The sequence below is a fragment of the Bos mutus genome, chromosome 4, assembly GCF_027580195.1.
Source record: "Bos mutus isolate GX-2022 chromosome 4, NWIPB_WYAK_1.1, whole genome shotgun sequence".
Classification (NCBI taxonomy): Eukaryota; Metazoa; Chordata; class Mammalia; order Artiodactyla; family Bovidae; genus Bos; species Bos mutus.
The window spans coordinates 109,087,735-109,376,092 of record NC_091620.1 but is presented as its reverse complement, the minus strand read 5'-3'; the positions used below and the strand labels follow the sequence as shown (position 1 = coordinate 109,376,092).

The 288,358-nt window shown below is 38.8% G+C and overlaps 2 protein-coding genes and 1 pseudogene across 9 annotated transcripts; 1 reads left to right on the top strand and 2 right to left on the bottom strand.

Annotated features, from left to right (window-relative positions):
• Positions 1 to 8,414: 8,414 nt before the first annotated feature.
• LOC102284197 (nuclear transcription factor Y subunit gamma pseudogene) lies at positions 8,415 to 9,883 on the bottom strand (annotated as a pseudogene).
• A 64,796-nt stretch (positions 9,884 to 74,679) lies between these two features.
• Positions 74,680 to 81,917, bottom strand: MTERF1 (mitochondrial transcription termination factor 1). Of its 4 annotated transcripts, none has more exons than XM_005908818.3 (3): positions 81,847 to 81,917; positions 81,229 to 81,290; positions 74,680 to 77,226 (listed from the first exon to the last, which is right to left on the bottom strand). In XM_005908818.3, exons 2-3 carry the CDS (start codon positions 81,231 to 81,233, stop codon positions 76,038 to 76,040), a joined length of 1,194 nt encoding a protein of 397 aa, XP_005908880.1. In that variant the 5' UTR covers positions 81,234 to 81,290; positions 81,847 to 81,917; the 3' UTR covers positions 74,680 to 76,037. The 4 variants fall into 4 exon arrangements, with proteins under 4 accessions (XP_005908880.1, XP_014338076.1, XP_070225984.1 ...); XM_014482590.2 differs by lacking the exon at positions 81,847 to 81,917 and adding an exon at positions 81,623 to 81,840 and having other exon boundaries at positions 74,681 to 77,226; XM_070369883.1 differs by lacking the exon at positions 81,847 to 81,917 and adding an exon at positions 81,658 to 81,840 and having other exon boundaries at positions 74,681 to 77,226.
• A 37,360-nt stretch (positions 81,918 to 119,277) lies between these two features.
• AKAP9 (A-kinase anchoring protein 9) lies at positions 119,278 to 285,820 on the top strand. Of its 5 annotated transcripts, none has more exons than XM_070369876.1 (51): positions 119,278 to 119,548; positions 143,204 to 143,458; positions 150,705 to 150,749; positions 160,993 to 161,046; positions 161,390 to 161,560; positions 162,640 to 162,795; positions 163,454 to 163,651; positions 167,410 to 169,788; positions 173,147 to 173,360; positions 175,428 to 175,504; positions 178,026 to 178,164; positions 180,521 to 180,606; positions 185,148 to 185,262; positions 185,570 to 185,768; positions 193,719 to 193,815; positions 194,802 to 194,894; positions 202,595 to 202,945; positions 204,349 to 204,573; positions 205,673 to 205,813; positions 206,255 to 206,358; positions 208,858 to 209,063; positions 219,253 to 219,461; positions 239,577 to 239,739; positions 240,553 to 240,765; positions 241,908 to 241,946; positions 243,386 to 243,618; positions 244,552 to 244,671; positions 246,231 to 246,407; positions 251,350 to 251,454; positions 256,598 to 256,750; positions 257,085 to 257,264; positions 258,227 to 259,303; positions 260,500 to 260,640; positions 261,120 to 261,608; positions 262,045 to 262,108; positions 262,194 to 262,315; positions 262,868 to 263,059; positions 263,335 to 263,523; positions 266,038 to 266,182; positions 271,325 to 271,544; positions 272,681 to 272,831; positions 274,188 to 274,856; positions 275,071 to 275,276; positions 275,579 to 275,684; positions 277,129 to 277,311; positions 278,564 to 278,764; positions 279,603 to 279,835; positions 281,657 to 281,742; positions 283,091 to 283,220; positions 284,046 to 284,185; positions 285,285 to 285,820. In XM_070369876.1, the coding sequence occupies exons 1-51, from the start codon at positions 119,501 to 119,503 to the stop codon at positions 285,317 to 285,319; spliced, it is 11,724 nt and encodes a 3,907-aa protein (XP_070225977.1). In that variant the 5' UTR covers positions 119,278 to 119,500; the 3' UTR covers positions 285,320 to 285,820. The 5 variants fall into 5 exon arrangements, with proteins under 5 accessions (XP_070225977.1, XP_070225976.1, XP_070225979.1 ...); XM_070369875.1 differs by having other exon boundaries at positions 283,070 to 283,220; XM_070369878.1 differs by lacking the exon at positions 241,908 to 241,946.
• The last annotated feature ends 2,538 nt before the right edge of the window (positions 285,821 to 288,358 follow it).

Genomic DNA, 288,358 nt, shown 5'->3' with positions numbered 1-288,358 from the left:
CTAATTATTTTTCTTGAGTTTTTTTCAATTTTTATGACTGAAAGCCTTTAGGCCCTTTAAATCATATTTTATTGCATTTTTCTTTACCTAGTCATACTATGGGATGAAATAGCCCATTCTTGTTGATACGTCTTTATGAAAGATATCGATATGTGATTGTCTCACTCAAGTTAATATACGAAGAAACTGGCATAGAAATATATTATTAGCTTTGTTGATTGGTTGGTTTAGTCACTAAGTTGTGTCTGAGTCTTGTGACCCTATGGAATGTAGCCTACCAGGCTCCTCTGTCCATGGAATTTTCTAGGCAAGAATACTGGAGTAGGTTGCCATTTCCTCCTCCAGGGGATCTTCCTGACCCAGGGATCAAATCCTGGTCTCCTGCTTTCCTGCATTGCGGGGGGATTCTTGACCAACTGAGCCGCCAGGGAAGCCCCATATTATTAGCTTATTTCATTATAATTAATGTGCTTATGATGACTAAAGAAAATATGCCTTCTTGCATGACTCTGTACCTTGAAGGTTTTTGCTCATAGGAAAGCCCTGTCCTTTTCTGATAGATTCAAGCCTTTCTAGCTATAGAGCATGAAAATAAGCATAGATTACAATGATTCCAATTACCACCAATATAATCAGTAAGTTGTTTCTAATAAAGGTTTATTAGAAAAGAGTTCAGAAATGAACCCATCACATAGGCTATCATCTATATGATCTGGAATCTTAAATATATCAAGCACACAGCTACATGTACTCCTTCAGTTATTGATGAGTTAATTTCATTCTGTTCTTGATGATAGACTGACTCTCTGATCCATACCCTACACCTGTCCTGCTCAGACCCTTAGTCATAAGAGAAACTTGTGTATGGTGTGAAAGCAAATTTCTCACCACTACAGCACTGAGGTGAGAGTCTTCATTGTAGAGATCCTGCGGTAAAGTAATGAGGACTAAAAATGGAAAAGGACTTCCACTTCTGGCCACCTGGAGAAGAAAATGACAACCCACTCCAGTATTCTTGCCTGGAAAAATCCCATGGACAGAGGTGGGCTACAGTCTATGGAGTCACAAAGAGTCAGACACAACAGAGCGACTAATGCTTCTGGTCACCACAGAGAAATTTTCCTCTTAAAATTATTAAATCTGACAAGACATATGAAATAACTGTTTTCAGATGTTGGACAACAGGCAAAATATGATCCCTGAAAGATGGGAAATGAACAAGGTGAGCCTGGAAGTACTTTGCAAATCTCAGTGTGGAGTGGGAGGAAACAGATCAGAATTCAAGGCCACTGAGGCAGCTGGAATTCATGGGGCATGGTACTAGACAGAAAAGGGCTGGGTAATTTGTGTGTACAAATACACAATTCCAACCTGAAAAAAGTGCTATAAAGAAATAAAAGGAGTTCCAGAAACCTGCACAGGGGCCCTCTTGAGTCTTTGGCTGAATACTAGGCAACAGATGCATAGAACAAGACTCCACAAAGCCAGGGAAAGAACAACTATAGGGACCTACGGGCTGAACAACTACCACAGTTCACACAAGATCTGGAAATGTTCAAGTTTCAATCTGCCAAAGTAGAGAGAGCTCACTAGACACTCTGAGCATTTGACAGACCCTAGAAAGACCATGCCTTAGGAAGAAGACTACTCTAAGTCCTAATAAAGGCACTCTGAATCTGCCCTATCAAAGCTGAGAAACAACCCCTTAGTGATACAAGGTGTTAACTATGCTGCTTATCATTAAATCATGACCAGTGTGTGTTTATGCTGCGTTAGATCCAAGAATCTTACTCAACATTTACAGGCAAAATACTAAGTGATCAGGAAGTGAACTAGATGGAAACTTTATGTGGACTCTATTCTTTCTTAGCTGGTATTTTTCAAAACCAAGGCAGAGGCCATGGTTTGCAAATTCCACAGTCTTACAAAGAGACCTTGAATTAATCCATGGACAACAATGAGCAATTGTGAAACCTATCTCAGTATTTTCAAAAATCCCACAAATGCTCATCAACAGCTTTCTCCTAAAAATACTAATTCACATTTACAAGTGTTTGTTGGGGCCAGGCAATGTGCTGAGCTCTTTACATGCATCATCTCATCTGCACAATTGCACAAGATGGAATTTATATTATTTCTGTTTGCAGAAAAGAGAGGCTTGGAGTGGTTTGGTATAATGTACTACATGTGACAGGTGGTAAGACATGGAGGGAGGTCTCTCACCCACAGCTGTAGGATTCCAAAGCCAGGCACTTAAACACTCAACTCATTCCCTATGTTGAAAGTGAACATCTGGATTCTACTCTCAGACACTCTCAGAATTCCCACACAAAAATTTCCACAAGAACATAGCAATCAGGGAAGTAAATAAAAGTCAGACCTTGCCTGATTTCTTCCTCTCCTGGGCAGCTAGAGCAATCTAGATTGTATGAATTTTTGTTTTGATCTGGGCAGGGGTTAAGGGGTGTGGTAGCATTTTTAAATTTTAAATTATGGGATCTGAATAACTTTTTCTCTGTTGTGGTATTTTATCAAAAAATGTCAATTTCCAAAGAAGGCCAAATTTCTTGATATAGTCTGCTCTCTCATCTATAATTTTCACTCTAAACCAATACTTTTCTTATTGATTCAGCTAATCGTTTAAAGATTCTATAGACATTCTTTAAAATGTAGACTTTGATGAAAGCCCTGACTGCTACAAAAACTCACAGAATAGACCGAGGCAAGTCAGAGAATCTTCCCGGGCCACAGTTTCCCTGTCTAGAAAGTGACGATCTTGGGACTTCCCTGGTCCAGTGGTTAAGATGCCACACTTCCAATGCAGGGGGCGCAGGTTTGATCCCTGGTCGGGGAACTAAGATCCCACATGCTGCAAGGTGCACACCCAAAAAACAAAGTGGGGATCTTGAAATACACTGGCATTTGCCAAATGACATATCACAGAACACTTGTCCTAAGAGGTGCCCCAAGCAAAAGAAATTCCAGGTCAAATAAACAGGAGAAAAGCTATAAACAGTTGCTCCCATTTAGAGACTGATGACCCATTAGCAGTGAATAATCTGCTTGCAAATTAAAGCCTCAGCAAAGTCTAGCAGTAAAAAGATCTATTTAACTGTGTTTAATTTTGAATTTCCCAAACCTGTTTGACTCTAAAACCATTTCCCTGGAAAAGTGCCTACAAACATCCCATTGAAGCAGTATCCATTTATTTACTCATAAACTATTTATTGAGCATCTACTATGTGCTAGACAGCACACTGGGTATTGAGAATACAAAATAAACATCATCCCGGTTTCCCTGAGTCTAGAGTTTAGTTGAAAGAATAGACAATAAATACGCAAAAAATAAACAAACATGATTTTGTGTTAAGAAGAGTACTATGAAGGAAATAGTTTTTTAAATGTAAAATAAAGAAAAATGGAGCATATTTAAATGGGATAGTGAGAAAAAGCCACTTTGGCCTCTCTAACATCATTAAATATTATTAGCACCATTTAAGAAGATAATTGAAGAATGAGAAGGAGACTGCATGTGAAGAGCACTAAGCATCTGTGAAAACCCCAGGGTGTGAAACTGCTTAACAAGTTCAGAGAATCAAAAGGCCAGTGAGATGGAAGAGGAAGCCTGACTTCAGGACTGGAGAGACTGGGCACGCAGGGCTTCCGGGTCACAGAAAAGAGCTTGGACTTTATTCTAAACACAATGGAAAGGAGTTTCAACTGGGAAGTCACCTGACAAAATTTTGTTTTTTAAAATATGAAAAAATCTGCCTGCGATGCAGGAGATCAGGGTTCGATCCCTGGGTGAGGAAGATCCCCTGGAGAAGGGAATGGTGATCCACTCCAGTATTCTTGCCTGGAGAATTCCATGGACAGAGAAGCCTAGCGGGCCACATACAGTTCGTGGGATCACAAAGAGTCGAACACAACTGAGCAACTAACAAACAAACAAAACAAAACAACATATATATATATATAATTTTTTTAATTTCTTTGGCTGCACCAGGTCTTAGTTGCAGCACTCAGGATCTTCAACTTGGTTGCAACACATGGGATCTTCAGTTACAGCACGCAGGATCTTTTCATTGTGGCAATGTGGGATCTAGTTCCCTAACCAGGGATCAAACCTGGGTCCCCTGCATTGGGAGCACAGAATCTTAGCCACTGGACCACCAGAGAAGTCCCAAAATTTGTTTGTTTTTTGTTTTCTAAGTTCATTCTGGCTATCCTGTGAAGAAGAGTTTTAAGAGCTAGAAGAATACTTAGGAAGAATTCAGAGAAATTGCATTGGTTTTCAATTGCTGCTAGAATAAACTATCACGGACTTATTAGGTGAAACAATACAAATTTACTATCCTACAGTTCTGCAGGTCTGATGTCTGACATGTCTTACTAAGCTACACTCGTCAGGACTGCCTTCTTTTCTGGAGGCTCAAAGGGAGAATCAATTTCTGGCTCATTCAGGTTGTTGGCAGAATTCAGTTCCCTATGGCTGTAGAGCTGAGCTCCCTGTTTTCTTGTCCCTGTAAGCTCAGACATTCTCAGCTTCTAGAAGCCACCCACATTCCTTGGTTTGTGGCCTCCTTCCTCTATCTTCAAAGCCAGCAATGGTGGGTTGAGTCTTTCTCATTCTTCAAATCTCTCCTCCTTTTTGTTCCATTACATCTCTCTGACTCAGCCAAGAAATACTCTTTGCCTTTAAGGACACATGTGATTAGGTTGGGCCCATCCAGATAATCCAGGATAATGTGAAGATCTGTAAGCTTAATTACATCGGCAAAGTCCCTTTTGCCACGTGTGGTAATATATTCACAGATTCTGGGCATTAACACGGCACATCTTTGGGGAGATAGGAGGAGAAGTATTATACAGCCTACCACAAACTGCTCTCACTTGGTAGCAGTTCCAAGTGAGAAACAAGATAAATTAGATCAGCGTGGTGGCAATGGGAAAAGGTAAACAGAGTTAAGGCATATTTTAGAGTCAGAATTAGTAGACTTGATGGTGATGTGTTATTTAGGTGGAGGTACCCCACGCCCAAGGTAAGAGAAACCCAAGTAAGACGGTAGGTGTTGCAAGAGGGCATCAGAGGGCAGACACACTGAAACCATACTCACAGAAAACTAGTCAATCTAATCACACTAGGACCACAGCCTTATCTAACTCAATGAAACTAAGCCATGCCCCTGGGGAAACCCAAGACGGGCGGGTCATGGTGGAGAGATCTGACAGAATGTGGTCCACTGGAGAAGAGAATGGCAGACCACTTCAGTATTCTTGCCTTGAGAACCCCATGAACAAAAAGGAAGAGAAGGGGACAACAGAGGATGAGATGGCTGGATGGCATCACTGACTCGATGGACATGAGTCTGAGTGAACTTTGGGAGTTGGTGATGGGCAGGGAGGCCTGGCGTGCTGCGATTCATGGGGTTGCAAAGAGTCGGACACGACTGAGTGACTGAACTGAACTGAACTGAACTGAACTCAGTAGTAAAGGAGAACGACTCAGTGATAAAGAATCTGCCTGCCAAAACTCCTACATTGGGTTCAATCCCTAGGTTGGGAAGATCCCCTGAAGTAGGAAATGACAACCTACTCCAATATCTTGCCTGGGAAATACCATGCACAGAGGAGCCTGGCAGGCTATAGTCCAAGGGGTCACAAAGAGTCAGACATGACTGAATGACTGAGCATGCACGCATAAGAGGAGGGAACTGCAGACACACACAAGAGGAGGGAATCGAGGCTAACTCCTAAATTTCTGATCTTTCAGGCTTACAGGCTGAGTGCCAGGGGCTTTCAAAAAATAAAGAATATTGGGAGTAAAGCCAATTTTAGAGGAAAAATCAATAGTTCCGTTTTCTATGTAATACTAGAGAAACATTAACCAGATCACCTCTGAGATCTCTTACTGTTAACACTTTCAGTTCAATTCAGTCACTCAGTCATGTCCGACAGACAGGCCAGGCCTCCCTGTCCATCACCAACTTCCAGAGCTTACTCAAACTCATGTCCACTCAGTCAGTGATGCCATCCAACCATCTCATCCTCTGTCGTCCCCTTCTCCTCCCACCCTCAATTTTTCCCAGCATCAGGGGCTTTTCAAATGAGTCAGTTCTTCACATCAGGTGGCCAAAGTATTGGAGTTTCAGCTTCAGCATCAGTCCTTCCAATGAATATTCAGGGCTGATTTCCTTTAGGATGGACTGGTTGAATCTCCTTGCTGTCCAAGGGACTCTCAAGAGTCTTCTCCAACACCACAGTTCAAACGCATCCATTCTTCGGTGCTCAGCTTTCTTTATAGTCCAACTCTCACATCCATACATAACTACTGGAAAAACCATAGCTTTGACTAGATAGACCTTTGTTGGCAAAGTAATGTCACTGCCTTTTAATATGCTGTCTAGGTTGGTCATAACTTTTCTTCCAAGGAGCAACATCTTTTAATTTCATGGCTGCAATCACCATCTGCAGTGATTTTGGAGCCCAAAAAAATAAAGTCTGACACTGTTTGTTTCCCCATCTATTTCCCATGAAGTGATGGGACCAGATGCCATGATCTTAGTTTTCTGAATGTTGACTTTTAAGCCAACTTTTTCACTCTCCTTTTTTACTTTTAGCAAGAGGCTCTTTAGTTCTTTTTCACTTTAACACTTTAAAAAAGACTAAAAACATCTCTTCTATTTAGGGGTCATGAAGTCTGAATTTTTACAAGTATATGTTATTCTTATTATCTTGAGAAAAGAGTGACTTGTTTGTGACTCATCACATTCTTCAAAGTGAAGGAACCCTTAGTATGCTAGTTATCTATTCCTGTGTTTAAAAACTGGCCCAAAATTTAGCAACTTGAAACAATATAGTTTCTGTGGGTCAGAAATACAGATGTGTATTAGCTTGATCCTCTGCTTCATGATCCCTCATGTGACTATAACCAAGACGTTGCTTAGGGCTAGGGTCTCAACCAGAAGTTCAATGGGGGAAGGATTCAATTTCAAGCTTATTTACATGGTTATTGGCAGGAATAATTGTTGCAGTACTGAGGGCCTCAGTTCCTTTCTGACTATTGACCAGAAGCAACCCCCAGTTCCGGGCCACGTGGGCCTCTTCACCGCTGCAATTTATTTCATCAAAGCTGCCAAGAGAGAGAAAGTCTGCCAGGAATTCACAATCTTTTCTAGCTTAATCACAGAAATAACATCCCCTCAAAACTGCCCCATATTCTATGGTTTAGAAACAAAGGGAGAGAAATACCTGGAAGCAAGGATCACTGGAGTCCATCATAGAGACAAATGGACCACACTTGGGAATTGAAGAAACCAAAGAAGGAAAAAAGAAAAACTGAAAAGGTAATCTTCATCTTCTCAACTTTTTTAGGACAGCAGTCCTAAACAGTATCCCTCAGCCAGTAAACTGCTCCCAGGAGAGCTGATTAGGAAACTAGTCAAGAGGTAGAAAAGGGCAATCCAAGGAGCACTGCAAGTCGGTTTGGCAATAACTTCTAAAGATTATAGCAGGGGGGAAAAAAATTAAGATAAGTTATTTTAAAGTATTTTAATTCAAAATTAGAAAAAGACTTTTAGCAGAATTGGAACAAAAATATAAGAAGAAAAGGACAACATATTTTGGAAAACAGACTGGTCAATTCTCAGCAGTAACAGTGAAAAATGTTAAGTAATTGCTAATGGACATTTCCTAAAAATAGAATGCTTCCAAATTCTGTCATCTTGTACGTTATCCTCCACATTGACTCTTTTTAATCTAAAATGAGATTTATTGCATTTCATGCAGTTTGAAGTCCATGCAGCAAAGGAGACTGTCACAAATTTCAATGCATTTAAAAATAAAATAAAGTTAAAAATGAGGGGCGTGAGGGAGAGGGAAAATGCACAAAGTTCTAGTCTCCTTGGGTCCCTGGAAGAGAAGGGTTTGGGAATGAAACCATCCACTCTCCATGACAAATGAGTCTCTTAAATACAAAGAATGTTCCCACCGCCTCAGAATGCAAACCCAAGGAGCTCTGGGGCAGGAGCAGGGACCTGGGGAGAGGAGCACTAGAGGAAAGGAAGCTACACACATCACCTAACTTTACCTGAGGGCAGAACAAGGTGGCGAATCCTGAGGCAACAGCTGATCTAAGAGTCAGGAGATTACACACAGCCCCAAAGGGATCTACTCCTAAAAGAAGTGGTGGTAAGAACCAAAAAAAGAAAAAAGAAATATTTCTTCAGCCACACTCTTTGAGAAAATGTCATAAATATGCTATTCAATATTTTCATATCATAGCATTGGACACACAGCTCAACACAGTGAAATACTGATTGCCTGGAGGAAAAAAAAGGGAAAAAAGGAAATAAAAAAATATTACATCTTCCATCCTTCTGTTGGAAAATCTCGGCCCTCAAGCATGGGACCTACTACACCAGAGACCTAGCCTGCAGGAGGCACTGAGGTCCACAGGGTCCTGTGTGGAGGGAGGCAGTGCCCACCACCTGGGGCAGAATGGCACAAAATTGTGTTGGGTGTCCTTGGCCTTGCCAGCTCAGGCCCGCCATCACGTCACGGCTCACCTGGGGGCTCTGCCTGTCAGAGCACTGGACACCTGACTGGATAAACACCAGCTAGGGGAGTTCCTGGCCGGGAGGCATGGAGGCATGGTGACTCGCTGGATCTGGTAGAGCTGTTTTGAGGGGTGGGGAGGAGAGGGTGAGGTCACCCTGGGGAGAGAGGCATGCAGCTTCCTAGAGGCCTTGGAGTTGGTTGGGGCCCCAGATAACCCAACAGCTACTGCAAGGCAACGGAGGGAGGAGGGGAAGTGGAGCTCTGTAGGGGCTGGGAGCAACCAACACAGGAGGCAACTGCCCTGTATGTGGGGAGAGGGTGTGTGTGGTGAGCGGGGAAGAGGTGCGGGGGAGTTGCATTTCCAGGTCTCTGGAACTTCCTGGCTTCCACTTCTCTGGAAGCTGTCCCTCCAGTTGGCTCTGAGCTCTTGAGCTTGCTGCATGCTGTTCCTCTGTCCCTCCGTGAACTGGCTGAACTGCTGCTCTTGCTGGCTCTCCCTCTGCGTGATCTGTGAGCACTGGTGGCACGCGTCTGAGTCTGTCCCGGCACCACGTGGGGTGCTTAAGGGCCCCCTTACAGGCTGGGCTAAGCGAGTACACTGCAGCTGGCCGCCATGCGGGGGCACCGGGATCTGCTGGATCTTGCCTGTGTTCGGGATGCATCACCTGCATGGTCCATTCAGTGCCGCTCTGGGCCTGCTGGGCTTGACCGTGTGGATGGGCCTGGACCTGCTGACCTTCTTCACCTGCATGGTCACGGGTGTGGTCTGGCCCTGCTGAGGCTGTGCACCAATGATCTGCCCAGGCTTGATGGTGCTTGTGGAGCTGGGGGTCTGCTGGCCTTGCTGCTGCCCCGGGACTTGATCGGCAGTGGGCTGCTGAGCCAACCTGCAGCAGTCCTGGACAGGTTCAGCAAGAGTCACATACCAGCGCAGCTTCTCCTGATGCTTTGCTGGTTTCCACTCATCTCTCGGAACATCAGTGAGAAAGTCAAACTCATCACATTTTGTATTTGCCATGGCAATGTCATGCCTCTGAAGAGTCTGGTGCTGGTTCTCCTCTGTGTGGATCCAGGCCCCAAGAGTCAACTCTGTGATAAAAATCTGGGCTTCCTTGGCAAACAACACAGGGGCTTCTGCACTGACCATCTTCACATCGCCGGCCAGTTTCATAATCTTCTTAATACGAGGCAGTGGGAGTTTCTGTACTCAGAAATCTTTCACTGTTAAATTCCAGATTTCTCCCGTGACACGAGGCCAGAAGGAATGCAGAGTTTGCTGGGCACCACTGCTGCTAGCACCACCAAATCCCCCTCCTGGGGACATTCTGACAAACGCCTCGACTGGGAAGTCCAGGGACCAGCAGGAGCCGCCTCAGCACTTGGGCAGCGGGGCGGGGCAGAGAGCGGGGCAGGGCAGAGAGCGGGGCAGGTGGCTGGGCACTATGGCGGGGGAGAGGGGAGCATGGGTCACCGAGAACCGAGAACGGAGAGCGAGAACCGGGGCAGGCGGGTGGGTAGGGCGGGGGAGGGGGAGCGCGCATCATAAGGAACGAGAACAGAGAGCGCCAGAAACCACGCCAAGAACAACGTGGCAGCCATGCAGTTTACACCACGTCCCCCCTTTACCCTCCGCCTCCATTGGCGCCTTCCACAGTGATTCTTTTAAGTTGAAATAAGAGCAAGGGCCACTTTTATGGTCTTGTCAAGAGGCAGCTGTGACTATGATATGATTATGATCATATGATCATACTATGACTTTTCCTTTCTTTAACTTTAGGCTTATTTAAATGCTGCTTTATTGCACGAAAATCCTTATATAATATCAATTTTGAAAAGCAAATGTTAAAGACACAAATCTAATAATAATAATATACCAATTGGTTCATTAATTATAACAAAAGCATCATATTAATGTAAGATGCTAATAATCATGCAAACTGGGTGTGGGTAGGGTATATGGAAACTTTCTTTAGTATCTTCATAATTTTTATGTAAATCTAAATGTGTTTTTATGACCCAGCAATCCCACTGCTGGGCATACACACTGAGGAAACCAGAATTGAAAGAGACACGTGTACCCCAATGTTCATCGCAGCACTGTTTATAATAGCCAGGACATGGAAGCAACCTAGATGTCCATCAGCAGATGAATGGATAAGAAAGCTGTGGTACATATACACGATGGAGTATTACTCAGCCATTAAAAAGAATACATTTGAATCAGTTCTAATGAGGTGGATGAAACTGGAGCCTATTATACAGAGTGAAGTAAGCCAGAAAGAAAAACACCAATACAGTATACTAACGCATATATATGGAATTTAGAAAGATGGTAACAATAACCCTGTATACGAGACAGCAAAAGAGACACTGATGTATAGAACAGTCTTTTGGACTCTGTGGGAGAGGGAGAGGGTGGGATGATTTGGGAGAATGGCATTGAAATACGTATAATATCATATATGGAACGAGTCGCCAGTCCAGGTTCAATGCATGATACTGGATGCTTGGGGCTGGTGCTCTGGGATGACCCAGAGGGATGGTATGGGGAGGGAGGAGGGAGGAGGGTTCAGGATGGGGAACACATGTATACCTGTGGCGGATTCATTTCGATATTTGGCAAAACCAATACAATATTGTAAAGTTTAAAAATAAAATAAAATTTTAAAAAATAAATAAAAATAGGAAGGTTGGCTTTTTAAAAAATAAATAAATAAATAAAATGTAGGTCTTCATAGAACCGTTCAACTTCAGCTTCTTCAGCGTTACTGGTTGGGGCATAGACTTGGATTACTGTGATATTGAATGGTTTGCCTTGTAAACGAACAGAGATCATTCTGTTGTTTTTGAGATTGCATCCAAGTACTGCATTTCAGACTCTTTTGTTGACCATGATGGCTACTCCATTTCTTCTGAGGGATTCCTGCCCACAGTAGTAGATATAATGGTCATCTGAGTTAAATTCACCCATTCCAGTCCATTTTAGTTTTCTGATTCCTAGAATGTCGACATTCACTCTTGCCATCTCCTGTTTGACCACTTCCAATTTGCCTTGGTTCATGGACCTGACATTCCAGGTTCCTATACAATATTGCTCTTTACAGCATCGGACCTTGCTTCTATCACCAGTCACATCCACAGCTGGGTATTGTTTTTGCTTTGGCTCCATCCTTTCATTCTTTCTGGAGTTATTTCTCCACTGATCTCCAGTAGCATATTGGGCATCTACTGACCTGGGGAGTTCCTCTTTCAGTATCCTACCATTTTGCCTTTTCATACTATTCATGGGGTTCTCAAGGCAAGAATACTGAAGTGGTTTGCCATTCCCTTCTCCAGTGGACCACATTCTGTCAGATCTCTCCACCATGACCCGCCCGTCTTGGGTTGCCCCATGGGCATGGCTTAGTTTCATTGAGTTAGACAAGGTTGTGGTCCTAGTGTGATTAGATTGACTAGTTTTCTGTGCGTATGGTTTCAGTGTGTCTGAACATTACCCACCAGATATTTTACAAGGGAAAAACATTGAAAATTGCTTCAACATTTTCACATCTCTTATAGAGCCCAAAATGAGAAGTCTGACCCAGAGATAATCATCGACAAGAACCAAGTTCATAATTTCCGTATTCAGGGCACTTTGAAGGGTTTAGTGGGAAGCAATCAAGATGACTAAGGATAAAGGAATTCAGGATAAAAATTAAGGATAAAGGAATTTTGGTTTCTTGAAAGTAAGTATCTAACCGTAATCCTCACTTACAAAAACGTCTACATTCTTGTCTACACTACTCTGGGGGAGAGTGTCAGGCTAGTTCATCTATCTAAACTCATAACAAGTTTCACTTGGCTATAACAGAACAAATGAACCTAAATCCTGAGAGAAAGGGTTATTAAATATTTTAATGGGTTACCAATAGAAGCCATGGGTCCTTCTTTGGAGTTATTTTTAAAAACAGGAAATCTTCTCTTTAAGATAGCCTAGCAGAAGTCTTGCTCTAAAATAGAATGTGATCTCTAACATACTGTGAATCTTTTGTGTGTATGGCCATTGCTGATTCTCCTACTCTAGTTTCTTTGTGTCTCCTATTGGTGACCTTTCCTCTAATGTCTTTTATCTTGGGTATTGATACCTCCTGTTTCTCAACATCCTAAGCACGGCAGAGTTTCTGGTTAGCTTCCGACACTGTCTCAGTTTAGAATGAAAAGTGAAGACATATTCTCCATCCATAACTGAAACATAACACTATGCCTAATTTCTGGTTTTGAAAGCTTGAGATGTTTTCTCATTTATGCCACCCACAGAATTTCCTTCTAAATTCTGAACGTATAGAATTCTGTCATTGGAGAGGAAGCCTTCAAAGGTTTTGAGATTTTGCCAGTTACTGGAAGGGTTTTATTGGCTGCAAGTTATGATTGAAATTATTTACTTGCTATTCAGTTTAATATGTTTAGAGACATTTCTAAATAGGCTGCCTCAGGCTTTTCAGTGATATCTAGAATAATGATGTAAAAACTGTACAACAGTGTGGGAAATAAAAGATAAGTTTAGAGGAAAACAGCTCAAGTCCCCAAAGAAAACCCACTCCAGTGTTCTTGCCTGGAGAATCCCATGGACAGAGGAGCCTGGCAGGGCTACAGTCTATGGGGCTGCAGAGTCGGACATGACTGGAGTGACTGAGCGAGCACGCACACACCCCAAAGAATTCTTTAATAAACACTTCTGTGTTTCTGTCACACACACTCTCCTCCTGTGCTTCCATCTTAGTATCTATTATCCCTGCATCAGGAGCTTCCGAGTAGGTGAGGAATTTCGGCATCCACGTGTATGAATGTGTGTATATGTGTGTGTATGCCTGTAGCATTTGCATATATACATACCAGATGGAAGAGTTGGTAGCACATAAGGCATATCATATGTACTCCAGACCCCAATGAAGATGAGAAATATATTTCTGAGAAGAAAACTGATAATTTGCATATAGATACATACTGATACAGCCAACTCCCTGCTTCCTATTTCTTTCATCATTTTGAACCCCTGCAGCAAAGGTATGCCCAGGACCACACACTATTTTTTCTCCATAGTAGAAATTATGAGTTTGCACATGTGAAAACAAAGGATATCCTGAGTTCACATGTAAAACCCTTGTGAGAAGAAAAATGCAGTATTCATCACTGTCTTCAACAGAACAGAAAAGGTCAAATAAGAGAGGATATTAAAAAAAAAAAAAACTGATAAAGCATTAACTGAGAACATTAAATGATCCAACCTAATATTTCCACAAGATCTAATTGACAGACATCATTCCATCGAAAAGAAAAGAGGCTTCTTTTTATAATCCCTCTTCCTCAGTAAGGTTGGTTTCCATAGCCACAGGCTTGTCAGCCGGCTGGCTTGGTTAATGATGACCCTGGGGAGCCAACAAGATGGCCTCTATTTCCCCATTTCTATTTGCAAACCACAGCCAAACTGGTTCTAGAAGTTGTCTGCGAAGGAGGCTGTGTCCCCAAAGAGGCTAATACTGTCTGATCAGCAACATCCTCAATAAAAAGCAGAGACAGCAATTATTGCTTTGTCTACAATCCAGTATTCTCTTAGGGAGCAGCAACGGTGTCATGGAATTCCCCTCAGTCTGAGGAGAAGGGCAAACAAATCCATCACCCTATCAGACAACTTGGATGCTTTTTCATGAAAACCCAGAGGTCCCAGGGTTTCTTTCTGAACCTCAGGTGCTTTATCTATAAACAGAGATGTTTGCTTGGTCTCTTCTGTTCCAATGTGCTGATTCTGCTCTGTGACCTAACAATTTCTGTTCCACCATAAAAAGTTCGTGTGGCCTTTCCTGCCCCACTTCTCTTTTCCAGTGGTGACCACACGACAAAGCACGAGTCCCCAGAGTACCAGCAGGACACTCTCTGGTTTGTCAGGCCAAAAGCCCCATGATTTCTCCGCCTTTGTAACTCACTCTTTTAGCTCTAGCCTGATTTGGGAATGAAACACTCAAGATATAGAACACTAAGTTTGTCAAAAGTACATCATCTTTCAAAAGGACAGCAAGAAGCCTTTGTTGATCACTCTGACCTTCCAAGTTATTATCCACTTTCTCTCCTTTTCTTGACAAATTTAATTATATGGTCTACCGAACATCACCTCTGCTACTGTCACCAAACCCCTTTTTAAATACCTAAGATTAGATAACTATCAATACTCCACTGATGCATGTCTCTTGAAGGTCAAAAATGACTGAATTAGGCTAAGGCTGATGAGCTTTTCTCAGTCCTCATTATTTTCTATCTTTTTCCAGCATTTGGCACAGCTAATGACCTCCTATTATTCAAATTATGTTCCTTCCTGGATTCTATGATGCTGTCGTATCCAAGTGATCCATTCTGTGGCTGCCGTCTCCATCTCCTTTGGTTTAACTTCCACCTCCTGGTACCCAAATGTGTGTTTTCCCAAAGTCCTGACCTCTGTTCTTCAATCTTTCACTCCATGCCCAATCCCTCTAAAACTTCATCTACCTCCATCTTCAATTATCATCTCTATATTGATAATCTCCAAATAGACTTTTATGACTTTCAAGTCCATAGCTCTTTTCATGGCTCTTTAGATTTACCTACTGGAAATTTCCCCTTTAATCATTCTGTTCTAACTTTTAAATCAAAATACCCAAAGGTGAAGGCTTTATCTTCACAGCTCCCAAAGCAGCTCACTGTCCACAACGTCTCTATTTGGTCAGTAGAAACGCCAATTTGGAGACCTGAACATTTGCTTTACATTTCACGTGAAAAAGTGAAAGTTAGTCGCTCAGCCATGTCCGAATCTTTGCGATCCCATGGACTGTAGCCCACCAGGCTCCTCTGCCCACAGAATTCTCCAGGCAAGAGCACTGGAGTGGGTTGCCATTTCCTTCTCCAGGGGATCTTCCTGACCCAGGAACTGAACCCAGGTCTCCTTCACTGCAGACATATTCTTTACCATTTGAGCCACCAGGGAAGCACATTTCATGTGGTAAATATGAACTGATGGTCTCTTTTATGCCAGGCAGATTTCTAAGTACTAGAAACACAACCATAAGGCCCAATCCTTGTCCTCCCACTCTACTTACTCTATCAGATATTTATCCCATATCCCTTTTAAATTGGGATTATAATACTTTCCCCAAATCATCTCCTCTTTGAATTTCGCTTTTCCTTTCCATACATACCTCAAAATTCTACTTATATACAAAGTTCTAAAGTAATCCTTTATTTCTTCTTCCTTTACACCCTACTGGTTTCTAAGTTCTATCAAACTTCCTTTGTAATATTACTCATGTTGTATGCTATGTCACTTCAGTTTTGTCTGACTCTTTGTGGCGCTATGGCCTACAGCCTGCCAGGCTCCTCTGTTCATGGGATTCTCCAGGCAAGAATATTGGAGTGGGTTGCCATGCTGTCCTCCAGGGAATCTTCTGGATCCAGAGATGGAACTCACAGGCGGGTTCTTTACTACTAGTGCCATGGGAGAAGCCCTCAAACTCAACAGTAAACATTTACTGGGTGTCTTCCAGCTGCTGAGCACTGTGCTAAGCCAGGACAACACAACGATTAAGTATGACAAAAAGTCTCTGCCTTCAAAACTTCAGAGTTAGTGTAAGAAAGAGACAGGCAAATCAATAATTACAGTGCAGCAGGACAAACAGTATATTGGGCCTAAAAGAGAAGCCCTTAACCTGACTTGGACTCAGGGAAGTCTTCCCAAAGACGGTGACTCTTGAGCTGAGCTGTAAAATATCACATTGTGCTCACCAACCAGACTGGGGCATTCCAGACAGGACAAGAGTAACCTGTTCAGGATGAGCATAGGGAGTGACAAGCAAGAGGGGAGACTGAGAAAGTGGAAAGGGGTCACACTAAACATAGAGTCACAGCATCATAGGCTGAATTGGGTACTTCAGAAAGATCTGCTAAAGTCCTCCTAGCCCCTGGTACTTGTAAATGTGACAAATAGGGTCTTGGCACATGTAATCAAGCGAAGATGGGATCACTGGGATGAGCCCTAATCCAAGATGACTGATGTACTTATAGAAGAGAAAAATTCACAGGCATAGAAGACAGGCTGGCGTTTGCCCAAGGGAGAGGTTGGGGAGGGATAGAGTGTAAGGGTGGGGTTAGCAGATATGAGCTGCTGCTAAGTCACTTCAGCCGTGTCCGACTCTGTGTGACACCACAGACAGTACTTTTTATATAAAATATGTAGAATTGATAAACAACAAGGTCCTACTATATAGTACAGAGAACTATATTCAAAAATCCTACGATAAGCCATGGTGGCAAAGAATGTTAAAAAAGAATGTATGTATACATAAATGCCTGCATGCTCAGTCACTTCGGTCATTTCTAACTCCTTGTGATCCCATGGACCGTAGCCCACAGGCTCCTCTGTTCATAGGATTTTCCCAGTAAGAATACTGGAGTGGGTTGCCATGCCTTACTTCAGGGGATCTTCCCCACCCAGGGATCAAACCGACATCTCCCACGTCCTCTGCATTGCAGATGGATTCTTTACCACTCAGTCCCCAGGGAAGCCTATATATATAAATAACTGAATCACTTTGCTGTATAGTAGTAATTAACAAAACATTGTACATCAACTATAATTCCATTTTACAGAATGAAAAAACAAAGAAGAGAAAAATTCCACGAGAAGGCAGACACACTCAGGGAGAACACTCCATGACAATGGAATCAGATACAGAAGCACGGCAGCTGCAAGCCAAGGCATGCCTGAGGTTACTAGAAGAAAAGGCCAGGAAGTACCCTCACCCAGAGGATGACCTTACCAACACCTTGATTTCAAGCCTTTAGCCTCCAGGACTGAGAAAGAATTTTACTGAGAGAGAAAGCCGGCTTAACACTCAACATCCAAAAAACAAAGATCCAGTCCCATTATTTCATGGCAAATAGATGGGGAAACAATGGGAATAGTGACAGACTTTATTTTCTGGGGCTCCAAAATAACTGCAGATGATGACTGCAGCAATGAAGTTGAAAGATGCTTGCCTCTTGGAAGAAAAGTTATGACCAACCTAGACAGCATATTAAAAAGTAGAGGCGTTACTTTGCCAAAAAAGGTCCATCTAGTCAAGGCTATGGTTTTTCCAGTGGTCATGTATGGATGTGAGAGTTGGACTGTGAAGAAGGCTGAGCTCCGAAGAACTGACGCTTTTGAACTGTGGTGTTGGAAAAGACTCTTGAGAGTCCCTTGGACTGCAAAGAGATCCAACCAGTCCATCCTAAAGGAGATCAGTCCTCAATATTCATTGGAAGGACTGATGCTGAAGCTGAAACTTCAATACTTTGGCCACCTGATGTGAAGAACTGACTCGTTGGAAAAGACCCTGATGCTGGGAAAGACTGAGGGCAGGAGGTAGAAGGGGACGACAGGATGAGATGGTTGGATGGCATCACTGACTGAGTGGACATGAGTTTGAGCAAGCTCCAGGAGTTGGTGATGGACAGGGAAGCCTGGCGTGCTGCTGTCCATGGAGTCGCAAAGAATCAGACACTACTAAGCGACTGAACTGAACTGAGAGAGAATAAATTTCTGTACAGCTGATTGTACTTAAACCAAAATAACAAAATTTACATTTAATACCTCTAAGATGGACTGCAAGGAGATCCAACCAGTCCATTCTGAAGGAGATCAGTCCTGGGATTTCTTTGGAAGGAATGATGCTAAAGCTGAAACTCCAGTACTTTGGCCACCTCATGCCAAGAGTTGACTCATTGGAAAAGACTCTGATGCTGGGAGGGATTGGGGGCAGGAGGAGAAGGAGACGCCAGAGGATGAGATGGCTGGATGGCATCACTGACTCGATGGACGTGAGTCTGAGTGAACTCTGGGAGTTGGTGATGGACAAGGAGGCCTGGTGTGCTGCAATTCATGGGGTCACAAAGAGTCGGACACAACTGAGCAACTAAACTGAACTGACTGAAGATGTCCCTACTTCTGTTCATCTCATTCCTACTCATCCTTCAGTCCTAGCTCAGCTCTCATTTCCATGAAGCCTTTTGTCATCAATGGAATGTTTGATTCTATTTCACCACCATTCACTGAGCACCTACCATATTCAATATATTTTATGCTTCCCAGTGGCAAAGAATCTGCCTACTGGTTTCTTGGGGGAGTTTCCTGCAGGAGTCACAAGAGATACAGGTTTGATTCCCGGGTTGGGAAGATCCTCTGAAGTAGGAAAGGGCAACCCACTCCAGTATTCATGCCTGGGAAATCCCATGGACAGAAGAGCCTGGAGGGCTACAATCCATGGGGTTGCAAAGAGTTGGACACAAATGAATGACTAAGCACACTCATGTACAGATAAAACAAAATCGTTTTCAAATCCAAAACCATGGTTCCTTTCACAAAAGAGTTTACAAACCAAGCAACAGAAAACAGACCACGGTATTATTGTTTCAACCAACAGATATGTACTGAGTGCTACTATATGTGCAGCATGCTCACAGTTTTTGATGAAACAGTGACCAAAACTAACAAAAGTGCTTGTGCTAATGGCACTTACATTAGGCAGGAGGCAGTCAGGAGCAGGAGCAGAGAACAGACTATAAAACAAACAAAAAAACAGCTTAAAACATATGGTATATCTGAATGTGATAAGGACAATAAATACAGCAGGAAAGGGAAATCAGAATGGATTCTGCAAGGGGGACTACTTCTCTGCATCTAAAATCTGATGGATTGAACTTAATGGTGAAAGACTGAATGGTTCAGTCTTATGAGAGGGATAAGATAAAAACATCCATTCTCACTACTTCTATTCAACATTGTAATAAAGGTTCTAGACATGGCAATTAGGGAAGAAAATAAAGTAAAAGGTATCCATATTGGAAAGCAAAAAATAAGATTATACCTATTTGCAAATCACATGACCTTGTATATAGAAAATCCTAAGAGATCCACTTAAAAAAATTATTGAAACTAATATACAAGTTTGGTAAGGTGCCATAATACAAGATCAATATACAAAACACAATTGTACTTAATTAGTAATGAGAAATAAGAAAATTGAAAGTGAAATTAAAGAAACAATTTCACTTACAATATTAGCAAAAGATAAAATACTTAATAAATTTAACAAAAGGAGTGCAAAACTTCTACTCTAGAAACTATAAAATATAACTGAAAGAAATTAAAGAAGGCCTAAATAAATGGAAATATATCAGTGTTCATGGAGTAGAGACAAAATTATTAAGATGGCATTAGCACCCACAATGATCTACAGATTCATCAAAATCTCTACCTAAATACCAGCTGGTATCTCTGCAGAAATTGACAAGCTGATGCTAAAATTCATACAGAAACTCAAGAAACTCAGAATAGCCAAAAAATCTTGAAAAAGTAGAAAACATTCCTGATTTCAGACTTTTCTTCAAAACTATCGTTATTAAAATAGTAGGTACTAGCCTAAGAATAGATACATAGATCAATAGAATAGAATTGAGAGTCTAGAAATAAACCCTCACATTTACAGTCAATTGATTTTTGGCAAGGGTGCCAAGACAATTTAATGTGGCAAGAAAAACCTTTTCCAAAAAGTGATGCTGGGTGAGATACCTTGATATTCACATGCTATTCTAACTCACATCATACACAAAAATAACTCAAATGTCCATCAACTGATGAGTAGACAAAATGTGGTATATTCATACAATAGAATATTATTCAACAATATATGAAGCTCTAATGCTTGCTACAACATGGATGAAACTTGAAGACATTATACTAAGTGAAAGAAGGCAATTACATAAGAATTATTATATAATTCCATTCAAATAAAATATCCAGAATATGTAAATCTAGACAGACCAAAAGTAGAACACAGTTGCCTAGGGCTGAGGAGGTTAGGGGAATAGGAAATGGCTGCTAATGGATATGAGGTTTCTTTTTGAGATGATAGAAATGTTTTAAAATCAGTTGTGGATGGTTCTGCAACTGTGAATACACTTATGACAACTGAATTGTACACTTTGAGTGAACTGAACAGTTTGTGGATTATACCTCAATAAAGCTGTCATGTTTTTTAATTGATTGGTTGACTTGGTCAGATGCCTACACCTTAGCTGCAAAGAAGTGTGGGAAAGTGACTATCTGGCTTTTTTCATCTTCCTCCTACCAAAACTCATATGGTAAAGAATGCTCCAAATCTAGAAGGATAACTCAGGTCCTAGTCAGACTCAAAATCTGGATAAATATTTTCTAAAGTAGTTAAGTGTATAATAAGTACTGTGAGTTGAGAGTGTAATAAGTAAAACCAAGTGCAAAAGGAATGAAGTCTCCCAGGAGGAGAAAAGTTTTTTGAGAGGAAAAGCGCTGATAGTGCCCTTTCCTAAGCTCATTCAGCACATGTTGTACTCTCCTGTCATGGGTATATATTATTCTTATCTCCTCTAAGAAACTGTAAGATCACTGAGAGCTACCTGCAGGTCTCAACCAAATCGCAAGTCCCAAACGGTCAGTAGTTGATTAACCTAGTTGTGATATCATACACGTTCACAACTGTGGGTTTTACTATTTTAAGTTTAGGATGATTTTTATCCAGCTTTTAAAACTATGCAGTAACTGAAAGATTTTGGAGCTTTTACATTGAGGGGCTCTCATGTCACTGGATGACTGGTTTACTGTGCTTGCACTGCTCAGTCACTCAGTCACGTCTGACTCTGCACTCCATGGACTGCAGGCACCAGGCTCTCTGTCCACAGAATTAAGAATACTGGAGTGGATTGCCATTTCCTATTCTTGTTTCCAAATGTAGCTAAGATTGGCATTTTAGTAACAAACTACTCTCCTTCTGACTTTTGCTTAGACAAATATTTTCAATTAATGGGTTGATTACCCTACTTTGTTAGGACCTACTTCAGCTCTTTACAAAGCATCTTGTACTCTTAACTTGATTAAAGCTCTGCTGCTGCTAAGTCGCTTCAGTCGTGTCTGACTAATTGAAAATGAAAGTCATGTAAACCCCTCCAGCATTTAAGCAAAGGTGAGGGGGAACCCAGGACACCAAGATCTGTAATTTTTACAATATCCAAATGTGTTTTTCAGTTCAGTTCAGTTCAGTTCAGTCCCTCAGTCATGTCCGACTCTGCGATCCCATGAATCGCAGCACGCCAGGCCTCCCTGTCCATCACCAACTCCCGGAGTTCACCCAAACTCATGTCCATCGAGTGAGTGATGCCATCCAGCCATCTCATCCTCTGTTGTCCCCTTCTCCTCCTGCCCCCAATCCCTCCCAGCATCAGAGTCTTTTCCAATAAGTCCTTCACATGAGGTGGCCAAAGTATTGGAGTTTCAGCTTCAGCATCAGTCCTTCCAAAGAAATCCCAGGGCTGATCTCCTTCAGAATGGACTGGTTGGATCTCCTTGCAGTCCAAGGGACTCTCAAGAGTCTTCTCCAACACCACAGTTCAAAAGCATCAATTCTTCAGCATTCAGCCTTCTTCACAGTCCAACTCTCACATCCATACATGACCACTGGAAAAACCATAGCCTCCACTAGACGAACCTTTGTTGGCAAAGTAATGTCTCTGCTTTTGAATATGCTATCTAGGTTGGTCATAACTTTGCTTCCAAGGAGTAAGCGTCTTTTAATTTCATGGCTGCAGTCACCATCTGCAGTGATTTTGGAGCCCAAAAAATAAAGTCTGACACTGTTTCCACTGTTTCCCCATCTATTTCCCAGTGTTTTTATATGACCTTAATTTATCTTAAAAATAACATGTTGCTAAGTCACTTCAGTTGTGTCTGACTCATGCAACCCCATAGAGAGCAGCCCACCAGGCTCCCCTATCCCTGGGATTCTCCAGGCAAGAACACTGGAGTGGGTTGCCATTTCCTTCTCCAATGCATAAAAGTGAAAAGTGAAAGTGAAGTCGCTCAGTCGTATCCGACTCTTAGCGACTGCATGGACTGCAGCCTACCAGGCTCCTCTGTCCATTGCATTTTCCAGGCAAGAGTACTGGAGTGGGTTGCCATTGCCTCTCTGATACTTCACTGCTAATAGTAATACTTAATACTGCATTGAGGCAAAGCAACAGGGCATAAAGATAAAACAACACCACCTGTATTTCTTGTGGGCTTACCCTTCCTTTTTAAAAGTTTGTATTTAAGTCACTTTCAATTTACTTCTTCAAAATAATTGCATAGCTAATTACCCTAGATATTTAATCACCCACAGAGCTTAAAGTGTCCCTTTTTTTTTTTAACATTATCTATATACCTAGGGCGGAGAAGGCAATGGTACCCCACTCCAGTACTCTTGCCTGGAGAGTCCCATGGATGGAGGAGCCTGGTGGGCTGCAGTCCACGGGTCACTAAGAGTCAGACTCGATTGAGAGACTTCACTTTCACTTTTCACTTTCATGCATTGGAGAAGGAAATGGCAACCCACTCCAGTGTTCTTGCCTGGAGAATCCCAGGGAGGGGGGAGCCTGGTGGGCTGCTGTCTCTGGGGTCACACAGAGTTGGACACGACTGAAGTGACTTGGCAGCAGCAGCAGCATATACCTAGGGAAACAGATGGGGAAACAGTGGAAACAGTGTTAGACTTTATTTTGGGAGGCTCCAAAATCACTGCAGATGGTGACTGCAGCCATGAAATTAAAAGACGCTTACTCCTTGGAAGGAAAGTTATGACCAACCTAGATAGCATATTCAAAAGCAGAGACATTACTTTGCCAACAAAGGTCTGTCTAGTCAAGGCTATGGTTTTTCCAGTGGTCATGTATGGATGTGAGAGTTGGACTGTGAAGAAGGCTGAGCACTGAAGAATTGATGCTTTTGAACTGTGGTGTTGGAGAAGACTCTTGAGAGTCCCTTGGACTGCAAAGGAGATCCAACCAGTCCATTCTGAAGGAGATCAGCCCTGGGATTTCTTTGGAAGGACTGATGCTGACGCTGAAACTCCAGTACTTTGGCCACCTCATGTGAAGAGTTGACTCATTGGAAAAGACTCTGATGCTGGGAAGGCTTGGGGGCAGAAGGAGAAGGGGACAACAGAGGATGAGATGGCTGGATTGCATCACTGACTCGATGGACGTGAGTCTGAGTGAACTCCAGGAGTTGGTGATGGACAGGGAGGCTTGGCATGCTGCAGTTCATGGGGTCGCAAAGAGTCGGACACGACTGAGCAACTGAACTGAACTGAACTGATACCTAGAAAGGCTTATGGAAAGTAACAACATAAAAAGCAGATGTTTTCAAATCCTCACTCCAATTTAATTTAAGGGATCCTTACACATCCTGATGCAATTTCGAATCAAGCAGCCTAACCACCACTTGTAAGTTATGAAATTCCAAATGTTGGCATTTTAATCTGTACTTAAGAAGCTCTAAATAACTTACATTTATACTTCTTTCAAGTTTTATGTTCTTAGAGTCTAATAGCCTCTCTTCAAAAGTCAACACAAAAACAGCATGCTTTTGTAAATAAGATGTGCATTCCAATGATAAGTATGTATTGGGTAATCCTTCAGTTTCTATTTTACTGTAACCATGACTGTGCTAGCATTCACAAGTTTTTTCCTACTCTACAGCTAGTGCTTGGGACAATGGATAATGTAAATGTGATTTCATCTGTTTGCTGAATATTTCCAACTGAACAAGGAATATTTTGTTCTTGATCTCAGTGTTCAGAAATAGTGAGATCAGTGTTTCTTTTAGCTTTAAGCTAGAATAAAACAAATAATCTTGGGAAAATTGATTCTGCTAGATCATAATTTTTCTTTCTTAACGAAATCTACAAACTGAGTACCTAATCCTCTAAGTCAGCCACTGGACTTCTGCTATACTATCTTCTGCTGGTATTCTAAAAACTCAAATATTGAGGGAGGAGAGGGGGATCTAGAAAGAATGGCATGATTCAAAGGGATTCAAATATAATGAACATTCGTCTGTGGCATTTTTATACTTCATTTGAGAAAGATAATTTTCTTACCACACCCTACTTGAAACCAGTTTTGTCCCATGATCTTAACTTCAAGCGTATCATTCTCTGACCAGCTCACTCTGTCACACATCCAACATGACACCTACCTCTTCACTGTCCCTGCCCCTCATGTACTCACTTGAAGTGAAGTCACTCAGTCGTGCCCAACTCTTTGCGACCCCGTGGACGGTAGCCTGCACCAAGCTCCTCCATCCATGGGATTTTCTAGGCAAGAGTACTGGAGTGGGTTGCCGTTTCTTTCTCCAGGGAATCTTTCCGACCCAGGGATCGAAGCCAGGTCTCCCACATTGTAGACAGACACTTTACCGTCTCAGTCACTAGGGAAGTCCCACTTCTCTACTTACTCAGCATCAGCTCCAGAGCCAATCACTAAATCATTCCCCTGAGTGACACTCGACTCTCTTTTCCCACCCTTCCTTCTCTAAGTCACTTGGCAAAGCCTCAGCCCTCATTAAACCCTACTCTACCTGCTCCACACAGCTGACTGGTCTCACTTTAAATTATGGCCACTAGTTCTAAGTGGGCCTTCTGTGCTGCCTGGTACTCACATAATTTCCCCCATTAAATCATTGTCCCACTCTCCTAGGCGACTGCATCATCATCTCTACCAGCTCCCTCTCCTTTCTCCACACTCTCAGCTGATGACCTTGCTTCCTATTTCAGTGAAGGAGTCATAGTGGTTCTTTTTTTATTTTCTAATTGGGTAATAATTACAATGAAGTTGTATTGGTTTCTGCCGTGCAACAATGAGAATCAGTCATAACGATTCTTTTAAAACAAATCAAACAGTGCTCTCTGCTCAACACCCTCCAGTGCTTCCCCTTCCCCCTCACAGTGGCTCACAAAGCCCTGCATGATCTGGCCCCACTACCTCTCTGACTTCAGCCGTATCTTCTCCCCTCCATTACTGTTCCTGCCTCATCAGCCTCCTTGCTGTTCAGCTGATACAATCAAGCACTCTCCTACCTCAGGGCCACAGCATTTGTTGTTTCTTCTGCCTAGAATGCTCTTCTCTCAGATATATTTACATGGCTCACTCCTTTGCTTCGTCTTTCTTCTCAGTGAAGTCTTCTCTGACCATCTGATTTAGAGTGGAATTCCCTTTCTTCATCCAGGAACTCCCTTACCCCATTCATGTTTCATTTTTCTCCATACAAGTTATTATCATTTGCATACTATGTTTTAATTATTTGTTTCGTTCTTTGTCTATATCCATTCACTAGAATGTAAGTTTGAGGCTATGGGCCAAGATGGTGGCCTGTCTTGTGCACTGCTGAAACCCCAGCCCCTAAACAGTACCTGGTACATCGTTGTTATTGTTCAATCGCTAAGTCGTGTCCAGTTCTTTGCAACCCCATGGCCAGGCTTCCCTGTCCTTCACAATCTCATACTGTTGTTGTTGTTTAGTCGCCCAGTCGTGTCTGACTCTGCGACCCCATGGGCTGCAGCACGACAGGCTTCCCTGTCTCTCATCTCCCAAAGTTTACCCAAGTTCATATTCATTACATCAGTGATACCATCCAACTGTCTTATCCTCTGTCACTCCCTTCTCCTGCCCTCAATCTTTCCCAGTATCAGGGGCTTTTCCAAAGAGTCGGTTGCTCACATCAGATGACCAAAATACTGGAGCGTCAGCTTCAGCATCAGCTCTTCTAACGAGTACTCAGGGTTGATTTCCCTTAAGATTGACTGGTTTGATCTCCTTGCTGTCCAAGGGACTTTCAGGAGTCTTCCCTAACACTAGAGTTTGTAGACGTCAATTCTTTCGATGTGGTGCCTCCAGCACCTGGGTTCAAAGGCACCATCTCATAGTGGGTACTTAATAAATATTTGTTGGAAAAATGAATGAGTAAATGAGTGAATGAGTGAATGGAGCATCTTCACTAAAGAAAGTTAAGTCTAAACCTTACCTATTGGCTTGCTAGTCTATGTCAGGTTGTTGCCTCTGTAATCATTAACAAAGAACACTTATATCCAAGTTTATATTTGATTGGCAAAAAAGAAGTCAGAGAATCATGAAAATAATATTCACTGCCAGAGTAGAGTTGCTGTGACCAATGCTGTGTCTAGCAGGAGCATCTGTGAGCAGTCTCCTTTGCCCAAAACAAAAAGGAGTGGCTATAGTTCTTTCTCGGAGAAGGCAATGGCACCCCACTCCAGTACTCTTGCCTGGAAAATCCCATGGACGGAGGAGCCTGGTGGGCTGCAGTCCATAGGGTCACGAAGAGTCGGACACGACTGAGCGACTTCACTTTCACTTTTCACTTTCACGCGTTGGAGAAGGAAATGGCAACCCACTCCAGTGTTCTTGCCTGGAGAATCCCAGGGACGGTGGAGCCTGGTGGGCTGCCATCTATGGGGTCGCACAGAGTCGGACACAACTGAAGCGACTTAGCAGCAGCATCATAGTTCTTTCTCAGCAGTTATCTCAAAAATAATGACTCGTAACTCAAAGCTTCTTCTTCTCTAATCTTAAGACTCACAAAAATTATATTAGGCCCATGAGATTTGCATAAGGCCTGTTCACATTAACTAATACTACTCATCCCACTACAAAAATGCGTCTTAACTAACTAAAGGTTGCCTCCATGTCAAAAGTTATTGGCATGTCTAAGCAATACAAAAATATTATTTTATTGATATTAATATTTTATTAATTTTAATTAATATTTTATCAATATATATTAAACCACATTTTATTGTAGCACAAATCACTCAAAAGTGTTTTCTCATTATCTATTTTTAAAGACAGAATTAAATCACGTAGATGTATACCAATACATTACAATCTGGGGTGCTGAGTTAGAAATTTTAACTAAGTAGTGATTTGGGAATTTTTCTGAAGATCAATTTTCACCTTGCAGACTTTAAGTAGGTAATATGAAAGTCATGTATATCACCTGCTTTATAAATTACTTTTTAAGTTCCCTCTCCCATCTCAGCACTCAGAACAACAATCCAGCTGAGCACTGAAAAACTCCTCAAATTTAAACCATTCAAGTGAAATCTGTCTCTGAATGTCAAATATCAGTTTGAGATTTAGTCAGTAAATTAATCACTCATGACCCTGAAGGAGGAAAATGGTGGAGGAGGGAGCTGGAAAACACTACAGAATTCAATGCTGCTAAAGAGATGGGACTTGGGAGATTACTAGAGATTACACCAAAGCTAAATTCAAATACAACTTTTCTTTGTGTGATTTTTTTGTGGTCTCTTTTTTTTTCAGTCATCAAAATTAACCACAAAATAGCCACTAGAAAATTCTCATTGGGATGTATTAATTACATAAGCTAGCTTAAATCTATATAAAAGTTTTAAGACAAATTAGCTGACTTAATGCCAACTACAGCGATAGGCTCAACTAATTTATTTTTGTAAAGCTATTTTGCAGTTGATAACCATAGATGTGAAAAACACCTCCCTGGTGGCTCAGCTGGTATAGAATCCGCCTGCAATGCAGGAGACCTGGTTTCGACCACTGGGTTGGGAAGATCCCCTGGAGAAGGGAACAGCTACCCACTCCAGTATTGTGGCCTGGAGAAGAGAGTCCACAGGGTCACAAAGAGTCGGACACAACTGAGCAACTTCCACTTTCATTTTTAGTTTCTGTACTAACCATTGTTTACCGGTTCCAAAACGTGCAAGAGCTCCGTAGGGAAGACAGGGAGCGATGAGCTGAGAGAGCAGCCTTCTGTCTCCTGGTAGCACTTGCAGATAGACCCACTTAGTTCAGCCGCCATCTGATACCACTTTCTGTTCTGGAGTGCATGTCTTATCTCCCCCAAGACTGAGCCTAGAGCAGTGCTGGGAGTTTCCTACATCCTCTGCTGTCCATGTGTTCTTTAAGCTTAGGACCATGTCAGATTCACCTTTCTAAATCTTATAAAACTAGCTTCATTGAAGTCATGGATGTATATTTTCCCTATTGAACAACAAGCCTTTAAAAAAATATAACACCCAGTCTGGTTCATCTTTTATTCCCTAACACAGTACCTTAAACCTAGCTCTGTGTGTGTGTGTGTGTGTATATAATATTTGATGCTGAATGAATGACTGAAAAATAAATAAATGAATATCAAATACTCTATGACCCCTTGATAAGTGCCCTCAGGAAAATACCTTCTACATAGCATAGTGACTTTGTGGTTCAAGTTCTATCCCAGCTGTCTGCTTCAGAGATGGAGAAATCAGAAATATTGATCCCGCAGTAACTTCAGCATAGCTTGGATCAGTCCCAGCAAAATTTACAGTAACTTGTAATATTTATGTCCTAGACCTAGTCCTTTTAAGCTGGTAAGATGAAAGTCAATTTCTCTAGCATTTTAACTAGTTTTTACTAGTTTGGCCACTAGATGGCACTTGAATTAGCCAAGGCTCTAGTTTGGGAAGGGCCTCTGTTCAGAAAGTCCTTTGGTAAATATATAAGATGAAACCTGAAAACACTCATTTTTAAAAATAGATAAAAGACCCTCAGAAAACTTAAATTGTAACTAAATTTATAACATGCCTTACAGTACCAGTTACAGACCACCGCAATAAAGTGAGTCACACAGAATTTGTTTCCCAGTGTATATGAAAGTTATATAGTAGTCTATTAAGGGTATAATAGTATCATGTCTCGGAGAAGGCAATGGCACCCCACTCCAGTACTCTTGCCTGGAAAATCCTATGGATGGAGGAGCCTGGTAAGGCTGCAGTCCATGGGGTTGCTAAGAGTCGGACACGACTGAGCGACTTCCCTTGCACTTTTCACTTTCATGCATTGGAGAAGGAAATGGCAACCCACTCCACTGTTCTTGCCTGGAGAATCCCAGGGACGGCAGAGCCTGGTGGGCTGCCATCTTTGGGGTCGCACAGAGTCGGACACAACTGAGCGACTTAGCAGCAGCAGCAGCATCATGTCTAAAATAATACTGTACACACCTTAATTTAAAATAATTTATTGCTTAAAAATGCTAATTATCATGTGAAACTTCAGTGAGTCATATCTTCTTCCTGGTGGAGGAGTCTTGCCTGGATGTTGATGGCTACTAACTGATCAGAGTGGTGGTTGCTAAAGGTTGGGATGACTCTGGAAACTTCTTAAAATAAGGTTCTCCCTTTCATGAATGATTGTCCTCTGTAGCATGTGATGCTGTTTAACAGCACTTTACCCACAATAGGACTTCTTTCAAAATTGAGTCAATCAGCTTCAGCCCTGCTGCCACTTTATCAACTAAGTTTATATAATATTTCAAAGCTTTTCTTGTTATTTCAACAGCTTTCACAGTATCATCACCAGTAGATTCCATTTCAAGAAGCCAACTGCTTTACACATTCATAAGAAACAACTTCTCATCCATTAAAGTTTTATTATGAGATTTTAGCAATTCAGTCATATCTTCAGGCTTCACTTTAAATTCTAGTTCTCTTTCTATTTCCACCACATCTGCAGTTTCTTCCTCCACCGTCTTGAACCCCCCTCCCCCCCGCCCCCCGCAAAGTCATCCATGAGGGTTGGATTCAACTTCTTGCAAACAACTGTTAATGTTGAAATTTTACCTCTTCCCTTGAATCACAAAGCTTCTTAATGACATTTAGAATAGTGAGTCATTTCCAAAAGCTTTTCGATTTACTTTGCCCAGATCCGTTAGAGGAATCACTCTCTATGACAGCTATAACCTTATAAGATGTGTTTCCTAGTAAAAAGACTCTGTTGAACTTACTCCTTGACCCATGGGCTGCAGAATGGATGTTGTGTTAGCAGGCAAGAAAACAACATTAATCTCCTGTGCATCTCTGTCAGAGCTCATGGGAGACCAGGTGCATTATCAATGAGCAGTGATATTTTGAAAGGAATCTTATTTCCTAAGTATTTTGTCTCAACAGTGGGCTTAAAATATTCAGTAGATCATGTTGTAAACAGATACACTGTCAACTAAGCTTCACTGTTGCATTTATAAGAGCACAGGCAGGGTAGATGGAGCATAATCCTGAAGAGCCATAGGATCTTTGGAATGAGAAATGAGCTTCAACCTCAAGTCATTACCTGCATGATCCCCTAAACAAGAGAGCCAGCCTATCCTTTGAAGCTCTGGTGCCAGACATTGACTTCTCCTCTCCAGCTATGTAAGTGCTAGAATGCATCTTCTCCCAATAGAAGGCTGTTCCATCCACATCGAATATCTGTTGTTTAGTGCAGTCACCATCATTAATTATCTCAGCTAAATCTTCTGGATAACTTGCTGCAGCTTCTACATCAGCTCTTGCTGCTTCACTTTGTATTTTTATGTTATGAAGGTGGCTTTTTTCCTTAAACCTTCTGAACCAACCCTTGCTAACTTCCAACTTTTTTTCTGAAGCTTCCTCACCTCTTTCAGCCTTCACAGAATTGAGAGTTAGGGCCTTGCTCTGGATTAGGCTTTGGCTTAAGGGAATGTTGTGCCTGGTTTGATCTGCTATCCAGAACATTAAAACTTTCTCCATATCAACATCCTTTGTGTGTTCACTGGAATAGCAAATTTAATTGCTTTCAAGAACCTTTCCTTCACATTAACAGCTTGGCTGTTTGACACAAGAGACCTAGTTTTTAGTCTATCTCAGTTTTCCACATGCCTTCCTCACTAAGCTTAATCATTTCTAGCTTTTGACTTAAAGTGAAGAGACATGTGACTCCTTTCACTTGAACACTTAGAAGCCATTGTAATATTATTAGTTGGCCTAATTTGAGTATTGTTGTGTCTCAGGGAATAGGGAGGATCAGGGAGAGAAAAACAGAAAAGGAATCAGCTGGTCAATGGAGAAGTAAAAACACACATTTATCAATTATTCATTGCCTAATATGGGCATGGTTCACAGCACCCAAGAACAACTACAATAGAACATCAAAGATCACTGACCACAGATCACTATAACAAATACAATAATGGTGAAAAACTTTGAAATACTAAAATCTTACCAAAACAAGACATGGAGACATGAAGCGAACAAATGCTGTTGGAAAAACAACACTGATAGACTTGCTCAATGTAGGGTTACCACAAACCTTCATTTTGTTAAAAACAAAATAACTCCCAAGGACAATACAGTGAAGAGCAACAGAATAATGCATGCCTGTATTTGACAACTCTCACTACAGGAGAGGAAGAAAGCACACAAGTGATAATGCCAAGCCTTTGCGTGCCCAAAGGACCGCAGCAAGAATAACCTACATGCCAGGAAAAGACCCTGATGCTGGGAAAGACTGAAGGCAGGAAGAGAAGATGACAGAGGATGAGATGGTTGGATGGTATCACTGATTCAACGGTCATGAACTTGGGCAAACTCTGAGAGATGATGAGGGACAGGGAGGCCTGGCACGCTGCAGTCCATGGGGTCACAAAGAGTCGGACATGACTGAGTGACTGAACAACTCAACAACAGGAAACCCAGACACAAACTCCCCTTGGAAGTCTCCCCTCAGGAGCAGACACTGCTGAGATGGAATGGAGCCTCCTAAGACTACAGACAGAGAACGCAACGGCACCCAACTCCAGTACTCTTGCCTGGAAAACCCCATGGATGGAGGAGCCTGGTGGGCTGCAGTCCATGGGGTCGCTAGGAGTCAGACACGACTGAGTGACTTCACTTTCACTTTTCACTTTCCTGAATTGGAGAAGGAAATGGCAACCCACTCCAGTGTTCTTACCTGGAGAATCCCAGGGACGGGGGAGCCTGGTGGGCTGCCATCTACGGGGTCACATAGAGTCGGACACAACTGAAATGACGCAGCAGCAGCAGCAGCAGCAAGACTACAGATGAGCCTTGGGTTTAGGCAGGCAAGACTACAGAAACAAAATAGAACAGAGTAGAAAACAGTACAGAAAATACCAGAGTGCACCATATATCAGATCAGATCAGATCAGATAAGTCGCTCAGTCGTGTCCGACTCTTTGTGACCCCATGAACGGCACCACGCCAGGCCTCCCTGTCCATCACCAACTCCCGGAGTTCACTCAGACTCATGTCCATCGAGTCAGTGATGCCATCCAGCCATCTCATCCTCTGCCGTCCCCTTCCCCTCTTGCCCCCAGTCCCTCCAGGCATCAGAGTCTTTTCCAATGAGTCAACCCTTCGCATGAGGTGGCCAAAGCACTGGAGTTTCAGCTTCAGCATCATTCGTTCCAAAGAAATCCCAGGGCTGATCTCCTTCAGAATGGACTGGTTGGATCTCCTTGCAGTCCAAGGGACTCTCAAGAGTCTTCTCCAACACCACAGTTCAAAAGCATCAATTCTTCAGTGCTCAGCCTTCTTCACAGTCCAACTCTCACATCCATACATGACCACTGGAAAAACCATAGCCTTGACTAGACGAACCTTTGTTGACAAAGTAATGTCTCTGCTTTTGAATATGCTATCTAGGTTGGTCATAACTTTCCTTCCAAGGAGTAAGCGTCTTTTAATTTCATGGCTGCAGTACCATTTGTAGTGATTTTGGAGCCCAGAAAAATAAAGTCTGACACTGTTTCCACTGTTTCCCCATCTATTTCCCATAAAGTGATGGGACCAGAGGCCATGATCTTTGTGTTCTGAATGTTGAGCTTTAAGCCAACTTTTTCACTCTCCACTTTCACTTTCATCCAGAGGCTTTTTAGTCCCTTTTCACTTTCTGCCATAAGAGTGGTGTCATCTGCATATCTGAGGTTATTGATATTTCTCCCAGCAACCTTGATTCCAGTTTGTGTTTCTTCCAGTCCAGGATTTCTCATGATATACTCTGCATATAAGTTAGATAAGCAGGGTGACAATATACAGCCTTAGACGAATTCCTTTTCCTATTTGGAACCAGTCTGTTGTTCCATGTCCAGTTCTAACTGTTGCTTCCTGACCTGCATACACATTTCTCAAGAGGCAGATCAGGTGGTCTGGTATCCTCATCTCTTTCAGAATTTTCCACAGTTCATTGTGATCCACACAGTCAAAGGCTTTGGCATAGTCAATAAAGCAGAAATAGATGTTTTTCTGGAACTCTCTTGCTTTTTCCGTGATCCAGCAGATGTTGGCAATTTGATCTCTGGTTCCTCTGCCTTTTCTAAAACCAGCTTGAACATCAGGAAGTTCACGGTTCACATATTGCTGGAGCCTGGCTTGGAGAATTTTAAGCATTACTTTACTAGCGTGTGAGATGAGTGCAATTGTGCGGTAGTGTGAGCATTCTTTGGCATTGCCTTTCTTTGGGAATGGAATGAACACTGACCTTTTCCAGTCCTGGGACCACTGCTGATTTTTCCAAATTTGCTGGCATATTGAATGCAGCTCTTTAAGAGCATCATCTTTTAGGATTTGAAATAGCTCAACTGGAATTCCATCACCTCCACTAGCTTTGTTCGTAGTGATGCTTTCTAAGGCCCACTTGACTTCACATTCCAGGATGTCTGGCTCTAGGTCAGTGATCACACCATCGTGATTATCTTGGTCGTGAAGATCTTTTTTGTACAGTTCTTCTGTGTATTCTTGCCATCTCTTCTTAATATCTTCTGTTCTGTTAGGTCCATACCATTTCTGTCCTTTATCAAGCCCATCTTTGCATGAAGTGTTCCTTTGGTATCTCTGATTTTCTTGAAGAGATCTCTAGTCTTTCCCATTCTGTTGTTTTCCTCTATTTCTTTGCATTGATCGCTGAAGAAGGCTTTCTTATCTCTTCTTGCTATTCTTTGGAACTCTGCATTCAGATGTTTATATCTTTCCTTTTCTCCTTTGCTTTTCGCTTCTCCTCTCTTCACAGCTATTTGTAAGGCCTCCCCAGACAGCCATTTTGCTTTTTTGCATTTCTTTTCCATGGGGATGGTCTTGATCCCTGTCTCCTGTACAATGTCACGAACCTCATTTCATAGCTCATCAGGCACTCTATCTATCAGATCTAGGCCCTTAAAACTATTTCTCACTTCCACTGTATAATCATAAGGGATTTGATTTAGATCATACCTGAATGGTCTAGTGGTTTTCCCTACTTTCTTCAATTTAAGTCTGAATTTGGCAATAAGAAGTTCATGGTCTGAGCCACAGTCAGCTCCTGGTCTTGTGTTTGTTGACTGTATAGAGCTTCTCCATCTTTGGCTGCAAAGAATATAATCAATCTGATTTCGGTGTTGACCATCTGGTGATGTCCATGTATAGAGTCTTCTCTTGTGTTGTTGGAACAAGGTGTTTGCTATGACCAGTGCATTTTCTTGGCAAAACTCTATTAGTCTTTCCCTGCTTCATTCTGTATTCCAAGGCCAAATTTGCCTGTTACTCCAGGTGTTTCTTGACTTCCTACTTTTGCATTCCAGTCCCCTATAATGAAAAGGACATCTTTTGGGGGTGTTAGTTCTAAAAGGTCTTGTAGGTCTTCATAGAACCGTTCAACTTCAGCTTCTTCAGCGTTACTGGTTGGGGCATAGACTTGGATTACCGTGATATTGAATGGTTTGCCTTGGAAACGAACAGAGATCATTCTGTCATTTTTGAGACTGCATCCAAGTACTGCATTTCAGACTCTTTTGTTAACCATGATGGCTACTCCATTTCTTCTGAGGGATTCCTGCCCGCAGTAGTAGATATAATGGTCATCTGAGTTAAATTCACCCATTCCAGTCCATTTGAGTTCGCTGATTCCTAGAATGTTGACATTCATTCTTGCCATCTCTTGTTTGACCACTTCCAATTTGCCTTGATTCATGGACCTGACATTCCAGGTTCCTATGCAATATTGCTCTTTACAGCATCGGACCTTGCTTCTATCACAAGTCACAATTACCCCAGGTCTGAGGTCAGGGGCAGCTGCCAAGAGTCCCAGACTGCGACAGTGCAGGAATGGCCGAGAGGAGCTACCCCACGTCCAAGGTCGGTGGGGTGGGGGGGGCCTGGAGGGGGGCGGCCGAGAGGAGATACCCCACGCCCTTAAGCCCAAGGCCAGGGGCGGCGGGCGGGAGGAGCTACCCCACGCCCCCACGCCCAAGACCAGGGGGGGCAGCCGAGAGGAGATCCCCAGCGTCCGAGGTCAGGGACAGTGACGAGAGGAGTTACCCCGCGTTCGAGGTCAGGGGCAGCAGCCGAGAGTGCCAGACTGCGATGGCGCAGGAATGGCCGAGAGGAGCTACCCCACGTCCGAGGTCAGGGGCGGTGGCTGAGAGGAGATACCCCACGCCCTTAAGCCCGAGGCCAGGGGCAGCGGGTGGGAGGAGCAACCCCACGCCCCCCGCCTGAGGCCAGGGGTGTTGGCCGGGAGGAGCAACCCCACGCCCGAGGCCAGGGGGGGCAGCCGAGAGGAGATCCCCAGCATCCGAGGTCAGGGGCAGCGACGAGAGGAGTTACCCCATGTCCGAGGTCAAGGGCAGCAGCCGGGAGGAGATACCCCACGCCCTTAAGCCAGAGGCCAGGGGCGGCGGCCGGGAGGACCAACCCCACACCGTGGCTGAGCAGGCACAGGAGGGCCTAGAGGAGCTATCCCATGTTGAAGGTCAGGAAGGGCAGTGATAAGGAGATACCCCTCTTCCAAGGTAAGGAGCATTGGCTTCGCTTTGCTGGAGCAGCCGTGAAGAGCTACCCACGCCCAAGGTAAGAGAAACCCAAGTAAGACAGTAGGTGTTGCAAGAGGGCATCAGAGGGCAGACACACTGAAACCATACTCACAGAAAACTAGTCAATCTAATCACACTAGGACCATAACCTTGTCTAACTCAGTGAAACTAAGCCATGCCCGTGGGGCAACCCAAGATGGGCGGGTCATGGTGGAGAGATCTGACAGAATGTGGCCCACTGGAGAAGGGAATGGCAAACCACTTCAGTATTCTTGCCTTGAGAACCCCATGAACAGTATGAAAAGGCAAAATGATAGGATACTGAAAGAGAAACTCCCCAGGTCAGTAGGTGCCCAATATGCTACTGGAGATCAGTGGAGAAATAATTCCAGAAAGAATGAAGGGATGGAGCCAAAGCACCATATATAGTAAAAGTAATTATTGTATCCTTAACAACAAGTATGAAATTTTCACATTGGTATATATGTGCTGGTATCATGTCATTATGTAAAATACATTTCTTATTGAAATGCCATCAAACACAAAGGCAGCTGCCCTCAGTGACTGTAAGAGATAAATATAAGTTGGGAAATATTAATATCTATAGTATGTGAGTCTATCTATCTAAGCATCTCCTACTCCCTAGGATATATCTTTGATATGCATGATCTAGAATAGTCTGGCTGTATTCTTTTCTTTCTTGATAAAGTATCAGACCACAGTTCTCAGATGCTTTGCAGCTTTTGCAGCTCCGTAGGATTGTGTGACTAGTTCTCACTAGTGGAATGTAGGGAAGGAGATGACTTGCGTCACCTCCAGTGAGATAATTAAGAGCATGGGTAGAGACTTCCCTGATGATCCAGTAGCTAAGACTTGCACTCCCAAGGCAGGGGGCCTGGGTTTAACCCCTGGTCAGGGAACTAGATCCCACATCCGTCAACTAAAGATACTGAGTGCCACAACTAAAATCTGGTGCAGTCAAATTAATTTAATTACAAAAAAAGAGCCTGGGGAACTTCACACTCTCTCACCACTTGGTTAGAAGGCTGAAAGACCTTAAAAGATATCAGAACAACCCACCAAAAAAGGCTTGGATTTCTGCATGATGCAAAGCTCCAATCTATCTCTGACAAACCGCATTGGCTGTAACATGCATGAAAAATATCTTTTTTGTGTTGAGCCACATTTTGGGTTATTTAACTAACCTGACTACCATGATTCTATTTTTATTTATACAGAAAGCAAATAACTAAGAATTGCAAATATACTCGTCAGTATAAACTGCTACAAAATGGACTCTGTAAGAGTACACTGGCCTTGAACTAACTGCTTCAAGAATGTTTTCTATTATATTAGGACACTGATGGAATTTACAGTTACCAATGGATTTGCAATTGAGGTTCTTTCTGTATATGCTAATTGTCATATGAATCATAATAGGAAAATAGTGATTGTTTGTATATTGTCATTTATAAACAAAAAGTTTGGAATTGTTAATTCCAGAATCAGTTCAGGTCAGTCACTCAGTCGTGTCCGACTCTTTGCGACCCCATGAACGGCAGCACACCGGGCCTCCCTGTCCATCACCAACTCCCAGAGTTCACCAAAATTCTTGTCCATCGAGTTGGTGATGCCATCCAGCCATCTCATCCTCTGTTGTCCCCTTCTCCTCCTGCCCTCAATCCCTCCCAGCATCAGAGGCTTTTCCACTGAATCAACTCTTTGCATGAGGTGGCCAAAGTACTGGAGTTTCAGCTTTAGCATCATTCCTTCCAAAGAACACCCAGGACTGATCTCCTTTAGAATGGACTGGTTGGACCTCCTTGCAGTCCAAGGGACTCTCAAGAGTCTTCTCCAACACCACAGTTCAAAAGCATCAATTCTTCGGCGCTCAGCTTTCTTTATAGTCCAACTCTCACATCCATACATGACCACAGGAAAAACCATAGCCTTGACTAGAGGGACCTTTGTTGACAAAGTAATGTCTCTGCTTTTGAATATGCTATCTAGGTTGGTCACAACTTTCCTTCCAAGGAGTAAACATCTTTTAATTTCATGGCTGCAGTCACCATCTGCAGTGATTTTTGGAGCCCAAAAAAATAAAGTCTGACACTGTTTCCACTGTTTCCCTGTCTATTTCCCATGAAGTGATGGGAACAGATGCCATGATCTTCGTGTTCTGAATGTTGAGCTTTAAGCCAACTTTTTCACTCTCCACTTTCACTTTCATCCAGAGGCTTTTGAGTTCCTCTTCACTTTCTGCCATAAGGGTGGTGTCATCTGCATATCTGAGGTTATTGATATTTCTCCCGGCAATCTTAATTTCAGCTTGTGCTTCATCCAGCCTAGAGTTTCTCATGATGTACTCTGCATATAAGTTAAATAAGCAGGGTGACAATATACAGCCTTGACATACCCTTTTCCTATTTGGAACCAGTCTGTTGTTCCATGTCCAGTTCTAACTGTTGCTTCCTGACCTGCATACACATTTCTCAAGAGGCAGGTCAGGTGATCTGGTATTCCCATCTCTTTAAGAATTTTCCACAGTTTTTTGTGATCCACACAGTCAACGGCTTTGGCATAGTCAATAAAGCAGAAATAGATGTTTTTCTGGAACTCTCTTGCTTCTTCGATGATCCAGCAGATGTTGGCAATTTGATCTCTGGTTCCTCTGCCTTTTCTAAAACCAGCTTGAACATCTGGAAGTTCACGGTTCACGTATTGCTGAAGCCTGGCTTGGAGAATTTTGAGCATTACTAGTGTGTGAGATGAGTGCAATTGTGCGGTAGTTTGAGCATTCTTTGGCATTGCCTTTCTTTGGGATTGGAATGAAAACTGACCTTTTCCAGTCCTGTGGCGGCCACTGCTGAGTTTTCCTCACTAATTCCAGAATAGTGAGGAATAAATACCCTTCCACATAATCTTATATAAGAATGCAGTCTTATATGCATTTAGCCTCACCTGTCTTTCTTGACTGGAGAAGGGAATGGCAACCCACTCCAATGTTCCTGCCTGGGTAATCCCATGGATGGAGGAGCCTGGTGGGCTATACAGTCCGAGGGGTCGCAAAGAGTTGGACACCCTGAGCAACTAACACAGACACACTATCTTTCTTGACAGCGGGATTAACTCTCTAAAAGATTTTATAAAAGTAACTCAAAAGAATGCAGTTAACTCATGATGCTGCCCACCTTCAACCTCTGTTACCTCCAGGCGAGCCAAATGTCACAGTGTGTCGTGCCCTTTACGTCCTTGCTCATCTCCCTGGACACAGTAACCGCGGCCCCGTCCTCCCACACTGAAACAATGCTGCATAACCTGCAGCTTGCACAGTCAGCTGGAAACCAGATGTAAAGTGCAGATTTCTGAACACTAGTCTTCAGAGTCACCTTCAGCAGATTTGGGTTAAGACCCTGGGCTCTGAATTTTAATAAATATCCCAGGTGACTCCAATGCAGGTGAATTATAAATCACATGTTGAGAAACCCTATTTCAAACAGATGATAAAAGTCATTAACACTGAGATGTTTCACAAAATTTTAATAATAATGCTACAAAAGGAATTTTAATACCTTTAAAGATATAAAAGTTACTTCATATTAAGTTATAAAAATAACTAGAGAGTATATTTCTAAAATAGCTACTGAAATCTAAAATAACTAAACAGCTAAGTCACTTTTCACTTTAATTATGAAAAGTATTAACTATTCTAACTTCAATTGCAATTTTTAAAAATTTTGAACCGATATAAGGCAATGGAACCCCACTCCAGTACTCTTGCCTGGAAAATCCCATGGGCAGAGGAGCCTGGTGGGCTGCAGTCCATGGGGTCGCCAAGAGTCGGACACGACTGAGCGACTTCCCTTTCACTTTTCACTTTCATGCATTGGAGAAGGAAATGGCAACCCACTCCAGTGTTCTTGCCTGGAGAATCCCAGGGACAGGGGAGCCTGGTGGGCTGCCATCTACTGGGTCACACAGAGTCGGACACGACTGAAGCGACTTAGCAGCATACATAAATATATTGGATCAACTTTTATATTATTTAGGCTGATTTGAAAAAAATAGACAGTAGTAATAAATAGGTCATATTACTACCTGAATCATCAGGAATAAATAATCACAGTTTAAATTCAAAAGGAAAAACAACTGCCTTCAACTGCCAGTAGATACTGTAATCCCACAGTGAGAGCCAAAACAAAAATTCATTTTTCAACATTATATTGTAGTTGGAAGAACAGTTCCACATATGTGAATTCACCATGTGCTGTGCTGTGCTTAGTCACTCAGTCGTGTCCAGCTCTTTTCGATGCCATAGAATGTAGCCCTCCAGACTCCTCTGTCCATGGGCTTCTCCAGGCAAGAATACTGGAGTGGGCTGCCATGCCCTTCTCCAGGGGATCTTCCCAACCCAGGAATTGAACAGGGGTCTCCTGCATTGCAGGCAGAATCTTTACCAGCTGAGCTACCAGGGAAGCCCAAACTTACCATGCTCCACTACAATTTCTTGACCATTAGTTTAGTTCCCAGGAGTACTAATAGACTATTTTTAGCAAAATTTGGGGACAAAGACCTAAATTTTCATTCCCTACTTCATTTCAATCCTCTGTGTTTTAGCAAATCATTTCTATTTCCTTTTTACATTCCTCATCTATAGTATAGGACTGCTAAGTCACTTCAGTCGTGTCCAACCCTGTGCAACCCCATAGATGGCAGCCCACCAGGCTCCCCCGTCCCTGGGATTCTCCAGGCAAGAACACTGGAGTGGGTTGCCATTTCCTTCCCCAATGCATGAAGGTGAAAAGTGCAAGTGAAGTCGCTCAGCTCTGTCCGACTCTTAGCGACCCCATGGACTGCAGCCTACCAGGCTCCTCCATCCGTGGGATTTCCCAGGCAAGAGTACTGGAGTGGGGTGCCATTGCCTTCTCCATAGTATAGGACTAACATTTGCCAATAACTAACATTTGCCAATATCTTTAAGAGTGAGAAAAATATAATAATCATATATTGAGGTTCTAGGAAATAAATCACTGAATATAAGTGCAAAATGTAATTATCCTGAAAGTTTTCCCTGTTGCAGTATTGGTAAAGCACATATTTCAAACATTGATGTTGAAAAAGATCGTTCTCATGATTAACATTAATAAATATTTATTGAGGTGCCTATTGGGTATTTGGCAACGTACTAGTCAGTGATCTAGTTATTTGATCAGACATCAAATCTCAAAAAGATTCACACTGCAAAGAAATACATATTTTAAATTAGAGTTTCAAGAATTGGAGACTGACTGGGTTCTCCTCTGGGAAAAAAATAATTCAAATACATGGAAAGCTGACTGGGTGCATAAGAGCTGAACACAAATCTCAGTGGCTGAGCTAAACCACTTTCTCAGATGCCAATCCTACAAACATCATTTTCAGATTTCTTTTATAAAGAGGTATAACCACAATCCCCAGGAGACCTGCAGGAGCACATCCTCTGAAGTCTAGGACTTCCTTCTCCAAGTCTATGAACCACATCAGCTCTTCTCCACATCCCTCTAAGCAAGGTAGCCCAAAGGGATCTCCGTTTTAATAAAACCAAAAGCCTTCCCACAGAGTATCCTCTACTTAGAATTCCAGACGTGGCTTCTTAGATTAGGGATTCTTTTCAACCAATTTGTAGAGCTTTAGTCAAGACAGGAAACAACATGTTGCAGAGTAATTAAGCCAAAAACTATGTGTCAAAGGTACAAAAGCCCATTCTACCTTTGACTCACCCTAGGACCTATGAAGGTGACTTCACTTCTCTGGAACTCTTTTTTCCCATCTAGAAAATGGAAACATGAATGCTAACCTGCTTTGATCGGAGGATTGTTACATCAGAGAAAAATGCATTTGTAAAGGTCTTTGGAAAATACAAAGAACTATAGAAAGGTTAGATAATACAGGTTTTGTCTAAGCAAGACTGGAATGGCTACTTCTCTTCATTTTTACCCTCTGTTGAACTCACCTTTTTGTCAGGCTACAAAAGAAGGAATCTTGTATTTCCTCCCTAAGGAAGTTTTGTTTTTTGTTTTTTTTTTAACAGTTTTTAAATGCCTTTTATATTCATGTTTTCAGTTCTACGGGAATAGGCTTTTTTCCTCCAGCATTATATATCCAACCAAGATAATGAGGAATTCAGAAGAACCACCTGCTTATGAAAACATTCATAGGCTGGCCTGATGCCCAACAAAGATGAATCCAATCCATAAGCAACTAGAGAAACCTTCCTCTTTCTACACGAACAGTTGGGTCTCTCATCTTGTAGCACAGGCTTAGGGCCCAAAAACACTTTATCACATTCTCATGGAAGAGGAATACCTCTCCCAAGGGATTTGAATTTTGAATAGGCTGAATTTCTCACCAACTTAGGAGCTTCTCCATTTCTGGTTTATTTTCTAAAAATAATTCATTTATTTCTATTTTACAGTTTACAAAAAGCCCTGGTGGCTCAGATAGTAAAGCATCTGCCTGCAATACAGGAGACACAGATTTCGATCCCTGGGTGGGGAAGATCCCCTGGAGAAGAGAATGTCAACCCGGTATTCTTGCCTGGAAAGTGTCATGGACAGAAGAGCCTCGTGGGCTACAGTCCATGTGGTTGCAAAGAGTCGGACACAACTGAGTGACTAACATTTTCACACTTTCACTTTTCTGTATATTTTATTTAGCACATGTACAACCAAAGTATATGGTACAGGAGTACTACTTTAATGAATTCACACATATGTATGAAATGATCTGTCTGCCCAAGTAATCAATGGATAGCCTCAGGACCAAGTAACAAAAGAGATAAATGTTCTACCTTACCCCCAAATTTTAAAGCCATTGTATTTTGTGTTTTTGATGGCAAAGAAAAGAGAAACAATCAAGATACTTTTAATGTCTTACTTCACCCATCTTGAAACAAGCTAAATCATGAAATAGAAAAATAAGACATAATTTTGAGTTCTAAAAAGAGATATCCCCTTTATCCCTTCCATAAATACTAGACAAATGATTGGCAGCAATTATTTTTCACATGGGAGCACCTTCCTTAAAAAGCAAAACAAAAAACAAAAAAAAAGAACACTACATGTACGGCCACACATTACAGGTAGACAGAGTCTTAGAATTCTTCGTTTTCACATACATTATTTAATTGAACCTCACAACAACCCTGTGGTGTGAGCAGACAAGCTGTTAGTATCCCCGTTTTCCAGATGAGCAAACTGAAATTCAGAGCAGCCAAAGGACAAGGCCTTGTGTGCTTAGTGATAAGTGATAAAGCTAGAAGTCAAACCTGGGACTGGACTTTTAATACTGAGCAGTGCTGCTTGCCTTGGTTATTTTAGGTAGAGTAGAAAATAAGACTGAAAAGGAAAGCAAGGACCAGATCATGGAGGGTCTCAAATGGTCTCAATGCCAAATCACTCAAGGATCACTGTTGTTTTGGGCTGGGGCGGGGGTGTCGTTTTTTGGTTTGTGTTTTAAATCAGAGGTGAGCTGCAAGAAGAGTAATCTGGCAGATGTATACATAATAGATTAAAGGCAAGAGAGTGCATCATTCTGGGTGCATTCAGGAGACAGAAACCACACAGTAATTTGCAGAAGCTAAGCATTAGAAAATTATTTAACCTGTGATAGAGGAAGGCACATGCCTTGAACAGTACACAAGGAAGAAGAAATCTGGATGGATGGTCTCCTCCTCAAGGCATGCGTAAAGATCTCATTGAAGAAGCTATGGTTGCAGCCCACTGGATAGTGGGGATGTTTCCTGGTCTGACGGCCAGAGTTGGTCCACAGTAACAGGACAGCAAGAGATAACCCTCCAGGGAGTAGGCGAACAGAGGCTCTTGAGTGAACACACAGAAGGAAGCAGAGCACTACCACTGGTATGAAGCCTGGGGCACAGGCGTCCATGGCAGGACCATTATAGGGAACCTTCTGAGCGCACGCAAGCAAGGCTGGTGGGCACACCCGAAGAAGAAATAAGGGTGCCACTGCCAGCATGAGACTTGAGGTATACCAATGTCACCCTGGGAGGGCTGAAGCAAGATTCAGAACAGATCTCTGACGTCACCAATGGACTGCCCATTCTGGAGCACATGTCAGGTAGAGCACCAGTAGATGCCCCCCACTATACACACACACACACACACCACTGACAGACCCCAAAGCAGGAGCAAGGAAAAGCAAAATGTAGCAGACGGAACAGGGAGAGAAGCCCTCCCCTTCAGGCAGCGTCCCTCCAGCAACCTCTACTGACAAAGCTTAACACTGTGCTCGCTGTGACCGAGAAATGCTCAGAGCCCAGTCCGTTACCCCAGACAGGTATGCGGAGCTGAAAGGCATCAATTGATGACTGGGACACAGAGCTTGGGAGCCTCCTCGCCTCCCAGAGTAGAAAACTGCCACTGACTGGAACTATGGTTTAGTAAGCGCCTACAGCCATTTTCCAGGCTGCGTTCTTGTAACTGTCATCTTCAATTCCTTAAAAATACTCTCCTACTTATCACTCTAAAGTAAAATTCTAGCTCTTTAAAAGCTTTCTTTTTCTTCCATCTTTGGGAGAAGGCAATTAGAAAAAAGGAAAGGGAAAGATGGCATCTTGGGTGGGGGGTGTAGACATTCATTTCAGCATCCTGCCACAAACAACCAAAGCTGACCACGGCAATAAGATCAATTTGAAAACAACTGGTATTTCAGTTAAAAACTTCTCTATCCATCACTGACAGATCCTCTTGCCCACTCGACAAACACTTCTTGCTTAAAGTAGGGGGATCAAAAACCTTTTGCCATTGATCTCTTCAAGCTAGTCACACCCATTCAGGCATGAAAGAGACCAAAGGGAAAGGGGGAATTAAGGTGAACAGCATTTATTAAACAAACATTGCAAAAAGTATGTTCTTGCTCAGAGGTTTGTAAATAAGGGAATATCTAGTACAAGCTTCTCCACCCACAATGTATGTAAGTGGATTTCTGTAAGTTCTTTAATGTTTAGTGCTTCTAAAGTCTCTAATGAAGGAGGAAAGCCCAAGGAGGGGAAAAAACAAAACAAAATAACAGAAAACTCTGAGTTCTTCCATCTATATTAAAAATGTTAAAAAAAAAAAAAGTGCTGGCTTTTTGACAAGATATCAAACAGTTGACTTTTCTTTTTAATTGTGTAACAGTGATTCATCTTCTACTGTAAGAGCACCTCTCAAATATTCTACAACATGTATTAACTAAGAATAAAAATCATATTCTTCAATGACATAATTCCATTTGATACTATTGATCATTCACCATTTCTAGTGGCTTCCATAATACAGTACTCTTCTAATTTTCCTCCTACCTCTCCATAGAGCATAAGAGTTTCTCAGGGTTTTGCTATAAGCCTCTTCTTTCCTCATCCTACTCATCAGTGATCAATTGCACGGTTTCAACTACTACCTACATGGAACTGACATGTTTCTGCAGCCTAGGCCTGTTTTCAAGCAACAGACTGATATATCCAACTGTCTCTAAACACAATATGAATGCCTCTCAGGCACCTCAAAAGCAGCATGTATAAAACTAAAGTCATCACCTTGTCCATAAGCTTTTATTCTTTATTCTTTATCTCTGTGAAAGGTGCCACCATACACCCAGTTACCCAAACCAGAAACTTAGAAACTATTCTCAATTCCTCCTTCCTTATCAATTCCCACAAGAAATTCTACTTTTCCCAAATATCTCTGAAATCCACCCATCTCTCTCTATTTCCTCCAGCAACTCTCCCAACTCATAGCACTATCGTCTGACGCCCTCTTGGTAAAGATCTTTCCATTCAACCCATTCTCCACACAGCAGCCACAGACATACATTAGAAATCACATCACATGATTTGCTGCTGCTGTTCAGTCACTAAGTCATGTGTGACTCCTTGCAACCCCATGGACTGCAGCACACTGGGCTTCCCTGTCCTCCACTATTTCCCAGAGTTTGCTCAAACTCATGTCCACTGAGGCAGTGATGCCATCCAACCATCTCATCCTCTGCTGCCCTCTTCTCCTTTTGCCTTCAATCCTTCCCAGCACCAGGGTCTTTTCCAATGAGTCAGCTCTCAATATCACATGATTAAAAAGGGCTTAAAACCTGTCAGTCACTCTTAGGATGAAGTCTAAACTTAATATGACTTTAAAAGTCCTTATCTTGCCCAGTCTACCTCTCCACACTCATGTTTTTTTATTCAAGTTGCCATATAGCATTCCATTACATGATTGCACCAGTTTGGTTATCCATTCACTTGTTTTTTCCAAAATGCTTGTTTCCAGTTTGGAGTTATTAGAAATAAAGCTGCTATTAATATTTACCTACAAGCCTTTGTCTGGACATTTATTTTCATTTTCCCAAGGCAAAGACCTCCAAGTAGGCTTGCTGGATCATACAATAAGTATATGTTTAACTTTATAAGAAACTGTCAAATTGCTTTCCAAAGTGGTTTTTCAGTTTGCATTTCCACCAGTATATTGACAGTCCTAGTTGCTCTATCTTCTTGTCAACACTTTGAATCATCAGTCATTTAAATTTTAGCCTCTCAAGCAGGTATACAGTGGTTTCACATGGTTTTGAAACTCTACTGCCACTTTGAAATTCCAGTGGTTTTGATTTGCATTTCTCTAATGACTGAGGATGTTGAGTGTAATTTCCTTGCCATTATATATCTTCTTTAGTAAAGTACCTATTGATTTCTTTTGCCCATTTTGTATTGGGTTCCTTAACATCTTATTAATGAGTTGTAAGTTTCTCTATATATTCTGATACAAGTCCTTTATTAAATATGTTTTGAAAATATTTTTTCCCAGTCCAAGGCTTTCCTTTTCATTTTTTTAATAGCATCTTTTGAAAAGCAAAAGATTTCAATTTTGATGTGGTCCAATTTATCTATTTTTCTTTTATATCACAGTCCATTCCCCCAGACACTGACTGAGGGCCAGTAACAACTTAAAGCATTTTCAAGTAGGTCACTGAGGATGTTACCAATTGCATATCCCCTATTAGTATCCCTTATGAGTAAAAGTGACAGCATTATCCCACTGTCCCACAGACTTCTACTGCCTTTTCTTTATTTATCAGAGCAAACCCCTTAGACAACAGTCGAGACTGGACCTGAGTCAATTACTCTCTTTTGGATACTATATTTTGACTTTTGGCCACAAGTTTTGGGTTTTTAAGTCTGACCTTCAGCTCTGACCGTGCCCAGAAACAGTTTAGTCCCCTAACCCAGTATGTCTCTCTCAAGTTACTGAATAATTCAACAGATATTTGAGTCTCTAATATGTGTCAGATACTATGTTAGTCATTAGGAATCCTGAATCTGGGCAGAAGGAGATTTTGAGTTTGATTTTTGGAGTTTGTTCTTGATGGAAATGGTAGCAACGTTCCACAGCAGTTGGAAATGTAGACCTGGAACTTGAGAAATAGAGTATATGAGCGTGCCAAGAGAGTAGAAGGTGGGGGCGGGGGGGGGGGGGCGGTGAAGCTGAGCCTTGGTTAATAACCAAACTAAAGAACATAGAAAAGAGACAGAGGAGCCTGGTGGGCTGCAGTCCATGGGGTCGCTAGGAGTCGGACACGACTGAGTGACTTCACTTTCACTTTTCACTTTCACGCATTGGAGAAGGAAATGGCAACCCACTCCAGTATTCTTGCCTGGAGAATCCCAGGGACGGGAAGCCTGGTGGGCTGCCGTCTATGGGTTGCACAGCGTCAGACACGACTGAAGCAACTTAGCAGCAGCAGTAGCAGCGCAATTTTAGAAGAGGAAGAGAAAGAGGAGGAAGGAGAAAGAAAAGAAACAGAGGAAGGCGAAGTTTATAAAAGAAGATCCAGGACAATGCAGTGTCATAAAATACATTAGAGCAGAGAATTTCAAGAAGGGATGAGAAGACAGAATTCAACAATGTCAAAAGCTGGGGGTGCAGGGCATTAAACAATGTCAGAAACTGCAACAACATGAAAGAAAATAAGAAATGAAAAATCATATCTTGAGATAAGTGAATGAGAATAAACAAATATTTTAAGACTGATTCAAAAGCAAATTATAGTAAAAATAATGGTTTTAATTTACAATTTTGAAACATTTAACAAAGTTTGCAAAATGTCTCTCAGGCCAAGTATCAACAGAGTGAAGCAGATGGAAAAGAAAGTGACCAGAAGTTAGCCAGCCAGCCAGTTTGGGGGCCTCAAGAAGAAAGGCATGTAGCAAGGAAAAAAAAATTCTGAATTTTTTTTTTAGTTTTCTGAAATTCCTGCTATTGCTTAGGAAAAACACAACACTTCTTAAAAGTCAGAAAACATTTTCAATATGCTTAATTTTGCAGATATGGAAACACTACCCTAGAGAGGATTCAGCTGGAAGGAAAAGAGCCCAAAAAGGAAAAAAACAAAAACAAAAACTGGATTGCTTAAGTAGCCAAGATCTTTCTTTGATGGCACTCAATGGGTGTTCTCTGAATTTACAATAAGGGGCTTCTAATTGATAAAGCTTTGATAGCACAAAAGGTCACCGTGGATTACTCAGCCCTGCTTTGCAACACACCGTGATCTTCACAAACACAAGCAATTAACCTCAATAAATGATGGCATGAGTCACCCCTTTCAAACACAGGACAACATCCTGAAGCTCCTTACTTGCAGTAAACAGAGTAGGAACTGGCCTTTGTTGTAAACACTTTTCATTCCACAGTTCAATTCACCTCTGAAGCTTGCCTGATATTTTTCCCATTTAACACAAATAACTACATGGGATCTAAGTCTATTTCTCCAGATGATAAGAAACCATATTTTTAAATAAAATCTCTGTATCATAAGCAATGCAAGTATGAACCTGCCACTTTTTTTTTTTTTTTTTGGCTGCACCAGATGTTAGTGGCAGCATGCAGGATCTTAAGTTGTGGTCTGTGGATCCAGTTTCCCAACCAGGGATCGAACTCAGGGTCTCTGCATTGAGAATGTGGAGTCTTAGCCACTGAACCATCAGGGAAGTCCCTGAACCTGCCATTTTTAAAAAGCTCTTTAATTAAATTATACCATCCTATAACCAAGAATGCTTTATTGTCCTAATGATTTATTATTTTAATTCAATCCAATTGGTGAGAAAGGATTAGGTACCATTCTGTTGTAACATGTCACATTCCCATTCCAATTTTGTTTGCAATAAATGTGCTACAGTTCTTCCACTGGCAGTCAAGGAGACCTCATACAAAAGCAGCATTTACTTGCAGTTACAACAGAGCCAAGCAATACATACGCTATTTGACAGTCTGGAATATCTGTTTTCCAGCATTCATCTGGAGCTGTTATTGGAACCATTAAAATTATTTTTTTACAGTTTTTAAAGGCCCAAGACATATTAATTTGTCCTGATGGATGGTAAAATGCGTTCATGTAAAAGAAAAACAAGTATTACATAAAACATGACTAAACTGGTCAACCACCTCTATTTACCTTTCTTTCAACTCCACATATTTAACTCATTCTCCATGGAAAATGGCAACCAATAAAAAAATAAAACCCCCATTTTTATTTACTTTTTACTGAGTGATATTCACACTCATTATCACAATGAGCCATGCCATTTTTGATCAAAAATAAGATTGAAACTTTTACTTTCACACAAAAGTAAACACAGATGCTCTGATAACGGTAGAGAACTTGGTACAAACTGCCTTGTTTAAAAGGCCCATTTAATGCCATATTTCATTAAGTATGGCCTGTCCTAAATCAGACAAGCTCTCTGACAAGGAGGCAATCTTTATCTTTATTTAAAATCAGGGAGTGTGGCTTATCTGTCAGTATAAAAGACCTTACCTTCTTTGCACAGGGGCAGACGTTAAAGCTGGGGAGCAGGATGGGCCTTTTAACCTAGTCAGGCCAATCCAATTTACAGACTGTATCCAAAGGTTCTTTTGTCGGTCATTTTACTATAGAAACAATGTTATACTCGCTGGTCAGGTCTCTTAGGAATCCTGTATAACCCGACATAGCTGTGCTAATAGTTTAATAGTACCAAATGCACCTGTGCTAAATAATACCATACAACTGTGCACAGAGTTTTTATGAGAAATTTCATTGGGACTGCCCTGGTAGCGCAGTCTAAGTAGGAACCCGCCTGCTAATGCAGGGGACATGAGTTCGATCCCTGGTCTGGAAAGATCCCACATGCCACAGAGCAACTAAGTCTGTGTACCACAACTACTGAACCTGTGCTCCGCAACAAGAGAAGCAACTGCAATGAGAAGCCCTACAAGGCGAGAAAGAGTAGCCCTGGCTCGCCACAAATAGCGAAGGCCTATGCAAGCAAAGATGACTCAGCGATGCCAAACATAAATAAATAAACAACAAAATTTTTAAAAAAGAAAATTCATTGAGAGCTCCAAGTTTTTATGCCTGTGACACAGCGTCTTGTAATACCCTCTTCAGTTCTTCTGGCAGACTCACTCCCTATTGAGCAATGGGAGTTGGACTTCCTTGCCCTGAATATAAGACACCAATGTTGGCCGAGAAAGACTGAGGGCAGGAGAAGGGGGCAACAGAGGAGCAGATGGTTGGATAGCACCACTGACTCCATGGACAAGAGCTTGAGCAAACTCCAGGAGATAGTGCGGGACAGGGAAGCCTGGTGTGCTGCAGTCTGTGGGGTCGCAAAGAGTCGGACACCACTTAGAGACTGAACCACAACAACAACGTTGGCCACTATTGTTTGGAGCCACCACGGTAGAAGGATCACACAGGTAGGTGAAGTCAGAGACTCGGATTGAGGGGTGAAGGTGTAGGACAGTGTCTAATTAAGGCTAGACAGAAGTCTCTCGCCAGCATACACTTCAGGCCACTCTCCTGATCTAACTTGTGAACCATCATGCTTTTCTTTCTGAGAATTACTGTCTGATTCACCTTCAATTGCTATTACCTGTTGCTTCTATCAAGGTTTCTCTCTTCCACCTAAGTCTGCTGCTGCTGCTACTGCTGCTGCTGCTAATTCACTTCAGTCGTGTCCAACTCTGTGCGACCCCATAGACGGCAGCCCACCAGGCTCCCCCATCCCTGGGATTCTCCAGGCAAGAACACTGGAGTGGATTGCCATTTCCTTCTCCAATGCAGGAAAGTGAAAAGTGAAAGTGAAGTCGCTCAGTCGTGTCCGACTCCGGGCGACCTCATGGACTGCAGCCCACCAGGCTCCTCCATCCATGGGATTTTCCAGGCAAGAGTGCTGGAGTGGGGTGCCATTGCCTTCTCCACCCACCTAAGTCTATTGCACCGTGAAATAGCAGTCTCAGCTTTTCTCCTTTGTTCCTGTGTGTCCTTTTGAAGTTTCCTAAAGATGGTTATAGCTGTTAACAAAGGAAGTTGGGAAATAAAAGAGCTCTCCTGAATTTACTTTCCACATCTTTTTCATTGTTGTTAACTCAGACTAACCTGAGAAAGACAAAAGTACACCTGGATGGTAACAGTAGATCTGGGGGACAAAACAAGGTATGAATGTGTTCTACAACATTCAAGCGCAAGCTAGATAACAATAAATGGATATGTTGGATGTAGGAAAAAAAATCTAGCTTAGCCTTCTAGCAGTCAAAGGTATCAAGATATTCCAATTCACATTTGAGAGACTGCCTTCACCCCCTCAACACCCCCAATGCAACCCTGAGGACAGGGTAAATCTCTTCTTCTGACCCTCAGTTCATCATGGTCACACATGATGGTCAACGCTTAAGCCCACCTGTCCAAAGACAGGCCACACCATTCACTGTGTCAGGATCTATTAAGTCAGCTTCAGAGACCATTTTAAGTGCTCCCTGTCCACAGCATCAACAAGTTCCACCTCAACTTCCCATCAGAAGATCTCACTTCAAGTGTAAAGTACACAGGCTCCATCTACTCATAAAGCTGTCACCTAGATGGGCACTCCACTCCAGTCTCTAAAAGCGAATCCCACTCTTGCCAGTTCTGTACCCCTAGTTCTCCTTAGCAAACACTCAGACTTCATGTTCCCATTGTACTCTCTTCCTACGTCTGTATCCCCAAAACAAAAACTTGGGTAGTGGGGTTTTTTCCTAGGTATCAAGAAACTCCTATCTTTACCCATGTTCTTCTTTTCAGACCTTCTATACTAAGGGCTGTTTACAACATCCTGAAGCTAAGAAGCCCAGAATCAGTACATACCAACTTCTGGGGATTGTGGAAAAAATTTTAAATTACGTCAATAAATTATCCTGCCAAATATATTTCAGAGGAACTCCAAAACAGGTTTTTCTGTGGGGGTTTTTTTATGATAAGTCGACTATAAACCAAGATGGAGACATAAGTGACACAGTGATAAGGTCTAACATCCATATAACTGGAATCCAAGAGCAGAAGGAGAGAATGAATAGGGCAGAAAAAAAGTCTGAAGAGATAATGTCTGATTATTTTCCAGACTGAAAAATACATCAAGATATAGAATTAAGAACGCCATGAATTCTAAGCAGGATAAGAAAAATATGACTACACTTAGGCACATCAACCAGAAATCACGAATTTCTTACATACGATGGTTTTGAGAGGATTCAATAGATAAATTCAATAGATAAACTGGATGCAGTCTCAAAAACGACAGACTGATCTCTGTTCGTTTCCAAGGCAAACCACTCAATATTACAGCAATCCAAGTCTATGCCCCAACCAGTAATGCTGAAGAAGCTGAAGTTGAATGGTTCTATGAAGACCTATAAGACCTTTTAGAACTGACACCCAAAAAAGATGTACTTTTCATTATAGGGGACTGGAATGCAAAAGTAGCAAGTCAAGAAACACCTGGAGTAACAGGCAAATTTGGCCTTGGAGTACAGAATGAAGCAGGGCAAAGACTAACAGAGTTTTGCCAAGAGAATGCACTGATCATAGCAAACACCCTCTTCCAACAACACAAGAGAAGACTCTACACATGGACATCACCAGACGACCAACACTGAAATCAGACTGATTATATTCCTTGCAGCCAAAAATGGAGAAGCTCTACACAGTCAGCAAAAACAAAACCGGGAGCTGACTGTGGCTCAGATCATGAACTCCTTATTGCCAATTTCAGACTTAGGCCACTAGACCATTCAGGTATGACCTAAATCAAATCCCTTATGATTATACAGTGGAAGTGAGAAATAGATTTAAGGGACTAAATCTGATAGACAGAGTGCCTGATGAACTATGGACGGAGGTTTGTGACATTGTACAGCAGACAGGGAGCAAGACTATCCCCAAGAAAAAGAAATGCAAAAAAGGAAAATGGCTGTCTGAGGAAGCCTTACAAATAGCTATGAAAGGAAGAGAAATGAAAGGCAAAGGAGAAAAGGAAAAATATACCCATTTGAATGCAGAGTTCCAAAGAATGGCAGGGAGAGATAAGAAAGCCTTCCTCAGTGATCAATGCAAAGAAATAGAGGAAAATAATAGAATGGGAAAGACTGGAAATCTCATCAAGAAAATTAGAGGTACCAAGGGAACATTTCATGCAAAGATGGGTTCAATAAAGGACAGAAATAGTATGGACCTAACAGAAGCAGAAGATATTAAGAACAGGTGACAGGAATACACAGAACTGTACAAAAAAGATCTTCATGACCCAGATAAACATGATGGTGTGATCACTCACCTAGAGCCAGACATCCTGGAATGTGAAGTCAAGTGGGCCTTAGGAAGCATCACTACGAACAAAGCTAGTGGAGGTGATGGAATTCCAGCTGAGCTATTTCAAATCCTAAAAGATGATGCTGTTAAAGAGCTGCACTCAATATGCCAGCAAATTTGGAAAACTCAGCAGTGGCCACAGGACTGGAAAAGGTCAGTTTTCATTCCAATCCCAAAGAAAGGCAATGCCAAAGAATGCTCACACTACCGCACAATTGTACTCATCTCACATGCTAGTAAAGTAATGCTCAAAATTCTCCAAGCCAGGCTTCAGCAATATGTGAACCGTGAACTTCCAGATGTTCAAGCTCCTTTCAGAAAAGGCAGAGGAACCAGAGATCAAATTGCCAACATCCACTGGATTATCAAAAAAGCAAGAGAGCTCCAGAAAAACATCTATTTCTGCTTTATTGACTATGCCAAAGCCTTTGACTGTGTGGATCACAGTAAACTGTGGAGAATTCTGAAAGAGATGGGAATACCAGACCACCTGACCTGCCTCTTGAGAAATCTGTATGCAGGTCAGCAACAGTTAGAACTGGACATGGAACAACAGAGTCATTCCAAATAGGAAAAGGAATATGTCAAGGCTGTATATTGTCATCCTGCTTATTTAATTTATACGCAGAGTACATTATGAGAAACACTGGGCTGGATGAAGCACAAGCTGGCATCAAGATTGCTGGGAGAAATATCAATAACCTCAGACAGGCAGATGACACCACCCTGATGGCAGAAAGAGAAGAACTAAAGAGCCTCTTGATGAAAGTGAAAGAGGAGAGTGAAAAAGTTGGCTTAAAGCTCAACACTCAGAATACTAAGATCATAGCATTTGGTCCCATCACTTCATGGCAAATAGATGTGGAAACAGTCGTGGACTTTATTTTTTGGGGCTCCAAAATTACTTCAGATGGTGACTGCAGCCATGAAATTAAAAGACGCTTACTCCTTGGAAGGAAAGTTATGACCAACCTAGACAGCATATTAAAAAGCAGAGACGTTACTTTGCCAACAAAGGTCCATCTAGTCAAGGCTATGGTTTTTCCAGTAGTCATGTATGGATGTGAGACTTGGACTATAAGGAAAGCTGAGTGCTGAAGAATTGATGCTTTTGAACTGTGGTGTTGGAGAAGAGTCTTGAGAGTCCCTTGGACTCCAAGGAGATCCACCAGTCCATCCTAAAGGAAATCAGTCCTGAATGTTCATTGGAAGGACTGATGTTAAAGCTGAAACTCCAATACTTTGGACACCTCATGCGAAGAGCTAACTCATTGAAAAAGACCCTGATGCTGGGAAAAGATTGAGGGCAGGTGGAGAAGGGGTCAACAGAGGATGAGATGGTTGGATGGCATCACCAATTCAATGGACGTGAGTTTGAGTGAACTCCAGGAGCTGGTGATGGACAGAGAGGCCTGGCGTGCTGCAGTTCATGGGGTCACAGAGAGTCAGATATGCCTGAGCGACTAAACTGAACTGAACAAATAAATTTAAAAATTAAAGTTTTAGTAATTCTTACCTTTTGGACATACATACTCAGATTTATGTCTGAAATTATATTACATCAAAATAATAAAGTAATGCAGAAGTAGGTAGAAATAAAGAGTAAATAGGAATAAATTGCTAATCTTATCATGACTTGTTAATTGTTGAAGTTGAATAATGGATAAATCAATATATAAATTGAAGTGAAGGAGAAAGCCATTTGATTTTGTTTTTAATTGCAGTAAAATAAAATATTATTTACCATCTTAACTACTTTTTTTTTAATTTTTACACTATTTTTTTGGCTATAATGCATGGTTTGAGGGATCTTAGTTCCCTAGCCAGGTATTGAACCCATTCCCTCAGCAGCAAAAGCGTGGAGTCCTAACCACTGGACCCTCAAGGAATCCCCCCATCTTAAACATTTTTAAGTGTATAGTTCAGTGATGTTAGGTATATTCACATTGCTGTGCAGCAGCTCTCTAGAACTTTTTCATCTTACAAATTGAAATTTTATACCCCTAAACAACACCACCTCATTTCCCTCCAAGTCCCTAAAAACTAAAATTCTACTTTGTGTTTCTGTCATTCATACTACTTTTTTGATACCTCATAAAAGTGGAATCATACAATATTTCTTTTTGTGGCTGACTTATTTCACTTACCATAACGTTCTCAAGGTTCATCCATGTTGTAGCATGACAGGATTTCCTTTCTTCTTAAAGTTGAATAGTACTCCATTGTACTCCTACGCCACATTTTGTTTATCCCATACTCTGTCAGTAGATACTTGGGTTGCTTCCCACCTCTTGGCTACTTTGAATAATGCTGCTATAATTATAGGTGTGCAAGTTCTTGAAGGTCCTGCTTTCAATTCTTTTGGATGCATAACCAGAAGCAGAATTGCTGATCATACGGAAACTTTATTTTTAATTGTAGAGGAATTGTCATACTGTTTTCCATAGCAGGTGTACCATTTTGATTTGCATTTCTCTAAGGATTAGTAAAGCCATCTTGCTTTCTAAAATAGACCCAAATGACTTATGGGAGTTGCTCAGTAGGTGAATCTGGAAGCATGAAGGGCATGGTTAGGTCAATACTATGGTTACTATACTATACTATGCTATATACACTATAGCCTCATCTACTGCTTAGAGTCCTGTTGATATATATGTGTTTACATGGTACAAAGTGAATGGATGTGGTTCTAATCTTGGTTGTTCAGATTGATCGGAGTAGCTGAGAGTGGCATATTCTCAGGGGAAATCACTATCAGTGAAGACGGAAGAGAGACAAGGGGTGGATATTGTTAGGAAACAATTCTCCACAAGTTTCACGTTTCTGTACACATTGCAAGCTGAGGCACTAACTTCCTTTGTTCTAGACTATCTGTCCAAGGATATCTGTACACTGAATAGCCTGGAGAGATCTTGGAACAGATCTTGACAGAGATAGTTCTCCATTTGAAGCTTCAAAAGACAATTAGGTTTACTGGCCATTATAAAAGCTTCAGGCTTCCTAAACTCAGGGTTTCTCTCCTGTAATGCAACTCACTGTGTATGCAGATGTCACCTGGTCCTCTTCACATCACCTTGGGAAAAGTGGGGCTCAGGGAACAGGCACAAATACTAATTCCTGGACTGTCGTAATTGCTGTGAGTAATAAACAACACTTTGTCTCTGACCCAGGAGTCAGAGCATCCATAAAACTGTGACAGGCTACCTTACTACCTTTGAAAATAGGATAAAAGCTCAGCTCTCTCACCATTTTTCACAAAAACATAAAAAATAAAAGTAATAAAAATGATATACAGAACTTAAAAGATAAAGCAATGCTCAGAAAAACAAACATAGTCTCAGAAAATTCTATTAATGGTCAAAAAAATGAAAATTAATGAATTACGCATTCAGCTCAAGATCTTAGAAAAGGACAATAAAATAAACTTAAGAAAAGCAAAATAAAGATAACAGGAAAAAACTAAACAGAAAATGGAAAAAAATAGCAGAATGTATTTTTAATGTCAGTTCTAAAGATAAATACTTTAGATAAAGATTCATGATTCTAACTTAAATGGAAAAAAAATTGTATTTTTTAAGTAAAATTTAGAAATAACCACAGAAGTAGAGAATATTAAAAGAACAACAGACTCCTTTGCTCACATTCATGAAAATAAATCATTTGCTAATAACAGTATCATTTTATTTTAATGAAGCCAGCAAAACACTACCAAAACTCAACATATATTACAAAAAAAAAAACTATGTAAATTATTTTATATTATATTTATAAATTATATTATATTTATTATATATATATATATATATTATATTTATAAATTAAATTATAAATGTATAGAAGGACAGGAGAGCCTGGCTTGCTAAAGTCCATGTGGTGGCAGAGAGTCAGACGTGACTCAGTGACAGAACAACAACTCATAAATCTTAATTAAATCATTATCAAATGGAATTTAGCAGCACATTAAAAAAATAATACATTCTGGTCAGCTATGGTCATACCAAGATGATAGATAATCACTATTAGCAAATGTATTAATCTAATCCATCATATTAATAAGCTGAAAAGAAAAATCATAATCATTTCCATAGATTAAATAGTAGCATTTGACCAAATTAATTTCTATTATTTATTTTAACTAATTCTCAATTAAAAAAGGGATAAAGTCTTACTTTATACAATTTTATAACATCATATACATCATGCTTAATTGAGAAATACCAAACGCATTTCAATTGACATTAAGAAAAAGAATGTCTATTACTAGCATGATTATTTAACATTTCTATAAAAGTATCAGCTGACACACTATTAGAGAAAGGAATATGAAAAATATTAAGATAAAATGAGTGAATAAATAAATAGCCTTTCTGTATAAAACAATGAGGGCCTCAGTCAGTTACAAAACAATGAAATATATTAATAAGATCCCATTTATTAAAACTATAGCAATAATAAGATTAAATGCCTAGTAATAAAATTTAGCAAGAACTGTGTCAAAGCTATATAAAGAAAAACTTTAAAATGCTACAAGTCACACATATGTAGAAAGAATAAATGGAAACAATATGATATGACAGATAATAGTAAAGAAATGAAACAAATATTTCTTGGTGAAAAAATATTCAACAAATGGTGTTGAAATGGATCAAATTTTAATTTTTAATCATAAAGCACTAGAAGAAAACATGGAGAATGATTTTATAATACTGGAATGTGAAAGCCTTTCTAAATCATGAAAGAAAAACTAATAAAACCAAGTTCATGCAAATTAAAATACTCTACATGAAAAAAAAAAGATTAAAGTTAAAAGTTAGGGAAAAGAATACAGCATTATTACAGCCTAAAGGCTAACTTCCTTTATACACAAAAAGGTCCGCAAAAAGACAAAGAATTCACTTGTGAGGGATAAATGATCAACAGGCACAAGACAATTTAAAGAAAAAGAAATACACGCAGCTTTAAATATATGAAAAGATGCTCAACCTCACTCATAATAATGTCAATTGTCAAATGTCAATTGAAGTTTGTTATTGTTATTTAGTCCAACTCTTTGAGACCGCATGTACTGTAGCTCACCAGGCTCCTCTGACCATGGGATTCTCCAGGCAAGAATAGTAGAATGGGTTGCCATGCCCTCTTCCAGGGGATCTTCCTGACCCAAGGATCAAACCTGTGTCTCCTGCATTGGCAGGCAGATTCTTTACCACTGAGTCAGTCACCAGAGAAACCCCAGTTGAAGTTAGGAGACACCAATTTTACCTAACAGATTGCTAATGATAAAAAAAGAAAAACCTACTGTTGGTGAAGGAGAACAGGCATCCCTCACATATTGTTGGTACAAATGTGTGTGTGAGTGCTTAGTTGCTCTGTCATGTCTGATTCCTTGAGACCCACTGAACTGTAGCCCGTCAGAATCTTCTGTTCATGGGATTTTTCAGGCAAGAATACTGAAGTGGGCAACAATTTCCTTCTCCAGAGTATCTTCCCAACCCAGGGATCAAACCCACGTCTCCTGTGTCTCCTGCATTGCAGGCCAATTCTTTACCTGCTGAGCCATCAGGAAAGCCCAGAAATATAATAGATACCATAGGCAATTCAGCAACATCTACCAAAATTTTAAATGCACATATCTTTGATCCAACAATTCTGTTTCTCAGAATATGTCCTATAGATATTTTGTACACATAAAAAAATGACACGGAAAGACATCCCTGCAGAAAAATTTTTATGGCAATAGATTAAATGCCCCTTGATGAAAATTAGTTAAATAAATAATGGTACACCCATCCAAAAGTTCTGCTATGCAGCCATTAATAAAAGGGGCAGCTTCTTGTGTACTCATAAAGAATGATCCTTAAACTATAAAAAAGTAAATTAGAAGTACAGTAATACATGCTTGTGGAACAAAGTTCTGAGATTGCAAATAGATTTAGAATACAAAGTGAGTTGAGGCAACAATGTGTAAATTGCTGTTCAAGATCAAGTAACAGGAATTCTGGCATTGTACTTTGGAGTCTAGAAAAGAGGAGTTAGACACAAAAGAAGTAAAATCAGAGTCTAGGGAAAGATGAGTCATATGACAGAAAGTTAGTGCCTATGGAGGAACACAGATTGTGAAAACTTTCCTGTCTTAGAGAAATAACTGGTAAGTTCTTAGGAAAAAAAACTTTAAATAAAAGCAACAGCTCACTGGATGATTGTAAAAATCTAATCAAGCAGGTTTTATACCATCGTTCCAGGCAGTTTCTACACAGGTTTTCAGATGTAAAAGACAGTATGTTTTGAAACTGAGCACAAAAATTTCAAGGGCCACCTCACTAATAGAATGTAAAAATCTCGTGGCTACAGAGGACCTAAAAAATAAAATAGGCTTGCTTATGTTGTTTGAAGATGGGTTACCGGACATGCATGAGAATAGTATGACCAAACTCTCTATCTCTATGGAAAGACTTTATTAGCAGAACATAAGGTCTAAAGTTGCATTCTCCAATATGGTAGGCACTAGCCATATATAGCTAATTAAATTCACATTTTAATTAATTAAAATGCTTTTTTAAATAAAATTCAGTTCTTCAGTCTCTTGAGCCACATTTAAAATACTCAATAGCCTCATGAGGTAGTGTCTACTAGATATAACAGACAGAGCAATTTCCATTGTTCCAGAAACTTCTATTGTGGAGCACTGGTCTAAACAATAGCACAGGCGATTAGTTTCTTGATTAATACTGTCAACCTTTATTATTATTCATTATTAATAAATATCTTATTAATTGAAATTAACATTTGACATTCAGAAGTGGTATCCAAATAAGTATAACAGATGCACAACATATAGCAAAAGAATATATAGGAAAAGCGTATATCAAGGCTCTATATTGTAACCCTGTTTATTTCATTTATATGAGGAGTATATCATGGAAATGCCAGACTACATGAAGCCCAAGCTGGAATGAAGATTGCCGGGAGAAATATCAATAACCTCAGATATGCACATATCACCCTAATGGCAGAAGGCAAAGAGGAACTAAAGAACCTAAAAATAAAGTCTGTCACTGTTTCCACTGTTTCCCCATCTATTTGCCATGAAGTGATGGGAAACAGTGGGAACAGTGTCAGATTTTGTTTCTTGGGGCTCCAAAATCACTGCAGATGGTGAGTGCAGCCATGAAATTAAAAGACGCCTACTCCTTGGAAGAAAAGTTATGACCAACCTAGAGAGCTTATTAAAAAGCAGAGACATTACTTTGTCAACAAAGGTCCGTTTAGTCAAGGCTATGGTTTTTCCAGTGGTCATGGATGTAAGAGTTGGACTGTGAAGAAAGCTGAGCGCCAAAGAATTGATGCTTTTGAACTGTGGTGTTGGAGAAGACTCTTGAGAGTCCCTTGGACTGCAAGGAGGTCCAACCAATCCATTCTAAAGGAGATCAGCCCTGGGTGTTCTTTGGAAGGAATGATGCTAAAGCTGAAACTCCAGTACTTTGGCCACCTCATGCGAAGAGTTGACTCATTGGAAAAGACGCTGATGCTGGGAGGGATTGGGGGCAGGAGGAAAAGGGGTCAACGGAGAATGAGATGGCTGGATGGCATCACCAACTCGATGGATGGGAGTTTGAGTGAACTCTGGGAAATGGTGATGGACAGGGAGGCCTGGCGTGCTGTGATTCATGGGGTCACAAAGAGTCGGACATGACTGAGCAACTGAACTGAACTGAACTGATGGGACCAGATGCCATGATCTTATTTTTTGAATGTTGAGTTTTAAGCCAACTTTTTCACTCTCTTTCACTTTCATCAAGAGGCTCTTTAGTTCTTCATCGCTTTCTGCCATAAGGGTGGTGTCATCTGCGTATCTGAGGTCATTGATATTTCTCCCAGCAATCTTGATGCCACCTTGTGCTTCATCCAGCTTGGCATTTCACATGATGTACTCTGCATATAAGTTAAATAAGCAGGGTGACAATATACAGCCTTGACGTACTCCTTTCCCGATTTGGAACCAGTCTGTTGTTCCATGTCCAGTTCTAACTATTGCTTCTTGACTTGTACACAGATTTCTTAGGAGGCAGGTCAGATGGTCTGGTATTCCTATCTCTTTCAGAATTTTCCACAGTTTATTGTGATCCACACAGTCAAAGTCTTTGGCATAGTCAATAAAGCAGAAATAGATGTTTTTCTGGAACTCTCTCACTTTTTCGATGATCCAGTGATGTTGGCAATTTGATCTCTAGTTCCTCTGCCTTTTCTAAAACCAGCTTGAACATCTGGAAGTTCATGGTTCATGTACTGTTGAAGCCTGGCTTGGAGAATTTTGAGCATTATTGTGCTAGCGTGTGAGATGAGTTGTGCAAACTACCACAATTGTGCGGTAGTTTGAGCATTCTTTGGCATTGCCTTTCTTTGGGATTGGAATGAAAACTGACCTTTTCCAGTCCTGTGACTACTGCTGAGTTTTCCAAATTTGCTGGCATATTGAGTACAGCACTTTTACACCATCATCTTTTAGGATTTGAAATAGCTCAACTGGAATTCCATCACGTCCACTAGCTTTGTTTGTAGTGATGTTTCCTAAGGCCCACTTGACTTCACATTCCAGGATGTCTGGCTCTAGGTGAGTGATCTCACCATCATGATTACCTGGGTTGTGAAGATCTTTTTTGAACAGTTCTTCTGTATATTCTTGTCACCTCTTCTTAACATCTTCTGCTTCTGTTAGGTCCCTACCATTTCTGTCCTTTATTGAGCCCATCTTTGCATGAAATGTTCCCTTGGTATCTCGAATTTTCTTGAAGAGATCTCTAGTCTTTCCCATTCTATTATTTTCCTCTATTTCTTTGCATTGATCACTGAGGAAGGCTTTCTTATCTCTCCCTGCTATTCTTTGGAACTCTGCATTCAAATGGGTATATCTTTCCCTTTCTCCTTTGCCTTTCACTTCTCTTCTCTTCATAGCTGTTTGTAAGGCCTCTTCATGCAACCATTTGGCCTTTTTGCATTTCTTTTTCTTGGGGATGGTCTCTATCACTGCCTCCTCTAGAATGTCACGAACCTCCGTCCACCGTTCTTCAGGCACTTGGTCTATCAGATCTTATCCCTTGACTCTATTTGTCACTTCCACTGTATAGTTGTAAGGAATTTGATTTAGGTCACACCTGAATGGTCTAACGGTTTTCCCTACTTCTTCAATTTAAGTCTGAATTTGCCAATAAGGAGTTCATGATCTGAGCCACAGTCAGCTCTGGTCTTGTTTTTGCTGACTGTATAGAGCTTCTCCATCATGGCAAATAGATGGGGGAAAATGGAAACAGTGACAGACTTTATTTTCTTGGGCTCCAAAATCACTGCAGATGGTGACTGCAGCCATGAAATTAAAAGACGCTTGCTCCTTGGAAGAAAAGTTATGACCAACCTGGACAGCATATTAAAAAGCAGAGACATCACTTTGCCAACAAAGGTCCCTTTAGTCAAGGCTATGGTTTTTCCAGCAGTTATGTATGGATGTGAAAGTTGGACCATAAAGAAGGCTGAGCTCTGAAGAATTGATGTTTTCCAACTGTGGTGATAGAGAAGACTCTTGAGAGTCCCTTGGACTGCAAGGAGATCCAACCAGTCCATCCTAAAGGAAATCAGTCCTGAATATTCATTGGAAGGACTGATGCTGAAGCTGAAGCTCCAACACTTTGGCCACCTGATGCTGGGAAAGATTGAAGGTAGGAGCAGAAGGGGACGACAGAGGACAAAAAGGTTGGATGGCATCATCAATTCAGTGGACATGAGTTTAACTCAGGCAGACAGTGAAGGACTGGGAAGCCTGGCTTGCTGCAGTCCATGGGGTAGCAAACAGTCTGACACGGCTGAGTGACTGAACAACAACAATATTGCAAATCATGTGAAACAACTGAGGTTAGGATTGAAGGTTAAAAGACATAAAAAGCACTACGTCCTGCAACTAGAGACGGGGGAAAGCACAAAAGCAGGCTTAGGGAAACAAAAACAAAAATCAGAAAGGTGTAGGAGAAGCAGAGAAGCAGCAGCAGCTGGTGGAGGGCTGTGAAGGTAGGGGCTGGCGTAGCAGCAGAGGACAACAGTGAAACCTCTGAAGAACTCCTGTTCCACCTCTGACCGCAGCATCACCACAGCTGACCACTGCCACCTTCTCGAAATATTCTGTTCTCCTAGGTTCCATGGCTCTGAGCAGCCCTAGTTTTTTCCCCCCACCTAACCTCAAAATTTGGAGAACCTCAGCCTGGATCTCACACTCTACTCTTTGCTGCTCGTCTAAACCATTATTAAGGATTTAAATATTATTTGTACACCATTGTCTCTGATGAAGCTGCAAAAAAAAGGAAATTAATTCTCTTCCAACCTCCATTCATATATTCAAATGGCTTATCTGGCATGCCTACCTGAAGTTCCCTCCAGCATTTTTTGTCTAGTTAAGGGCCTCTCATAAATACCAGTAAGCATTACTTGGAGCACAGAGGAACTATTCACAACAGAAAGTCTGCAGCTTGCTTGATTCTCTTGTCCTCTAGCCATCCTGTGGGGAGGCTGCCCGGGCCAGTGAGGACCTGAACACACTGCTAGTACATCCTCCAGCAGAGCAATCCTGCCCCCTTCCACTACTGCACTTGGTTTTGTGGGTGCAAGCCCTATATGTGGGGCACCTGGTTCTCAAGAAACAGGTCTGCCAGTATTCAGAACAATCCTGGCATTCTTTGGGGGAGGGTAGTAGAGTGCAGCCTCTCCTACTCAGGGAAAAAGGAGCCAGGTCATTGCCAGCTAATTCACAGGGGTGACAAGGTTGTCTCTACATACGTTTCAAGTTTATCATGTCTAAAGCTGCATTCTTTATTCCCTCTATCTTAAACCCTTTCTTGCCCTCAACTTGTTTCATCTCAAAAGGTACAAACCCATCACTCAAACTAGAAGTCATAGGGTTATCCTAGAATTCCCCTTCTCCTTAATTCCTTACATCCAATGGACCACCAAGTTCTATACAGCTGTATTATCTACTATTGGCTGTCAGCCACATGTGGCCACTGAGTACTTAAAATGGGGCTGGACCAAACTGAGACGTGCCTAAGTATAAAATACACATCAGATTTTGAAGACTTAGTACAAAAAAGAGAAAGGCAACTAATAACTTTTATATTGATTTTCTGTTCAAGTGATATTTTTAATATATTGGGTTAAATAAAATATATTATTAAAATTAATCTATTTCCTTTTACTTTTTTAATACGGTCATGAGAAATTTTTAAATATACATTTGGCTTATATTTGTGGCTCACATTATATTCCTATTGGATAGTGGTGCTATAGAGTGCATCCATCAACATTTTCTAAATCTACTGTCACCACACTGAAGGTTAGCACCTTCACCCCGGTCACCATCGTTTCTTGCCTGAACTACTACGATGGCCTTCTTATTAATCTTCATGCTTCTCCAATGGTTCCACTCTGATTCTCTTTAAGCTATAGAAATTATTTTTAAATGTAAATATTATTGTACTTCTAAATATTATTTACCTGCTTACTCTCTCTCAGTGGTTTCTTATTGTCCTTAAAATCCAAGTTTCCTATCATACAGACTTTGAGGCCCTACATTTGACATGATTCTACCTCTCCATGTGCCTGCCCATCACTATCACATCTTCTAAAGCCACTCAGCAGGCACTCACTATTCTCCAGCTGTACCCGGCATCCTTCAGTTCCAAAGACATACTAACTACCAGGGTCTTCACATCAACTGTTCCCTATGTCTGAAATATTCTGCACGGCTCTTTGGCTGTCTCCTCATTCAAGTCTCATCTTATATTCTCTATCCAAGAGCTCTGTTTCCTTCACTTTTCTCAATTTATTTTTAGTTATTTGCATGCTTAATGGCATTTCTCTCTTCCTCTGCTGGACTGTAAGCTCCATGACTGATAGAGCCAGGTCTGTTCAGCCTACCAGTGTTGATCAAGGAATTTATTTCAGGGGCAGTGTATAGAATATCTCAGAGTGCAGCTGCTGCTGCTGCTGCTAAGTTGCTTCAGTCGTGTCCAACTCTGTGTGACCCCATGGACTGCAGCCTACTAGACTCCTCCAACCATGGGATTTTCCAGGCAAGAGTACTGGAGTGGGGTGCCATTGCCTTCTCTGATATCTCAGAGTAGGGGTTGGTTAAATGTGAAAAGATTAGAGGTTTAAAAAATGGGTCCAAGCATTGCCTAGAGAAGAATGTGCATGCTTAGTTGCTCAGTCGTGTCTGACTCTACAGACTCCACACACTGTAGCCCACCAGGCTCCTCTGTCCATGGGATTTTCCAGGAAAGAATACTGGAGTGGGTTGCCATTTCCTCCTCCAGGGGATATTCCAGATCCACAGATCAAACCTTCATCTCTTGTGTCTCTTGCATTGACAGGCTCATTCTTTACAACTGTGACACCTGGGAAGCCTTCTAGAGAAAAATATGTCAAAATTAAAGGTACTTGATACCAGAAGCTTCAATTCTGAATCATCTTTGGGAAATTTAGATTCAAATATATGATCTACAAGTATTTAATGTCTTTTATATCTAAATAGTTCAATATTGGCCATGAAATCTAATCACTATTTTATCAGAATATTAATTTAACATAGGATTTGAAGATGATTCTCAAATAATACTTCTCCAAGTACTCCTCTTGCTTTCCTACCAGTCCTTTGATGACCTTTCCAGGAACTTCTGTCATACTGAGTGGAAACAATAAAGGATTCCTTCACCAAGCTCTGAACATATTTGACATGGTGACCTGACAAACTCAGACCAGGCCTCCTTGGAAGCCAGTTCTCTTCCCTTGTTGTTTTGTTGTTGTTTTAGTCACTAAGTCGTGTCCGACTCTTCACGTCCCCATGGACTGTAGCCCACCAGGCCCATCTGTCCAGGGGATTTCCCAGGCAAAAATACCGGAATGGGTTGCCATTTCCCTCTGTAGGGGATCTTCCCAACCCAGGGACTGAACTCATGTCTCCTGCGTCGGCAGGCAGACGCTTTACCGCTGAGCCAAAAGGGAAGTCCCAGTTCTCTTCCCTATTGCTCTCACATGGCATATTCCCTTAACCACAGTGGAGCTGGGTGGTCAAGGCTCAAATTTATCTAAAAACAGATTATAAATGGTGTGTGATTAGAGAGAATGCGCATAGTACATTTATAAGAATGTTTAAAAGTTACAATAATCCAGCATCAAATACAACAGTACATAATTAGTATTCAGCAAATATGTGTTAAGTTATTTATTTTATAGAAGAGAGATTATTTTTCACACATAATAATGCATATGCATAAGAAAGAAAAGACTAGAAAGTTATATACCAAAATATTATCAAGTGCTATCTCTGGAATATGAGGATTATAGGTACTTTGTGTGTTTTCCTGTATTGTCCAACATTGTGTAATTGTATGATTAGTATGCAATCAGGAAAAAATGTTATTTTTATAAACAAACCAATGAACTATCAAAGCTACTACTGCACTCTTCTAGGCTACCAAGGGCCTCAATTTTGACAGAGACTTTGACTGTGGTAAATATATAAGTATTAGTCTGACTGGGAAAAGAAAGGAGAAGGGGTGAACTTATATTTCTGAGGGATCTAGTTGGTCAAGCCATTACGCGAGTGACTCCTCTGTTCACTGACTCTAGGGAAGAAAGTTGCAGAGTACAAAGCAAAGCTTATCTAAATAGGTACTAACCAGCTGCAGAGGCAGGAAGAGAAAAAGCACCCTTCCCTGTATGATGACCATTCTGTTCTAGAGTTTGTTGTCGAGTTTCCAGATGCCAGGTAGAGTGTGGACCAGAATTCAACTTCATGAAGGTGTGATGCAGACAGTAAAGACATGAAAGACAGCATTTAACTGCAGAGATTTCAAACTCTTTTGTAGCTACCATAAAAATGCAGGGCATGCACTGTACGTATGGTGCTTTATATAAAGGTGTTTTACTTTTATTTCCAACCCTACCATTCTCTTTTACACACTGATCCTCAAAACTAAAACTGTTCAGCCAATGAGTTATCAATGAAGTCATCAAAACAGCCTGGGAGACCCTGGAGCACACACACTTGCATATGCAGGGTCTTCTCAACAACACAGAAACCAAGAGTGTTAATAATGTGTCTGTTATATAACAGTCTTACAACAAAATCTGATTTTCTCACTTCAGATGGAATCATTAAAATCTTTACTAAAAACAAATAAGCAAACAAACAAAAAAATCCTCAAGTTCCAAAAGAATGAAAGCTAACTAACCATATCAACTGCAATCATGTGGAGACCACACTACCTTATGTGAGGTTTTTTATACAGACATATAATAAACACCCCCCAAGTTCAAAGATGAAAATTAAACAAGAACAGAGGATCTGGCAGTACAACTGAAAAAGTTCAAAGACATCGCTGCATAATACTAAGAGTTGAGATTGTGTAACAAACAAGAAGAGAACTACAAACTCAGGTTAAAATGCAAAAAGTGCCCTAATCATATCATTTTGGAACTGCCTGAAACAACTGAACAGTAACATTTGCTTAAAAGGAAAGAGTAACCATTCAAGCAATATAGCTTTTGTATTCTTTTAAGCAAACATTAAACTATCGGGGGAAAAACTGTATATGAGAGTATCAGTTTATTTCTTCCAACTTGAAGCTGACAGAATCTACAAATGAAATGATCCCCTGCTAACTTTCTTGGTTTTTAAAGGATTCTTTACTTAGCTTGAATTATCAAGCCAGACTTACAGCTGACGTTAGAAAACTGTATAAGCCAAATTGCTGTCTACAGTTCCCCCTGCAGTTCATGAACTTCTGTGCACAAGTACACTCAGGATGACTAGGCCTTAGTTTTAGTTTTTTAACAGTAATTATTTTTAGGTATCAATTAAATATATAATCTATAGAACTTTGAATTATTTTAATGTATACACTCAGCTAAACTTTAAATCTGTGCATACATTATCACATTTTAGCTAAATTAACAAGCTTTAGTCAAGTGTATCATGCTTACATGAAATGCAGTCAGATATGGCTTTGGTCAGGAGAAAAAGTTATCCTGAAGAAGCTGAGCAAGTCTGTAAAGACACATTCCCATGTGCTGGGGAATAATGAGGACCCAAGTGCATACTTCTGCCAGACACTTCAGCTGATGCTCAGAGTGTAACGACAATCAGTATTCCCCATCTGCAAGAATGCAAAAAGGAAAGAATGCCCCTAACTTGGGTCCATCAACATGAATCAGCCATAGGCATACTTATGTCCTCTCCCTCTTGAACCTCCCTCCCTCCTCCTAACCCGTCTCACTCCTCTAGGTTGTCACAGTAATCTTTGATGTTCTATTGTAATTGTTTTGTGGTGCCATGAATCATGCCCATATTAGGTGGTGAACTTAACTGATAAATGTTGTTTATGTTCTGACTATTCCATTGACCAGCTGACTCCCCTTCTCTTTCCCTCTCCTCGGGTCTCCTTATTTCCTGAGACACAATATTGAAATTAGGCCAATTAACAATACTACAATGGCCTCTAAGTATTCAAATGAAAGGAAGATTAACCTGTCTCTCACTTTAAATCCAAAGCTTAGAGAGGAAGACACAAGACAGACTGAATGCTAGGCCTCTTGCACCAACAGCTAAGCTGTGAATGCAAAGGAAATGTTCTTGAAAGCAATTAAATGTGATCCTCCAGTGAATACACAATGGACCAGAAAGTGACACAGCCTTATTGCTGATATGAAGAAAGTTTTAATGGTCTGGATAGATTATACCAGCCACAACATTCCTTTAGGCCAAAGCCTGGTTCAGAGCAAGACCCTAACTCAGTTCTAACTCAAAAAGGCTGAGAGAGGTGAGGAAGCTGCAGAAGAAAAGTTGGAAGTTAGCAGAGTTGGCTCACGAAGTTTAAGGAAAAAAAATGCTGTCTTTGTAAAAGTGCAAGGTGAAGCAGCAAGAACTGATGTAGAAATTGCAGCAAGTTACTCAGAAGATCTAGCTGAGATAATTAATGAAGGTGACTGCACTAAACAACAGATTTTCAATGTGGATGGAACAGCCTTCTATTGGAAGAAATGCATTCTAGGACTTGCATAGCTAGAGAGAAGTCATTGCCTGGCTCCAAAGCTTCAAAGGACAGGCTGACTCTCTTGTTTAGGAATCATGCAGGTAATGACTTGAAGTTGAAGTTCATTTCTCATTCCAAAGATCCTATGGCTCTTCCGGATTATGGTCCATCTACCCTGACTGGTTCCAAATAGGAAAAGGAGTACGTCAAGGCTGTATATTGTCACCCTGCTTATTTAACTTATATGCAGAGTACATCATGAGAAACGCTGGGCTGGAAGAAACACAAGCTGGAATCAAGATTGCCGGAAGAAATATCAATAACCTCAGATATGCAGATGACACCACCCTTATGGCAGAAAGTGAAGAGGAACTCAAAAGCCTCTTGATGAAAGTGAAAGACGAGAGTGAAAAAGTTGGCTTAAAGCTCAACATTCAGAACACAAAGATCATGGCATCCGGTCCCATCACTTCATGGGAAATAGATGGGGAAACAGTGTCAGACTTTATTTTTTTGGGCTCCAAAATCACTGCAGATGGTGACTGCAGCCATGAAATTAAAAGACACTTACTCCTTGGAAGGAAAGTTATGACCACCCTAGATAGCATATTCAAAAGCAGAGACATTACTTTGCCAACAAAGGTCCGTCTAGTCAAGGCTATGGTTTTTCCTGTGGTCATGTGTGGATGTGAGAGTTGGACTGTGAAGAAGGCTGAGCACTGAAGAATTGATGCTTTTGAACTGTGGTATTGGAGAAGACTCTTGAGAGTCCCTTGGACTACAAGGAGATCCAACCAGTCCATTCTGAAGGAAATCAGCCCTGGGTGTTCTTTGGAAGGAATGATGCTAAAGCTGAAACTCCAGTACTTTGGCCACCTCATGAGAAGAGTTGACTCATTGGAAAAGACTCTGATGCTGGGAGGGATTGGGGGCAGGAGGAGAAGGGAACAACAGAGGATGAGATGGCTGGATGGCATCACTGACTAGATGGACGTGAGTCTGAGTAAACTCCGGGAGTTGGTGATGGACAGGGAGGCCTGGCGTGCTGTGATTCATGGGGTCGCAAAGAGTCAGACACGACTGAGCGACTGAACTGAACTGAACTGTCCCTGCCTGTGCTCTCATAAATGGAACAACAAAGCTTGACAGCACATCTGTTTACAACATGGTTTACTGAATATTTTAAGTCCACTGTTGAGATCTACTGCTCAGGAAAAAAGATTCTTTTCTAAATATTACTGCTCACTGACATTGCATTTGGTCTCCCAAGAGCTCTCACGGAGATGCACAGGCAATTAATGTTATTTTCTTGCTTGCTTATCACAACACCCGTTCTGCAGGCCATGGATCAAGCCATCATACATAGTGATTCATTCTAATATATCTGATTCTGATACATCTGAGCAAAGTAAAGCAAAAACTTTCTGGAAAAGATTCACCATTACTTTTAAGTGTAGTACAGCTGTATATATATATATATATTCTTTTTAATATTCTTTTCCATTATGGTTTATTACAGAATATTAAAGATTCAGCATTGTATTAATAGATGACATTAAGAATCTTCATAAAAAATAAAAAAAAATTTAAATTGAAAAAGAAGAAACTTTTTGATTCACAGGAAGAGGTCAAAATATCAACAGTAACAGCAGTTTGGAAAAGACTGACTCCAACCCTCATGGATGACTTTGAGGGCTTCAAGACGTCAGTGGAGGAAGGAACTGCAGATGTGGTGGAAATAGATAGAGAACTAGGATTTGAAGTTGAGCCTGAAGATATGACTGAACTGCTGCAATCTCATAAAACTTTAATGGATGAGAAGTTGCTTCTTATGGATGTATAAAGAAAGTGGCTACTTGAGATGGAAAACTATTCTTGTGAAGATGCTGTGAAGGCTGTTAAAATGACAACAAAGAATTTAGTCTATTAAATAAACAGAATTTAGTCTATTACATAAAGCAGCAGACTGACTTAAATTTTGAAAGAACTTCGACTGTGGGTAAAATACTGTCAAACAGCATTACATGCAACAGAGAAATCATGAAATGAAAAGTCAATTCATGTACCAAACTCCATGTTTGTTGTCTTATTTTTTAAAAATTCCAGTCACCCCAACCTTCAGCAACCACCACTCTGATCGTCAGCAGCCATCAACATCCAGGTAAGATCCTCTGGGACTCCCCTGGAGGTCCAGTGGTTAAGACCTTGCCTTCCAAGGCAGAGGGTGTGGGTTTGATCCCTGGTTGGGAAGCTAATATCCCACATGCCTCGTGGCCAAAAAACCAGAACATAAGACAGAAACAATACTGCACAAATTTAAGATTTTACAATAGTGAAAGCCACTCTGTTGTGTCCAACTCTTTGCAACCCCAGGCCAGAATACTGGAGTGGATAGCCATTCCCTTCTCCAGGGGATCTTCCCAACCCAGGGACTGACCCAAGTCCATGGCCTGCATTGCAGGCAGATTCTTTACCAGCTGAGCCACCAAGGAAGCCCAGATTTCAACAATGGTCCACATCAAAAAAACCTTTAAAAAAAAAAAAAAAGACCCTCCACCAGCAAGAAGATTGACTTGCTGTAGTCTCAGATGATGGTTAGCACTTTTTAGCAATTAAGCATTTTGAATTAAGGTATATATTGTTTTTTTAAGACAGCATGCTACTGCACACTTAATAGACTAGAGTATAAACATAACTTTCATATGTACTGGGAAACCAAGAAATTCCATGTGACACACCTGACTGCAATATTCACTTCACTGCAGTGATCCAGGACTGACTCCACAATAACCTCTAAGATATGCTTGTAATTCACTTTTTTTTTTTTTTTTACAAGAATTGACTCTTCCTCAGACTCAAACCTTAAGATAGGACATGTTTCAAACTATATATAAAAATAGATAAACAAGATCCAAATGTATAGCACAGGAAACTATATTCAGTATCTTGTAATGAACTACAATGGAAAAGAATGTGAAAAGGTATATATTCTGAATCACTTCATTGTACAACAGAAACATCATACATCAACTATACTTCAAAAAATATTATATGTGCATGTATATGTGTATTATATAATTATACATATATTTATATATGTGTACTTATATAAGTTTAATCTTATATAAAATACTTAATTATATAATGCCTGACAGGCATTGCTCATTTGTTTCTACAAAGAATACAAAGGAAGTTGTCCCTCTCCCAACCCCCAAATAGGTACTGTATTTTACTTCTGTGCATCCCACACCCTCTTTGGCCACTGGCAACTGTCGTTGCTGTATCATCTCTCAAAAGTCCAGGTATAATCCTCATGACGAGCTGATGCCAATAAACTTTTATTTCCTCTGCCCACCTCCCTCAAGTTTCTTACAGACCTGTTAGAGACTTCAAACCAATTATCTCGTAAAGAATTCCTAAACAAGTCAGAAAACAGGGACTTAAGGGGGTTTATATCCCCTTCTTCCTTCAAAGCCAGTAAAAATCCATCAAGTCCTTTCATCACATCACTCTGACCTCTTCTTTCCCCTCCCTCTTCCACTTTTAAGGACCCCTTTGATTACACTGAGCCCACCCAGATAATCTGGGATAAGCTCCCCATCCCAGGACTTAAACCATAAAATTTACTCCCAATCCTACTGCTGTATCTATACAATAGATTATTTTCCAACACATAAGAATGAAATACTGATACACAGCATAAGAATGAACCTTAGAAACATTATGTTAAGTGAAAGAAGCCAGTTACCAAAGGCCACATATTGTATGATTCCATTTATATGAAATGTTCAGAGTAGGCCAATTTGTAGAAAGATCAGTGGTTGCTTAGGGCTGGGAAGAAAATGGCAACCCACTCCAGTATTCTTGCCTGGGAAATCCCATGGACACAGGAGCCTGGTGGGCTTCAGTCCATGGGGTCACAAACGAGCTGGGCACAACTGAGCAAATAAACAGGGCTAGGAAAGCAGGAGGGGGATAATGGGGATTGAGTGCTAATGTGCACAGGATTTCCTTTTAAAGGGCATGAACACATTTTAAAGTTAGACTGCAGTGATTATTGCACAGCACAATGAATATTTTTAAAAGCTGCATACTTTGAATTGTATAATATGGGAATGATGTCTTTAAAATGCTACTGTAACTATTTATTCTGGCTACCACTGAACAGTTATTGTGTGCAAGAAACCTTAGAGGCCCTGTATCACCTGATTCTTAACTCTGGGAAGTCCATTTCTCATCTTATAGATGAGAAAATAGGTTCAGTAAAATTAAAATATTTACACAAAGTTACAGAGCTAATCAGGAACAGTGCCCAGATATATTTCTCTAAAGAAATGTCTCTAAAGTCCATGCTTTCTAAATTATGCCATGTTTGCCATCAAATAGTTTATTGGAAATAGTTGAGTATCATTTACATACAAATGGCCTTGAAAAAACAAGCATTTGTTACTATCAGTGGTGGGAATAAAATTTTTTGAGGTATCAATGATAAAAAATAAGGCTTAACACAGGGAATTATACCCATTATCTTGGTGTGTGTGTGTGTGTATCATATGTATCTATAATGGAGTATAATCTGAAAAAAAATAATATTGAATCATTATTCCGTGATCATGAAACTGAATACTGTAAAACAACTATATTTCAATAAAAGAAAAAAATGCTTCAAAGGTTAAGCATCATTTGTTACTTAATTTAAAATCCGTACCTAGAAAACAAATGCCTCTGGAAAACAACCGAAAGTAATTACAGTCATACAATTGGTTCCTTCTCTTTCACTTTATGCAGAGCTAGACTGTGTATGTTTCAAGATACAGACACATGTCATTTTTGAAATTAATGCCTCTAGAAACTTTTAGCTCTTTATTTATATTAGTAGAAACACCAGCAAATTACAAATAAACAAAAACCATTTCTGTACATTCATTAAGCAAAAATATTCCTTTATTTAGACTTACATTTAGCTTTTTATCCGTGTATTTACAGGAATTTACAAACAGTAACTTACTAGCCATTCCAGAAAGGTAAGTGGATGAAAAAAGTATAAGAGAAGAAATACAAATATGATACTAAAGGTATACTTCTTCACCTGAATTACTAAATTATCTACTTAATTGTTAGTCTGTTTGTTGGTGTAACAAATTATCACAAACTCAGTGGCTTAAAATAATGCAGATTTATTATCTTCCGGTTCTGCAGGTCTGAAGTTTGACAAGGGTCTCACTGGGCTAAACTCAAAGTCCTGACACGGCTGCCTCCCTTTCTGAGCCACTAGGGGAGAATGCTTCCTTGCCTTGTCCATTGTCTAGAGGCCACCTGCACTCCTTGGTTCATGTCCCCTTCCTCCTTCAAAGCCAGTAAAAGTGGGTCAAGTCCTTCTTCCATCACATCACTCTGACCTCTCCTTTTACCTCCCTCTTCACTTTTAAAGACCCTTGTGATTATACTGGGTCCAACCAGATAATCCAGGATAATCTCCCCAACCCAGGACCCCAAATTAAGGTTCTTAAATCATATCTGCAAAGTCCTTTTGTAATGTAACAAAACATATCCACAGGTTCTGGGAATTAAGACATTGAAATCTTTGGGTTAACTATTATTCTGCCTGTCACAGTTGCCCTTATCTTCAAAGAAATCAGGATATAGCCACAGTAAATTTAGCCTAAACTGGAGGAGCCATGAGGCATACTAACGATTTAAATGAAGTATGTAGAATTTGGGTGAAGAATTCCTCCTGTGTTGTCTTATTTCTACTGACACTGTATTCTGAAGATGAACTATAATTAGATACACAGAATAACAGGAGAAATAGGTTGCTATTCAAAACCATGATAAGAAATAGAAATATCCAAATCAATCTCTCAATTTTTAAACAGGAAGAGAAGCCAAAAAAACTTATTTTGCATTTTCTTTCTACACATTGTTCTGCCATAGCACTCAGCAATGACCATTAATTACAACAGCCACAGCCTATATCATAAAATTGGATGTGGTACTATTAATAATTCAAACTACAGAAGAGGTAGCTGGGAAGACTATATACTTGGATATACTGACAGTGAGTTTTTATGAACCTTTAAAATAAAATATCCAAAGGCACTTTACATTATGTATATGTGGTTAAGAATACAAATCTCTCCTTTTTGAAAGGTCCAAATTCAAAATGAATATCACTACATTAGAAGACTGACTTTTGCTTAATTCTCCAGGACAATGTTCTGCTCAATATATAACTTTTTCAATTTAGCATTATATCTTTTTTGACTCCAAGACAGAAGGCTGATGTTTGATGTACTCAAGTCATAGCCAACATTTACCAATTCTTTGATTCGACTTTTTAAAGTACTTATGCTTGAATCCAAAATCCGAGGATGTTTAATTATTTGTGAAATGTTAACTTTTTCTTCTATGAGGCAGTCTATTTTATCATTAAACTTTTTCTCTCCCAAGAAGATCATATCTGGATAGCTTAAAACAAACTTCCGTATCTCTTTTGCAGTACACCCAAGAAAAGAGAGTTTGTCTTTGATATTTCTGTAGCTTCTTCTCATACAGTCACTGGAAAGGTCTAGGATTTTAGCTCCTGGACCACATATCAGACTAAGCAGTTCCTCGTTGGTCAAGCAGAACGTGGACTGTAAAAATTCAATATTAGCCTTTATCCGTTTGGTGCTCTGAATTAAGATGAAAGGGTTTTTAAAAATTATCTTCCTGACAAAATCTGTGGGACCATTGTGACCCAACGACAAACAGATTTCTTGCAAAAATTCAACCATCTGTTTATTCAGATTAAGACTATTGGAGAAGGTACGCGGGGCATTGGTCAACAATCGACAAAGGTCTTTATGGGTCAATCCAACTGAGTAGAGGAACTTTATGTTATTATCTAAGTTCAGGTTGTCACTGGACCGAAAAAAAGATTCAGGAGAACGTTCCAAAATATTTACAATTTCAAGGTCTGATGTCACAATTCTTCTCCACAGATCCCATCGATTTGAAAGACTTTCAGGTGTGCGAGTCATGGCTCGTGGGTATCTTGATATGATGCTAGCAATCACTTCTTTGCTGGCTCCTTTAGACAGAAGGAATGTCTGCAGGTCCTGCTCATTAGTATCTGTCCTGTTAAAAACTCCAGGCTGTCGCTTCCTTGCCATGTCAACATCTACTCCCATGGTAAGTAAGTTATTCAGCAGTTCTTCATTTTCCAAAGGTTCACTGTCTGCATTATCACATTTCTTACTGAAAGGCCTAAATGAAACTGATTTAAAGAGGATTTCTGTTGAAAATCGGATCATCCAACATCTTGAACCAAAGAGATAGTTACTTCTCACATACAAGAGTTTTCTTGGCACCATAATGGTCAGGTGGCCCAAACCTTTTGGAAAGCTGTATAAAACAACATATACAGTATTACACAAACAAACATGTTCAACAGCTGACAGATTATATCATGATCCTGTAGTGTGGTCATTTCTGTAAGAAAATACTAGAGATCCAGCTCTCCTGGTTCTGTGATAATCTCATCACCACACTCCCACTCCCTGGCTCACCATTCCAATTATCTGTGGGCCAGGGGCCACTTCTATTCTTAACATAAATAAAAGCAGCACACAGCAACAACATTGCCCCAGAATTATTCTTGCCTTTACTTGCTATTTGGTCCTGCCTGCATTGGCTACCCAAAACCGATTGCCCCTTTCTATCTCTGCTTTATCTAACTGCTTTCCAAAGCTTTGACTTATTTTTACTAACTGACGCTTTCAATTCTGCCTTGTCTTCTAACTTACCAGATTTTTGGCCTTGCATCTGCCCACAGATACCAGCCTTCTTTGCCTCTTATCACTTTTTGGTTATCAAACTCTAAATCTAGCCCTGAAAACCAACACTTCATACTATGTTATTTCCACCCTAAACACCTTTTTCTAGGTTCACGGTATTCTTTAAACCCATCCTTAATTCTTATCTTACATGGATCTCTAGTCAACAGCCCTGATCCCAATCTCCACGTCACTCAATTTACCCTGATTGTTGGGTTCACCCAATAACTCCAAACCAATTTTCACTTCATTATGACCCAGCTGGGATATTTCATACAGAGTCCACTACATGTGGAATTATACAGAGAAATGAGATGTACACATTTAAAAACTTACTTTTGCCATTCTCCTTCTTACCACCATTTTACAAAAGACTAACTCAGGGCTCTCTGCATCTGCTTCATAATACACATAACTTTGGTCAAAAGATTAAAACCTTGACAACTCATTTTCCTGATCATTTAGAAATGGGGCATAAAATATATGAACTTATACATGATAATAATCATAGGTCCCTACTAAAATGAATATCTCTGTTTATAGGAAATATTTTAACAGAAAAGTTTCTGTCTTGCTATCCAAATTGTCAGATGATTTATGCTCCTAAGTTGCTTATGGTCATAACACTTTTTTGTAAAGTGCTGTACATGGTACTTCACCAGTACTTTCTCCTTTTCAGACTATATAGCTGTGACAAACTGCTCTTAATTTCTAATTACTTACAATGGGCTTGAGATGCTGCTTTCAAGATCCATATAGGAAAAGCTCCTCTGTGCCTGTCCTTTTAAATACTCCAATTTAACAAGAACTTGGATTATGCCTACTGGCAGGAAACATTCTTATAACTCAGATAATCCATTAATCCTCAAAGAATTAGGAAAAGATTCCAAAACTACAGACTCAGGTAACATTCGAACAAAATGCAGGTCACTCACAAAGTAAACAGGAAACGGCAAAAGCGTGTTTTAGAGTGCCCTATACCCTGAGTTCATTATTCTTCATGTTTCATTATAACATATACTCTGTAACTACATAATCTTCCAAAAATACATGAAGACAGAAACTTAAAAATAAGACCCTCCTAATTAAAGAATGAGGCTTTACCTTGCCCAGCTCAAAACCCTGTTCTGTTCCAGATGCTCAGGGTGACCTCTACTGGATAAAGGGACAGAACACTGACAGCTCTAGATACAACCAGGGCTTTCCAAAGAGTGGGTGTGAGATGATCCAATGGGATGCAGGAAGAATACAGTACAGCTCCAATTTATATTTGTCTTGGCCTTTTAAAATTTCTACTTTTTACATGTTTCATAATTATACAATATATTAACAATAGTACCATAAGACATGTATATAACTAGTCAATAAATATACATATATTGGAGGTGTATTTATAGACCTTTTTTAAAATTAAGATTGTATATGATCAAAAATGTCTAAGACTACTGCTTTAGACCACACTCTACTCTTGAGAAACAGAGCTGAATGAGTCACAGCAAGTTCAAAAGAAATTCTGTTGATGACAAATTCAGAGGAAAAATATATGCCAAATATCTTAACAAAAGACTAAGAAATTAAGACTTCTGGATGTATTATAGGTGGACTTGTCTTTGTGTATAATTCATTCTCCATGGACATACCTTTCACACAAATAAACAAGTCCAAAACCAACCTGAGCATCTTTCCCAGCCCCCAAACAAACAAGCCCTCCTCTAATTAATGAAATCACCATTACTCTCCTAATAATTACTCATAATAAAAAATGTGAAAGTAAGCTTTGCTTTTTTTTCTCATCCTCGAACCCACAGTCATTCATTCATGTAGACTCTGCTTCTTCAGTATCTCTGAAATCCAATCTCTCTACTCTTCGCAAATTCTCTCACTCAGACTATCAGTCGCTTAACTCGTTTCTCTAAACGAGACACTCAAAAGTGCCCCCCACAGAACACTTATGAAACAAAGATGTGGTCATGTCCCTCACGCCCTGATTAAGACACCTCTGTAGCTCTCCCCTGGAAGGTAAAATCTTCAGACTGACCTTTCTAGCTATCTCCTCTATTCTGCAATCTCACAATGAAACACCGTTGCCTATTAAGTCTCTGGTCCTAGACATCCTTGACCATTCTTGTCTTCCTGCCTTTTTAAACCCACTCTGTCTTTCAGAAAGGCTCATCCTCCTAAATCTATCCATAGTACAAGATTCCATTCAAACAGTATTTTCCCACAACTCTTCAACTTAACAATTACTTCAAGGTGAAGTGAATCATTTGTTTTATAGTAATTCATTACTAAGGAGCCTAAAATTAAGTATTCTATTTAAACAAGAAAAAACTGAACTGGCCACAAAAATTTGGTTTTGATTACAATATTATACATGAAAAAATTGGACCCCCCCCCAATATCAATAGTATGAGCACGATCAGCTAAACCTAAAAACGATGGTAACTAACATTAACAACTGGTAAACATAGGAAAAAATAAGAATTCTAAATATCACTGTTGGAAGGGAACTTGGTACTGTCTATTGTATCTTTCAACCCAGCATTTCTACTTCTTGAAGATCATCCAAAGGAAATAAAAGACAAGAATGCACATTTGTTACTTCACAGGAAAAAAAAAAAAAAAAAAGATGATTATAATAGTTTGTGGGAGTAAAAAAAGAAGGAACCCAAATGGCCACCAAGAGTAGAATGATTAATAAATAGTGGTACATCAATACAATGAGGCTTCCCTGGTGGCTCGGACAGTAAAAAACCTGCCTGCAATGCAGGAGACCTGGGTTCAATCACTGGGTGGGGAAGATCCCCTGGAGAAGGGAATGGCTACCCACTCCAGTATTCTTGCCTGGAGAATTCCATGGACAGAGGAGCCTGGTGGGCAACAGTACATGAAGTCACAAAGAGTCCCACAAGACTGAGTGACTAACACACATCAATATAACATTACACAGCCTACTCTTTAAAAGGAGGCAGATCTAACACAATAAAAATATGTCCTAAGCGTTGTTAAGTGGCAAATTGCTTAAGAGTATGGCTAGTATAATATCACTGACATGAAAAGGGGAGAGGGACATACATACACAGAGAAGGGATAAAAATAGGGTAAGTTGTTTTTCAGGTTTCAACACAAAAAAAGTTAAACCTGATAAATATCAATGTTATTTTACTCTTTTAGCACCCAATCTCCCTTCAAAATAATCTATTACACCTAGTATGGTGAATAAATATTTAAGCAGCCTAATACAAGTAGTATCAACTGACTCAATCTATAAATTTCAAAAATAATTAATATTTTAAGTTATTTCCATCTGTCTCTCAAACTGACGTTTTTAATTATCAAAGCCATTATTCCAAGCATTAAAAGTCAAAGTTAACAAATACATGGAAAACCTCTGTACTTGTGAGGTCTAAGGGATAAAAGTGGGTTTATGTGCCCCTCTGCTCCACAATTCCCCGGACAAGGGGGCTTTTGATGGAAATGGGTAACCTCTGGTTACAGGGTACTGCGTTCCAGTTAGTCTTTTGACAAAACGAGCTAAGTTTGAACATCTTTACAGAAATGCATTTCTCACCTCATCTGTCTTAAGGAAAAAGGACTTTGCGTTCCTCCAGAAAAGCGGGAAAACAGTTGTCCCTAGAAACGGAAAAAAATAAAGGAAGGAGGACAAAATGTTGTCAGGACTCCGTTAATATAGAAAAAAAGAGATCAATCTCATTTAACAGTGCATACTGTTTTCGTAAAATGCATAATCTTCAGCATACTAAGCATCTCTCAGAGATATTGAGAAGAAAATGCTAAGTACAAGCCCGAGAATGAAGGGAAAAGGCAGCAGAATCACGAGCATAATTTGCAAAACCCAGAACTAACTGCTTCTCACACATTATCTTACTTAAAAGGTAGGCAACTTAAAAGATAGGCATTATTCCTAAAATTACAAAATGAGAAAAAGCGCCGAGCTCCCTTACTAGCTTGACTTAGTTGGTGGAAGCAAGGTTCGAACCTACGCGAGTCTGTAACTCAAAAACTCTACGGGTATTTCTACGGGTTCCATTTCGCGGGTTCTTCCGTCCCTTGTCCTCCGACAAAGAAAGTGAGCCAGCGACTGCGCGGGAATGGGACTCAGTTACACATCACAGCCACCCAGACCTGCTTCTAAAAAGAAAAAGCACAGCAGCAGCAAGTCACCAACCTCAACCTGGAATAAAACAGGGCACGGGGAAAAGCCTTTCCTGGCACCTCTGCAGTCTCGCGAGAAACACAGGGACGTAAGTGGACAGAAATAACTTCCGGCGATGAGATGCGCACAGAGATGACGTCCCGCGTCTGGCCCCCTCCTCTCCTTCGCGGCTGCGCGAAGCCTTTCACAGCCTGACGCTGGGTCCCGGCAGGGGGCAGCAGGAGACCGCGGTGAGCGCCTCTGGGAGTATTTCAGGGGGCGGAATGGGACTCGGAGCCTTCTAGCCACGCAGCCAGAGGCTCTGACTTGCTGCTAGAAAGCGACATGCAATGGGAAAATCATTATATACATGAATTTTGCAGCGTGATAGGTTGATTACGCTTATTTATGTGATTAACATGATGTAGATGAACACTTCAGCGTTTCATTTCAGTTCTGTTCAGTCGCTCAGTCATGTCCAATACTGAGACCACATGGACTGCAGCATGCCAGGCCTCCCTGTCCATCACCAACTCCCAGAGTTTACTCAAACTCATGTCCTTTGAGTCGGTGATGCCATGCAACCATCTCATCCTCTGCTGTCCCCTTCTCCTCCCGCCTTCAATATTTCCAAGCATCAGGGTCTGTTCAAATGAGTCAGTTCTTCGCATCAGGTGGCCAAAGTATTGGAGCTTCAGCTTCAACATAAGTCCTTCCAATGAATATTCGGGGCTGATTTCCTTTAGGAAGGACTGGTTGGATCTCCTTGCAGTCCAAAAGACTCTCTAGAGTCTTCTTCAGCACCCCAGTTCAAAAGCATCAATTCTTCGATGCTCAGATTTCTTTGTAGTCCAACTGTCACATCCATACATGGCTACTGGAAAACCCATAGCCTTGACTAGATGGACCTTTGTTGACAATGTCTCTGCTTTTTAATATGCTGTCTAGGTTGGTCATAATTTTTCTTCTAAGTCTCTAAGGCCCTTTCAACATTGAATTCTATGATTCTGATTGTTTAATTTTCATCAGAACAGAAAGCAGCTACTTAAAGAAGCCTCCCCTAGATTAGTACTACAAGTGTAGATAAGATACCAGAGGAAGAAGTGAAAGGAGAAATGTCAAAGTTTGTACTTAAATCCTTTTGTACAGGGAAACACATGTGAACAGCCACCCCGCCCCACCCGGCCCCCCAGCCCCATTTTCGTTGATGAGCTACTTGGTAAATCCTGAAGAGCTACTTGGTAAATCACTAGTACTAATTCAGTCAGCCTTCAGGCCCAGGAGCAATTCTAGAGTGCTTCAAGTGCTTGCAATGCAAATTACTTATGGTTCTTTTGAAACTGTAATGAATTTGGGCTATTTAAATTAAAGTGTGGGGATTTCCCTGGTGGTTCAGTGGTTAAGACTTAGCTTTCCCAATGGAGGGGTCACAGATTTGATCCCTAATCTGGAAGCAAAGATCCTTCAAGGCGAAGCCAAAAAATAAATAATAAAAAATTTTAAATGAGTAGAAGTTTCAATAGGAAGTTAATTTCTGCAACCAGTGCACTTTTGTCCCCTGGGGAGGTGTCACCTTAAACCTTTGTGGTCCTGTCAGTCTCACTATTAACCCCAAAAGAGGGATTATACAGAGGCTAATGAGATAATCATCAGACTGCCACTTTCTTCTGAAGGAAGAAGATAAGTCCTTGGAAAAACGGAGAGTTGGGGAGACAGTTGATACTAAATTCTACTGCAAGGAAGAATTTCCTGCATTCAGTTCAGTTCAGTTCAGTCACTCAGTCGTGTCCGACTCTTTGCGACCCCATGAATCACAGCACGCCAGGCCTCCCTATCCATCACCAACTCCCAGAGTTCACTCAAACTCACGTCCATCGGGTCGGTGATGCCATCCAGCCATCTCATCCTCTGTCGTCCCCTTCTCCTCCTGCCCCCAATCCGTCCCAGCATCAGAGTCTTTTCCAATGAGTCAACTCTTCGCATGAGGTGGCCAAAGTACTGGAGTTTCAGCTTCAGCATCATTCCTTCCAAAGAACACCCAGAGCTGATCTCCTTCAGAATGGACTGGTTGGATGTCCTTGCAGTCCAGGGGACTCTCAGGAGTCTTCTCCAACACTATTACCCTCTTTATGTAGGAGCATAGTGGTAGAATTTTCTTCATCCCATTTCTGCACCAATAAACCAATTAATGTTTTATCTTCACTCTGTCCCTTAGGTGACTTATAGCTGTTTTGTTGTCATCACCTTATCTTGAATTAACATTCAGTTTTATTGGTTTTTAAGCATAAAGATTTCCTTTTGGAACTTTGTTAATAATCAGTCTATCTGCTAAGTAAAACTATTTACCGCAGTTCCTCCAGGTTAAAAAAATTTTTTTTGTCCTGAAAAATTAGAAATGGTCTCTTTTTGTGAGTTTCTAAAATCTATTACTGCATGGAAGGAACTCCTGTATCCCAGTTAATATTTATTATTATATGTAAGTATATAAATTTATCTGTGTGTGTGTACTAAGTTGTTTCAGTCATATCTGATTCTTTGCAACTCCATGGACTGTAGCCCTCCAGGCTTCTCAGTCCATGGGGTTCTCCAGGCAAGCATACTGGAGGGGTTGCCATGCCCTCTTCCAGGGGATCTTCCCAACCCAGAGATTGAATCTGTGTCTGCTGTGACACCTGCATTGCTGGCAGTTTCTTTACCACTGAGCCACCAGGGAAGCCCATAAATTTATGTACATAAGTATATAAATATTATATCTTCAACCTATCTTACAATCTGAATGCAAAACAATAAAATCTTCTTTAGGAATTGTTAAACCTCAGACTTTAAGAAGAGCTTTGAGATTATGGAGCCACTGTCCTCTTCTTTTACAGATGAAACACTGAAACCCTCAGAGTAGAAGCCAGCAAGAAAATGCATGTCTTATACCTGCTTGATCAGTAAGTCTTCTGTGATCTATACGTCATGCTTTGTTGTTCAGTTCAGTTCAGTCACTCAGTCGTGTCCGACTCTTTGCGACCCTATGAAACACGGCACACCAGGCCTCCCAGGCCTCCCAGTCCATCACCAGCTCCTGGAGTTTACCCAAACTCATGTCCATTGAGTCGGTGATGCCATCCAACCATCTCATTCTCTGTTGACCCCTTCTCCTCCTGCCTTCAATCTTTCCCAGTATCAGGGTCTTTTCAAATGAGTCAGTTCTTTGTATCAGGTGGCCAAAGTATTGGAGTTTCAGCTTCAACATCAGTCCTTCCAATGAACACTCAGGACTGATCCCCTCCTGGATGATGGACTGGTTGGATCTCCTTGCAGCCCAAGGGGCTCTCAAGAGTCTTCTCCAACACCACAGTTCAAAAGCATGAATTCTTCTGCGTTCAGCTTTCTTTATAGTTCAACTCTCACATCCATACATGACTACTGGAAAAACCATAGCCTTGACTAGGTGTACCTTTGTTGACAAAGTAATGTCTCTCGTAGGAACTTAGATTATCAAAGATTATTTCAGACTTAAGCAACACCATGGTTTGTTTTCAGTGATGTCTTATAGAGATTAGTTCTTCTGAAAATAAGTTCCATATTTCATATCTTAAATGCATATTATAAAATTCTGAATAAGAAAAATATAATAATGGTTGGATAAGAATGGTGTATTATTGATTCATTTTTTCCTTCTCATATTTTTGCAAAGAGGTTTACTCATTGAGGATTAAAAAAATTTTCAAATCCCCAAAACATTGTCATTACCTCCAGTAGGAGAAATGACTTGGTTGCCATCGGCATTGTGTTAGAATGGAATTTTTAAATACCTTGCTTGTGTTTTATTCATTATTCACTATACCCCCTACCCTGTTTTCAGAATGGGGGGATATGGTGAAAATCAAGACTAAGCCCTGCCCTCCTGGACTTTATTTACAAGGTAGGTCTCATTCTCAGCCTGAATGTCTGCTCATCTACATGCTTCCCCAAGATCACAGGTGACCCAAGGCTCTACTGCTGCTGCTGCTGCTGCTAAGTCTCTTCAGTCGTGTCCAACTCTGTGCGACCCCACAGACGGCAGCCCACCAGGCTCCCCTGTCCCTGGGATTCTCCAGGCAAGAACACTGGAGTGGGTTGCCATTTCCTTCTCCAATGCATGAGAGTGAAAAGTGAAAGTGAAGTCACTCAGTCGTGTCCAACTCTTAACGACCCCGTGGACTGTAGCCCACCAGGCTCCTCCATCCATGGGATTTTCCAGGCAAGAGTACGGGAGTGGAGTGCCATTGCCTTCTCTGAAGGCTCTACTAAAATGATGTAATTAAGAAAAGAAAGTGTGTTGGAATCACTAGGAACTGTGTGTGGGACACCAGTGGCAGGGAGTAAGCAATGATGAAGGAACAGAGAGGAAAGGGAATGAGGTGAAGTAGTAGCATGGTAGAAGAGAATTTTTCCTAGAAACTGTTCTAAAGTTTTCATCTTTCTGAATTTTTATAAAGGCTAAAGTAACTCAATTTTTAAGTCAAATTTATATTGTCATATATCTCTTTTTGCAGTTCTCTTCCTTTTCTGCAACCATGGCAATATAAGATCATATATGTGTTTCTTTTTTAAAATAGGAGTATAGCCAAAGAATTTTCAACCTACCACACAATTGCACTCATCTCACATGCTAGCACAATAATGCTCAAAATTCTCCAAGCGAGGCTTCAACAGTACATGCACTGTGAACTTCCAGATGTACAAGCTGGATTTACAAAAGGCAGAGGAACCAGAGATCAGATTGCCAACATTGTTGGATCACCAAAAAAGCAAGAGAGTTCCAGAAAAATATCTACTTCTTCTTTATTGATTATGCCAAAGACTTTGACTGTGTAGATCACAACAAACGATGGAAAATTCTTCAAGAGATGGGAATACCAGCCCACCTTACCTGCCTCCTGAGAAACCTGTATGCAGGTCAAGAAGCAACAGTTAAAACTGGACATGGAACAACAGACTGGTTCCAAATAGGGAAAGGAGTACATCAAGGCTGTATATTATCACCCTGCTTATTTAACTTATATGCAGAGTACATCATGTGAAATGCTGGACTGGATGAAGCACAAGCTGGAATCAGAATTGCCGGGAGAAATATCAATAACCTCAGATATGCAGATGACACCACCCTTATGGCAGAAAGCAAAGAGAAACTAAAGAACCTCTTGATGAAAGTGAAAGAGGAGAGTGAAAAAGTTGGCTTAAAGCTCAACATTCAGAAAACTAAGATCATGGTATCTGGTCCCATTACTTCATGGCAAATAAATGGGGAAACTGTGAAAACAGTGTCAAGTTTATTTTCTTGGGCTCCAAAATCACTTCAGATGGTGACTGCAGCCATGAAAATAAAAGATGCTTACTCCGTGGAAGGAAAGTTATGACCAATCTAGACAGCATATTAAAAAAAGGAGAGACATTATTTTGCCAACAAAGGTCCGTCTAGTCAAAGTTATGGCTTTTCCAGTAGTCATGTATGGATGTGAGATTTGAACTATAAAGAAAGCTGAGTGCTGAAAAATTGATGTTTTTGAACTGTGGTGTTGGAAAAAACTCTTGAGAGTCCCTTGGACTGCAAAGAGATCAAACCAGTCAATCCTGAAGGAAATCAGTCCTCAATATTCATTGGAAGGACTGATGCTGAAGCTGAAACTCCAATACTTAGGACACCTGATGCAAAGAAATGACTCATTGGGAAAGACCCTGATGCTGGGAAAGATTGAAGGTGGGAGGAGAAGGGGACGATAGAGGATGAGATGGTTGAGTGGCATCACCAACTCAATGGACATGAGTTTGAGCAAGCTCTGGGAGTTGGTGGTGGACAGGGAAGCCTGGCATGCTGCAGTCCATGGGGTCTCAAGGAGTCAGACACGACTGAGCAACTGAACTGAACTGATAGTTACTTTACAATGTTGTGTTAATCTCTGTGCTACAACGAGATGAATCATCTACATGTATACATATATCCCCTCCCTCTTGGAACTCCCTCCCACCCTGCACTCCTCCTATCCTACCGTGTATGACATCACCGAGCACAGAGCTGAACTCCCTGTGGTACACAGCTGGTTCCCATTAGCTACCTATTTTACACATGGTAGTGTATATATGTCAATCCCAATCTCCAAATCATTGCACCCAGCCACCCTTCCCCCCTTATATGTGTTTTTAAGTGACCTTACTTGGGGTGGGGATCAAATTTGCAAGATTGAATGGATCTCTCCTTCCCTGGCCTCCTTTTTATTTGAAAGCTTGTTGCAGGCAAAGGACAGACTCTGGAGCCCTCCTTCCACAGGTTGTACTTAGACACTCAGGACATATGTTGAAAGTCAAGTACAAATGTAGTATCTGTGATGTATTCAGAAGCACCTCTGCCCTTTTATAAATAAAGTTGTTTGTTTGCTCTTGTTTGGGGTATTTTTTGTTGTTGTTGTTTTGTTACTACGCCCAAAGTACCTGCCTGACCAGCTCTGCCCAGGAAGTGTCCTTAGTTTTTCATGCAAATGGACTTCTAGCAAAACCACAAGCCTTTGGTTGACCACTCATGTTTGAATCTCAGAAAATCTGACTGAGGTCAAAGAGGAAGTGGTCATCCGTTCCCCCTCCCCCTACCCAATGAAACTGCACCCACAGACTCCTGGACTCAGTGGACAAATGGATCACCCACACCACATCAACTTCCCAGAAAGATTGCCAGCTGCCTACATGTCTCACTTGAGGGCCTTCAGAGGAATAGCAGGTCTCTACCCAGAACTCTCTTCCTCCATTCTCTTGCCTGGCATTGCCTGAAAACCAAAGAAAAATCTACAAAGCTTAAGGCTGAGTAAACCAGTAAAGTTACCCACATAGTCACAGGTGGTTAATATTCTTTGTTTGCAAACAAACAAACAAAAGAGCTAGCTTATTTCCTTCCTTTGCAAAACAGTTGTTTTTAATAACGTTAGAGTTATACAGAGTTCCTGCTGGCAACTTTATTTCTCTGAAATGTGCCTAACCAGAATCTAGAAAGACTTCATCAATAAGTGCTCCCACTTCCAGGCTAATTACCTCAAGGGTCTGTGGCAAGGAACTGTATACTTAGCCTGGCAAAGTTGCTGATTCCAGACCTGATATTGAAATGGGAATCTGAGTTCTTGTTCACAGAGCCAAAGAATGAACTTTACGATCACGCAGACACTCATGGTAGTAAACATGCAGAATTTATTTTAGAGAAATGAGAAGTGCAGAGCTCTCAGGATAGACACTGAGACGGGGTGAAGTGCCCCGAAGGCAGGAATTACAGCAGTTTATATCTTTTCCAGTATTGATCTGTTTGTTTTTGGTTAACGTGGGTCCCTGACATATATGTAATTTCTAACCAATCGTTTTAAAGTCAACTATGTCTAGTTTGAATTTTTTTTTATTTTGTATAATTTGCTTTTATTTTTGATCCCCAAGTCCTTGACTTTTTATTAGACATTGAGTTGCCATCCCATGACCCTTTCTAATGACCCCAGGCCATTGTTCAAGGACCAGATGTATGGGGTAAGAGTTAAAGGTCTACCTGGTGTTTTTCTTCTTGATAAGTTGGACAGCAGTTAACAATTGTCCTGTCTTGGGTCTGGATGTTTTATTACCTACTAGATGAGAGAGGTATTTCTCTGAATGCCTGGAAACTGAAACAACAAGTATAAACTTTAGGTTAATGGAGCAAGATACTTGTATGGGAGAAAAATTTGACATTTTAAAAAAGAACCAAGGTCCCAGTCCTACACTAGCTGCCTAACAATTTGTACCTCCATATGATCCTGGGTTCTCAAGGTAGTTAGACTGCCACCATCACCAGAAAAGAAACACCATAATACTTGAGATTCCACTCAGTCTGGTGAGTTTAACAACCTTTTGGGTTGTTTGATCCTGCAGTACTCTGCCTTAAATTACCATGAGGCAGTTCTTCATCACTGGTAGAAAATGTTACATTACTGCAGAGCAGGGGAGCAAATATTCACAAGATGGAATAAAGCCCGCTTTTTCCGAAATTATCTTCCTTCCTATTTACAGTCTATCTTTAAATTCCATCTTTAAAGATTTACTCCTTGGTATTTATAGCATGACAATTTTAAATCAGAAACGTATTTGAAAGGGAAAACAAACTAAGCCAACAGTCAGCAACCAGCAACCAGTTCCTCTGGTTCTGCCAGCTGCACATGCTCTCTCATAAACCCAGAACAACCTTGAATTCTGCTGAAGTAAACCGTGTCACCTGAAAACATGAATGAGCAAAATGGACTTCACTGCAGATTTTGTCCAAGGGGTTACTTACCACACCACACAGAAAAACAACTTTCAGATCTGTTGTTGGAGAGCCTGGCTCACATTTTCTTCCTACTGGATGGTCTTCAGGACTTCAAACTCCTCTCCCCACTATTTCACCCAAAGTCAGCAGTGCTCCAGGCCCATCTTCAGATCCAAACCCACATGAGGCTCAGTGAAATAAAATCCCACCTAGGTAACAGATCCTAGTCTTCTTAGTAGTGAAGAGGGATTCAAAATAGCAGATCATATTAAATCACGTCTTTAATAGTTAACAGTTATTGAATAGTTATTAAGTGTAAGGTCTTGTTAACCCTGCAAAGCATATTTTGTTATTCCTACTTTACAATTAAGAAAAGGGAGACATGAAGTGGTTAAATAAGTAGTCCCATATCACACACCCAGGAAGTAGGAACCAGAAATCAGATCCAGGCTATTGACACCAAGACTGAGCTCTTAATAATTAAATTCTATTAACCTCTATGGCTTACTCGCTCAGTTGTGTCCAACTCTTTGCTACCCCATGAACTGTAACCCACCAGGCTCCTCTGTCTATAAGATTTTCCAGGCAAGAATACTGGAATGGGTAGCCATTTCCTTCTCCAGGGGATCTACCTGACCCAGGGATTGAACCCCAGGTCTCCCGCATTGCAGGCAGATTCTTCACCAACTGAGCCACCAGGGAAGCCCTATTAACCTCTATAGCACCTAATAAATGCCTTCCCTAGTAAGTGAATAAAAATGTTGATTGAATAAAATTACTTATATTTCTAAGATGATCAGAAATATTCTAGCTCCTTATAGCTATTTTTTTCAGCTGCAAAAATTTATTTTTCTTTGTGAAATACCAAAATAATCCACCATAAAAAAGACTACATTATCTTAAATGAAAATGAAAATTGTGAGTATATTGCAATTGTTTGCTAGTTTTATTTTTCCAGCTTTATTGAAGTATAACTGACAAATTAAAGTTGAGTATGTATAAGGTATACAACACAATCATTCAATGTACCTATCCATTGTGAAATGATTACCACAATCAAGCTAATTAACACATCCTTCACCTCACGTCGTTACTATTATGTATGGGGTGAGAACACATAAGATCTATGCTCAGCAAATTTTAAGTATACAGTACAGTATTATTAACTATAACCTCCTTGTTGTACATTGATTCCTATAAATATCTAAAGCTTTCTGTCTGGTATTAAGTGAATGGATGAATAAATGAATGAATGAAGTGACTAATTTACTGACTAAGCAACTCAGCTTCCTCATCTAAAAATATTTTCTTTCAGTTGGTCTTTTGATATTTATGCATCACCAGGTGGGCACTAGAGAAACAAAGAAACTTAAGAAACACTCCTCGCCTTTATCAAGTCTAATGGAGACATTCATAGAAAAGTGTTGAACCAGATGACACTGAAGGTCCCTTCCTGCTATAGGCTTCTGTGAGTCTATTGAGTAGGAGGTTTGCACCCCATGCACTGAGCTGGTAGATTTATGATCACATGAAGATGGCCCGTTCTTCCTCCCATCTTAAGCACTCAAATCAGTGAAAAGGAGATTTTAAATGACTGCTAACCTTGGCTAGATTTTTGGAAGGGGAGATGGGTGCTGTCAAATAATCACCGAAGAGGTAACTTAGGGCTTCCTCTTCCCTGGTGGCTCAGAGAGTAGAGAATCTACCTACAATGCAGGAGACCTAGGTTCAATCCCTGGATAGGGAAGATCCCCTGAAGAAGGGAATGGCAACCCACACCAGTATTCTTGCCTGGAGAATTTCATGGACAGAGGAGCCTGATGGGCTGCAGTCCATGGGGTTGCAAAGAGTCGGACACCACTGAGCCATTAACACTTTCACTTTTCACTTTCACTAGGCAAAATAGCAAAGATGGGAAGTCTTACCTTACTGCCATCCAGCCTTCCTCACTGAGCTCCTGATTCCTGTATCTGCTGAACAGCTAGTACCTCCTGCTTCCACCTGACTCCCTTGCACCTCACTGCCACACTAGGCAAGCCAGCTGAGCATCAAGAGTACCCTTCTCCAAAGCTGCCTGTAGAACTTCTCTCTTCACCCTCACCTGTGAGCTGGACTCGAGCTTTTCACCTCTGTATCCCTCATAACCTGCTGTTGTCAATGCTAGCTGCACATTAGCATCCCCTAGGGAGCTTTTTAAGTATTCCAAAGCCCAGCTCTCCACCCCCAGGGATTCTGATTTAATTGGTTTGACGGGAAGCCCAGACATTGGTCTGGTTTTTTTGTTATGTTTAAAACCAGTTTTGGTTTTCAACGGGTGATTCTAATGGATAGCCAAAATTGAGAACTACTGTAGCTTTTAAACTGGAGTTGCTTCATTTTTACCAGCAGGTTAAAGCCCCCTCTGGATGCTGGGACCAGTTCTGTTTCTAGCCAGGGAAAATTCAAGGAGCCTTAGGCTAGCAGCTCAGCAACTCAGAGCTTAATCCCATGGTGGCCTTGGCTCCCATTTCAGTAATTACAGGCTGCTGTTCCTTGTGATTGAGTCTCTGCCCCAAAGGAATATGGGGAATCAAAGAAGGGGCAACAGTTGCTGGGCAGGCAAAACAGTAGGTGTTGAGGCCTTCCCACTGTGTCTGCCTCCCTTCCCCTGCTCAAACCACTGTAACAGATTTGACCAGAATAAACAGTATCACTTAGTGACAGGCACAGATAGGAAATTATCTGACCTAACATCACTCAGCCATGCCCATGTCAAGCTGCAAATTTTTCTCTTTATTTTACTACATCCTCCACTCTTAGTGATAATTTTTAATAATCTCTTGCCCAGAGACATCTCATCTTTAATCCCTTTTCCTTTATTCTCTCCCTGTCTTAACTTGAAACTGGTTATTTCAAGAATATTTTCCTCTCCCTTGATCCATTTTTACCTCCCCCACCACGACTATAACCATGCCTAAGCAAAGGACTATTATCAGTGGTGTATTTAAACCAGAAAAAAAAAGAGAAGTGACATTTCAAAGTGAATTTTTTTTTTTGGGGGGTGTAAAAAGAAAGAACAAGCTCTAGAGTTCCTAAAAGCACTAATAAAAGCTCTTCACAATTCTCACAAGAGCCTGTATTCTTTTTACTCTCCTCTAAAGAAAATTTTTCTTCAGACACCAGCATTCAACATAAGTCATTTTTAATTGGTGTGTTGTTTTCTCTTTTGCTACTTGCTTCACTTGTACGCAGGTCAGGAAGCAACAATTGGAACTGGACATGGAACAACAGACTGGTTTCAAATCGGGAAAGGAGTATATCACCCTGCATATTGTCACCCTGCTTATTTAACTTATATGCAGAGTACATCATGAGAAACGCGGGGCTGGATGAAGTGCAAGCTGGAATCAGGATTGCCAGGAGAAATATCAGTAATCTCAGATATGCAGATGACACCACCCTGATGGCAGAAAGCAAAGAGAAACTAAAGAGCCTCTTGATGAAAGTGAAAGAGGAGAGTGAAAAAGTTGGCTTAAAGCTCAACATTCAGAAAACTAAGATCATGGCATCTGGTCCCATCACTTCATGGCAAATAGATTGGGAAACAGTGGAAACAGTGGCAAACTTTATTTTATTGGGGTCCAAAATCACTGCAGATAATGACTCTGGCCAAAAAATTAAAAGACGCTTACTCCTTGGAAGAAAAGTTATGACCAACCTAGACAACATATTAAAAACCAGAGACATTACTTTGCCAACAAAGGTCCGTCTAGTCAAGGCTATAGTTTTTCCAGTGTTCACGTGTGGATGTGAGAGTTGGACTATAAAGAAAGCTGAGTGCCAAAGAATTGATGCTTTTGAACTGTGGTGTTGGAGAAGACTCTTGAGAGTCCCATGGACTGCAAGAAGATCCAACCAGTCCATCTTAAAGGAAATCAGTCCTGAATATTCATTGGAAGGACTGATGCTGAAGCAGGGAGGTGATGGACAGGGAGGCCTGGCATGCTTCAGTTCATGGGGTCTCAAAGAGGCACACATGACTGAGAGACTGAACTAAGTGAACTGAACTTGTCTCACAGCTATTTGGGGTTTTACTACTTTTTTAACACTTCATTTTATAGACTCGTTCCAGAACATTAGCACCACCTATAATATTGTCTTAATTGAAAATTCTACTCTGGTACTAAAGTTTTGAAACCCAACTCATCTCTGAACCAAGGACCACATGAATGTAAATATCTAGCACCATGATGGAGGTTCCCTTCTCTAAGTAGTCTGCTTTTCCAGTGTCACAGGGGACAGGCCTTCAGGTTTGACAAAGGACAGGAATGAACATGAGGGCAGAGTTTATTGGCATCTGTTTCTGTTGGTAAGATTGATGACTTCCCAGCCGTCAGTGACATGGAGAAAGTTAGTCTCTTCTTCAGCCCACGAGAAGTGCTAAATATCATTTTCCTAGTACCAAGGAGTTTCATAACACACCATTCTTTGTACCCAGTTAATTACGGTGACGATCTAAAGAAGCAATCCCTATTGTAAGGTTTAGAACAATTCTCAGAAAAAGTACTTTTTAAAATTCACATATTTGTCTAGCTAAAGATAAGTGCTCTAAAATATGTTCATTTTTCCTGGCATTAAATATAAACCTTAGCTTGATTCTGTTCTCTATTTTGATCAGGCACTGTGATTCTCTGTGAACATTAGCAAAAGATAAAAAAGGTAGAAAGAGAGAGAGAACTCTCAAATGTTTTAAAGCACATAAAACAATTAATTTTTTCTATTGTGTATTGAATTATGTGTTCCGTATTGCCCTTGAGAATATCACAATCATGACTTATGATCTGTATGTATTTCTAGGACATATTTAAATTAGTCATTGTGAATCAGATAACCTAAGATCATTTAATTAATTACCTGCATTACCTAACCTCTACTTAAATTTCTTCTCTAGACATATTACTCCTACAGACTAAATTATTCATCTCACCAAACTTTCTAAGCTGACAAAACCACTTGCTTTCTAGCTTAGGTACTATTGTGAAAGCAAGTCTCAGTTCAACAAATACTTTCTCTTTTATTGAAAGATAATGGTAAAGAACCATCATGTCTAAAAATAGATACTTGGAGCTTAGAATCTGTCAGACCATATGTTGCACGACTCCAAGATCCAGGAAACAAAGGCATCCTTCTCCAGGGGGTATGTATTATTACTTTCTAGAGGATCGAGTATATTGACTGCACCGTCATTGAAACATACTTAGCAGAGAAGCAGATATGAATTCCTGGGGATGGTGGAGGGAAAACATTAGTTAATTGGCACTGCATGCATTTGTACCTGTGTTGTGAGAATGCATATGATGATGTAAATATTTTTCTAGTGTTCTTGAGATTTAAGAAAATTACTTTTGTTCCTCATTGACAGTCATTGAAATAACCACAAATTATAGAATTTGAGGCAGTCTTCACCTCTAAGCAAGACAGCCTTTCACAGAACTTTATAAGATCTTTGTAATTCTTTTTCTATATTGAAATTTTAACATTTTTTTCTACTAGACATTATTTCATTATTTTAACCTTTAAAACTTCTTTTAAAACATGAGATAAGTTTTCAAACCTGTTGCCACGAATCTCTAAATATGTTTTACATATATGGTACACGTTTTATAGCATGTTACAAATTCTATATGGTGCAAACTCAACCATCTTCAGAGATTTAATTACAGTTTTATATTAGAATATCATTCTGAGACTGTATACATAGTACCTTGATGCAATTTGACCATTACTCAGTTTAGACTACAAACAATTCCAGCCTCCAAAGGGGGATTCTTTTATAATGATCAAATTTCCACTTCTCTTTAGACTGCAGAGGCCCAACTGCATTGCTGTATTTACAAAACCAAACACTTCTAAAATGTAAAGGTCAAGACGCCCAAGTCTTCTCTAACTACTTAGAAACAATTGTGCTGGTAGTTATAAAGATACAAATGTCTGTTCTTTTTTAACAAAAGAACTTAAGTCCTCTTCAGTGATGGAAGTTATAGAAGAGGAAAGAAGAAATGAAAAGTAGTATCGGGCAGTATATTTATTCCAAGATATGAGTCTGTATGTGTACTTCCCTGGTGGCTCACAAAGTAAAGAATCTGCCTTCAGCGTAGGAGACCCGGGTTCAGTTCCTGGGTTGGGAAGATCCCGTGGAGAAGGGCATGGCAACCCACTCCAGTATTCTTGCCTGGAGAATCCCATGGACAGAAGAGCCTGGTGGGCTACAGTCCCTGGGGTCACAAAGAGTCAGACACGATTGAGCAACTTTCACTATGAGGCTACATTTCTTTTATTTTTTAAAATTATGTATGTGTGTACATATATGTATGTGTAATGTAAAGTGAGCTTACATACATGATACAAAGATACAAAAGCAGATACAATAAAAACTTGTCTCTCTCCTTTTATTCAGTTACCCAGTTCCCCTCTCTGAAGGACAACCTGTACCCAGGTTTGTGGCCATTCTTCTAAAATAAAATCCATGCATTTGCCAACATACATGTATAAATTTCCCCCCTCTCTCTCCTTTCACTCAAAAGGTAATATGTCATATGTACTCTCTTCTGCTCTTTGAGTTTTCACTCTTGAAGATTGTTCCAAATCCATCATATAAAAGTCATCACTCTAGCTACTGTCTGCATAGTACTCCACAGTACAAATATAGCATACTTCATCTAAACAATCTGTTAATAATGAGCATTTACTAATGTTTCCAAATGACAAATAGGCAGCAATAAATGTTTCATTTGCATGCATTTTGTGCTGCACATATGCAAGATTATCTGTAGAATAAAAACCTTGGTGTTGAGGTGATTGGGTCAAAGTGTGAGCATTTTTAATTTTGACGAACCAAACTACCCTCCATGAACATTTTGCCGGTTTTCACTGCCAGCAGTAATGTGTGAAATTGAAGCGATGTTTTTGGCCAGGACCCACTTCATATTTGCACTCCAGAAGAAATAAAGAAGGACAAATATATTCTTGTTACATGTTATGAATGTCATATATATTTTTATATATAGAAAATATAAAGTAAGAGCAAGCTGACAGTACATAGTAAACATTTCATGGTTTGTTGACAAGCAACAAAAGTATCATCATGTTACAATAGAGAATTTCTAATGAAAATTATTAAATCTTTCTATTTCTATTGATAATGCTATCACTAAACGTAATAAAGAGTTATTTCTAATAACAGTGACAACAGCAGAGGAAATATTAGATGATATTTCTAAAAGTTTCATAGTACATAAAACAAGTAAATATATCAGTGGATTGTGACTTTTAAAAACTTATTTATTATTAGATTACAATAATGTGTATCATAATGTCACAAGGCTCTAATTAGTCCTCAAACTTACAAATAGCTATTCTGGAAATACACCTTATAATTATTTTAGGGAGAAAATCCTTGGAGAAATATTTAATAGTGCTATAAAAATTCATAACTGGAAGACTAGGTATTATTACTACATTATTCATTAAAAAAGCTTTAAAAACTTATAAAACTAATAGCAATGATACAGAAAAATCAAAGCACATAGTTTTGGAGGTAAAAGCCTTAAGGAATATAAATGTAAAACCAGATAGTTCTCCTCCCAGCAAGGTTTCTATGGCAACCAGGTGACTGATCCATAAAAAGGAGAATAAGTATGCATTGGCACCAGCTCATATTGTCACTTCTAGATATTTGTAATGTAAATAGATTAAAATGTATTTTTATGAAGAATTGATGAAGTAAGCTTAGAGTGATCTGTTCTATAAAGTTTCATAACAATGATATGATATATAAATTTTAAAATTGGACATAGTAATTAAACCCCCTTTTTAGGAAACAGGGCTTCCCTGGCAGCTGAGACAGTAAAGAATTCACTTGCAGTGTGGGAGACCTGGGTTCGATCCCTGGGTTGGGAAGATCCCCTGGAGGAGGGCATGGCAACCCACTCCAGTATTCTTGTCTGGAGAATCCCCGTGGACAGAGGAGCCTGGTGGGCTATGGTCCATGAGGTTGCAGAGTCAGAAATGACTGAGTGACTAAGCACACACACACATTAGGAAACAAATTCTCAAGAATTCTTAACCATCCCTTTATGATTCAAAATTTACTTCATTGTTCCAAATTTAAGCTCAACTGAATGTCAATACCACTGTGTGGATGTTTCTGATCATAAGATAAATTGGACTAAACAGTTCAGTGGCAAACCTTATTACTGAAACTCTAGAAGTGATTGAACAAGTAGTTTTAAAGACAAAGTCCCACAGAGCTAGTCATCACACTTAAATTGTGTCTGCAAAATGCAAAAGAAAACAATTTGGTCAAACAACTACTGGTCAAGTAGGTGAAACATAAAATCAGTCAAATGCATCTTTCAGCATCATATAAGGGACAAACTGCCACATGACTGGATTTCACCCAAATATTTATCATGCTATCATCTTAGCCCAGTTCTCAGATGACAGCAGAAAACGTGGCAAAGAGCCCTTTAAAATTAACCTCATTGTGCACCTGTCATATATTTCACTGCTAGTGGTAAAGAATCCTCCTACCAATACAGAAAATACAAGAGACGCAGGTTCGATCCCTGGCTCGGGACGATCCGCTGGAGGAGAGAATGGGAATCCACTCCAATATTCTTCCCTGGAAAATTCCATGGACAGAGAAGTCTGGTGGGCTACAGTCCATGGGTCCTCAAAGAGTTGGACATGACTGAGCACACACATAGACACACGAGTCAAAAGGCAGGACTGCAACACAGAATGCATGTCACATGAAAATAAAGTAGCTCGGCTCTTTAAGAAGAACGGGCCTGAAATGTATGAAAATGATTGAGTGTTTGCATTTAGCAGTAATAATAAATTTTCTGTCCTGATTCACTCACAATCCCTTGCTCATCACCACCATCACCATTAGCATACATCAGGTAGGTTTAAAATCAAAGGACCAGTTCTTCATCCTACTATCGTTGCAACACATTTCATGTCTGTAGTTATTTGATGTTGGCCATCTTAAGGTATTCTGGAATTCTCCACACTAGTAGCTTCTCTTTCAGGAAGGTAGCATTTCATATAGTTCAGGAGGGTACAGAGAATTAATGTGATCTCTCTTCAGATAAACAAGTCTCCTTATACAAATGTAGAAGTCAACCTCTGACTTTTTAGAAGCCTGTATCTAATCATGTGTTCCCCAGACGCTGCTACCATGGTGACAGAATAATTGGTAACATTCCGGGCGGCTATATTGTGACAGCTGGCTCCATTATTTCTTAAGGCAGAAAAATGTTTTAAAAAATGAACAACAAAAATTCAGTGTTTCTGAAGTCATTGCCCCCTTTCCTGTCTGTATAATGGTGAGTCAGCAAAACACACGATTGGCAACTAGATCAATACCCTATTGACGTTTCTCATGTGCAGTCTCTATTGTTTTCTCCATCCTTATGTTGAGTTTTAAACTACTGAATTCATTAATAAACAGGACATTTAGCCACCCTGACAACTAGTGTCTACACAATGAGCCAAAAAATCATCCATACAGGTTGATTGGATTCAGTTATTAAAATAACCAGGATAAAGCAAGTGAAATATTTCTTTTTAGATTCTGTTTTTGAAGCAAGCATTACCAAGTGAAATAATTAACCTATTTTTTTCTTTATACTTTGTAAAAATATTCTGAGATGACAATGATCTACTTTCTATAGGTAATCAGAACTTCATAAATATTAGCTCATCTAAGTCTGATAATAACTCTACAAATGAGAAATTATTATCCTTGTTTTCCTGATGAGGAAATTGCAGCTCAGAAGAGTTAAGTAACCTGTCTACAGTTATAAAAGTAGCCAGATTGTAGCAAAGCTGGCCTTGCAACTAGATATCAATTTCAAATACTATACTCACTCATTTGTGAGTGAAAGCAAAAGTGTTCCATAGATATTATTCTTCAGAGGATACAGCCAGAAGAAATTAATTTGAATCGTAACAGAAAATTGTGAAGTTGGTATAGAGAATGCTATTTTTCAATAAGGATGGGATGTGGAAAGAAACATGCAGGGAGTTGCTATTACGGTATTGGTAATCTTCCAGTTCTAAAATTTGTTATATCACCATACTTTATTCCTTACACATGTGTTACATTTTTCAGTATGTATTAAAATATTACTTAATAAAAGTATTTTAAAAGAAATGTTGAAACAAACTAATTATTGAGAGATGTCATGAATATCTTAAAAAATAAAAACAGATATTTTCCCCTGGGTAACCTCAAAGTAATTAATGCGTGGGTTCCATGGAACCCATCACAGCACATACAAAAGTCCTGACCCAGTATTTACCTATCATGATTTTCTTTGCTATTTCTGTGTTAGAGCTCAAATGACTCCAATGGGTATTAGGGAAAATCTGCTCCTAAAATAAGATTAGAACAAAATGCTAAGAGGATTAATTTTCTTACAGGAAGGTCATTTTGATTCAAGTGGAGAGTTTTGAATTTGGATTTCAGTCTGCCTATTAAATCAACAGGTACCTTTCCTTGATATTAAGATACTAGTTTTCAAAATGGCAAATCATCATGACATTATCACGCTGAAGCCCAGATATGTTCATTTTCTCAAGAAGGGTTTCTTTCTGTAAGCATATGCATTCTGATAGAAGGCTCTTAGTGAAATGCAGGCTAATGACTTTGCTCTTATGAATGCAGGCTAATTTATAACTATTTTTCAGGACTATACCATTCTCGCAGACATCTGATTGATCAACCTTTACTGTGATTTGGTCTTATTCATTTAATTTTGTTTTAGCAGTCATGCCTGTAGTCATAAAATTATCAGCCCACAATCCCACTTTTCCGAGGTAACCATTGTCTTGTACCATTTGTGTTCAGCTCCTTTTATTATTTCCATAACTCTAAATGACATTTCTTCATGTTACACGAGCCTATTCAGTTTTAATTTTTACCTTTAGCAAAATTGCATTCACATAACCTAAAACGTCAAATAGTACTACAAAGCTTACAGTGAAGAGTAGAGACTGTCAGGGTCCTGTCTCTCTCAACCTCTCATGCCCAGTCTAAGTTGGCAGCTTCTTTCAGCTCTTTTCTTTCTTTAGCTATTTATATTCTATATAATATGCTTAAGTGCTAGTTTCTGCTTCTACTTTAGGTGTTTGTATGTCAGCTTTTTACTCTGAAAAATTTGGATTGGGCTTCTATATACAATGTCCCCACATTCTTTTCTATCCATGGTTACAATTTTTAATCAAATTATTTGACCATTATTTTATATTATTATTACTGTGCAAATAACTAAGCCACATAGTGTTGTTTAGCTTCCTATTTGCTGCTAAGTTGCTTCAGTTGTGTCAGACTCTGTGGGATCCCATGGACGGCAGCCCACCAGGCTCCCCCGTCCCTGGGATTCTCCAGGCAAGAACACTGGAGTGGGTTGCCATTTCCTTCTCCAATGCATGAAAGTGAAAAGTGAAAGTGAAGTCGCTCAGTCGTGTCCTACTCTTAGCGACCCCATGGACTGCAGCCCACCAGGTCCTCCGCCCATGGGATTTTCCAGGCAAGAGTACTGGAGTGGGGTGCCGTTGCCTTCTCCAAGCTTCCTATTTATCTGTTACTAATTATTTCATGAACTCTCTTAACCAGACTGTAGAAGTCCTTTCCTTTGAGTAAATATGTATCAGGTGAGCTATTAGTTCTGGTTTTTAACTCAAAGACATCTTTCCTGGAGTCCAGGTCCTCCTGCTTCTGTATGGATTGATCATTCTCAAGACTTTCTGTATGACGACAGCCTAGAATTTTACTAATTATTACCCTAGGTCTTCCCTTTGCTTTTCCTCTTGTGTTGAAACAATTTTCCTGGAATCTATATCTTCTTATTTCTTGGGGTATTTTTTCCTCCTCATTTTAATGAAGTCAGTCACCTGATAGCTGCCTAATAAAGAGTTCATGAAAATAATATTTTTAATATTTATTTTTATTTATTTGTTTGACTGTCCCTGTTCTTAGTTGCAGCCTGCAGGATCTTTAGTTATGCCATGCGGGATCTAGTTCCAAGACCAGGGATCAAACCCAGGCGCCTGTATTGGGAGCCCAGAGTCTTAGCCACTGGACCACCAGGGAAGTCTCAAGAATAATATTTTTGGAATCTTGCAAATCTGAAAGCATCTTTAGCTTACCCTCCTTAACAGTTTCCCTTGAAATCCAGGGAGGCTGGAATTCATCTATATTTTTTATGCCACTGTCTCTTGCCTTCCACTTCCAGTGTGGCTGTGGAGAAGCACAGTGTCAACACTGGCTCCTGAATCTGTTTTTCCCTGTGTGGGAGCCTTTATTAAACATACATTCACTCGTTCACAAGTACTTGTCGAGCAGCCATTATTGTGCAAGACTCTGTTTTAGAAGCTAGGGATGATAGCATTGAAAAAAAGAAAGGCATATATCCCTGCCTTTGTGGAACTTATATTCTGGGAGTGGGTGGGTGACAAATAATAGGCAAAATAAATGTAACATATGTAATATGTTAGATAGTGATAAGCACTCAAGCAGAGGAGAGTATGCAGTGTGAGGGGTAGAAATTTGGATGAGAAGGGCCCTACTTCGAGGGGAAATTTGAGTGAAGACTTGAAGTTAGTGAGGGAGCAAACCATACTGATGTCCAAGGGATGACATTTCTGGGCAGAGAGAACAGAGGGAACAGGCCTTGAGACAAGAGTGTCTGTCTATTTCAAGGAATATTAGGAAGCCAGTGTGGCTGGAGCAGATATACAAGGTACAAGGTAAATGGCCCTAAGCTCTGAGCAGTAAGATGGAGCTGGATCTTGTGAGAAGTTGGCTTTTTATTCTGAAAGAATGGGATACTTTTGGAAAAAAGCAGAAATACGGCTGCTGTCAAGGCTTCCCAGGTGGCTCAGTAGTAAAGAATCCACCTGCAGTGCAGGAGACGTGGGTTCAATCCCTGGGTCGGGAAGATCTCCTGGAGAAGGAAATGGCAACCCACTCCAGTATTCTTGCCTGGAGAATTCCATGGACAGAGGAGCCTGGCGGGCGACAGTCCAAAGGGTCTGTCAGACCCTATGGAGACAGACACCACTGTGCGACTGAGCACGCGTACACGCATGACTGCTCTCACTTTTGGTACTTGGGTAAAAACATGGAGGGCAGAGGTGGGGCAAGCGCTCAAGATGCTATTATGATAATCCAGGTAAGAAGTCATAGTAGTTTGGGCCAGAGTGGTGCTAGTGGAGATGTGAGAAATGATCAAATTCTGGGATATTTTGAAGGTAAAGCTAACCATTTGCTGACTTAATTGATGTGGGGTGTGAAAGAAAGGAATCAAGCATGACTCCAGAGTTTTTGACCTGCAAAAATGGAAGGAAAGAGTTATCCTTATGCGAGGTGGGAAAACCTATGGGAGGAACAGGTTGGAAGGTATTTATCAACAGGTCAGTTTTGTCCATATTAAACTTGAGATACAAGTAGAGATATCAAACTGAGAATCTAAGGAGAAGTCCAAGCTAAGATAGAAATTTAAGAGTCATGAGTATCAGCTCAGTTCAGTTCAGTCACTCAGTTGTGCCTAACTCTTTGCAACCCCATGGACTGCAGCATGCCAGGCCTCCCTGTCCATCACCAACTCCCAGAGTTTACTCAAACTCATGTCCATTGAGTCGGTGATGCCATCCAACCATCTCATCCTCTATCGTCCCCTTCTCCTCCCACCTTCCATCTTTCCCAGCATCAGGGTCTTTTCAAATCAGTCCGTTCTTCACATCAGGTGGCCAAAGTATTGGAGTTTCAGCTTCATCTTCAGTCCTTCCAATGAACACCCAGGACTGATCTCCTTTAGGATGGACTGGTTGGATCTCCTTGCTGTCCAAGGGACTCTCAAGAGTCTTCTCCAACACCACAGTTCAAAAGCATCCATTCTTTGGCACTCAGCTTTCTTTATAGTCCAACTCTCACATCCATACCTGACTACTGGAAAAACCATAGCTTTGACTAGACAGACCTTTGTTAGCAAAGTAACGTCTCTGCTTTTTAATATGCTGTCTAGGTCTGATGGTCATATGCCAGTCAAATACCTGGGTGAGATATCCCCTTGGTGAGTAGATACACATCCAAACACTGAGCCCTGAGGCACTTCAACAGTTAGAGATTGATGAGATGAAAAGGAATCAATCAAAGAAAGGTAAAGAGCCTGGTGGGCTGCCATCTATGGGGTCGCACAGAGTTGGACATGACTGAAGCGACTTAGCAGCAGCAGCAGCAGCAAGTGAATGTCACGTGTCTCTGCAAGTCAGGTAAAGACAAGTCTCAAGAAAGTGAGAGTCATCATCTGTGTCAAATCATGCCAAGAGGTCAAGGAAGCTGAGGTTTGAGAGATGACCATAGATTTGGCATCATGGAGACCATCAGGGACTTCGGGTGGAGCAATTTTGATGGCATAATGGAGGTGAAAATAATGATTAGAGTAGATTTAAGAGAGAATGGGCAGAGAGAAATTGGAGATAACTGGAGCACTGCTGACAAGGAAAGGAGGAAATTAGAGGAGTAGCTGGGGAAGGCGGGGGTTCCCTGGTAGCTCAGATGGTAAAGGATCCGCCTGCAATGTGGGAGATCTGGGTTTGATCCTTGGGTTGGCAAGATCCCCTGGAGAGGGCAACAGCTACCCACTCCAGTATTCTTGCCTGGAGAATGCCATGGATGGAGGAGCCTGGTGGGCTGCAGTCCATGGGGTAGCAAAGAGTCAGACATGACTTTCACTTTCACACATCTTTCACTTTGAGCTGGGGAAGGAAAGAGAAAGTTGGTTTTACTCACACACACAGAGTAAGAGTGAGAGAGCTAGAGGGAAAAAGAACATATTTGTATTCTAATGAAAAATTATCCTGGAGACAGAGAAAATTTGATGCTTTGGGAGACAAAGAGAAGAATTACTGGAGCAAAATCCTTGAGTAGGCAAAGGGGAATGAAATCTAATGCACAAGTGGAGAAATTTGCCTTTGCTCAGAGATTTCGTCAAAAGTAAAGGGAGGAGTTAGGACGTGGGCCTCGTGACATGGATAGCAGGATCTTGTGGTGGAAGTTTATGGAGGATCTCTTTTAGTTAATTCCAAACTCTTCCCAGCAAAAGAAAGCAGAATTATTAGCTGAAAGTTAGGGTGCTGCTGGCAGGTCGGGGTTTAATGAGAAAGAAGAGATATGATGCAGTGATAGAGAATGAATCATGGAAATATGGCACAAGTAATGTCGCATTAAGAGCCTTGGTGACACTTGGGTGCACATTATTAAAGTGAAACCAGTCAGCATGGTTTTTCTGCAGTCTTGTTTGTGGGGCTTGGGTAAAAAAAGTGAGTTTAGTGTTGGATCTAACCAGAGTTGTGGTTTTTTCCAAGTAAAGACAAAGAAGAAAGAGGAACAAGATTGATGAGGATACAAGGTCTTTATGCCCAGAGTTCTATAATTTTTTCAGTGATTGCCCTTCATTCATCATAGTAGGCAATCTATAGGCTCTCAAAGTGGAATGTCCTGCTTTTTAGCTCTAGAAAATTCTCTTGTATTATTTCTTTCATATTTATCCCCTTCACTTTCTCTTTATAACTTTCTGAAACTGCTACTAGTTGGATAGATCTCTAGTTTTTTAAATCTTTTCTCATGCATTTCTTTCTCTACCTCGTTTTATTCTACTTTGTAGGAAATTTCCAGAAAGTGAGCTTCCAACTCTTCTACTGAATTTTTATTTTCACTATTCTTTTTATTTTCTAAGAGCTTGCTCTTGGTCACTGACCACTGCTTTTTTTAAGATCATCTCCTGTTTTTGCCTCTTGTACACAATCAATAACCTCTCTTTCTCTCTGGGGATAAACATTATAAGCACTTAAAATTCTTTTTCCCTTCACTCTCCACACTAGCTCTGCTTTCTCTAAGTTCTTTGTTTACTATGGCTTCCATTTTAAGTGTTGAACGTCTCCTTTGATTGTCTTGTAATTCTTGATTATCTGCTGGTGCGTGTGTGTCTAGTGGAGGGCTTGCTGACGAATGGGCTACTCTAAGGGTGATTTGCAGGACTGTTGATTTAGAGAGCATCCAACGTGTCGATCCATTTTCTAAGAGTGGATTCTTGGAATACCCCACCTGGCAATATATGTCTAGCTTCCCATGCTCTGGAAGCCAAAAAGGAAAAGAGGGGCAGAAAGGCTTAATAAATTCTGCTACATCAATTTGCCATCTCACCCCTGATCTCAGCTGTTCCTGCTCTCTGCAGGCCTAGAACCTCTCTGATTCACAATTTCTAGCTAGGATTTCTGGTTTCCAGTTCTGCATTTAAGTATCTTGAAAGTCTATCCTGACAAGGGAAAAACTGAACAGACTGAAAAGTCACGCTTCTTCTTCCCAAAGAGAAGAGGAGGATGCAGGGCAAACAGCTGCCCCCAAGACTGGTGGTGGTGCTGGTTTAGTCACTCAGTTATATCCGACTCTTTGTGACCCCATGGACTGTAGCCCACCAGGCTCCCCTGTCCATAGGATTTTCCAGGCAAAAATACTGGAGTGGGTTGCCATTTCCTTCTCCAGGGGAACTTCCCGATCCGGGGATCAAACCTGTGTCTCCAGCATTGCAGGCCAATTCTTTACTGACTGAGCCACCAGGGAAGAGATGGGTAAATACAGAGTCACAGCTTACCAGAGCAGAGATTCCTGGGTGGGAACAATTCGGGGAACCAGTGACAAGGTGGGAAAACCTGGACTGTAATTGATGAATTGCTGGAGACTCAGTGTGGACAAGTATGAGAATTTAAAATGCGGATGGTTATGTAAGCTAGACAATTGAGGCTTGGCCATTAAGTATGTATCTATATAAGACATATAAGAAATTAAAATAATTCAGTGGAGCCAACACTTCTTTATTCCTGCCTCTTCCCATTTTCCAACCCTGCAGAAAATTAACAGTTAATTGTAAATGCTTTTTCTATTTTCTGAGAATGAAGAAATTTCACATAATAGCAAAGCTTCATGATTTGAACAAGAACCATGTTCAGTTAAAATATTTTTATGGGAATTTTCTAAACATTTTGGGCAACTGGGTGGGGGAGGGAAGGTGCTAGTCCATTTTTATGATTTTGCTAAATGTTTTCTCAAAAAGCCTCTGATTTCTCCCTTGTTTGAAAAAAGGTTATTTTTTGAAACCACTTTATCATTGACTAGTTTTAACTAATGTTTTTGCGATTGTGCTTCTCTTGTCTTTTAAAGATTACAAAGATGAAATAGCAAATGAAAATATTCTAGTTACCTTTAGAAAGTTGCAGCGTAGATATTATTTATCATTATCTTTTGAATTCTTTGAGTCTCTGTATCTTAACAGATCATAACTGATCATTATTCTAGTATCTTGTGCAAAGTTTGACCATCATTTAAATATTAAAATGAGAACAGATTATAGAATGTGTCAAGCTACTGAAGTGCAGTGTGTTCTACAAGAGCTATGATTAATAACTACAATATCTTTCTTTAGTTCAAAGTGAGGTCGTTTTTCAACTTTTATAAGGAAACACAGTTTTTGAATTTACAGTTTAAAGAACACCCTAATGAGGGTCAGAAATTGTCAAAGTCTTTCTCATGTATTTGTTAAGCAAAAACTAAAAATAAAAAATGCTGCTTTAAACCCAGTCCAATTGTGATGCATTGTCCTGTGGTGGCGAGGAGAAAGTAAACAGAGGCATGGTCACAGACCCAGAGTCAAGGTCTGCCTCTGCATTTCATCAGCCCCATGACCTTGGGAGAGTTACTTAACCTCTCTGTCTCCTCATACCAACACAGAGATAGCACACTTGTCATAGAGTTGCAGAATTACGTTGAGATAGTGTACATGAAGGGGGCTTCCCTGATGACTCAGCAGTAAAGAACCCACCTGCAATGCAGGAGACGCAAGAGATGGCGGTTCAATCCCTGTGTCAAGAAAGTCCTCTGAAGGAAGAAACGGCAACCCACTCCAGCATCCTTGCCTGGAAAACCCCATGGACAGAGGAGCCTGGCGGGCTACAGTCCACAGGGTGGCACAGAGTCAGACGTGACTGAGTGCACGCGCATGCGGTATGCATAAAACATTTAATACTTAACTGATATGTACTTGGGAATCACTCAACAGATATTAGCTGTCACGATTATTTTTATGGTGGGCAATTTGAACTTTTTAAGATAGGATAATTTCTTTCTATTTTGGCAACTGTAGTTTTGTTTCTTGCAGGGACCAAAATTTCAAAACAAAAGAACGTTATATTACATTGTGTTCTTTATTCTTATTTTCCTTCTTGTTTATTTTAAAAAACAATTCTTAAGTTTTATAAGTATACATTCTAGATTATCATTGTAATATTAATCAATAATGAGGAAACTTCTTTGATATGCCTATTTTCCCATGTTAGTATTGCTACGACAAAACACCATAAACTGAACAGTTTATAACCAACAGAAATTTCTCTCTCATGGTCCAGGAGGCTTGAAGTCTGAGATCAGGATACCAGCATGATTGGGTTCTGGTGAAAGTTCTCTTCTGGGTTGCAGATTGCCAGCTTCTCTTTGTGGATTTCCCTGGTGACTCAGATGGTAAAAAATCCACCTGCAATGCAAGAGACCTGGTGTGATCCCTCGGTTGGGAAGACCCCCGAACTTCTCTTTGTATCCTTACATGGCCAGAAAGAGTGAAGGAGCTCTCCAGAATCTCTTTTGTAAGGGCACTAATCCCATTCATGGGGCTTCCCAGGTGTCACAGTAGTAAAGAATCCACCTGGCAATGCAGGAGACACAGGAGATGTGGGTTCAATCCCTGGGTCAGGAAAATCCCTTGGAGGAGGGAATGATAACCCACTCTAGTATTCTTGCCTGGAAAATTTCACGATCAGAGGAGTCTGGCGGGTTACAGTCCATGGGATCACAAAGAGTCAGACACGACTGAGGAACTGAGCACACGCTCACACGCACACACACACACACATACACACAATCCCATTCCTAAGGGCTCTGCCCACAAGACCTAATTACCTACAAAAGGCCCTTACCTTCTAATACCATCATAACAAAGGTTAAGACTTCCACATACAAATTTTGGAGGGACACAAACATTCAATATATAGCCTTGTACTCAGACCGCCTGCATTACTGTCACATGAGCTGCTTGTTAAATGTACAAATTCCGGAGTCCTTTAGGCTCTGCTCAGACCTTCTGACCTAGAACTTTACATTTATAGTAAATACTTCATGTAATTCATATGCACTTTAAAGTTTGACAGTGTCAAATCAGGGAATCAACAAATGTAATCTGGACATTAACAAAATATCAAGTTTTTTTAAAGCTACTACAGAAATGTTAAAAGGTAAAAATGAAGTCACTCTTGTAAAGGTAAATCAACAAACTTTATAATCAAAATCATATCTATAGACTGAGATTCTATATTTTAAGTTAGTAAATTAGGATATTTTCTTTCAAAAAGTGGTACCATGCCATATCTCAGTTTATTTGTCAATGTAGATGTCATATTCAATTCCTTCAAACACATTAGGTCTTTCAAATGTTTTAGGTAGCTTTTATTAAATCATTGCTGCACAATACCAAATGATATTCCAGTTATTGGATTAGAAACAGAAGTTTGTGATGATTTTTGATTGACAGCTTATTTCAACAGACTCTCTAGCAAAGTTTTATAGCCTGCTATACACACACATACCTACACACACACACACACACACACACACACAACACTTCAGAATTACCTTACATATCTTCAAAGAGATGAGTTCTAGTCCTGATTTCTTGGGTGAATAGAAATTCATGTGATGATATATATCTTATCACATTAATTTATTTGTGTATATAAATTCTGGGGATATAGAAAGCATTCAAATATTTCATATTATTTTGCCCTTTTTAAAGTGGCACAGACTTTACATAAAAATCTTTGTTAGACTTTTAAAGATGCAGTGAAAAGTCATACTCTGTTTACCATTGGCAATGGAGGTTTTTTGCAAATACATACTGGGATGTAGGTAGCCAAAACATTATCTTCTGAGTTATAGAGTTACATGGGTACTTGCAAGACTGGGAAGTATATCAGGTATCATGGAAAATTGGAATCATGCCTAAATTCTCTCAGTTGACAAGGCATCTGACTTTCCAAGAAGGAGATATTGTAATTAGATCCATAAGTCACCATTCAAAATGAATGCTGAAACTGGTTAGAATTGTATGCCTTATTAATTCACAGGTGATCAGCTGCCTTTGTGTCTAGTCTTTTTAGAGGTCCACACATTAGTAGCCAAGCATAAACAAAGCTGGTTTTACTCAAATCCAGCACAATCCGTAGCAACTAGGGGCAACTTCCCTAAGAAGGGCATTTTAAGTGTTGTTCAGTTTTTAAGTTGTGTCCAACTCTTTGCAACCCCATGGACTGCAGCACACCAGGCTTCCCTGTCCTTCACCATCTCCAGGAGTTTGCTCAAACTCATGTCCATTGAGTCGGTGATGGCATCCAACCATCTCATTCTCTGTCGCCCCCTTCTCCTCCTGCCTTTGATCTTTCCCAGCATCAGTGTCTTTTCCAATTAGTCAGCTCTTGGCATCAGATTACCAAAGTATTAGAGCTTTAGCTCCAGCATCAATCCTTCCAATGAATATCCAGGTTTGATTTCCCTTAGGATTGACCTCTTTGCTGTCGGAGGGACTCTCAAGAGTCTTCTCCAGCACCATAGTTTGAAAGCATAAGTTCTTCGTCTCTCAGCCTTCATAATGCTTCAATGCTCACATCCGTACATGACTACTGGAAAAACCATAGCTTTGACTATACGGACCTTTGTTGGCAAAGCAATGTCTTTGCTTTTTAATATGCTATCTAGAATTGTCATAGCTTTTCTTCCAAGGAGCAAGCATATTTTAATTTCATGGCTGGAGTCACTGTCCATAGTGATTTTGGAGCCCAAGAAATTAAAGTCTGTCACTGTTTCCATTTTTATCCCATCTATTTGCCATGAAGTATAATATAGAGGGTATTTAATATTTCACAACCTCTTAGTGAAAACAGAAGAGACACTGTGAGATTATTTGAAATTTTCTTTCAGATTCAAAACTAAGTGTATCTTGACTTTAAAAACTACATGGACCCTTGATACAACTCTTTGAGAAACTCATTTAGATTATGTTCTGTGACTACTTGGTATCATGTAAATCCTTGAAGATCTGAAGTTAGTATATATTCTCTTCAGTATTCAATTGCAGTATATTAGGTTATAGGCATATAATTCCGTCTTGATAACAGTAACACTTTAGTTTCTCTAACACTTAATTAGGCCACTTCAAACAAGTTCTGATTTCAGAAGTCATAATCTTTTGAAACCTTAAAATTTAACCCAAAAAGTCCTCAATTCAGTTCAGTTCAGTCGCTCAGTCGTGTCCAACTCTTTGCGACCCCATGAAAATCACAGCACATCAGGCCTCCCTGTCCATCACCAACTCCCAGAGCTCACTCAGACTCGCATCCATCGAGTCAGTGACGCCATCCAGCCATCTCATCCTCTGTCGTCCCCTTCTCCTCCTGCCCCCAATCCCTCCCAGCATCAGGGTCTTTTCCAATGAGTCAACTCTTCACATGAGGTGGCCAAAGTACTGGAGTTTCAGCTTTAGCATCATTCCTTCCAAAGAAAACCCAGGGCTGATCTCCTTTAGAATGGGCTGGTTGGATCTCCTTGTAGTCCAAGGGACTCTCAACAGTCTTCTCCAACACCACAGTTCAAAAGCATCAATTCTCCAGTGCTCAGCTTTCTTCACAGTCTAACTCTCACATCCATACATGACCGCTGGAAAAACCATAGCCTTGACTAGACGGACCTTTGTTGGCAAAGTAATATCTCTGCTTTTGTATATGCTATCTAGGTTGGTCATAACTTTCCTTCCAAGGAGTAAGTGTCTTTTAATTTCATGGCTGCAATCACCATCTGCAGTGATTTTGGAGCCCCCCAAAATAAAGTTTGACACTGTTTCCACTGTTTCCCCATCTATTTGCCATGAAGTGATAGGACCAGATGCCATGATCTTCGTTTTCTGAATGTTGAGTTTTAAGCCAATTTTTTCACTCTCCTCTTTCACTTTCATCAAGAGGCTGTTTAGTTCCTCTTCACTTTCTGCCACAAGGGTGGTGTCATCTGCATACCTGAGGTTATTGATATTTCTTCCAGCAATCTTGATTCCAGCTTGTGCTTCTTCCAGCCCAGTGTTTCTCATGATGTACTCTGCATATAAGTTAAATAAGCAGGGGGACAATATACAGCCTTGACGTACTCCTTTTCCTATTTGGAACCAGTCTGTTGTTCCATGTCCAGTTCTAGCTGTTGCTTCCTGACCTGCATATAGGTTTCTCAAGAGGCAGGTCAGGTGGTCTGGTATTCCCATCTCTTTCAGAATTTTCCACAGTTTATTGTGATCCACACAGTCAAAGGCTTTGGCATAGTCAATAAAGCAGAAATAGATGTTTTTCTGGAACTCTCTTGCCTTTTTGATGATCCAGCAGATGTTGATAATTTGATCTCTCGTTCCTCTGCCTTTTCTAAAACCAACTTGAACATCTGGAAGTTCACAGTTCACGTACTGATGAAGCCTGGCTTGGAGAATTTTGAGCATTACTTTACTAACATGTGAGATGAGTGCAATTGTGTGGTAGTTTGAGCATTCTTTGGCATTGCCTTTCTTTGGGATTGGAATGAAAACTGACCTTTTCCAGTTCTGTGGCCCCTGCTGAGTTTTCCAAATTTGCTGGCATATTGAGTGTAGCACTTTCATAGCATCATCTTTTAGGATTTGAAATAGCTCAACTGGAATTCCATTTAATACACTCTGGAAGCATGGATTTATTCTTTTAAAACTCAGGTACTGATTTTGTTTGGAGGAGCAGCTTAACACAATGCAGTAAGACTTAAACTGGGGCCTGGGACTAATTCTGGATAAGACTTTTGCTACCTAACCATGGAAATTCGGGCAAGTCACTTAACCTCTTGAGCCTTCAGTTTCTTATTCTGCCAAAGATAAAAGATACATCACTATGCTCCCTCCTATTTCCTTTTCATATGCTTTCACCTCTACTAATAGGTAAAAATAATCACTTTTTGGTTTTAGGGTTTAATGTCTCCTTTTTCTTCAGCTTAACCCTAATTACAAAGGATACTAGTTGCATTTGCAAAATAAGTTCAATTCTATGTCCCAGAAATATCTGTCTTGTGATGACTCTGAAATTGTATATGGATTTCTGGCACTGTGCAAGTGTCATTTAGCAATTGCTTCACGGGGAGCCCAGCGAGCACCTGAGTGAGGAGATGGGAAGGGCAAGGAGTTGGATTTAGGACTACGGAGTCGAGCTAGGGCAGATTAGGGAGGGCCTTGAGTGACAGGTTTAGGAATTTGAAGGTCCTTTTATTGTGCAGTAGAAAGTCATTTTATAATGGAATGACAGTGAGAGTTGTGTTTTAGAAGGCTAATCTGCTAGTTATAGACTCATAAGGACTAGCAGGTAATGAAGAGGAAGGAACGTGATATACCAAACTGGATCTTCTGAAATCTTCAAAATGTAAGATAATAGGGGTATAATTGACCATGTGGGCAGTGGAAAAAGAAAAACTGGGAAGGAATCAAGATGCCCTGGGAAAGAAACACAACGGGGCATGTTCCTGATAGATACGATGGATGAGGTAAAGAGGAATTCAAAATGTCTCCAAGGTCTCAAGTTGAAGAGACTAGAAGAAGAAGGTCATTAACTGAAGTAGAGATGCTTGGAAGTGTTACTCCTAGATGGAAGATTCTTGGGCATAGTTTTAGGCAGTTTGCATGGCAAGTGATGGTGAAGCATATTCAGTGGAAATGGTAGGTGAATGTCTTCTAATTAGGGAAGCAAAGCCGCGAAGATAGTCGTAGATGAAAGCTTTCTCTGAATAATTTTGAGATAACATTTTAAAGATAACATTTTATTACCATAGGATCATGTATCTGGATATTCAGTGTTTTGTATTAGGTTTGGAAAAATTCAAGGGAGTAATCAGTAAAACCCGTGGTGTTTCTGTTGTACAAGAACTGCTTTTGAAAAATTAGAAAGCTGTATACCTGTTTGTAAGGAATTACTGATGAGGCATTACTGACTCATTTTAAATCTGACTCATTTTTAAATGGCTTGTACAACAAAATACAGAATTCACCAGTGGGCGAGGTGCTTTAAAGAATAGGGTTGAAATTCAAAATACATCAGTCATATGGTATTGTTATTAAAGTAAGTGTGACACACAAATAGGAATTAAGCACATAGGAAAACCCAAGACAATTGTACTATGGGGAAACACATAGTTCAAATATTTAATGAAAATCACTTGGTTAACTTAAATGAATTACATAGGATTTTGCAAAGATCCATAGAATGGCAACTAGAACGACCAAATGTATTTCAGATAGACCTTATGAGAAAGGGCTAAAGAAAAATTATGTAATCTGTAAGAGAAATGGTTAAAAACAAACTGTAATGTTCCTCCTCCTGAATTTAGGAGGTATATTTTGTCCAAGACAATATAAGAGAGAAAAACTATTTAAAAAAAATGCAGAATGTAAGGAATTGCCTCAATTGCTGCTGCAGGTTTTGTGAAGTCAAGGTCTATTGATAGATACTGGCTTCTAAATGAGATGGCAGGTAGGTTGTATCTGACCAATTTGTGAAAGATCAAATAACATGGAATGGCAATTATAATATACTGGTTGAGGTGGGGGAAGGATGGGCTTCCCAGGTGGTGCTAGTGGTAAAGAAACCCACCTGCTAATACAGGAGCTGCAGGAGCTGCGGGTTCGATTCCTGGGTTGGCAAGATCCCCTGGAGTAGGAAATGGCATCCCACTCCAGTACTCTTGCCTGGAAAATCCATGGACAGAGGAGTCTGGTAGGCTGCAGTCCATGGGGTTGCTAAGAGTTGGGCACGACTGAGCTACTTTACTTTCACTTTTCACTTTCCTGCATTGGAGAAGGAAATGGCAACCCACTCCAGTGTTCTTGCCTGGAGAATCCCAGGGGCGGGGAAGTCTGGTGGGCTGCCGTCTATGGGGTCTCACAGAGTTGGACACAACTGAAGTGACTTAGCAGCAGCAGCAGCAGAGCAATCTTTTGGAAATAGGTTGATATGATTACAAAATCCAAGATTCAAAAGCTGAGCAGTTATATGGGAGGTTATCTAAAGGTATTGATTTTCTGTCAGTGAAAATTCTTACACTTGGAGCAACAATAAAATGCTTCCTGAAAGAAAAAGAAAAATAAATAATTTAATATCTCATTTGTTGTTCAGTCACTAAGTCATGTCTGACTCTTTGCAATGCCATGATTGGTGGATTAATCTTAACTTTCAATTTCAATACTTGGCCTTGACTAAGGAAGCTCTTCAGGACCATTTTTAATTTAGAAAGAGGGGCTTTGTCCAAAGGACATTCAGTGGTAACTATGTAAGGAAAGGGCTTCCCTGGTGGCTCACATGGTAAACAATCCGCCTGCAATGCGGGAAACCTGGGTTCGATCCCTGGGTTCATTCAGTCCCTGGGCTGGAAAGATCCCCTGGAGGAGGGCATGCAACCCACTCCAGTATTCTTACCTGGAGAATCCCCATGGACAGAGAAGCCTGGTGGGCTACAGTCCTTGGGGTCACAAAGAGTTGGACATGACTGAGGGACTAAGCACAGCACAGCATTTAAGGTAATTCTCCATGATGGAGAATATTCAATGAAATATTTTAAATTCTTTTGTTATAAATACTACGTCTTTAAAATCAATGTGTTAAGAGTCGGACATGACTGAGCGACTGATTTGAACTGAACTGAATTAGCCTCCAATTAAAATAAACAAATTGAAATTAAAAATAAAAAAATTTTAAAAATAAAATAATATCAATGTGTTACACTTATAGCATACCTTAGTTCAGACAAGCCATGTTTCATATGCTCAGTAGTCACATGTGGCTAATGGCTATCATGTTGGACACCATGGCCCCAGATGATCTCATCCAAGCTCTCACCTTAAAATGCCATCTACATGCTAATTATTTTCAAATCGATATTTCTTGCATGAATCTCTCTTCAACTCCAGACTCAGATAACCAGAGCTATACTTGACATTACTCCTCAAATACCTAATATGTATCTCTAATTTACCAAGTTCAAAACTGAACTCATGGTCTCTTCCAAGTTTACTATTCCCCATTTCAGTTATTGGCAACTCCATCATTTCAGTTGCTCAGGACAAAAACATTAGAGTCAACTTTGAGTCCTCTTTTTATCTCAAATTTCATATTCAATCTACAACTCCTGTGGCACTCTAAGTTCCATGTTTAAGATATACCCAGAATCTAATTCACTACCACTACCATTGTCCAAACTCCTAGATATCTGTTGTCTAGATTATTGCAGTAGCATCCAAAATGATCCCCCATAGTCTGGTCTGCTCTTAGCCAGATGTCCTTTAATAACATAATCCAAAACATTTCACCTATCTGCTCAAAATTCTCCAATGGCTCCCAGTCTCACTTAGTGTAAAAGCCAGTCCTTAAGGACCTTCAGAACTCTACAGAATCTGGCCTCCTGTTACTTGTCTGATCTCATCTCTTACTGTTTTCCTCCTTCCTCACTCTACTCTAGCCACCCTTGCCTCCTGCTTTTATCAAGACAGTCGTGATCTAGCTTCAGGATCTTTAGACTTGCAATATCCTCACCTATCTCCATGGCTCACTCTCTCATTTCTTGCAATTCTTTGCTCAGATATCTTCTCAGGATATGATGTGAATGAATGATATGACTTGAATAGTTGCCAGAAGGAGGTGTTTGGGCACTAGTGCCACACGTTTGCCCTTCTAACAGAAGTCAACATACAACTTTCAACATTTATTGAGCATCCATTATATATTAATATAAGACGAACATGTATGATTGGCTGGTCTTAGTAACAGGAAACACTGAAATAATCTTAGTCCTTTAAAAGATTCTTGAACATTTTCAGCGCATACTGGAACAAATATTTCTTGAATGCTTTCAGCACATAGTGGAACAAACAAGTGAATTCCTTAGTTACTGAAAAGCAGCATCTATTAACAAGCAGGAACGTCTTGTCAGATATTATAGGGCTTCCTCCTCCCAGACAATCAGAACCTACAAACACAACCCCTCTGTCCAGGCAGTATTTAAGTCACTGCACTACTGGAACACTTAGTTCCAGTCCTAGTTTTACTCTCAGCTTGGCGGGTGACAGTAAATTATCTCTTTTATTGTTTGAAGTATTTATTCCCATGATAAAATGCTTAATCTCATTCATTTCTCAATTCAGGTTAGGAAAACGGGACAATATATACTTGGGTGTTACAAGCTGCCACAATTACATATGCATTATGGGGTCTGAGAACAAAAAAATCTTTTTTTTAAATCTAAGAATGTCTAAATCAGGACTATTCAAAACTGGTCTTCAGTTTGTGGTAGATTTAAGATCTTTACTTTTCTTCTTTTTCCTTTTTTTAACCCAATTTTCACTCAACACCACTTGTATGATTTAACGCATAGCTTATTCCAATTTGCACATACTAGTTTTTCAATCCAACCTAACCCAAAACAAAGGAGAAACATGATCAACCAGAGAGATCAAAAAGTGTAGTTAGTTCATCCCAGGAACAGATTTGAAGGTAAGATGACCGGGAGGAGAAAGGAAGTAATGAGGGAACATATGAAAATGAAGGAAGGAGAGTCATGCTAAATTTATTAAAATGGCTCAATTCAATGCAACACGTGTTTATTGAGTGCGAAGCATTTCGCTGGTCTTTTTAGTAATGCCAAGGTGAGCAAGACAGTCTTTGCCATTAAGGAGTTGGGAGCAGGAAGTGAATTAAGAAGGGCTGCTGCTAAGTCGCTTTAGTCGTGTCCGACTCTGTGCGACCCCAGAGACGGCAGCCCACCAGGCTCCCCCGTCCCTGGGATTCTCCAGGAAAGAACACTGGAGTGGGTTGCCATTTCCTTCTCCAATGCATGCATGCATGCTAAATCGCTTTGGTCGTGTCTGACTCTGTGCGACCCTGTGGACAGCAGCCCACCAGGCTCCTCTATCCACAGGATTCTCTAGGCAAGAGTACTGGAGTGGGTTGCCATTTCCTTCTCCAATTAAGAAGGGCACAAGTTATTAAAACATCATGCAGAATACATAAAGGAAATACAGGGAGAAGAGAACTGATATTAAGGATATTTTAATATGCCAGGGGCAGTCACGTATGTTAACTCACACATGTTAACAAGCCTTCCAAAACTTCCAGGTAAGCTAGAGGAGGATAGGTAACTTGTTCAAGGTCATTTAAGTGAAAAAGTCTATACTGGCTTTGTCCTCAACCCAGGTTGTAAAGCCTAGATCCTTTCAGGGCACCATAGCTAGGGGGAAGCTCGTGGGAGGGGATTAAGTTAAGACTGGAGGGAACAAAGAGATCAGAAAAGCTATTCAGGGCGGCGAGTAAGGTGGGCCTTGAAGATGAACAGGCGATTGGGCAGCCTCATGTGAGGAAAAAGGGAGGCACTTTCGGCTCCGGAAGGAGTGAAGGCTACTGGCCGCCCTGCCAGTCCTCCGGGTTGACCAGTCAATCTAGGCTGAAAAATTGTCGTCTGGTGGGTCCCTTCCCCAACCCAACCCCCTCTTCGCCCCCGTCTTTTCCTTTGGGACTTTTCAGCGTTCACCAATTTCAGCGTTAGGCACCTGTATTTTCTCCTTTGCTGTGAAACTTGAAAAATCTCAAATGTTCTAAAAACGACCACTGAGTCCCTTGGACGACGGTGGGGGTCCGACCGGCGCCCCTGACACAGCGCCCTCTCTCCCACCCCCTCAGCCAGGCCGCCACCCGCGGAGCGGCATGCGTCCCCGGGAAAGCGTGCTCCCCCGAGAGCAGGGTTTCCACCAGTGGGCGCCGCGGACGGGAGGCCGGGCGGCCGGGCTGGGGTCGCCGCGGTGGCTGCGGGTCCGAAGCGGCCGTGGCGGGGCGGGGCGGGGCCGCGGCGGGGCGGGGCGGGGCCGCCGGCGCACCTGCCCGGCGCGGCCGGACTCGCGGCGGCTGCGCAGACGACGTGCTCCCCCCTCCCGTCCCGCCGTGTGTTTACGTGGAGACGAAGATGGCGGCGGTGGTGACGACGCGGCCCGTGCGGCCGAGGACGGTCAGCCAGTGAGCGCGCAGACTGGTTCCGCTCCGGGAGGGGCGAGCGCCCGGACCGGCCCTGCGCCCTGCGCCGCGGAGCTCGCGGTCCCACCCCCGTTGGAAGCGACCTTGCCTTTCCTTCCCCGACCCCCTGCCTGTGTTCCCCCAGCCTTCCCCGCAGAAGCTATGGAGGACGAAGAGAGACAGAAGAAGCTGGAGGCTGGCAAAGCCAAGGTGAGAACCGGAGGCCGCCCGGCCTGCGCTGGGAGGCGGTGGCCGGGGAGGGCTGGGAGGGGTCCTGCGAGGCGGAGGCCTCAGCTCAGCAGCCCCGGCGCGCTGCCTGGGACGGAGGTGCTGCGGCGTCTGCCGTCGTCTTGCCCTCGTCCCCTTTTTCTAATTGAAAAAGCCTGGTGAGACACTACCTAGCGGTTATTTCCCTGATGACTGGGTGGTGTGGCTCCTTTCTCGTGAATGCCCAAATAAAACCTCTCTTTTTTTTTTTTTTTTTTACTGTATACGCTGATATAGCTTGCTTCTGAATCTCCAACCTTTGACTTGTTTTGAGGGAGTTTTCTGGGTTGTGCAGACATTGTGCTTTTCAGGGTGGGGATTTGGGGCTCTTCTTTATTCGGTTGGGGATTTGTACGCTCATCATCGGCTTGGCTTTCTTAGGTGGCACGCTGGCACTCTTGAGTGTGTGATTGGCCTATGACAGCTGTCTCAGTCGTGGCTTGAGTGTGCCACAAGTGCCAGCTGTGAACTTCGCTGTAGGGGCATTTTTAGAAGCATGGCTTTGTATGTTCGTGTTTGGAGGTCTTTGTCACGGCATGCGCCTTGTATTGTGTGGAATGTTACCGCAGTCTGCGAATGGAACTTCTGGGGACGAAAGGGTCCATATTCTTAGCATCACCTATAGAATTCTTGCTTTCTTGTCGAGTCCCTATCTTATATGTGTGTATGGAAAGGACTATAAAGCAAACAATGGAAAAGGTTTTATTATTCAGTGGGTTTCATGAAAATTTTGACATAGACGAAATATAAATTACATAGAATATTTCTTTTTAAAATTACGTGCTTGAGCATATTTCTTGACTGGCCAAAAGGACCCTTTCCTCCCTATGATGAAATTACAGTTTATAGACTGTATGTTGTTTTATTAGAGATGATTGTTCACAGTCATACTTGCATCTCAGTTAAATTACAAATAGTTTAACTGTTTCTTTTCGTCTCCGTCTCCTCCCTCCAAATAAGCAAAATGAGACTGGGTCTGATTTGGGTAATCACTGAAGAACCACACTGCAGAGATACAATCGTAGATGCTTAACATAAGTTTCTTAAACTAATGTAAGCATATAAACTAGCTCTGTATTATCTAAGGTCAAACCTTAAGTGTTTGTATCAGGTGGATTGTTATTTTAGGATCTACACACAGGGAAGGGAAATAAAGGCATCTTTAAGATCTCAAAGTTGCTTACATTTCTGCAGTCTTGAGGATCTGAGCACATCTATAAATCCAAGAAAGTGGAGGAAAAGTGTGCACCTCCTTCCAAAAGCATTGAAGTTCTAGTTAGACGTTTTGTTTGTTTGCTTGTTACCTCAGTATTTTTACTATCTGCCTCCAGAAGTATCTCTCCTAAGTATATATGAAGCAGTCCAAAAAACATAGTTTACTTTGGACAACACCTCTCATAATAGAGAATTTATTTAAATTGCTTTGGTTTGGCAAAAAAGAATTCTAGTTTCTTTGTGTGATTTCTGCCTATGGGATAAAAATCTTCTTCTTTTAACATTCACTTTCATTGTGGAAGATTATCTTCTAGAATTGAGCTGAATTTTTCTAGTCAGAAAAAAATTCAAGACAGGTAAGGCAAGATATGTTTGCTGGAGCATTGGCACCAAAATATAAAAACACTGGGACAGCCTTCAAAGACAATGTTAGGAGAATCACTTTCTAAACTATATTATTTAAGTCTGATAGAATATTTTTCAGCCATTAAGGTTATGAAGACTGATAGGAACATGGACAATAAGAACATGGACATCGAAAATAGTGTGTACATTATTTCTTTTGTATAAATGTATGCTTTTATGTTAGGACTTAAAACCTTTGGGTTGTGAGTGTAAGGTTGTTAAGCAAACCTGTGTCAAACTCCTGTTTTACACCAAGAGCTGGAAATACAGAGATGGTGACAGTCTGTTTTCTGAAGTTGCTCAAAGTTTAGCGGGACAGATACTGGGTAATAAGTATAGTGAGAGAGGTGGTATTATAGGATTTGTGGCAAATTGTTTCATTTGTTTAAATGTGTTAAATGTTGCTGCCTCATTTTTAAGACTGTTTTACAAAGAAGGTTCTTGATATTGATACTTAATGCAGTCTAGCCTGATATCTATCAAATGGTAAGTATGCAGTAAATATTTGCCTAGTGAATGAATGAGCAGAATGACTATGAGCTGTTAACATGTGCTGCTTGACTAGCATGTTGTAATTTAATAACAGTAATTCAGAATTCTTGTCATTGGAAGTCTCATTGCTGGCATTAAAGATCACTTAAAATAACCATTTCTAAAACTTTATTAGATACTTGGTTCTCTAAATGTCTTGTTTGTTCATTGAATTTAAATACTGTATTTGCTAATCTGTAAAACCACAACTTGTAAATTTGCTTCTTGGTGTTTGGTAAACTATTCATTGAAAAACTACTTCCTTTCTGTATCTATAAATGATAATTTTTTAAATGACCTGTTGTGAATACAGTATAGTATACTTTATAAAATGTGTTATACCAACCAAAATTTGCAATGATAGAAGAATAAATTTGGTATGTGTGCTGTGCTTAGTCGCTCAGTCGTGTCCGACTTTTTGCGACCTCACGGACTGTAGCCCACCAGGCTCCTCTCTGTCCATGGGGATTCTCCAGGCAATAATACTGAAGTGGGCTGCCATGCCCTCCTCCAGGGGATCTTCCCAACCCAGGGATCAAACCCACGTCTCCCACATTGCAGGTGGATTCTGTACCATCTGACCCACCAGGGAAGCCCAAATTTCCATATATGTAGCCATCAAAATAATTCTGCAGAAATGTTCTGATTTGGGAAAATGCCCACAAATAACACCAGATTGATAAAAATGTTACCAAAAAAAAGTATATATACAATCTTTATATATGAAGACACCTGAAAAAAAAAATGCACCAAGATATAAATGATGGTTATCTCTGGGTGGTGGGTTATAGGCAGTTTTAATTTCCTTTACACTCTTAGTATTTTCCAGATTCTCTGCAGTATATTTCTTTTATGACCAGTAAAAATGTTTAAATGCCATTTTTGAAAACAATAAAAGCTTATCAAATATAGTATGTTGAAGAGAATGTTATATTGTTTGATCATTATACGGAACAAGAAGATGAGCCCTAGGGTAAACTACAGTTCTTATTCCAGTGCTGTTTCCATTATGTATTTGGGATTCTCTATTATTAGACGTTTATATATCTCCCTTCTGGCTTTGTAGATCTCATGCTTTTTCTCTGTCGATTCTCATTGCCATGAGCATGCCTATCTTGGTGGCTCCGTCTCACCTGCGTCCTCCGCTAATGTGCTGATTTAGATTTGCTGTGACTAGCTTGAGGGGCTGGCTTGTAATAACCAAGCACTGGTGGAGCCTTGTGAACGCGCTGTATGACAGTTTCGTTCTTCTGCCACTTGTTGGTTTTTTCATTTGCTGTTGGGTCCTCAGTTACTTCCTCAGTACTGAGGTAGTAAGAAGCATGACCTGTGGAGACCTGAGACATTACTGCATTAAGTAAATATTTTCAGAACCAGGCTAACCTCATTGCAAGGAGCTAATAAGGACAGCGCTACACAGGCCGTCCTTGTGTTGATCCAGAGTTCTAACTCCACTTTAAGTGACTTCAGTTTTTTCCAAGTAAAATTATCTACAATTTTATGGAAAAGAAAGTGTTGTAATATTAGCAAACAGAATTAGAGGACAGTTGTATATTTAGTATAAAATTACTTCTGCATATTCACAGAATGTATACTTTTTAACATTCTACTGGCAGAATTCTATAAAACCAAAGTTTTTATTAGCTATTCAGCATTTTATATAATTGGCATTGTTGAATAATTATAAAAATTTTTGCCTGTTGCATTCAGTAAGTAATAATTATATGATTGTTTAATGAGCATTTTCCATTTGAGAAATATTGCCAGCTCTATACAAAAAGGACAGTGCTCTCTGCAAGTTGTATATTAGGTTATTGATAATAGGACTCTTCAATCGTTAGTCATGGTGTATAATCGTTCTTTACATATTTCAGACACTCCCCTCCACCACTAAGAACATTGCTCTCCATCCCTGTTTCTTATATACTTTCTAGTTTTTTATTCTTATCTGCGACATCACTTGCTTAGCTTTCAAAGTAGGTGCTGCAGTTTGATACCTTCAACATTTGTAAGAGTGGTGCACTGTCTGCGATTTAAAAACCAACTCATGACCTTTAGTGTTTGTTGGAAGAAAAAAAGCAAAAAGTGATTTTTAGTTTATGAGCTTTAAAGAGAGAATATGGAGGAAAGAATGGGCAGAACAGGTTTCTCGAAGTTTATATTGAAGAGAGGTTTTGAAGGCTAATCCAGGGACATGGCAGGAACAGGGATAGAGCAGTGATTGGGTAAAAGAGCCTCAAGATCCGATGAAGAGACACTTGGTAAGGAGGTCTGTGGTGTCCTGTTAGTGAAACTGAAAGTTGAATAAGCTCATGAAAAACAGAAAGTGAAAAAGAGAGATTTATCCCAGTGACTGGGATATGACAAGATTAGAGCAAAAATTATTTTTAAACCAAACACCTTATTTTTATGTATAAGAAGTTTGTAGTAAGAATTAAACTATGACTGTAAAATATTTATCTGTTGTAGGCTACTGATTATTGAACTGTAAGTGAATTTCCTCTAATATGAAAGCTAGAAAAGGTTCTCATGGTAAATTGTTAAACGTTAAATGATGAGGAATGTTTTTCATATCTCAATTCAGTTCTACTGAAATTGAAATTGGATATCTTATTTCGTTAGTTAGCATCTCTTTAAAAACTTTAATTTGGAAAGCTTCAGAATTTTTCAAAGTTTATTTATAAACTTATAAAAGGGCTGTTTTGCATTTGGAGCTTCTGTATTTATATGCTGTTTGTTGTACAAGAAAAGACATTTATTTGCTTATTTGTTCAACCAACATTTTTGAACGCCTACGGCTGCAGCTATGGACTTATACTTGGCAAGCAATTATTTAAATTATGATGAATTCTGTGCCTTATTGTCTGCGGGAAAAATCCTGTCACAGTCCATGACTCTCAACAGGTGTTCTGAAGAAAAAGTGTGTTAATGATTGAAAGCTTTTGAGTTCTTGTGGTGCTATATATAAGAAGCTATGATTTTTCTTTTTTTTTTTAACTTGAGGTGGAAGTCATGTAAAAATTAACCATCTTAAAACAATACAGAGGCATTTAGTATGTACATAGTATTGTGCAACTACAACTTATGTCTAGTTCCAAAACATTTTTATCATCCCAGAATAAAGCCCTGTATCCATTAAGAAGATATTCTTCATTCCCTTCTTCCCCCAGCCTCTAGCAGCTACCAGTCTGCTTTCTATTTGAATAAGTTTACCTATTCTAGGTATTTCATATAAATGTAACCATACGATTTGACCCCTGGTACCTTTTTTTCACTTGGTGTAATGTTTTCAGTGTGCATCAGTATTGTATATATCAGTTTTTCATCTCCTTTTATGGCTAAATAATATTCTGTCGTATGTACATACCACATTTTGTTTATTTATTCATTGATGCGCATTTAAGTTGCTTCTACCTTTTGGCTATTGTGAAGAGTGCTTCTGTGAACATTCATATATGGTATTTGAGTACCAGTTTTCATTTCCCTTGGGTATATACCTTAGTTCAGTTCAGTCACTCAGTCGTGTCCGACTCTTAGCGACCCCATGAATCGCAGCATGCCAGGCCTCCCTGTCCATCACCAACTCCCAGAGTTCACCCAAACTCATATCCGTTGAGTCGATGATGCCATCCAGCCATCTCATCCTCGGTCGTCCCCCTTCTCCTCCTGCCCCCAATCCCTCCCAGCATCAGGGACTTTTCCAGTGAGTCAGCTCTTCACATGAGGTGGCCAAAGTATTGCAGTTCCAGCTTCAGCATCAGTCCTTCCAATGAACACCCAGGACTGATCTCCTTTAGGATGGACTGGTTGGATCTCCTTGCAGTCCAAGGGACTCTCAAGAGTCTTCTCCAACACCACAGTTCAAAAGCATCAATTCTTTGGCGCTCAGCTTTCTTCACAGTCCAACTCTCACATCCATACATGACCACTGGAAAAACCATAGCCTTGACTAGATGGACCTTTGTTGACAAAGTAATGTCTCTGCTTTTGAATATGCTGTCTAGGTTGGTCATAACTTTCCTTTCAAGGAGTAAGTGTCTTTTAATTTCATGGCTGCAATCACCATCTGCAGTGATTTGGGAGCCCCCAAAAATAAAGTCTGACACTGTTTCCACTGTTTCCCCATCTATTTCCCATGAAGTGATGGGACCAGATGCCATGATCTTCGTTTTCTAAATGTTGAGCTTTAAGAGTAGAATTTCTGAATCATATGGTAATTCTGTGTTTTTGAGAAACCACCAAACTTTTTCCAGAGTGGCTATACCCATTCCCAACAGCAGTGTATGAGAGTTCTAATTTCTCCATATCTTCACCAACACTTATTGTTTTCTAGTTTTTAAAAATTATGGCTATTCTAGTGGGTGGGAGGCAGTATCTCATTTTGCTTTTGCTTTTTAATTTCCTAGTGACTAAGAATGTTGAACATCTTTTCATGTGCTTATTGCCCATTTGTCTGTCTTCTTTGAAGTGTCTGTGCATGTCCTTTGCCCATTTTTTAATAGGGCTGTTACCAGCTTCTTTTGCATAATACTACTATTACTTATATTTATGTTACATACAAGTTGTTATATACTGAAGGGGCGAAAGAGTGAGAAACTTGCACTCGGGCAGGTGATCTTCAGTAGGATTATCTCCCATTTTTTTTTTTTTTTTTTTTTAGGCCTTCTGCTCTCTGCCAAAATTTAAACTGGTCCTTCCTTTCAGTTCTTGGTTTGACTAGAGCATGATGCTCAAGTTTGAATTCTGTGTAGGTCAATGAGTCATTTCGTTCTATGGCCAGCTGTTTATCAAGTCCATGCAGTCGGTCCAGGGGGCACTTGTTGGGTTTTTGGCTTGATCATTACCAATCCTTTTTCACTGTGGGAGAAAATAACCCAATCTTTAGTAGCAAAAAGACCTGCCATTTGCATATGTGAACACAATAGATCTGTACAGATATTTTACTAGCATAAGACATTTTTGTTATCACAGTGACTCCCCTTTTACTTCTAGAGTTTTTGTGGCCATGGTCACCAGAATATCACTTAGGATACTTAAAGCTCATGGTTGATTTGACCATGGGTTTAGTGCTTTTCAAAAACTTAGAATTGCTCCAGAAGTGATTTTGCCTAGGTTGTTTATTTAAATCTCTAGATTCTCTTGTACTATGAAAAATGCCTTTATTCCCTTTGTTCATGAACAGTGTGCTGTTTGTTTTCTGTTGCCACCAGGGTTATGATGCTTATTGTGGTTTGCTGTTCACTGAGATTCTTATGTGGTATAAAAGTTTCTCTGTAAGTCTAACTTTTTTTTCCTTTTAAGAAATCATATCTTAAAGCCCCTCCAGTCAGTTCTTTTCTTTTAAGACATCATTCATCAAAACCCCCAAATTATTATTTTTACCAATAAGAACTATATTAAACTTTAATATTCAAAATCCTCATCTATAAAGATTTGAATATATAAATTGTGTTAATTGAATTAGGTTCTCCAGTTACAGAGCTTTGAACAACTAACTGGGTATAAGGTCAAGAATCTCTTTCCTTCTTTATATTGAGCACACAGAATTTGCAAACAAAATTCCTTGTTTACTAAGGATCACTCATTGTGGACTCTGATTAGACAGTATTTATTCCTCAGGGGTCTCACTTTTTCAAGTTGATACTGCATTACTGTTTCCCCAGGGAAAACAGGGGCAGGGACCAATTATAACTAAAAATATTTGTTGGGAATTTATAGGTTGGGGCTGGAAGTTACAGAAACCTTTCAAAGATAACTTAAAACATTGAGTATATTTTAATGTAAAACTATCTATGTTTGCCAAACTGATACTTAGTTTTTAATTTATATAAATTCCTCTCCTAATGAAAATATTAATAGATGTCTGGGCATTTTTATCCAGTGCACGTCCCTTTAACAAGAGAGCTCTCATTTAATGGAAATAAAAACAAAAAAGAAATAAATAGGGTCTACTTAAACTCAAAAGGTTTTGCTGCTGCTGCTAAGTCACTTCAGTCGTGTCCGACTCTGTGGGACCCCAGAGACGGCAGCCCACCAGGCTCCCCCATCCCTGGGATTCTCCAGGCAAGAACACTGGAGTGGGTTGCCATTTCCTTCTCCAATGCGTGAAAGTGAAGTTGCTCAGTCGTGTCCGACTTTAAGCGACCCCATGGACTGCAGCCCACCAGGTTCCTCCGTCCATGGGATTTTCCAGGCAAGAGTACTAGAGTGGGGTGCCATTGCCTTCTCCAAGGGTTTTGCACAGCAAAGGAAATAAACAAAAAAACAACCCACAGATTGGGAGAAAATATTTGTAAATGATGTGACTGACAAGGGATTATTAGTCTCCAGAATTTACAAACAGCTCATGATGCTTGAGTGAGTGAGTGAAAGTCGCTCAGTTGTGTCTGACTCTTTGCGACCCTATGGACTATACAGTCCATGGAGTTCTCCAGGCCAGAATACTTGAGTGGGTAGCCATTCCCTTCTCCAGGGAATCTTCCCAACCCAGGCATCGAACTCAAGTCTCCCACATTGCAGGCAGATTCTTTACCAGCTGAGCCACCGGGAAAGCCCTCATGATCCTTAATACCCCAAAACAAACAACCCAATCAACAAATGTGTGGAAGACCTAAATAGACATTTCTCCAAAGAAGACATACAGATGGCCAATAGATACATCAAAAGATGTTCAGGATCACTAATTATTAGAGAAATGTAAATCAAACTACAATGAGATATAAATCCACAAACAATAAATGCTGGAGAGGGTGTGAAGAGAAAGGGGCCCTCCTACAGTGTTGGTGGGTATGTAAATTGGTACAGCCACTATGGAGAACAGGATGGAGGTTCCTTAAAAAACTAAAAATAGAGCTACCATATGACCCTTCATGGCAAATAGATGGGGAAACAATGGAAACAGTGACAGACTTTATTTTAGTGACTGAAGCCATGAAATTAGAAGACACTTGCTCCTTGGAAGAAAAGTTATGACCAACCTAGACACCACATTAAAAAGCAGAGACATCACTTTGCCAACAAAGATCCATCTAATCAAAGCTATGGTTTTCCCAGTAGTCATGTATGGATGTGAGAGTTGGACTGTAAAGAAAGCTGAGCGCTGAAGAATGGATGCCTTTGAACTGTGGTGTTGGAGAAGACTCTTGAGAGTCCCTTGGACTGCAAGGAGATCCAACCAATCCATCCTAAAGGAGATCAGTCCTGGGTGTTCATTGGAAGGACTGATGTTGAAGCTGAAACTCCAATACTTTGGCCACCTGATGCGAAGAGCTGACTTTTGAGAAAACCCCGATGCTGGGAAGGATTGAAGGTGGGAGGAGAAGGGACGACAGAGGATGAGATGTTGGATGGCATCACCAACTCAATGGACATGAGTTTGAGTAAACTCCAGGAGTTTGTGATGGACAGGGAGGCCTGATGTGCTGCAGTCTGTAGGGCCGTAAATAGTTGGACATGAGTGAGTGACTGAACTGAATTGAACTGAAGTATCTGCAGAGAACACTGAGATGCAAACTATTTACAAAGCTAGGAGGTGATGATATCTGTGAAACTAAGGGAAGCATTTCAAGTAAGAAGTGGCCGCTTGTCAAAAATGAGAAATCAAGTGTGATGAAGACTTGAAAAGTAACCTTTACCTCTAGCAGTAGTTGGTCAGAAAGCGATATGAGTAATTCAGGTTATTGTGAGAAGGGGAGTGAATGTGAATCAGGAAACCATGGTGAATGTTACCTACTTTTTCAAAGTTTTTTTTTTTTTTTTTTTTTTTGTAAAAAGCATCGTAATACTAGTGGTTATGAGCTTGGACTAGACCAGACAGTCTGGAATCAAATCTTGGCTCTGCATTTTTTTATCTTTGTGACTTTATGCAAGTTACTTAACCTCTCAGTACTGCTGTTTCCCATCTGGAAAATAAGAACAGTGATATCAGCTGCGTTGGGGTTGTTGTGAGGATTCAACTTACACATATAAAGCTCTTAGAACATTGTCAAATTATAAGAAGTTTACAGGAAGTATTAGCCATCATCAACATCATCAGTCTCATGCTGGAGCATAGCATGATGCTCCATACAGTTAATAGATGCTCTGTACAGTTAATAGATTAAACTGTATAGCAGAGAATTAGATTGGAGAAGTAGTCTGGGATCACATAATGAGGAGCCACATAATTCAGCTGACAGAGTATGGATTTTACCCTAAAAATAGCCAAAAACTGAAAGAATGTGTATGTCACATGTTTAAGCTCTGAAGAGGTTATTCTTTTCCAGAAAATATTATGTGCCATGTTCAGGTGGGTATGCTGCCACCAGGTGGCAAGTGTCAATTATTGCTGTACAGGTGAAGCAGTAAAACCGCGCATGCGTGTGTGTGTACAGGTGAAGCAGTAAACTGTGTGTTTTAATATGAAATATTAATTGATCCAAATGGCCAAATGTAAGCACCCTAATTCTAGCAGGGCACTTTGTTCCCAAAAACTGAGCAGTTATGTGAAGGAGAGAAAAAGAGGGTAATTGAAAAGATAGATTTCAAAGAAAGCTAACACAGGTATAGTTGGGCCTCATGTGAAACTGAAAAGCCATTTGGAGTCAGTGCATTCTGTCAAACCTTATTTCACTCTCATAATATCTGACACCCTTCTCTTTGCAAATCAGCTTCCTCTCCTTGTACCTCAGTTTGTACAAGACAAAAAATTACAGGATGAATTCCCATGTCTGTTCTATTCATTGGAATTGTTTTCCACAATCGACACTTAAAAGAAGAGGAAAAGAAACATTATTTAAATAGAGTAACCAGATCATGGAACAACAGACTGGTTCCAAATAGGAAAAGGAGTACGTCAAGGCTGTATATTGTCACCCTGCTTATTTAACTTATATGCAGAGTACATCATGAGAAACTCTGGGCTGGAAGAAGCACAAGTTGGAATCAAGATTGTCGGGAGAAATATCAATAACCTCAGATATGCGGATGACACCACCCTTGTGGCAGAAAGTGAAGAAGAACTAAAGGGCCTCTTGATGAAGGTGAAAGAGGAGAGTGAAAAAGTTGCCTTAAAGCTCAACATTTGGAAAACTAAGATCATGGCATCCAGTCCCATTACTTCATGGCAAATAGATGGGGAAACAGTGGAAATAGTGGCTGACTTTATTTTTCTGGGCTCCAAAATCATCACAGATGGTGATTGCAGCCATGAAATTAAAAGACGCCTACTCCTTGGAAAGAAAGTTATGACCAACCTAGATAGCATATTCAAAAGCAGAGACATTACTTTGTCAACAAAGGTCCGTCTAGTCAAGGCTATGGTTTTTCCAGTAGTCATGTATGGATGTGAGAGTTGGACTATAAAGAAAGCTGAGCACAAAAGAATTGATGCTTTTGAACTGTGGTGTTGGAGAAGGACTGATGCTAAAGCTGAAAGTCCAATACTTTGGCCACCTGATGCGAAGAGCTGATTCATTTGAAAAGACCCTGATGCTGGGAAAGATTGAGGGCAGGAGAAGGGGACGACAGAAGATGAGATGGTTGGATGGCATCACCGACTCAATCGACATGGGTTTGGGTGGACTCCGGGAGTTGGTGATGGACAGGGAGGCCTGGCGTGCTGCGGTTCATGGGGTTCCAAAGAGTTGGACATGACTGAGTGACTGAACTGAACTGAACCAGATCAATTCATAGAGTAAGCATCTAGCTTAGCGGTTCGCAGACTTTCCTGCACAGTAGAAGCATCTGGAAAGCTTAAAACAATTTCAAAGCCTAAGTCACACTCCATCCCCAAATCAGAAAATCTGGGATGTGAGCCAGGAGTCGCTATTTTATAAAGATCCTCAATATGCAATAAATTTTGGGTCCCACTTCACATAGCTGCTTTGCGTGATTCTGCAAAACTAAGTTGATTATACATCGTGAACTCTTATATGCCAGCTACTTTACTTGGTGTGCAACTAAAGATGTGTGGATGATTTCATGTCAGAAGGAAAATCTGGCTTTGTTGATAGAGAACAAAAATATTTCAGTCTGCAACATGACTAGTAAGTTGATACATAAATGTACTTTGTGAGTGATTTTAGGGATATTTATTTGATTATTGCATCATGCACTGATTTTAAACTCCTTCAGTAAGATTCATCTCCTCCCTGTTACTTTCTAGACATCTTTTCTAACTCTTTGTTCTCTAATTCCAAGAGAAAAATCTCATCAACTGCCTCTTTTCTCATCAAATCAAGAGTAGGAGGATCAGCTGGGGTGTCCTGGGTGGTAGGATCTCTGAGCACTGGCCAGTTTCCTCAGCAGGAAATTCTGCATTCTTCAAAAGTACTTAAATATGTTTCACCTACAAAAGAATACATATAAAATATGTGGATAAGAAGATGATTTTTTAAAAACTACCTCTGTGCCTATCACCCAGTTTAAGGAATATGCACATTTAAATACTTCTGAAACCTTTCCCATCCTAATCTTACCCCCTCCCACCTCAGGTAATCATGGTTCTGAATTTTCTTTATTAGTGCCTTGTTTTTCTATACTACATATGTTTACTTAAACGGTGTATTAGTTTTTCTGTTTTTGAACTTAATGATATCATAAGCAGTCAGAGATTTTCTTTTTGTTCAGTATTGCACGTACTATTCCAGTATTAAGAATTTACCTCATTTAGCATTCTCATACCAGTGAGCATTTCGGTTGTTTGCAGTGTTTCTCACTGTTACAGACACTGGTGCTGTGTTAACTTGAGCTCGTTTTCTGAGACTTAGCGTGTGCCAGGGGCCTGGAGGTGTGCAGAGGTCATAACCCCATGGTCCTCAGGCCACGGAGAGTAGTGCCTGTTGAGGCAAAACCAAAAGCCAGCTGGTGTTGGTGTGTGTGTTGTGCACCTGGTCTCATCACAGATGAGCTCTGACTTGTCCCTTGGAGCTGTTGGTGCGTACCGGATGCCTCACAAGGTGGGCCATGGAAGTGACCAGCTGTGGCAATTCTTTTATTTTTTTAAGTTGATATTTCCTACAAAAAATGTGCGCATAAGAGAGATCAATAGTCCATTGTTGTTTTTCAGTCGCTGAGTCGTGTCTGACTTTTTGCGACCCCATGGACGGCAGCACGCCAGGCTCCCCTTCCTTGGTTATCTCCCTGAAAGTGAAAGTTGCTCAGTATCTGACCCCATGAACTATACAACCCATGGTATTCTCCAGGCCAGAATACTGGAGTTGGTAGCCTTTCCCTTCTCCAGGGGATCTTCCCAACACAGGGATAGAACCCAGGTCTCCCGCGTTGCAGGCAGATTCTTTACCAACTGAGCTATCAGGGAAGCCCCACTTTGCTCAGATTCATGCCCATTTAGTTGGTGACCATCTAACCATATCATCCTCTGTCTCCCCCTTCTAGTTTTGCCCTCAATCTTTCTCAGCATTAGGATCTTTTCCAGTGAGTCAGCTTTTTGCATCAGGTGGCCAAAGTATTGGAGCTTTGGCTTCAGCAACAGTCCTTCCAGTGAATATTCAGGACTAATTTCCTTTAAGATTAATTGGTTTGCTCTCCTTGCAGTCCAAGGGACTCTCAAGAGTCTTCTCCAACACCACAGTTCAAAAGCATCCATTCTTCAGCGCTCAGCTGAATGTAGAGTTTCAAGCCAGCTTTTTTACCCTCCTCAAAAGGCCCTTTAGTTTGTCTTTACTTTCCTGCCATGAGAGTGGTATCATTTGCATATCTGAGGTTGGTGATGTTTTTCCTGGCAATCTTGATTCCAGCTGTGCTTCATCCATTCTGGCATTTCCCATGATGTAATCTGCATAGTTAATAAGTTAAATAAGCAGAGTGACAGTATACAGCCTTGACATACTCCTTTCCTAATTTGAAACCAGTCCATTGTTCCATGTCCGGTTCTAACTGTTGCTTCTTGACCTGCATACAGGTTTTTCAGGAGACAGGTCAGGTGGTCTGGTACTCTCATATCTTTAAGAATTTTCCACAGTTTGTTGTGATCCACACAGTCAAAGGCTTTAATGTAGTCCATGAAGTAGAAGTAGTAAATGTGTTTCTGGAACCCCCCTTGCTTTCTCCATGACCCAGCAAATGTTGGCAGTTTGGTCTCTGGTTCCTCTGCCTCTTCAAAACCCAGCTTGTACATCTGGAAGTTCTTGTTTCACAAACTGCTGAAGCCTACCTTGAAGGATCGTGAACATAACCATGCTAGCTGTGATCCATGAAGGGGAGTAGTCCATTACTTATGGTTTATAAATGAATAAACCTCAGGTTATAACCTGGAATGTATTTATGCTGCTGAGCATGATAGCATCCATTACAGATATATCTTGTCTTAGAGATTCTCCTTTACATGAACTGCTATTTATGTCGGAGAAGGCAACGGTGCCCCACTCCAGTACTCTTGCCTGGAAAATCCCATGGACGGAGGAGCCTGGTGGGCTACAGTCCATGGGGTCTCTAGAAGTCGGACACGACTGAGAGACTTCACTTTCACTTTTCACTTTCATGCATTGGAGAAGGCAATGGCAACCCACTCCAGTGTTCTTGCCTGGAGAATCCCAGGGATGGGGGAGCCTTGTGGGCTGCCGTCTCTGGGGTCGCACAGAGTCGGACACGACTGAAGTGACTTAGCATGCGTGCTATTTATGTATTTGTTTTTAATGAGATTAAACTTAGGTTGGGGCATAGTATTGTTCTTCTCACCATTCAATGTTAGCAGTAAATGAGGTGACAGTGAAATAAAACAGAAGTAGGTGGCTCAGTTGGTAAAGAATCTGCCTGCAGTATAGGAGACCCGGGTTTGATCCCTGGGTCGGGAAGATCCCCAGGAGAAGGAAATGGCAACCCACTCCGTACTCTTGCCTGGAGAACCGCATGGACAGAGGAGCCTGGAGGGCTACGGTCCCTGGGGTCGCACAGGGTCGGGCACGACTGAGCGACTGAACCTCCACCGCCACCAGGTGGCATCTGAACAGCGATGTGTAACAGCCTGTCACTGCTAGGAGTCAGCTTGCAGGATGTTGTGAGGGTGTCTGGAGAGGCTGATGAAAGAGGTCATCAGGACACTGTAGTTCTGGGACTTCTGCCTTATTTCTGTCCTTTGGGATGAAATTTTTGGTAGATGTGTAATTGTATAATATCCATTTAAAAATAATGATATCAACATATGGGCCCAAAGTTTTAATAATGAATAGTCTTTACAGATCTTTGAGGGAGGAGGGGAGGCAGTGATAATCTTTAAAAAAGGAAACAATTACCCATACTCTAATTTGTTGCTGCTGTTGTTCAGTCACTCAGCCATGTCCGACTCTTTGCGACCCCATGGACTGCAGCACGCCAGGGTTCCCTGTCCATCACTAACTCCCAGAGCTTGCTCAAACTCATGTCCATCGAGTCGGTGATGCCATCCAGCCTTCTCATCCTCTGTTGCCCCCTTCTCCCACCTTCGATCTTTCCCAGCATCAGGGTCTTTTCCAATGAGTCATTTCTTCGCATCAGGTGGCCAAAGTATTGGAGCTTCAGCATCAGTCCTTCCAGTGAATATTCAGGGTTGATTGATTTCCTTTAGGGTTGACTGGTTTGATCTTCTTGCAGCCCAAGGGATTCTCAGGGGTCTTATCCAACACCCCAGTTCCAAACCGTCAGTTCTTCAGTGCTCAGCCTTCTTTATGGGCTAACTCTCACATCCTTACATGGCTACTGGAAAAACCATAGCTTTGACTGTATGGCCTTTGTGGGCAAAGTGATGTCTCTGCTTTTTAATACGCTGCCTAGGTTTGTCATAACTTTTCTTCCAAGGAGCAAACGTCTTTTAATTTCATGGCTGCAGTCACTGTTATGCAGTGATTTTGGAGCCCAAGAAAATAAAAGTCTGTCATTGTTTCCCCATACTTTCATAACCTGTAAGTAATTACTGTTGACAGTTTGTTGATTCTGTTTCTGTGTATATTTTTAAACTTAACTTGTGTCATGCTCTATATGTAATTTTGGCTTCTTTTCTCCCCTGACTTATATTGAGAGCATTCTCTCACATTAAATTTTTTTGGAAAACATGGTCTTTGTCAGCTGCGTAATATTACTTGTATGATTGTACAGTAATGTAATCATGGACCTGATATATCAGTTTAGTTTTTTTTTTTTAAGGAAGAAATCTAAAATTATTGCTATTGGTGCCTCTGTTTTGTAAAAAAAAAAAAAATTTTTTTTTTTTGACTCAACAGGTGTTTATTGAGAACCTATGTATAAGCACTGTTCGAGACTGTTTGAGACTTTGATTTTGATGAAAATTCCTGCCCTCCGGGGGCTATCTTCTGGTTATTTGTTCTGTAGTAATAATGTGACATCATATACTTCATATATATGAAGCCTAAACAGTTTTTTCATAATTTTATACACTTAGAAGTTTGATCTAAACTCTATAATGTAATCATTCCACTTTTTATTCTATATCTTTTTTTTTTTTCATTTGGGATCATTTAGTAATAAATACTGTTTATTGAATTGCTTTTTCAAGCAGTGGTTTAAAAATCTTATTATAGTGTAGAATTGTAGTTTTTCTCTTGTATAATTAAGTGATAGTACAGGGAATAAGAAGAAAAACAATTGAAAAATGTTTTTCTAAAATAGGCACTAAAAACTGAAAGAAATTTTATTGATTGCCATATAGTTGATCTACAATATTAGTTTCAAGTGAACATCAGAGAGTCAATATCTTTATAGTCCACTCAAAGTTGTTATAAAGTACTGTGTATATCCCTTGTGCTGTGCAGCTCATCCTTGTGTCTTACTCACAGTGGTTGTACGTTTTTTATCCCCTACCCCTGTATCTTGTTCCTCTCCCCTCTGGTAACCACTCATTTGTTCTCTGTATCTGAGGCTGTTTCTGCTTTGTTATATTCACTGTTTGTTTTAGTTTTTAGATTCCACATAAAAGTGAGAGCCTAGGGTACTCATCTGTTTCTGACCTATTTCAGTAAGCGTAACACCCTCTAGTCCATGCATGTTGTTGCAGACGGCAGAAGTTCATATTTTATGGCTCAGTCATAGTCCAGTGTGTGTGTGTGTGTGTGTGTGTGTGTGTGTGTGTGTGCACCATTTTCTTTAGCCCGTCTTCTGCTGGTGGACACATAGGTGGCTTCCATATATTGGCTGTTGTAAATAATGCTACTGAGAACATTGGGGTGCATGTGTGTTTTTGACATACATGCATTAGTGTGCATTAGTGTTTTTGTTTTCTTCAGATATATCACTTAGGAGTAGAATTGCTGTATCATATGGTAAAACTGAAAGAAATTTTAAGAGATCCTTCTATACTTCCTCTTTTTTGTAAATTGAAAAAGCTGAGTTCTCTTGAGGGTACGTGGCTTGTCCAGTATCACATAGCTAGCTTATCAGAGTCTTTATAGACACAACAGTCCAGTACTCTATTATATGTAGTCTGTATTCTTTTTGAAACATTACTTGCATTCAGAAAAGTATGTGGGCCTACTGTGTGGCAGACAGTGAAATATGGTAAAATGTGCAAAATTAAGATAACTTTTTAGGCTGCAGAATCTTTTTTCTTAGACACTAAAGTTTTCCTAAACTTTAAGAACAGTTCTGCATTGAATGAGGTTATAGGGTATAAATAAGCCTGTCGGCCCCATGAGCTGAAGGTCTGTGGTCTTCTTCACATCTGATTTCCTCAGGTCCGTTCGGCACTGTTATTTTCCAGCACTTTGTATCTTTGTGCTATTGTTGGGAAACATTCTTCAGAGCATCTTTAGACTGTTGCCTTTGTCCTCTTTGCTTTCAGTTGCCCCACTTCAGCTCTACATACAAATTGTCTTTCGATCAACTGTGTTAATCATCTTTTTGTTTTCATAGTTAAGCCCGTGGAGTTTTGTTGTAATAGCTTGTACAGCATGCTTATGCAACATTCATTAAGGAATATCACAAAGATTTAAAGACCGCACGGACAAGTACAAATAGTCACTGTAATTAGAAATAATGATTTTAAAAGTTTTCTACAGTAAAAATATAGAAAGTAACTCTACTTACAGCTGTTTTTGAAAACTGGAGAAAGTTGGTAACATTTTTAAAACACTTTATAATCTTTTTGGGGTGTGTGTGTGTGTGTGTGTTTGTATTTTCCCCCTAGTGTTGTCAAAAAAGTATATGTTGTTTTGGTGATTTCATTTGTTCATGCCTTAACCTCGTGTTCTAATTTTAATGTTGCTGTTTTTAATTGTTGCTGTTCATTTGCTAAATCGTGTCTGACTCTGCAACCCTAGGGACACTAGGCTCCTCTATCCTCCACTTTCTCCTGCAGCTTGCTCAAATTTTTGTTGATTGAGTTGGTGATGCTGTCTAACCATGTCATCCTCTGTCTCCCCTTCTCCTTGCGCCTTCAGTCTTTCCCAGCATCAGGATCTCTTCCAGTGAGTCAGCTCTTTGTGTCACGTGGCCCAAATATTGGAGTGTCAGCTTTAGCAGCAATTTTTCCAGTGAATATTCAGGGTTGATTTCTTTTAGGATGGATTGGTTTGATCTCCTTGCAGTCCAAGGGACTCCCAGCTCTTTTCCAGCACCATAGTTCGAAAGCATCAATTCTTTGGTGCTCAGCCTTCTTTAGGGTCCAACTCTCATATCCATATATGACTACTGAAAAAGCCATAGCTTTGATTACATGGACCCTTGTCAGCAAAGTGATGTCTTTGCTTTTTAATATGCTGTATATGTTTGTCATAGCTTTCTTTCCAAGGAGCAGGCGTCTTAATTTCATGGCTGTAGTCAGCGTCCACAGTGATCTTGGAGCCCAAGAAAATAAAATCTGTCACTGCTTCCTCTTTCTCCCCCTTCTATTTGCCATGAAGTGGTGGGATCAGATGCCATGATATTAGTTTTTTGAATGTAGAGTTTCAAGCCAGCTTTTTCACCCTCCTCTTTCACCTTCATCAAGAGGCTCTTTAGTTCCTCTTAACTTCCTGCCATATGAGTGGTATCATCTGCATGTCTGAGGTTGTTGCTGTTTCTCCTGGTAGACTTGATTACATCTTGTGATTCATCCAGCCTGGCATTTTGCGTGATGTGTTCTGCATATAAGTTAAATAAGCAGGGTGACAGTATACAACTTTACATTCATAGAATCATAGAAACAAAGAGAATTCCAGAAAAACATTTACTTCTGCTTCATTGACTACTGTAAAGCATTTGACTGTGTGGTTTACAACTGTGGAAAATTCTTAAAGAGTTGGGAATACCAGACCACCTTAACCTGTCTCCTGAAAAATCTGTATGCTAGTCAAGAAGCAGCAATTGTTCATACAACTAGACATGGAACAACTGACTGGTTCAAAATTGAGAAAGGAGTACAAAGCTGTATGTCACTTGCTTATTTTAAGTGTTTTTACATTTAATGACAAATGAAGGAAAAGAGTGAATGCATGTAATGCAAATTGGTTTTAATGGAAAGAATACTGAATTTGGAATCATATGTTTATGTTCTATTTTGCTCCTTACTCTTGGAGAAGTAAGTCATTTGTCCTCAAATCTCAGCTTTCACATTCTTTTCTCAGTAAGATATTTCATGACTCCTCCCTGCATTCCCATACAAATGAAGTCTTTTCTGTTTTAGATTTTCTTTAGTACTTAAGCTTTTTCTTCAAAACGCTTTCTGTCTCTTGAAATGATACATTTCTATATTTGTCTACATTTGCTTATTAGTTCTTCCTCCTTGGATTACAATTCAGGGGAGTCGGGCTTGTATCATTTCATCACTACCTCCTCTGCCTTTGGCACAGGGCAGACATGTGATAGGCAGTCCATAAATATTTTTTAAGTAAATGAACAACTCACTGCTGTCTATCATATACCAAGTTATTTCCTTCACAGCTATAAAACTCTGCAACCTCACAGCTTACAGAGAGCCTTCTTTGAGAAAATCAGGACAAGACATGTTCCCATACTACCTTACAGATATATAGGACTGTTGAGTGTACAAAATTGTACGCTAACTTTTCTCTTGTTTCTCACAACTCTGTGAGATATTAGGCTGCTGCTGCTGCTGCTAAGTCGCTTCAGTTGTGTCTGACTCTGTGCGACCCCATGGACGGCAGCCCACCAGGCTCCTCTGTCCCTGGGATTCTACAGGCGAGAACACTGGCCTAGACTAAAAGACCCTACAGTTAGGACTGTGTGTTTTGACTTATATCTGGCTTAGTGCCTCGCACATACATATCTGACAAAGACTCAAAAAATAAAACCATTTCCAGTTAGTACTTTTTTTGAAGTGACATGTATAGAAACTTGGCATTTTTTTTAACAGCGTTTTAAAATCTCCTTGTTTTATTGAGAATATTCATTTATAAATAAAAATTGAGTTTACGGAATAAATTCTTAGTCATTTTTATTTAGTCCTTTATTCGTGTTCTGGTTAGGGTAAGACATTTGCCTGAGATCTGAATTCGTTTTGAAAGACAAGTGTATATGGACATAATCTCTTTCCAGTAAATCTTGCAGCTATTTCCATGCCTACATATGTTAACATTTTTATATTTGGCTTCCAAATGACAAACACAGATGGCTGTAGTCTGAATTTCAAGCATGTTTTGGAATAAATGTTTTTCCAGTAATATAAAGTGTATCATTTCACTATCAGATGATTAGCAATTAAATAGTTTCTGATTTTTGCTTATCTGCCATTTTTCAGGTTTAAGATAAAAAATAACTTTGATAGCTATTTATGATGTGATCTTGTTTTCTTTCTCATGTTTTTACAAAACAGATGTTTTCCTAAAAGGCTGTTATGGGTATTATTATTCTGAGAATTTAATTTTGTTGTTTGTTTGGTTTTTCTATTTGTTTTGTTCGTGGAGTAGAGAGATTATTGTGAGAAGGAGTATTTTATGTTTTAATTCATTGAATTACCACTTTGAATTCTGAGACGGTGGAACTTCTTTAGGTAGTGGGATCTTTATATCATCTTAGTTCTTAGGGTCTGTGGAACAGTGCTTAAAATGATTCCTCCATGTTAACTTTTGTGTAAGAAAAAATGCATTATCTTTTTTCCACTCATACAGCAGTGAACAAAAGTTCTTACCTTCATGGGGTTTACCTTTTGGTTAATTGTTGTGAAAAAATAATATGACTTCATTTAATCAATAACCTAGACCTGAAACAGTGTTTGATAATTTTTTGTCCTTAGAAGTGATTAGTTCTAAACACAGTAATAAAACTGTTTTACTTTTTATTCCGTATCTTTTATTAACTTTTTCACTAGGTTCATTTAATAATGGATACTGTTGTCTCAGACAGAGGTTTGTTTGGTTTTTAAAATCTTTTTATAGTGCATTATTTTAACAAAAATTTTCTTTTGTTATGTATTTGTATGTATAAACATTAAGTATAAATGTTATATATAACCCTACAGAGACGGAATTTTAAACAAAATCTTCAACTTTGTCCTGATATCCTCTGCTGTCTGAATATTTTTTTTTAATATCAAGAATGTCATTATTAATACGTTTTTGCTTTTGCATTCTTTCTGAGGGATCCTTTTAAAATGATATGCCTAGACTTCTGATTGCATTTACAGATAATATGTAACAGTGTTTCAGTTGAATTATTTTTAAGAATGAATTTCCTATTCAAAGTAGTTTAAATGCATTCCAGCAGCTTAATAATATACAAATAGAGGCAACTAGTCTTGCATCTGTTCCTTAAGCAGATAGCAGAATAACTGAATAGTTGTTCAACAGCTGGGGAAAAATTTTAAATGTGATGTATTTTTATGTTCTACAAGGTCAGTGATTAGATATTTCTCACTTATTAATTGGACATTTGTTAAGTAAATAGTACTTATCTATTAACTTTTCTTTACAGCAAACAAAAGTATAACATATGCTATATGTTATTCTAATATCTGTCACATAATCTGATAGTTAATGATATCAGCATTATCAAGATTTCTTTAGTACTTTATATTCTAAGACATTTACTGACCATCTTTGTAATTGTTCTAATTTATGTATTAATATGTTCATCTGTTTCCTCTTTTTAAGGCAAAAGGGCTTACACTTGTTCTTATGCTTTTCTTTCAGAATGACGGAGTTCAAATTAAATTTAGGAAGTGGTAGTTAATAGTTGCTTCATATAAAATTTAGAAAATTCACTGCAGCAAAAAGGAAATTTCATGTCAGCATAAGGAAAAATAGCTGTAATCTCTAGAGATAGACCAAAGTTGTTATGGTTATATTCTTCTAGTGTTTATCCATGCCTATATATATAAAGTTAATAAAATTTAAGGTAGATATAATTGTTGAAGGCTATGAGCCTGAGGCCTCTCTTATCTTTGTTAAAAGAGATGCACATAATTTTCCTCTTACTACTGCTGTGTCATAAACAATTATTAATAATGATTTACATTAATATTTTAATATTAATAATGGTTTACATTAGTATTATTTTAATTAATCCAGTATTGGCCAAAGTGTGTAATCTATACTTCTGATTTAGATAGTGATGAGATATTTTAGGTGATATGTTGTTGATCTAGTATTAAATAACAGTAGATAGTAGTGTTTAAAAAAAAAAAGGTTAACTACTTTGCAGGTTTCTTTAAGTCTATCTGCCTTATGACAAGCCAAAAGTCTGTCTGGTACTAATAGATTCTTAGCACCCCTCTACCATGTGTCTGTTTCTCTTAGAACCTTCAGCAATGTCTAGCTAAAATTTTAATAATATAGTTTTATATTTTATTGTATTCATTTTTGTTTCTTTTTTTTTTAACTCAAATGACATTGTCTTTTATGTCAAGGATTCAAAGTCTCCTTTTAAAATAAATCTGAATAAGAAAAATACACTAAAAAAAAAAAAGAAAGAAAAATACACTAGTTAAACATATTAAGTAAATGGTAAGTCTGGGTGACAACTGGAATATGGTATGCAAATGGTTAAGGGCTGGGAGGCACTATTGTTTGATACAATAATATTGATAAAAATATCTATAATTTTTCCCACTATAAATAAGGCTACATTGATCATTTGTATAGCTGAAGCTTTTTGCATGAAATAATTACATTTACTAGAATATGTAATTAGAATTTGCAGAAATTCCATAGAGTAAATGCATTTAGATTTCCTGTGTTTTCATATAATCTCATATGCAGAGATTATAGTTTTACTGAACAATGAATGAGGGCACCTGTTTTTTGTTCTTTTTATTCTCCCCAACTCTGGGCTAATTTCTTTCTTTAGACATGATATTTTCAGTTCTTCTCAATATTTGAATAGCATTCATTCAGAAATACCTGGTTTCTTTGCAATTCAGCAGTCATTCTTATATTAAAGACAGTATCCATTGTCCTTTATTTTATCATCATTTTAGTGATGGGTTTATCCTTTAAAGAAAATGACTCCAAAGCTACTTTTTTCTTAGTGGTGATAAAGAAAACTTATCTTTGACAATAATGATTTTTTTTTTTTTTTCTGTAGCTTGCCCAGTTTCGACAAAGGAAAGCTCAGTCTGATGGGCAGAATCCTAAGAAGCAGAAAAAAAAGAGAAAAACTTCAAGCAGTAAACATGACATGTCAGCATACCATGCTGTAAACATTGAGCAATCACAGAGTGATGAGACGTTTGTAAATAATTCTCAGAGATCAGGAACGGCCGTGCCTCCTGAATCCACAATAACGAGAGCTCTACACAGTGGAGAAATAGTTAAATGTGACCAGGTCTTCTCTGTTGAAGTAAGTATTCATCTCGATTTTTAAATAGTAGCATTCTAAGTATAAAGTTATTGTAATAACATCACTCATTAGTATCCCGTGTGGTTTTTGTGAGCTTGATTCAACACACATTTATTGAGCAACTGTAATACTCCAAAGATTGAGCACAGAGGATACAAAGATAAATACGACAGTCTCTGTACTTTAGGAAGGTCAGTCTAGTGGGGAAGGTAGACGTAAGACAGGTTAAATAGTCTGATGAGAGCTGTGCTAACAGCAATGCATATGGTGCCCTAAAGTGCCATGATTTGGGGGAATCCCCAAATTGGTCTTGTGTGTGTTACTTGGGAAAGTTTCCTGGAAGAGATAATAGAACCAGGTCTTGAAGTGTAAGTTAAAATTAGCTAGAGGCAAAGAAGTAGGACAGACAACCTCTGTGCTAAAGAATCAGCATTCTCAAAGACATGAAACAGTGTGATGTGTCTTGGAAGCCTTAAGTAGTTGAGTTTTAAATGGATATCCAAGTGACCCCGATAGGGTGGTGGTAAAGGTGAAGCACCTGGCCCATAGGAAGTTTTCCTCAATAAATGCTAATTTCCTTCCCCCCATTAATGGTGGAATTTCCAAGAATAAGGAGATGAGGGAGAGGTTAAGAGTGGATTGGGTGGTGGGTGGCATGGCAGTACTCCAACTAAGACCGAGCTTAGAGAACTGTGGGATGCTTAGGAGGAAGAGTGTTGGCCAAGGCATATGACGATTATAGTGTGGGTTGTGCGCTGGCATGCTTAGCTGGAAATAGGGTTTAGATGTATAGGCTTCTGTCAAGAGTCAGAGATGTCATAGAGATTTGCTGTTCATCATAGAAGTGGATCTTACTGAGCTTTTCCTGCTTAGAGTTTTTTGAGCATTTTGGATACATAGATGAATGTTTTTCATCATATTTGGGAAGTTTTCAGTCATTATACCTTCAAATACTCTTTCTCACGCCTTCTCCTTCTGTGTCTCCATTATGCATATGTTAGTACATTTGGTATTGCTGCCCAGATCTTTGATGATCTATTCTCTTTATTTACTTACACTGTTGCGTCGGGTCGTGGTTGCGTCACACAGGCTTTCTCCCTGTGGCACGCAGGCTCTCCAGTTGTGTTGCACAGACTCCAGGGTGCACGGGCATGGTTGCCTCACAGCATGTGGGATCTCAGTTTCCCTGACCAGGGACTGAACCCGTGTCCCCTCCATTGCAAGGCAGATTCTTAACCGCTGGACCACCAGGGAAGTCCTTGTTCTTTTTTTTTTTTAATTCTTTTTTTCCCTCAAACTGGGTAATTTCAGTTGAACTTTTTTGAAATTTGCTGATTCTTCTTCCTCCTCAGATCTGCTGGTAAACCCCTGTAGTGAATTTTACATTTCAGTTATTTTACTTTTAACTTCAGAATTTGATTGTTTTTATATATGTTCTTTTTTCTTTAATATTCCCTATTTAGTGAGGCATTGTTCTTATAACTTTCTTTAGTTTTTTAGGCATTGTTTCCTCCATTTATGTGACTTAAGAAATATGTAACTTAAAATCTTTGTCTAATAAGTACAATATTTATGTTTCCTTAGGGACAGTTTCTACCGACTACTGTTTTTCTTGGGTATGGCCCATATTTTCCTTTTTCTGTATAATTTTTTGTTGAAGTCTGGATCTTTTATGTAATAAAATATGACAACTGTGGTGCTTGATTTGATTTGAAGAATATTTTCATTTTCTGCCAGACAAATCAATACCTGGGCCCTTCTCTGGAATTTTAGCATTTCAAGTACAGAGTGTCTTGCTCACCGTTGTATCCTCAGTAGCACAGTTTTTAGTACACAATATGTGGCTCAGATGGTAAAGCGTCTTCCTGCAATGCAGGAGACCTGGGTTCAATCCCCGGGTTAGGGAAATCCCCTGGAGAAGGAAATGGCAATCCACTCCAGTACTCTTGCCTGTAAAATCCCATGGTTGGAGGAGCCTGATAGGTAACACTCCATGGGGTTGCAAAGAGTCAGACACGACTGAGCGACTTCAGTTTCATGCATTTAATCAGTAGTCCATTTAAAAGACTTTAGTGAGTGAACAAACCAAGAGGGCATACATCATGAAAGTATATTAGATTTAAAAGAGGGCCATGTACGTCATTTACAGGATTTTAGAATAGGAGTAAGCTTCTTATTTCTGTTCCTGGCATCAGTTACTACATCAGTGAGGAGATGGACTTGAAACTTGGTCTTGAGAGCTGAGTACACTTTCTCTACGTGTAGGTGAGAAGGGAGACAGTGATGCTTCATATTTGGTTGTTTATGGGTTTTGGTTTCTTTGGTTGTTTAGTTTTGTTTTTTGTGTGTTTTTTTGGGGGGGTCATTGGACAGGTACTTTGTTATCTTTCCCCATTTTGAAGGAATACTCTTCAGACTTCACTGTGTATACAGATCATGTGTGCGATCTTTTTAAAATACAGATTTCTAATTCAGCAAGTCTGGGTGGAACCCATGAGTCAAATTTTTTTTTAATTGAAATATAACTAATTTACAATGTTGTGTAGTTTCTGGTGTACAGCAAAGTGATTCAGTTATACATATATACATATTTAGGTACACTTTTTAATATCTTTTCCACTGTGGTTTATTACAAGGTATAAAATATAGCTCTGTGTGCTACACAGTAGCACCTGTTTTTTATCTATTTATATATAGTAGATTGTATCTGCTAATCTCAAACTTGTAATCTCTCTGTCCTGCCTTCTTTGGTAACCATGTTTGTTTTCTGTGTTTACGAGTTTGCTTCTGTTTTGTAAATAGGTTCATTTGTGTCATTTTTAAAGTGGTATCGTATGATTTTTGTCTTTCTCTGATTTACTTCTTTTGGTATGATAATCTCGAGGTCCATCCATGTTGCTGCACATGGTATTTCATTTTTTTATGGTTGAGTAATACTCTGTGTTCTGTGCCTGTGTGTGTATATCAAATTCTTTATCCATTCTTCTGTCGATGGACACTTAGGCTGTCTCTGTGTCTTGGCTGTTGTAAGTAGTGCTGCTGTGAACATCAGGGATGCATGTGTCTTTCTGAATTAGAGTTTTCTTCAGATATGATCCGAGAGTGTGATTGCTGGATCATATGGTAATCACCTGAAGTGTTATGTTGGCTGTGGGTTTGTCATAAATAGCTTTGATTATGTTGACATCTGTTCCCTTTATACCAACTTTGATAAGAGTTTTTATGATAAATGGATATTGCACAAAAATAAACTCAAAATGGATAAAAGACCCTGAATATTAGACTGGATAGTATAAAACTGAGGAAAATGTAGGCAGAAACTGACATAAATTGTAGCGATCTTTTTCGATCTGTTTCCTAGAGGAATGGACATAAAAGCAAAAATAAGCAAATGGGACCTAATTAAGCACAGGAGTTTTTGCACAGCAAAGGAAACCATAAACAAAACAAAAAGACAAAATACAGAATGGGAGATAATATTTGTAAATAATGTGACCAATAAGGGATTAATGTCCAAAATTTATAAACAGCTTTCTGCTCAATATCAAAAACACAAACCAATTGAAAGCTAGGCAAAGGACTAAATAGACACTTCTCCAAAGAAGATACACACATGGCTAAGAGGCACCTGAAAGGATGCTCAGCATCACTAATTATTAGAGGATGTAAGTCAAAACTATAGTAAGATATCCCCTCATACCAGTCAGAAGATAGCAAATTATAATCACTAAGTCTGTGAATCTGCTTCTGTTTTGTACGTAATTCATTTATATCATTATTTTTTAGGTTCTACATAAGAGTGACATCATATGTTATTTGTCTTTATCTAACTTCATTTAGTATAATAATCTCCAGGTCCATCAGTGTTGGCATAGAGGGCATTATTTCTTTCTTCTTATTGATTGGGTAATATTCCATTACATATATGTACTTTATTTTCTTGGGTTCCAAAATCACTGCAGATGGTGACTGCAGCCATGAAATTAAAAGACACTTGCTCCTTGGAAGAAAAATTATGACCAACCTACACAGCATATTAAAAAGCAGAGACATTACTTTGCCAACAAAGGTCCATCTAGTCAAAGCTGTGGTTTTTCCAGCGGTCATGTGTGCATATGAGAGTTGGACTATAAAGAAAGCTGAGCACAGAAGAAATGATGCTTGTGAACTGTGGTATTGGGAGAAGACTCTTGAGAGTCCCTTGGACTGCAGGGAGATCTAACCAGTCCATCCTAAAGGAAATCAGTCCTGAATATTCATTGGAAGGACTGATGCTGAAGCTGAAAATCCAATACTTTGGCCACCTCATGTGAAGAACTGACTCATTGGAAAAGACCCTGATGCTGGAAAAGATTGAAGGTGGGAGGAGTAGGGGATGACAGAGGATGAGATGGTTGGATGGCATCACTGACTCGATGGACATGAGCTTGAGCAAGCTCTGGGAGTTGGTGATGGACAGGGAAGCCTGGCGTGCTGTATGTAGTCCATGGGGTCGCAAAGAGTTGGACACAAAGATCACTGCAGATGGTGACTGCAGCTATGAAATTAAAAGACGCTTACTCCTTGGAATTAAAGTTATGACCAACCTAGATAGCATATTCAAAAGCAGAGACGTTACTTTGCCAACAAAGGTCCGTCTAGTCAAGGCTATGGTTTTTCCAGTGGTCATGTATGGATGTGAGAGTTGGATTGTGAAGAAAGCTGAGCGCCGAAGAATTGATGCTTTTGAACTGTGGTGTTGGGGAAGACTTTTGAGAGTCCCTTGGACTGCAAGGAGATCCAACCAGTCCATCCTAAAGGAGATCAGTCCTGGGTGTTCATTGGAAGGACTGATGCTAAAGCTGAAACTCCCAATACTTTGGCCACCTGATGCGAAGAGCTGACTCATTGGAAAAGACTCTGATGCTGGGAGGGATTGGGGGCAGGAGGAGAAGGGGATGACAGAGGATGAGATGTCTGGATGGCATCACCGACTCAATGGACATGTGTTTGGTTAGACTCTGGGAGTTGGTGATGGACAGGGAGGCCTGATGTGCTGCGGTTCATGGGGTTGCAAAGAGTCAGACACAACTGAGCAACTGAACTGAATTGAGCGACTGAACTGACTGACCAGGTCCTCTTTATTCATTCCTCTGTCAGTGGACATTTAGGTTGCTTCCATGTCTTGGCTGTTGTCACTGCAGTGAACATTGGAGCGCATGTATGCTTTGAACCATGGTTTTCTGCAGTTATATGCTCAGAAGTGGTATTACTGGATCTTACGGTAGCTCTATTTTTAATTTTTTAAGGAGCCTCCATATGATTCTCCATAGTATCTACCAATTTACTTTTTCCCATAAACTGTGTAGGAGGGTTCCCATTTCTCCACACACTCTGCTACATTTTTTGTTTGTACACTTTGTGATGATGGCCATTCTGACTGGTGTGAGGGGAAGGAATAGATAGAGAGTTTGGGATGGACGTGTACACTCTACTACATTTAAAATAGATAACCAACAAGGACCTACGGTATAGCACAGGGACCTCTGCTCAATATTCTCTAATAACCTAAATGGGAAAGAACTTGAGAAAGAATGGATGCGTTGGTTTGTATTAATATAACTGAATCACTTTGCTGTATATCTGAAACTAATACAACATTGTTAGTCAACTATAATCCAATATAAAATAATCAAAAATTTAAAAAACAGAATGGATGTTGATTTATATCAAATGCTTTTTCTGCATCTGTTGAGATGATCATACGTATTTTGTCTCTTTTCTGTCATGTGGTGTATCACATTAATTGATTTGCATCTGTTGAACCATCCTTGTGAACCTGGGATGAATCCAAATTAAACATGGTGCATGGTCCTTTTTAATGTGTTAGTGGGTTTGGTTTGGTTGTTTTGTTGAAAATTTTAAAATTTATATTCATCAAAGGTCAGTTCAGTTCAGTCGCTCAGTCATGTCCGACTCTTCGTGACCCCATGGGCTGAAGCACGCCAGACTTCCCTGTACGTCGCCAACTCCCGGAGCCCACCCAAACTCATGTCCATTGAGTCGGTGATGCCATCCAACCATCTCATCTTCTTGTCATCCCCTTCTCCTCCTGCCCCCAATCTTTCCCAGCATCAGGGTCTTTATAAATGGGTCAGTTCTTCACATCACGTGGCCAGAGTATTGGAGTTTCAGCTTCAGCATGAGTCCTTCCAATGAATATTCAGGACTGATTTCCTTTAGGATGGACTGGTTGGATCTCTTTGATGTCCAAGGGCCTCTGTCCCTCATCCAGGGTTACCATGTGTCTTAGTACGTGGTCTGTCCTAGAGAGTGCTTATATGTACTTAAAAAAGAATGTTTATTTTCGAGATGTAATGTCCAGAAAATATCAGTTAAGTCTACTTGTTCTGCTGTGTTGTTTATGATGTCTATTGTGTTTTTATTTTCTGCCTGGAAGACCTGTCCATTGATGTCAGTGGGGCATTAAAGTCTCCTATTATTATATTCCGCCAGTTTCTCCCTTTATGTCTGTTAATATTTGTTCTATTTATTTCAGTGCTCCTATATTGAGTGCAGGTATGGTTTGTATTTGTTGAATGAAAAAAGGAAATATCTAGGTCTCTTTTTTCACTTGTAAAATTAGATTCTTAGACAGTGAAAGCAGGGAAAATTTGGGTTTTCCCCTTGACTCCTCTTAGTACTTCTAAGCTGAGGGAAGCTTGGAAAAGACACTCACTTCTTCCCCAAATACCAGGGATAGGAGGATGAAGCAGAAATGTTTAAAAATTTTTTGTAATCTGCAACAGTGTTAATAACAACAGAAGTTAGTAATTTTCTTCAAGTTGTTACTATTTTTCTAGCACCAAGGTTGATGATTCTTGATCTTAAAGAAATTGAACTTTTTTAAGTAATAATTTAGAACTATTTTATTTAAAAGAAGTATAGGAATTAGAAGGATGATATCTTATTTGGTCCTCTTTCCTTAGAAGTGATTTGTAGTATGTTGAAAAACCTGTGTGAAAGTCCATCTTGGTACTTTTATACTTAGAAAATTGTCTAGTCATGCATTTTAGATGTTATTTAGCCATAGTGATTCATAATCAGAGTAGACTTTTTAAAAATGGAGTATTTTTTTCTTGGTTTTTAGTGATATTTTTGAGTTTTCTATAATAAGTTACCAATAGTAATGGGCTAATAAAGTACAGTATTTGGAAGGGGAGTTTTAGAAAGACCTTAAATAATCAGTTTTTGCTTTCTTTTTTAGCCGGAAAGTGAAATTTCAACCACAGCAGATGATTATAGTTCAGAGGTAAGAATAAGTAGCATTGTGATTAACATTTTATATTTTTAAAAATTATTGCTGATTATTAGTTTTTTATTACTTACAACTTACAACAACCACATGTTTCTATTATTTTATAAATATAATAAAAACTAGCATAGTATGATGTAAATAACCTGGAGAAGTTGAAGTTTGTGTTTTTCTGACTTTTTTCAGATTATCAATTAAAGTCTTAAATCTCTTTGAGTAACGTGGTCCTTAATTAGATGGAGACCTTGTTTTAGTTTCTAGGAAAGTGTTTGAAATTGGGTTTTGTTATAAGGTTATAATTAACACAGTAAACCTTTTATAATATAGGCTATTTTATTTTGTGTAATGTTATTTTACAAATGCTTGAATTCTAGTTAATTATGTAAAACCATTTATTGAAATTAATGTTGCAATAGTGACTTTTAGGTGATAAAGGCTAATGTGGGCATTGGGCGCTTTAGGAGATACTTTCCTTATGTGTTAAATAAATGTGCTGTTTATCTTTTTCGTTTAGACATGAATGTCATTTATTTTTGGTCCAAGATTTGAGGACATGGAAAACTTTTCTTACTGTGAATGGTTGAACAACTCAGTATATTCTATAAGTTTTCTTTGAATGTATTTATTTGATAATTGCTCTACGGAATTTTGTTGTTTTCTGTCAAACCTCGTATAAGTTTTGATTTATCGTAGTTGTCTAACAAAAAAAAAACACTTCATGTTCTTAAATGAACTTAATACTATTTTGGATTTCTAATGGGAGTAAGAACTGTTAGATTTCAAAAGTTTAAGGTGATTGAAAGCTGGGAATATATTTATTAGTGATTCTCATCAGGAAAATAATTAACCAATGTTAAATACATAAATTATTTCCTAATTTAAGCTACATAAAATTGCCTTTATGGGTAATATCTCAGTTTTAAATTACAGGTTGCAATTCAGAGAATCTGCCCTGTGACTTTAAATATGGATCTTAGATATGAAAACATTGCTTTTCTCTTCTATAGTAACTTACTTCTTAGAGCTTCTCAATTGAAAGTTTAAGATGGTTTGATGCTTGAACCAGAGGAGACTTTGGGGCAGTCTACGATTCCACAAAGTGCATTTTTTCTTTAGCAGTTCAGTTCAGTCATTCAGTTGTGTCTTTTGCGACCCCATGGACTGCAGCACACCAGGCCTCCCTGTCCATCACCAACTCCCGGAGTTTACCCAAACTCATGTCCATTGAGTTGGTGATGCCATCCAACCATCTCATCCTTGGCCGTCCCCTTCTCCTCCTGCCTTCAATCTTTCCCAACCTCAGGGTCTTTTCAAATGAGTCAGCTCTTCACATCAGGTGGCCAAAGTATTGGAGTTTCAGCTTCAACATCAGTCCTTCCAGTGAATATTCAGGACTGATCTCCTTTTGGATGCACTGGTTGGACCTCCTTACAGTCCAGGGGACTCTCAAGAGTCTTCTCCAACACCACAGTTCACAAGCATCATTTCTTCAGCGCTCAGCTTTCTTTATGGTCCACCTTGAACATCCATACATGACTACTGGAAAAACCATAGCCTTGACTAGATGGACCTTTGTTGGCAAAGTAGTGTCTCTGCTTTTGAATATGCTGTGTAGGTTGGTCATAACTTTTCTTCCAAGGAGTAAGCGTCTTTTAATTTCAAATTTCATGGTTGCAGTCACCATCTGCACTGATTTTGGAACCCCCAGAAATAAAGTCTGCCACTGTTTCCACTGTTTCCCCATCTATTTGCCATGAAGTGATGGGACTGGGTGCCATGATCTTAGTTTTCTGAATGTCGAGCTTTAAGCCAACTTTTTCACTCTACTGTTTCACTTTGATCAAGAGGCTCTTTTGAATTCTTCAGAAAGTTCTTCTTCACTTTCTGCCATAAGGGTGGTGTCATCTGCATATCTGAGGTTATTGATATTTCTCCTGGCAATCTTGATTCCAGCTTGTGCTTCATCCAGCCCAGCATTTCTCGTGATGTACTCTGCATATACATTAAATAAACAGGGTGACAATATACAGCCTTGATGTACTCCTTTCCTGATTTGGAACCAGTCTGTTGTTCCATGTCCAGTTCTAACTGTTGCTTCCTGACTTGCATACAGATTTCTTAAGAGGCAGGTCAGGTGGTCTGGTATTCCCATGTCTTTCAAAATTTTCCACAGTTTATTGTGATCCACACAGTCAACGGCTTTGACATAGTCAATAAAGCAGAAATAGATGTTTTTCTGGAACTCTCTTTGTTTTTCAATGATCCAGTGTATGTTGGCAATTTGATCTCTGGTTCCTTTGCCTTTTCTAAATCCAGCTTGAACATCTGGAAGTTCACGGTTCACATATTGCTGAAGCCTGGCTTGGAGAATTTTGAGTATTACTTTACTAGCGTGTGAGATGAGTGCAACTGTGCAGTAGTTTGAGCATTCTTTGGCATTGCTTTTCTTTGGGATTGGAATGAAAACTGACCTTTTCCAGTCCTGTGGCCACTGCTGAGTTTTCCAGATTTGTTGGCATATTGAGTGCAGCATTTTCACAGCATTATCTTTCGGGATTTGAAATAGCTCAACTGGAATTCCATCACCTCCACTAGCTTTGTTGTGTGATGCTTCCTAAGGCCCACTTGACTTCACATTCCAGGATGTCTGGGTCTAGGAGAGTGATCACACCATTGTGATTATCTGGGTTGTGAAGATCTTTTTTGTACAGTTCTTCTGTGTATTCTTGCCACCTCTTCTTAATATCTTCTGCTTCTGTTAGGTCCCTACCATTTCTGTCCTTTATTGAGCCCATCTTTGCATGAAATGTTCCCTTGGTATCTCTAATTTTCTTGAGGAGATCTCTAGTCTTTCCCATCCTATTGTTCTCTATTTCTTTACATTGATTGTTGAGGAAGGCTTTCTTATCTCTCCTTGCCATTCTTTGGAACTCTGCATTCAGATGGGTATATCTTTCCTTTCACTTCTCTTCTTTTCACAGCTATCTGTAATGCCTCCTCAGACAGCCATTTTGCTTTTTCGCATTTCTTTTTCTTAGGGATGGTCTTTATCCCTGTCTCCTGTACATTGTCATGAACCTCCATCCATAGTTCATCTGGCACTCTGTCTATCAGATCTAGTCCCTTAAATCTATTTCTCACTTCTACTGTATAATCATAAGGGATTTGATTTAGGTCATGTAGAATGGTCTAGTAGTTTTCCCTACTTCTTCAGTTTAAGTCTGAATTTGCCAATAAGGAGTTCATGATCTGAGCTACAGTTAGCTCCCAGTCTTGTTTTTGTTGACTGTGTGGTGCTTTTCCATCTTTGGCTGCGAAGAATATAATCACTCTGATTTTGGTGTTGGCCATCTGGTGATGTCCATGTGTAGAGTCTTCTCTTGTGTTGTTGGAAGATGGTGTTTGCTATGACCCGTGTGTTCTTGGAAAAACTCTATTAGCCTTTGCCCTGCTTCATTATGTACTCCAAGGCCAAATTTACGTGTTACTCCAGGTGTTTCTTGACTTCCTGCTTTTGCATTCTAGTCCCCTATAATGAAAAGGACATCTTTTTTGGGTGTTAATTCTAAAAGGTCTTGTAGGTCTTCATAGAACCGTTCAACTTCAGCTTCTTTAGCATTATTGATTGGGGCATAGACTTGGATTACCGTGATACTGAATGGTTTGCCTTGGAAACAAATAGAGATCATTCTGTCATTTTTGAGATTGCATCCAAATATTGCATTTTGGACTTTTTTGTTGACTGTGAGGGCCACTCCATTTCTTCTAAGGGATTCTTGCCCACTGTAGTAGATATAATGGTCATCTGAGTTAAATTCACCCATTCCAGTCCATTGTAGTTCTCTGATTCCTAAAATGTTGATGTTCACCCTTGGCATCTCCTGTTTGACCACTTCAAATTTGCCTTGATTCATGGACCTAACATTCCTGGTTCCTATGCAATATTGCTCTTTACAGCATCAGACCTTACTTCCATCACCAGTCATATCCACAACAGGGTGTTGTTTTTTCTTTTTACCAAAGTGAATTTTTTATAATCCAAGTCATGACAGATCTGACCATCTAATACATGCCTGTGAAATTTGTTTAAAATTTGTATAGCCATTTTCTCATATTGGGATAAGAAAATAAAATTTAACTTTTTTTAATATAGATTCAAAACCAAAGACATCAAAAATGTCATTTTCATGTTCTTTATGAAAATCTAAATTAATAATATTGGAAATTCTTACTACTGTGAATTTTTGCCTAAATATTTTAGATTTTAAAAATTGGTGGGAATTATGATTAGGTCACGAAAAGTTTATTGAAACTATATCTGATAGCTAGTAAGTATGATGTGTTTCAAAGTTAAGTAAAAATAATTTTAAATGTAAGTCTTAGAGATAAAAGTTAGAATATACTGAGCATGTTTCAACAGTAAGAACTATATTTTACATACATATGTACATTATTTTATATATTTACATATGTATTCCATAGGGCTTCCCTAGTGGCTCAGATGGTAAAGAATCCACCTATAATGCGGGAGACCTGGGTTCAGTCCCTGAGTTGTGAAGATCCCCTGGAGGAGGGCATGGCAACCCACTCCAGTATTCTTGCCTGGGGAATCCCCATGAACTGAGGAGCCTGGCAGGCTGCAGTCCATGGGGTCACAAAGAGACAGACACGGCTGAGTGACTAAGCACACAGCACACAGGTATTACATATATATGTATAGTTATATACATGAATATACAGTTGCACTCATCTCCCATGCTAGTAGGGTCATACTTAAAATCTTGCATGCTAGGCTTCAGCAGTATGTGAACCAAAGAACTTCCAGATGTCCAAGCTGGGTTTAGAAAATGAGAGGAGCCAGAGATCAAGTTGCCAACATTCGCTGGATCATAGAGAAATCAGGTGAATTTCAGAAAAACGTCTACCTCTGTTTCATCAGCTATACTAAAGCCTTTGACTGTGTGGATCATAGTAAACTGTGGACAGCTCTTAAAGAGATGGGAATACCATCCATCTTACCTGTCTCTTGAGAAACCTGTGTGCAGGTCAAGAAGCAACAGTTAGAACCGTGTATGGAACAACTGATTAATTCAGGATTGAGAAAGGAATATGACAGTGCTGTCTGCTGTCACCATGTTTATTTAACCTATACGCTGAGCACATTGTGAGAAATGCCTGGTTGGATGAGTTACAAGTTGGAGTCAAGATACGTGGGAGAAAGATCAACAACCTCAGATATGTGAATGATACCATTCTAATGGCAGAAAGCAAAGAGGAACTAAAGAGCCTCTTAATGAGGGTGAAGGAAAAGAGTGAAAGAGCCAGCTTAAAACTAAATATTAAAGAACTAGGATCATGGCATCCAGCCCCATTACTTCATGGCAAATGGAAGGGGAAAAGGGGAAACAGTAACCAATTTCCTCTTTGGTCTGTAAAATCACTGTGGATGGTGACTGTAGCCATGAAATCAGAAGACGATTGCTTCTTGGCAGGAAAGCTATGACAAACTTAGACAGTGTATTGAAAAGCAGAGACATCACTCTGCTGACAAATGTCCATACAGTCAAGGCTATGATAGTCTTCCCGATGGTCACATATGGTTGTGAGAGCTGGACCGTAAAGAAGGCGGAGTGCTGAAGTATTGATGCCTTTGACTTGTGGTGCTGGAGGAGACTCTTGAGAGTCCCTTGGACTGCAAGGAGATCAAACCAATCAATTTTAAGGGAAATCAACCCTGAATATTCATTGGAAGGACTGATGCTGAAGCTCCAGTATTTTAGTCACCTGATGCGAACAGCCAACTCATTGGAAATATCCCTGATGCTGGGAAAGATTGAGAGCAGAAGAAGGGTGCATCAGAGGACATGATGGCTGGATGGTGTTGCTGATTCAGTGGTCGTGAGCTTGGACAAACTAAAGGAGATGGTGAGGGACAGGGAGGCCTGACGTGCTGCAGTCGTGGGGTCTCAAAGAGTGGAACACAACCATGTGACTGAACAAAAGCAATATACATGAATAATTGTGCACATAATATATACCAATTCATACATATATATTTTTTAAAACCAATTTTCAGGAAAAGATACTTTTACTGTGTGACCAGTCCTCTGCTGCTTTTTCTGATGCTGACCACTAATAGTTTGAAAATAGTTTGAAAAATATTAGTGATTTAGAAGTTTACATTGAAAGATAATTATCAAATAATCTTTGACAGATTTGAATCATAATCCTTTTAATATTATCCATTTGGGGCCTCGATTCATAATGGATTATACTTTGAAAAACTTACATATTTTAATTTGTCTATTAATACAGTAGAAAAATTCATGATCTGTGAAACATTTGATGATGTCATATCAAGATTGCTAAAATGGATACTGGCTTCAATCCATGATCCTCTGGACTAGTTTTGGGTCTCAAGCCAGTTGATTTAATTATATTGGATTGACCGAGATAGAATTTCAGGGAACTTCTAATCCATATTACGTGTGTTAGAAGACAGAAAAATCTTCATTAGTTCAGTTTTATAAACTAAGGAATACACAACATTGTCAGTAATCCCTAGCCGCGTTAGGCATTACTGATACAACATGGTAAATTAAATGCATTTCAATAAAAAGTAAAAAATAAACCAAGGAATAAATCTCACATTATAATACTCTTCATATTAGAACTCTTAGAGATTACTTCTGAGTAATACCCCTCAAAAATGAAATTCCTTTCTAAGCAACACATAACTACAAATTACAGATTTGCAAAGTTTAATAATCTTGGCTGCTCTGGTTTGCATTTGATTAATTTTAAAATTTCAAAACTATATCGTTTTAATCATAAGACACAATTATGTTGTATTTTGTCTAAATATCATTGCATTTTTCTGCTGCATAGGGAAATAAGGTGATATAAAAAGGCAGGGGCTTTGGAGCCCAGAAAGTGTGTGTTCATATTTCTGATCTCTGAGCTGTTTGAAGCTGGATACCTCACTTAAACTCTGAAATACAGCTTCCTTACCTGTAAAGTGGTGGAAATAGTATCTATCTCACAGGGTTGTTGTGAGGGTTATTTGGTGATCTTAATGTTTGATACTTGAAAAACAATGAGCAAAAAAAATTTTTTTACAGTCCTTCAACGGAAGTATGCTTTTCTTCACACTAAGTTTGTAAGAAATGAATTTAACAAATTATTCTCAGAAGGATTTCAGATTCCAATTATATGTTTAATTAAAACTAGCTTGGAAATTTTATTTTGTAGATATGGTATGCGCTTAATGTTCTTGACTTCTATGATTAGTATTCTCCTTGGCTTAAAAAATGGTTTCAGGTCTAGAAAGCATTAGTCAGATAATTTTATCCTATGACCTAAGATCTGTTCTGTATTAAAATATATTCAGTTATGTGTACTAGCGAAATCAGACTAAATGGAAAATACCCTTTTTACAAATTAATTCAAATTATACATAATCTTTTCAGTTCTTGGAGAAGGGACATTTCATATCTCAAATACCATGTTTACATAAAATATTTTTAGTGATACCCTTTGAGCAGGGTTATTTGGGAAAAGTCAGAAGTGCTACAGGCAATACATAGACATAAAACAAGTAAATAAATATGCTTTGCTGTGTGTAGAAAGATGAAATAATAGGAGAGCATACAGTCTCATTATGGATTTCATTATTCAGATTCCATTATTCAGTATTTCTTAACCAAGTCACCTACACGACTTACGACATTTTTGAAATAACTGACCCGGATTGGAGATATAGACTATAGCCAGCCATTGAGTAATGTGAACTTAGCCTTTCAACAGCCTTTCACCTTTGGCTTGGATTTCTTTCTTTCTTTTTTTTTAACTTCACCATTTTAAAAATTTTCTCCCTGCCTGCCTCTGCTCTGTTAAGGTATAATTTGTTTATTGAAGGTGTACAACGTGGTGCTTGATACTTAACTTTGAATGAATGATCTTAGCCGCCTTAGTTTCTTGGCTCTAATCCAAGAGTCAGCTAGGCACACTGAAGTCCTGTAATTTTTATGAACTTTCTCAACTATCAGATTCTACTTTTTATTAAAACATCCATTATTTAAATTTTTATACACACATCAGATTAAGTATAAGAGTAAAGTATTAATCATTAATAAAAGATAAGTTATTCTTCTGTTTTTGAACTGATGTTCACTGAAAAGTTTTTGTGTGAAGAACATAGTTACAAGATAAAGAGTGATCTTTCCTCTGATTTTCTTCTGAATAGCAGTATTTTTAGGAAATGATACCCTATAGAACATTTTAAAATTTAGAATGCACCCTATGTACTTTCCCAAATCTTCAGGTTGTCTACACAGGTAGAGTAACTTGTGATTCAACAAGACTGTATTGGTATAACCTAAAGGTTAAATACTTTTGACAGATGCCACAGTGAAGAAGGACATTAAGAAAAGTTATTATTTTTTAGTTGCAGGAGTCTGTTCATCTAATCTTCATGTTTCAAGTTATTAATGTACTTTCATATTATGGTTTATATAGTATTGCTTTAAAAGGCTATTGTAAGAGGATGAGACAAATGCTCTACCCTTTAGGTACCAGTGAAGTAATTATCTAGATTTAAAAACATAATAATTTATTGCTATTAATGATCCTCATATTCTGAGGAGTGTTTCTGTTTTAACTTTGAAATATAGTTTGTTTTAGTTTAGTTCTGGTGTATAATCTTTTATTACCCACTTACATGATACTAAATTTTTTAAAACTATTAATATTGACAGGATTTTTATATTTATTATAATAAGACAATTAAGTTTTGAAAACAGTCATGTAGTATTTTATGCATAGAAGCCAATGCATATGAGTAGCTCAAGTATAAAATGTGCTCAACTTACAGAAAATTTAGGCTGAGTGTTGGCTATGTAGTGTGTTTGTATATACAGTTAAAATAAATAGATAACTAATTTATGTAATAGTGATATCATCACCACTTAAAGGACTATCCTTTGCTTGGTATGATATTTGAAAATATTCATAAAATCCATTTAATTACTGTTACCCTAAAGGAAAAGTTTTAGTAGACATTTATCAACGTGCTGCGTAACGGGTGAGGTGGGAGCTGGAAGGTAGGTTCAGAATGGGGGAGACCCGTGTATACCTGTGGCCAATTCATGTTGCCGTACGGCAAGAAGCAGCACAATACTGTAAAGCAATTATCCTCCAATTAAAATAAATAAATTTTTTAAAAATCAAGGAAAGCTAATTGAAATTTAGATGAATTTAATTGAAAGTTATCATAAGTGACTTTATTAATAATCGTAATAAAGTTAGCACTGCTGTGTTTTGATAGTTTTCACAAATCACAATAATGCGTTGGCATAAAGGCGAATTGTTTTAAACTTTGGTTTTGTTTTCTGAAATTATCCTTGGTGAAAAGCAAAGGAATCAGACTTTATAAAGAACTCTTAATTAGGATCATCCCCCCTTTTATAGTGTTGTGATCCACGTAGATCTAATCCTAATTCTAGGATATTCTATGTATTTCAGTATTGAAAGCTTCATAACTTGGATTCTGTTAACATAGAATGTGAAAAATTAAGATGTAAGCAAGAATGAAGTTCAGTTGTTTGCTGTTAGGGGGAAGGAAGGGATTATTGAGTAGATTAATTGATTTGAAATTAATCTGCCTCCAGGTTGGCCTCAGAGACCTATTCTGCCAACTTTCTTCCTCCTACCACAAAATGCCAGTGATAGAGGCATTTGTATTGTGGAGAGTCTCCACGTCTGTCAGGGTTGGCAAGGCTCTCATAGTACCCCCAGGCGAAAGTTCTTGGGGGAGTTTTCCTCAGCTCTTCATCTCCTCTTCCTTCTTCACTTGCTCTCCAGTAGACTTAGACCAGTAAACAGTTTTACTTTTAAATCAATAGGGCTTTATCAAAAAACAATTATTTACATGATTTTAGGTCTTTGTAGAGGAGGATCTAGGACAGAAGAGAAACTGCTTGGAGTGTTAATTCACTTAAATGGAAATGTATACAGCACACTGCCGTTTTCATTGTAAGCACTCAAATGTGTGAGGAGTCAGTGGCATTTGAAACAGTCATAATGTTTTTTAGATGTTTAAATTTAATCACTGTGTTTGTTTTTGCCAGTGTGGCATTTTCCTTAGGCATAAGAAAAGCATGAATACAGTTAGCACAAATCAATTTTTAGCTTTAAATAAAATTCTAAAATCATAATATTTCAGGAAATTGTTTTTGTACAGGTAAATGGTTGCGGTTTTGTGATGAGAACAGGAAAGCCTACAAATTTATTAAGGGTACAGTATTTAAAACTACTTATGATACTAATGTTTCATTCTATTTAAAGCTGGTTACTAACAAAGCTTTTTCCTGCATGTATTTCTTTCTGTGTGTGATTTCTAAATGCTTTTAATGTGTAACAAAACAAAATTATCCACCTTTTGTTATAAAACTCAGTTGTAACAGAATTTGCAGATATCTTGTTTTTGCTCTTGAGGTATTTATCACATTAACAACAAAGTAGGTTGTCATGCTGGTAAATTCCCAGGTGATGCCTTTGCTGTGGGATTCAGTTTTTGAATCTCTTTTCCCGAGAAAATGTTGCTAGTACTGAATTATTTAAAATCTGTGTTGGTGTAGGAAGAAGAATTTGGTGTTGATGATTCTTACTCTGAACATGGAGCACAGTACAATCAGACCCACCTAGAGATGATGGAAAGTGAATTGGCTGGGAAACAGCATGAGATTGAAGAGCTCAACAGAGAACTAGAAGAAATGAGGGCTACCTATGGGACTGAAGGGCTGAAGCAGGTGTGTTTAACTTATGTGGCTTTCATTTTGTTACTCACAAAACAAAAATAGGAAATTTGAATGATAGTATAGATACATTCTGGAGAAGGCAATGGCACCCCACTCCAGTACTCTTGCCTGGAAAATCCCATGGACGGAGGAGCCTGGTAGGCTGCAGTCCATGGGGTCGCTAAGAGTCGGACATGACTGAGCGACTTCCTTTCACTTTTCACTTTCATGCATTGGAGAAGGAAATGACAACCCACTCCAGTGTTCTTGCCTGGAAAGTCCCAGGGACGGGGTAGCCTGGTGGGCTGCCGTCTATGGGGTCACGCAGAATCGGACACGACTGAAGCGACTTAGCAAATAGATACATTCTTTAAAGATGGGGTTTTTAAATGGTGACTTAGAGTCACCTTGTGATATTTGTCCTTACGTATATCATAAACAGCATTGCTTAAAACTAGTCCATTAATAAGCTTAAATATAACATAGATGTTTTATTAAACTTTATGAGATACCTAGGATGAAATCACTTCAGTATGGATGGATGGATGTTTTTGTAATCAGCCTGAGAGAAACTTAAATTGTAAACCACGTCAATACATTATGACTTAGACTCATTAAACCTGTCAGCAGGTCTTTGTAAATAACTTCTTATAGTTAAAATGACATGTTAGTTTGTGGCAGTCAGTTATGAAAAGAAGGTGAAATAAGACATTGATGAGGATGACAGAATATATTTCAGTTTCACCTTCTTTAGAAACAAGTAAGGCTTAAGCATGGCCATCATGGTAATACCTACAAACATTGGAGCATCCCTAAATATAAAGACACTTGTCCTTCTAGAAGTAGATATACGGGTAAGTCAAATCTAATGTATTTTGTTCCCTAGTTCAGATAATCTTTTTAGAGTTGGTTTGGAAGTAAAACTAATTGTTGCAAGATAATAGCTTTCAAATATGGAAAAGACTGCTTACAAATTGTAATAACTCTGCCAATGCATTTTGAATATCTTATTTTTGAAGTTACCTGTACTAATGTTTAGTTTTGTTAAAAAAATAAGTGTAACACTTTTAATTTTCACTGATGTCTTTCAGTTGCAAGAATTTGAAGCTGCCATTAAACAGAGAGATGGCATCATAACCCAGCTCACTGCAAATTTACAACAGGCAAGACGAGAAAAGGATGAAACGATGAGAGAATTTTTAGAGTTGACAGAGCAGAGTCAAAAATTACAGATTCAATTCCAGCATGTAAGTATGACTAGTAGAAGAAAATTTATTAAATTTTTAATAATGAATTAAATCTTTTTCTCATGTTTTCTAGAACAAATATAAGCTTGTTTAAAGGTCGTGTTTGCTTATTAATGTATTATGTTGAAAAAACTGGTAAATACTTGTTATATTAACTAGGAATTTAATTCATACTTCTTGAGTGGTTTTATGCTATTAGTTTCTTTATACTTCTTCCTTATCTATATTTTAAAATCTTATAAGTTTGATAAGGTGAATTTTCGCAGAAATTAACCTGTAGTTATATCCTTTGTCTAAAGGATGTCTGAAGTCATACCCTGGTATGACTTTATTTTAGTTAGGTTCTAGAATGTAACTTGATTGAATATATTCCATTTACCTTTAATAAGATTCATAGGAAACTAGTGGAATTAATCAACGTTTCTGATGATGAGCAACAGAAAATAATTTGAGAAAAGGGAGGAATCTGTCAGCTTAAATAATGTACCCATGTTTATCTGATCAGCTATGAAAACGTGTTGGCTGGAGTCTCAAACCTCTGAATCCAGCACACGTCCCAGAGAACAACTATTAGCCAAGCAACACCAACAAAGGATGTCCATTCCTTGGTGCACTGATTTAAGAATTTAATATTTTGGGGTTTCTTTATATTTTCAAGTTACAGGCTAGTGAAACTCTGAGAAACAGCACGCATAGTAGCACAGCTGCCGATTTACTACAAGCCAAGCAGCAGATCCTCACTCATCAGCAGCAGCTGGAAGAACAAGACCACCTATTAGAAGATTATCACAGAAAGAAAGAAGACTTCAAAATGCAAATTAGTTTCTTGCAAGAGAAAATCAGAGCATATGAAATGGTATGTTTATTTGAAGGAAGTCAGCCAGTGTACAGCAACTTAACAGTTGACTTTAAAGCTTTTTATCCAAATGTTTATCTTTTTGTTATACACATGAATCACAAAGTTTCATAATTCAGAAAAGTTCTTTAAACATGAAAAATAATTTATTTCAAAAACAATTGGGAGTCTTCCAGTAATAGGTATTAAGATAATACTCATTACTGAGTTCTTTGAAAGTAATCAGCTTATGTTAAACTGAGTCCTCAGGAGAATCCATATATATAACCAGAACTTCTGTCCTTTTTTCTTTGTCATCTAAAGATGTTTCTACTCATTTTAGCCATGGTTATGTAATTCTGTAAATATTTTCATGGCAAAATGAAATTTTATGGATTTTAGTTAGAAAAAGGGCTTCCCTGATGGCTCAGATGGTAAGAATTGGCTTGCAATGCAAGAGACCTGGGTTCAGTCTTTGGGTGGGGAAGATCCCCTGGAGGAGGAAATGGCAACCCACTACAGTATTCTTGCCTGGAAAATTCCATGGCAGACGAGCCTGGAGGGCTGCAGTCCATGAGGTTTCAAAGAGACAGACACGACCGAGCGACTAACACACACTTCAATTAGAAAAAAATACAGATTCTCTTTATTCGTGGTAGTTAATGTGTTACATAAAGTTGCCTGGAACACTTATTCAATAATTGATGCTCCCAGGTGTGTGTGTATATACACACACACACACATACATATCATATAGATTTTTTTTACCCTTTCCACTGTATTTTATTTTTTAATTTTCTTGAAGTATATTTGACTTACAACATTGTGCATATCATACAGATTGTAATATTAAATCCTAAAAAGATTCTGGTAGATTATAGCTTGAAAGAGACATGAAAGTCAAAAGTGTTAAGTGACTGGTCTAAAGGTAGCACCTTCCCCTCCTCCTAATTGCGATTCAAACTCTATTGGGCTAGCCCAGAGCCAGAAGTTTTTACAGTACACTCCACTACTGCCTAGCACCTCCATCCTCATGGTCTCCTTCCTTGTTCTCTCGCCTTGCTCATCTTGCTTGACATCATCTTAGCTTGAATCATGAATGTCCAGCAGCTCAAGTTTTTTACCATTCTGTGTACTTCTACAAATGACTGAGTATTGATTTGGGAGTTATCTATAAATTTAAACAAGTAGGCAGGTTCACACATGTGGAATCCTTGAATAATGAGGCCAGACTAAACATACAGTACAGTATTTTTTGTAATTTAGGCAGTTCTTCTTCAAGATGTTGAGAAATTAGCACAACAAGACTACTGTTTGGATAACAATAAAAGTATTAGTTATCATTTGTTTTTGTTTACTTGGTATCAGGAAACCCTCAAAGCATCTTACACATATTATATTATCTCATTGAATCATCACAGCAATCTTATGAGGCAAATACTATTATCACCCCCATTTTTCAGATGAGGAAGTTAAAGCAAAGCAAGACGAAGTAAATTGCCCAGATATACAGGTAATACATTGGTAGAGCCAGCTTTCAAATCTGTGTAGTCTTATTCCAGAGACTGTCGCTTAGGGAAATTAGAAATGTACAATTTTAAGATATTGAAGTTATAAAATGCACATGATTTACAACCAAAGTAACTTAAAAATCATTATGTAGATGTTTATAGAACACTTGTTTTGCATCAGGCTCTTGCAAGAGATAGTGATGCTTAAATGTGCTTTTTTCTTCACTAAAACTCGTGGTATACAAGGCATCCCAAAACAAGGCTAAGTATGAGTAAAAAGTGTTTTGAAAATTCTGGGCAGGTCTGGCTTCATAAGGGAAGTGATTCAGGGTAGGCTTAGCAGGGAAGTAATATTTGAGGTAAGTCTGTAAATTAGAACACTTCCCTTTCATTGAATTTTGTTTTCCTCATAATTGGTGCAATATATGCCACACAGAAGCTCTTCAGTACTTATTTGGTAAACAGTGAATAAATTATGAATCTGAACTGATAAGAGGACATTTTAAACAGGATGGAGTGTGCATAAAGACCCAGGTTGAACCATGTTAAAAATGTTTTATCAGCATCAAAAAATAGTTTGATTAGAAAACAATAGTCTTTGAAAATGAGTCTTTCCAGGAGATAAGACCAGAAAGGCAGTTTAGGCCTAGTAGACTGCCAGAAGGTAGTCTAGGCCAGAAGGCTCAGTATCAACAGTAAGGCATGTGACATTGACGGGATATGTGACACCAAGCCAAAGCTGATTAGGCTATGATAACCTCATATGTCCATCTCAGAGTAGGAATGGCCATGCCTTTGGACTGAAATTCTTAATTCTGTTTACAGCAGCCCCCTACCTTGCTTTCTAGGTTAGGTGTGACTTTCCCAGAGGGATTAGAACTCTCAAAGTCTCCTGATACCTTGATTCTCTTTCTTGAACCATTCTTGCATGCTGCTAAGTCACTTCAGTCGTGTTCGACTCTGTGCGACCCCATAGATGGCAGCCCACCAGGCTCCTCCTTCCCTGGGATTCTCCAGGCATAACACTGGAGTGGGTTGCCATTTCCTTCTCCAATGCATGAAAGTGAAAAGTGAAAGTGAAGTCGCTCAGTCATGTCTGACTCTTAGCAACCCCATGAACTGAAGCCTACCAGGCTCCTCCATCCATGGGATTTTCCAGGCAAGAGTACTGGAGTGGGGTGCCATTGCCTTCTCCGATTCTTGCATGGGCACTGCTACTATTTCCCTCTCAGACTTTCTTTTTCCCTAGGCCTTGACATTCTTTTTTTTTTTAAAGGTAAGTTAACACATCCATTTGAGGTGCCTTTAAGTCCCCTTGACCCGGGCCTTTGTCTTCTGAAGGTGATTTTAATTACTTAAGTATATTCAGACCTGTAAATTTTACTGTTTTTTCTGTCCTTGGGACTGCAGCCCCAACCACTCAGGCAAGTGAATGACAGAGACAGAACTTTGTCTCCAGGACTTCTACTTGACTGTCTCATGCTGTGACACTTCTCTGAATGATTAGGGACATGCCCTGGGCATGTGTTTTGGGTTTCAATTTATCTGCAGTTCCAAAATAAAGTCCTAAATCAGAACAGGGGTAAAAAACATCTGTCTTGCTTTCAAATTTCTGCTTACCCCCAAAATGTAGAATCAAATTGATATGCTCTAAATGGTGTAATTGTCTTGCGTGTCACTTGCAATTCAGCCACTTAAGCATGGCATATCCCTGAACTTCTGATTCATTTAGCCTTAGGAGTGAAGTTAAGGCTGACCTTTAGGAGCCTGTTTTTGTTGTTTTACTCTTTTCATAGCACCTGCCCACCAAACCTTCAGGTCACTAAAATACTGTATGGGAGGAACGTTGATTTTTTTTTTTAGGATTATCTCTAGAACTGTAAAGCGTATGTAGTCCTCTTGCAATTGCAAATACCAAATATTTAGAATGTTGATCAGTTAATAAGAAAGAAGAAAATATAATGGTTCAGACATATTTTGATCCCACTAAATTTTTTTATTAAAACATTTAATCATAGCAATGCAAGAAAACTTTCTTCCCCCCAAGAAGACCAACATTGCTATGATATTTGCTCATAGGTAGTGTTGGCTACACAAGTCCTTTGTCTCATTGACGTAAGAAAATTGCAGGAGCAGGCTCAGCCGTTGCTTTTTATAGAATAATGTAAAAAGCAGTTTCTATCAATTTTTTTGGTGATGGGGTTAAGGGGTATAAGTAACCGGAAACTAAAAATGCCATTTTTATGTTTTCATTTTTTCTTTATAAAGGAACAGGATAAAAAAGTAGAAAACTCAAATAAAGAAATACAGGAAAAGGAAGCAGTTATTGAAGAATTAAATACGAAAATAATAGAAGAAGAAAAAAAAACTATTGACCTAAAGGATAAAGTAACAGCTGCTGATAAATTACTGGAAGAATTACAAGAGCAGGTTGTACAGAAGAACCAAGAGATAAAAAATATGAAATTAGAACTGACTAATTCCAAGCAAAAGGAAAGACAGTGTTCTGAAGAAATAAAACAATTAATGGGGACAGTTGAGGAACTTCAGAAGAAAAATCATAAAGACAGTCAATTTGAAACGGATATCCTACAAAGAATGGAACAAGAAACACAAAGAAAGTTGGAACAACTCCGGGCAGAGCTGGATGAGATGTATGGGCAGCAGATAGTACAGATGAAACAAGAGCTAATAAAACAACACGTGTCACAGATCGATGAACTTAGGACACGACATAAGGGGGAGCTGGAGAATGCTTTAAGATCACATCCAAGTGTTACAGTCAATGAAGATCAAATAAAGTTAATGAATATGGCAATAAATGAACTGAATATAAAATTGCAAGATACTAACTCTCAAAAGGAAAAACTCAAGGAAGAAATAGGAGTGATTTCAGGAGAAAAGTCTGCTCTCCAGAGACAGCTGGAAGACCTTTTTGAAGAACTGAGCTTTTCAAGGGACCAAATTCAGAGGGCTAGACAGACAATAACTGAGCAAGAAGGTAAACTCAATGAAGCGTACAAGTCCCTTAGTACAGTGGAAGGTTTGAAAGCTGAGATTGTTTCTGCTTCTGAAGCCAGGAAAGAACTAGAATTAAAACATGAAGCAGAAGTTACAAATTATAAGATAAAGCTTGAAATGTTAGAAAGAGAAAAGAATGCTGTATTGGACAGAATGGCTGAATCACAGGAAGCTGAGCTGGAGAGGCTGAGGACACAGCTCCTGTTTAGTCATGAGGAAGAACTTTCCAAACTGAAGGAAGATTTGGACATTGAACATCGAATAAATATTGAAAAGCTTAAAGATAACTTAGGCATTCACTATAAACAGCAGATAGATGGCTTACAGAATGAAATGAGTCAAAAGATAGAAACCATGCAGTTTGAAAAAGACAATTTGATAACTAAGCAGAACCAACTGATTTTGGAAATTTCAAAGCTAAAAGATTTACAGCAGTCCCTCGTGAATACAAAATCAGAAGAAATGACCCTTCAGATCAACGAACTGCAAAAAGAAATAGAAATACTCAGACAAGAAGAAAAGGAAAAGGGTACACTTGAACAGGAAGTTCAAGAATTACAACTTAAAACTGAATTATTGGAGAAACAAATGAAGGAAAAAGAGGATGACTTTCAAGAAAAATTTGCACAACTTGAAGCAGAGAATAGCATTCTTAAAGATGAAAAGAAGGCCCTTGAAGACACGTTGAAAATACATACTCCTGTTAACGAAGAAGAAAGATTAACTTTCATAGACTCCACTAAGTCCCAATCCAAAGACTGTCGCTGGCAAAAAGAGATAGAAATACTTACAGAGGAAAATGAGGACCTCAAAAAACAATGTATTCAGCTTACTGAAGAGATTGAAAAGCAAAGGAACACTTTTTCATTTGCTGAAAAAAATTTTGAAGTTAACTATCAGGAATTACAGGAGGATTATGCTTGTCTTCTCAAGGTAAAAAGCGATTTGGAAGACAGTAAAAATAAGCAAGAAATAGAGTATAAAAGTAAGCTTAAAGCACTAAGTGAAGAGCTTCATCATTTGCAAAGAATAAACCCAAGTATAGTGAAAATGAAAAGTTCAGTCTTTGACGATGACAAGACTTTTACAGCAGAACCACTGGAAATTGGTGAGGTTGTCGAGAAAGATACAACAGAACTTATGGAAAAACTTGAGGTAACCAAGCGAGAAAAGTTAGAGCTGTCAGAGAGACTGTCTGATCTTTCTGAGCAATTAAAACAGAAATGTGACGAGATAAGTTTTCTAACGGAAGAAGTTAAATCTTTAAAGCAAGATAAAGAGCAAGTTTTATTGAGATGTAGAGAGCTAGAAATCATAATTGACCACAGTAGGACAGAAAATGTAAATGTGCATGATGTCCATTTAAGCTCTTTGAAAGATGGAGTTTCAACAAGCAGGGATCCTGGAGGGTCAGTTCCTAAAATAAATAAAGATTTTGGTAAAGAATCAAAAATAATGGAGGTAAATAAAATTCCTTTTGAAAATAAGACTCTGGAAAAAGAAAGCAAACAAGAACAGTTTTCTGCTCACTTGCCGTCAGTGACAAATGAATCATCACTTGGGATTACTGATCCAGGTGAAAACGATAAACTTCAGCAGGAGCTCAGTGCACTTAAATCAGAACAGGTATGTTTACTTAATGTGTATACACTAAAGTGTCCATTTCATACTGAAAGTTTTCATCTTCATACAACATAAATTAACCTCCTTTCAAGAATGAAAGTAAAGCCTGTGATGTAATTCTCACTTAAACTTATCATTTACATTTCTTTTTTCTGTTTTTTGTTAAACCGTGTTACCTCTCTTTTAGTTAATCTGCTCAGGAAATAGAACACATTTTCTTTGAAAAAGCAAGTTTAAATAACTTTGTTGAGAGTCAGAGCATTAAAATAATTATTTTGTAATATTTTGTTGCAATTCCAAAGATTGGTTTCAGAGTCTCCTTTTGTATTGGTGTTTTCAAGGTTAACTGAAAATTAACTCTTAAACTTCTTAGTACTTCATGTAGTTGTTCAGTAGTTATGAAACTCTTATTTCCCTGATAAAAAGATATTGATTTAAATCCTAGTTTTCTCAGAGTCTTGTTATACCTAAAGGGGAAAAAATATTAATTCTAAATACAATTAAAGAATACATATAATGAGTAATACTAGATCACTGCTGACAATTTATATTTGATAGACACTGAAATTAGAAATAGCAGGAAGATCCCACCGGGCACATTGTATAATGGTGCTAACTAGAGCTTTATGTGTGTTTCTTCATTTCTAAACAAGTATTTGTAGACTCTTGCCAGGTAGGACTACAGTGGTGAACAAGAGTAAGAATTGGTTCCGCTCTCAGAGAGCGTATATTTTAGTGAGGGAGGCAGATAGTAAATGAAGTGAGTAGAAGAGTTAAGAAATAGTGATGTTTTATAAAGAAAATAAAAGAGATTATGTGATAGAGAATGGTGGGTAGTCATTAAATAGGGTGGTCAGGAAAGGGGTCTAGGAGGAATTGGCATTTGAACTGCTGTCTGATGACAGTGAGGAGTCTACCACAGGGAAATGAGAGCAACTGCGATGGCAGAGGTGAGTGTAAGGGACAGAATAAAGACCTGTTCGGCTGAGTTTGAGGGAAAGAGAGTGGAAGAAAAAGAGTTTGAAGAAGGAAAAGACCAGATCTTGGAGAGCCTTACAGACTTTGTAAGAAGCTGAAATTTTATTCTCTATATAGTAGGAAGCCCTTGGAAAGTTTTTTCTTTCTACTTCTTAATAAATGTGCTCATATTTATGATCTTATATCAAATTTTACATTTTAATAACCTAAATAGTTAAGTTCTAATTACATATCTGTTAATACTTTGTTAAATATCTGAAATTGTTTTCAAAATCATAATTAGGTTTAATTTTATCACTCCTAAAAAAGTCAAAAGATCATTTAAAAAATTTTTTAAAGGCATTACTAGGAGAGGACCCAAATTTGAAGTTGTCAAAATGGTCAGATTTTTCTCACTAAAATGATTATTTTTTTCTAACTGAAGACACTTTCAGTGACATTTAGATACCATCTCCTTGATGTTAACTTCTGTAAAGTAAACAGAGACAAACGCAAAAGCTGTCCCTGACGCACACGTCACTGCCAAGACAAACCCCCTTAGCGATGGGGAGCGCAGTGAGGTGTGTGTTTATGGAAGGAGGCTCATGAAGAAATTGAGCAACAGTTTACACAACAGTAACACCAAAGAGCAGTCTCAATGCGCTTAGAAATAATACTGCAGCCACAGAAATACTTCTGCTAATTGGCTAATAAACATGAAAAGATGCTTTCAATGTTATAAATTGATATAACAGTGAAATAGCATTTTATACCTATCAGTTTGACAAGATAAGGTTCACAATAAGAAGTGTGATGAGGATATGGGGAGATGAGTATTCACCTACATTATTAACTATATCAGTGTAAAATTGTGTAATTGCATAAAAAATTTTGTTAAAATCTAATATTGATACAATATACATGGTCTACCATGTAGCATTTACATTTCTGCTGGCAGTAAGTATGGTCTGTAACCAGCAGTGGCAGCATCACTTGAAAACAGGTTAAAATTCAAATTCTAGGGCTCACACCAGGCCTCTCTAAGTAGAAGCTCAGGGGTAGGGGCCCAGAAGTCTGTTTTAAATCATCCAGGTGGTTTTGATTTGGGCTACAGTTTTGAGAATCACTACAATCGAGAAGGGCTTCCAAGGTGATGCTAGTGGTAAAGAACCCGCCTGCCAATGCAGGAGACAAGAGACACGGATTTGAACCCTGAGTCAAGAAGATCCCCTTGAAGAGGACATAGCAACCCACTCCAGTATTCTTGCCTGAAGAATCCCGTGGACAGAGGAGCCTGGCAGGCTACAGTCCGTAGGATTGCAGAGAGTCAGATATGACTGATGTGACTTAGCACACATGTGCGCTAGAGAAACATTATCATATATGTACAAGGGCATATATATAAAAATTTATTGCAGCATTTTTTGATATATCTAAAATTTGAAATAATCCATTTGATCTCCAAAAAGGAAATGAACAAATTGTAATATTCATATATACAGCACCAAGTTAAAATAAATTTATGTGTATCTACATGGAAAGATCTCAGAGGCATATTGAATGAGAAGACTAATTTGCAAAATAAATGCCATTTTGCACCATTTATGTAAATTCTTAAAAATGTAAAATATATGCACTGTTTATAGATGGATTAAGAAATGAGAGTGTAAGAAGTGAACTGGCTTTGCAGCAAATTTATGATCAGATTTATAATTTGGTGGCCTCTGGGGAAGGAAGAATGGGAACATGATAGATTAAATTTTATCTATATTTTATTTCTAAACCAAAATAATAGGAGAGAAATGAATAAAAAAGATGAAATGATTTTATTTTATTACTTTGTGATATGTGTACATAAATGTTTATTTCATTATTATTTGCATTTCTCTATATTTGTTCGTTAAAAGTCGCTCAGTCATGTCTGACTCTTTGCGACCCCATGGACTCTCCAGGCCAGAATACTAGAGTGGGTAGCTGTTGCCTTCTCCAGGGGGTTTTCCCAACCCAGGAATCGAACCCAGGTCTCCCACATTGCAGGTGGATTCTTTACCAGCTGAGCCACCAGGGAAGCCCATATTTGTTTAAAAATGTTGTTTTTGAACAAAAATGAAAGATCAGGCCATCCTAACTTTACCAAATATCAAACTTTACCATGAAGTGATGAAAATATTGTGTTATTTTCCTTGAGAAAGTTGTACTATTTTCCTAGGTCAGTGCAGCAGATTGAGTGAGAAAATAATTTCATGTAAGAAAAGTGACGTTTAATTTAATTATTTTCTCACTCAATTATAGTTTATAATATCATGTATTCCCCCCACCCCATAATGGGTATATGCAAAAATAAGTTAAATTATTTGATTAGTCATTTTAAATTATTCTAACCTGTACATTAATTCACTTTAAGAATGATTTAAGGCTCCAGATGGAAGCCCAGCGTATATGCCTGTCTCTGGTCTATTCAACTCATGTGGATCAGGTTCGCGAATATATGGAAAATGAAAAAGATAAAGCTCTTTGCAGTCTTAAACAGGAGCTTATTTCTGCTCAAGAGGAAAAGATCAAGGAACTTCAGAAAATACACCAGCTAGAGCTACAGAATATAAAGACACAAGAAACAGGTAAATGGTTTCTAACAAAATTCTAAGTAAGTAAGTATCACTTAGAGCCTGCCACTTCATGATTCTGTTCTTGACTTAGACCCCATGGAAGAACATGACTGGGAGTTCCCAGTCCTAGACTCATTTGTTCATACAGTCATAGACTGTTCGTGTAAGTGCTTGAGAAGTTTAAAAATCACTGAATTATTTTCCCCAAGAAATCAACAGTCCTGTGGAAAAGCAATATAAAATAAACTCTTAGAAAACAATAGGAAGTTTTCTATAATGGCAGAATAAACAGAAGGAACAGAGGGAGAGAAGAGAAAAGTCTAGTACTTCCTGGAAGAGTGAGGCAGTAGGCAGGAGTAGGGAGGTTGGAATTTTAGGAAAGTATCTTGAGTCTTAAATTTAGAGATGTGAGAAATGACATCCATTTTGGAGAATTGAAAGTTCAAGGTGTGTGCAGAAGTAGTGAGGGATAAAGATTGTCAGAACCTTGATCAGAAAAGGTTTCGTATACCCTGACTGAAACATGTTTACTCTTTATGCTGTTGGTTGTAAGACCTAAGGCAGGATTTCAAATAGAGGAACATAGTAAGATTTTTTTTTTCATTTTATTTTATTTTTTAACTTTACAATATTGTATTGGTTTTGCCATATATCAAAATGAATCCACATAGTAAGATTTTTATTTTAAGATGAAATCACTGGAGCAAATTAAGGGAGGTGATAAGTGATAGACTCAATGGACATGAGTTTGAGTAAACTCTGGGAGTTGGTAATGGTCAGGGAAGCCTGGTGTGCTGCAGTCCATGGGGTCACAAAGAGTTGGGCACGACTGAGCAACTGAACTGAACTGATAAGTGATGGAAAGACCAGTTAAGCAGCTTTGGCAGTTATTCTGTTAACATTAAGATGTTGATCTAAAATGTCATTGGAAGAAAAGTTTGAGTTAAAGAGGTGGGTTGTAATCTGCAGGTAATATTAGCAGTAAGGGGGAGGAATTGAGAATGATCCCTAAGTGTCTCGTTCGAGTAATTGGATTGATGGTGACTCCAGTCATGAGGAGTAGATTTGTGGGAAAAATAGTGTATTTAGCTTGGAACATTGAGTTAAAAATACTTGATGACTTTGAAAAAAGCAATACCTAGTATGCAATGGAAAAAAGGCTGAAACCTAAGGGGCAAGTTTAAGTTCAAGATAAAGATTTGTAAGTCAAGAGATCATTTGAGGCCAAGGACAAGGATGAGACTTGTTGGAAGTCTGTAGAGTGAGCAAAAAGACGGCACTGTGTCAGCAACAATATTGAAGGAAGCTTAAGTGGAAGACTAGTCACGGTTAACTTTTATCTTTAATAATTATTCAGTTATTAATTAGACTTTCTCTGTTCAAGGTATCTTTAGGTCTCCATTCTTGACAGATCTACCTTTATAAATGAGGTGGTTCCTAAGTTTGGAATTGTTCTTTTGAACAGTAGAGTTTAAAGCGTGGCTTAAGTAAGAATATAATCCTTTTTCACTTCAGGAAAAAGGAGTTCTTTGGGTTTGAATTGAATAAAATTTTAAGCATATGTTGTTTGTATCGGTATCCTTTTCAGATAGAATCTGTAGTTTTTCGCACTACAAGTTAATTAGTGGGTCCATTAATGGGTGATGAAGTTCAGTGAGTAATGACCAGCTTTATTTTTTTTTTTCAATAATAGAGTAGAACAGAAAATATTGGAGTGCATAGGGTGTAGAAAGAATAAATATGTGTGACATTTTGTTTCAGCTTTATATGGGTGAATATATGTAGACCAGCTTCCCTGGTGGCTCAGGTGGGTTATGCTGTGTGATACAGCTCTTCATTGGATTGTAGTACAAAAACATTGTACATCAGTACTTTGTACCATATTGTAGGATGTAAGTTGAAAATCCTACAAATTATCTTATACAGTTAACACTGAGCAGTACAAAATAACATTGAAAGAAATACAGAACTTAAAACTAATCTTATTCCCAGGAAGCTTCCAGTTGATGTAAGTAAAATATGAAAATAGTTTCTAAACATGTAAATTGAACATTTTTAATGCACTACCTCTTCTGTTAGGTGAAGTGAAGCCTTTACAAATGCTTATTGGAAAACTTCACAAGGCAGTATCTGAAGAATGTGCTCATTTTACACAGGTAAGCCATTAGTTAAAAAGTGCTTTTAGACAAGAAATGCTAAATTTTAAGTTACTACTATTTTGATTTAGCAGAATCATCCAAATTACTTTTCCCTACAATCTTACTGATGTGGAGAGCTGACTCATTTGAAAAGACCCTGATGCTGGGAAAGATTGAGGGCAGGAGGAGAAGGGGACAACAGAGGATGAGATGGTTGGATGGCATCACCAACTCCATGGACATGGGTTTGGGTGGACTCCGGGAATTGGTGATGGACAGGGAGGCCTGGCGTGCTGTGGTTCATGGGGTCTCAAAGAGTCGGACATGACTGAGCGACTGAATTGAACTGAACAGTCTTACTTCAGAACTGTATTTAGAAAATATTCCTGAGTTTTTAAGTTTAAAATAAGTATTTAAATGTTTTCCTGACAATCAGTTTGAAACAAAAGAAATGTAGGTGAATTATCTCAGTAGTTGATTCTACAGAAGAGCTGCCCAATTTTTAAAACACAGTGATAGAGCCGTAAGTGGGTCTGTTTCCCACTCCTGCCCACTTTGGCGGTTGAATGAATGTGATGACTTAGCTGGGGGTCTTGCACATGACTAGTGAGACAGTATTTCACACTGTAGATTGCCAAATCTAAAAACTAAGCATACCAATTGTAATCGTATTTGTGAAGATCAGGTGAAACAGAACTTCTGTACCCCTGGTGGGAGTGTACCACCTTGAGAAGCAGATTGTCAAGGTGTATTGTTGAGTTGATGTACGTCACACAGTCCATCTTTTACTTCTACTTAGATTCACATGTGTGCACAGCCAGATATGTTCATTGCAAGAGTGTCTTTGTTACATCAGTAAATCTCAAAAGGAAAAAGTATAAAAACACGCATGTTAGATACTCACCTCTGGACAGAGAGGTGAATGAAATAGATAAGCAGTACTTAACTCAGAAATCTTCAAATCTGTATGTAGTATTCAATTTTTTTAAAATATGGATATAATATGACTATTTATTAGTATTTATTATAGCTAGGTAATAGATGAACTTTTTTCTGCATATTTGAAATATTTCAAAATTTAACATACATGCCTAAGCTTGTCACAGCTTTCCATCTCAGCCAGCGTATTTATAATTTGAAGGGGTGGGGAGCGTGATAGTAGTTGGGAAGGTAGAGCTGCCTTACTGGTTCTAATTACCTATGGAATAGTTCAGAAACAGTATTCAAAAACACAAAAGAAAGTCAGGAATATCCACACTAAGGGCCTCCACTCTGCTGACAGGTTCAGGCATTGCCTTTTCATATCCACTCTTGATGGTCTGTAAATATAAAGTGGCCCAAGTTGTAGTGTGTGTGTGTGTGTTAGTCACTCAGTCGTGTCCGACTCTCTGTGACCCCATGGACTGTAGCCACCAGGCTCCTCTGTCCATGGAATTCTCCAGGCAAGAATAATGGAGTGGGCTGCCGTTTCCTTCTCCAAAGTCATAGTAGTTCATTTATAAACGGACTTTATGTATTTTTTTCTTCTAGTAATGTCTTTACCTGACCCCTAATCTCAAGTTGAAACATAAATCAGCTTGTTGTAATGGAGAGGTCCCTTGCAGTTCATCATGAATCTGATTTTGTCCCTAATCATTGATGTTACTATGGACTAGTTACTTCATCTTTCTGAGTCTTTTGCTTTATTTGTAAATTGGCTGATCATTCAGGTTTCTACCAACCTGAATCAATTTATGATAAAATTCTACCTTAGAAACTATGTTGGAAATTTAATAAAGTCAATTAATAGTAAAGTTTCACTTTTAGGCAAATCTCAAGAAATAGCAACAGTAAACAAATTGGTTAGGTCTAGAAGTTGTTGATTGTTACTTCCAATTGCATGAGGTGCAAAGGTGAAACTTACTTAGAAACTTCTTTAGGCTTGTCAGATGATTATGTGATATATGTTGTTTATAAGTAATGATAGAATTGTCCATTGCTCAGGAGAAAAACCAGAATAATATGTCAAATATTTTTTATTTTCTTCTGTGTATAAACCATGAATAGTATTCTCTTGTGTTAAAGTCTGTGAATGTGATCTCCTACTTTATATAATTTCTATAGAATTTATACACTACTTTCTAGTCATCATTTTTGAACTTTTGCCCTCATCTTTTCACTTTTTTCATGGGTAGTTGACATTACAGAGGGAATATCTGTATAGAATCCATACTAGAAAGTGGTAAAGTACAGGATATATCCATTATTAGAAATAAATAAAAATATTGTAGTTTAGACATATATATTTGATATATATTATAATGAAGGCTGTCATATTTTCCTGATGTGAGAAGAATTCATGTCTTGCATGTGGAGAGAGAAAGATTTAGATTTGTTTATTCTTTTGCAGATTGATTTGGTACATGGAAGTGTTTTCTTACTGATTTTTCCTGTGACATTTTTTGACTGTGTTTTGCATATAGGAAATAATGTTTAATAATCTCTAGAGGCAGAAATCAAAACTTTAATTCCATAAAATACCTAATTTTATTGTCGGCAGACTTTTTGCAATGTCCATGGTGAACATTATACTCCTGCTTTAAAATGTGAAGTAAATGGAGAAGAGAAAGAGACTTCTGGTGTTCACAGTTCTGAAAATCAAGAACTGGTATTGCAAGATTATAGATGTGAAGTCCAAGGTAATAAAGGCTTTACTGCATTGTTGAACAGAGTATTTAATTTTCTTCAATGAATCGATGATAAACTATTTCAGTTAATTCCTGATTTAATCACTTGGCTGATTTGAGTTTATCTTAGCATCTTTTTTCAGGTTCATGAAATCTTACCTTTAATGCACATTTTTAGTTTTACAGTGCAGTAATTGTGATAAAAAGAAAACCGAAGCTGTCTACAAATTTTCTTGTCTCTTTATCCACTGTTGCTCTATTTCCATCTTTTCCTCACTATAATTCTTAATTTTATACCATAGATCCAAACCTTTAAAAGTCATTGTATTTGTTGAATAAGTTTATGTCAGGGGTTTACTTTTATAAAAAGAATAAGAAGACATTTAGTTATCTTTATTAATAGGAATCCTATATTAGTTCATTTTTACAACTTGCAATCTCAGTTAACTTTTTGGTATTGAAATGGTATGGACCTAACAGAAGCAGAAGATATTAAGAAGAGGTGGCAAGAATACACAGAAGAACTGTACAAAAAAAATCTAATGACCGAGATAACCACGATCGTGTGATCACTCACCTACAGCAGACATCCTGGAATGCCAAGTCAAGTGGACCTTAGGAAACATCACTACCAGCAAAGCTAGTGGAGGTGATGGCATTCCAGTTGAGCTATTTCAAATCCTAAAAGATGATGCTGTGAAAGTGCTACACTCAATATGTCAGCAAATTTGGAAAACTCAGCATTAGCCTATAGGACTGGAAAAGGTCAGTTTTCATTCCGGTGCCAAAGAAAGGCAATGCCAAAGAATGTTCAAACTACCACACAATTGCACTCATCTCACATGCTAGCAAAGTAATGCTCAAAATTCTCCAAGCCAAGCTTCAACGCTGCATGAACCGAGAACTTCCAGATGTTCAAGCTGGATTTAGAAAAGGCAGAGGAACCGGAAATCAAATTGCCAACATCTGTTAGATCATAGAAAAAGCAAGAGAGTTCCAGAAAAATTTCTGCTTCATTGACTACACCAAATCCTTTGACTGTGTGGAATACAACAAACTGTAGAAAATTCTGAAAGAGATGGGAATACCAGACCACCTGACCTGCCTCCTGAGAAATCTGTGTGCAGGTCAAGAAGCAGCAGTTAGAACTGGACATGGAACAACAGACTGGTTCCAAATAGGAAAAGGAATACGCCAAGGCTGTATATTGTCACCCTGCTTATTTAACTTACATGCAGAGTCCATCATGAGAAACTCTGGGCTGGAAGAAGCACAAGCTGGAATCAAGATTGCCAGGAGAAATATCAATAACCTCAGATATGCAGATAACACCACCCTTATGGCAGGAAACAAAAAGGATCTAAAGAGCCTCTTGATCAAAGTGAAAGAGGAGAGTGAAAAAGCTGCCTTAAAACTCAACACTCAAAAAACGAAGATCATGGAATCTGGTCCCATCACTTCTTGGCAAATAGATGGGGAAACAATGTAAACAGTGACAAGACTTTCTTTTCTTGGGCTCCAAAATCATTGCAGATGGTGACTACAGCCGTGATATTAAAAGATGCTTGCTCTTTGGAAGAAAAGCTATGACCAACCTAGACAGCATAAAGGAGAGATATTACTTCTTGACAAAGGTCCATCTAATCAGAGTTATGGTTTTTCCAGTAGTCATATACGGGTGTGAGAGTTGAACCATAAAGAAAGCTGAGCACTGAAGAATTGATGCTTTTGAACTGTGGTGTTGGAGAAGACTCTTGAGAGTCACTTGGACTGCAAGGAGATCAGTCAATCCTAAAGGAAATCAGTCCTGAATATTCATTGGAAGTACTGATGCTAAAGCTGAAGCTCCAATAATTTGGCCACCTAATGTGAAGAACTGACTCATAGGAAAAGACCCTGATGCTGAGAAAGATTGAAAGCAAGAGGAGAAGGGGGACAACAGAGGATGAGATGGTTGGATGGCATCATCGACTCAATGGACATGAGTTTGAGCAAGCTCTAGGAGTTGGTGATGGACAGGGAAGCCTGGCGTGCTGCAGTCCATGGGGTTGCAAAGAGTCAGACACAACTGAGCGACTGAACTGAACTGATCCCTTCACAAATAAAATGTTTCCTGCCCTTGTTCATTGGTATGAATAATGAACAAATGTGTACAAATTAATGAATGCCAACAGAAATTATCGTATTTTAATATAAAATTGTTAATCTTTGTAGCATGTGTTCCACATTAATGCGGTTTTCGTTACTAAATACATGAATTTTACTTCCAGCAGGCGATTTTTTTAAAGTTATGAATAGATGAATAATGCTAATTGAAAGAAGCAGACTTTTACTGTAAGTGAAATTATTTTAATTGTTTATCATCTAGATTTTCAAGAAAATATGCACACTCTTCTCAGCAAAGCAGCAGAAGCATACAGCAGACTCGTGGTGCTTCAATCACGATTAAGTAAAGTATGGAAAATATGGAAAATGTGTAATGATGTTTGCATTTCTTGTATTTCCTGCTATTTTGTGAGTTACTTTATCAACTGAAAATTTCTAAAATGAGTAAACATGAAAAGAAAGTTAGGGGAAAGTGACATAATTTAGGGGAAAGTGACATATATTTATATCAGTGAGCTGAGGGAGTCTTTACCCCTTTAGGGAGCTTTTGAAATCAAGATAAAGTTAAAATATATATAAAATGTCAAATTGTAAACTTTGTTAAACAGTTGCATTTAATTTGACATCATAACATTTTCTAAAGCAGTGAGTCTCTTTTAAACAATAATAATAATAATTAGCTGTTTAGAACATAGCTAATTAGTTTCACATCATGTTATGTATATTTAGAAATGTGTGCATAAAAGCTATGTAAGAGTGTATAGAGCCATCATATAATTTATTCGCTATTTCAGAAAAATGACATTATATTAGCAAAAATTAAGTATTGTAGTCCTCAATTTGTATGAAAAAAGTACCAGAAAAATCTCTGTTTGCTTGTTTGGGTGCTTTTTCATGTCATTGTGTTAAAATATTTGGGCAGAGTTGAAAGATTTAACTGACTGAAACTTATATTGCTGATGAGGGATATTCTGGCTATTTCCCCTTTCTCTTCTCCTTCTCCTTTTCCCCTCTTTCTCCTTTCCCTTCTTTCTTTCTCTTCCTGTGCTGTTAATGCACAACCTTATTCAGTCTTTTATAAAACATGTAAACCTATTTCAGTATCTTCCAGATAACTTTGTGGGAGGACAGGCAGATAGGCTAAAAGCCCTTCTTTAATTCTACCTTTCTCTACCACTGCTACTTTTCTTTTTCCTTCCATTCATTGCTAGAATATTTAACCCTATTCAGAATTATCGTACAACTTTCATACCAGCACCCTTCGTCATCTAGATTTCTTGTTTTTCTGCTGCACTTATCCTGCCTCTTGAGACCCTTTTTCTCTACTCACGCTTGGGTTTCTGAGGGCTGCTGAAAAAATGAGATGGTGGTATGGCTCGGTGACGCTGCAGAGTCGTGGCCTCTGACTGTCGCTGACAGGTCTTTTATGTGGTCATTCATTCTCTCATAGTCTCCTCAGTGGATGTTACCTAACTTGACAACTTCCCTAGTTATAAGGTCATGCTTTCCATTTCTGCTCCCCTTTTTTTCCTTCGCAGATAGCCTTATTTCCCATTTTTCTGTATTAAACTTAACAATTATAAGCTACCTCACCTTGCTACCTGTAGACCAATATGCATTTCTCTAAACGTGAAAATACCCTAATTTATTTTTCTGTCTCAGAAGAAGTTGTCCCTTTTCAAAACCAAGGTTATCTTATTTTCTGTGCTTTTGTTAGCATCCCCTTCCACCTCCTCTAAGATTGGTAGCCTGTTTCTTCCGTCCTGTATTTATTTTCAGGTTCTTTGTCTCTGCTTGTCTTGTTTCTGTCCTTCATTTGTCTTGCATATTCCTCTTGCCTCCACTGTTTAGAACATAACCAATGTTCCCTGAATCTGGTATTCTTTGTGGTTCTCTTTCCTTCATTGCCAAATTATTTGAAGGAAAGAAGAGACTGCAGTTTCCCACCTCTTGCTGTCTCTTCTGCCCACCTGTAAACAAGCTCCCACCTCATACTTCACTGAACTTTCTTTGGCAGAAGTTACCAGTGAATTCTTAATCATCAAATGTCCGTTCTTTCTTACCTTCCTTCCTTGTTTTCTTTCTTTCTTTTAAAAATGTGTTGCTTTTCCTGATGACAGTACATAGTTGTAGCTATTAAATAGTGTAGGAGGACTTGCAGTAAAAAAGTAACTACAGCAATGTTTGTCATTTTGCCTCTTTCCTTTGAAGACAGTGAGTGGGGAACGGTTTCTTTTGATGAGTCACAGGTGTCCCTTCCCTGGTGCTGGAGTGTGGGAGCCTGCCCTGGAACACAGACACCCACGCTCGGCTCCTTAGTTCTCCCCAGACACTTCTTTCAGTTTCTCTTTAGAAAAACTTTTACCCGCCACCAGACTTCTGCCTGGCTGGGTCAGCAGGAAAGGCTGTGCTGCGATTAGTTAAGGGCTGATACATTCCTTTTCTGATCTCTGCCTGTCATTGGTCTCTCTGAGCCTGGTGTCTTTCCATGGTTCCGCTAGGCGAGTTAACAGTCTCCTGTGCCTGCGACTCCCTTCAGGTATGCTTTAGGCTGCTGCTTCCCCCTTCCTTCTTGCTTAATCGCTGTTCTGCCACCCTTTTCTGTTGAAATCTGCTGGTCTCTTTCATTTTTTGGTTTATTATGGACTTATCTTTTACAGATTCATTGTTATTTTAATTGAGTCCTGGGGAAAGAGGAGAGGTGTATGTCAGAGATCATAAACGTAAATGCCTACATGAGCTCAGCCCATAAGATAAATGAAGAAGGCCAAGTGAAAGCTGGGAAAGTGAAACCTGGAGAAAACATACTTCATTTAAAGGGGACAGAGGCTGCTCAGCTTCACGTGCTGTCGCATGTAGGAATGGGGCCTCGTGTTTATTCTTTCATTTCATTGATTTTATGATCTAATCTTACATGAAGTCTTTTTGCCTTTTTAAATATTGGGAAGGATTAAAAATTAAAAAAACTTTTTTTTTCTAATTGGGAAGCAATTAGAAAAAAAAAAAATACAAGAAAAACTGTTTGGTACCCCAAGGAATACTTGTGTAGCCAGGAATGAAAGTCAGATCTCTACGTTACCACCTTAGGTGGTAACGTAAACAGATGATCAGTGTACCTTCAGCTAAGTAAGTAAGTGTTTAGTTGCTCAGTCGTGCCCAACTCTTTGAGACGCCATGGACAGCAGCCCCTCAGGCTTTTCTGTCCCTGGGATTCTCCAGGCAAGAATACTGCAGTGGGTTGCCATTTCCTTCTCCAGGGGAATCTTCCTGACCCAGGGATCGAACCCAGGTCTCCTGTACTACTGGCAGATTCTTCACCAACTGAGCTACAAGGGAAGCCCAATTTCTTAATTCTACTGTTTTTTTTATTTTATAGTATTAGCTCTTCTCTTAGAATATCTTCTTTCCTTAATTTATGTAACTTTAGTTCTGTGGCTTTTAAAGCCTTCATTGTGGGTTTTGCCCACCCACTTATAGTCACCAAGAATCTCTACTTGATCCACTAATTATGGTGTATGCAGTTGTGACGACATGTGATATGTCCACTAGGCTAAACCCCACTACATCCTTCAAAGTCAGGAAGTCTTCTCTTGATTTTCATTTCCTCTTAGCACAGGGCTTTGTTTAGCACATGGTAAAGGTTTACTGTGCGTTTGCTGAATGAACTGACAGTATTGAAAGGTAGAGCTGAAAACTGAAGTATTTACCTGATGGGCTTTATTTTCTCTGGGAAGTCGGAGGCAAGATTCTTGGTTGAAGTGTACATGGGGTTAGGAGTCAGGTAGAGGATTTGATAAAAGTAGTACCAACTGAAATGGCCTTCTTGGGAAATACATTTGATCCTGGTGCTCACCTCCATCTCCAGAATTCTTTGTTCACCTGGTACAGCAAATCCACACTCTCACCTTGCTTTTCAGGTGCTCTTCGGTCTCTGTCTGCCTTCTTCACCCAGCATGCTCAGCGTCCCCTGTCCCTCAGGACCACTGTCTTCATCACTAATAGCAGGCCACCCTTTCATGAATGCTCCTACTCCTCCTTCCTTGGAACCTTTCCTAAGCATTGAACAAAACGATGGGGGCCCAAACCAAATTTCACTTCCTCCATCAGACCCCTACCAGTCTCTTCTGTTATCACCCTTTAGTCACATGTTATAGTTTAATGCATTGTTAATTATTTAATTTTACTTCCCACATTAGTTGATAAATTCTGTGAGGGCAGATGTACCGTGTATGTGTGTGTGTGCATTTTTTTTCCACTGATTTTATATTCTTACTCTCCCTGTTACCGTGCTTGCCACATAGTAGACTGAGTATTAAATATTTGAGGAATGACTTAAGTAATACACATACACATCTGACATATGCTGCCTAGTTTTAATAGTTAAGGAAGGAAGCTGAGGTTTATCTGTTTTTGTTGTTTTCCTTCTTTTTGTATAAAGAATAGCACACATTTGTCAGCCACCTGATTGTATATAGGTTACATTCGGAGATTAATAGCAGATATGTTATCAAGTATTCATAATATAAAATTTACTCTGTATGAATTCAAATTTCAAAGATTAAGTCATGTTTTAAATATTGTTATGAACGTTAGACCAAAATTCTGTGTGGCTCCTGTTTTTATAGTTAGATCAAATTCCTTCTGGATATGAAAGAACATTATATTTAGTCGTATAATTTCAGTCCCTGTGAAGGGAATGTGATGTGAGTCACTTGTCAGAGTGTGGAATAACATGGAAGGGAAAATATCTGTATCAGAATGGTACAGTTCTGGGTGATTTGGGGAAGGAAAAAAAGAAAACCTTTTTAAAGATAAAGTTGCTTTGTATAGTTTCCACAGTCCTGAGTCATATATGTATGTCACTGTTTTTCTTCTGTTATTTTTCATAGATCGAGAGACAGCAGGCATGTAATATGAAACTTGGATTTGCAGAAGCGAACCTGCCAAAAAAGCAAACGGACTTTTTATCAACTCATCCTCAGATGACCAATTCGCAAGACATTGGTAAATTTGGATTATATACCATAATGTGGTTTTTTGTATCAGATGTTCAGTAATTTGACTTCAGTAAAAAGACATAAAATTGGTAGTTGTAGTGGTATTGCTGCCATGAACATAGAAAAAATGATCTTGAGTTATCATGTTTTCTTATCATGTCTACATGAGTTTAAATTGATACCCGAGTTATACTATTAAAAAACATTATCTTTCAAAGAAGAATGAATATTCTCCTACTTCAAAAAAGTGATTTTGGTATTTCATTGAGAAATTTATGTTGAAATGTGTATTTTCTTCTATTCATGTAACTTAGATGTTAGTCATAAAAGCAAGTTATCTACCCTGCAAGATACTGAAAAAACCAAACAACTTGAAGGACAGGTTCACGAATTAGAAAGCCGCGTATCCTCTTTGCAGCAGCAATTGAAAGAAACTGAAGAAAATTATGAGGCTGAGATTCATTCTTTGCAGGAAAGGCTTCAAGCTGTTAATGAGTCTGCAGTTCAGCCAAGGTATCCATCAACCTTTAAGTTCATTCAATAGTATTTGTAGTTTAGTAGCCGTCATAATATGGTTGTTTTAAGAAAAAAATGTAACTTAAGCAACTTTGCTTGAAAGAGACGAGCTGTAGCATTGTCAAGAAATACGAACAGGAGGTAATTCTTCATCTCTGAAATGTGTGAAGTAAAGGTTAGTGTAAACAAGATATACTTTATAATAGGAATATTAATTACAGCTTTATTTTATAAAGAGGCTCTTTGTTATGAATTTGCTAAGTTACACCAGCTGGTGTGCACATGTTTGTTTTGTATTGTGTGCTTAGTCTTGGCTGCTTTGATATGGGCAGTACACAAAGGATAGAAGATATGATCACTCCAGTGATAGCTGGACATTCTCCACCTGATTGTCTAATACTTGGATTTACCACATCCAAAATACCCACTCTGAATTTTCCCCTCAAAATCTGCTCCTTCTGCAGCCATCTGACTCCATCAGTGGTGACTCCCCTTTCAAACCACACTTCCAGTCTGTCAAGAAATCCTGTTATCTCTATTTCCAAGACAAATCTAAACTGTACCACTTCTCACCAGGCCCCTAGTCCCTGCCGTCATCATGTCTCACTTGGATTACTGCTTTTGTCCTAACTCTTCCCTAGAGTCTGTTCTCTACAGTTCCAAAGCTTTGCTTTTAAAATTTAAGACAAGTCATGTTATTCCAGTGCTCTCCTGTCCTTCCTGTGCCTTCCCAGATCCTCACTTACGGGGTCCTGTCTCTCTCTGAATCTGTGTCCTGCTGCCTTGCTTGTGCCTTACTACTGTAACTCCTCGTAGTCTCCTCGAGATCCTCAAGCTGTCGGGATGCTCCTGCTTGTGAATCCTCTTCTCGTTGCTGTCCCTTCTGCCTGGGTTGATCTTGCTCTAGGTTATTTGCCTGCCCAGCACACTCAGTTCTTCGGGTCTTTGCTCAGATGCCTTTTTCTCATGGGGCCTGTCCTGATCACCCGATTCAAACTAAAATCACCCCTTAGTGCTCTACACCTGAGTTTCCTGTTTAGTTTTTCTATATTAATGTTATGTTATATATATTTTGTTGCTGTTCAGTCGCCAAGTTGTGTCCAACTCTTTGCTAAGTTGTGCCCAACCCATGGACTGTAGCCCGCCAGGCTGCTCTGTCCATGGGACTTCCCAGGCAAGAACACTGGAGTGGGTTGCCATTTCCTTCTCCAGGGGATCTTCCCAACCCAGGGATCAAACCCACATCTCTTGCTTGGCAGGCAGATGCTTTACCACTGAGACACCTGGGAAATGTGTTTTATATATATGTAACTATAAAGATAAGTGTATATATATGTATGTATATGTGTATGTGTGTATATATATAGACAGATAGGAGGGAAGGTTTATTTATTTGTTTACGTTATCTGTCCCCTGTGTTGGACTTCAAACTTTGTTAAGGGAATTTTTGTCTATGTAATTTCCTGTATCCCAAATCCTATAATAATTCCCTACAAATAGTTGGTGCTTAGTAAATATTTGTTAAAATGATTGAACAACTTATACTATAGTTGGGAAATGTGTTGTAGTATTTAACTAGCTCCATAAAGTCCTCAGAGTTTTAACCTAACTGACTGGCTCTGCTGCTCTAGGACTGAAGTCTCCATAGGTGCTTGTTACTGAAACCTGAAGACAGAGTTTTTGTGTTTTGTTCTCTGTGTGTGTGTGTGTGTGTTGAAGACAAACCACTGTTTTCTCACTTCTTTGGAAGCACTCTGCTTCTGCTGCTTTCATTCAGCCTCTGTATATAGGCTTTGGAATTATTTATCCCACATTGGCACAGCCTTACAAAGCTTGCGTTTTATTTGAAGTCATTGGTTCCCAAACTTTATGATGCATCGAAAACATTGGAGGTTTTTGAAATTTAATACTATTTTTCGACTACGTAAAATTGCAGATTACTGGATTTTACATTTGAAGCATGAGTAGATTCAATAGCTTTGACATAGACTCTGATCATTTGTATTTATAACAAGATAATTATGATGCAGGCAGTCCATAGATTGACACTTGGATACTATTACTTTAGATTCTTTGATATGAAAGAAAATAGGTGGATAACAAGAACTCATAACCATTTAACGTATTTCAAGTAGCCTTCCTTTAATTAGTGATGTTTTCTCTCTGAAGCATGAAGAAAAGGAAGAGCTCTGGAAGAGTAGATCTACTTCGCTGTTCCTACGCTTGGGCTTTTGCAAGCTTATTGTGCTCTTCAGAGTTTCTGAAATGCACAATCAAAATATATTAACAGTACCTTTCAACCAAAACCATTAGTTTTCTCTCAGACCCCACCAGTGAGGTTTATTGACGGCCATATTTTCCCCTATGAACATGTAATTAAAGTTATTTCTTGTGAAATATCACTACATATTTGGAAACAGCTGTAGCGCTTTTTGAATAAAGAGTATATTGTTCTTCTAATATAGACTTGAAATAGTTTATGAAAAATAATTGTCATTCATTTAACAAATATTTGGTAATGTTATGCTTGAAGCCTCTTAGAGCAATAGTATGGAGTTGAAACAGCCAAACCTGTATTTGACTCCCAGTTGGACCCTTGAGCCGCCATTTGATCTTAGGCAGATATTTAAGCAAGTTTAGGTAATATGTGCTGTCCTCAGTCGCATCCAACCTTTTGTGACCCCACGGACTGCAGCCCACCAAGGCTCTTCTGTCCATGGGATTCTCCAAGAAGAATATTGGAATGGTTGCCATTTCCTTCTGCAGGGCATCTTCCCAACTCAGGAATTGAACTCACATCTTCTGCATTGGCAGGTGGATTCTTTACCACTGAGCCACCTCTTTAAAACCAATGTTTCAAAACCCATAATATTGAGGGTAAAAACTACCTTAAGACCATAAGGGTTAAAAGAAACCACGACTGGAAAGTCAGTACAGTCACTCAGTCGTGTCCGACTCTTTGCAACCCCATGGACTGCAGCCCACCAGGCTTCCCTGTCCATCACAGACTGCCAGAGCTTGCTCAAACTCATGTTGGTGATGCCATCCAGTCATCTCATCCTCTGTCATCCCCTTCTCCTCCTGCCTTCAATCTTTCCCAGCATTAGGGTCTTTTTCAAGGAGACAGTTCTTCCCATCAGGTGGGCAAAGTATTGGAGCTTCAGCTTTAGCATCAGTCCTTCCAATGAATATTCAGGACTGATTTCCTTTAGGTCTAACTGATTTGATCTCCTTGCAGTCCAAGGGACTCTCAAGAGTCTTCTCCAACACCACAGTTCAAAAGCATCAATTCTTTGGTGCTCAGCTTTCTTTATAGTCCAGCTCTCACATTCATACGTGACTACTGGAAAATCCATAATTTTGACTAGATGTACTTTTGTTGGCAGAGTAATGTCTCTGCTTTTTAATATGCTGTCTGGGTTGGTCATAGCTTTTCTTCCAAGGAGCAAGTATCTTTTAATTACATGACTGCAGTGATTTTGGAGCCCCAAAATATAAAATATCTCACTGTTTCCATAGTTTCCCCATTTATTTGCCATGAAGTGAAAGAAATAGAGGAAAATAACAGAATGGGAAAGACTAGAGATCTCTTCAAGAAAATTAGAGATACCAGTGGAACATTTCATGCAAAGATGGGCTTGATAAAGGATAAAAATGCTTTGGACCTAACAGAAGCAGAAGATATTAAGAAGAGGTGGCAAGAATATACAGAAGAACTATACAGAAGAGATCTTCACAAACAAGATAATCACGATCGTATGATCACTCACCTACAGCCAGACATCCTGGAATGTGAAGTCCAGTGGGCCTTAGAAAATATCACTATGAACAAAGCTAGTGGAGGTGATGGAATTCCAGTTGAGTTATTTCAAATCCTAAAATATGATGCTGTGAAAGTGCTGCACTCAATAGGCCAGCAAATTTGGAAAACTCAGCAGTGGCCACAGGACTGGAAAAGGTCAGTTTTCATTCCAATCCCAAGAAAGGAAATGCCAAAGAATGCTCAAACTACTGCACAGTTGCACTCATCTCACACGCTAGTAAAGTAATGCTCAAAATTCTCCAAGCCAGGCTTCAGCAGTACGTGAACTGTGAACTTCCAGACGTTCAAGCTGGTTTTAGAAAAGGCAGAGGAACCAGAGATCAAATTGCCAACATCTGCTGGATCATGGAAAAAGCAAGAGAGTTCCAGAAAAACATCTATTTCTGCTTTATTGACTATGCCAAGGCCTTTGCCTGTGTGGATCACAATAAACTGTGGAAAATTCTTCAAGAGATGGGAATACCAGACCACCTGATCTGCGTCTTGAGAAATTTGTATGCAGGTCAGGAAGCAACAGTTAGAACTGGACATGGAACAACAGACTGGTTCCAAATAGGAAAAGGAGTTTGTCAAGGCTGTATATTGTCACCCTGCTTATTTAACTTATATGCAGAGTACATCATGAGAAACGCTGGACTGGAAGAAACACAAGCTGGAATCAAGATTGCCGGGAGAAATGTCAATAACCTCAGATATGCAGATGACACCACCCTGATGGCAGAAAGTGAAGAGGAACTAAACAGCCTCTTGATGAAAGTGAAAGAGGAGAGTGAAAAAGTTGGCTTAAAGCTCAACATTCAGAAAACGAAGATCATGGCATCTGGTCCCATCACTTCATGGGAAATAGATGGGGAAACATTGGAAAAAGTGTCAGACTTGAATTTTTTGGGCTCCAAAATCACTGCAGACGGTGATTGCAGCCATGAAATTAAAAGATGCTTACTCCTTGGAAGGAAAGTTATGACCAACCTAGATAGCATATTGAAAAGCAGAGACATTACATTGCCTACAAAGGTCCATCTAATCAAGGCTATGGTTTTTCCAGTGGTCATGTGTGGATGTGAGAGTTGGACTGTGAAGAAAGCTGAGTGCCGAAGAATTGACGCGTTTGAACTGTGGTGTTGGGGAAGACTCTTGAGAGTCCCTTGGACTGCAAGGAGACCCAACCAGTCCATTCTAAAGGAGATCAGCCCTGGGTGTTCTTTGGAAGGAATGATGCTAAGGCTGAAACTCCAGTACTTTGGCCACCTCATACGAAGAGTTGACTCATTGGAAAAGACTCTGATGCTGGGAGGGATTGAGGGCAGGAGGAGAAGGGGACGACAGAGGATGAGATGTCTGGATGGCATCACCGACTTGATGGACATGAGTTTGAGTGAACTCTGGGAGTTGGTGATGGACAGGGAGGCCTGGTGTGCTGCAGTTCATGGGGTCACAAAGACTTGGACACGACTGAGCGACTGAACCGAACTGAACTGGTGGAACCGGATGCCATTATGTTAGTTTTCTGAATGTTGAGCTTTAACCCAACTTTTTCACTCTCTTCTTTCACCTTCATCAAGAGGCTCTTTAGTTGCTCTTTACTTTCTGCCATAAGGGTTGTGTCATCTGAGGTTATTGATATTTCCCAGCAATCTTGATTCCAACTTGTGCTTCATCCAGCCCAGCATTTCACATGACGGACTCTGCATATAAGTTAAATAAGCAGAGTGACAATATACAGCCTTGACATACTCCTTTCCCTATTTGGAACCAGTCCGTTGTTCCATGTCCAGTTCTAACTGTTGCTTCTTGACCTGCATGCAGGTTCCTCAGAAGTCAGGTCAGGTGGTCTGTATTCCTCTCTCTTGAAGAATTTTCTGCCATTTGTTGTGATCTACAGAGTCAAAGTCTTTGGCGTAATCAGTAAAGCAGAAGTAGATGTTTTTCTGAAACTCTCTTGCTTTTTTCATGATCCAACGGATGTTGGCAATTGGATCTGTGGTTCCTCTGCCTTTTCTAAATCCAGCTTGAACATCTGGAAGTTCTCGGTTCATATAGTGTTGAAGCCTGTCTTGGAGAATTTTGAGCATTACTTTGCTAGCGTGTGAGATGAGTGCAATTGTGCAGTAGTTTGAACATTCTTTGGCATTGCCTTTCTTTGGGATTGGAATGAAAACATCCTTTTCCAGTCCTGTGACTGCAAAGAGAATTGGCTAAATGTTGTGGAGAAAACTTTAGATGTTTGTAAAGTGACCCTTTACCTCAAGGGGCTTCCTTGGTAGCTCAGATAGTAAAGAATCTGCCTGCAATGCAGAGACCCGAGTTTGTTTCCTGGGTCAGGAAGATCTGGAGAAGGGATAGGCTACCCACTCTAGCATTCTTGGGCTTCCCTCATGGCTCAGCTTGTAAAGAATCCGCCTGCAGAGTGGAAGACCTGGGTTCAATCCCTGGGTTGGGAAGATCCCCTGCAGAAGGGAACGGCTACCCTCTCCAATATTCTGACCTGGAGAATTCCATGAACTGTATAGTCCCTGTGGTCAGAAAGAGTCAGACACAACTGAGCAACTGACACTTCACTTCACTTACCTCAAGGGACTTCAGTCCAATCATTGAAATAATATTTATTCATAGAAAATAATTTCTTTAGTGATTGGGGAATATAACATGATGAGACAGCCAAAGTGCTGGAATTTAAAGCCATGAATGTGTGGCATTTTTCAGTGCCCATCGCTGCACATTTCTGTAATGATGCTTTTTGCAGTGGCTCCAGGGGAAATGGAAATAAAGGGATGACTGTGAGATATTGGGATGGAAGGAATCTTTGGAGCAAAACAGAGGAAAGATGACCTGTATTGTTTGAGCTAGAGAATATGAAGGCTTATGATGTATTAATATATGTAAAGAAATCATGCAGGTGGAAGGTTAGGACCTTAATTATAAGATAGAAACAGTGAATTTGATTTCAGCTAGTCTATTTTTTTGAATTTGGGATAAACATTTTCAAAGGCTGTAAAGCTACGAAATTAAGTCATTGTGAACTCGGCAGCATTTTTTTTTTTTTTTTTTTTTTGAGTCTCTGTAGCTGGATGAATAATCTGGGGGATCTTTCATGGGCTGTGAAAATGAGAAATGAAGCAAAGGATCAGAACAGTGTTTGCACGAAGCTGTGAGGAAACAGATGAAATAATAAAAAAGATAAATGAACCAGGAAAGGGCAGAGAATAAAGACAAGAAACATAAGTTTTTATGATAATTTAACATGAATATAGAAGATGTATAGGGAGTTCACAACAGAGGAAACTTTTATGGCCAGTAACACAAAGAATGCTACTTCTTCGTACATTCCTATTTGAAAAAATGTATAATCTCAAAAATAAAGACATACATCTTCTAAGAAAGTTTTAAGGTCGTTGAGACTCTCTGTTGTTGAAGTTTTGAGAAAATACTTAAATTGTATGATTATGGAATTAAATTAATGTAACTTTTTCAAATATGGCATGTTAAAATTTTAAAAATTAAAATTATAAGATTTTATCATGTAGAAACATCTATAGATGTATGCAGAGATACATTTATGAGATCTCTATTTTAGCATTATTTGTTGTAGTGAACATTTAGAAGTGACCCAATACAATACAGAATAAAGACGTGAATACCAAAAGATACATGAATATATGAAAAACTAAAAATTTCAGAAGTAGTTATGAATAAAATTAAGAATGTTTCTCACTGTCACTACGCCCCTATTCCACTGGAGGTAATCACTGTTACTTTTTATATGTATTCTTCCAGAATTTTTTCACTCTGCATGTGTGTGTAAATTTTTAATAAAAATGAGATTTTGTAAACTTTGCTTCCTCAATAATAGTATAGGTAACTTTTAAAAAATATCTATACTTATAAACAGCTCCATGTCATACATTTGTAGTAGACTTATAAAATGGCATAAAACTCAGGGATAATCTGTTAAATATTTATGTAATTCTGCTGCTTTACTTTTAAGTGAAAAAAGTAGTCAAAAATAATGAGTTATGTTACAAAACCCCACTGCCCCAACACACATTTTATGCATGCTGTAGATTTACTAACAGTAAAATTCACACACGACACTAATCCCTTCATCCTCTTTTGTTTATATTTAGCTTCTTCGTTGATTCAGTGGTAATTACTGAGTCTGATGTACAGAAAGCAACATACCCAGCAAGTTGTCTAGAACAGAACATTGATGGCGCTGCAGAGGTATTTTTAAACTGTTATGTACACTAATTGTATTTTGTTACTATCATTTTTATGTATGTGATTTAATTACTCAATAAATAGTTGCTGAGAATTAAGTATAGTAAAAATGAAAATAAAGATCCAGAAGAATATATAAGTGAAGAAATTTGATATACTGGAATGGGTTTCCATTGCCTCCTCCAGGGGATCTTCCCAACCCAGGGATTGAACCCGAGTCTCCTGCGTTGGCAGACGGGTTTTTTACCATTAGTGCCACTTTGGAAGCCTGATGTACTTTCATAGCATAGGAAAAACACAAAAAAGTTAAAATTGAGAGGTTTTTTTTCCCCCTAAATATATTCTAATTTAAAATTTGTCTTGTTTTATATAACATGGGCTATATAGCAAGTAATTTCAGTGCCCTGAACTTTACAAGAAATTAGTTTCAAAAAAGAGAAACAGCTTTTCTTCCTACCATGAGAAGTTGAACTAGACTATCTCTAGACTATTCTTTAGGAATTCCCAGAATTCAATACGCTAGGGCTAGGACATTGGATAAGGCTTTTTTCAGCACAGGCCATACAGTATAGAAAAAGTCCCTCATCTTTTCCAGTATATCTGATCTAGTCAAACCACCTTTTGCCTCTCCTCAACACTGTGTATATTCCCAATTTGTGGCCACTTTTCCCAAACATAACTGTAAAACCCTGGGCTTCATTCAGTAAATTTTTAGTTCTTAAGTAATATCTTTTCTTCCCCCACTCTAGAACTGTACATTAGTAATTGTAAGCATGCTTCTCAGTTTGCATTTTAAACTTCACAAGAGTAAGTACAATTAATTTAGTAGAATTATTCACTAGAACTATTGCTTTTAATAGAGCAGCAATTTATTTACTTATTAAAGCTTTTAAGAAATTTTCTAAAGAATAGAAATCTTTTGAGAAGTTTAAAAATAAGTGTTGTATAATTAATATAAATAAATATGTCATATTTGCTTTTTAATTTAGTATTCTGGTGAATTTGGAGTGGAAAAGGAAACAAATATGGTTAAGTTGCTGGAAAAACAGTACCAAGAACGATTAGAAGAAGAAGTAGCTAAGGTAAGTTTATAGTTTATTTGAAAGATAATTTTGTTGCCTGTATTCTCTTTGAGCCTTCAAAAAAAGATAGATTTTATTGATGATAAAGCACTGGTTTTTGTTGTAAATTTTACATGTAGCTCCTTTAAGTTGTCAGATACTGTAACTATCCACAGTTGCCTTAGAATGGAATGTTCTGTGAATTTTTCTATGAGAAAAGCATTCGTCTCTTGATGTAGAATAGCAGTTAGAAACTTGTCGGAGTTATAAATTTATTACCTTGTGAGTAGTACCATAGGAAGGAGTTTGGCCTTCCTTAAAGGTGGAGGATGTGATAGGAAATGAGAAAGGAAGTGCTTGGTCTTTTATATTAAAACAGTTTTGCCTGCCTCCTCCCAGAGCAGTAGTACATGTGTGCATGCTCAGTCACTCAGTGGTGTCTAACTCTTTGCGACCCATGGACTGTGGCCTGCCAGTCTCCTCTGTCCATGGAATTTTCCAGGCAGGAATACTGAAGTGGGTTGCCATTTCCTCCTCCAGGAGATCTCCCGACCCAGGGATCAAACTCACATCTCTGTGTCTCCTCTATTACCAGGCGTATTCTTTACCACTCAGCCATCTGCAAAGTCTGTTTCCTGAAATATAGGGATTATTTAGGGATTGATGGAAGCCTGTACCCAATTTCATTCCTTCATCCTTCTCCTGAGGGAGAAAGGCTGCTGTAGTCCATAGGAAAGAGAGCCTTGGGCTTTGTGGGAATCTTGGTGGAGAGAATTTTCACCTGCAGGCAGAATGTATAACCGAAGACAATCACTCTCCTGCTTACCACAAAGTGATGGATTCTGGAAAAACTTGGCTCAGAAACGCATCTGGACCCCAGAAGGGAGATCAAATGTGGTCTCCTGTAAGTGTGGGGTTCTTCCTCTGAGAGCCCAAGGGGAACTGAACAGGTAGACTGTGGCTTTACTGAGCTTGACCTGGGGGATGCATGGAGTCCAAGGGGCCACAAGGCTTCCTCCAGGTGCCTCTTTAGGGGGCTTGCAGCCTGCTTGCTTCTGCACCACTGATCTAGCAGGTGGAAACTGTGTCACCTTTCCCTGCTTAGGGAACCGCTGAACTTAGGGTACTGGATCCAAGTCCAAAGTAACCAACAAATAAAAAACAGAAGTGACTGTGATGTTTATGACTGTAGATGCTCTTAGCTGCTATGCTCAGAACTATTCTTGTAAACTCCTGAATACCATGTGTACTACCTACTATACCATTATGATTCCATTTCTTTGTCTCTGAAGTCTCTTAAAATGCATATTCCTGTTTGGGTTCTTATTTTGGAATAGTTGGATTCTGAGTTTGTCTTGCTTGTTTTTTATAGTTTTTAAACTGTTCTAGTGTAACAGTCCTACTGGAGTATATGCGTTTTAGTGAAGGAGGGATAGAATTTACAGGAAATGCATGAAGAATTAGATTAAACATAAATTAGATGAGGCGGTCAATACTCAAGGAAATATGTGGGCCATAAGGACCTACTCACTTCCATATTTGAATTGAATAATTTTGTTCAAAGCGAACAGTGAGGCACCAGGACTCCTCCTCTGGCAGTCCAGTGGTTAAGACTTCTTCCAGTGCAGGGGCTTCAGGTTCAATCCCTGGTCATGGAGCTTATATCTCACATGCCTTGTGGCCAAAAAAAAAAAACAGAAACAACAATGTAACAAATTCAATAAAGATTTAAAATGGTCAAAAAAACCTTAAAAAAAAAAAAAAGTGAAGCACCATCACTTTTATACAGTTCTCACTATCTGGTTCTTTTAGAGAATTGCAAGGTTTTCTCTTTTACTTACCTCTTACATAAATTTCTCAAGTGAAGTGTTTGTAGCAGGGCATCCTAGTATAGCAGTTAATAATATGAGGTTTGGGATAGGATTAGATTTGCAGTCTTAGGAAAGTTACTTAACCAGTCAGTCTCAGTTCCCTCTATGTTAAAAGAGGAGAATAATAGAAGTAATAGTAATTCTTGTGAAGGTTCAATGAGCTAATACATACAAGGCACCTATTTTGTGTTATATTGTTCAGTTGCTCAATAGTGCCTGACTCTGCCACCACATGGACTGCAGCACACCAGGCTTTCCTGTCCTTCACCATCTCCTGGAGCTTGCTCAAACTCATGTCCATTGAGTCCGAGATGCCATCCAACCATCTCATCCTTTGCTGTTCCCTTTCCTCCTACCTTCAATCTTTCCCAGCATCAGGGTCTTTTCCAATGAGTCAGCTCTTTGCATCAGGTGGCCAAAGTATTGGAGCTTCAGCCTCAGCATCAGTCCTTCCAATGATTATTCAGGATTGATTTCCTTTAGGGTTGACTGGTTTGATCTCCTTGCAGTCCAACAGACTCTGAAGAGTCTTCTCCAACTCCAGCAATTCAAAAACAGCAATTCTTTGGTGCTCAGCCTTCTTTATGGTCCAACTTTCACATCCATACATGACTACTGGAAAAACCGTAGCTTCAACTATATATATGGACCTTTGTTAGCAAGTAACGTCTCTGCTTTTTAATATGCTGTCTTGGTTTGTCATAGTTTTTCTTCCAAGGAGCAAGCGTCTTTTAATTTCATGGCTGCAGTCACCATCTGCAGTGATTTTGGAGCCCAAGAAAATAAAGTCTGTCACTTTTTCCATTGTTTTCCCATGTATTTGCCATGAAGGGATGGGACTGGATGCCGTAAGACACCTAGAAGATAATAAAGACTCATAAATGACATCTTTTGAAGTAGTCTCACTACTGTGATAATGATGATGATATAAATATGTTTTGTGAAGCATCATTCATCAAGCTTATAGCAGATTACTAGAGTACAGGTCAATAAAGACCATTCCAGAGGCAGCCAAGGTATTGAATTGGCCACAAAGTCTATTCATTTTTCCCATAACATGTTGCAGAAAATCCCAAATGAACTTTTTGGCCAACCCAATACTGTGATCCAAGAAACAACACATCATGGCCCAGGTTGATCCTAGAATAGTTTATGAAAAATGAAAGTTGCTCAGTGGTGTCCTGTACTTGGGACCCAATGACCTGTAGCCTGCCAGGCTCCTCTGTCTGTGGAATTCTCCAGGCAAGAATACTGGAGTGGGTAACCATTCTCTTCTCCAGGGGATCTTCCTGACCCAGGGAGCAAACCCACGTCTTCTGCATTGCAGGCAGATTCTGTACTATGTGAGCCACCAGTGAAGCCCCAGAATAGGACATACTGTTTATATTAGTCACCAGAACAGATGGGTTATGCTCAACCCTATAAGAAGTTAGAAAAATATTGAGAAACATTGTTTTAAAAGCACAGAGTATAAAGAAGAAAGCAGTAGAGGTAGTGATTGCTAACATAGATAACATTAGATTCACCCTGTGATTTGGGTATGTACTATTGAAAAATAGACATTCATTAACAGTTCATTTCACTGCCAAGCAGTGTTCTGAGTGCAGGGTATAGCAGAAGAAAAATAGATGAAATCATTGCTCCTGTAGACCTTACATCTGTTGTTATTGTGTGGTCGCTAAGTCATGTCCAACTCTTGTGTCCCCATGGACTCTAGCCCGCTAGACTTCTCTATCCCCCGTAAGAATACTGGAGTGGGTTGCCATTTCCTTCTCTGGGACATCTTCCCAACCCAGGGATAGAACCCACGAGTTCTGTACTAATTCTTTCCTAATGAGCCACCTGTGAAGCCCTGACCTTTTATCTAGTTGGTGCAAATAGACAATGTACGAGAGTAATAGATACTATGAAGAGAAAAATGAACCAAGGTAATAAGACTAGAAGATTCCATGGGGAGTGAGGTGCTTTTGTTTTATATAGGGTAATCACAGAAGACCTCATTTTTGAACTGTCATGAGGGGAGAGTCCAGATGTCACTGGGAGAGTAAATCATGAAGATAACAGATTGATCCTTTTAAGAAAGTAGGATGCAAAAGAGAAAGTCAGCAGTTTTCCAGTGGATGTCTCCAAGAGGTGTCCACGGAGAATTGGCAAGAGTTTGGGAGCCACCTACCCAACTGCCAGCATTGCCGAGTTGGAGGATGGTTTCATTCAGTCCTGTGACTTTTGTATTCATGGGTTCCATTTGGAGAAATATTGTGAAACCCTGGTACAGATTTATATCCTCAGCAGATGTAACTGGATACAGGAAGAGGAAATACAGGGAAAGAGGGGAAGGACTTTCCCTTCAAGGGAAGATAGTACTGCAGGTAATTTGATCTAAGCACCTGGAAGAATGGAGTTACTTAGGTGTTAGATGTAGGATGAAAACAAATACAAAGGAGTAGTTTCTGAAGGGGAGTGGGTAACTTAATATTCAAATTTTGATCCATTAAATGAAAAACAGTCATTAAATATGTAAATATAAGGGATGAGAAAATGATTGGATGTATAAATCTAGAGTTCAGGAAGTAAGATAAAACTTGACATGGAAATATGGTAGTATCTAGAGTTGTGTTTTTCAAACTGTGGTGTTATAACTTCTTTTTAAGGCATGAAATTAAATTTGGTTTGGTACAGGATTTTTATATTAATGGAAACATTCAGTTATATAAAACAGACACACAAGAACTTGGGTCACAGTATAAAATGTTTTATTTTTGTTGTATGTGTATGTTTACCATGGTTACAGTAAGAAATATTGAAAACTCTTAATCTAGTGAGTGTAAATGGAGAAGGGGTCTGGAAACTGAGCCCAGAGGGGGCCACTGTTTGAGGGCAGAGAAGTGAGGAGGAACAAAGGAAATGAAGAAGTGGTGCATTATATGTGGACATGACCAAAGATTGCATCAGAGAAGCCAGTGATGACAATTTATTGAGAATGTATTAAACTTTGTCAGGTGTTTCTGATAAAGTCTTGAAAGGTTGGAACTGCAAATTAACCCTTGGATTTTACAGTGTGCAATCATCGGTGACTTTCACAAGAACACATTTGATGGAATGGTAGAGACAAACTGATTAGATTTGATTTGAGAGAGAGTGAAGGAGAAGAATGAAGAAATGAATTATTCTGAGTTGTTTTTAAAAAGGAGAGAAGTACAGTGCTAACTAAAGAGTGATGTAGGGAACCGAGTGGTAGATTGTTGTTGCTGTTTTGTTTTTGTTTAAGATGAAAGATACCACATCCTGTTTCTATGCTGATAGAAGCGATTGAGGAGAGAAGGGGAAAAAAATAGCTGATTTAAAGAGAGAGTGGAATAGTTGCTGGAGCAGTGTCCTTGAGTAGATGAGAAGAGTTGCAGATCTCCTGAAAAGCTGCCATTAGGTTGAAGCATGGTATTTCTAATTCATTGAAACAGGAAGGAAGGTAAGAATATTTGACTCATGATTCAGGTATGTTTTCAGATGAAGTATGTGGAGACTGTGGAAGTTCTTTTCTGATTACTTCTGTTTTTCTCAGTAAAGTAAAAAGCGAACTCAGCACCTGAGAATGAGAAAGGAAGAGATGATGTTGGAGCTTTAAGGAGAAAGCAAAGGGCTAAGAGAAGGAATAAGAAATGGAAACGACAAGGGAAATTGGGTAGAATCGCCCATATTACTAAGGGCTCATTTCAAGGATAGTGGTTATGATGTTAAAGTAAGACCAGTCAGCTTGTTTTTTCATTTTTCTCCTCAGTTAAGTTCAGCTGCACAGACACAGACTAGGCAGAGTTAATTGTAAACACAGGTGGAATTTGGTTAGATGGTATGGTGGTGAATAGAAAGGAGAGAATTACAAGGTAGTTAGTCTAGGCTTGGTTTTTATGTTTGGTTGGTTGGTTGGTTTTTTAGTTTCCAAAACACATGGTTCTTTTAATTATTTGTTATCCATTTCTATTCTAAATATGTATACAAAAGAAAGTGATCTTTATAATGACCAATTTTTAAAAAATTTCATTTGTGACCTAACATCTCATCACATTTTTGTTTGAGCACTGAAGAACTGATGCTTTTGAAAACTGGTGTTGGAGGAGACTCTTGAGAGTCCCTGGTACTGCATGGAGATCAAACCAGTCAATCCTAAAGGAATCAGTCCTGAATCTTCATTGGAAGGACTGACACTGAAGCTGAAGCTCCAATACTTTGGCCACCTGATGCAAGAAGCTGACTCATTCTAAAAGACCCTGATGCTGAGAAGGATTGAAGGCAAAAGGAGAAGAGGGCGGCAGAGGATGAGATGGTCAGAAAACGTCACCAACTGAGTGAACGTGAATTTGAGCAAATGCCAAGAGATAGTGGAGGATAGAGGAGCCTGGCATTCTGTAGTCCATGGAGTCGAAAAGAGTCAGACATGACTTAGTGCCTGAACAATAGTTGGTTCTCAGAGGCTTAGACTTCTCAGAGCCAAGGCTGCTGGTCACAATTTCTAGGTACCTATGGTGGGTGGAACTAAAATAAGCAGGAATTAAGGATCATAGTTGAAGTGGAAAGTGAAATAGATTAGATTGAATTGTATCATCATTTTACCAATGATGCCAAAAGGTCAGCTTCTTTGCCCACCACTAATAAATCTCAGGGACAGAGTTTTGGGTGAAATAGAAAAAGATAGCTTTCTTGCTTTGCCAGGCAATGGGAGACAGAGCAGGCTCCTGCCCTCAAAAGCTGCATGTCCCAATCTGGGAGGATTTGACGCGAGGTTTTATAGCAGTGGGGCTTCCCAGGTGGCACAGTGGCAAAGAATCCAGCTGCCAGTGCAGGAGACGCTATTTATAGCAGTGGTTTCAGGGATGGAGTTTCTGACAAGATGAGGGTGTGTGAGCTGGACTTGCACTCCCTTCATCTCTTCTCAGGTGGTTGGTCTCCTTATCTTGAAGAGCTTCTCTGGTCCTGTTAACCAGCCTGAGCTTGTTTCTTGGCTGCTCCTTCCTTGACTAACAACTGTTCGAATCTGCCCTTTGGAACTCATGGAAGGTCATGGAGTCTGGAGTTTTGCCTACAGGAAATGGGGACAAAAAAGGCTTCCACGCCGGGGAGCCCCACAGGGTCTCGCTCAGTTTCACTAATGACACAAACCTGGTGCTGTACTGCTGGAAATTTACTGCAAGTAAATTGGAAAGAATATGTGTATGACACGGTTAAAAAGCTTTCATCACAGCGGTGTTTAAAACAGCCTTAAGGATGAGTTAGTCTGAATGTCCAACATAGATAGTTGATTAAGTACATTTGTAGTAATCTGTATAATATGAAACTTTAAACCCGTTTACAATTATATAGAAATGTATTTCTTGACTTGAAAAGATACTTACTATAGTTATGAAAACAGGTTATAGTATTAGAATATGACTAAGAAAAATGTTTGTCTATATTTATATCCATATCTAAATGTAAAGAAGAGGAAGAAGATTTGGAAATGTATGTACTAAAGTGTTAATAGTGATTTTTCTTGGAGGAGAGAAATATAAGGGCTTTTATTTCCTTTTTAATTTCTGTACCAAACATTTACTGCTGTTATAGTAAGGCAGAATTTTTTATAATTATTGATTTTAAAAAGGCAGGCAGTAAAACACTTTGATATTAGATTCATTATGAAACAGAATCTTTATCTTCTTATCACTTTATGCTGAGATTTCTTTTAGTTTAAAAGCATGAGGCCATCTTTTTTACTAGTTTATGTAGTTTTTAAGAGGAAACTTGCTTTTCTAATTCTTGCTAGTATTTACAGATCTAATCCTTTCTTGAACTGAATCCTTTTTGATTACCTTATTTCTTCAGGTCATTGTGTCAATGAGTATAGCATTTGCTCAGCAAACTGAACTGTCTAGAATATCTGGGGAAAAAGAAGATACTCCATCATCAGAAGCATCTACTCTCTGTCAGCAAGAGCATTACTTAAATGAAATGAAATTATCACAAGGTCAGGCTGGTTTTCAGACTTTTGAGGCAACAGACAGGAAATTTAAAGAAGAATGTAAACCACTTAGTAAGGAGTTAGGAGAAGATGGAAAGGAAGTTCTGTTATCAAGCAAGGATCATCTCGACGATATACTGGAATCAAAGGACTTTGAACTGACTATTTCAGAAGAAATGCCCTCCAAAGATAGAACATTTATGGTCAGAGAATCTGTAAGTACGCTTCCTTGAGTATAAAAATTTATTTAAAAAATTGTGATTTTTCTCACTATAAAAATATTAACAGTGATGTTGCTTAATGGAGAAGATAAGTATTCGGTTCAGTCTTGACCTGTGACTTATAAAGTGAAAGTGAAGTTGCTCAGTCGCGTCCGACTCTTTGCGACCCCATGGACTGTAGCCTGCCAGGTTCAACCATCCATGGGATTTTCCAGGCAAGAGTACTGGAGTGGGTTGCCGTTTCCTTCTCCAGGAGACCTTCCTGACCCAGGGATTGAACCCAGGTCTCCCACATTGTAGGCAGACGCTTTACCGTCTGAGCCACCAGGGAAAAGTGACTTTTAAAGTGTATGAATAAATGGCTTAATATTATTATTAGATAAAACCGGTCGGATTCATAATATTTCTGTTTGTCTTACATACATTGTGCATGGTAAAAGCTCACTGTAAGTTGTACCCACGTTAATTTTCAGTCAGTTCAAATTATTATACTATAATTTGGCAATATGTATGATAAAATATTTGCTTAATAGGATAATATCAGAAGGAAAGAGCTGCCCGCTTAAGATAATTTAAAGCAGTCTCCTATATATATACTAATACCCTTTACTTTTTCATCAATGGAGGGTCTGTACCTCAACTTGTGCCTGTAACAGAACATAGTAAACTCTACTTCTTTTAAGATTATCATGATTCAAATTTTTTGTTCATATTCATGACAGGTTATGTCTTTTTAGAGACATATTCAAATAAAATGTCAACTCTTTTTGAAGTGCAAAACCTCTTTAACTTGCCAGCAACTGTTCGAGGCAGAATGATTTGTTTAAGTGTAGCTTTTCAGGACTTGTTGAAATCCAATAAGGTGTTGACTTCTTACAAGTTTGAGAAGGTGGAATATAAGGCTTTTATTTCCAGATAAACATTACTGAAGATTGTTTCTTATCAAGCAGTTCTCTACAGTACTCTGATGACCACTGTGTAATATAAAGAAATAAAATTTCTCATTTTGTAAATTAAATTTTAAAATAGAAGAATTCCATTTATATTATTTCCTCATAAAATGTCAAGAGGAATAATAGTTATTCATCACGAATAGGAGGAATCGTGAGTGTCTTTCCTTATTCTTCTCCTCCCTTTGATTTAGACTACATCTAAAATAACTGATAGCTATTTTGCTTTTGGAGAACAACATGTATAATAATAATTACCTTCACATTGGTTTGAAATTATAAAGACAAATGTTTTAAATTATTTATGTTTTAGTTTAATAATGTGAAGTTTAAAATGACATGCTTTGTGGGGTTACTATTAGAATTATTTTCATATGTATTTTAAAAAATCAGTGCTGATAGGTTTCCACAAAATGTTTTACAGTTGGATTTTTTTAACTATTACAGCTCCATGATGAGATTTTGGTATCAAGCATGGATGCTTCTAGACAACTGATGTTAAATGAAGAACAGTTGGAAGATATGAGGCAGGAACTTGTACGACAGTACCAGGAACATCAACAGGCAACAGAGCTTTTAAGGCAGGCACACATGCGGCAGATGGAGAGACAGCGAGAAGACCAGGAGCAGCTACAAGAAGAGATTAAGAGGCTGAATGAACAGTTAGCTCAGGTATGGGACCAAGAGTCCCTTCCCTCCCCAGTTAAAAAGCAGTGTTTTTATAGAGCTTTTTTTTTTTTTTAAGTCAGAGTTATTGCTGAGATCTGAATGAATACGAATATTTAACATCAGGAACAGACTCCACCAGTATAGGAGACTAAGATCTTGTTAAGGGGTTAAGGATGCCTAACCCAACCTTGGAGAGCACTGTCTCTCTACCATTTGACTTATCTGCCTTTTTAGGCACTGAAAAAGTGGTTCTGAGGTTTTTGTTTTTAGGCTTTCCATTGAGTATATACGTGGCAAAAGTACTTTGGCAATTGGGGAAATTCTTTGTGCTGAGGTGCAGTTGATACTCAGCTTTCCTATTTTGATTTATAGATTTGTGAGTCTACCAATTGGCTTCTCCATGGTTTACCTTTATCTTTAATCTGTCTTTTTAATTGTGAATGGAAATCTGAAGTAGTATGTTTCTGGAACTTAATCCATGGAAACATCTCTTCTTGATTTGAGAAATGCAAATTTGCATAATATTCTTAACCACTTTCTTGACTAAATTTACATACTCCTTGGTATTTGGGAACTGAAATCTTATCAATTGCTGTATGTAATATACTCACAAAATCATTGTAGAAAAGCAAATATTTATGTATAAGTTCCTATAAAAACAAATTTATTCAATTTATTTTGAAAAGTTAAGCTAACACAAAAGACAACAAATAGAGAACTCTTGAAATATAGTTTCAGATATAGAATAATAGGAAAATTGGGAGTTGAACATAAGACATTTGGAAAAATTAATTTTGCTTTTCTTCATTGCATTTTGTGACTTGAAACTTCTGAATTTTCAATGCAAAACTGGCATATTAAAGTAATATGAATTAAGCTGTAAAAATTCATGAATATTTAGGCGTAATTAGCTTTTTTTTTTTTAAGTTTCAAATTTTGCATTGAACTTGATATATGCTTTTAACCCCCTAATCATGGGATATGAATCAGGGTAGAACCAAGGCCTGTTGGTTCTAGCGGGTTAAAAGAAAATCTGCTTAATATTCCTGCCTTTCCTTTCTATCGCAAACAATATTCTCTCATGACCTTTTTTCTTATTTAGAGATCCTCAATAGATAATGAAAACCTGGTTTCAGAGAGAGAGAGGGTGCTTTTAGAGGAGCTGGAAGCACTAAAGCAGCTGTCTCTAGCTGGAAGAGAGAAGCTGTGTTGTGAGCTGCGCAACAGCAGTACGCAAACACAGGTAGTATGGACTTTGGCCCACCTAGGAGCAATGGACCCACAATGCAGTGGGATCTGTGTGTCTTTGTTGTTGGTGTGAAGTGTGTTTTTTATAGGTCTGAGCTTAACATATTTGTGATTGTTTACATTGAAGGTAGGTGGAGTCAAGATGCTTTACGTTCCATTTAAGGTAATTCGAATCTGACAGTGATTTAGCAATGACTGTTGTTTCACCAGGCAGCCCAGTAACCAAACAAGCTTTATTGTCACATTATAGCATGCAGTTTTCTGATAATGTTAATCTCCTGATAAAATATAGTTAAATATTACTTCAGATAGTATCTGTTTTGCACGCAGAGGTTTCTTTTTTACCTTAGAACAATGTAAGAATGACATGCTATTTCCAAGATGACAGATTTTCTTTCTGTCTTGTCCTCCCTACCTTTACGCACACTTAAAACAGAATGGAAATGAAAACCAAGGAGAAGTTGAAGAACAGACCTTTAAAGAAAAGGTATTGGACAAAAAACCTGAAGAGGTGCCTCCTGAAATTGTGTCCAATGAAAGGTATACAGAATGCATATTTTTTTCAATGAAAAGTGAATTGAAATAGTTGTTTTGGTGTTACAGGCTTTATTTGTCTTTATCGTTATCTTGTACATCTATTTTATTTCTACATTGTACTCTATGTGTAAAGAATGATCAGTTTCCTAACATTAAATAGACAAAGTTTTAAAAATCTCTTGTATATAATTTTATTGGCTATTGAGCATGCACTCAACTCAATAAATGATAAGGCTGAGGTTATCTGGTTATTGAACCTTTCTTGATTAATTTTATTCTGTTCACATGCTATTTTTCATCCTAAAAAAACAAAATTATACATGTCAGTTTATTCCTTCACTGTTCAGACATGCATTCAGTATAAGCCACCCCCTGGTTTATGACAAGAAAAAAAATTAAATGATTAAATATGATAGTATACATTTAACTTCTTTGATGCATTTACTGTATAACAGATGAGACTTTTTAATCTATATCCCACCTTTATGGAGGAATAAATTCATGATCCGATGTTAACAAAACTTTCCCTTAACTTTGATTTCGTAGAGATTCATGTAAAAATGAGAATAGTTACCCCACATTAATATTAAGGATTTTAGGCATAATATTTTAAAATCTGTTTTGTTCAAATGAAAAGCATTTCTTTAATTTTAAATTAAAATTAATACCTACTAACTTAATTTCCTCCTTTTCCAATTTCTGTTATTGTCAACCCTCTGTGTCCTCCTAACCTGCTTCCTCAGCTTGCATGGAGGAATTTGGCCCCTAAGATTTTGGCTTCCCCATTGGATCATCAGTATGGAACACAGTCAGTATGGAACTCAAACAAGAAAGACAGTGTACGAAAACTAGAGTTACCATGGCAATATAAAATAAACACAATGTTTATTTTATATTATTTATCTCTAATTGGTATATTTAAAAAATTATACAGTGTTTACTTTTTAGGAATCTTTGTAGTGAGTGTTGATAAATGAATATTCCTATTTATTTCTTTTTACCATCCTTTTATTTTGAATTATTTCTCTTATGTGGGAATATTTTCAAATTATCCTAGTCCTGGGATGCTTGAGGCTTGAACGAAACCTGAGAACAAGTTAAAGAAATAAACCCTTTACTTACTTTCTACTAACTAAATTATTTAGAGTTTTATTTTTAATATCCCTCCTTAGGTAACCAGAGAACTTGATCTCAGTGTAAAAATAGAACTGTCTTTTTCACTTGACAAATGCTGAAGGGAAACTGCTCCATTTATTACCTTGTCTTAAAATAGTCATGTCATGTGCCTGTGAAAACAGATAGCCCTTAACCTGTTTGTTGGTGCTCTCCTGCACTGAGAAGCTGAAGAGCAAGTGTCTTCAGGCAGAGGGCCTTTCCCATGAGTCTCTTATTTTCTCTACGTGCATGAAATGTATAGTTTGCCGCCACTGTACCTTTGTTGAATTAAGCTGTTAGGACAAGAGAGTTTAGTTATTCAGGTCAATCAGATAACCTTCTGAATCACCATTTATGGAAGTATATTTCTTGACACATGAAGATGTTTGTGCTAAAGACAAACAAAAGCTTGTAAAAAAACACTTTGTCCACGATAATCCCATTTTTGTTTTGTATATATATTTATGAGAGAGAAAGACGAGGGAAAATGCCTAGAATGCTTAGGCATTAATATGTTAACCATGATTATCTCAGTGCTAAGATATTTTGGTGGGTGGGTAGGAGCATTTTCTAATTTTTTTAAATAATAATGTGTTGCTTGTTAAAAAAGAGAGAGGGAGATGCACTATTAATTCCATTTGGTTGAAAATAGGTTCCTTCTGCTGACTGAAATGAGTGTAGTATGTGTAACTTGAGAAGTTTCTGTCTCTGGAGCAGATATAATAATCAGCAGCCTGAGGTTTTTAACCCTCTGGTGTTGGCAGATAGTGAGATTGTACTGTAGACCTTTATTAAAAACAGGTCTCTGCCTGTTTTTGTAATTTAACCATATAGATCATCACCATTAAGTTATAGAAACACAAACATTTTTCCTGGTGGAATTTTTGAATTTATTTTAGAATATGTTGTTCAACATGCAAAAAGATATTTTAAAGGTTAAAATATATAAGAGTAACCATGAATAGTATTACCAGCTCAATAACTTGCTTATGATGAGGTATTGTGCACACTTTTTGAAACTTAACTTCTGCATCTCCGTAAAAATTTTCTTCTAATTTAGAAGCTACTAGTTAAAAACTTTAGTTATTTGATTTCTTTCAGGTCAGTAAAATGCTGCATATTTTCAAAAACTAGTTGACTGATGAAAATTTTTCAGAAGAAAACAAATTTTATAATTTAAATACAAAAAGCACTTCATTGTAGGTGCTACTGCATATTATTTTTAACAGGATCATATGAAGTTTTTCTTTTTAAGTCAGATGTTTTATAGTGTATTTTTCTTTTGTAGACCTAGTGTTTGCTTTAAAAAGATTAAACATTTTAATGAATGTTTCCTTACCTGTACAGGTATGCACTCCAGAAAGCTAATAACAGACTTCTGAAGATCCTCTTAGAAGTGGTAAAGACAACAGCAGCTGTTGAAGAAACAATTGGTCGCCACGTCCTGGGCATTTTAGATAGATCTAGTAAAGTCCAGTCTTCTGCCTGCCTGATTCGGAGGTCAGAAGCAGAGCCACCAATTAAGTCTTGTGTCCATGAGGAACAGACAGGAGGTGAGTTTTATAAGCTGTTGAAACTATCATAATTATTTTCAGTAAATCTTGCTGAGTTCAAGCACATTACTAGTGCTGAAAATACAGAAGAAAGAATACTATTTTCCAGTAAAAATCCTCCAAACACAAATATACTAGAGCTAATCTCAAATACCATTATTGTTTAGCATTTGCAAATGGGTGCCTTAGAGTTGTCATTACACATACTCAGGGTTATTATTGTGCTACATAAATCAAAGGCTATTTAATTTCACAACCAATGAAAGAAAAATTTCATATCACCACTCAAAACTCTTACCAATATTTATATGGTATAAGCATTATCCTAAAACCACTCTCTAAAGGGTAACGTTTTTGTCATATGGGGAAAGATGGGGTCTGGACCCTTGGACCAGAAGATCAAGGCCTTCCTTCACTGCCATTCCATACCCAAGCACTTTTCCGCAGTTGGAGGCCAGTCATCTAAAAATAAAAATGCCAGTTATGCAATTTTTGAGAACATTCTGTTTTAAATTTCATGTGGAAAAATGAGAAGAAATTATCCCACTTAGAGAAAGTTTGCTTAATTATAGGTTGGCCACTTAATGTTTCTAATGCAGAGAAAAGCTTGGAGTTTTAACTAAAATTGATTTTAAAAACTTAAGGTGAATTCAAAGATAATTTTAAAAACTACTTTTAGTGAAGTCAGAGGTGAAATGATACTGTAACTTTAAATTTTCATTTGTTTCAAACTTTGTAGAAATGCTTTTTTTTTATTTCACTGTTGGTTAAGCTCTCAGTCAAGGGCTGTTTGTTTTCTGCATATGAAGAATTAGGTAAAATTTTCTTGATCTCATTGTAAAAGTATTTATCAAATCATGCTTTTTAAAAAACAATCATTTCATAAGCTAGTTTCACCTAACCATCTGGGAAAGGGGCATTTTGCGGTAAGACCTCCACCGTATCCAAAAGACACACCGAGGAATGTTCGCTACATGACAGGAAGTTTTTTTGTGTGTTAGCAGTTCTCCTAGACGTTTCTCAAAGTGGTTGCTGAGGTGTTTGGCGAATGACATTTCTTAAAAGATAGCAAACTCATTTCCAGAGCAGTGCTCCCATAGTTATTTCTATGATAAAGCAGACCTAAAAGGACATCTGATCAGCTGGCCTACTTTCTTGCATATATATGGAGTTGCTCAGTCGTGTCCAACTCTCTGCAATCCCATAGACTATAGCCCACCAGTCTCCTCTGTCCGTCCATGGGGTTTTCTGGGCAAGAGTACTGGAGTGGGTTGCCATTGCCTTCTCCAGGGGGATCTTCCCGACCCAGGGATCGAACCCAGGTCTCCCACATTGCAGGCAGACGCTTTTACCATCTGAGCCACCAGGGAAGTCACTTTCTTTCACAGTCCTCTAAATCTCTAAATATAAATGAAATATATCTAGCTACTATTTTAAGATATCCAATAATAGAGTAGTTTTTCAGTATAAGTAGTTTTATCAGTTCACTTTTACAAACATTTATTGAAAAGTTTTTTTTTTTTTTTTTTTTTGCTCTCTGCTTCACAATTCTCAGTCCAGTGAAGAAGGCACAGAAATTTCTATTCAAGACAAAATAAAATCATGGTATTTAATGTTTTACTTAATACCATTTTCTACATGTTTGAATTGATTAAGCCTTTTAAAATAAATATTTAACTATCAGTAGATTTTGAATGAATAATACTAAGATACAAGAGAAAAAATTAGACCCGCTGTTAAGAAATATGGTTTAAAGACTATTAAAGCAGAGATAAGAATTTTTCTGGTGTTAGAATGTATACTTTCCATTTAATCAGTTTTTATGTTACTGTGTTGGCAATGATGTGGTAGTCTTAGTAACAAAATTAGGAAGATCACTAGTATCATTTTGGGGCATTTAGATTCACTTTACATCTTGAAGGAAATACTGAATTTAAAGAATTTATAATTTAAAACAGGAAAGTATAGTCTTTAAAATACTGATACCATGTTCCATATGTAAGATTTTTTTCTGGTGTTTCTTCATATGTTTAATGGGAGTATTATTGTAAAAACTAAAATGAACTTCTAAAATAGTTCTTTTGTATCTTATTTAATATAACAAAAAGTTCAGTTTTAATCTGATTATAAGACAACTGGTGGTGGTGGTTTGCTTACTAAGTCGTGTCCAACTCTTGTGAGTCCATGGACTGTAGCCTACTGGGCTCCTCTGACCATGGAATTCTCCAGGCAATAATACTGGAGCAGGTTGCCATTCCTTCTCCATAAAACAACTCCTGCTCTTCAATTTTTATATATGACTTTTTGTTGTGGGTAGTAGCACTTGTAATCTCTTTGCAGTTCTCAAGTCTAAACTTGTTTAGATTTTAAACGTGTGTGGACTTGTTCACTCTCAAAAAAAAATAATAATTGACTTGCTAATGTTTGCTTCCTCATAAGAAGGTGAAGGGAAATTTTGAGCCACTGTGGAATTGCTTGAACTTGAGTGAATATTAGACTAGTTCATAAAAATGAGTTTCCTTAGGAAGTGTTCAAAGAAAATGTCCTGTAGGCCTACACTGTGATGGCTCAGTGGTAAAATACCTCTACCTCCCCCTTAGAAGGCCAGGGACTGAATCTTATTTGCTGCAGGTTTTTTTTTTTTTTTGGAGCAATGCGATGTTATAGCAAGAATACTGGATTAGTAATGAGAAGGTCCTTCTTCCAGCTCTCTGTGGCCTTGGGCAAGTCTCTTAACTCTCCTGAGGCTTCAGTTAGTTTAGTCATCTGTCAGGTACAAAAATCAGACTAGAACCAGTGGTTTCCAGTTGGAGCCCTAGATATCTTCAGGCCAGGGCAGGGGACTGCTCTATCCTATCATACTGCTGCTGCTGCTAAGTTACTTCAGTCGTGTCCGACTCTGTGCGACCCCAGAGACGGCAGCCCACCAGGCTCCCCCGTCCCTGGGATTCTCCAGGCAAGAACACTGGAGTGGGTTGCCATTTCCTTCTCCAATGCGTGAAAGTGAAAAGTGAAAGTGAAGTCACTCAGTCGTGTCCAACTCTTAGTGACCCCATGGACTGCAGCCTACCAGACTCCTCCATCCATGGGATTTTCCAGGCAAGAGTACTGGAGTGGGGTGCCATTGCCTTTTCCGTCCTATCATAGGCCCTGCTTAAACTGAGAAGCTGATTGCTATCTCTATAGAATGAACATGGTGTAATCCACAGAATGAATGACCAAAGACTTTTTGTATAACTATCATCTACCATGTTTCAGATACAGGTCTGAGTGGTTTGGCCAGTCTGAAATCATGATTCTGTTCATCAAATTGATCATTCTGAGAATTCTACTGGCGTTTAATGAAATTGCCCTGCCAATTTATATTTTTCCTTCCAAACACTAGTTACTATAAATACAAGTTTGATATTGTTCTCATTCCTTTATTTCATTGGACTAAACAAAGTTCTGTATCTTCATTGGAACACATTGAGATTATCTTTGTGTGTTTATATCTTCAAAATGTCATCAGTAAAGTACATTAAGCTGGTTCACATTTTCATCTTTATTAGATACTTTAATATATTTTTATTACCCATTAAAAAATTAACATTCAGTGGCTTTTTATAAGCCACTTTTTTAATACATCCTTTGTATTTTGTGTTTGACAGTTGCTCCAGTGTTATATATAGTATCTTCAGTTTTTTTCCTTACAACTGATTTCTTCTTTAGACCATAAAACTTGCTGGTATCTTCATAATATTACAGAAAAAATGATTTTTCTCAACCTTGCACTCTCCTGAAGATAAAGCACAACAAACACTATGAGAGATCAAACCAACTCTTGCTTCTAACAGCTTGGGTTTCTGTTTGTATAGTATCAAAGCTGCTTTCCCTGTGGACAGCAGTGACCTTCCAATTGACAGATCCAGTAGCATCTCAGTTCTTGTCCTGTTTGACTTTTTAGACAGACAGGATTATTGAATTCTCTTTTTAAAATGTTGTCTCCTTGTCTCCTGGAACATCTTGCTCCTGTCTTTCTCTGAATTTTTTTTACAGAGATTTTTTTGTTGGCTTATTCTATACAGAGATGCCAACTATTTGTCCTTCTCTCACTACATATTGCACCTGATTAAATGTATCTTCTTCCAAGGTTCACCTCTCACCTTTCTACAGTTCAGTTCAGTCGCTCAGTCATGTCTGGCTCTTTGCGACCCCGTGAACCACAGCATGCCAGGCCTCCCTGTCCATCACCAACTCCCGGAGTCCACCCAAACCCATGTCCATCAGGTCGGTGATGCCATCCAACCATCTCATCCTCTGTCGTCCCCTTCTCCTCCTGCCCTCAATCTTTCCCAACATCAGGGTCTTTTCAAATGAGTCAGCTCTTCGCATCAAGTGGCCAAAGTATTGGAGTTTCAGCTTCAACATCAGTCCTTCCAATGAACACCCAGGACTGATCTCCTTTAGGATGGACTGGTTGGATCTCCTTGCAGTCCAAGGGATTCTCAAGAGTCTTCTCCAACACCACAGTTTAAAAGCATCAATTCTTCAGTGCTCAGCTTTCTTTATAGTCCAACTCTCACATCCATACATGACCACTGGAAAAACCATAGCCTTGACTAGACGGACCTTTGTTGGCAAAGTAATGTCTCTGCTTTTGAATATGCTAATCATGTTGGTCATAACTTCCCTTCCAAGGAGCAAGAGTCTTAATTTCATGGCTGCAATCATCATCAGTGGTGATTTTTGAGCCCAGAAAAATAAAGTCAGCCACTGTGTCCACTATTTCCCCATCTATTTGCCATGAAGTGATGCAAAAGCAGAAAGTCGAGAAACACCTGGAGTAACAGGCACATTTGGCATTGGAGTACAGAATGAGGCAGGGCAAAGGTTAATAGAGTACTGCCAAGAGAACGCACTGGTCATAGCAACCACCCTCTTCCAACAACACAAGAGAAGACCGTACACATGGACATCACCAGATGGTCAACACCGAAATCAGATTATGTTCTTTGCAGCCAAAGATGGAGAAGCTCTATACAGTCAGCAAAAACAAGACCGGGAGCTGACTGTGGCTCAGATCAGGAACTCCTTATTGTCAAATTCAGACTGAAATTGAAGAAAATAGGGAAAACCACTAGACCATTCAGGTATGACCTAAGTCAAATCCCTTATGATTATACAGTAGAAGTGAGAAATAGATTTAAGGGACTAGATTTGATAGACAGAGTGCTTGATGAACTATGGATGGAGGTTTGTGACATTGTACAGGAGACAGGAATCAAGACCATCCCCAAGAAAAAGAAATACAAAAAGGCAAAATGGCTGTCTGAGGAGGCCTTACAAATAGCTGTGAAAAGAAGAGAAGTGAAAAGCAAAGGAGAAAAGAAAAGGTATACCCATTTGAATACAGAGTTCCAAAGAATAGCAAGGAGACATAAGAAAGCCTTCCTCAGCGATCAATGAAAGGAAACAGAGGAAAACAATAGAATGGGGAAGACTAGAGATCTCTTCAAGAAAATTAGAGATACCAAGGGAACATTTCATGCAAAGATGGGCTCAATAAAGGACAGAAATGGTAGGGACCTAACAGAAGCAGAAGATAATAAGAAGAGGTGGCAAGAATACACAGAAAAACTATACGAAAAAGATCTTCACGACCCAGATAATCACGATGGTGTGATCACTCACCTAGAGTCAGACATCTTGGAAAGTGAAGTCAAGTGGGCCTTATGAAGCATCACTATGAACAAAGCTAGTGGAGGTGATGGAATTCCAGTTGAGCTCTTTCAAATTCTGAAAGATGATGCTGTGAAAGTGCTGCACTCAATATGCCAGCAAATTTGGAAAACTCAGCAATGGCCACAGGACTGGAAAAGGTCAGTTTTCATTCTAGTCCCCAAGTAAGGCAATGCCAAAGAATGCTCAAACTACCGCACAATTGCACTCATCTCACACGCTAGTAAAGTAATGCTCAAAATTCTCCAAGCCAGGCTTCAGCAATACATGAACCGTGAACTTCCAGATTGTTCAAGGTTGTTTTAGAAAAGGCAGAGGAACCAGAGATCAAATTGCCAACATCCGCTGGATCATGGAAAAAGCAAGAGAGTTCCAGAAAAAACATCTATTTCTGCTTTATTGACTATGCCAAAGCCTTTGCCTGTGTGGATCGCAATAAACTGTGGAAAATGCTGAAAGAGATGGGAATACCAGACCACCTGACCTGCCTCTTGAGAAACCTGTATGCAGGTCAGTAAGCAATAGTTAGAACTGGACATGGAACAACATACTGGTTCCAAATAGGAAAAGGAGTACGTCAAGGCTGCATATTGTCACCCTGCTTATTTAACTTATATGCAGAGTACATCATGAGAAACACTGGGCTGGAGGAAGCACAAGCTGGAATCAAGATTGCCGGGAGAAATACCAATAACCTTAGATATGCAGATGACACCACCCTCATGGCAGAAAGTGAAGAACTAAAGAGCCTCTTGATGAAAGTGAAAGAGGAGAGTGAGAAGTTGGCTTAAAGCTAAACATTCAGAAAACTAAGATTATGTCACCTTTCTACAAATGACTCCCAAATTTCCAAACGTTATTGTCTATTGTCTCTCCTCCATGTAGCCCATTAACAGTTCAGACTAATCCTTTTTTCATGCTTTTTATTATTTAATATTTTCATGCTTTTTAGTATTTCTGCTAAAGACTCTTCTGTCATCTGAAAGTCATCTAAGCTGGAAAAACTCAGTCTTCTTTTACTGCTTTTCTTTCTTCGTTGTCTTACACATTCCATTTTTTCCAGCCTGTAACCAGCCCTGGTCCATCTTTATCATTTCTCATCTGGACAATTGAAATAGCTCTCTAACCAGACTCTTCTTTTCTAACCCCTCCTTCTGCATTGATACAGCTTGCTTCCTGGTTCATAGAATTGATACTCTTATTCAAAAAATTATATACTTTTCCATTATGAATAACAAAGCCCCCAGTTTCTTAAAACATAAGGCCATTCCCAACTTGGATCCAGCCTACTTTTAGCTACCCTTTCTCAGCTCTCTGTCCTACCTCATTCTTGCTTCTCCACGTTCTTTGACTCCACAAAGCCTTATCATCATATCAGACCATGATCTTACCTCAGATTTGCTAAATTCTCTGTATCCATTAAAAGAAAATGTCACTAGAATGCATTTACTTCCTCAGCTAAATATGTGATATATGTATTTTTCCAATATATGTAACCAATTGTAAGCTATTAATATTTCTTGCTTCATCAAAAATATCATTCATTTTTTAGGCTACATTAACTTTATCTAGTGACTTTGTAGTATACATTGTACAATATCTGAACTCATTTTGAATTCTAAGGTAATTTTGAACTCATGAATATTTATAAACTGTTAGTCCCTATTATCAATACATTCAGTTTTTATTTGATCACCACCTCCTTTGCAGTGTCATGAATCTCTGTCCATAGTTCTTCAGGCACTCTATCAGATCTAATCCCTTGAATCTATTTGTCTCTTCCACTGTATAGTCATAAGGGATTTGATGTAGGTCATACCTGAATGGTCTAGTGGTTTTCCCTACTTTCTTCAATTTAAGTACGAATTTTGCAATATGGAGTTCATGATCTGAGCCACAGTCAGCTCCCGGTCTTGTTTTTGCTGACTGTGTAGAGCTTCTCCCTTCGGCTGCAAAGACTATTATCAATATTTCATTATTGACCATCTGGTGATGTCCATGTGTAGAGTCTTCTCTTGTGTTGTTGGAAGAGGGTATTTGCCATAACCAGTGTGCTCTCTTGGCAAAACTCTGTTAGCCTTTGCCCTACTTCATTTTGTACTACAAGGCCAAACTTGCCTGTTCCTCCAGGTATCTCTTGACTTCCTACTTCAAATGCTCTTGAAGTGTTGCACTCAGTGTGCCAGCAAATTTGGAAAACCCAGCAGTGGCCACAGGACTAGAAAAGGTCAGTTTTCACTCCAATTCCAAAGAAAGGCAATGCCAAAGAATGTTCAAACTACCACACAATTGCACTCATCTCACATGCCAGCAATGTAATGCTCAAAATTCTCCAAGTGAGGCTTCAACAGTACATCAACCAAGAACTGGTTCAAGCTCGATTTAGAAAAAGCAGAGGAACCAGAGATCCAATTGCCAACATCCGTTGGATCATAGGAAAAGCAAGAGAGTTCCAGAAAAACATCTACTTCTGCTTTATTGACTACACCAAAGCGTTTGACTGTGGATCACAACAAACTGTGGAAAATTCTTCCAAGAGATGGGAATACCAGACCACCTGACCTGCCTCTTGAGAAATCTGTATGCAGGTCAAGAAGCAACAGGTAGAACCAGACATGGAACAATGGACTGGTTGCAAATTGGGAAAGGAGTTCGTAAAGGCTGTGTATTGTCACCATGCTTAATTAACTTATATGCAGAGTACATCATGTAAAATGCTGGGCTGGATGAAGCACAAGCTGGAATCAAGATTGCTGGGAAAAATACCAGTAACCTCAGATATGCAGAGACACCACCCTTATGGCAGAAACCGAAAAGTATCTAAAGAGCTTCTTGATGAAAGTGAAAGAGGAGAGTGAAAAAGCTGGCTTAAAACTCAACATTCAAGAGATGAAGATCATGGCATCTGATGGGGAAACAGTGATGGGGAAACAGTGACAGACTTTATTTTCTTGGGCTCCAAAATCACTGCAGATGGTGACCGCAGCCATGAAGTTAAAAGTAAATTTGTCAACTTTTGCTGAGCAACTAAGCACATAGCACATGTAATAGCAAGAGTCAGACACAACTTAGTGACTAAACCACCACCACTATATAATAGCAAACATTTTAAGTCATTTTCTGGTATACAGTTGTGGATTCTTCAGCCAGTGACTTATACAGAGAAGGTACTTTGAGAATGTTGAATTGTGCTGATTTCAGATCTTGTATCTGAAATTGCATCTGATATTTTTACTGCTTGAGATTGAGAGACTTCCATATGGCACCAGCTATTGTAGCAAAACATTTTAAAGAATAGCTTTTATTCTCCTGGGTGATTGTATCAAACTGAATATTTATTCCAAGTACCTTGAAAATTTAAATTTCTTCTGCTTTTAATTTGTTAACTTTGCACAGTTACTGATAAATATGTGGTACACGTTAATAAAAGAATAGATAGTTCCTCTTCAGGAAATTTCATTGTTCTATTATAGCAAGCTGCCACAGATGAGTACAGTATTCCATGGAAGCGATAAATAACCTATGCTTTTATTTCAGTTTAGAGAAAGCACTTCCAAAGCTTTATCTCTGCCCATGTAAACTCAGTTTTCTTTACATAAGAAAAAAGACTAGCGTGGAAACATAAGGCCACAGTTTAAATTAGAACTGTTTATTAGTCTAACCTCTTCCTGGTATGCGTTCTGCATGCACAGTTGCTTCAGTCGTGTCCGAATCTTTGCAATGCTATGGACCCATAGCCCTCCAGCTTCCTCTGCCCATGGGATGCTCCAGGTGTGAATACTGGAGGGGGTTGCCTTGCCCTCCTCCAGGGGGTCTTCATGAATCCATGTCTCCTGTGTCTCCTGCATTGCAGGCAGATTCTTTACCCACCGAGCCACCTGGGAGTAACCAGTTACAGAAAGGTCTTAGTCCCTTTTACTGTCTAGCCAAGCAGGCGGTGCTGCCCAGGATAGTGCTCAGAAATCAGAGTGTTTTCTCCATACAGAATCAAGACTTCCATCTTTCCATACACTTGGAATATCCCATTGTACTGTGTTTTCTTTTTATGTTGTTGTGTGAATATTTGTTCTCTCATTGCCCTTGTGTGTAATGTCCTTGAGGGTAGGAGCCACATCTTGCCACCTATACATCTCCATTACTTAGTAAACCCTGCACGGTGGGCATTTAGTAAATATCTGTTGAAAGATATTTTAAAACTTTTTATCAAAAGAAAACTACTAACTCTCAAGTATTAATTTATGCAAAGCCCTATTAGCATAGCATTATTCTTCCCATTCTTATACCTGGTAGGTCATCAAATAATACTGCGTTCTGAATTTGCCTATTTTGTTTTGTTACAGTGTTATCTTAATAACACTTTCATTCCAGTGATTTCAAGTTTTAATTTGATTTTATTTTATACTTTTGTTTTTTTACTAAAATGATTCCTTGTACTTTATTTATACCTTCAAAATAATTCTCATTACAGATGAATCTATACCTTATTCTGGAAGTGACAGTAGCATGTGGTCCAAAGCAGCTGAGGAAGGGACAGAGCTGTCACAGCGGCTCGCGAGGAGTGGCTTCACTGGGCCTGAAATAGACCCTGAAAACGAAGAACTGATGCTGAATATCAGCTCTCGACTACAAGCAGCAGTTGAAAAGCTCCTGGAAGCCATAAGTGAAACTAGTAGTCAGGTAACCTCCTCGTATTGCTAATATACACCGAGTTGGAAGTAGGTTTTCTTTTAAGCTCATGAACTACGGCTAAATGTTTCCTCTCCTCTGTCTCATAGGAATCTAGTTTGGTTCCCCTTTAATAATTTGTAGTTTTTGTGACAACCAATACTGGTATCACTAGTCTTGTTTTCAAATGGTAAGGGTTAATATAATATACTGATGGAATCTTAAATTCTAAAATTCAATGTTTTAATTTTCAGATTTTTCTAGACTCTTACTACACATACCTTTTTGACATCAAAAGAGGTTTTAACTTTACCATTGTATGAAATATTCCATTATAATATATATATTTATTTGAAGGAATAGTATAAGGAATCTCTAAAATAAACCATCTGCTCACACATATCATAACAGTACTGTTAAATACAACAAATCAGGCCCACAACCCCTTCATGATTTTTGCATTCTTTTCACAAATATGATTAGAATACCTCACTTTACTACCTTTGTAGGTAATTAGAATGAGGGGCAGTTTCTACCTTAAAGTATTATTTTCATAGAACTTTTAAGAATGTATACCATTGTATTTATACCTTAACTTGCAGTTTCTTCTGTCTATAAAATGTTTATACCCTGTATAAGTGTCTCTTAAGTACTCTATGCAGAATTTTTAAAATTATGTGCTGTTTTAAAATGAAGAGATTTCACTTATTTTTTAAATATTTAATTTACCTGTAGAATCATAGTTCTCTTGTCAGTCAGGTGAGTGCCTCATTGTCATCAGCTGCAGGGCCGGTATTATTAACATTTTTTTCACTGATACCTTTATTCAGCGTGTTCTGAATCCATGTGCATTTAAAACAAAAGGTGAGAAGTTGAAAGAATATGTTTGATCTCTTGTTTCTGCTGATGTTTGGGCTCCATTGGTGCCACTTTTTTTCTTCAAGAAATCATTCTGTTTCTGCAGCAGCATTGACTATTAGATGTATCAAAGATTCATTTCTTTTTATGTTAAGTCAGTGATTATACACCATTTTTGAGTCATCTCTTATTTGGTGACCGTTGAAATAATTTGTTAACCACCTACTGTTTGGTTAACATCATTATCAATCCATTATTCTTTTTTTTTTCCCTCTTGGTAATTTGCTACTGGCATTAAACTAAGAAGGCATTATCAAAGCAATATATATTTCCAATAAAATATTTAACCTCCTAATAGTTTTCAGCTATTAGAGTTTTCTCAGATTCATTCTTCTTTGTTGGAACACAGTCTAAATTTTCTTCTGTGACAGAGTGTGGGCTCTATCTTTGAGAGCAGAAGAATCCTAACATTACCACACATTGCAGTGAGAATTTACTGATTGGCCAGTGGAATATATCATCACGTATCTACTGATAAACTTCTGGATTGTACCTTGATTGTCTGAGCCAACTAAAGTACTCATGTGCAATTAAGTAGGTCTCAGAAATGTTTTCATACATAAATTCTGAAGATATAAACATAGTATAGAAGAAATTGTTATGTTTGGGTAATTTCTTGTTTTTCTGAAGCTCACTTTACATAAGGATTGAAAAACCTTTATTTCAGTAACATAAATTTTCCTGAGCATCCACAAAGAACTAAAAAACGTGTGGTATTCCTGAAAACTCAAATCTTTGTATATTTACAAACAGAAAGGATGACTATTTACACAAAGAATGATAGGGGTCCCATCTTCAAGATAATCACAATGAGTTACTTTTCATTCTCAACATCCTGAGTTGCCGTTAAGGAAATGGCATCAATTAAAACCAGCCTCACTGTGTTACTAACCTGCCAAGACATTAAACTATACTTTTCTATCAAAGAATTATGTTTGTTGCATTTTTCATCAGCCTCAGGTGTAGCCAACTCAAGACCAAGCATTGAAATTATGAATGCAGCTACAATTTAGAAATACATATTTTCTACCATGTTTTGATATCTTTTGAAGTCTTTAACAAAATTAGCGTAAGTGCTGGATTTGGCTGTCTTTTAGAGAGCTTATGTGTAAGCCACCTGAACAACGTGCTCCTCCACTGAATCAGCCGCGCCACTTTGAGCATTTTCAGCTGTTGTTTTTCAACACTTCTAATGCTTGAATGCATATGCATCATAATTATTTATTTTATTCTGTGAAGTTGTGTAGTAGAGATAATTCTGTACTGAATTTCCACATCATCCTTCTTTTTTTTTTTTTTTCTTGTTTATTTCAGCCACATTGGTATTTAATTTCTCTGATTATCTTTTATGAAAAGATAAAACATGAAAACAGCTGTTAATACTTTTAATTCTTTGACCACAGTCTTGAGCTCTGTTAATACTTTTGCTACTACCTGATACCCATTGTAATTTATGGATAGTCTAGTTAATGCAATATATTTGGCATTTGACAAGCTCCGTGGGTAAATAAACCTGGGTAAATAAATCAGAAGTGATGAGTGGTTGGACTTGTTCTTTCAGGCTACTGAAGAGAAATGTTCCCATAATCCATTAACACTGTCAACGGAGATCCACCTGAAGCACTGTTTCCCAGGCTAAGATTACAACTTATCAAATAAACTTTATGTGACCAGGGCGAGCCCTTTGAGGTGCATTAAGATCCTGGTTATTCTCAATTTGTTAAGTACTAAAACAGCGATATGTCATGTAGATTTTTTTGTATCTTTTTAGTTACAGAATCACTGAGTAGAGCACAGAAATTTTGCCTAGATCAGTAAGCAGTTCTCAGTGTGCAGTCTCCAAAGTAGCAACACAAGCATCACTATAGACTTGTTCGAAGTATAAATTCTCAGGCCCTGCCCGAGCCTTACTGAGTAATGGAGCCCCCAAAACCTGTGTTTTCACAGGTCCTTTAGGTGACACCAATACAGACTAAAGTTTGAGAACCACTGACCTAGGAATTGTTATTATCATATCCGCATTATTCTCGCAGAATTCTGAAGTGTTCTACTAATAACCTGTTATATAAAAAAATTGAAGTAGCTGTTGACATTTGATATAAAAATCAGATATTTCTTAGATGAATTACATTTTTAAGGCAGTGGGAATGGAAACTTTGAAAATTTTTCTTTAAATTTAGTTTAGTTACTGCTTTTCCATGAGAGATGTTTAAAGACATTGACTTCATGATATTCTCATTAATACCTAAAATTATTTTGAACATGATGAATATTTTTACCAATTATTTTAACTCCAAAATAATGGATAGTTCTCTTTGTGAAATCACTAGTATTCCATTTTTCTTTTAATGAGGCATTATTTGATTCTTCTTCATAATGGAATATTTCCCTTTTATCTTGTTTTTTTTTTAACTTGTCATAAAAATCTAAAACAGAGCTGAAACTGCTATGATGCCTTTTTGCAGTGAAAGAGACTTTCAGGAAAATAGCTCTGCATAGGGTACCCTGAGACTAGAAAAAAGAGAGCAGCATCTGAAAGTTTAGGGTGAGGTGAGAACAAGTAAAGCTTACTGGAGGGCTTGATGCTTTGAGAAGAGTCACTCATTCATCATTATTGAGCACCTCGTATGTAACAGTTGCTCTTCCAGATACTGGAGGTACAGCATTGAACAAAATGTACAAAGTCTCTAGTCTCATAGAGCTAACGATATACTGCTGGAGCCTGATGATAAATAAACATTGTATGCCAGATGGTGATACCTGCTGTGAAGAAAACTAAAATAGGGGAGATAGAGCGTGATGGGGGAGAGCACATTTTACAGAGGAAAGTTAAGGATGACCTCTCTGGTAATGTGATAGTCAAGCAGAGACAGCCGGTAGGTAAGTTGGGAAAGAATGTTTCAGGCAAAGGAGTAGTGAGTATAGGCCCTGAAGTGGTCCAGTGCTGGTTCTCTTTATGGTTGACAGAAGCCATGCAGCTCAAACAAGAAGAATGGGAGAAGTGTGGGAGCCAAGGTCAGAGTGATACCTGGGGACTGGACCACATGGAACCTGGAATTTAATTCATAATGAGATGTGGAGTCTTTGGGTACAATTTTTTAACTTATTATTTTTAAGTAATTTTATTTATTTATTTTTTTTTTAATTTAATTTTATTTTTAAACTTTACATAATTGTATTAGTTTTGCCAAATATCAAAATGAATCCACCACAGGTATACATGTGTTCCCCATCCTGAACCCTCCTCCTCCTCCTCCCTCCCCATACCATCCTCTGGGTCGTCCCAGTGCACTAGCCCCAAGCATCCAGTATCGCATTGAACCTGGACTGGCATCTCGTTTCATACATGATATTTTACATGTTTCAATGCCATTCTCCCAAATCTTCCCACCCTCTCCCTCTCCCACAAAGTCCATAAGACTGTTCTATATGTCAGTGTCTCTTTTGCTGTCTCGTATACAGGGTTATCGTTACCATCTTTCTAAATTCCATATATATGCGTTAGTATACTGTATTGGTGTTTTTCCTTCTGGCTTACTTCACTCTGTATAATAGGCTCCAGTTTCATCCACCTCATTAGAACTGATTCAAATGTATTCTTTTTAATGGCTGAGTAATACTCCATTGTGTATATGTACCACAGCTTTCTTATCCATTCATCTGCTGATGGACATCTAGGTTGCTTCCATGTCCTGGCTATTATAAACAGTGCTGCGATGAACATTGGGGTACACGTGTCTCTTTCCCTTCTGGTTTCCTCAGTGTGTATGCCCAGCAGTGGGATTGCTGGATCATAAGGCAGTTCTATTTGCAGTTTTTTAAGGAATCTCCACACTGTTCTCCATAGTGGCTGTACTAGTTTGCATTCCCACCAACAGTGTAAGAGGGTTCCCTTTTCTCCACACCCTCTCCATCATTCATTATTTGTAGACTTTTGGATCGCAGCCATTCTGACTGGTGTGAAATGGTACCTCATAGTGGTTTTGATTTGCATTTCTCTGATAATGAGTGATGTTGAGCATCTTTTCATGTGTTTGTTAGCCATCTGTATGTCTTCTTTGGAGAAATGTCTATTTAGATCTTTGGCCCATTTTTTGATTGGGTCATTTATTTTTCTGGAGTTGAGCTGTAGGAGTTGCTTGTATATTTTTGAGATTAGTTGTTTGTCAGTTGCTTCATTTGCTATTATTTTCTCCCATTCTGAAGCCTGTCTTTTCACCTTGCTAATAGTTTCCTTTGATGTGCAGAAGCTTTTAAGTTTAATTAGGTCCCATTTGTTTATTTTTGCTTTTATTTCCAATATTCTGGGAGGTGGGTCATAGAGGATCCTGCTGTGATGTATGTCAGAGAGTGTTTTGCCTATGTTCTCCTCTAGGAGTTTTATAGTTTCTGGTCTTACGTTGAGATCTTTAATCCATTTTGAGTTTATTTTTGTGTATGGTGTTAGAAAGTGTTCTAGTTTCATTCTTTTACAAGTGGTTGACCAGATTTCCCAGCACCACTTGTTAAAGAGATTGTCTTTAATCCATTGTATATTCTTGCCTCCTTTGTCAATTAAAAAAATTTTTTTGTTTATTCTTGGCTATGCTGGGTCGTTGTTGCTGTGAGGACTTTTCTCTAGTTGTGGCGATAGGAGCTACTCTCTTTGCCGTGCACAGGCTTCTCACTGTGGCTCAGTGGTTGTGGCTTAGTTGCTCTGCATCGTGTGAGACCTTCCCTGATCAGGGATTGAACCCGTGTCTCCTGCATTGGCAGGCAGACTCTTTAACCACTGACCCATCAGGGAAGCCCTTGAAATAATTTGAGACTTACAGAAAAGAAAAAGTACCAAGTGTTCCCATGTGCTTTTCACTCAATTTTCCCTAATGTTAACATCTTGTGTAACCATACTGTAATGATCAAAACTTAGAAATGGAAAGTGGTGCATCACTATAAACTATAAGCTGTTTGGATTTTACCAGTTTTCCTGCTAGTGTCCTTTCCTGTTCTAGGATCTATTCCAGAATCCCACCATGCATTGATTGTCATGTCTTCTTCTTCTCCAGACTGACTGTTCCTAAATCTTGCTTTGCCTTGCATGACCTTGACATTTGAGAAGAACTAGCCAGTTAGTAGAATGTCCCTTGATTTGATTTTGTCTGATATTTTCTCATGATTACATGAAGCTTATGCATTTAACAAGAATACCACAGGAGGAATGTGCCTTTCTCTGTGTATCAAATTTAAAGGCATATGTCTTACGACTAGTGGTGTTAATCTCAATTACTTGTGGTATCTGCTGGGTTTCTTCATTCTGTTATTATTTTCCTCTTGTAATTAATAAATATTTGCGGGGAGGTACTTTGATACCATGCAGATATCCTATTTCTCTTTAACTCTAAACTTCCACCCACTAGTCTTACCATCCATTGGTAGATCTTGCCTGTACCGTTGTTCCTCTGATATTCTAGTGGTGATTTTCTATCATCATTCATCATCTATTGATTGGAATTTTTCTGTAAGAGCTATTTCTTCACTCACATTTATTTTAACTAATCAGGCCTCGTGTGGACTCATAGCTATTAATTTTTTCAATGGGTTATCTGTAATCAAATTCTGTAATAGTTCTGTTCTAGCTTTGACGTGAAGAAGTCCTTCAGGTTGGCTCGTGGGCAGTTCCATAGTGCTTCCTCCTTTGAACATTTGCACTATCACAGTCTCCAGGCCCATCTTGTCTTTTCCCTGCCCCAGTCCTGGAATCAGCCCCTTCTCCAAGGAAGTTTTATTTTATTAGAAGTTCCCTTTATTAGAGGATGATACTTTGAAACCAAGGCCTGGGTGCTGTATGTGCTTGTTGTTAGTAAGGTGTCATGGTCCTCTCAGCAGACAGTTTGAAAAACAGTTGGCATCTATTTTTTTTCTGTATCTGTTTGTATATATAATAAAGGTATAAGTTCATTCTGATACCTCCACTACCACCACAGCATTCTTTCTACCCTTTCCCCTTTCCTTTGTAACTTTGTTCTCCAAAGATGAGAGACCAGGCTCTCATGATCGATAGTAGTTTTACTTATTTGTTAACCATGTATACCCATAAAGTAATTTCATACCCATATATACCCATAAAGTAATTTTGCAGTTGCTAACCTATACCCCTGGGAAAAACAGTTTTACTGGCTAGAGTACAATAGTATTTTTTTTCATAAGATGGTTGGATGGCATCACCAACTCAACAGACATGAGTTTGAGCAAGCTCCGGAAGTCGGTGATGGACAGGGAAGCCTGGCATGCTGCAGTCCATGAGGTCACAAAGAGTCAGACATGACTGAATGACTGAACTGAAGTGACTGACTTTTTTCGTCTTTAGCCTTACAGTAAAGAAAGTACTGTTTTTCAGAGTATTTTAGGTTAAATCTTTTCTCCCTACCCCTGAAGTGTGGGTTTGTTATCCATTTTTAATACAATTATGATCATTTGTTACAGTTTTTATTCCATTTTGGGTTCCCTGACACTTTGGTTAATTTTTTTTTTAATTTTACATACAGTAAATTTCATTTTGTGTGTAGACAGTTCTTTTGGTTGTGACAGATGCGTAGTGTTATGTAACTACAAACATTATAAAAAATAGTTCCATCTCCCCAAAACTTCCTGGTGCTCCTCCGTTCTTTTACACTCAGCCCCTCCTCCACCTCCTGTTCTTGACACTGTTGCTACTTTCTGTGCCTATAACTTTGCCTTTCCCAGAGTGTCATGAATGAAGTCATGCACTATGCATTCTTTGGCTCTGCTTTCACTGTCTTAACAAAACCCACGTGGGATTCATCTGCGTGTGTTAATAGTTTGTTTCTTTGGAGAGCCGAGGAGTGTGAACCGGTTTGTTTATCCAGAGGACATACAGATTGTTTCCAGCTTTGGGTCATCAGATATTTTTTCAGTAACTGATCTAACTTATATTTTTCAAAAAGATCACTTTGACCACCTTGTTAAGTAGAGACTGAGGGGATGGAGGGGTGCAGGGCAGAAGCATAGAAACCAGAGAACTTGCCCAGGCTTATAAGGTGGGTGTAAGTTAGAAATTGAACCCAGGCAGACTGACTTCAATTGGAGAAGGAAATGGCAACCCACTCCAGTGTTTTTGCCTGGAGAATCCCAGGGGTGGGGGATCCTGCTGGGCTGCCATCTCTGGGGTCGCACAGAGTCGGACACGATTGAAGTGACTTAGCAGACTGACTTCAGAGTCCATGCTCTTGACTGGCACTTTTTCTGACCTTTAGAAATGAAAGGAGTGAATCATTCTGTCAGTTAATGCTGACAGGTCAACTTACAGCCTGAGGAGTGGATTCTAAAATCTAATGCAGGTGGTTGAAGGGAGCACCTTGCTTACTTGACAAGAGCAATTTTACTGAAGTCAGTCAGTCAGTCAATTCAGTCGCTCAGTCGTGTCTAACTCTGCGATCCCATGAACTGCAGCATGCCCTGTCCATCACCAACTCCTGGACTTTACTCAAACTCACGTCCATTGAGTTGGTGATGCCATCCAACCATCTCATCCTCTGTCGTCCCCTTGCCTCCTGCCCTCAATCTTTCCCAACATCAGGGTCTTTTCCAATGAGTCAGCTCTTCGCATCAGTTTGCCAAAGTATTGGCGTTTCAGCTTCAGCATCAGTCCTTCCAGTTCCAATGAATATTCAGGACTGATCTCCTTTAGGATGGACTGGTTGGATGTCCTTGCAGTCCAAGGGACTCTCAAGAGTCTTCTCCAACACCACAGTTCAAAAGCATCAATTCTTTGGCGCTCAGCTTTCTTTATAGTCCAACTTTCACATCCATACATGACCACTGGAAAAAACCATAGCTTTGACTAAACGGACCTTTGTTGGCAAAGTAATGTCTCTGCTTTTGAATATGCTATCTAGGTTGGTCACAACTTTCCTTCCAAGGAGTAAGCGTCTTTTAATTTCATGGCTGCAGTCACAATCTGCAGTGATTTTGGAGCCCCCAGAAATAAACTCAGCCACTGTTTCCACTGTTTCCCCATCTGTTTGCCATGAAGTGATGGGTCCAGATGCCATGATGTTTGTGTTCTGAATGTTGAGCTTTAAGCCAACTTTTTCACTTTCCTCTTTCACTTTCATCAAGAGGCTGTTTAGTTCTTCTTCACTTTCTGCCGTAAGGGTGGTGTCATCTGCATATCTGAGGTTATTGATATTTCTCCCAGCAATCTTGATTCCACCTTGTGCTTCTCCGAGCCCAGCGTTTCTCATGATGTACTCTGCATATAAATTAAATAAGCAGGGTGACAATATACAGCCTTTACGTACTCCTTTTCCTATTTGGAACCAGCCTGTTGTTCCATGTCCAGTTCTAACTGTTGCTTCCTGACCTGCATATAGGTTTCTCAAGAGACAGGTCAGGTGGTCTGGTATTCCCATCTCTTTCAGAATTTTCCACAGTTTATTGTGATCCACACAGGCAAAGGCTTTGGCATAGTCAATAAAGCAGAAATAAATGTTTTTCTGGAACTCTCTTGCTTTTATGATGATCCAGCGGATGTTGGCAATTTGCTCTCTGGTTCCTCTGCCTTTTCTAAAACCTGAACATCTGGAAGTTCACAGTTCACGTATTGCTGAAGCCTGGCTTGGAAAATTTTGAGCATTACTTTACTAGCGTGTGAGATGAGTGCAGTTGTGCGGTAGTCTGAGCATTCTTTGGCATTGCCTTACTTGGGGATTGGAATGAAAACTGACATTTTCCAGTCCTGTGGCCACTGCTGAGTTTTCCAAATTTGCTGGCATATCGAGTGCAGCACTTTCACAACATCATCTTTTAGGACTTGAAATAGCTCAACTGAAATTCTGTCACCTCCACTAGCTTTGTTTGTAGTGATGCTTCCTAAGGCCCCCTTGATTTCACATTCCAGGATGTCTGGCTGTAGGTGAGTGATCACACCATGGTGATTATCTGGGTCATGAAGATTTCTTTTTTACAGTTCTTCTGTGTATTTTTGCCACCTCTTAATATCTTCTGCTTCTGTTAGGTCCCTACCATTTCTGTCCTTTATTGAGCCCATTTTTGCATGAAGTAATGAAGGCCAAATCGTAATTCAAGGGAAAATGAGTTTTTTAAGAAAAAGACTTCCTAGTAGAAACTTAGTGGATAAGTCAAGAAGAAAATTTGTGTCAAGGGCATCGCATGTTGGCATAAGCCAGCATGGTGTGTTTGAGGATAGTGGGTTATTTTGTGTTAAGAACACCCAGGATGGAATGTGGGCAGCAGAGGGTAGAAGGCTTGCAGCGGTCAAGCCTTGCAGCCACAGTGTCCCTTGAGGGTAGAGTAGAAAAGTTTTAAGTTTATGCTGAAAAATGTGGGGAATCACTGAAATATTTTTGGTAGGAAATACTCTGAGATTTGTTTTTGTACAGGGATTTCCTCTAGTAGCATGTGGTGGATGGATGGGCTGGAAAAGAGTGAGGAGAGAGGCTGAATGTGCAGAAACAGGAGACTCTTAAAATACTCCAAGTGAAGAGGGTAGAAATCAAGTTAGGGCAAGAGGGAAGTGATCTCAAAGCTTGCAGGAAGTTGAATTTGATAGAAATTGGTGTGACGTTGGATGTGGGGCATAAGGAACAGAAGAGGAAAGAAACCACAAGCTGATCCTTGACCGGCTGTTATCGGGATATTTCATTTACTGAGATGGGGTTTACAAAAGAAATGAAGAATGAGTGCAGTTTTAGAGTGCATAGAGGGAAAAGATACTCTCGAGTCGAGTTCGGGAGACTAGATTAGAAGTTGGCGTCACCTTTAAAGACATTTGAAATTATGGTTTTGAAGAGTGTGGAGAACTAAATTTTTGTGCTGGTAGAGTGCTGAGATTTAAAAGGGAATCAAGGTATATCAATCTACAAAAGAGATTGAGAGAATGAGCAAGGAAAATCAAGAGAATAATGTCTTTGTTTTGTTTTTAGAGAATAGTGTCTTAAAAGCCAGATGAGGAGTGATTTTCTGTAAATGTCAGATACCATGGAAAGGTAATGAATGCTGAGAATTTAGTGTCCATTGGATATTTCAATATAGGTGTCATCAGTGGCCTTCAGGAGAACAGTTTTGTGGCATTGATAGAGGAGGAATTCACAATTCAGCCAGTTACAGAAATGGAGTTGAAGAAATAGAGATAGCAATTTCATAACATCTGGCTGTGAAGAAAACAGAACAGTTGAAAGGGGCAGGATGCTTTTTCTACGGTTCATGTTTATATTGAGTAGCCATGGAAAAGTTGAATGTGCAGGTTGGAGGGGATGGGCCTTGTGAAGCAGATCCTTGGGATGGGAGAGGACGGAATCCAGAACACAAGGGGAACATGTGGCCTTTGGGTCAGAGGGATTAAACTGCCTTTAGGATGGCGAGAGACATTATTGTCTGGGATTGTGGGCTTTTGTTTGGAGTTGCGGAGGAGTTTCAGTGAAAACGCCCGATAGTATAAGTAAATATTTTCAAATATTCAAGGTTCTTTCTTTCCTTTTTTTTTTAAAAAACTGGCTTGGTTTTATATAACTTTACTGGAAAATCGTAATTAAGCCTTATACTTAGCTTTAAGTTTGGAGGGTACACTAGGTTTCATGGAGTTCGCAGGTGACTCAGACAGTAAAGAATATGCCCGCAGTGTGGGAGACCTGGGTTCAATCCCTGGGTTGGGAAGATCCCCTGGAGGAGGGCCCGGCAACCCACTCCAGTGTTCTTGCCTGGAGAATCCCATGGACAGAGGAAGCTGGCAGGCTGTAGTCCATGGAGTTGCAAAGAGTTGGATATACCTGAGTAACTAACATTTTCACTTTCACTAACGTTCCATAGATGTATCTTGCTTTAATAAAATAATAAGTAATCATTTTCCTTATGAAGTATCAGGATATCTACCTTTATGGTCTGATTTCATAGTATCTGTGAGGAATGTTTTACTTTATGTATTAGATTTCACAAGTGATTTGCCCCATGGTATGTCCAAATCTATATAATAATATATCTTCTGGGATGGATTTCACTTCTCTTTTCCCGAGACAGGCTACCGTACGTATATTCAGGCTTGTATTCAACCTATTATAGTTCCTATTGTTTAGGATAACTTTGTTTTTGTTTTTTAATCATTTGTGTTAAAGTATAGTCTTGATTTGGCTTTGGTTTTGGGCCATGCTGTGCAGCATGTGGGATCTTAGTTCCTTGACCGGGATTGAACCAGCACCCTCTGCTTTGGGAGCATGGAGTCTTAACCGCTGGATCACCAGGGAAGTCCCAGGTTGGGATAGCTTTTGCTGGACTAGGAGTAAACGTGCTGAGAGATTACTCTCAAGCCCTTAGAAAGTTAATCTCTTTAAGCTTGTCTTTATTTAGTAGTCTCATTGTGGTTCTGCAGAAAAGTTATCTATGAGAGTGTGGTTTCAGATTCTTGATTTTTGGATCAAGTACAAATAGGAATCAGTCTGTTCTGTGGAAATAGTCTTTTAGCAATTAAACTTTTCTAGAATCCAGAGGTAGTTTAGAGCCATAGGACATTATTTACCAAGAGATTCATTTCGGTGTTAGAAGAAAACAATGAATGATGAGGGATTTACTACCAAAGAAAGATTTTTATTATAGGCAACTCTCATGAACTTATAATCATTTTTTAGAATGATGGAATTTAAGGTGCATGTTTCTATATTTTCTCCAAAGAGGAGCCTTTTTCTGAGGATGAAACAGTAGTACTGTTAAGATTTTGTTTTGTCATTTTGTTATGACAAAAAAACAAAACATTTTGTTATGTTTTAAAATAAGCTGTACTAAAGTGTTGAAATACATTTGCTGTTAGGTGTTGCTCCTGTTGTGCGTGTCAGGGTATTGTAGCCAGGACTTAGTCTCTCTTAAATAACTTAGAAAAATAAAATAAATACAAAGGAGAGCAACAGAAGTCTTTTACAAGTTGAGAGAAATATTTCTGGGGAAAAAAAGTTAAATGGCTTGACGTTGTACAGTTAAAGTAAAGCTAAACATAACTCTGTTCCACAAATTAATAGCCTTCAAACATATATTGCAAATCTTGATTACCTGAAACCAGGGAATAATGAGCTAGTCTAGAAAATTAAAAGGGTGGCCTCTTAATAATTAAAATTATTTGAACTGTTTTAGATTGCAAAAGGTGTTTTGTGCTTTCTAAAATTTCAAGAAAAAGAATATATTATTTGAATTATTCCAATTCAAGTAACCTATCTGAACATCAATATATGTAATATACCATCCGTTAATATGCTGTTTGGAGGAGAGCTGTTTGGCACTCTCTTACAAACATACTGTTATTTGAATTATTTTATTTCAGGGTCACCTTACTGAACATGAATTATGCCATCAGTTAATATACCCTTGTTGTGAGGGCTGTTTACCCCATTCTAAGTCATCCTAATCTGCTGCTTTTTTGAGGTTTCTTTCTCCTAGCTTTTCTCTTTTTTCTTTGTAGTTAGTTCTTGCCTTGACCTAAATATTTCTATTTATAAAAGGATATGTCTTACTTTCAGGGTCTTTTTTTTTTTTTTTTTGCTTCAAATAAGAGAAATTGGACACCAGATTATCAAAGTAAACTTTAATTTGCAGAAAGAACTGAGAAAGAGTATTTTGAGAGGTATTTGAAATGCTGAGCAAGGATCCAGCCAGTTCATAAAGCTGAAAATCTAGGATATTGATGATTTTGTAACTGCTGAAGCCCCAAGAAAGTCAGATTTAGCTGCACGTTAAAGTGTCTTCTCAAAACTTACTGGAACCCTCATATACGAAGTCATAATAAATAGGAATTTGTCATTACCTCGTCTGGAACTGGTCATTTGGGGGCATAGACAGACCAGTAACACTGAGGAAGCTGAAGTTGCACGGTTCTAAGAAGACCTACAAGACCTTCTAGAACTAACACCCAAAAAAGATGTCCTTTTCATTATAGGGGACTGGAATGCAAAAGTAGGAAGTCAAGAAACACCTGGTGTAACAGGCAAATTTGGCCTTGGAGTGTAGAATAAAGCATGGCAAAGGCTAATAGAGTTCTGCCAAGAGAACGCACTGGTCATAACAAACACCCTCTTCCAGCAACACAAGAGAAGACTCTACACATGGACATCACCAGATGGTCGACACCGAAATCAGATTGATTATATTCTTTGCAGCCAAAGATGGAGAAGCTCTATTCAGTCAGCAAAAACAAGACCAGGAGCTGACTGTGGCTCAGATCATGAACTCCTTATTGCCAAATTCAGACTGAAATTGAAGAAAGTGGAGAAAACCACTAGACCATTCAGGTATGACCTAAATCAAATCCCTTATGACTGACTATACAGTGAAAGTGAGAAATAGATTTAAGGGACTAGATCTGATAGAGTGCCTGATGAACTATGGATGGAGGTTCGTGACATTGTACAGGAGATAGGAATCAAGACCATCCCCAAGAAAAAGAAATGCAAAACAGCAAAATGGCTGTCTGAGGAAGCCTTACAAATAGCTATGAAAAGAAGGGAAGCAAAAAGCAAAGGAGAAAAGGAAAAGTATACCCATTTGAATGCAGAGTTCCAAAGAATAGCAAGGAGACATAAGAAATCCTTCCTCAGTGATCAGTGCAAAGAAATAGAGGAAAACAATAGAATGGGGAAGACTAGAGATCTCTTCAGGAAAATTAGAGATACCAAGGGAACATTTCATGCAAAGATGGGCTCAATAAAGGACAGAAATGGTAGGGACCTAACAGAAGCAGAAGATGATAAGAAGAGGTGGCAAGAATACACAAAAACTGTACAAAAAAAGATCTTCACGACCCAGATAATCACGATGCTGTGATCACTGACCTAGAGCCAGACATCCTGGAATGTGAAGTCAAGTGGGCCTTAGGAAGCATCACTATGAACAAAGCTAGTGGAGGTGATGAAATTCCAGTTGACCTATTTCAAATCCTGAAAGATGATGCTGTGAAAGTGCTGCATTCAAAATGCCAGCAAATTTGGAAAACTCAGCAGTGGCCACAGGACTGGAAAAGGTCAGTTTTCATTCCAATCCCCAAGTAAGGCAATGCCAAAGAATGCTCCAACTACCGCACAGTTGTGCTCATCTCGCACACTAGTAAAGTAATGCTCAAAATTGTCCAAGCCAGACTTCAGCAATACGTGAACTGTGAACTTCCAGATGTTTAAGCTGGTTTTAGAAAAGGCACATCAAATTGCCAACATCTGCTGGATCATCGAAAAAGCAAGAGAGTCCCAGAAAAACATCTATTTCTGCTTTATTGACTATGCCAAAGTCTTTGCCTGTGTGGATCACGATAAACTGTGGAAAATTCTGAAAGAGATGGAATACCAGACCACCTGACCTGCCTCTTGAGAAACCTGTATGCAGGTCAGGAAGCAACAGTTAGAACTGGACATGGAACAACAGACTGGTTCCAAAAGGAAAAGGAGTCCGTCAAGGTTGTATATTGTCACCCTACTTATTTAACTTCTATGCAGAGTACATCATGAGAAACGCTGGGCTGGAAGAAGCACAAGCTGGAATCAAGATTTCGGCTAAAAATATTAATAACCTCAGATATTCAGATGACACCACCCTGATGGCAGAATGTGAAGAACTAAACAGCCTCTTGACGAAAGTGAAAGAGGAGAGTGAAAAAGTTGGCTTAAAGCTCAACATTCAGAACACAAAGATCGTGGTATCCAGACCCATCATTTCATGGCAAATAGATGGAGAAACAGTGGAAACAGCGGCTAATTTTATATTTCTGGGCTCAGAAATCACTGCAGATGGTGATTACAGCCATGAAATTAAAAGACGCTTACTCCTTGGAAGGAAAGTTATGATCAACCTAGACAGCATATTCAAAAGCAGAGACATTACTTTGCCAACAAAGGTCCGTCTATTCAAGGCTATGGTTTTTCCAGTAGTCATGTGTAGATGTGAGAGTTGGACTGTGAAGAAAGCTGAGTGCCCAAGAATTTATGCTTTTGAACTGTGGTGTTGGAGAGGACTCTTGAGAGTCCCTTGGACTGCAAGGAGATCCAACCAGTCCATTCTAAAGGAAATCAGCCCTGGGTGTTCTTTGGAAGGAGTGATGCTGAAGCCGAAACCCCAATACTTTGGCCACCTCATGTGAAGAGCTGACTCATTTGAAAGACGCTGATACTGGGAAAGATTGAGGGCAGGAGTAGAAGGGGAGAACAGAGGATGAGATTGTTCGATGGCATCGCCGACTGAACGGACATGGGTTTTGGTGGACTCCGGGAGTTGGTGATGGACAGGAAGGCCTGGCATGCTGCGGTTCATGGAGTCACAAAGAATGGACATGACTGAGTGACTGATCTGAACCGAACTGTCTGGAATTCTAGACAGCAATGCTCTTCCACCATCCCAAACCATATTGCTATAGATTCTGAGCTTTCAGTAAAAAATGTCATTTTCTCTCTCCTATTATTAACAAACTGTGAAGGATTTGGGTATTGACTCCTCTGAAGATACTTTGTGTAGTGAAAGTGGCCATAAAAATGGGTATTTGTTGATAGGCTTGGTTTAGTGTGGGATTTTCCCATAGCAGATAAGATTTTGTGAGTTAAGGATATTTAATTACTGGGTAGAGAAAAGTCACCACAGTGAAAGATTTTTCATTTATTTAAAACAACTTTCATGTTCAGCTTTTCAAATTCTGAGTAACTGGTTTATTCACTATTGTCGAGGTTTCTCAAGGTACCAGAGGGCCATTATATACAACTTGTGCTCTTAAGTCTTAGTCAGAGTTCATAGTGTAGGTTAAGTGGTATAATTATCAGCTATTGTATATTATACAATGCAGCTTTAAAAAGAGGTGTTTTTTTTTCCTTAACAACTACTCTGTAAATAATTCAGTGTAGAAATAGGTTATAACCGAACCATCTATATTTAGTTTTAATGACTGCTGAAAAGAATGGGTGTTATTTTAAGGAAATATCAAAAGGAAATACTTAGTTTTCCAGAAAGAGTTACAATTATTGGGTATAGTTGAAGAACTGATTGATAATGTGGATTCAGACCTTTTTGAGTTTACATTTTTAAATTAAAACATGTTTTAATGGAATGGAAAAACACTAGCTTATCTTAGAAGCATTATAAACTATCTAAATATCCTTTTCAGAGCTCTGACGTGGAACTTGGATCCTGTTAGGCAGGCTTTTTTGTGGGTGTGTTAATTCAGATTCCACCTGTCAGTGTACCTATAGGTACAGGCATTAAACCACACCCTGTGTTCTGACCTTTCCTCAGGGGACACTGACTAGAATCCTTTGGCTCAGCATGAGAGGCTGTTTGAATAGCTCAGTTCAGAAGAGCATTGAATGAAGCAGCAAGAACAAGGGAAATAATTTTGCAACTGCGATTCTTAAGGCTGCTGCTATGGAGACTTCAAACTTGACTTTCCCTGCCAGGTTTTACTTGGAAGGCTTTTACTTCCACAGACATATTTGATAGCGAGAGCAGTTTTATTGCTTAGCTAATTAGATATTTATATTTTCATTCTTTCATTCTTCAACATTTTAGTCATTATTCTAATTTAAAACATGTTTACTTGCTTTTAGTTTTGTTTTTTGTTTTTATTTTGTTCTGGTTTCTTTGTTTTGTTTTGCTGAAGACTGGTGGGGACCTAATTTTTCTTATTTGTGGGGTTTTTTTTCTTTTGTTGTTTAGTTGTATGAATTAATTTTTATGTTTATTTGATAGTGCCAAAGAAAATTTTTCATACTGCTATGGTATATCTTTATAAAGTAAACAGAACTTTTTAGTGTAGTGGAAAACTGGTAAAGCAAATGAGGAAAATTAGCGGCTACAACTTCTAGAATGGATTCGTACAAGACCTATTTGGCAACTGTCAAACTTAGTGATTCGTGGTTGGAAGAACAAGATGAAGACATTTATGAGGTTGAATCCCGTGTACCATTACCACATCCTTTTCCTCTGTGTGAACATTTGGATGAAAATAACTCCGTAATTATTAATACTTCTATTTTTCATATTATTCATAAAAGAAATGGGCACATATTAAAGCTTATTTCTAAAATTTCCCTGCCTACCCCTCCTTATTCAGTAAGTATAAAAATTTGGTTTTTTTATAGTTTTATGCTTTCAGTTTTTTATATATTTAGTGAAAAAAGCTATAATGAGAAATGAACTTTAAATGTCTTTGGAAGGGTAAATGGAATAGAATCTTCTTTTCCTGTTGTGTGGTTCATTCATCCTGTAATGATTAATGTATTGAAGGGCAAAATTTCGTCCACAAGCCCCAACTTGGCAATGTGTTTAATTACATAAAGCTAAATGAGATAATATTTCAGTTCTGCCACGCCAGACAAGCTATTTAAAGAGATCCTGCTTGTCCTTAAGAATCTTATTTCTCTGTGTTTATGATGCCAATCTTTAGTAAAAGCAGGCTGGTTGTATTTGAGGGAATAGGCATTCTCATACCTAAAATAGCTAAGTGAATTGTCATTGAGCCAATCGTTTGGCATAATGGCTCTAGTTCCAGAAACGAAAAAAGAAAGCCTGGATTCTAATTTCAGGTTTTTTTGCTAACTGCCTAAGAAACTTATATTTAATATGCCTACTAATCCTGTGAAAAAATACCTTTTTCTACTTTTTATGTGAAATGTATATTATTAACAGTGTTCAGGGTATTTAGCATAGTTAGTCTTTCAGGTTCATTTGACTTTTAAATGTTGTGAATGATTTACTCCAAGTTATTCAGCCCTTTTAATGACTTTCATGGCTTTAACGATGTACTACCTTATATTTCAGATGCTTTCAGAATAGTTTCGTTACCTCCCCTGAAGCTTTTATATATTAGAGTGACAAAATATTTACTGATTGTTTATAAGTATTTCTGATGTAGGTTTTAAATTATTGTTTGAGAATATTGAATATGATATTTTTATATATTTCACATTATTAGGTGTAGGTATTGTATAAATATTAGGAATAAACTGTACCTTACCTAGATAGAAGAGATTTTTTAACATTTACAATGTTTACATAAATATTTGAAAGACTGTCTTATTCCAGTAAGGTATTGGTACTCTCTGCCATAATAAGTGAAGTTTGTTTGCTAGATCTACTGCATTTGAGTCCCTGCCAACTTTTTGTTTTGCTTTGTAAAACTGAAGTTCCTAATATTTCTTGTAGGCTTTACTGTAATATTTAAATGCATTTTAATGAAATTTTATACCTTGTCAAGAGATAGAATATAGACACAAACTTTAAATTTTTTTCTAAAGGAAGTATTTATTTTGTTGTAAGTGTATTGTATTTGTATAGTAAATTTGAAGAAGGAAAAAACTCATATCCTAGTTAGTTAGAGCTATGAACTCTTGGAGATTCATGTATTTACCAGGCAGCCATTTTATAATGTACAGAAAAAAATTACATGGGGAAGCAGTTGATTTATTTTTAAAATATTGACTCTGACTATAAGTGCAGAAGCATGCTGTATATAAATAGTTCATGTTTTATGGCCACTTTTTAATATTAAAAATTAATATGTACTGGTTATCCACATTAAAGGAAAGTAATCTTTTGCCAGTCAAAAGTAAAAAAATATATATATGAATTTTATCTTTGTTGAGGTAATAGCATATTACTAGAGATATTTTAGAGAATATTTTGTGATTAAAATGTATTTAATTTCCCATTATGACTCTTAAATGTATGTTCATATTATTTTCAAATAAGTTATGAATGATAAAATTTAAAACAAGACTAGTTCCACGCTGGTTGGATACTGATTTATCCAACAACGAAAAGTTACCACCAAAAGCCTTGTTTAGTAACTCTAAAATCTATTTTCTATGGCAAATTTTAAAATGCTGTGGTAAATTTTTTTAAATTTAATAATGTTAATATTAAGTACTAGAAACACTTGAGCTCAATTTTCCCCCTTATAGTTGTTTCAGTAAAAACAGAGAAAGCAGGTACTAACAGTAAGAAGCAATTATTTCTGTTGAGTAAAGTTAGAATATATCTCTGTATACATTTCTTGTGCACAGCTAATGTGTCTACTGAACTGCGCTATCTACTAATATTAGCATGCACTAGAAATATTAAATGACTACAGTTCAACAGTATATCTTTATTTTCATTAAAAAATTTTTTAAAAGCTTTAATAGAGAATGGCACTGATATTCTTAACACTCTGTCTTCCTTCATATACTTTCCCTCTTTGTTTAGCTGGAACATGCAAAAGTTACACAGACAGAATTGATGCGTGAATCATTTAGACAGAAACAAGAAGTGACTGAGTCCCTTAAGTGCCAAGACGAGTTGCGAGAGCGCCTTCATGAGGAGTCCAGGGCCAGAGAACAGCTGGCTGTGGAGCTCAGTAAGGCCGAGGGTGAGTACCCTGCTGTTGGCTATTGAGGATGGAGAAATTTCAAATCTAAAAATAGATTTTGGTGCAAGCCAAGTTTGGAAACCAGCAATCTACTTTTAATTTCAAATGACCACTGAAAAATAGTTGTAGCTTGTCTTCAAAATTCCTCTAAGCAGCTTTTAAAACTATATATAGTTTTTAATTATGAAAGTACTTAATAGAATTATATGAAAGTATTTAAAATTATACAAAATACAAAAGTGAATGATGGTGAGTTGTTACCATAATCCCTCCATCCTAAGACAGCTCTTTTCATTTAAAGATGAGGGAACTGGAACAGAGATACTAATAAATTGTTCGAAGTCACCTTTAAATGCTGATTCCAGGCTTTAAGCCTCTGAAGCCCCACGCTATTTATATCATACCATGCTATTGTGGGTGATAGGCTTCTAGAATCACTTTGTCAACTTTCTCTAGTATATTTAAAATGTGATTCAGTTCACAGGCATTTGATTTATATTAAGCTTTCCAGGAACCTATCTCTTTAATAAAATATGTTACACCAACATGATGTGATAAATTAGCATAACAAGTAATAGAAAATTCAGAGAAATTTCATATTTAAACACAATGGCTAATAAGAATACTGTATTGAACATATTATAGTTGCTACTATCATCAGCAGCAAATTGATTTAAGGTTTTTAAAAGGTGAAAGGATTTATTTTTTTTTTTGAAATGATTTGAAATTTGCTGACAGTACACCTTTTTTTAATATAAATATGTAATAGCAAAATTTGAAATAATAACCATTCCTTGTTAATTTTATTTATAGGTGTCATTGATGGCTATGCAGATGAGAAAACACTTTTTGAAAGGCAAATTCAGGAAAAAACTGATATAATAGATCGTCTTGAGCAGGAGTTGTTATGTGCAGGTAGTAGATTACAAGAACTAGAAGCAGAGCAACAGCAGATCCAAGAAGAAAGAGAATTACTGTCGCGGCAGAAGGAGGCTATGAAAGCAGGGGCGGGCCCTGCTGAGCAGCGTACGTATCTCTCGACTTCATGTGAAACGTTCCTTAAAAGTTCAACATGACTTCTTTTTCCCCTTTCAGTGCCATGATTTATGCTTTATATAAGGATTGAAAAATAATAAGAAAATCTACCTTACTGGTAATTGTCTTATTAGCCAACCATGTGGAATCAGGTTTGGTTTTTTCCTTCTTTTTCCTTTGGCATATGATAACAGGAATGATAATTCTTTGTATTTCCTCAAACCTCTGCCTAAAGAGAACGCTGGATATAATGAAGCAGGATTTTTTTTTAAGTTGTATGAGATTTAGTTCTTTTAATTGCAGAAAGGCAGCAAAATGTACACCTGGATTAACTAACTAAGAGCACTGATCTGGCACTAGTTGTGAGCAGGGTGGGGTGGATTTCACCCTGCAAGATAATAGATTGAAAAGGCTATTAGAAGCAGGCTGACATTTAGTTGAATATAAGCAGGAGGTCAAAGAATAAATAAGTTTACTGATAACCTCTAATCTTTTCTTAAATGAAAAATTAGGTAAATTAGTGGTTTAAAAAATAGATGTCAGTCTTTGTAACAGTGGAACTTTAAATCCTTTTAGTCATATCCTTTCACCTTTATATTATGGCTTCCTTGGTAGCTCAGTTGGTAAAGACTCTGCCTGCAATGCAGGAGACCCCGGTTCGATTCCTGGATTGGGAGAAGGGACGGCTACCCACTCCAGTATTCTGGCCTGGAGAATTCCATGGGCTGTATTATAGTCCATGGGGTCACAAAGAGTCGGACACAGCTGAGTGACTTTCACTTTCATCTTTATATTATACATGCAGTTAGAATTATAAATGTTTAGTTTTACTAATTAAATTTTATCAATTTAGAGATACAACATACATTTTTATAATATGGTAAAACTTTTCTGGTTGCTCAGATTTGTTTAACACAGGTTTAGGGTTGTCCTTTTTCATGTGCAAAGTGTGTTTATCATGCATGTACAATATTCAAAGAATTTGAATACGTCTCAAAATGTAACCTGTGACAGTATGTTCAGCTTTTACTCCTAGTTGTTTTGTGTGTGTGTATATATTACTGTGTTTTAGGAAATAGCTGACATGTAAATCACCATGTTTTGTTGTATGTGTGTGTGTTTTTTCCTAATAGGACTAGTAGATGCTGCAGTCGATGCAGCGCCTGGAGCAGGTGTGTTTACACAGTTGCATGGCCATTGGGTGACCCTTGGATTTTTCAGTCAACTAATATATCTCTAATTTTGCTGCTGTGTTTTATACTTACAAGTTTTTCTAACAACAAAAAAAACTTTTCTTACAATAAAAATTTGGAATTAAAAACTGAGATTCATAGTGACCATCATCATATTATTCCCACAGAGCTTAAGACTATTTCAGTTTTTTCAAGAAAATGGATGAAATAGTGGTAGGCAATATAATATAAATTAAAAGTTATTTTCTTTAACGAATATATTAAGTTCTTACAACCTATGCCTTTTTACAGTACTCTTTTCTAAATCAGTATCTAAGATGATGGTATCAACAAGATCAGTGAAATTTAGTGAAGAGACTTTCTGGTTGATTACTTTTGTATTAACATCTAAATCAGCGTTGTTTAAAAGGAAAGCTGCTTTCTGTAGATTCTTAATCCGTTTAAAAGGAAAGCTGCTTTCTGTAGATTCTTAATCCTGAGTACAGTGTCGACAGACCAGTTAGTGTAAAGACTCTGGAGTTACAGTCATTCCATTTTCTTCATTAGACAATTGTTTTACTTTGCTGTATAAAATTTATTATTGTATGACTAATAATAGCTAAAACTTACATGTATATGTAGTCCTTACATAGTCTAGGCACTATTTTTCACACATTGATATATTAACTTATTTGATATATTATAAATTAACTTATTGTGGGGAAATAACTCAGAGGTCAGTACTGTTATTAACTCCCATTTGACATACAAGGAAATTGAAGGACATCATATTAAATGTCAGAAGTGGTAGAGTTAGGATGTTAACCCACAGTCTTTGCGCTTAAGCACCACACTGCCTCTCATACTTGTCAGTTTTCCCTTGATACACATACATGTGAATGTGTAAGACTAACTCAGGAATGTGGATCAAATAAGGAGAAAGACTAACAGGAAATTCTGATTCTGGTTATGTTTCTTTTCTGTAACTCTTACTTACCTTGGTTAAAAATTTACAGTATTTGATTTTCGTGTGTGTTGTGTATGCATATAAAAATGACTTTACAGGTTTGGAATGGATTGACTTTCGCCTGAGGTGAGTTATTTCTGTGCTTGCATTTGGTTAGATTTTGCTCGTTTCCTTGTAGTGAAAGTGGACTTTGAGGGGGTCATTTGCTGTGTTCTTTTATTGTTTTTAGTGATAGGACATAATTCTTTTTGTTAATTCTGTATGATTTTATTGATACTAGCTTGCTTACTTATATCGGAATGTGTTATTTTGATATTTTCACATAAGTATTTTCCTTTTTCACATGTTTTTGAAATGAAACTCAGCCCCTTAACTTCATGAAGTTAAAATCTGAACACAGTTATGGGTGATTTCCTTATCATAACATCATTAATTGTGACTTAATGTAGTATGTTTTTGCATTCATGAACAGAATTACTACAGGAGACAGAAAAACTGATGAAGGAAAAACTAGAGGTACAGTGTCAAGCTGAAAAAGTGCGTGATGACCTTCAAAAACAAGTGAAAGCTCTAGAAATGGACGTCGAAGAGCAAGTCAGTAGATTTATAGAACTGGAACAGGAGAAAAATGCTGAACTAATGGATTTAAGGCAACAAAACCAAGCACTGGAAAAGCAGTTAGAAAAAATGAGAAAATTTTTAGATGTAAGTATTCTCAACTTTAATAACTTTTTCATGGGAATGCTACTTGCTACTGTTCTATGTTGTGGATTTTAAATTATGAAAAGACTTAAATTCTACTATTTTTATCTGTGTCATCTAATTAATTAAAAAGTATTACTTAAAAATTTTTATTATGCAGCTTTTAGAATTAAAAGCAGTACCAACAGATTACGAATAAGCCCTACCAGTTAGCCTTTCCAGATTCATAGTTAAGAAACTTGTCCTAGCCTTTTTCTGAACCAGTAGTCAGACCAAGTAAGGATCCTAAGAGCTAACTGTCCACCATTTCACCCATAAAACGTATACACACGAGTAACAGTGTGCCCTGGAAGCAAAGAACTGCAGCTGTTTTATGCTGTCATTACTGTCTTCCAAAAAAGATGTTAAATCTCTAATTTCATGTGGATTTTCTTCTTTGGAGTTTCATTAAGTCTTATGTTATCTTCACAGATCAGAGAATCAGATTCTAAAATACATTGTAATTTTAGGTATTTTAAAAAACCTATATTAAAATGAAAAAAATGTAACTACAACACAATTTGTTCTACTTATTTTGCCTAAATATTGGGAGTCCTCCTTTGTTCCAAAAAAGTAAATGCATTTTAAGGAGACCATTTTAATTTCATTTTGTATTTAACATTACTTGAATTGTAAAAAGTGTTGTGCTTCAGATAACATTTAAGTGCTTGCATTTTTGCTGAAGAGCCGTGGGTTATGTATCATACAAGAGCCCTACTAGGCTATGTACCACGCAACAAGTGTTATCTTTTTAAACCTTTTTGGTTTGGAGCATTTCTGTGATCATCAGTCGTTCATCTTCAAACAGGCAACTGTGCCTACAATTAAAGGGAAGTAAGGGAAATAATAACGTCAATAAATATTATTTCTTCAGTTACTATCATTATTAAACTTTAGGAGCAAGCTGTCGATAGAGAACACGAGAGAGATGTATTCCAACAGGAAATACAGAAACTAGAACAACAACTTAAGGTCGTGCCTCGATTCCAGCCTGTCAGTGAACACCAAACTAGAGAGGTAATGTTTTTATTGATACTGTCTTCCGTACGTTAATTTGTATATTATATATAAAGTAAGATTCATATCTTAAAAAACTTGAATTCTTTCTATTGTATATCAGTTTTCAAAATCAGAAACTTAAATATTACTTCAATATGAGAAGGTAAAGATACCAAAGAAGTATAAAATACCTATAACTCATTGTCGTAAAATGTTATCTACAGTCTTATTTAACAAAAGGTATCTTTAAAAACAAAAAACCAGAAGGAATCTGATGTAGAAAAGCGTTATCTACTGGAGCAGTAGAAAAGTTAGCAGTCCCCACAGTTCATAGTCACTCTTTGTGTTCCTGACATATTCTAGATTTTGAAAAATAGCTGTGTGTTTGTTGAATCTGAAAAGAATATTTAAGCTCTAGAACTTAGTCATTTCCTACTATTTGTTTCCTTATTATTAAAAAGGGTAATTTGCCTCATTCATAAAACTTTAGGAAACTAAGTTAGGAAACTAACAAAAAGTATGTGTTTGATTTTCTTCCAAAACATTGTGATCCATTTGTTTTCTTCTTATTTAGCCAGATCTGATTCTCTAGCTTCTGATTTTCTCAGGACCAAAAAAAAAAAAAAAGAAACATCTAGCTGTTACCAGTACATTGTGCCATTTTGCTCTGCCTGCTTTATTGTCTTCTCCTTTAACCTTACTTCAAGTCTTAGTCCAGCCTTGGTTGTTCAGGCTTCTCCTCAGGCTTTATTACTGTCCTTTCTCAACCTCTAATTGTAGGTAAGCTAGCATTTCTTTTAATGTTTTAAGGAAGAAGTGCCATTTTTAGATAATTTCCTCTAAGAATCTCACTGAAATAAGGTAGAGTTTCTTTTTTCTTACCATCATATTTCTTTTTTTAATAAGCTTTCTCCATTTGAGCACAACTAATTTCACAAGCTCTCTTACTGATCTTTCCTATATCCTTCCATCTGCTTCTTATCCAAATCACTTTTTCAGGGCACATGGATCCCTTGCACTGCCTGGCATCCTGATCCCTCTCCTAGGCTGGTGGAATGTGTGGGCTGAAAAGCTTTTTTCCAAGTAACTGTATTAAAGGTCCCCAGTTCCCTTCTGTCCCTATGGTATTTTAGAACCACTGTATTATTATATATGTTGATAAACCGTTGGTGGAAAGAAAAGTATAATCCATGAAAGTTTTTTAGGTCATTGTATCTCACATATGAATGTAAGTACTGTGTAAACTTGTTTTCTTTATTAGGTTTTAGTGTGGTTGTGCCATTAGAGCTAGCAATTCAACATTATTCAAAAATGCATTTATTTTTTCCTCCTAGCTAGGGAAAGCCTTAGTCTTAACAGAACTCTCTTAAAAGAATTGGTGAAAGCAATATTATTTCTCTTTAGTGCTGCTTAGAAGCATCAACTCAGAAAACGTTGCTGTAGTTGGAGGTGATAGTGCCATCCTTATCAAAAATACAATTAAGCATAGGATCTAAAAAAATCTGAAAGGAGGATAGATTTATTACTAACATCCTTACATATTTTAACATTACAGTTTTTGCTTATTATATTTCCAGGTTGAGCAGTTAACAAATCATCTGAAAGAAAAAACGGACAAGTGCAGTGAGCTTTTGCTGTCTAAAGAGCAGCTTCAGAGGGATATACAGGAGCGGAATGAAGAAATTGAGAAATTGGAGTTCAGAGTAAGGGAGCTGGAGCAAGCCTTACTCGTTAGTGCAGACACTTTTCAAAAGGTGTGACATTTTCTTTGGGTTAATTTTATCAAGTGTTTTAGTACAGATTATGCTTAGTTGCATGAACATGTTTATTTACATAAAAAAATTACTAAGGACTCTTTTTTTTTTTTTAGTTTTCTGAATGTTGAGTTTTGTTTTTTTTTTTAATTTTATTTTATTTTTAAACTTTACATAATTGTATTAGTTTTGCCAAATATCAAAATGAATCCGCCACAGGTATACATGTGTTCCCCATCCTGAACCCTCCTCCCTCCTCCCTCCCCATACCATCCCTCTGGGTCGTCCCAGTGCACTAGCCCCAAGCATCCAGTATCGTGCATCAAACCTGGACTGGCAACTCGTTTCTTACATGATATTTTACATGTTTCAATGTCATTCTCCCAAATCTTCCCACCCTCTCCCTCTCCCACAGAGTCCTTTAGACTGTTTTGTACATCAGTGTCTCTTTCGCTGTCTCATACACCGGGTTATTGTTACCATCTTTCTAAATTCCATATATATGCGTTAGTATACTGTATTTATATTTTTCCTTCTGGCTTACTTCACTCTGTATAATAGGCTCCAGTTTCATCCACCTCATTAGAACTGATTCAAATGTATTCTTTTTAATGGCTGAGTAATACTCCATTGTGTATATGTACCACAGCTTTCTTATCCATTCATCTGCTGATGGACATCTAGGTTGCTTCCATGTCCTGGCTATTATAAACAGTGCTGCGATGAACATTGGGGTACACGTGTCTCTTTCCCTTCTGGTTTCCTCAGTGTGTATGCCCAGCAGTGGGATTGCTGGATCATAAGGCAGTTCTATTTGCAGTTTTTTAAGGAATCTCCACACTGTTCTCCATAGTGGCTGTACTAGTTTGCATTCCCACCAACAGTGTAAGAGGGTTCCCTTTTCTCCACACCCTCTCCATCATTCATTATTTGTAGACTTTTGGATCGCAGCCATTCTGACTGGTGTGAAATGGTACCTCATAGTGGTTTTGATTTGCATTTCTCTGATAATGAGTGATGTTGAGCATTTTTTCATGTGTTTGTTAGCCATCTGTATGTCTTCTTTGGAGAAATGTCTATTTAGTTCTTTGGCCCATTTTTTGATTGGGTCGTTTATTTTTCTGGAGTTGAGCTGTAGGAGTTGCTTGTATATTTTTGAGATTAGTTGTTTGTCCGTTGCTTCATTTGCTATTATTTTCTCCCATTCTGAAGGCTGTCTTTTCACCTTGCTAATAGTTTCCTTTGATGTGCAGAAGCTTTTAAGGTTAATTAGGTCCCATTTGTTTTATTTTTGATTTTATTTCCAATATTCTGGGAGGTGGGTCATAGAGGATCCTGCTGTGATGTATGTCCGAGAGTGTTTTGCCTATGTTCTCCTCTAGGAGTTTTATAGTTTCTGGTCTTATGTTGAGATCTTTAATCCATTTTGAGTTTATTTTTGTGTATGGTGTTAGAAAGTGGTCTAGTTTCATTCTTTTACAAGTGGTTGACCAGATTTCCCAGCACCACTTGTTAAAGAGATTGTCTTTAATCCATTGTATATTCTTGCCTCCTTTGTCAAAGATAAGGTGTCCATATGTGCGTGGATTTATCTCTGGGCTTTCTATTTTATTCCATTGATCTATATGTCTGTCTTTGTGCCAGTACCATACTGTCTTGATAACTGTGGCTTTGTAGTAGAGCCTGAAGTCAGGTAGGTTGATTCCTCCAGTTCCATTTTTCTTTCTCAAGATCGCTTTGGCTATTCGAGGTTTTTTGTATTTCCGTACAAATTGTGAAATTATTTGTTCTAGCTCTGTGAAGAATACTGTTGGTAGCTTGATAGGGATTGCGTTGAATCTATAAATTGCTTTGGGTAGTATACTCATTTTCACTGTATTGATTCTTCCAATCCATGAACATGGTATATTTCTCCATCTGTTAGTGTCCTCTTTGATTTCTTTCACCAGTGTTTTATAGTTTTCTATATATAGGTCTTTAGTTTCTTTAGGTAGATATATTCCTAAGTATTTTATTCTTTCCATTGCAATGGTGAATGGAATTGTTTCCTTAATTTCTCTTTCTGTTTTCTCATTATTAGTGTATAGGAATGCAAGGGATTTCTGTGTGTTGATTTTATATCCTGCAACTTTACTATAGTCATTGATTATTTCTAGTAATTTTCTGGTGGAATCTTTAGGGTTTTCTACGTAGAGGATCATGTCATCTGCAAATAGTGAGAGTTTTACTTTTTCTTTTCCAATTTGGATTCCTTTTATTTCTTTTTCTGCTCTGATTGCTGTGGCCAAAACTTCCAAAACTATGTTGAATAGTAATGGTGAAAGTGGGCACCCTTGTCTTGTTCCTGACTTTAGAGGAAATGCTTTCAATTTTTCACCATTGAGGATAATGTTTGCTGTGGGTTTGTCATATATAGCTTTTATTATGTTGAGGTATGTTCCTTCTATTCCTGCTTTCTGGAGAGTTTTTATCATAAATGGATGTTGAATTTTGTCAAAGGCTTTCTCTGCATCTGTTGAGATAATCATATGGTTTTTATTTTTCAATTTGTTAATGTGGTGTATTACATTGATTGATTTGCGGATATTGAAGAATCCTTGCATCCCTGGGATAAAGCCCACTTGATCATGGAAAAAGATTTTCCATGCAAATAGGGACCAAAAGAAAGCAGGAATAGCAATACTCATATCAGATAAAATAGACTTTAAAACAAAGGCTGTGAAAAGAGACAAAGAAGGTCACTACATAATGATCAAAGGATCAATCCAAGAAGAAAATATAACAATTATAAATATATATGCACCCAACATGGGAGCACCATAGTACGTAAGACAAATGCTAACAAGTATGAAAGGAGAAATTAACAATAACATAATAATAGTGGGAGACTTTAATACCCCACTTACACCTATGGATAGATCAACTAAACAGAAAATTAACAAGGAAACACAAACTTGAAATGATACAATGGACCAGTTAGACCTAATTGATATCTATAGGACATTTCATCCCAAAACAATGAATTTCACCTTTTTCTCAAGCGCACATGGAACCTTCTCCAGGATAGATCACATCCTGGGCCATAAAGCTAGCCTTGGTAAATTCAAAAAAATAGAAATCATTCCAAGCATCTTTTCTGACCACAATGCAGTAAGATTAGATCTCAATTACAGGAGAAAAACTATGAAAAATTCCAACATATGGAGGCTGAACAACACGCTGCTGAATAACCAACAAATCACAGAAGAAATCAAAAAAGAAATCAAAATTTGCATAGAAACGAATGAAAATGAAAACACAACAACCCAAAACCTGTGGGACATGGTAAAAGCAGTCCTAAGGGGAAAGTTCATAGCAATACAGGCACACCTCAAGAAACAAGAAAAAAGTCAAATAAATAACCTAACTCTACACCTAAAGCAACTAGAAAAGGAAGAAATGAAGAACCCCAGGGTTAGTAGAAGGAAAGAAATCTTAAAAATTAGAGCAAAAATAAATGCAAAAAAAACAAGAGAGACCATAGCAAAAATCAACAAAACCAAAAGCTGGTTCTTTGAAAGGATAAATAAAATTGACAAACCATTAGCCAGACTCATCAAGAAACAAAGGGAGAAAAATCAAATCAACAAAATTAGAAACGAAAATGGAGAGATCACAACAGACAACACAGAAATAGAAAGGATCATAAGAGACTGCTGTCAACAATTATATGCCAATAAAATGGACAACGTGGAAGAAATGGACAAATTCTTAGAAAAGTACAACTTTCCAAAACTCGACCAGGAAGAAATAGAAAATCTTAACAGACCCATCACAAGCACGGAAATTGAAACTGTAATCAAAAATCTTCCAGCAAACAAAAGCCCCGGTCCAGATGGCTTCACAGCTGAATTCTACCAAAAATTTAGAGAAGAGCTAACACCTATCCTGCTCAAACTCTTCCAGAAAATTGCAGAGGAAGGTAAACTTCCAAACTCATTCTATGAGGCCACCATCACCCTAATACCAAAACCTGACAAAGATCCCACAAAAAAAGAAAACTACAGGCCAATATCACTGATGAACATAGATGCAAAAATCCTTAACAAAATTCTAGCAATCAGAATCCAACAACACATTAAAAAGATCATACACCATGATCAAGTGGGCTTTATCCTAAGGACTCTTGATATTGTTGCATAATGTATCTGTATGTCTTCATTAACATCATAACCATTTCTGTTTATTCTTTTTTTTTTTTTTAACTTTACAAATTGTATTAGTTTTGCCAAATATCAAAATGAATCTGCCACAGGTATACATGTGTTCCCCATCCTGAACCCTCCTCCCTCCTCCCTCCTCCCTCCCCATATCATCCCTCTGGGTCGTCCCAGTGCACTAGCCCCAAGCATCCAGTATCGTGCATCAAACCTGGACTGGCAACTCATTTCATACATGATATTATACATGTTTCAATGCCATTCTCTCAAATCTTCCCACCCTATTCTTTTCTCCAAATATCCCTTGCATACTGGGTCCTGATTAAGAAAGATTAAGCCAGAAGACTTAATTACCCTTTAAAGCATTAATAAGATTCTAAAATAACAGCCAAGTGAAAATCTGTAGGCACCAGTTCAGGCTGTAGGCACCAGTTCAGGCTGATGCCGTGCCCCAGGCTAAGAAGCAGTGAGATCTGTTCCTATTATGCTAAAGAAAAGCAGGATAAGGAACTTTGGGAATGTAGGAGATGAGGGGATAGCCTTCATTTTACCTGAGAAATGAATTTTAAGATTGTCAGGCATTCTTGTTTTAATTTATATAAAGTACATTCAAGAGTGAATGTTGTAACTTTTGATTGTTCACTAATGTAGACTACTTCTAATTCAAGAAACACTTCTCCAATTAAAATGGATAATTAGGATTTAATGTCTGAAATTTTGAGAAAATTTTTATGTATTTAAAGGTAGAGGACCGAAAACACTTTGGAGCTATAGAAGCTAAAGCAGAATTGTCTCTAGAAATACAATTGCAGGCAGAGCGAGATGCCATAGACAGAAAGGAAAAAGAGGTAAGTTTATTTTTAATGACAAAATGTGGCTTGAATTACTTTAGAAAATTTAATTTGATTAGAATGGAGTTCATGGTGTGAAACCAAAGTATATAGACTGTTTCTTAGCTCATTGCCTAAGCTGCCGTTGAAGGCAGTAAACATTTAAACGAGTAAACTGGAATGAAGAAGAGGGGACACATGGCCTGGACAGAGAAGGGAGTTTTGAGGACAAAAAGGTGGCCAGTTTGGTAGGTATGAATTAAATGAAGACGAGAGGAGAGAGAGAGAGTAGTGTTGGGGCACAAGGAAGTATCTTCCTCCTGGCCTTGCCATGGGCTTTGACTTACTGCTGCTTTCCTGTGGAGTTTGTTTTTTCTAAAGTTATATTTCCCTGGGAGATAGTAGTGACTTTTTACAGTGTACTAATATACATCTTCTTAATTCTATAAAGTTCTTTTATGTTTTTCTGCTCCCTCCCTTCCCCCTACCCCGAGAAAACCAGAAGATGCACTTTTAAAACAGCCATCATTTTCAAGTCCTAATTATTTGAACCTTTGTCTATCATCAGTTTTTCTCTAGCATATTGTTCCTTGCTATCTAGCTATAGCATATCATTTTAAATGTTTCAAAAGTTTCAATTACATTTTTATCTCTTTCCATATAATTTTCTCAGAACATTTGATGTGTATTTATTGAGTGTAAACAGTTTATAAGTGTTAATGAGTACTTTGAAAAAAAGAAGATTGATTTAGATGTCACCTAAAACTATAGCTCAGAGAACTTGTAGTTTAGAGAAGAAAAAAGTCATCTATATAAATGATGGAAATGATTATTTTCATGAAAATTATTATTTTCTCATTATCTCATAGTACTAACTAATGTTTATCTGAGAGATTCTTATTTTACTTTTTGGCTTTTATGTGAGTGACTGGGGACACTTTTGTGGACATATAATCACTTGTTAATGTGTGCTTCAAAAAAAATTAACATTTAAAGATTTCTCTTACACTAAATAATCAAATAGATGATCTGCTTTCTAAAAAATGGGACTCCAAAACTGGTCACAAGGCAGAAATAATTGATTAAATATAGTAAAATTTTATATTGTCATTTGAATTTTATTTAACACTACTTAACCTCTTAATTTCTTGAAGTAAGGATCTAATAAGTGTCTCCTACTTAGAATTATATTTGTTGGAATTACAACAGACCTTAGAGAGCTTGTATCAACTAGCTACCAGTTTTTACAGATGAAACAGAGCCAGACTTGCTGAGTGAGTAAAGAATTAAGTTGACAGCTAACCTTGATCTACTCCAGTATCCTTGCCTGGGAAATCCCATGGACAGAGGAGCCTGGCAGGTGACAGTCCATGGGGTCACAAAAGAGTCAGACATAAGTTAGCGACTAAACAACAAACTTGGTCTACTAATTTTGAATAACAGTGACAAGTGTTCTATCAGAACCTAGTCACTCAGTAAGTGGAGACTGAAAGATAGGGATGTAAAATTGAAACATATCTTTTAAAGAAAATAACTTCTTATGCATTCTTTCCTGCACTAGACAAATGTTTTCAGATATCTGACAGTATAAACGTAGGATGTCTATGTGTTGTTATATTTGAGATACCTCCCACTACTCTGATAGCCTAATTTGTGTACAACTTTTTAAAAAGTTTATTACAATATTTAGAAATGCAGAGTGAAAGAACAGAAAACCTTAAGATAGATAAGGGTTTCAGGCTGTATAAGAGGAGAATAATGTGGAGAGAAATAGAAGAGTTTCTTTAAGAAAAAGATGCTTTCAATAGGATAGGTTTTAAGTAGAGCGACTTAGCAGCAGCAGCAATGAGATCGAACTTACAAATGACAATAATAAATAATAATAGTTAACTTTGTTGAGGTCTGTGCTAGAACGTGGTCAGTATTTTAATTAATGCCTTGTGTCCTTAACCTTAAACTCTCCGTGAGGATAGGTTCTTTTGGTGTTTCCACTTTATTGAGTAAACCAGATCTTAATAAAGGTTAAGGAACTTGCTCATGGTCACACAGTAAGTAGCTGAACCAGAATTCCTCCTCAATTTCTCTCATTCTGGAGCTTTGTGATGCTTTACTGCCAAAACATCCAGGCATGTTTTGCCTTGCTGATGAGAAATTATCATAAACAGTCATTCAGTATTTGTTGAATTGCCATGTGTAGAGCACCACTGTCCAATTTTAAAACCAGCACCAATCTCAAGGAATCTTCTGTCTAATTAGGATATATATATGTATGTATGTGCTGGACTGTGATAAGTTGCTTCAGTCGTGTCCGACTCTGTGATCCCGTGGACTGTAGCCCACCAGACTCCTCTGTCCATAAGATTCTCCATGCAAGAATACTGGAGTCGGTTGCCATGCCCTCTCCAGGAGATCTTCCAGACCCACGGATCTAACCTGTATCTCTTATGTCTCCTGCATTGGCAGGAGGGTTCTTTACCACTAGTGCCGCCTGGGAAGCACGTGTGTGGTGTGTGTGTGTGTGTGTGTGCATGTAGCCCGTGTGTGTGTGTACACATTTGAAGCCAGTGTGTGTGTACACATTTGAAAGAAAAAATTCTTAAAACACAAATAGGTGCTAATTAATGTAATCCAGACAATCTAGATATCATTTGGTAGCTAAATTAAACAAGGTTAAACCAAAAAGCTGCCATTCTATTTTTAAACCTTAATAATATTTTTCTGGTTCTTGGTTATCATAGCCTCAGTAATAAGACAGCCAGGGACCAAAACTGAAGTCTGGCTGTGAAGAGGAAAGAATGCCTCACCGTGTCATTTTGGGAATTGAAGTCTCTGTTTTGATGCCTCAAGTTCAGCTGCTTATGATGGGAATGTTAGTGCTTTAGATGAGTGCTTCTGAAACTTGAATGGGCTATGAATCCCCTTAGGGATCGTTTTAAAATGAAGACTGATTCAGTAGGCCCAGGGTGAGGCTTGAGAATCTGTGCTTCAAACATGTTCCCATGTGATGCTAGTTCTCCTCCCAGGACTACACTTTGAATATTAAGGCTAAGAATTTGACCATAACCTGTTTTATCAAAAAAGAAAATAAGTGTGAGGTGAGACAGGCAAGGGCAGCAATTTTGAGCTTAAATATCTATGTATGTGTTGAAATAATACCTTGTCACCAAAAGTAGTCATAGAAGATAGAAGAAGTATAAATGTAATCTATTAGGTAACTTTGAAGAAGATATAATCATCACAATTTTCAGGAGACTAACCTGATAATTATATGTGTGCAGCTAATAACTATATTTCAGGTGTTATTACTGAGCTTAATACCAGTATTAAAGAAAATTATTTAAATGTAAGTCTTAGACATTAGTTATTAGAAGTAGGATAAATAATAGTTAAGAATGTCAGGTTCCAGAGGTAAACTCCTGAGGTTCAAAAGTGACTTCCACATACTAGCCTTGTGACTGCAGAACAAGGGACTCCTGTCTCAGTGACTCCCTTCCTCATCTCTGAAATGGAGATAATTCTAGTAAAGATGTATAAAGTCATTGCTACTGCTGCTGCTAAGTCGCTTCAGTCGTGTCCAACTCTGTGGGACCCCACAGACGGCAGCCCACCAGGCTCCCCCGTCCCTGGGATTCTCAAGGCAAGAACACTGGAGTGGGTTGCCATTTCCTTCTCCAATGCATGAAAGTGAAAAGTGCAGGTGAAGTCACTCAGTCATGTCTGAGTCATTACAGGGCTTTTAAAGAATAATACATATAAAGCATATCATGCAGTGTCTTAACAGTGAGTTGCCTGTAAGCGTTAGTTGCTCGGTCATGTCCGACTCTTTGCAACCCCACGGGCTTCTGTCCATGGAATTCTCCAGGCAAGAATATGGAGTGGGTTTCCATTCCTTTCTTCAGGGGATCTTCCCGGCCCAGAAATCGAACCTGAGTCTCCTGCATTGCAGGCAGATTCTTTACCATCTGAGTCATCAGGGAAGCTATAAATGATGGCTATTTATTACTAATATAAATATGATTTCTGTTACAGAAATATTAGGTTAAATGATTTTGAAGGTCTTTGCTTTGCTAATGCTAAGATATAATTCTGACTACGTGTACTCAGTCACTCTGTCGTGTCCGACCCTTTGTTACCCCATGAACTGTAGCCTTAGAGGCTCCTCTGTCCATGGGATTCTCCAGGCAAGAATACTGGAGTGGTTGCCATTTCCTCCTCCTCTGACTACATGTTGGTGTGTAATCAGAATGTGCCCCCTTTCAAGTTCTAAGATGATGAATGATTTATAAGTATTCTTTGGGCCAGCTGCCACTAAATGCTGCCCTTGTATCTTAGGTTGGTCTTAATGCAGCAGTTTTGATCATTAGATAAATAAGCATTTGAAAATCCATTCATTAAAAATATAGAAGAACTTGCAAAGCATTGGGGTAAACAACTGTTCCTGTCCTCAAGCAAGCCCAATTTTTAAAATATAAATAGCTGTTACTATTCACCATTAGTTTCAATCTCTACATAACTATCAAAGAGCAATTGCTTTACCATTAGTGATAATCTGTGCTCAGAGCTGAATTTCAGTTGTCTTATGCATAGGAACACTCTAGTTATTCTCCTAAAATGGTTTACTAACTTACTCTGTAAGTTTCTGTGTGTCAGACCTATGTATCTCTTGGTCTTAGAGTCTGCCTCTGCTCCCTTCTGCCCAAATAAGGCATGTGGCTGCCAAACCTTTTATGGGGTTAAGTATTAATATGGACTGAATTGAGTTAGTCTCATTTGGTGGCTAAAATAACTGACTTAATTCTACAGCTTTCTTGAGCCTTTTTGATAGCAGTTAATTTAACATAAAATAAGATTTAAAATGTGGATTCTTTCCCTTCCTCTCATAACTCTTTTATGCTTTATCAGGAGATAATATTTGGTAGGAAATGGCTCCTTATAGCCTTCCTCTGGGAAGGATAGTTTTAAAGTGTTTAGTTTGAAAATGTCTGGAAGCCACGCAGTTATATCTGGCTTAGAGAAACCCCTTTCCTTTATTTTCATGGCTCACCTGTTTTAAGCATGCATCCTGTAGAGCTTAATCCAGCAGTCTTCATTCTCTCTTGACAAATAAACATCTATATGAACAGTATTTTTCTCTCTCCCTTTGATAATTTTGATATCAAAGATCACAAACTTAGAAGAGCAGTTAGAACAGTTCAGAGAAGAACTGGAAAATAAGAATGAAGAAGTCCAGCAGCTACATATGCAGTTAGAAATACAGAAAAAGGAATCTACTACCCGCCTACAAGAACTTGAACAAGAAAACAAATTATTTAAGGTAATTGCTCAAGGAAAACTTTGCCTCTAAATAATTCATTGTTTTTGTCTTGTATAGTCATAAGTATTAAGCATTTGCTAAATCCAGCTGCTACATAATGCTTAACAGAGGAATAATAGCTGCAAATGGATTTGCATAGAGTTTATGTTCAACCCAACATATGAAAAATTTTGGAGACCTGTATCAAAACATTTTAAAATTTATTGATTTATAATAATTATATAGTAGCTTTGAACATTTTGGGTGCTGTAGCTTGGTAAGAGTTAATTGACAGAATGGTCTAAAGATCACATGTAATGCTCTATCCAACTGGGATGGTTATCTTTGTTCCTAGGATGAAATGGAGAAACTGGGATTTATCATAAAGGAATCTGATGCTATCTCTACTCAGGATCAACATGTACTGTTTGGGAAATTTGCTCAAATAATGCAAGAAAAAGAGGTAGAAATTGACCGATTGAATGAGCAAATTATGAAACTTCAGCATCAACTTAAAATGACGACAGATAACAAGGTACACTAATTTAAAATTACTATATGAAACTATTTAAATTAGAATTTTATTTTTATTGAAGTAGTTGATTTACACTATGGTGTTAATTTCAGGTGTACAGCAAACGGATCTAGTTTTCTCCAGATTATTTTCCATTATAAGTTATTACAAGATATTAAACAGAGTTCCCTGCTTATACAGTTAACCTTTCATGCTTATCTTTTTTATGTATAGTCATTTGTGTTGCTGTGAACATTGGGGTGTGTGTATCTTTTCAAATTAGACTTCTTGCCTTTTCTGGATATATGCCCAGGAATGGAATTGCTGGATCATATTCTGTTTTCCTTTTTTTAAGGAACGTCCATACTGTTTTTCATAGTGGTTAAGCTAGAATTTTAAAGGGCAAAATAGTTATTTTTCAGTTTATTTTTTAATGTAAAAACCAAATAAAACCTAATTCTCTTTTATCCATTAATTTTGATTTATTAAGACATCTTAGTTTAACAAGCTATGTGTATTTGTATCCATTCCTAATATTGTCAAACATTTTTGATGTTTCATAGTCTCTGGTACCTCAGATTTCATCCTATCATTCTAACCGAAATATTAAAAACTTCAAAATTCTTCTATTATGTTTGAGTTTTTAAATAAGATAGTGATATTTAAGCACTATCTGTTATAGACTTTTATTTTAATACTTTTCATCCTTTTCAATTAGAATATATTGATACTGACTATTTTACTTTCAGGAAATCAGCTATTAAATGCATAAATTACTCTATAATAATTTTCTGAAAGAAGTTCTAAGTAAGGTCATTTTTGGTATGATGTAAGGCTTGTGGTCTATATTAAAATTTAGTATTTCTGAGAAGTACTTTTGTGTATATGATCAACACTTTAATAAGATATTGCCTTAATAAAATAAAATTCCCCAAATATAAATACATAGTTATTACATATGTTGCTTTTTTGTTAACTGATAGATTATTGAAGAAAAAAATGAACTTATAAGGGATCTTGAAACCCAGATAGAATGTTTGTTGAGTGATCAAGAACGTGTGAAGAAAAATAGAGAAGAAGAAATCGAGCAGCTGAATGAAGTGATTGAAAAACTTCAACAGGAATTGGCAAATATTGAACAAAAGACATCAGTGGTTGCTAATTCTCTCCCAGAAGAAGCAGATAGTTTAAAACATCAGTTGGATATGGTAACAGCTGAAAAATTGGCTTTGGAACAGCAAGTAGAAAACACTAATGAAGAAATGGCCTTGACAAAAAATGCACTTAAAGAAACCAATTTAAAAATGAACCAACTAACAGAAGAATTATACAACTTAAAGAGAGAACGTGAAGAAATTGAAAAAATCCATAGCATACCAGAGAAAAGTGTTAACTTGGCCATAGATGACCTGAACAAAAACAAACCAGGACTAGAGGTAGTCCTTCCTGAGGACGCTCTTCAGCCCCTAGAAAATCAGACTTACCTCAATTCTTTTGAAGAAAACAGCAAAGTTTCCATAAGCAGCTTGGAAACAAAGGTGCTACAGCTCGAGAGCACTGTGAGCGCAAAGGACTTAGAACTTACCCAGTGTCGTAAACAGATGAAGGACATGCAGGAGCAAGGCCAGTCTGAAAAAGAAGTGCTGGAAAACAAGATTGTAAACCTACAGAATACACTTGAGGAAAAAGTTGCCGCTGCTCTTGTGAGTCAAGTCCAACTTGAAGCAGTTAAAGAATATGCAAAATTCTGGCAAGATAAACAATCAACTTCATCAAAACCTGAAAGAACGAATATACAGAATTTGACTCAACTAACAGAAAATGAAATGGAGTCAAATGTGTCAGCACTGACCTTGAGAATATCAGAATTAGAAAGCCAGGTGGTTGAAATGCAGACTAGTTTGATTTTAGAAAAAGAACAGATAGAAATTGCAGAAAAAAATGCTCTGGAAAAAGAAAAGAAGCTACTAGAACTGCAGAAGCTATTGGAGGACAATGAGAAAAAACAGGGAAGCAAAGAAAGGGAAAGAAGCCCTCCAGGAGACTTTGAAATTCTCAAGGTTAGTTTGTATTTGATCTTTTTCACTTAAATACCTTAAGAAACTCTTTTCCCTTTTCCTTAAACTTACTGCTAACTTATTAAATTCAAACAATGCTCTTTATATCTAGCAACTCCATATATAAAGGGTTTTTATTTTTAAAAAATGACCATTCTGTATGGTCATATTATTTTCACTAGAATAATGGATACAAACTGTATTTTGTATAGTTTTAAAATCACAGTATTTATTTTACTGCCATAGTCATTATGAGCAGTCGTAAGTAGAGCAGTCCCAAGAAACGTGGAAATGTTAAGGATAGCAAATGTCCTCTGGAACTTGTGTGGATTTTTTCCCTCTTTCTTCCAATATGCATGGTAAGTGTTATCATTCCTTTTACACAATGAAAAATATCAGAATATATTAGTGTTCTAGTGCATTAATGTATGAGTGATAAATCATTTGCTTTTACAGATTCTATACCTGTTAGATTTCATCCTTTCTTCTCTGAAAGTCTGTTTATGTAAAGTTCTAAAAGCGTAGGTATTAGCATAGGACAGATGTGGAAGGACTTTAATTTTCAGATTCTCACTTTATATATTTGTAATTTTGAGTACTGTGTAGTCTTATCTGAACACCAGAAATTAACTGATATATTAGGTTCCTATGAATATTTATTTGTCAAAGAGTAGTGATTCTTTCCATTTACTAGGCTTTTTCCTTCTAGCTAACTGAAACTATATAAATTACTATAAAAATATTTAAAACAGTAATATGACTTTCCATATGATTAAAATATCTTAGTAAGATTTTATTATTTCTTAGTATCTAAGAAATATCTTACCAAACCACCTCATATTTTTTGAGGAGAGTGATATAAATATGAAAAATTTTTGAATAGATAACTGAAACTGTTTCATTAATTATAAAATTTTTTAGGATATATTCTAATGACCTGATTTACCTTTCATTCCCAGAAAAATCATTCTTTGTGTGTGTGTGTGTGTGTGTGTGTGTGTACGTGTGTGTACTGACTCAAGAATATAAATTGATGGTTCTGAAGAGTTTCCCTATTTGTTGAAAGAACATGGGTCTATTTAACCCCTTTAATCTGATAGGCAGTTGTTCCTGAAAAAGCTTTATTGAAATATTCAAGTACCTTGAATTTGGCTTTATTTTTTGAAAATGACATGTTTGTGTTTTCCACTACCATTTAGACAACTGCTGAGCTGTTTCATACCAATGAAGAAAATGGACTTTTTGGTCAGCTTGAGACTGTTAGAGCAGAGTCTGCTGCTACTAAAGAAGAACTTGCCAGTTACAAAGAGAAGGCAGAAAAACTTCAGGAAGAACTTTTGGTAAAATTAATAACATAGCTTCTATTTCTACCTATTTTATTTCAAAGTGTATATTCTCTTAATATGAAAACAATCTCAGATCTATAATTTAACAGCTTAGGGAAAAAAAATCTTTCATAAATTTGATGAAAAGTTATTATAAATTTCATTGCTCTCATCTTTCTTGTTTGGTTTTCCTTGGAATCTCTTTTAATCTCTTAAAAGGGGGATGCTTTTAATCTTCTAGTCTAGTTAATAAAGAAGGAGAAGGACGGATGTTAACCCCTGAGAACCAAAAATAGAGTCCGATAAAATGATTTCACTTCTGTGTTAATCTGTGACTTTATATATATGCAAATGTGTATGAAAACTCTGTTTCTGAAATGTTTTCCCTGTTATTCTGTGGAAAATGAGCATACTAACATGATTATACTCTCAACCCTAAATTCTACATGTGATATTTTTACCTGAATGTTCTAAACTGTTGTTTTATGTTTTAGGTAAAAGAAACATATACGGCATTTCTCCAGAAAGATTTAAGCCAAGTTAGGGATCAACTCAAAAAGGCAGAAGCAAAATTATCCTGCTTCTCAGAAAGAGAAAATAATACTGAGGTACAAGAAGATAGAAAGGTCTGCACATTAGAGCCACTTCCTATAAAAGTGGGTCAGAGCTCCGCATCCCAGACAGATGGGACCCTCAAGGTCAGCAGCAGCAATCAGACTCCACAAGTTCTTGTTAGAAATGCAGGAATCCAGACTGACTTAGGGAGGGAATGTTCATCAGAAGAAGTCACTGAAATAATTAATCAGTTTACTGAAAAGATTGAGCAGATGCAAGAACTACATGCTGCCGAAATCCTGGATATGGAATCCAGACACATTTCAGAAGCTGAAACCTTAAAGAGGGATCACTATGTCGCTGTCCAGTTGCTGACAGAGGAGTGTAGTACCTTGAAGGCGGTGATCCAGTGTCTGAGGTCTAAAGAGGTATTTGGTTTTCACAGTGTATTTTTTCAGCATTCTGTGGTTGTTGTTGTTTTTTTTTTTTTTCCCCAAAAAATTTCATGTTGTTAAGAGACAAATTTGGGGGCAATTTCTTCCTTATAATAAAACTACAATTTAAAATCTATCTTTTGTGTACAGTCAAATAGTAATGTCCCACAAAGCTCCGGTGCAGATTTAGAACCTGATGTTATCATTCCTTAATTTCTGTCTCTTATTGTAATATATTAAAATTAATGTCTCTTATTGTAATATCCTGAAGAAAAAAATTAAAGCCTTACTGTAAACCATGGATAGTTTTATTTATTGTGAAAGGTGTGACATATTTGTTTGACAGCATTACAAAAAAAGTGAAATGTTCATTGGACCTTTTTTTTTAATAAAGCAAAACATGTTTTATTTCTTTGTTTTCTCTGATTAGGGCTCCTCAATTCCTGGGTTAACACATTCTGATGCTTACCAAACTAGAGAAATATGTTCCAGTGGTAAGTTATATAAACTGGAATTTTTATAGTACTTACTTAAAAAAGTTTGTTTCTCTTTAATAGTCCATGGTTTTCTTTATTTTAGATTCTGGATCAGACTGGGGTCAGGGAATTTATCTTTCACAAAGTCAAGGATTTGACACGGCGTCGGAAGGCCAAGGAGAAGAAGGTGAAAGTTCAGGAGATTCATTTCCAAAGAAAATAAAGGTACTAAAAGACAGCCATCTTTCAGTAAAACTTAGCGAGTGTAGTTTCTATGTTGAACATAATAGTTTATTAGAAGTTAGTATAGAAGATCTTACTATATTAAGATCTCTCTGAAGAGAAAAATTCATAGCTAGAAGGAAACTTGTGGCTCTATTTAGTTTTATTTCTGTATTTTACAGATAATTAGAGTATATTTAATTGTATAAAGATTTTTAAAACTTTCCATTCCTAATATTTTTGTTTGCCAAATTATTAAAGCAGTCTCAGTCTAGAACCTATCTTCTACATATTTCTTTTGGTCAAATTAGTGCCTGATATAAATCCAAGAAGAGCACGTTAGATAAATAGAAAGAACCTAGGAGATGAGTGCCACGTAAGGGCATAGGCAGTCTTCTGGGATTGGTGTGCCCCTCTGGAGGAAGAAAGTGATGGCAGGCTGGTGTTTCCTTTCTGCAGTGGCTTTTCTAAATCTGTCTGGGATTCCTCTTTTCATGTCTGACTTGACAGTTTTTGAAAATGTCTTAATTCTGGCTTTTGTGTTGTGGCTTCTAGGGACTGCTGAGAGCTGTCCATAATGAAGGCATGCAGGTGCTCTCGCTCACTGAGTCTCCCTGTAGTGACGGAGAAGACCATTCTGCTCAGCAGACATCAGAGTCTTGGCTGGAAGAGAGAAGAGCTTACCTCAGTACAATCTCATCTCTTAAGGATTTAATTACCAAAATGCAAGTTCAAAGAGAAGCCAAGGTACTCAAAGACTATTGTGCATCTAAGTAGCTTTATATGATTTTTATCAATAATAAGGCACTTTGTTTGCCAAATTAACTGTTGTCTTTTATGATGTTTTTCACATAAATTTCTATGTATTGTTTTAATGCTCCAAGTTGCACACTTGAAAGTAAATTTGTATCCTCTTAGACTTGCAATGCTGATTCTGGTTAGCAGACAGATACCTTGAACAGATATCTAGAACAGTTCTTAGCTTATTTGAAAACTAACTTTTGTTTTTTGTACTCTGCCAGGTTTATGATAGTTCTCAACCTCATGAGAGCACCTCTGACTGGCGAGGTGAACTTCTGCTTGCTGTTCAGCAGGTTTTCTTAAAGGAGCGCAGTGTTTTCCTAGCCGCATTTCAGACCGAGCTGACAGCTCTAGGTACAGGAGATGCGGTTGGATTATTAAACTGTCTGGAACAGAGAATACAAGAACAGGTATCAAAATGAGACTGTAAGAAAAACTTTAAAACAAAGAATGCTTTTTAATAGTAATGAGAAAATGAGTTATTTATTAGTTGTTTATTAGAAATATTTATAGTTATTTATATAAAATGAGTTATTTATTAGTTTTAGAGTAAGTCTTAAGGTTAAAATTTTAACAGGAGCCACTAAGAATATTTAGGATAAAAAGTATTACTACAGATATTTTCTCTTATGTTAGAAAATAAGCAGGACTAAAAATTAATGAGTTAATCATCCAATTTGGGAAGTTAGAAAAAGAGTAACAAAATAAGTCTAAAGAAAACAGAAAGAATAAAATACCCTCAGTTCTCTTCATTTGCAGCAGTAAGACTGGTAAAGCTGTTGTGAATACCGAGCCATTGCCAGCAGGGAAAGCCTGTGAGTCCCTGGCGGTGACATTTTTGTCAAGCAGTCAATGTGTAATCTTGTTTTATGTGCATTTCTGTTTAAAGACACCCTGTTGATTATGTATTGTTGAATCTTTAACATTGAACTCATGGCCAGCTGCACTGTAACTTAAACAAAACTTTTCTAACACATGCATCTTCTCTGTCATGTGTCTTTCAGCCCTGTTGTGCTTAGGCATACTGGACAGTACTTCATGTCTGTGTTTGGGAACCATTTTAAACAGCAAAATCATCAGTAAAAAGCACAAATGTACCCAAAATATGGCACTAAAAGGATGACAGAAAGGACACTTGTTTACAGCATAAGAAATAAAAAGATGGCAAAATATCACCTTGCTCGATTTCCACTAGAAACATGTGAATGTGGCAGTTTTAATTTCTTGCCGCTCTATGCACATGTTTGAGAATGACTGTTAAGAGCATCACAAGTATTGAATTTAGGGTCACAGATAAATTTTCATGAGTAGACATTCTTAAATATGTAATCCACAAATAGGCCCAACTGTAATAAAGAAAAAAGAAATTAATGAAATGGATACACTGGTACAGTAGAGAGGATGAAAAGCTAAAAGTTGACTCTGAAAGGTAAATAAAATAGAGGCTTTTCTGGAGACTAAGTTAAGGAAAATGGTAAAACACCCTTTAAATTTTGGCCACAACATGAGGCTTGTGGGATTTTAGTTCTCCCACCAGGGATCAAGGGGCTTCCCCAGTGGCTGAGCAGGTAAAGAACCCTGCAGTACAGGAGACACAGGAGACGTGGGTTTGATCCCTGCATTGGAAAGACACCCCCTGGAGAAGGAAACCACAACTCACTGTACTAGTCTCGTCTGAAAAATCCCATGGACAGAGGAGACAGGTGGGCTACAGTCCAGAGGGTCTCAGAGAGTCAGCTAGACACAACTGAGCGACTAAGCGCACAGGCAGGCATGCCACGGATGGAACCGGCACCTCTGCAGTGGAGTGCAGAGTCTTCAGCGTGGGACACCAGCAAAGTCCCAAATGTGTTGATGTATGGCAGAACCAATACAATATTGTAAAGTAATTAGCCGCCAATTAAAATAAATAAATTTATATTTTTAAAAAGAGGAAAGTCCCAAATGTAATTTTAAAAATAATTATTTACAGTAGCATCAAATGGACAAATTCCTAAAAGTATACATACTACTAAAACTGATGAAAAAGTAGAAAATCTGAGTAGACATATAACAAAGAGTAAAATTCGTAGTTTTAAAACTTTTCACAAAGTAGGGCTCAGGATTAGATGGCTTCACGAGTGAATTCTCCCAAATGTTGAAAGACATAATACTAGTTCTTCACAAATTCTGGCAAAATAAAGAAGGAAACACTCGCCAGCTCATTCCATGAGGCCAGTATTGCTCTAACTCTAAAACCAGACAGAAATATCACAAGAAAAGAAATCTACAAACCAAATACCTAATGAGAATAGAACAGTCAGTGGGAAAATGGGCAGGTGTTAAAATATGTGCTCATGAAAGAAATAAAAGAGTATCCAATAAATATATGAAAAGATGCTCAAATAAAATGTGCTGTATTATTCATAGCAGGCAATACTACATGACACTGAAATGAGTGTGAAGTAGAGCCAGGATGGTTCACCAATGTATCCAGTGAAAAAAGCAAACATGAATACAGTATGATGCCATTTATATGAAGTTTTGAAACACGTAAAACAGAACTGTGTATATTTTAGGGGTGTGTGTATATGCAGTGTATTACACAGAGTGCATGAGAGTAGCACCAGACTTAGAACCTAGTTGTTTCTTGAGCAGATGGTGCAGAGGACCGTGTGTTCACGGAGTTGTGCCCGAGGGACTTCAGCTGTGTAGGGGCTATTTCTTGGGCTAAGTACATGCGTGTTTATTATATTACTCATTATATTTTATCGTGTGTTTAAAGACTTTTGAAATAAACGCAAAGACTAATAATCTGTAAAGTAAATCCTAATGATCAGGAAGAGAAAATTAGTAACTTTTCCCAAAATTTTAGCATGTCATACTTCTTCAGACTTCCTGGTTTGTTATTGTCTTTACAACCCTCTTGACTTTTTCTTTTACAGGGTATTGAATATCGAGCAGCTATGGAATGCCTCCAGAAAGCAGACAGAAGGAGTTTGTTAGCTGAAATTCAAGCACTGCATTCTCAAATGAGTATTAAGAAAACGACTCTGAAAAGAGAGCAAGAAATTGATCAGCCAAGCCAAGGTATGCTATAGGACAGGCTCATATGGTGACATAAATGGGTGAAAGAAACTGTTTCATTTTGTTTCTCTTGTTATTATTCAGTTAAAACACATTTCTTCTTTGTCACATTTTTTCCTCATTCTCCTATCAGTATGTTAATCTGCATTAATTACTCTAGGGATTAAAGAGGTCTCCAGTTTGTTTTAAGATATATGTATAAAAGATATATACACACACATGTATAATACTAAAAATATTTTTTAGAATTGAAATATATTTGTTTACATAGGGTTTTCTAGCCAGGCAAAAACTCATACTCAGCTTTGGGAATGAGATAAAAAATGCTCAGTTATGCTATGCCATCTAAGCTTATTGCTCCATCTTAAAAAAAAAAAAAAGCGATAGTTCTTGAAATTGGGAGGAGGTGGTGGTGGTGAATGCTAGTGGTAAAGAATCTGACTGCCAGTGCAGCAGACTTAAGAGACTCAGGTTCAGTCCCTGGGTCAGGAAGATCCCCTGGAGGAGGGCATGGCAACCCACTCCAGTATTCTTGCCTGGAGAATCCCATTGACAGCGGAGCCTGGAGGGCTACAGTTCATGAGGTCGCAAAGAGTCAGACATGATTTAAGTGACTTGGCACGTACGGCAGTGGTGGAAGTAAGGGGGTTATTGCTCAGTCGCAAGAGAAAAAATGCTGTGTGCGCCAAACAGGCTGGTAAGGACGTGCTTTAAAATAGCACAGGACTTTGCATTTATCTCCTATGGCTGAGTAAAAGTTCCCTAGTCGTGTCCAACTCTGTACCCCATGGACTGTGGCCCACCAGGCTCCTCTATTCTTGGGATTCTCCAGGCAAGAACACGTATGAAGTGGGTAACCGTTCCCTTCTCCAGGGGATCCTCCCAACCCAGGGATCAAACCCAAGTCTTCCACATTGCAGGCGGATTCTTTATCGTCTGAGCCAACAGGAAAGCCCTTTATCTTCTACAGAAGTTGAAATTGACTTCAGCTAGCTATGTGTGGAGAGAGAATGATGGTAACTCTTACAGAATACTTCAGTCCAAGAGACAGCAATTTTCTGACATATAAACAGATTGTTGTTATTTAGTTGCTGTCCAACTCTTTTGCGACCACATATGCTATAACTCATCAGGCTCCTCTGTCCATGGGATTTTCCAGACAAGAATATTGGGGTGGGTTGCCATTTCCTTCTCCAGGGGATTTTCCCGACCCAGGGATCAAACCCACATCTCCTGCATTGGCAGGCAGATTCTTTACCACTGAATCACCTGAGAAGCCCATATAAACAGATATATTTAATTTTAATTTAAAATGAGCAGGCATTGCCTTGATCAGGTTGTTTAGTTATTAAGCTCATTATCTTTCTTTGTTTTGAAGCTTTGTGTGAGGATAACCTAAAAGAAAAAGAACTCCTCAATGGAAATAACCATTTCTTTTTTAATACCTTTTTTGTATTTTTAAACTGTAACATATATATAGAAAATTACAAAATGCAGAAATATACAATATAAACACTATGAAATGAGTTCCTGTGGAAACCTCACCCGTATCAAGTGTTCCAGAAGTCTGCTTCTGCTCCTCTGTAGTGATATAGAACACATGTTCCTCTGTGGTACTCTAGAGGTAACCATTATCCTGAGTTTTTAACTGCCTTTTTACATATTCCTAAACCATGTAAGTTTAAAGTATTTCCTGCTCTTACACTTTATCACTCTGATAAATTTTTGTGTCTTATCTCTTTCACCTCTCTATGACATTCTTCTGCGTTACATTTATCTCTAGTTCATTTTTGTTACTATATAGAATTCCCTTGTGTGACTACTTCACAGTTTATATCAATTTATATATTCGTTCTGTGGTTAAACATTGAGGTTATTTCTACTTTCTGGCTGTTAAATTCAGTACTGTTCTGCACATGGTTATGCCGTGTTTCTGATGCATTCTTGCATGAGTCTTCTGGATACGTATATTGCTAGGTCATAAAATGTATATATTCAGATTTATTAGATAATGCCCGACTCTTTACCAACACGGTCATATCAGTTTGTGCACTTTCTAGCAGTATAGCTCTAGAAAGTTCTGTTGCTTCCCATTTTTGCCAAAAGTTGATGATGTCAGCCCTTGATTGCCCGTCTAGTGGGTATGCAGTGGATTGCTATTATGGTTTTAATTTACATTTCTCTAAGTTTGTCATATGATTATTGGCTAGCTGGATTTGTGCTATTGTGATATGCTTGTTCAGATCTTTTCTTCACTTTTCAAGAGGAGTATCTGTTCATTAGAGCTGATTTCTCTCAAAATCATTAGAAATTAAAGTGAGATCTGAATTTTCATCATGTGTAGAAAGGATACATCTTTGTTTTCATTTTGGTTTAATATAAAGGTAGAAACACCCATCAGATCAGATCAGATCAGATCAGTGGCTCAGTCGTGTCTGACCCTTCGCGACCCCATGAATCGCAGCACGCCAGGCCTCCCTGTCCATCACCAACTCCTGGAGTTCACTCAGACTCACGTCCATCGAGTCAGTGATGCCATCCAGCCATCTCATCCTCTGTTGTTCCCTTCTCCTTCTGCCCCCAATCCCCCCCAGCATCAGAGTCTTTTCCAGTGAGTCAACTCTTCGCATGAGGTGGCCAAAGTACTGGAGTTTCAGCTTTAGCATCATTCCTTCCAAAGAAATCCCAGGGCTGATCTCCTTCAGAATGGATTGGTTGGATCTCCTTGCAGTCCCAGGGACTCTCAGGAGTCTTCTCCAACACCACAGTTCAAAAGCATCAACTCTTCGGCGCTCAGCCTTCTTCACAGTCCAACTCTCACATCCATACATGACCACAGGAAAAACCATAGCCTTGACTAGACGAACCTCTGTTGGCAAAGTAATGTCTCTGCTTTTGAATATGCTATCTAGGTTGGTCATAACTTTCCTTCCAAGGAGTAAGCATCTTTTAATTTCATGGCTGCAGTCACCATCTGCAGTGATTTTGGAGCCCGGAAAAATAAAGTCGGACACTGTTTCCACTCTTTCCCCATCTATTTCCCATGAAGTGGTAGGACCAGATGCCATGATCTTCGTTTTCTGAATGTTGAGCTTTAAGCCAACTTTTCCACTCTCCGCTTTCACTTTCATCAAGAGGCTTTTTAGTTCCTCTTCACTTTCTGCCATAAGGGTGGTGTCATCTGCATATCTGAGGCTATTGATATTTCTCCCGGCAATCTTGATTCCAGCTTGTGCTTCTTCCAGTCCAGCGTTTCTCATGATGTACTCTGCATATAAGTTTAATAAACAGGGTGACAATATACAGCCTTGATGTACTCCTTTTCCTATTTGGAACCAGTCTGTTGTTCCATGTCCAGTTCTAACTGTTGCTTCCTGACCTGCATACACATTTCTCAAGAAGCAGATCAGGTGTTCTGATATTCCCATCTCTTTCAGAATTTTCCACAGTTTATTGTGATCCACACAGTCAAAGGCTTTGGCATAGTCAATAAAGCAGAAATAGATGTTTTTCTGGAACTCTCTTGCTTTTTTCCATGATCCAGCGGATGTTGGCAATTTGATCTCTGGTTCCTCTGCCTTTTCTAAAACCAGCTTGAACATCAGGAAGTTCACGGTTCACATATTGCTGAAGCCTGGCTTGGAGAATTTTGAGCATTACTTTACTAGTGTGTGAGATGAGTGCAGTTGTGCGGTAGTTTGAGCATTCTTTGGCATTGCCTTTGCCTATTTTGAAATTTATATCAGTCTCATATTTGTCATCGAAAAGCTGAAGAATTTAAATATCTTAAAATATTTTAGATAAAATAGGTGTAGTAAGGCCGCAAATTAAATATATTCCTTATGTTTAGACATAGGATTAATTGAAGATTATTTTTAGAGAATTTATTGCTATTACTTCATTTAAATAAATAGAACCCCGTTGAAAGCTTAGTTACTATCACATATATACATATTTATATATATAAATCCTGAGACTCTACTCCCTAAGAAATAGTTTCAAAAGCTTAAATAACATGAATAGTCTAAAGTCAATGTTAATCCTATCTCCTGACACCAGTAATATGACTTCTAATAGGAACTGATGAGCTTCAAGTTAAAAATACACTTACGGTAGGGCTTCCCCTGTGGCTCAGCGGTAAGAAATCTGCCTGCCAGTACAGGGAACGCAGGTTTGATACCTGGTCCAGGAAGATCCCACGTGCCTCAGAGCAGCTAAGCCTGTGTGCTCTGGAAACTGGGAGCACGGTGACTGAAGCCCCCGAGCCTAGAGACCGTGCTCTGCAACAAGAGAAACCACAGCAATGAGAAACCTGAGCACCACACCCAGAGAAAAGGGCTGCACAGCAACAGAGACCCAGCACAGCCAAAATAAATAAAAATACATTTATGGTAGAGCAGAGAAGCAAAAAACAGAGTAAAAATCACCCTGGAATCTCCTAAATCCTAAAATAAATGACTGTTAACACCCAGGAAATATGTCTTCAGACCTTTTCGTTGTGTATATGTACATAAGTTTATATTTTTTATAAAGATGGATCCTGATAAATATTTCATGACCTTTTTTTTCACTTGGAGATTTAAATATTTTATTTTGTTTTCTTGCAATACACATGTAGCAAGGATTTGGTCTGTTTTTAAAGACAAAACCATGATCCAGATTGGCCTTTGGACTTCCCCCTTCTGTTATAATGAAGTTCCTAGGGACTTCTGTGGAGGAGGGCTGAACAAAGCCAGCAGGCGTTGCTGATTATTGTAATCGGAATCACCAGTACTTTGGCTGTCAGAAACTTGGAATTTTTTTGTGTGAGCTATCGAAATTCTTAATGAACAGATACAAGTTCCTATTTATGGTATTAAGGGAACTTTTTTTGTTTATTTCAAGTCTTATATCCAGTAATGAATTCTGTTAAACTTTTATCATCCTTATATGTTCATAGTTCTGAAATCTTGAGGATTTAGCACTATGAGGAAAATCTACATATTCATCTATTTATATAAATTGCTAACTTCACAGGCTGTAATCATTCCACATTTGCTTTGTAGTAATCTCCTAAGTAACACGTCTGTTATTGTCAACAGAATATTTATAAACGAAGTACCAGTTGCTGGATCATATTCTAAATACTAACATTTTTTCATGTAGAACCCTTCGACTATAATATGCAGCAGAAGCAGTCTCAAATGCTAGAGGTGCAGGTGGAGCTCGGCAGCGTGAAAGACAGAGCAACAGAGCTGCAGGAGCAACTGAGCTCTGAGAAAATGGTGGTTTCCGAACTGAAAAGTGAGCTTGCACGGACTAAACTCGAACTAGAAGCAACACTGAAGGCCCAGCATAAGCACCTCAAGGAATTAGAGGCATTCAGGTGTGCCACACTGCTTGACTGTAAACCTGTATTAGTGAAAAGTGAAGTCGCTCAGTCGTGTCCAACTCTCTGCGACCCCATGGACTATAGCCGACTAGGCTCCTCTGTCCGTGGGATTTCCCAGGCAAGAGTACCGGAGTGGGTTGCCATTTCCTTCTCCAGGGGATCTTCCCAACCCCGGGATCGAACCCAGGTCTCCTGCATTGCAGGCAGATGCTTTACCATCTGAGCCACGAGGGAAGCCATTAAAGTGAAGGACTTCATTATTACTGAAGGACTTGGAATAATTTTGTCACAGACACTGTGCAGATCTTACAAAAATATGACATTATATATGATGTTTAAATAACATGAAGCTGTTATTTATACAAAAAACTACAGCGGAAAGGAAACACTAAAGATTTTTCTAAATGATAAACTGAGGATTAGGTATTGGCATATTCTCTCCATGGCTTCAGTTCTGTTTGAGACTGTTGTTGGTTGTTGTATAAGACACATAAATTTGTTGTATAAGATACATAAATTTGACCTTCATTTTACCATCAAGTAATGTGAAATGATATTTATGATCTCAATGGAATTCATGGTCTAGTTAGGTAAAATATGCAAAATTTTAGAAAGATAATGCTTTTAAAAAGGATAAATTTGTTGATGTAAATACTGTGATATTCTGCTTGCCACGGGCACATTATAAGTATAGTCATTATTTTGAACATTTTCACACACACACACAAATGATTATTACGTTCAGTAAAAGTTAATGGAAATCCTTATTCTATTCCAAACATTAAATTGTTTACGATGGTAAATAATAATTAATAGTTGTATTACTAGAAACAGTTAATTGGAAGTGAACCACAGTGAAAAATCTTGAATCTTGATATGGTATATATTTTTCTATTAGTTTATAATGTGGAGAAGGCAATGGCACCCCACTCCAGTACCCTTGCCTGGAAAATCCCATGGGCGGAGGGGCCTGGTGGGCATAGTCCACAGGGCCGCACAGAATCCGACACGACCGAGCGACTTCACTTCACTTACAGTATGCCACCACGTTTCCGTGGATGCTGTTCTCTCTCTCTCAATAGATACTTGGTCAGAGTAGTTTTATGACAGTTCATTTGTCTCTGATTTAGGTTGGAAGTTAAAGATAAAACAGAGGAAGTTCATTTGCTTAATGACACGTTAGCCAGTGAACAGAAGAAATCCAGAGAGCTCCAGTGGGCTTTAGAGAAAGAGAAAGCCAAGCAGGGACGCAGTGAAGAACGGGACAAAGAAGAACTTGAGGTACTGTTTTCTTTATCTTTAAATGTCTGTGGAAGAATCCGCAGTGATAGAAGAGAAACGTTCCTCTTCCTGCGGTGTCTGCCTTACACTCTTCATCAGGTGAAATAAATTGTTCACTATGTGTTGAATATTCTTACGGTGTTATCTAAAGTATTAGTAGAAATTGCTAATGGTATGATCCTTTTTTTCTTCTGCATGCAAGGATGCATAGAGACTCTTCTGCTACAGCATGTGTTTTAGGAATTTGAATTCGCGTATATACAATTTGATAAACACGGCAGTTGTATCTTTTTAGCCCAGAAGTGGTTTCAGTTCCTGTTTCTCCTAGGAAAGGAGAGCAGTGGTGCTTTTCTGGTAGCAAGAGCCCTTGCTACTGTATGTTATGAAAACTTACAGTGAGGCCCTTGATGCTGGGCTCACTCCCAGAGAGGCACACCCCAGCCTCGCACAGCTCACAGCAGGTCATACTACATGCAGTGCCATTTGCAGAGTTCTCCTTGAGCCCTTCTGTCTGTGTAAGCCCAGTACTTGCTAGCTCTGTGCTAAAAAAAACTATGCAGCCAGAATTGCTCTGTGCGCAGTGACTCAGTTAAACTGTTCACGAGCCCATCGGCTATAGCCTGCCAGGCTCATCTGTCCGTGTGATTTCCCTGGGAAGAATACTGGAGTGCGTTGCCATTTCCTACTCCAGGGATCTTCTGACCCAGGAATCAGACCCACGTCTCTTGTGTCTCCTGCATTGGCAGGCAGATCCTTTACCACTAGCGCCACCTGGGAAGCCCAACCAGAATTTCTACCCTGCTACATTTGGGTTTTGTTTTTTTTTCTAAGGTCCACCATGGTAGCCACTAGGCATTGTGAGCTTTCTGCCTAGCAAGGACATGTTATTTCTTCAGTTATCAATATTTTTTATCATCACAGATGTTTATAGATTTTGAGTAGTTTGTCCCCCTGCCTTCTCCATAAGCCCAATTATTTTAAGTTATGTAGTAATATATGGGAAAATTCAAGGAGTTTCAGGAACTCCCATCACATTATATGATAAATACTTTTATTTTTAAAGATTATTAATCTGCTGAATATTCCTTAAGTAGATATGATTAATGTTGGGAGAGAAAGTGTTATTTAGCTTAACTCTCTTTTGCTGATATTCTTTGATGAACATCAACTGGCTGCCCAAATAATTTTACACTCTAACTACTGAAAATATAAGTTAGCAAAATGGTCATCAGTTCTTTTACCAAATACTACCAACTTAGTATTAATAAAAGCACAATGGGCACAATTGTATACTTATGAATTATTTTTGCCAATATTAACATGAACAAATTCTCAAATTCAACTTTCTCCTACAAGGATCTGAAGTTTTCACTTGAGGGTCAGAAACAAAGAAATATCCAACTGAGTCAACTTTTGGAACAACAGAAACAGCAACTGAATGAATCACATCAGAAGATAGAATCACAAAGAGCGCTGCACGAGGCCCAGCTAGCTGAAGAACGAGGCCGCAACCTGGAGCTCCAGGTACTTCTTGAATCTGAGAAGGTTCGGATTCGGGAAATGACTAGTACCCTGGATCAGGAGCGGGAGTTACATGCACAGCTGCAGAGCAGCGATGATAGTGGGCAGCCCCGGCCATCCTTACCCTCAGAGGACCTCCTTAAAGAGCTTCAAAAACAGCTAGAGGAGAAACACAGTCGTATCGTAGAACTGTTAAATGAGACTGAGAAATATAAACTGGATTCTTTGCAAACAAGACAGCAAATGGAAAAGGATAGGCAGGTTCACAGAAAGACACTGCAGACAGAACAGGAGGCCAACACAGAGGGACAAAAGAAAATGCACGAGCTTCAGTCCAAGGTGGAAGATCTTCAGCGCCAGCTGGAAGAGAAAAGGCAGCAAGTTTATAAGCTAGACCTGGAAGGAAAACGACTGCAAGGAATTATGCAGGAATTCCAGAAGCAAGAACTAGAACGAGAAGAAGAACGAGAAAGTAGAAGAATTCTGTATCAGAATCTTAATGAGGTAAATTGACATTTTGTTTTAAAATATCTTTTAGAAGAATATTGCAGTCCTGTGATCATATAATTTTGATACTGGATTAAATGATGTACAATCATTTAAAAATCTATAGAAGTTTATTTGGAATATAAACAGTAATTGTGTTCTCTTAAGAAAGAATGTGATGTGCTATTTGTGGTACAATTTTCGTTTTTCTTTTTCTGTCCAAAATTTCTAGCCAACCGCTTGGAGTTTAACCAATGATCGAACCAGAAATTGGGTTCTTCAGCAGAAAATGGGAGAGACAAAGGAATCAAGCTATCCTAAAATGATCGAAATGAACGGAGGAGGAACTGGCTATCATCATGAATTGGAAATAATCAGACAAAAACTTCAGTGTGTGGCTTCAAAACTACAACATCTAGCCCAGAAAGCCTCCAACAGGTTAGAATTTTCTGCCTAACTTTTAGAAATGGCATTCTTAGGCAGGCTGGGCAGTCTGTCCCTCAGTAGTAGCTAGAGAAGTTTTAAAGTTAATGCATGTTTACATTAGAAGGTTATCTTTAACAGAACTCACAGACCTGAAAACAATCCTCCTAACACCCTGACTCAGGCAAAGAGAACAATTAATGTAAAGGAGGAAAAAGAGGTGAAGTGGTGTCACCTGACCTGTAATGTTTGTGTTAGTAACACTGCTCCTTGAGTTGATACGTTTTGACTTTTTGCCCTTTTTTTCTTTTTTGAAGACTACAGTTTGAAACAGCAGATGATGAAGATTTTGTTTGGGTTCAGGAAAATATTGACAGAATTATTTTACAACTACAAAAATTAACTGGCCAGCCAGGAGAAGAGGTAAGACTTTTTAAAAACACTTTTTAAAGTATCGAGAGCAAAGCTATAGAAATTACATGAATCATTTGATACTGGCACTGCATTTTCTAAAAAAGTTTTATCGTTTCATTTATTTAAAATATTAGTAATGTTTGCCTTACCACAACAGAAAATAGTGAAAGTTTGAGGGGAAGCAATATTATCATTATTGAAAAATTTTGCTGGCCTCTTACTTACGTTATGAAGAGCTTCTCGCAGCAGGAGTCTGCCTTTACCCACACCGCTCGGTGAGACCACGCTCGTGATGCTGCCACTGTGCTCAGTTCACTCATGTGGCAAATCTGTTCAGTCCCTGTAGTTCTTGGCTTTTTTGTAACATTTGATACTTTTGACCTCTTCCATTTAAAATACCCTCTTTCCTTACCTTTTGTGGGAATATTCTCTCATTTCTTCCATTTCTTTTGTCATTCACCTTCAAGAGTTCCTCTTCTTCCTATGCTCGTCCATTGTTTTCCTCTTACTGTGAAAGCTCATTCATTCCCTAAGCCTGAATTCTCAGTAGACTTAATTATTGAACAAATACTTATATTGGGCACCTACTACGTGCCAGGTACTGTACTGGGTTCTGAGGCTACGGTCCTGCCCTTATGTGGCTTATCTTCTTGTGGACTGTGGTTCTAGTCTAGACCTTTGTCCTGTGTTCCAGGTTGATATTTTCAGTTATTTATGCAACACCTTTCCTTAGGGAAACATACCCCGCGGTGACACCTTTAGGAACCTCACAGGCATAGACCAGACTGAGCATCGTCTTCCTTTCTTCCTTCTGGCCCTGATCCCACATTTCTGGTCATGGTATCGCCCAGTGTACAGTTGAAAGTCAGCACAGATCACTTTCCTTTGCTCTTACGTGCACCCCCTGGCAGTCACTAGGGTCTGTGCCTTCTGGCTCGTAAATGTCTGTCCCTGTGCCTTCGGTCATTGCCTGCATTCAGGCCTTCAGCATTCCTCACCTAGACTGTGGGCAATAACTTCCTGATGTCGCAGCTTGGCGCCACAATCTTTCTTCTCTAATATACTTTACTTTGCAGAGTACTGTCGAAGGACTCTTTGTCACACATAAATTTGTTTATGGCATGCTCCAGCCTCAAGCCTTTCATTGCTCTTCACTACTACATTTAGGTCTGTCATCTGTATAATGAAAGCAGGCTTTACGGTTAGCCTTAATAAGCATGTCTGTAACTTCTTAAAGGTAACATACTCACTCAAGCCTTGTATCTTTGTACTTGCTGTTGTAATCACTTAATATGCCCTTCTTTCCTCCCTGGTGAAGTCCTGGTTATTACTTTAAGACTCAGCACAAGCCATGGTTCTTCATGAAGTCTGTTGTTCTCAGTGAGTTCACATTTTATATGCATTATTCATAAACATTTGTGCTCGTATGACCTTACGCTGTTTTGTCTTTTAGCCTACCTTAATGTCCCCAGGTACTTCTTGTGGCTCATTAACTGAAAGACTACTAAGACAAAACACTGAGCTGACGGGACATATCAGCCAACTGACTGAAGAAAAGAATGATTTAAGAAACATGATTATGAAGCTGGAGGAGCAAATCAGGTGGCATCGACAGGCAGGAACTGGCAGAGATTACGTACGTCTGTTTTTATCATGGCTGCATACTTAGCATCTGATGTGTAGTAGCATCATTAGAAAATTGGATGGGAACCATAGTAGCTGTTTATTTATTGATTGATTGGGAATCTTTTCTGCCAGATTCTGGGTTTTGTATGTTCAGAATGTCTAATCCATACCCAGCCTTGCACATGAGAAAACTGAGGTCAGTAGTCAAACCAAGACACATTGATCTTCAAAGCCGAGTAACTCCCTACCTGTGGGCCAGTTGCAGACACACGTGAAGAAGTGTTCAAATGTGTGTTCTGCCTGTTCTTCTCGATAATTTATCACTCGTTGTGTTCACAACTCAAGTGAAAATGCTATTAAATTGTGGATTTCAGTCTTAATAAACTACTTCGGGAGTTTATTTACATTTTTCCCTTTTAAAAACTATAAAATAACTAAACTGTCAGCTCTGTTACCATCAGTATGAAGACAGGAAAGACCTGTAAGACTGGCTTTGTGGTCAGACACACGGTAACACATCCACACAGCTTCTGCAGAGACCCGCTTCCCTGTGTACATGCTGGCTTCCCCCCCTTTTCCAGTGCACTGCTTTTGGAACAGGCTCAGCATTTGGACCCAGATGGTCCATTTTGAAAGTCTACCCCCAAAAAACAATGGAAAGAATTCCCTGGCGGTCCAGTGGTTAGGCCTCAGTGCTTTCACTGCCATGGCCCAGGTTCAGTGCCTGGTCAGGAAACTTAAGATCTCTCAAGCCCTATGGCGCAGCCAAAACAAAAGACTATCGACTTTTTTAGTTGAATGCTCTACTAATCTAAACTAACTAATCTAAACATGGGTCCGGGCTTTCATAGGGACTTTTAGTTGTAAAGTTAATCTCCTCAACAAGGCCATAAACTTAAAAGTTAATGTTGTCCTATTAGTCGCTCTGTCGAGTTCAACTCTTTGCCACCCCTTGGACCATAGCCCTCCAAGCTCCTCTGTCCATGGGATTCTCCAGGCAAAAATACTGCAGTTGCCATTCCTGTCTCAGGGGATCTTCCTGACTCAGGGATTGAACCCAGATCTCCAGCATTGCAGGCATATTCTTTACCATCCGAGCCTCCTAATGTCAGTTGAGATTGGCTTTGAACTTCTCCATCTGAGGTTGGAAAGCTGAATACTACTCTATATCTCCCATAGGGATACATTTAATAAGTTAAATTCAGACTTTTCTTCAGAGACTTGTTCTTTAAAATCACATAAGTAGGCTCTGGCCTCTGCAGTCTTCTAGGTTTTCACTCAGTGGTGGCCCCAACATTGAAGCCATCATCACCTCAGAAAAAGAAGTCTGGAACAGAGAAAAACTGGCTCTCCAGAAATCCTTGAAGAGGGCAGAAGCTGAAGTGTACAAACTCAAAGCCGAGCTGAGGAACGAAGCTCTACTTCAGAATCTGAGCCCTGATTCCGAGCATGCTGCTATAAAGGTAGGAGACATCCTCCAGCTAACATACAACAGAGTCGGTCCTCTGCTCTTGCCTTATTTCATCTCTCACTAACCCTAATGGTCAGACTAAAGAATTTGAGGTCACACTGAGGTGGTTTCTCCGGGTGTCTCAGTCTGTCATGAATGAGGTCTCTAGCTAGTCACAAAAAAACTGTGGTAAAGTATGCCAGGATTGGGACCAGGTTAAGCTCACAGAGGTCACAGAAGCAGCCCCCTGGGCTCATGGTCCCCATTCCTACAGTCTCATCCCTAATAAACCAACAGAAAGTTAGCTTTTCAATTCCGTATAGAAGCTCTGCTACTGTCAATATTAGAGGATCATGCTCTGTAATGGTAAGCCCTCTAAATAGCGTCTCTTATGACTTATAATGAATACTGTATTAATAGTACAACTACCTTAAGCAGTTAACTTAAAATCCAAAAAAAGAAAACGTTTGTAATATTTATTCCAACTATGGCATGAATGTAAGTTTATGACTCTTAAAGAGATAGAAAATATTAACATTGAAAAAGTTAAATGTGATGATAATAATAAAAGTAGCTCTGTACTATTATACTCTATACTGTAAAAGCTTTATACTATTTTTGGCTAAGACAAAAATATTTGCGTTAACTATGATTAATAGGAGCTAAAATTCATTGACTAAATGGAAGTGGAAGTATCAAGGTCTAGCTTTACTTTCCACTTTGCTGGTAAAATAGAAAACAGCGATGAGGTACCAGCCGTTCTACTCCTGCTACTAAAAATAAAGTCTAGATTATCTTCCCCTGCAGAAGGGTTTGAATAATGTCTTTCTGTTTTTCTTCCCTTTAAACAGAGAATTTATGGCAAATACCTGAGGGCAGAAAGCTTTCGGAAAGCTCTCATTTATCAGAAGAAATACCTGCTCCTGTTACTGGGTGGGTTCCAGGAGTGTGAGGAGGCCACCCTGGCCCTGCTGGCCCGCATGGGGGGACAGCCGGCCTTCACAGACCTGGAGGTGATCACCAACCGACCAAAGGGCTTCACCAGGTTTCGGTCAGCCGTCAGAGTGTCCATGGCGATTTCCAGGTGAGGTACTCGAAAGAAAAGGCATTGAGTAGAATGCATTCTGAGAAACTGAGTTATTTTTAGTCCTCTCTCTCTGCTCTGCCTCCTGCACCCCGTAGTCATCCAGTAGGAGTCACTTGACGTCACTGAAACACGCCTCCCTCTGTGCAGGTTTTCATTCTCTAGTCAGGGAGGGGAACTTCACATCATACCGGACAGACCCTACGGAAAGGGCCCTCCCAGAGGCAGCCAGCCAGTGACTCAGCTGGAATATCTGGTCTGGGTGGTCCCTCTCTCTTTTTTTTTTTTAATCTAAATAAGCCCATGAACTAGTTCAGACATATAAAAAAAAGAGATCATAAGGGAGAAAAATGCTTTTTGAAAAGTTACCTCGGCTGACATAGCTTCGTTTTCTTCACTACTACCACAGCCCCTCCAGCAGCCCAGCTGTAGAAATCCCTGGCCTGAGTGTGTGTTGGGCTCTGCTGGGGCGTTTGCTGCTCCTTTTTGGCCTTCCAAGCTAGATACTGCCATGCTCACTCTGTATGTGGCTGAAATGGAGCCAGGAATCTGACTCCCTTGACGACACAGCCTCCTGCCGCCCTCTCACCTGGCTAGATGCACCCAGACACCTCGATGCTTTGTCCTTGCTGCCCCTCCCTTTGCTTCTGTAGGCGGCAGACAGTCTCAAAGGACTTTTTTTTTTTTAAGTACTGTCCAATCCCATTGTATTCAGGTTACTCGCAAGTACCTCAGAAGGCCACAGAGGCAGAATAAGAGGTGGTATTAGTGTTTTTGTGTGCTGGGGACCATGTGCTATCTTTCAGCTCCTCACTGCCCTTCTCAGCTGGCCTCCGCACTGCCAGGGCCTTACAGCCTGCAGACTGTGTCTCCCAGGTGGCTTCCTATCTGGTTCTGTCATTTCTCAGCACTGGTATAAGAATTAGAGGGTTGGAGAAAGCAAAGAGCTTTCCTTCCTTTCATTCCCTTCATCACCTGGTACAGCCTATCCAGGGTTAAGTGCTGGGAGGTGCGTTGACAAAGAAAAAAGACTTAATCCTCACTCACTCTCTCCCGGGGCAGAGCAGTATGCACGGCCCTCCAGACAGTAAGTGAGAGGTCACAGGAGTTAGCTGTTCATCTCGGTTTCAAGGACTCGGGAAGGCTCCTTGAGAGCCAGTTACCATTGAAGGACTTCACACTGTCACAGTCGTCTTCTTCTCTTGTATGTCCGTTGTATTTTAACCGTCCTAAAAACCAAGCCTTGAAACTAGTTGAAATAAGAAATCAAAACTGGTGCTCCATGAGCTCTTGGGGCCAGAATGGGGCAGGCAGCGATTTGCTACAGCTGGGTTGTGACATAGCCACCCCCGTCCCTTTTGAAGCCAGCACTGTATTTCATCCCTGACTGCACAGCCTCACTCTTCTTGCTTCCCCACTCACTCTCACTGCCAAATTAAGGGTCTTTCTGTTCTCTTTCCATCTCCTCTGCCCTTAGTCTCCATTCTTTCCTCCTCTTTTCATTTTTCCTCGCCCTTCCTTTGCCCATCCAGCTTCCCTTTTCTGTTATATTCGCTCTTCGTCTCTGTGTCCCATGCTCCTCTAAAGCCAGAACATGGTACTGGCAGCAGGAAACCTCTGCCTCATGGGAAAAGCCCTGCTCTGTTTCATTTAGTTTTATCATAAACCACGGGACATTGGCATAATATTAGCCACGTGATTATGTTGAAATTTGATCTGCATTAATATTTAAATGTATGACTTGAATTCTGTAGAAAGTGTGTGTCTATACTCTTTACACTATAGATGTTCTGTGAAATTTTCCATTGGAATCTCTTTTAGAATGAAATTTTTGGTTCGACGGTGGCATCGAGTCACAAGTTCTGGTTCCATCAATATTAACAGGGATGGCTTTGGATTGAATCCAGGTGAAGTCAAAATAGAATTTTTTCTTACGTTGGTGATTTCTCTAAAATTACTGCATATATAATAACCTTCCAAATAATGTGTTCTGGGACCTGTGTTGTCCAAAGACAGAGCCCTGATAACTAACAAAGCTGAGGACCTTGCTGTTCTGAAGAGTAGTAAAAGAGCTGATTTTTATGGCACACTTGGTTCACACTAGCCCGACTTTTTTCCATGTGTTCTCACAATTCTGTGATGTAAGCACAATTACAGATGAAAAACTGAAGCACAGAAAGCTTTTGTCATTTGCAACAAATTACCCAGTAGGGGATGGTGGCCCTACCTGTTGGCTCCAGAGCCCACTCTGTTCAACTGCATTTAAGGTTCTGGTTCGAGATAGGATTGCTCTTACTCTATTATGTGGAAGTTTCAATTTGAAGTTTTCACAATTTAGCAATATTAAACAGGTTTCTGGGTTTACCAATAGGTGATATAAAAGTTAAAATTCCTTCTCTCTATACTCAAACACTAGGGCTTCAGCATTTCAGGCAAAAGGAGGAGATGAGAAGCTGGGAAGCACACAGAGCTATAGACACACAGCATAACTGACATGTACTGGTAGTAAACCACCTTTTCCTCTTCTGTGCAGAGATAGAAGAAATATATTTGGTACTGTTCTAAATGAAGTGTTTTTGAAACATGCATCCCGGTGGCTCAGTGGTAAAGAATTTCCCTACTAACGCAGGAGACGCGAGTTCAATCCCTGGGTCAGGAAGATCCCCGGGGACGGGAATGGCAACCCCCTCCATTATTCTTGCCTGGAGAATTCCATGGACAGAGGAGCCTGGAGGGCTACAGTCCATAGGGTCACAAAGAGTCAGACATGACTGAGCACACACACATAGATCCTTATACTGAAACAGCTGAAATTTGAACCATAATGAATTCTGTGTTGTAAGTTAGTATGTCTTGGTTCCAGTTTTTTCCAATGAAAGTCAGCAGAACAGAGTGATAAAAGGACTTAATATTAACAGCATTAACAGTTTAATATTGTTAATCCACATTGCCTTTTCTCTCATAACATACACACTCAGACACTCCTCAGAGTAAGAAAATATTTTCTTAGAGCTATAGTTCCAGATTATCAGAAATTCTAATATTCAAAGGTTAAAAAAATAAGCTATACTATTGTTTCTCTAGCAATTTCTCTTGCTATTTCTGTAGCAAGAATAATTGAAAATGATTATAAATAGGAGATAGTGTAGTATAGTGCAGTATAGTCAGTCTTTTGAACCTTATCTGTTTTGTAGAAATTTTTCAAGGGCTTGGTATTTTTCTTTTCTTTACAAGGTACATTTTGGATTACTTTAGGTGCAGAAAAGACTGACACATTTTATCATTCTTCTGGCGGGCTGGAGCTTTATGGAGAACCGAGACATACTGCATACCGCTCAAGATCAGATCTGGACTATCCAAGGTCTCCTTTACCGTTTCAAAATAGGTAAGAGTTTGATAAAATCTATACCAGTGTTGTTATTGTTCAGTCACTAAGTCATGTCCAACTCTTTGTGACTTCATAGACTATAGCACACTAGGCTTCCCTGTCCTCCACTGTCTCCTGGAGTTTGCTCAAACTCATGTCCATTGAGTTGGTGATGCCAACCAACCATCTCGTCCTCTGCCACCCTCTTCTCCTGCTGCCCGCCCAATCTTTCTCAGCATCAGGGTCTTTTCCAGTGAGTCAGCTCTTTGCATCAGGTGGCCAAAGTATTGGTGCTTCAGCTTCAACATCAGTCCTTATTCTAGCAACAGAGAATGAAGGACACTGTTGGGGCTTTGCAATGAAATAGCTAAACATGTCTTTAGTTATATATTGTTTACATAATCTAATGCCCAGAACCAAAAAGAGTTTTTGAATTTGTAGCTGGTTTCCAGGGGTAAAGGAAACAGCGTTGATCACGTGTTACTCAGTGTATGCGCTGTGGCTAGACATTAAGAAGGCATTAACTAAAACTGCGGCTTTGGAATTACGAAAAAAATCTCCGAAGTTTGCAGGACAAGATGCATTTATACGTATGCAGCCTTCAGTGATGTTCTCGGCAGTAGCAGTTGTGCTGGGCATTCTTTTGATGACTTAGTGACTGCTTTGAATTTATTGACGAGTTTTTTCCTTAACACATGGCAGACTCAGAGGTGGGTGGATACATATAGATTGGGGAGTATACACGTGTTTTGCCTTTTGAGGGCAGGGGTGGAGGCAGGCTCATGAGTTACTTGCATTGTTTCTGGATAATTTGGATTCATCTTCATATTTTTAATCTCATAGGTACCCAGGCCTTCCAGCTGATTTAAACCCTGGTTCCTTAGCATGTTCTCAGCTTCAGAATTATGATCCTGACAGAGCCCTGACAGATTACATCACTCGGCTGGAGGCACTGCAAAGACGACTTGGAACTGTACAGTCAGGTACCCTCAGCTTAACCAAGTATTGGCAGCACCACAGTGCTAGATAGACCTGGAAATCTTTCTCTTTTTGAAATTCTTTGACTTTCCTCATTATTAATCAAGTTTTCTAGTTCAGTGCATGAGTTATCAGCTACCCTTTAGGAATTTAATACAAAACAGGATTTATCACCCTGGATCCCACTCTTCCCCCCAAAAATCCCTGCTCGTCTCATTGAGAAGATTAGGTGAGATGCACGATGAGCACCGATGTGCAGATACTCTGAAGCTTCCAGAGACTGCTGGAGGACTTGTTCCAAAGCAGTTGCTTCTGCGCATGCAGATAAGGCATAGGGAGGCGAGAGGAAGACACAGGTTCTGTAGTCACTTAGTGCGGCTATAATCTCTGTTCCGACCTTGTGCTTTTGTGTATGATCCGAGGAACCCATCCCGGTCCAAAGACTGTAAGGATGACCTTTTATTTCTCTTCAAAAACACACAAAAAATTTCATTCTTAGAAGTGGATTGTGAGAAAAACCTCTTTCCCTCTTTTCAGTTCATTCCTGATTCAAAGGTTTTAAATCACTTCAATTTAATGACCTTTAAGTCAACTTTCATACACACAGACACGCACATATTATACATATATATATATAACTATTATTAGAGACCCTTTTTTCTGCTATTCCTACAAAATAGATAGGACTCATCACCAGTTGTTTTTAGTAGTTTCTCTCTTCATACAAGAAATTGTCTAACTCAAACAACTTGTTGCTATAGGAAACTTTTATTATCATAGCTGGACTTTGTTGGTCTGAGCATCTAAATTTCACAAGATTTTGAAGAGTGAAATGTTCTATAGAACATTCAGCCCGCAGGGCACTTTACAGAAAATCTTAATGTTAATCTCACTTAGCATGTTACGGAGACAGATACAGATGCTTTTGAATATATATATTCAAAATTTCCTTTTAAAAAAATCAAGTTTGAATAAAACTTCTTTAGGAGAAAACAAAGCATTTTTTCTTAATGATAGGGAATAATCTTCTGCCCATCATGAACTAGTTAGTCTAAGTCACAATCTGATCTGAAATCATTGAACTATCCTGTTCCTGTCTTATAGGTTCAACTCAGTTTCATGCTGGCATGAGAAGATAATCCTTTGAAACATCATGAATTGATTTTAAACAGATTTCCTTTTGTAAATCAATGGTTCTTTTGTGCTTTTGTATTGTGGATATTCAATGGGACCAATGCGAACACAGCTTATGATTGTATACAAAGCCCTTGCCAGCACACGAAAACTGGAATTTGTACATATAAGCACTGTGTATGTATTCATGCACAATAATCATTCAATTACATGTATATTTGTGGAATGCTAATTTAAATGATTAAATTATAAACATTGTGTTATTTATCTAATGGGTGAAAAGATTAAACTTTTGGCATTATGATACAGTTGAATGTGTAGCTTGAGGTGTCCTGCACTTTTCTTATAAGGCTACTGAAGTTACATGTTTCTGCCTAATATATTTGCTACTGGTGATGAAGACAGATAATATCACTTGTAGAGACCTATTTTTGTATAATGGTAGAAGTTTTGAATTTTATGGGGTATTTTGTCAAGTACTGAAATAAAAATGACTTCACCGTTTTAACTACACTGTATTTGAACCTTCTTCATTTTTTTATAATGAACATTTTATTACGTTTTTATTAAAATTATATTTACAGCACATGCTCACTTCTACAAATTATAATGTTCACAAGAGCTTAGGATGCAAAGCTAATGTTGCCCCGTCCTTCCTGCTCCAACCATAGACTCAAGGATAGTTTTTGATATTTTTAATTCTTTTGATAGACAACAATTAAACAGCTGCAGTATGTGCTAATACCTTTAGTTCCAGACATACCAACTCCCGATATATTTTACTCAGTATGGTCTATTGACTTTCCAATAAGACAGTTAACCTTGAATTTTCTACCACTGGGCTTCCTTTCCTTTCAGTATCAATATTATAGCTAATTTTTTTTTTGTCTGCTGTGATTTTCTTTTATAACTTCAAAGACTATCTTAAACCTCTCCGTTTCTTTTCTTCATCAAGTTTTCATAGTAACTTTTGGTTTTCCAGTTCAAAAGGTGAGGATATTAATGTTCCCCCCTCACCCTCCCCTGAAATCTCCTGAAGCCAAACTTTCCTATCATAGTGTCAAAGGTGTTAATATCTCCATGTATCTTACAATCAGCACCATATCTGCTATGTTTTTGTCCATAGCTTGACTTTAAAAATTGAAAATCAATAAAGCATCTCTAGCCTCAAAGCTATAGAAATGCTCTTCTGTATTTTTCCATAAATACTAGGATCTCACTTCTTTTTTAAAGCCCATTTTTATGTTGTTTTATTTTTTCTCAATGCTTTCACTGAAAGAACTAAGACCCTGCAAGCTCCAAGGTGGGGCCAAAAAGAACCTTCTTCATTTGTAACGAGCCTTAGTTTTCAGTGCTTGTCTTAGTCTCTCCAGGCTGCTATAACAAAATACCATAGCCTGGGTGGTTTATTCAACAACAGAAATTTATCTCTCACAGTTCTGAAGGCTAGAAAGTCCAAGATCAAAGCACCAGCAGATTTGCTATCTGGTGAGAGTCTGTTTTCCTAATTTCGTAGACTTATTTTCTGTGTCCTCACATGGCAGAGGGGCAAGGGTAATCTCTAAAGTTTCTCTTATGAGGGCACTAATCCCACTCGTGAGAGCTCCACCCCCTTGACCTCATCACCTTCCCCACTCAAATACCAACAAATTGGGGGTTCACTTTCAAAATACAAACCTGGAGAGACACAAGCATTCGGCCTATGGTAGTATATATCACCTTATTATTTATCTCAAATATGTAGGATTTAGAGATTCCGAAAGTTGTCCTAATTTTAGAATTAAATATTACCGGGATTATTCTTTCCCCACATGGAGGAAGAGTCTTCCTGTGTGCCTTTGTATCAACTTTAAGTCTACATACAGTGTCGTTTAGAACCCAAGTGGGTATTTTTGTGATTAATCCATATGAGGGTTTTGTCTTAACATTAGATAGTTTACGATTTATACCAAGACAAACAGGCAATCTACATTCTTGGAAATTTCAAATTACCTAAATCTTCCATATTAGCAGCTAAGTCCCAATAAAGTGTTCTAGAATACAAATGTATTCTAAAACAGTTGAAGAGGGGAGCTCATGGGTAAAACTTTTTTTTAGCTAAGCACAGCTTTCTATTCAAGGTAATTCCACTCTAAGGGAGAATGAGAAAAGAGTGAGTAGGTATTCTGATCAGTTTCACTCCCATTGTTTCCCCATCAGCATCCTTATAACATTAGGCCTCCACAGTCAGACTTGTTAATGCTTCTCAATAATTAGTCTACTGTAGTTGAAAACTAAATTTTGTTAAATCTTATAACTATTCACTAAACATGAACCAGCCTTACCACAGTTTTTTTGTGCCATGAACCTTTCTAGCAATCTCATTAAACTATGGATACCTTCTCAAAATAATGCTTTTTGGATGTGGACCATTTTTAAAATCTTTGTGAATTTATTACAGTGTTGTTTCTGGTTTATGTTTTGGTCTTTTGGCCCCGAGGCATGTGGGAACTTAGTTCCCGACCAGGGGTCCAGCCTGCACCCCCTGCACTGGAAGGTGAGGTCTTGAACACTAGACTGCCAGGGGAGTCCCCAGAATACTGTTTTTAAAAACATACAGTATATAGGATTGCAAGGGAACCAATTATATAGACATACTCAAACTTTAAAAAATTTTTGTGGTGAGTAAAGAAAGAAGATTTAACAGACTTATAATACCATAATTTCATAGTGATAAAAGTTATAAGACATCTATAATGTGATATGAAAAGTATCTGATTTCTGTTTGCAGAATCATGGATACTGCTAATACTAATGTGGTTACTTAAATTTATGAATAAAGAAAATATGGTTTGAAATTAGTACAAATAAAGATGGCACTTTTTTTTCCATCCCAGTTTCTAGATTCCTGAATTTTTCTCATCGAACCACGCATTTCACAATTTATGAATACAGACTATATTCTCAAAGATAATTTAATGTGAAAAACTCAGCAACACAGATTTTTGCCTCACAAATAGCTTAACATGAGACCGCTAACCTTGTAAACAGAGCTGTAATATACA

Excerpts from the sequence above, each read along its gene's own strand:
- AKAP9 (XM_070369875.1), top strand. The coding sequence starts at position 119,501 with ATGGAGGACGAAGAGAGACAGAAGAAGCTGGAGGCTGGCAAAGCCAAG. Across the intron at positions 185,769-193,718 it reads GAGTCTGCAGTTCAGCCAAG|CTTCTTCGTTGATTCAGTGG; the intron begins GTATCCATCAAC and ends GTTTATATTTAG. Across the intron at positions 277,312-278,563 it reads CAGGAACTGGCAGAGATTAC|TCTTCTAGGTTTTCACTCAG; the intron begins GTACGTCTGTTT and ends TGGCCTCTGCAG.